This window comes from Pongo pygmaeus, chromosome X (assembly GCF_028885625.2).
Source record: "Pongo pygmaeus isolate AG05252 chromosome X, NHGRI_mPonPyg2-v2.0_pri, whole genome shotgun sequence".
Lineage (NCBI taxonomy): Eukaryota > Metazoa > Chordata > Mammalia > Primates > Hominidae > Pongo > Pongo pygmaeus.
The window spans coordinates 38839372-39127729 of record NC_072396.2 but is presented as its reverse complement, the minus strand read 5'-3'; the positions used below and the strand labels follow the sequence as shown (position 1 = coordinate 39127729).

General features: G+C 39.2%; 3 protein-coding genes, 1 non-coding gene and 2 pseudogenes across 21 annotated transcripts; 4 read left to right on the top strand and 2 right to left on the bottom strand.

Annotated features, from left to right (window-relative positions):
* Positions 1-34963: 34963 nt before the first annotated feature.
* Positions 34964-35533, top strand: LOC129024049 (ferritin light chain-like). The gene has a single exon (XM_054471047.1). The coding sequence runs from the start codon at positions 34988-34990 to the stop codon at positions 35531-35533; it is 546 nt and encodes a 181-aa protein (XP_054327022.1). The 5' UTR covers positions 34964-34987.
* Positions 35534-40291: 4758 nt separating this feature from the next.
* Positions 40292-42845, bottom strand: LOC129024048 (BAG family molecular chaperone regulator 1-like; annotated as a pseudogene).
* A 56812-nt stretch (positions 42846-99657) lies between these two features.
* On the bottom strand, positions 99658-198710 carry OTC (ornithine transcarbamylase). Its single transcript, XM_054472092.2, has 11 exons — positions 198542-198710; positions 167604-167759; positions 152963-153101; positions 150512-150593; positions 138951-139038; positions 118829-118982; positions 116506-116628; positions 112227-112280; positions 111997-112146; positions 108943-109080; positions 99658-101317 (listed from the first exon to the last, which is right to left on the bottom strand). The coding sequence occupies exons 2-11, from the start codon at positions 167678-167680 to the stop codon at positions 101258-101260; spliced, it is 1065 nt and encodes a 354-aa protein (XP_054328067.1). The 5' UTR covers positions 167681-167759; positions 198542-198710; the 3' UTR covers positions 99658-101257.
* On the top strand, positions 124378-124901 carry LOC129024842 (protein Cripto-like; annotated as a pseudogene).
* Positions 198624-257282, top strand: RPGR (retinitis pigmentosa GTPase regulator). Of its 18 annotated transcripts, none has more exons than XM_054472084.2 (19): positions 198624-199077; positions 202970-203095; positions 203545-203637; positions 205425-205487; positions 207529-207687; positions 209050-209199; positions 215702-215860; positions 221630-221785; positions 225046-225170; positions 227277-227462; positions 228967-229135; positions 234940-235031; positions 235415-235480; positions 238390-238570; positions 239185-239336; positions 249658-249843; positions 251270-251327; positions 252964-253055; positions 256613-257282. In XM_054472084.2, exons 1-19 carry the CDS (start codon positions 199050-199052, stop codon positions 256817-256819), a joined length of 2448 nt encoding a protein of 815 aa, XP_054328059.1. In that variant the 5' UTR covers positions 198624-199049; the 3' UTR covers positions 256820-257282. The 18 variants fall into 18 exon arrangements, with proteins under 18 accessions (XP_054328059.1, XP_054328060.1, XP_063516747.1 ...); XM_054472085.2 differs by having other exon boundaries at positions 198631-199077; positions 215705-215860; XM_054472086.2 differs by lacking the exon at positions 227277-227462 and having other exon boundaries at positions 198664-199077.
* LOC129025547 (small nucleolar RNA SNORA31) lies at positions 218217-218346 on the top strand. Its single transcript, XR_008497295.1, has one exon. It is a non-coding gene; the product is annotated as a small nucleolar RNA SNORA31 (small nucleolar RNA).
* Positions 257283-288358: the final 31076 nt, after the last annotated feature.

Below are 288358 nucleotides of genomic sequence, written 5' to 3'. Positions count from 1 at the left end.
TGGGTTTAGCCCTGTGATGAAGGCTCCCCAACTTCCACAGAATAATCATACTATTAGGTCCGTGCAAAGGTAATTGCAGTTTTTTGCCATTTCTTTCAATGCTAAGGTCAGAATCAACAAGAACCGTCACAGGTTTCAGCCCATCCTTGTCTTCAGCTTGTGCTTGTGTGGGTTCCAGCTTATTGTTGCTTTCCCTCATTTCATAGCCATCTTCCTTTCCCCAACTGCCTGCCCTGTGGACTTTAAGCTCCAGCATCACAAGCGGCAAAGACAACCTTACCGAGACTACTTAACCAACTTCTACAATTGTGTAAGGTTAAATTTGTTTGTGTGTGTGTATGTGTGTATGTAGTGGTTTTCTTTCTCTGATTGAACCCTAGATGATACAGATGGCATCAGAAGTCCCCAGGTCAAGTATTAAACTTCCTGTGAATTAATTTTAAGCAGCTTTATTGAGGTCTAATTGGTATACATACATATTGATTAATTTTTTCATTCATCCCACATTCAATATATATTTAAGCCTCTTCTATAACTCTATTATATAGTCTTTATTTTCAATAAGGCAATTTCTTTAAAAGTGGGACAAAGTGTGATTTAACTTTTGATATTTTTGAAAGATCTGTTAAATAAATAGATAAGAAAATATTTTTTGTGGGAAACTAAACCCCATTTTTCTGGGGTGGAAAAGAGATTTAAGTATTCAAGACTTTTCAGGAATAATTTTGTTTTATTTGGGGACTTTTAAAGGCCAGATGAAATGCTGGGATTTCAAGCTGTGAGATAGATGTTTTGGTTTTAGGCAGGGGAGGAGGAGGAATATTTATGTACATGCTGTTGTTTAGCTTTCACGTATGCTGTGTCTTTGTAGCACCTCCTGAGGAGCTGGAGAGAGGAAAACAATGAGAGAACAAAGAACCTCTTCACACACACCCACACACACACACCCACCCACACACTCACACACACACACAGCCATTCCTGGGTATTCTTTACTCTTTGGCTCTGAGAAAGGGGAATTGAATTGATTTGGTAATTTATCCAAAATAATCTCCATCAAACCATCTCATGATAGTCTTACTGACACAGGCTACTTAGCTGCTTTTAAACTGCATAAATCACAATTTAAAATCTGTTTCACAGAGGGAAACATTACTGTGACTCATTTTTCCTTGAAGATGGATAAGCAGCAGCTCATGCAATTTTAGAGAGTTCATATTTCTGTGTAGCTACATCTATTTTGCAATTTAAAGATTTCATTTTCGGCTGGGCACAGTGGCTCACGCCTGTAATCCCAGCACTTTGGGAGGCCAAGGTGGGGGAATTACTTGAGGTCAGGAGTTTGAGACCAGCCTGGCTAACATGGTGAAACCCCATCTCTACTAAAAATACAAAAATTAGCTGGGCATGGTGGTGCACGCCTGTAGTCCCAGCTACTTGGGAGGCTGAGACAGGAGAATTGCTTGAACCGGGGAGGTGGAAATTATGGATATCATGCCACTGCACTCCAGCCCAGGTAACAGAGCGAGACTCCATCTCAAAAAAAAAAAAAAAAAAGATTTCATTTTCATGACTGATATTAAAAGCCTGTAACACCCCTAGGACTTTGTTTAATTGTGTGTAATGTCCAGAGTACCTAGCATTTTTATGTTGTCTAAATATTGAAAGATTTAAAGCACATCACTTGGCCAGAGCTTCTGAGTCTTCACATGTCAAAGTATACAAATGAAGAAAAAATATACACCTAAGTTTTATCTAAATTAGACCAATGCAACTGCTGCACACCTGGGACACGCTAGGACGACAGTTCCAGTTATTAATAAATTTAAATACTTCCATACTGGTTGGTCAAGAGATGTTGCACCGAGCTCCACAACACTCCCCCTCCACCTGGCACTGAAACCACCTCTGCTCCTCCCCCAGGACCCCACAGAACACTCTTTGACCCAGAAAATAAAGAGCTATTGCCCACCACATTGGGCTGCCTTCGGGACCCTGCCCCAATACTCAGGTGGGTCTTCAGTCCAGTGCCATATACAGGTATTAAATATTTTGGCTATCTCTTGTATACAAATGTGGTGGAGAAGGGGCTGGCATGGAAGTTGGGAGATTTAAGTTAGAGTCCTTGATTAACCTCTAATATGGTTTGACTCTGTCTCCATTCAAATCTCAACTTGAATTGTATCTCCCAGAATTCCCACATGTTGTGGGCAGGACCCAGAGGGAGGTAATTGAATCATGGGGGCTGGTCTTTCTTGTGCTAATCTCGTGATAGTGAATAAGTCTCACGAGATCTGATGGGCTTATCAGGGGTTTCTGCTTTTGCCTCCTCCTCATTTTCTCTTGCTGCCATCATGTAAGAAGTGCCTTTTGCCTCCCTCCATGATTCTCAGGCCTCCCCAGCCATGTGGAACTGTAAGCCCAATTAAACCTCTTTTTCTTCCCAGTCTCGGGTATGTCTTTATCAGCAGCGGGAAAATGGACTAATATGACCTCTCTGAACCTCAGTTTCTCCCATTTACTTATTTATTTAAAAAATTATTTGGCTGGGTGTGGTGGCTCACACCTGTAATCCCAACACTTTGGGAGACTGAGGCAGGCAGATCACTTGAGGCCAGGAATTCGGGACCATCCTGGACAACATGGTGAAACCCTGTCTCTACTAAAAATACAAAAATAAGCTGGGCGTGGTGGCCTATGCCTGTAATCCCAGCTACTTGGGAGGCTGAGGTTCAAGAATCGCTTGAACCCAGGAGGTGGAGGGGCAATGAGCCAAGATTGTGCCACTGCACTCTAGCCCAGGCGACAGAGCAAGACTCTGCCTCCAAAAAAAAAAAAAGAAAGAAAAAGAAAAAAGAAAAAAGAAAAAGAAAAAGAATATATTTTTTTAGAGGCAGGGTCTTGCTGTGTCACCCAGGCTGATGGCAATGATCATAGCTCACTGCAGCCTCAATCTCCTGGGCTCAAGCAATCCTCCCACTTCATCCTCCTGAGTAGCTGGGACTACAGGGGGCACAACACCATGCCCAGCTAATTAAAAAAATTTTGTTTAGTAAAGACGGAGTTTTGCTATGTTGCCCAGGCCAGTCTTGAGCTCTGGGCCTCAAGTGACCCTCCCACCTTGGCTGGCATGAGCACCCAGCCAGTTTCTCCCATTTATAAAATAGGAGGTTTGGACTAGATTATATCTAATGACCCTTTGAGTTCTATTCTGGGATTCAATGATTTAGACACATCTGAACATTTTTCATTTTTATCTGGAGGTTTTGGTGTCTTGCAGAGGGAAAAGAATGGCTAAAAGGAGTTGGATAACTTGTTCCAAAAAGCTGGCCAAGCAGTTGGACTTGTCAAGAAAAAAGGCAGTGGAAACAAAACAGAGAACACTGTATAAAATCCCTGCCCAACTATGCTGGGAAAACCATTTGCAATTCTGATTCTAAAATCTCTAAAAAAATTCATATTGGAGGTGGAAAGTTCCCAGAGAAGGGCAGCTAATAGATTGGACAAACTGGCGATCCCTCTCTTTGAAGGCAAATGGAAGATTTGTGATACTTCTGCTTGGAAAAGCAAAGTTGAGTAACAGACTCAAAGACTATACATTTTTGAAAGACATAGAGGGATGATCACTGACTTACTCATCAAGCCTTTATAATCCTGCACCTGGAAAACAGCTCCTAAAGATTGAAGGGACTAAATTTAGAGTCATAGTCTTCTCTGCACACTGATAGCTGTGAAGTCGAGGTGATAAACTTATGAAATTTGTTACCCCAAGAGGTACCATGAGCTGTTTACATTGATCCAAATAAGATAGATATTAGTTTATGGTGACGAATATATAAAAAATGCAGGGACAGTGATGTTCAGGGCACATCAGGGAAGACAGTGCTGATCTCTTCTAACCCAGTATTGCCACTCTCCAAGAGAGAATGTAGGCCAAAATGACACCTAGATATGCTTGCAGAAGGGCAATTTGCTTTTCTCCTTTTCCCATTTTTTGTTTTTTTTTATTTTCTTATTATTATCTCATATAAGTAATGAATGATCACTTGCAACAAGAAAATTTAAACGGTTCAGAAGACTGTGAAATTAAAAGTAAGTTTTTTCCCCTGCCAACATCCCTCTTCTTACAGGTAACCACAGGAAAATGTGCATGCCCATTTTTACTTGTAAAAAAATTATGTATGATCATATACATACAGTTAATAAAATATCTTAGGTATTTTATCCACTTATTTAATTATTTTAGTGGCTTTAGATTCCATCATGTAAATAAATCATAATTTATTTAACCTACTAATGAACACTTAGGATGTTTCCAGCATTTGCCACATTTGCAATGTTACAATGAATATTTTTGTATCTTGTATATATCTTGTACCTCAGTCCACTTGTTTGTTAAGATGCTTTTATACAATGAAGTTTCTGGGAAAAGTACTACTACATTAAATTATATCACATAATACATTTTGATAAAATGGCCACATTTTTCCACCACCTTATGCTCTGTTTATGAGTGTTCCTCTTTCCCTATGCTATCATGATATCGCAATTTCTGTATTTCCACATCTTTATGCATCTCCTCCTGGCTAAGCAGAAATGTATTCAGTTAAGTATATTACTACACTCCTAAAAGCACAGATGTTATGAGGATGGCAAAGTGATATAAATAAGAGTGGGAACTTGGAGAAATGCCATATAACAATATCTCTGTTGGCCAAACAGATACAATCGCATAGAGTTTTTTGACGAATTTTATTTCCAGGTCCCCAAACAGGGTATTTGATCTGAATTTCATTTTAAAATTTTATTCTATTATACATGTCATTCATAGAAAAGAGTAAGGCTTGGAAAGTATAAAGAATGAACACCTGTGTAGAATCTTGTTTATGGCAATTAGAGGTTGAGTTGGCTAAAATAATGGTAGTTTTTATTTCTGTCAACCTGATCATTAGGTAGATCACACAGCCTCCTCTTCCTGCATCATTCTTTGCCTCACCCTCCCTCTACCTGTATACTTTACTGTATACAGTAAAGTAGATGTGATTAATAGAGCTTATCCCTTTAATTTTGTGAGTATTTGAATGAGTTATTTACAGCAAACATTGTGGGTTTGTTTGAATTAAAAAGTGAAGGGATTCAGATGTCATATATCCCAGGATTATATGCACATTACTAAAAACCAGAGCCTTACATCCAAGGAATGAAACACTAGCTGTGAATTTTCCAGCATGAATAAGCAGATGGGAACATAGTTGATGGGGTGGACCTGGAGAGAGATCTAGGTGAGGGGTGTATGTGTGTGTGTGTGTGTGTGTGTGTTGGGGAGGTGGGGTGATGGTCCATGTGCTTCTGAAACACACTTGCTGTCTCTAGTTATGTAATTTGGTGAAAGCATGCCAGGACTTGGCAGCTAAATGATGGTAAGAAATAGCTCTTCTCTCTCCTCTGCCTCAGCTTGCAGCATATGGTCCCAGAGACTATTACAGGCAGGAAGATAACCTGGATGTCCCATGCCTGAGCCAGTTCTCACCCTACTCTATCCCAGCTGCATGCTATAACACCACAGAAACACAGACCTTTGTGTGTCTGATCAAGAGGAAGGTATTTTTCAAGAAGGAATGTGGAACCTAGACTAGAAATTTCAGCAGGCTTATAGCTCTGGGCATTGGTTTGCCACTTCCTGCCACTTCCCACCCTGTGACCACGGCCATTCACTGGCTTCATGTTGCTTTTTCACTTGAACACCATACAGCATTTTTTAAGCCTCAGTAGTCAAAGGGATTTGTTTGCAGAACCTAATTCCCATACAAAATAAATAAATAAATAACAATCACTTCCTCTTTTGCAAGGCTGCCAACTTGTTTACTTCAAGGGGCAATTATGTCACTGCCAGAACCACACTGATAAATAATCTCCTTGTATCTGAATTTTAAAATGAAGCTCTCTAGAGGGTTAGGCTCAAAAAGAACCAGTGATAGCTTACTTTGCTGGACTCAAATTCAAGTTAAAATTTGCATCTTAAGAAGAATTTATTTCTTTCTATTTTGGACTGAAAGAGAGAATAATGATGAAAGGGAGTTAAGACTTACCTTAGTAATTAGGGAGTCCCAATGGATTAGACTTGCTAATAGAAACCCAATTAAAACACATTTTGGAGGGATTTTGTTAGAACTTGTAAATACCCCAGAGCTGGTTCTGGATTGTCAGCTTTTTTTACTTTTAAGTTTACAATTATGTTTTTGTTTCATGTTGAATAATAAGTAGGACTAGAGGAAATCAGTTTTTATTAAACCATGCACAAGTCTCTAGTACTTTAGAGCTTGAAATAGCGTCATAATTTCTTGTAGTCCACATGTCATGGCCTATCCTTTCCTCAGAGAAGCCTGACATTAGTAGAGAATCAACATCGCTTCATTTGTGTCTGGAGATTGGAAAATGCTGCACTTAGTAAGTTCACAGCCTCACTGCCAACAGGCAGGCCGGCACCTGCCAGGTTGAGAGGGTACAACCATCTGGAACAGCAGAGAACGGGGCGAGGAAAGCTTTTTCAATTTGCAGAGAAAGCAATTACTACATAAAATGAGTGAGATGGAACCAAAAAATGAATGTCCTGTCTAACCACCTGCTGTTCTTGATCTAGAAATAATTCAATCCTTTGGTTATTTGCAGGGAGCTTTGGGAAGAAAACACATTTCATAAATCCCTATGGCTACAGAGATTGCTGCAATAGTTATCATCATGCCTAATGCCCCTGGATTCCTGCAGACTGTTACACGACTCTGTTGACTCTGAGTCACCGGCACCTGCTGCTGTGAGGAACCTTTAGGTCTTCACTGCTGATAAACCCAGCATGAGAGTCTGGGAGTGATGGATCCAAGAAGATGAAATGGCTGCCTTGGGCTCATTGCAGGTATTAACACTCTCAGTTTTACCTCAGGTGCAAGTCAGAAGATTGCAATGATAAAGGTTATTCCTTTAACCCACTACACAACGAGTCTGAGAATATAAGTCATGGACCACATAACTTCAATGGGCAATTATGTCACTGACTCTTGAAATTGTCTTCAGTCAACCATGGACCACATATATGACAGTGGTCCCATAAGATTATAAAGATAATTCTTTATAATTTTTATAAAGAAAAATTCCTATGATGTGTGCCTAGTGACATTGTAGCCATCATAATGTCATAGTACAATGCATTACATCTTTGTGGTGATGCTGGTTTAAACAACCTACTGTACTGCCAGTCATATAAAAGTATAGCACATACAATTATGTAGGGTACATAATACTTAAATATGATAATAAATTACTGTAACTGGTTTATATATTTACTGTACTGTACTTTTATCTTTATTTTACAATGTACTCCTACTACTAATAAAAAAAAAAAGTTAACTGTAAGACAGCCTCAGGCAGGTCCTTCAGGAGGTATTCCAGAAGGCATTGTTATCATAGGAGATGACAGCTCTGTGCATGTTTTTGCCCCTGAAGACCTTCCAGTGGGACAAGATGTGGAGGTGGAAGACGGGAACATTGATGATCCTGACCCTATGTAAGCCTTGGCTAATGTGTGTGATTGTATTTTTGTTTTTAACAATAAGTTTAAAAAGTAAAAAAAAAAAAATTTTTTTAAATAGAAAAAAGCTTATAGAATAAGGATATAAAGAAAGTTATCTTTGTACAGCTATATAAAATGTATCTTACACTGTTATTACAAAACAGTAAAAAAGTTAAAAATTTTTTGAGTTTATAAAGTGAAAAGGTTACGGTAAGCTAAGGTTAATTTATTATTGAAGAAAGAAAAATATTTTTATAAATTTGTTGCAGTCTAAGTGTACAGTGTTTATAATATCTACAGTAATGCACAGTAATGTCCTAGGCCTTCACATTCACTCACTACTCACTCACTGACTCACCCAGAGCAATGTCCAGTCCTGCAAGCTCCGTTTATGGTTAAGTATCCTATACAGGTGTACCATTTTTATACCATATTTTTGCTGTACCTTTCCTATGTGTAGATACTTAAATACTTACCTTTGTGTTACAGTTGCCTACAGTATTCAGTACAGTCACATGCTGTACAGGTTTGTAGCCTAGAAGCCATAGGCCATATCACATGGCCTGGTGTGTAGTGGGCTATGTCATCTAGGTTTGTGTAAGAACATTCTATGACGTTCACACAAGTACAAAATCTACTGACACCGCATTTCTCAGAACGTATCCCCATCATTAAGCCACTCATGACTGTACTGGAAGGAGCCTTTAATTGCATCTGTTCTTAGAATTCTAGGACTCTTTCCTGTGGTCTTCATGACGCTGAGCAACAAATATTCAGTTCAGTGATTAATCAGCCCAGTTCTTAGTTTTGTTTCCCCGAGAAGGAAACCGCAAGACAAGTATTCAAATGCATGTAGCTTGTTTGGGAGGTGATTCCAGGGAACACTGTTAGGTGAATGGGGAAGTGAGACAGGTAAGAAGAGGAAAATGGGCTGGGTTTGGTGGTTCATGCCTGTAATCTCAGTACTTAGGGAGACCAAGGCAGGTGGAGCACTTGAGCCCAGGAGTTATAGACCAGCCTGGGCGACATGGCAAAACCCTGTCTCTACAAAAAATATAAAAATTAGCCAGGTGTGCTGGCATGTGCCTATAATCCCAGCTACTCGGGAGGCTGGGGTGGGAGAATCACCTGAGCCTGGGAAGTCAAGGCTGTAGTGAGCCATGACCATGCTATTGCAGTCCAGCCTGGGTGGCAGAGCAAGACCTTGTCTCAAAAAAAAAAAAAGGAAAACAATACCAAGTTCTCCAGCAAGATACCACTGAAGATACCACTGTATAATCTCCAGAGAAACTTCAAGAGATAATATAGAACAGGGGTTGGCAAACTACAATCCATGGGCCAAATCTAGCCTCATTTTGTATAGCTTGTAAGCTAAGAATGATTTTTATGGTTTTAATGGTTAAAGAATATCAAAGGAAGAAATTTGTGATACATAAATTACCTCCAAAAAATCAAATTTTAGTATGCATAAATAAAGTTTTGTTGAAATACAGCCATGCTCATTTATTTACAAATCGTTTATGGCTACTTTTGTTGTACAAAATTACAACTCTGTACATTGCTGTAATCTCTGTACAGCAGAGGTGAGTAATTGTAATAGAGATAATGTCACTAGCAAGGCCTAAAACATTTAGTATATGGCCCCTAACAGAAATAGTTTGCTGTCCTGTAATGTAGAACATGCACCTCAGAGTTATCCCATCTGAGGAGCTTGAGAGCTGGGGTACTTATCCAATCAATTTTCATCCCTCATTGGATGAGGGCTGCTCTTGGACAGCTTTAATTTCCCAGCACTTAATAGTCTGCCTTGCCATAAATGGAGAATACCCAGGAATTATGAGTTCTCTGAAAATTCGTTCTCAGCTCAAAAAGACGTAATTACATATTTCCCCTAATTAAACATGAAAACATGCATTTTACAAATTCCTAGTTTTTCTAATTCCCGAGAAAACTTGGTTGTATTCTGGGCCCAAGACCACAGAGTGAATTAAATATTTCTGCCTATTTCTCAATTATGGATTGAACTAAGCAGTATAACAAGTTATATAGAGTCTCTGTGGACGATGGCTGGTAGTATAAAGTACCTTTTCTTAATCAACAACAATCCATGATAATGAGTAAGTTGGAGCTGAGAATGTCTTTGTCTTCTGCATAACTTCACCAAGTGGATAGTGAGCTATTTCAATTAGAATGATACCAAAACCCAAATGGAGATTATTGTTATAGATTTAATTTCATAATATTATGCTTGTGAATAACCGAAAATGATAAAACATAAAAGGCAGAAGCATTGTCTAAATAAATGCAAAGCAAAATCAGTATTCACCAAGGCAAAACTTGTTCTGGTAGCAGATTCTAGACACCAGTCATTCCCAAGACTGTATATCCTCTGCGCAGCCACTTTCTTTTATTAATTCATTTATTTTTTTTAACTTTTAGGTTCGGGGTGCATATGCAGGTTTGTTATATAGGTAAGTTGCTTATTGCTGGGGGTTAGTGTACAGATTATTTCATCACCCAGGTAATAAGCATAGTACCCAATAGGTAGTTTTTTTATCCTCATCCTCCTCCTACCCTCCACCCTCAAGTAGGCTCTGGTGTCTAATGTTCCCTTCTTTGTGACCAAATGTGCTCATTGTTTAGATCCCATTTATAAATAAGAACATATGGTATTTGGTTTTCTGTTCCTATATTAGTTCGCTTAGGATAATGGCCTTCAGCTCCATCCATGTTGCTACAAAGGACATGACCTAATTCTTTTTTATGGCTGCATAGTATTCCATGGTGTATATGTACATTTTCTTTATCCAGTCTACCATTGATGAGCATTTAGGTTGATTCCCTGTATTTGCTATTGTAGATAGTGCTGCAATGAATATATGTGTGCATGTGACTTTATGGTAGAACAATTTATATTCCTTTGGGTATATATCCAATAATGGGGTTACTGGGTGAAATGGTAGTTCTACGTCCTTTGAGAAATTGCCAAACTGCTTTCCACAACAATTGAACTAACTTACGTTCCGACTAGCAGTGTATAAGCATTCTCTTTCCTCCACAATCTCAGCAGTCTGTTCTTTTTTGACTTTTTAATAATAGCCATTCTGACTGGTGTGGGATGGTATCCCATTGTGGTTTTGATTTGCATTTCTCATCAAACTATCAATGACTTTCTTCACAGAATTGGAAAAAACTACCTTAAAGTTCATATGGAACCAAAAAAGAGCCTGCATTGCCAAGTCAATCCTAAGCCAAAAGAGCAAAGTTGGAGGCATCACTCTACCTGACTTCAAACTATACTACAAGGCTACAGTAACCAAAACAGCATGGTACTGGTACCAAAACAGAGATATAGATCAATGGAACAGAACAGAGCCCTCAGAAATAATGCCACATATTTACAACTATCTGATCTTTGACAAACCTGAGATTTGCATTTCTCTAATGATTAGTGACAGTAAGCATTTTTAAAATATGTTTGTTGGCCACGTGTATGTCTTCTTTTCAGAAGGGCCTGTTCATGTCCTTTGCCCACTTTTGAATGGGGTTGTTTTTTGCTTTTAAATTTAAGTTCCTTATAGGTTGAGGATATTAGACCTTTGTTAGATGCACAGTTTGCAAATATTTTCTCTTATTCTGTATGTTGTCTGTTTGCTCTGTTCATAGTTTATTTTGCTGCGCAGAAGCTGTTTAGTTTAATCAAGTCCCATTTGTCAATTTTTGTTTTTGCGCAGCCACTTTTAAAATGAAGATTAAACATACCCAAATTCATACAGCCTTATACCCTAATTTACTTAGATGTTCAAACACCATCAAACACTTTCTTTCTTTAAAAGAACAGCAGCACAGCTTAAAATCCAAAATGAGAAATTCAGAAAATAGCCAATTAAAAACAAAATCAATTTCTTATTCCGAAATGATTTCAAGTTTTTCTTTGATCACTAAAACTAACCACAATTGTTTCCTCCAATAAAATTGTTAAAGGTTCATAAGTTTTAGATGTTGTTTATCTCCAAACACACCAGTATATTATTAAAAAGAAGAAAGTCTATTTGTCCAAGCCAGATTCACAGTTAGAACAAACTGTACATTTAAATGGTCTTTTGTATGACCCTCTTATTCCATGCTGTACATGCTAGAGAATGCCTAAATTAAGTGCTGCCAAATGTCATCATGCCCACATAAACTGCCCTCTACTAATTTGAAGGGTTAGCCTTTCTGTCTTGGCATTATCCCACAGACATACATGCCTCCTAAGCAAAACTGTCCCAGTTTTCTGGTCTTAGGAGGATGGTTGCTGATAGTAAAGTAGGAAAGTACTAATCTTATCTACACTAGCCTGCTTCTGTTTTTCTGGCTTGTCATGTCTATTGTTCTACGGCCAGCAGGCACTTTTCTTTCCACTATTTAAGGTGGTCTCAATACTTCCACTCATTCATTCAACTATTTATTCTTTTGATAAATTTTTGAGTTCCAACAACATGTCAGGCAATATCCCCTCAACTCTCCACACTTCATCCCCAACTGCCACACACATTTGACTTGTCTCAGATAAAGCAGATAGGGGGCTGGAGGAGTGCACTCTACTAGGGTCTTCCACATTACCACAAACACCAGAACCACAAAATAGATCTTCACAACTTTAAACGGAAGAGCGAAGATATCGTTGCTGACTCCAGGCTTGAGACATTCTGGGTTGAATCCCCTGAAAAATCTTTTCAGGAAACCAATGTGATTTTATCAGCAAGATTTACCTTGTGAACCTTGAAGGCCTTTAGATATCTGTGTAGACCAGGCTATCAAAAGAAATAAAAGTTATTAAGCATTGAGAGGTCAGAGTCCCAGCTAAGGTTTAGGCAGTATAGCTTTGTGGTTAATGGCATGGCTTTTCAAATGGATGATGATTCAAGTTCAGCTCTATCTACGCCTTTAAAATCAGTTTTGTAATCAATATTAGAAGAATACCATGTGTCCTCCATTAGGCCGTGCAGTGTAGTATATGGCAATAGCAATATGAGTTCTGTTTCCTCTCTCTTTTAAATTATACCTAAACGTTTTCCTTAGGGTTCCAACCTTAGAATAGTAGACTTGCAAAAAAGGTTTATCTATTCCTAGTGTACCAGTGTTACGTCTTTTCCTCTTCTATTGAATCTCTTTGTTTTAAACAATGACTAGCCTCTTATTTCCATATTCTCGGAAGGAGTCCATTATACCATGTATCAAATCTCATTGATGCCCATGAGATCATATATGCCTCAGAATATTAAAAAATTAGATTGACTGTTTATTGCTTTTAATTATCAATACTCCTTGGGTTGTCTGTTATATAGGCAGAGTAACAAACACCTGGTAAGCATGCTCTAATCCCCCTTCCTGCACAGGGCAGGCATTGCTAATCAGCCATAGCTCTCTAAATGCAGCTTCAGAATATTTCCCAACACAAAGTTCAGGAATCCTTTATCAAGATGTAGTCTATTGGACATTCTTGGTATATTATGATATGAATCCTATTGTTAGGGGTTAATATCAAGAAAATTACTTTTGAGATAGGTTTGAGCCAGTTTTTAATTTGGAAGGGATGAAAAGAGAGAAAGAGAAGAGCAAACAGAACATTGCTCATACAAAGCAATGTTTTTCTAAGGAGAATACTTATCGGATTTAATTTCCATTCTAGCAGATGGGTTTTAACGTTTAAACAGAATCGCTTGGATTTGAAGAGACCTCTCGTGGGTTATTTAGCTGATATCTCAGGACTACCACAAGATAGATCTGATTATTTTTCTTAAATCCTGTCTTAAAAATGAATGAGTGTCTAATGAGTCTTTAAATAGTGATTTTACTACCTCCTGTGGTAGCATGTGTCATAACTTCTGTATTTTACTAGCTTCATAACTTCAGTGTTCTAATAGCTACCAATTCTGCTCTAATATTTATTTAAAATTTCCCTATAGCATCAGAAGTCTATTGCTGCATTTTCTATACTTGCTCTGTTTTTAACCTTTGAAGCTAGTTACAACTGGCAGTCACTGAGGAAACATAAGATGCAGATGTCATGGATGGACTGGTCACCATAACCACCTTGGACTTAACAGTTGCTCCTGACCATTTCTTAGTTTGAACTTCATCTTCTCCTAAGTTCAGACATGAAGGATGGTTGGCAATCATGCCTCTGGCCCTTTCAATTTAATACAGTACTGTTATCTTGGGTGTTGACTTTCCTCATTTGCCTGCTTCTCCATTTCTTTGTATCAGCCAGGAATCCCTGCAGTGCTTTTCCCTATTCAGCAGTAACACCTGTATAGGAGGAATTGGGGCAAATTCTTCCAAAGCCTCATTTAAAATGTTGACACTAAAGCATGATTATATCTGGACTGTGCATGTCTAGATCTATAAATTTGGGTTCTTCCCACCCATAAATGAAGTGGGTAGTTTTCTTTTTGTTATGATTTGAGTTGATAGCCTTTCTGATAAAAAAAAAAATCTTTCTTACTTAGAAGTGCTGGAAATTGAATCACTGAAGAGTTTTTCTCTTGATTAATCACAAGGCAAACCAAGGTTCTCTTTTAAACTGATGATGATTTAGAAGGGTTAATCCATTAGGTCAAAAACTCCTTAGTATAAATTAGATATTTTTCATCCCACTTTCCTCCCAAATAAGTGAGCATAAGTAGTACACTAGAGTCCTTGAAAGAGATGCTGAAAGGATAGAAATGACAGCAAAAATAAGTAATGGAAAAGCACCAAAGAAAAATATTGCTTATTTCTCCATGTGGCCATAGGCTAGCCTGAAGTCAACTCAAATCCACAAATGTAAGACTTTTTTCATTGTGTTTCTTTAAGGCTACATTCCAAATCAATATCCCTACTACTTGTCAAGTGTTCTTTACTCATTAATCCTACCTTTGGCTGCCTGGGACTTCAAAGATTACCTTCATGCTATCTTATTACTAGGGCTTGCCTGGGAGGCCTTCCTTCTTTTTTGCTTTCCATCCAATCCTTGGTTTCTCTTCGAGGCCAAGATCATTACATACCCATTATAAAACCTTATCTGAGACTTCAGACCTTACTCTCAATTTACTAAGCAAACATAACCCTAAGGCAAGCAAATGAAGAGGAATGAAACTATGTTCATTGTGTACCCACTATGTGGCAAGCACTGTGCTAAACATATATCATAAGGTATCTCATCTTAGTATGTACAGCCATATCAGGTAGGTGTAATTATCACTGTAAAATGAAAATGAAAAAATAACATTTTTTTTTATAGGAAACAGAAATCTACCTGGAAAACTGTCACTCACCTAACAGAGTTGAGAAGGATGTTATGTCTTATGTTCTTAAGGTAAGCCATTAGATAGAACAGTCTGGAAGATTCTAATTCAAAACCTGTGAACATTTCACAAAAAAATTGTCTAGCTAGTGCTGGGAAGTTTTTAGTATCTGGATGTCTGGAAGGTCTATAAATGAGATGAGGTAAAACTTTTCTGGGAAAGAATGTAAATAAAAGAGTTATTAAGTAATTATTGGTGACATGTAGCTTAGATTCAGCAGCATGCCACTTTGCCAGTATCTATTCTTTAAATATAGTCACTCCAGCTTTGTTTTTATTAGTATTGGCGTGGTATTAATATATCTTTTTTCATCCCTTTAACATACCTATATCATTATATTTGAAGTCAGTCTCTTACAGACAGTGTATAATTGGATCTTTTTCAAAAAATCCATTCTGACAATTTTTGACTTTTACATTTCCATTTAATGTGATTATTGATATGTTTAGGTTTATACTTACTATTTTATTATTTATTTTGTGATTGTTCTATTTTTCATTTCTTTGTTTTTCTTTTTCTTCCCTTTTTGGATTATTTGGACATATTTTAATGTTCCATTTTAATTTGTCTATTGTATTTTTACTGCTTTTTTATTTATTTATTTTTACTTTTATTGTGTTTGTTTTTTACTGATCAGAGAAAAGGAAAACACTACAAACACTATTTTTTTATGTTTTTTTCTAGGGATTATAATATATGCACTGAACTTTTCTGAGTCTACTCTGAATTGATATTTTACTATTTCAAGTGAAAAAATTACCACCATATAGGTCCCTTTCCCCTACCCCCTTTATACTGTAAATGCCTTTTATGTAGTACCTCTACATATATTGAAAACCCTATCACAAAATGTTATGTTTGGCTTTTAATCATCAAGCATATTTTAAAGAACTCAAGAGGAAAGAATATTCTATTTACCCAGATGTCTACCATTTCTATTGCTTTTCTTTGATTCCTGATGTTGCAGCTCTCTCTCTGGTGACATTTCCCATCTGTCTGAAGAATTTTCTTTAACAATTCTTTCAGAAAACATCTCCTGGCAATAAATTTTCTTGGTTTTAGTTAATCTGATAACGTCTTTATTTTACCCTCATTACTGAAGGACTGGATTGACAATTCTTTTCTTTCAGCACTTCAAAAAAAAGGCATTTCACTTCCTTCTGGTTTCCATGGTTTCTGATGAGAAATTTGCTGATATTCAAATTGTTATTATCATGTAAGTCATGTGTCATTTTCTCTGGTGGCTCTCAAGATTTTTTCTTTGTCTTTAGTTTTCAGATGTTTGATTATGGTGTGTCTAGGCACAGATTTTTTTCAGGGTTATCCTATTTGAAATTTGCTGAGCTTCTTAAGTCTGTAGGTTTATGTCTTTTGCCAAATTTGGGAAGTTTTCAGCCATTACTTTCTTACGTATTTTTTCTGCAGCATATTCTTTCTCATTTTCTTTTGAGGCTCCAATGACACAAATGTTAGTTCTTTTAGTATTGTCCTACAGGACCCTGAGCCTCTGTTTGTTATTTATAAAAATATTTTTTCCACTCTATTATTTGGATAGGATCATTTCTATTGATCTCCCAACAAGTTCACTATTTCCTCTGTTATCTCTGTTTTTGTATTGAGCCCATCTTGTGAGTTTTTATTTTGATTATTGTATTTTTCATTTCTAAATTTTTCATTTTATTCCTCTTTGTATCCTTTATTTCTTTGCTGAGACTTTCTGTCTTCTCATTTATTTTGAGAGTATTTTCTCTTCTTTTTAAATTTTTAAAAAATGTTTGTGGGTATGTAGTAGGTTTATATATTTATGGGGTACATGAGATATTTTGATACAGGCATACAATGTGTAACAATTGTATCTGGGTAAATGGGGTATCCATCACCTGAAGCATTTATCCTTTCTTTTTGTTACAAACAATCCAATTATACTCTTTAATTATTAGTGCTTTAAAGTCTCTGATAATTCCAGTGTCTGTGTCATCTTGGCGTTTGTTTCTGTTGGTTGTTTTTCCCACGACAGTTGAGCTTTTTTTGTGGTTCTCTCTATGCTGAGTAATTTTGGATTTTATCCTGGACATTTTGGAAGACTCTATGTTATGAGACTCTGTGTCTTTCATCCTGTAGGGAATGTAGTTCATTTTGCTGTGATAGACAATCAACTTGATAGGGTTCAGGCTGTACATTCCAACCAGCCTTCTTTGAATTGTGGTTCCAATGTCAGTTCAGTTTCCAAAGCTTTTGCAGTGCTATTCAGGTCTGTCTCAAATGTGTGAAACCCACAGCCAATTTAGAACCTAAGCAGTGTTCTGTCCCATAATTTCATTCTCAAAATCTTTGGTATATTGTTTTGTGTGAGATCCATACAGGCATAACAAGGAAGGGAGCCTAGGACTTCACAATTTTATGGGGTTGTTTTCCTCATACTTTACAAAATGTCCCCATTACTTTTTCTTCCCTGGGGCTCAACTTACAGGCTGTGACCCTCTTACAGTCTAAGAAAGATGGGGCTTTATATAACTATGCTGTGCTGTGCACTTCCAACAACTGAACCTATGTCAGTCCTGAACTGAAACAGCAGGAGGGCAGATAGAAAGAAAAAAGGCAATGGGGATTCACCCCACCCTTTTGGAATGTAACTATCCTGATCAGAAACAGTGGTTCTCCTCCCTCAGAATTTTAGGCATCCGTAGGCCCCCAGTGCTGCTGCTGTCTCTACTGCTGCTGTAGTTACTGCAGGATGGCCTGGAGTGCAGAAGCACAGAGAAAAGGGAAAAATCTCAGAGAACTTCCCCCAACCACCCTCTCTCTGAGCATCAGGAGGTCTCTTTCTTGCTCTTCAAGACAGAATTAGAGAGCTTTTCTGTCTGTGCCTAAGTACCCACTTCTAGGTTTCAGGATGCCTTGATTCTAGGTCGGGGATAACAGAAGAAAAATAAATGATAAACTCAGTGTCAATTTGGTAGTACTTCAGATTCTGGCCTGTCTTCTCTCCTAGTCTGCCCACCACTGTTTAATTTTTGGAGTCCTCAAATAGCTGCCCTATGCATTCTGTCCAGTTTTTGTAGCTGCATTGAGTGGGAGAAACAGGGTGGAGTTACCCCCATTTTACTTGGAACTAGAACCTCCTATTTCTTTTATATCCTGCTACAAATATATCTCTGTATTTATCACAGTTACTTTTGTTATTTTTATAACGTCTTCCCCCTAGAAAAAGCCTCTAAAACACGATGTTTTGCTATAAATACACATAATGAAATGGTTAACATATCTATCAAGTCAACATATCCATTATCTCACAGTTACCATTTTTTTTAATGGTAAGAGCACCTAAAATCTACTTTCTTAACAAATTTCCATTATACAATATTAAGTATAGTCTTCATGCTGTACATTAGATCTCGAGACTTATTAATCCTACATAACTACATCTTTGTATCCTTGACCCACATCTCCCTATTCCCCACCCTCCTATGCCCTGGTAACCACTGTTCTACTCTTTGTTTCTATGAACAGGATTTGACTTTTTTAAGATTCCATATATAAGTTAGATCACACAGTATTTTTCTTTCTATGCCTGGCTTATTTCACTTAGCATGATGCTCTCCAGATTCATCCATGTCCACATTGTCACAAAAGGCAAGATCTTCTTTTTCAAGTCTGAATAGTATTCCATTGTGTGTGTTTGTGTGTGTGTGTGTGTGTGTGTGTGTGTGTGTGTTTGTGTGTATTTATCCATTCATCCACTGATGGACACTTAGGTTGGTTCCATACCTTGGATATTGTGAATAATGCTGCAATGAACATGTGCATGCAGGATCTCTTTAATGTGCTGATTTCATTTCCTTTGGATGTCTACCCAGAAGTGGGATTGCTGGATCATATGGTAGTTCTATATTTGTAGTTTTCAGAGAAACCTCCATACTGTTTTCCATAATAGCTATACCAATTTATTTTTCCACCAACAGTGTGTAAGTGAACGTCTTTCTCCACATCCTCTCCAACACTTATTTTTTGAAATGTTCTCAGGAGAAACCTGTAAGGAAGGAAGTGAGGGAAGCAGGAAAGGCAGGGGAAGAGGCTAAGCAAAGATATGGTTTCAGCAGAAGTCTAGCATCAGCCTGATCCCACAGGAAGTTCTAGAGCAAAGACGGCACCACACAGTTGTCTCCTGGGAGGCAAAGCGACTGGATTTTTGCTCCTACATACCAGTCTGTCATTGACTGTGCTGGTGGGTACATAACCTCTTAGGCATCTCTGGGTGAAGTTCCCATCAGCTGAGAGTAATTCTCAAGAGAACAGTGCAGCTGTGAGCTGTTAGCAGCCAACACTCATAGCTACTAAATATAAAATAAATAGAGCTAGTCACAGTTCTGGGTAAGATGGTGTAAGCAGCTGGGGATGGATGCTCTGGGTGAGGCATCAACACCATCATTATAATGATTAATCACACATTTCAGTGGTGATCGTCACTGAATGCTGCTATTTCCTTCCAAAACACAGAGAATCACTAACTAGTTGTGGCATTGCAGGAACCATGCCTGTGCTGAAATAATCAGCCTCTAGGGTAATGATTCTGAACATTAAGTGTGCATGAGAATTACTTAGGGAGCTTGTTAAAGATGCAGATTCCATCACCAATCCAGAGATTCTTATTCAGTAGATGGGCTATGAGAGCTGCATTTTAACAAGGACCCCTGTGATTCACTTTGAGATTATGGAGGTGGTCATACAACCTATTTCAATGATGGCAAACGTCATTCTGCTTTAATTGTGTTTCCTCAACTAAGTCTGAAGCTCCTATGGGCAGATGTTAAACTGCAGTGATTTCCCTTATAGTGATGTTCACAACCATAAAATGTTTTATACAGAATGTTTTAATTAAGCCCTTATCGATTCATTGTTCCTGTGATCCAAGTAACATAGGGGGCCTGAAATGAGGTGACTGTAGGTATCTGAGGCACAGATGAAAACTCTCAAAGCAGGTGCCATAGGAGTTGTAGAATCCTAGGAGGCAGCTAGCCCTATCAGCAGTGAATCATAACTTTTTAAAAATAATCTTCAGACAGCCCAGGGGTATCAGAAGCTTACTGACACAAAATGCCCATCTCTGCCAAGTGCCCTGCACCATGAATAGAAATGTATGACTGGGATGGGCCTGGGAGTCTAGCATCTGTTTTTACAGCTGTGATTGTCCATTCAAATTGGGATCAGCATCAATTATATCATCTTTCACTATAAAGAATGGAATATTGATCAGGACTCAGGCCTGCCTAACAATACCAGCTGCACTTTGGGTAGCCAGACAATCTAATATCAGAAATGAAACAGTATTTCTAAAAGTACATTAAAAAAAACTAAAACAAATATGAGAAACCAATAGACTATCAAGTGTTCCTTTCATTCCTTTGTAAGAACTAGGCTACATGCTGTGACAGCAAAGGATTTGCTTAGGAAGATCTACTTAATTAGATAAAGTACCTTCCCTTAGTAAATCTGAAAAATAAGCAGTTATGCTCTGCTGCATTTTTATCTTCTAAGATTTTATTAGTTTATCCAGCACACAGTACTGCACACTTAAATAAGGCAATTATTCTACTCTTCATTTATTTATTTATTTATTTTGAGATGGAGTCCCACTCTGTCGCCCAGGCTGGAGTGCAGTGGCACCATGTTTGCTCACTGCAACCTCCGCCTCCCGGGTTCAAGCAATTCTCTTGCCTCAGCTTCCCTAGTAGCTGGGATTACAGGCGCCCACCACCACGCCCAGCTAATTTTTTTTTCTTTTGTATTTTTAGTAGAGATGGGGTTTCACCATGTTGGCCAGGCTGGTCTCAAACTCCTGACCTCAGGTGATCCGCCCACCTTGGCCTCCCAAAGTGTTGGGATTACAGGTGTGAGCTGCTGTGCCCAGCCATTTTATCTATTCTTGATGACCAAGTGGAAGTTATGAGGTTGATCCAGCTGTAGTTTAGGAAATCTGACATGCAAGGGAGCATGTTAAGATTTTATGGGCCATTAAAAGGACAGAATTTTAAATGATGACTGAGATCAAAATGTCATTTATTTTCATAACAAATAAGTGGTTTGGGATTTGTTATTCCCAAAGTGAGTATCACTGAGGCTTTGGGCATATAAATATGCCCAAAGGCATATTTATAAATATATGGGCCTTTACAAAACGTGTGAAGCACCTAGTTGTTTATATTCACTTAATGACTGACTCTTTGTCTGCTTCTGACGTGTAGTTAAATGAGCTTGTTGTTGGCTGATAAATCCTCCCAGGACTGAGGAGGTCAAAGTAAAGAACCAGCATTTTGTGGCAACCCATGATCATCTGTCTTACTTCCTTGAGGAAAGAGAAGCCCTGAGCTGAGGTGATCAGCAGTAGGCAAGAACTGATTAATAGGCATCATTTTTTTCTGGCTGCTTTGTGTAAGCAGCTAGGCTAGACTAGTCATACCTCTGAGAAGGGGTAAAAAATGACAGGATGAATTGGGGAAGCAACCAGGGAGTCATAATCCTGGGAAGCCATTTTGTCACCTGGGTTTAGCAGTTTCTAGAGGAATCCTGTGACCTTGCAACAAGTGTCAGTGAATTGGGCTGGACCACGTGTTGTAGGCTAGGCTTTTATTCTGGGAAGGCCACTCTGAGATGGAGCATAGGAGACAGGATGTTCATTAGGGTGCACCCTTGGGACCAATATCTGGGGAAAGGAGGGGAAAAAAGCAGAAGCAGGTAGAGGGAGAAGATAAACTGTGATGCAGGCCCAACAACAGCCTAGGCAGACCCCCAAGGGAGCTCTGAAGTTAGAATGGCCTTTCAGAATTGCTCCCATTTGGGCCAAGGTGGCTGGGAATTTATTTTTATTTTTTTATTTCTATAGGTTTTTGGGGAACAGGTGGTATTTGGTTACATGAGTAAGTTCTTTAGTGGTGATCTGTGAGATTTCGGTGCACCCATCACCTGAGCAGTATACACTGAACCCACTTTGTAGTCTTTTTTTTTTTTTTTTTGGAGACTGAGTCTTGCTCTGTCACCCAGGCGTGCAGTGGCATGATCTCGGCTCACCGTAACCTCCGCTTCCTGGGTTCAAGCAATTCTCCTGCCTCAGCCTCCCAAGTAGCTTGCCACCAGCCACACCTGGCTAATTTTTGTATTTTTAGTAGAGATTGGGTTTCACCATGTTGGCCAGGGTGGTCTTGAACTCCTGACCTCAAGTGATCTGCCCGCCTCGGTCTCCCAAAGTGTTGGGATTACAGGCGTGAGCCCCTGCACCCAGCCCTCCAATTTCTGGACTTTTATCCCTCACTCCCTTCCCACTCTTTCCCCCTAAGTCCCCAAAGTCCATTGTGTCATTCTTTTGCCTTTGTATCCTCGCAGCTTAGCTCCCACTTATGAGTGAGAACATACAATGTTTGGTTTTCCATTCCTCAGTTACTTCACTTAGAATAATAGTCTCCAAATCCCATCCAGGTTGCTGAAAATGCCATTAATTCATTCCATTTCATGGCTGAGTAGTATTCCATCATATATATATATATGATGTTATGAGGTTGTTATGAGGTCATATATATATGACATTTTCTTTACCCACTTGTTGATTGATGGGCATTTGGGCTGGTTCCACATTTTTGCAATTGCAAATTGTGCTGCTGTAAACATGCGTGTGCAAGTGTCTTTTTCCAAAAATGACTTATTTTCCCCTGGGTATATACCCAATAGTGGGATCACTGGATCGAATGGTAGTTCTACTTTTAGTTAAGGAATCTCCACACTGTTTTCCACAGTGTTTGTACTAGTTTACATTCCCACCAGCAGTGTAGAAGTCTTCCCTTTTCACCACATCCACACCAACATCTAATTTTTTTTTATTTTTTGATTATGGCCATTCTTGCAGGAGTAAGGTGGTATTGCATGGTGATTTTGATTTGCATTTCCCTGATTATTAGTGATGTTGAGCATTTTTTCATATGTTTGTTGACCATATGTATATCTTCTGTTGAGAATTGTCTATTCATGTCCTTAGCCCACTTTTTGATGGGATTTTTTGTTTTATTCTTGCTAATTTGTTTGAGTTCATTGTAGATTCTGGATATTAGTCCTTTGTCAGATGTATAGATTGTGAAGATTTTCTCCCACTATGTGCATTCTCTGTTTACTTTGCTGACTTTTTCTTTTGCCATGAAAAACTCTTTAGTTTAATTAAGTCCCAGCTATTTATCTTTGTTTTTATTGCATTTGCTTTTGGGTTCTTGGTCATGAAATCCTTGCCTAAACCAATGTCTAGAAGGGTTTTTATAATGTTATCTTCTAGAATTTTTATAGTTTCAGGTCTCAGATCTAAGTCCTTGATCTATCTTGAGTTGATTTTTGTATAAGGTGAGAGACGAGGATCCAGTTTCATTCTCCTACATGTGGCTTGCCAATTATCCCAGCAGCAAGGTGGCTGGGAATTTCTATTCCTGCATTGGTAGGTCATTGGATATGGACAACCCCAGAAGGTTATAAAGGAAACTACCTCTTGGTCACAGTGGTTCACCTCAGCTGAGGCAATCCCTGAAGAAGCTGAGAGCTAAGGGCTGTCTGCCATCAGTGCTCCTAGCACCGGAGACAACAAGAACCTCATTGAAGAGGGATCTGGACAGTGCATCAGAGTGGCCAGAACACCTGGTAAAATTTGGGCTGTGGCTCATCTGAGTGATTATGCCGGGTAATGGGAACTAGGAAGTGCAGCGCTAGTTATCAAAGGCAAGTCATGCCACTTGAATTTTGTTGCTTATGCCTCTAAGATACATTTTATTTCAAGACCTGACAGGGAAGGGCAGACTTGAAGAGTTCTTGACCTGGCCCCAGCTCTGTCTACAGCGGTAGGGCAAAGCTAGAGTGGAGTCAAGAGTGGAGGTGACACAAGGCTGGGTTGTGCGTGGAACATCAGAATGGTGGGTGGGTTTGCCATTCAAGGCCTTCAGCAAGTGTCAAGCAGTCAAGACAGGGCATCTAATATGAAACATGGGGTAATAGTTGGAAGTCCATGCAGTCTGTTGGGATGTAGGGGAAGGCAAAGCACTGGGATAAAAATGATAGCAACTGTCCCTTGTTAAGTGCTTGTGTAGATAAGGATCCCTGCTAAGTATTTTACACATACCATCTCATTTAAAACTGCTTACAATTTTGTGTAGTATGTATTATTATTTTCATGTGTATGGGCAAATAAACCAGTTCAGAGAGGAGATTATTCAAAATTATACAGCTGGTAAGTGGCAGAGATTCTGGAGACAGACTGCCTGCATTTGAATTCTGTCGCTTACTAGATGTATGACCTGGAACAAATTACTTAATGCCTCTGTTCCTCAGTTTCTTCACCTTTAAAATGGGAATAACACCTACCTCTTATGGCTGTTATGCACATTAAATGTATTAATAGCATAAGAGCCAAGAGCAATGCCTAGCACAACTTAAGAACTATATAATTGTTTATGAACTAAGTGAATAGGCCAGTCGAACTCCATAGCGTATGTTCTTAACTATTATGCTACCTTGGCAGGACTCTGATTCCCAGGATGTGCAGTGAGAGAGCTAGGCAGCCTAAGCAGTAGGAAGTACCTAAGATAGTAGGCAACTAATCACTCATTCATATACTTATTCACAAATATTTATCGAGAATCGCTATATATGTGCTAAGCATTTTTCTGGGTAGTAGAGATAAAGCAATGAACAAAACAGTCAAATTCTCAACCATCATATAGCTTACATGCTACTGGGGAGACAGGCACTAAACAAAATAATTGATAAATGTGTAAATAATGGCAGGTAGTGGTAAGAGAAATGAAGGCAGGGTAAGAGCACAGGGATCCCTGGAGCTGGGGCTATGGGAAAGGGCTGAGTGTGTGTTATTTTAGAAAAAGAGATGAGGAAAAAGCCTTTCTGATGAGGCAACATTTGAGCAGAGAACTGAATGAAGTTGGGAGGAATTCAGGCAGTAATCTGGGAGACAAGCCTGGGTAGAGAAAATAACCAGAAAGGCAGGGATGGCCCTTCAGAGTTGCCCCAAGTTGAGTGATGCGGGCTGCCTTTAGAAGGAGAAGAAATCTTGGGTGGGGCAGTTTTCTTCAGTGGAGGCAATCTCCAAAGGGAGCTGACAGTGGATGGCCATACCCCTGCAGCTCTCCCAGCAGCTGGGGAAAGAAGTGTTTCATTCCTGAAGGGCAATCTGGGTGGTACAACTTCCAGCACCCTGTGCTTGTCTTCAGTAGCTTGTTCTACTATTTGGCTTGCTCCTGAAGAATCCAATCTTTCCCACCAAAGAAGTTATGCTGAACATTTTGAAAATTTCATCAAAGTTCTTGTGTAAAAGGTCAAAAGTTGAAACGTTATTTGGGGTTTAAGTACTAAAAAGTAAATATTGGACACTGATTCCTGAACAACACAGGAGAAAGGAGCAAAAATCTAAATCTGAAAGTTTTTAGGAAGGGAGTACTTGGCAGATGGATGATTTTAAAATGTGATGCCATGAATTCTTTTGCAACTTGATAACACATCAGCACTGCCTACACATTCTAGAAACCATGTGAATGAAGAAGGCTGTCATTAGAGCTGAAAATTGCATTGTGATTTTGGCAATGGTTCACTCTTAGGCCAGGTTCAGATTTCCCAGTTTCTGAACTCTAACCAGTAATTGCTATTACTGTGTTTGGGAGATGATTGCTGGAGATTGTGGCTAAAAGATAGAATTCTCTGCCTTTTAAGGCGTCTTAATCACAATTTTGGCAGCATGGAAGCCTTCAACTTAGTAAACTGAGCAGCCATTTCCATAGCAGAGAAATAAGCTACTGTTTGACTCAGAGATGGAGCTTTCAGCTGTTGTTTGTTGACCTGAGCCGAGGGAAACAAGATGACAGATTGGACAAGCAGCACACTATGCAATTTATGCCCTTCATGGACTGTCAAACATTAATTTAATTTAATTTTAATCATTACCATCTGGTACTTATATAGAAAGTCAGGCCCAGATAGATATTTCCTTATCTTGAATTGGTGAACAGAGCTGTGTTTTGGCCTGCAGCCATGTCCATACACCCTAAGGAAGGGGCAAGAACACTGTGGGAGGGCAGATTTGTATGAATTCCAGGCATGCAGCTATCACCATCCCTGAATACTGTAAAAGGGACCTGTTGGTGCTAGTCCCACCATGGATCATGGCCCCTTCTCCTGTCCCACTCATGGAGGCATAAATGCTCAGTCATGTCTTTGTATTCCTTGACATTGAGAATGGGAACTGGCTGGGGATGGTCTCTGGATGAATTGAGGCATCCGACTCTGTGGCTTAAACCTCTTAAGCAGGTAAAGTGACCAGTAGCCACATTTAATCTGTTCATTAGGAAATTATTAAGCACTGATGACCTTTGAGGTTCCATTACTCTGAGCATCTGTTATTTTTTGTGTCAATCATGGTGCCAGACCCAGCAGGGAATATGGAAGAAGTATAAAGCAACATTCCTGTCCTAGAAGCCAACTCAGTCCCAGGAGGGATTCTCTTTTCTTCTCAGTCCTCAGACTGAACCTCAAGTTGTTGGTGGCTGGTAGGGAGTAGAAGGGTTGCCAATGAAGTCCCAGAGGAGTAAGGGAGGAAGAATGGATGAGAAAGCCCTCCATGTTCCTGAATTTTAATTTTTTCATGCAAAAAAGCTTGGTGCCCATGAGGCTAAAGGATGCCTTTCAGCAAGCTAGCTCTGGCTTCAGGAGACAAACACTGAGCCCTGTTCAATGCTTTGTGGGCAAAGATCATATGACCTACTTGAGAAAGGACAGCAAGTTTCCCCCTTTTCTTTGAAAATAGAAACAGGTCTTTTTTCCCCTGATTTCCTGCAGCAATGTTAAATACATGCTTATTGCCCCCAAAATCAGATAATACAGAAAAGTAGAAAGTAAACACTTGGTCACACACAGATAGAGACGACTGTTAATATTTTAGTATACACATCTTTATACACACATGCAGACACACACACACCATATATATATATACATACATATATACACACACACATATATATTATATATATACACTTATACACACACACATATATTTTTAAAAATTGGATCATGCTATAGGTAAGGAAAAGCAAAATCTCTTGTCAGGTGATTTCCTTTTCCAACCAGATTTCAGTATGACCAGAAAGTACATTCGGGGGCTTCAAGCAGTGAAAGAGAGAGTGGCATTGCAAAATTTCCCACTTCAAATTTCAAGGCTGGATGTTGTTTCCAGCTCAAGCTGTATCTGTCCAACCCACCTCTTGGCAACTGCCAAGGACAGACTTGGCCAGCTCTTCTGAGATATGAGGCCACCTCTATTCAGGATATGAATCTTGTTTCTTTCTATGAAACATTACATTTTTCCTTTGAAAAAAGTAACAGAAAGCACTGTTCATCATGGAGGGAGAGAGGCAAATACAGCATGGAAGAAACATTTTCAAGAGTTAAAATAGAGCATGGTAAAGAAAGAGAGAATCACTTCCTGCCCTCTTTTCTGACTATAAGAAGTTTAAACCATATTTTAGATTTTTCTTTATGTTAAAAGAGAAGACTATTCATACAAAACTCATTTTGATCTATGTGCATCAAAATTAAATGGACGTGATCTACAAGTGTATTTTGCCCCAGGTCAGGATGAGATTGCAGCTATCTCCTTGAGGGGATTCCAAAACCTTCTGGGGAGAGACCAGAGAATAGAGGCCCACAGAGCCAGGCCATGTAAGGAATGGTGGAGTAAGCCAGGTGTGTTTCCGTGGAGAAGGGGGAAGTCTTAGTTTAGTGGGAAGATGGGCTGGACTTATTTTTTATTCTTCAGGAAACTAGAACCGAAATGAAAAGATCAAAAGTATTATGAGGTACAGAGCTGACACATGAGATTTGGGAAGGTGGAGAAGAAAAAGGAGTGAAGACAGCTAATATTTATTGAGCACCTACTATGTGTCAGAAGTTGAGCTAAATTCCTCGTATTATCTTATTTAATCTTCATAGTAATCTTAAGAGGTAGATAATATTGCTGGTATTTTATAGATAAGGAGAGTAAGATTCAAAAAAGTTAAGTAACTTGCACAAGATTGCATAGCCATTAAGTGGCAGAACCAAGTTTAAATTCACATTTGTTTGACTCCCCTACATCACACTCTCTAAAAATGGCATGGGCGAGCTTCCTGAGCTAACGTGTTCCTGGGTACCTCAGTGCATTCAAGAAAAGACTAGATGGTTATTTGTTGGGGATGTTCTTCAAGGGATTTGTGCATTGGTATAGAGCTGGAACACATGGTTTCTAAGGGCCTTTCTAACTGCATGTTCTAACAAAGTCCCTCCAAAACATATCACTCTTGCTTGTCTTCAGGACACCTACTGGGGGCATGATTAGAATTTTATTTTTGGCTAAGGCATCATCCTCAGAAAAAGAAACTGAAGATAAATCCCCATACATGTTCTCTTGGAGGACCAACTCCAGCAGACATTATTGGCATGGTACTCATAACCCCTCAGCACTCACCATGCCCATACATGCCCATGAAGGTTCTTCTGCAAACACCTACAACTCTCTATCTCAGGGCTTGCTTTTGGTTCTACAAGGGCAGGCCAGAAGTGCCAGAAAGTTAACATCTTTGGAAGTAGTCCTCAGCTAATGACAGAGGGGAATTAGAAGATAACTATTCCAGCTTCCATGGCCTTGTTTGGGATAACTCTAAGGCATGTTCCATACAATCTCCCAGAGTTCCTCAGCAGGAATGAGTCCTAGGTCCCCATAGGGGTAACTTGGTGTTACCCCTTCACTCTCTCATTTTATTATTATTTTGTTTATCCCTTCACTCTCTCATTTCCCCTCTTCCCTACTAGTGCTTCCAGGGATCACCTTCCAAATAAACTAGTTGCACTCAAATCCTTGTCTCAGGGTCTGTTTTTGATGAAACCTACACTAAGACACCAACATATACAGGGTTTCTCAACCTCAGCACTATTGACATTCATTTGGGGCTGAAGATGTACAAAATGACAAATACACATAAACCATTTTACTGTTTGTGTAACATCAGTTTGGGTTGCGAGGGATATTTTGACTTCTAAGTACTTGTGTGATGCTATTTACATTTATACATATACAGATGTATTTGTTTGTCTGATGCGGGGGAGAGACAGTGCACAGAACAGTGTCTCCCCTTAAGTACTGATTTTTAAAAAACTGATGTAGAGGCAAAAAATGCTGCTCTACACAGTAGATACCAGTTGTACCCTCTCCCCAGCTGTGACAACCAAAAATATCTTCAGATATTGCCAAATGTCTTCCAGGGGACAAAATCAGCCCCAGTTGAGAAGCGCTGCTTGCTTGAGGTACCTGTGGGAAGCACAGGGAAGGTAGGATTTGGGGAAGCAAACCTGTTAGGGTGGGCTATGGACAAGCTTCTCAGTGATTTTAGTGGAGGGCACAGGTGGGGTGAGGAGGAGACTGAGTGTGTGTGTGTTTTGGGAGAAGAAAATGAAACAACTCTTATTTCATAACTGCCTGGTGCAAGGTGGTCCCTTGTCTAAAGCAGAACAGCTCAGAACTAAACTCAGTACCCCTTACAGTCTCTTTTAGAAAAATGACAAATACACAGAAACCATTTTACTGTTTGTGTAACATCAGTTTTCAGGTGAGGTCAGTTTGGATGACAGGTCCTTAAGCAGCCATTTCACAGCCTGTCAGTTTTTCGGTTGCTAGGGATATTTTGACTTTTAAGTACTTGTGTGAAGCTATTTAAAAAATCAATATGTGGTTCCAATATGGGGAATGCTGTCAAACGGAGTAGAGGGTCAGATAAAAGATGCAAATGCTTTCTTAGCTAGAGCTTTGGACCTGATTTTGCTGGTATGTTTACAAATGAGACCCCTGATGAGAGTGACGGAGTTTCAGGGATGGTAAAGGAGACTACAGATGTAGGTTCCAAAACCCCTGTATTCCCTGTAAATGGAAGTAGCAAGGAAGAATAAATATAGGTTAATACCTATAAGACAATCTTCATCTTATCTATCAGATTCCTGGCTAAAAAAAAAAAAGGTTCTGATTGGGGTTCCTCATTACCACTGAATTCTGATACCTTCCAAGGTCAAGCAGGGTAGCAAGCTGGTGCTGGATACTGTACACGCCCTACCCAAATTCCCTTCTCCCTGTTTGATATGCTCAGCACCCAACTTCAGGGTACTTTTCTGCTAGTTACTAGCACCTGTGACCTTCTTTGGTGGCTTTCTCTTGGGCTAATGGAGTTGCTTCACTTGTACATACCTCCCATGTACCCTGGGAGTTTTTTTTATCACCCTGGGGAGGCCCACAACCATTGGGCAAGAATATAAAAGCCCAGTTCCCTTGTCTCATATTGAAATAAACTCTAGGTGTGATTTGCACCCCAGAGCTCCACCTTGAGATCATGACTAAGCTGTGATATTTCCTGACATTGAAGCTTTGTTTATTGGCTTCTTTCTCTGTCCTGCTTTCCCCACTTTGTTTTGGTCTCCCTGTGGGAGCACCTTCCCAATAAATCACTTGCACAGGAATCCTCACATCAGGGACTACTTCTGGGGAATCTGATCAAAGATTCTCAAGGCATCCCAAGGTCTATATTTGAGTGAAAGGGAAGGTGAATTTTACCACTCATGTGTAATGTTTCAGAATCTTACCCTATCCTACAAAATAAGCACTCATTCTTTTTTTTTTTTTTCTGTAATGGATGATTATCTTGATCTGGAGAAGTGAGAAAACATACTTCTGCCACGTTTGCACTGCTCCTCCTGCTTCCACAACGATCAGTGTCTCAGGAGGCATTGTTGATGCTTGTTCAGCCAAGGGAAGTAAGAGGAGCTGCCTTTGCTTGTGTTCTAAATGCCTTGATCTTGAACACTTAAAGCTGTACCTATGTGCTTTTGTGCTTGAAGGGGTGTAGCCACCCACAGAGGGTGATTCAGCAAAACAGGTGTGCAGTGAGAAAACTTGGATCTAAAACATATTGGGATCTGCTTCTGATACTTACTGGGGTTTGAGAGGATCTCTACAATTTTATTCCAAAACTGATCGATCATATAGCACCATTTTTTGAGTTCTTTCTACTTGTTTGGCAGCATTTTCTTGTGCATTTTATCACTTAACCTTTGTAGCATACTTGTGAGATATTAACATCTCCATTTTATAAGCAAGAAAGCTGAGGCCAATAGAAGTTATATTACCTGCCTAAGTTCACACTCGCAGTGACGAAGCTGGGTTTTGAGCCTAACTTGGTCTGATTCTAATGGCTGTGTGCTTAACTACCTCCAGAGTATGGCTCTGATATTGGCTCTTTTTTTTCTAAAGTAATGAGGGAAAGATTTGTCAACATTTGCACAAGGCAGAAAACTATCTCATCTGGAAAGGTTTATATAGACATTTTTCTCTTCCAAGAGGAATAAGTAAATGTATAGGAAATTGAAATATATTAAATGACCCTGACATGCTGCAACACAGATAATATTTTATATGGTGAAGTTTTCTCTAAGCTTAGCATTTCCTTATTATAAGGTCAATATGATGATTAATGGTTTATGTACAAGGTAGAAAACAATCATTTTCTTTGCAGTCATTTGGAGAGTATTGCACCTGGTTTAATTTATCTCTTATTTAGTTACCTTCTAGGGTTGTTCTTGGGTTTGAATTTTTGTTTTTCCTCCTCCTTTACACTGCCAGCCTCTTTTTTGCCCTAGAACCAAGGCCAGGAAGACTGCAGAACTATGCACTCATGTTTTATACAGTTAATTCCCCCCAGGATTGAAAAATGTGACTATTTCTGAATATTAACAGTTTTTGCAAACTTCAAATGCAATATAAGAATACTTTTGGACTACAACCATCCATGAAATTAAAAATGACAATATATCCTGTATTTAGATAAAGGATATGTGTTCATATTTTACCTTAAGCAGTAAAGGAAGACTCCAGGCTTCTTTTTGAAATTTTAAGATGTCAGTTTTCAGCAACAGACAAAATAGAAATTGAAAGTTGTGGAAAAAAATGAATTTTTATTTTTATTTAGTCTGAAGTCCAAAGTTCAAAGCAAAACTCTCTTCTCTGGGGTTCAAATCTTGTTTACCCTGAATAGAATATGCCTTCTTGTTAGAAAACACACAAAAGTGTTCTAATTGTGAAACAGCACCAGACAAGTGGTATTTAGGAAAATAAAATACTAAGCATGGACTCACAAAGCCAGAGGACACCCTGTGAGAACATCGTCCAACAGGAAATGGCCAACTCATTCAACTTATATGGATTATTTTCTATTTTGGTAGTATTTATAAATCTGTATTTTTCATTTTTTACACTCATTCACATGATGTTTCAGTTAATGGAGCAAGGTCCTGAACCCTAAGAAGCCACCAGTACCTAACAAAACACCTTGTACATATGCCATTCAATAGAACTTTCTAGAAGAAATAATTAGGTCAATGAATAAAAAATATAAAGTGATGAATAGAAAATTTATGATAGGGTTCTTACTGGTGTGATTAAGTAATAAAATGGAAACAAATCATGGTCAAGTTCAATGTTTTACAAACTCTATTCATAGTATAGGTTTTCTTTTCCTTCTCAATGGGTAAGGTGACCATGTAACATATATTCCAAACAAGGACCCTTTTGAGAGGGAAAGGGGTGCTATTAATCATTATACCAAGACAACAGGACCACTTTGGACAAACTGTAACTAATGGTCACTCCCAATGAGGGATTAGGAGCAGGAAAAAAATATGTGTATAAGCCTCTAAATTTAAAAACAAGGGAGTTTTAACTCACAAATGAAGATTTAGAGGGATTTCACTATGAGTACTTTTGATGTTCTTACCTCGTCTTAGAATTATGGTAAAAAATGAGCCAAATGACAGATAAAGACTCCTTTCTAACAATTAGGAAAGAAAGAGGAATTAAATTATTATCAAAAGCTACAAGGAGAACTACAAAACACTGGTAAAAGAAATCATAGAAGTCAAACACAAAAAATAGAAAAACATGTGCTCATGGATTGGAAGAATCCATACTGCTAAAATGACCATACTACCCAAAGCAATATACAGATTTAATGTATCCCCTATCAAATTACCAGTGTCATTTTTCAAAGAATTAGAAAAAAGCAATCCTAAAATTTACGTAGAACCAAAAAAAAGAGCCCAAACAGCCAAAGCAATCAAGCAAAAAGAACAAAGCTATAGGTATCATATAGGTTACAAAGCTATAGTAACCAAAACAGCATGATACTGGTACAAAAATAGACACATAGATCAATGAAACGGAATCGAGAACCCAGAAATAAAGCCACATACCTACAATCAACTGATCTTTGCCAGGTCGACAAAAATATACACTAGGGAAAGGACACTGTATTCAATACATGGTGCTGGAAAAATTGGATAGCCATATATAGAAGAATGAAACTGGACCCATATCTCTCACCATATACAAAAATTAATTCAAGATGGATTAAACACTTAGATGTAAGACCTGAAACTATAAAAATCCTGCAAGAAAATCTAGGAAAAACTCTTCTGGACATTGCCCAAGTCAAAGAATTTATGACTAAGACCTCAAAAGCAAATGCAACAAAAACAAAAATAGAAAAATGGAATTTAATTAAACTAAAATGCTTCTGCACAGCAAAAAATAATCAGCGGAGTAAACAGGCAACCTGCAGAATGAGAGAAATATATTTGCAAACTATGCTTCCAACAAAGGGCTAATACCCAGAATGTATATGGAACTCCAAAAATTCAACAAGAAAAAAACCAAATAACCCCATTAAAAGTGGGCAAATAATATGAACAGACATTTCTCCATAAAAAACATACAAGCAGCCAACAAATATATGGAAATGCTCAACATCACTTATCATCAGAGCAATGCAAATTTAAACCACTTTGAGATGCCCTCTCACACCAGTCAGAATGGCTATTACTAAAAAGTCAGAAAAACAAGAGATGTTAGAGAGGATGCAGAGAAAAGGGAACTCTCATACACTGTTGGTGGAAATGTAAATTAGTACAACATCTATGGAAAACAGATTGGAGATTTCTGAAAAGCTAAAAATAGAACTACCAAGATCCAGCAATCCCATTACTAGGTGTCTACCCAAAGAAAAATAAATTGTGATATCAAAAAAACACCTGCACTCCTATGTTTATCACAGCATTATTCACAATAGCAAAGTCACAGAATCAACCTAAGTGTCCATCAATGGGTGGTTAGAAAAAGAAAATGTGATATATCTACACCATGGAATACCACATAGACATAAAAAGAAATCATGTCTTTCCCAGCAACATGGATGGCCCTAGAGACAATTATCCTGAGTAACTCAGAAACAGAAAATCAAATACCACATGTTCTCACTTATAAGTGGAAGCTAAATAATGGATACACATGGACATATAGAGGGAAACAATAGACACTTGGAACTCCAAAGTGGGGAAGGAGGGTGGTGAGGGTTGAAAAATTACCTATTGGGAACAAAGTTCACTGTCCAGCGATGGGTATCCTAAAACCCCAGACTTAACCACTATGCAATATATCCATGTAACAAAAGTACATTTGTAGCCCCTTCATCTATTTAAAAAATTAAATTTCTTTAAGAAATTTGAATATGTGCAATGTTACTAATAAACCAGGGTCCTGGCTGAATGATATCATCAAAATAAATCTTACATGCAAGAAAAAAAAAATAAAGCTAGGCTGAGAGATTCTGCACCCTGTGATCCCGCCCAACCCCACCAAGCCCCACCGTCCCCACCCCCTCTCCCCACCCTCCGCACTCCGCCTCTCCCCACCCCGCGTCTCCCCACCCTCCGCACTCCGCCTCTCCTCACCCCGCCTCTCCCCACCCTCCCCATCCTGCCTCTGCCCACCCTGCCTCCCCCCACCTTCCCCACTCTGCCTCTCCCCATGCTGCCTCTCCCCACCCTCTAACCCTGCCTCTCCATTCACAACTTCCGTGACTATCTGCTCAATTACCTCTAGCTTCTGGGACCAGCTAACAAGCTTTTGTGGTTAGCTCCTGGTTGCCGGCCAACCATGAGCACCCAGAGCCGCCAAAAGTATACCGCTGGGGTGGAGGCCGCTACTGACCGCCTGATCAACATGCATCTGCAGGCCTCCTACACCTACCTCTCTCTGAGCTTCTATTTCGAAGGCGACGACGTGGCTCTCAAGGGCGTGGGCCACTTCTTTCGCAAGCTGGCTGAAGAGAAATGCGAGGGTGCCAAGCATCTTTTGATGCAGAACCAGCGTAGCAGCTGCGGCCTCTTCCAAGATGAGCAGAAGCTGCTCCGAGATGAGTGGAGTGGCAGCCTGGCCGCCATGGAAGCCGCCCTGGCCCTGGAGAAGAACCTGAACCAGGCCTTTTTGGATCTGCATGCCCTAAGTTCTGCCAACACAGACCCCAATCTCTGTGATTTTCTGGAAAAGCACTTCCTAGACCGAGAGGTGAAACTCATCAAGAAGATGGGCAACTACTTGACCAACCTCCGCAGGCTGGCCAGCCCCCAGGCCGGGCTGGTGAAGTATCTCTTCAGAAGGCTTAAGGACGACTGGGAGCTTCCAGAGCCCAGCAACCTTTGAGGTGCCCCTCTGCATTCTTATGGCTTCGGGATTTCGGCCTGAGCTTCTCAACATCCAGAAGTACTCACCAAGCCATGGACCAAATGGAAATAATAAAAGAATCTTTTTGCAAATTTTTTTTTAAAAAATGCTAGGCTGAGAGGGAAAAAAATGTTTGCAGAATAGCATGCAGGATCTGCAGTCGGTTTAATGCTCTAGAGTTTTTAAGAAATTGTTCTTTTGTGAGTCACGTGTGTATTTTAAGGATCTGATAAAACTGCATTTTGTCTGTCAGGAAAAATACAGTTTTCTATTCACAAAATGTTGCATACAGTTTTAGTGGTTTAATAATTTCCCTGAGGCCATTCTGGGTACTGGATCGTTCTAACTGTTATCCTTGGTTTTGCCCAGCAGAGCAGAGAGGTGAGTATCTAGAATATATCATATTGTATCCCTCCCCACAAACCTCTAAACTCATGATAAAATTGCTTTTCCTAATTTTTCAAGTTAATGCGATGCCATCTACCTTTTCAGAGAAATGCAGTACGAGCCCTGTGAAATTCATCTTTGCATCTCCCATTTGGTTGCTACAGAGAAAGCTGGCAGTTACATCACATGCTGACCTCTTTATGAAGCCTCTCAAGAGAAATTTCGTTCTGGTCTTAGTATTAGGAATACCAGCGCTTCACTTGGATAATTGGTTTGTTTTTGTTTTACAGACACTGTAAGTGATGTAACTAATTAAGTTTCCTTTTCTAGACTGCCTGCTAGAAAGCTTAGAGACAAATCTGTAGTCTACCCAGAGTAAATGAGTAGAATTGTATAAGCATTTTAGTATAAGCTTTATTCTTGTCCCATTTGTTATTCATTTCTTGGTGTATGTTATGGATCCTTTGAAGCCACCTTGAACCCTCTCTGGAACAAGGCTGTGTTTTAAGTAGACAAATAAAGTAAATTTTTAAAATGCAGATTTAAAAAATGGCTCTGCAGTTCATTTTAGAGAAAAGGGAAGATAATTTTAAGGAACACTAAGAGAGCCAAAGCAATTAGAATGTAGGTGGGTCAGATGGAGGCTAAATTATAGAAGCCAAGAGAGGAGAAGCAGCAAGTGTAGCATTTTATTTAAAATGCGTTTCATTTTTCTGGCCAGTTATTTCCTCCTAAATCCATACATTTGTGTCCCACAGATAGTAATAGGTGTGAATTGTTTTCTTTGCACTTTGAAAAGCTGGAGTTACAACTTTGTCTCAAACCTCAAAAGTGAGAAGAAAAATTAATTCTTTTCCTACAGTTCCTTTGCTTCCTGCAGCAGGAAGACCAAAGGCATGCTATCATTTCTTTTATCATGGAAGGGTCAGAGTCATAGGAAGAATATTTTGCAGAGATTGTGACAACTATTTTGCTTAGTTAAGGAGAAAACTGTATCTTCCTGTTTTCATGCAAAGTATTTTGATAATAAAAAAGAATATACTGGAAACTGTTTCCCTAGAGAAAGTTTTTCCCATTTGCTGGTTGTTGGCAGTAAGAGATATACAGAAGCAGTTAACAATTGTCTTCAGATTTGGATTGAAAACTCATATCTCTGTACTTAAAATATGTACTTAAAGTTATTTTCAAATTAGCACACAAATATAAACACATAAATCTGAACGAGAAAAAAAATCACCTAATCCTATGAGACCAATTGAAAGGCTGTAATTTGAGGTAAAATGTTTGTGAAGAAGGATGAGAAAATGTATTTCCAAATAATACATAATATTTGTCAAACCATTACTTACTATGTTTTTTAATGTCAAGAATGGGACTGTAGAAGAAAGCTTTATTAAAATCTCCCAAGTAGGTTAAACTATTCTTTGGTCATCAAATAATTCTTGGAAAACACTTACTTGCTAATGACTTAAGGTTCTCGGCAAATTTATTTGTGGAAGATGGGAATTTGATGACATTAAATTTCAAGAGATTAATTTGGAAACAAGTCCCACGGTGATTTCCTCTATGGATAAACATTGTGTGTGTGTGTGTGTGCACGCGCGTGTGTCTGTGTGTGTGTGTACTTGCACAGAGAATTATAATAATTCTTGTATGACCAAGTTCCTTATACCAGCCTTCAAGACTCTTCTTAGTCTACCCTGTATAATTTATTAATACCATTTAAACTGAATTTTCTATTACTTTCCCATTGTTGAAGTTTTGGGGGTGCCAATTGCTCATCTTTCCTTGCATCCAAGAAGCCAGATTGGAATCAAGATAGCTTTGCTGATGGTAAAGCCAAATTGGAGAATGTGTGAGGGCTTCCTACTGCCACCCCCTGAATTAAACAAACCTCATGGAGACTCAGAGGAATTCTGGCAGCTCAAAGGAAGTGAGGAGGGCTTGGCAGGCCCATCGCCTTGTCATTGCAGTGCCGCTGTGCCCTGGCTAATATGCACCAATAGTCACTGGGCTCTAAGAGTTCTTCACATTCACCCTGCTACTTCTCATGGATTAGAAGTGTGATAAAGGTCTCCTGCAAATGACTGCAAGAGCTCTCTGCCATAGCCAAACTGCTCAGTTTGCTGGTCCCAGGATGTGTAAAGCTCCTTTGGTTCCCCTCACCTGGAATGCTCTTCATAGCCCACTTCATTAAATCAAACCCAGCCTGCTTTTCAGCCTAGTTCCAATCTGCCTTCTGTGAAATTTTCCCTGACCAACTCAACCCAGTCATCTGGCATGGGTTCACCTTGTTTGTTTGTTTGTTTTGTTCTCCAAATATTTATTGAGGTCCTACTATATACAAGACAATGTACTTGAAATAATGCTGTTAACAAGACAAAGAAGCTCCTTAACCTAAGGAACATGCAGTCTAGTGTTAAAGGCAAATACTAACCAGATAATTCCACCAATAAGCTATCATGGACTATGGTGAATGCCGTGAAAGAAAAGTTATGGGTAGCCATGAGAGGATCCCATCTGGGGGCCTGATATAGTCTCAAGACAGTAGGTGAGGTCTCCATGGAAGAGACTTTGAGTTACATTCTGAAGGATGAATAAGAGTTATATACACAAGGGATGGGGGTGGAGGAAGGATGATGAGGAGCTGTCCAAGCAGAAGTAGCAGCATGTGCAAAGACCCCCAGGTAGGAGACGGCACAGTGCATCTGAGGACCTGAAAGAAGACCAGAGTGGCTGACAGCAGAGAGCAAACAGGAGAGGGGCTCGAGATGAGATGGAAGAAGGTATAGGTAAGGACTTTGGCTTTTATCCTAAGAGAAGTAGTGAGCTATTGGAGGTTTCTGAGCAGGGGACTGATATGATAAGATTTGTATTTTATAATCACTCAGAGTGCTCTGGGGAGAATGAACTAGAGAGGGCCAGAGAGGAAGTGGAAAGACTAACATGGCAGATAAAAGTATAGGGAGAAGAATTAAGAGAATGGGAGCATGTAACCCTATGTTGGTTGAGAGGTAGTACAGTAGAGCATAAAAACAGTGGCTCTGAAACCAAACTGCCCAGCTTTGTGCCCTGGTTTTGCCGTGTACTATCTGACCTTGAGCAGATTACCTAAGTGTTCTCAGTTTCCTGATCTCCAAAACGGGGCTAATACCTGTCTGCTTCTTAGGTTATGTGAGGATTAAATGGTCAATATATATTTAAAAGCTTAGAACAATATCCAGCACACAGTAACTTCTTATTAAATGTTGTGGCTACTCGGTTAAACATAAATTATGCCAAGAACCACAGAATGTTTTTTCTCACTAACCAAAACAAAAAGAAAACATTCTTCTGCTTGATGATGGGCATTCAAACTGTTTTATTTATTTATTTGTTAACTTTTTAATTTCTTACAGATGGCGTCTCACCATGTTGCCCAGGCTACATGCAAACTCCTGGGCTCAAGCGATCCTCCTGCCTCAGCCTCCCAAAGCAGCTGGGACTACAGGAATGTGCCACCATACCTGTGCTCAAACTTTTTTAATAACAGTGATTCTGTGGGAGAGTCCACAAAATGGACAAGAATGGCCTTGAAGGAAATACAGATCTCAGAAGGGTATTTTTAACAGAAATGCCCTTGAAGGAAGCACATGTCATTCCTGGGAAATTTATGGTTGGCTTCACCACCAGCCTGCTTTATTCATTGTGGCTCCCCCTCTTTGCCCCTCCTAAGCTATTGCTCGGCCTGGTTTCAAGCACGGACTCAGTCAACACTGGGTTCTGAAGATTTTACTGGGGACGAGGAAGTCCATGCATCAACCATAGGCTTCATTCCAGGAAAGGCCCCCTGATATTTCATGTCTTGAGGCTAGTCAGGTCACTAAAAGGTAAGAACAATGCCTATAAACCAATAACCCAGCCTGATGTTCTGGGATTAGGTCACAATGAGGGATACTTGGACTACTATGTGCCAAACACCTGTTCTAAGCCATTCTCAACATTCCTGATTATAAATGCAACTTCCTAGTGATTCTGGTTTTACATCTATAGGACTGTGTGATCACAAAAGCAAAAAAGCTCTTGTGTATCTGAAGACCAGGGTGGCCTATAAACCTAGAACTAGCTCAGGACAAAGGAGAGATCTCACCAGCCCAAAGAAAGCACCAGAAGGTCAAATAGCTGGGAAAACCTGGGCAGGGGAGGCCCTCTCCAGAAAAAGTAGGCTGCTGTGCTGGACCACACAGCCACAGAGACACAATGAGAAAACAGACAAGCGCCCTACTCAAGATCACAAGGACAACAGTTTTTCACTGAGAACTGGGGTAGGAGTAGGAAAATTGGCAATAGGCCAGTTGTCCCTAGAATAAATCAGGTAAATTCTGCTCCAGAGAGGGCAGAGCTGGTGGTGCTGTTCTTCAGGGCAGCACAGCCTCTTTCTGCCACAGCCAGGGCCAAGTTTGTAGACTGCAGCTGCTGGGTCTCCTGGCAGATGTTCTGCTCCACTGTGCCACACTCAGCTACGAACGCCTGACCTTTTTTTTTTTTTTTTTTTTTAACCAAACCTTTCCTTTATGATCTATTGTCTTTTTTTTTTTTGCATATTTATTTATTTATTTATTTTTTATTTTTTTTAAAATTTTTTTTTATTTCCATAGGTTTTTGTGGAACAGGTGGTATTTGGCTACATGAGTAAGTTCTTTTTTTATTATTATTATTATTATTATTATTATACTTTAGGTTTTATGGTACATGTGCCCAATGTGCAGGTAAGTTACATATGTATACATGTGCCATGCTGGTGCACTGCACCCACCAACTCGTCATCTAGCATTAGGTATATCTCCCAATGTTATCCCTCCCCCCTCCCCCCAACCCACAACAGTCCCCGAAGTGTGATGTTCCCCTTCCTGTGTCCATGTGTTCTCATTGTTCAATTCCCACCTATGAGTGAGAATATGCGGTGTTTGGTTTTTTGTTCTTGCGATAGTTTACTGAGAATGATGATTTCCAATTTCATCCATGTCCCTACAAAGGACATGAACTCATCATTTCTTATGGCTGCATAGTATTCCATGGTGTAGATGTGCCACATTTTCTTAATCCAGTCTATCATTGTTGGACATTTGGGTTGGTTCCAAGTCTTTGCTATTGTGAATAATGCGGCAATAAACATACGTGTGCATGTGTCTTTATAGCAGCATGATTTATAGTCCTTTGGGTATATACCCAGTAATGGGATGGCTGGGTCGAATGGAATTTCTAGTTCTAGATCCCTGAGGAATCGCCACACTGACTTCCACAAGGGTTGAACTAGTTTACAGTCCCACCAACAGTGTAAAAGTGTTCCTATTGTCTTTGAAATTTTCTGGCAGGATCAGTGTGTCGATCTCTTCCAAGATCTTCATAAACTATTTAGTTGTGGCTTTTCCACTCCTATCAAGTTTGCAGAGAGCTTCAGTTTGCAAATCCTTGGCCAGAAAACCTTGCTGGAGTCCAGTAAGCTGTTTATTCAACTCTTACAGTTCGTCAGCTTCCTTCTCCACAGGCTTCACCAAATCTTTCAATTTCTCCAGTTCAACCTCTTCCTCTGGACTGTTCTTTTTCCCAATTAACATGACTTGGCAACCATTTTGTATTCCACATGCTGACAAAGGTATCTCCATTTCCTTCAGAGATGTTCCCTTAAATATGAGTTTCTGAAAAGACAGTGGAACCCCTGTGGCCTCTCCAACAACCTGGGTCAGGTCTTGGGCAATTGGTTCACCACTGGACCTGCTGCAGGGTAACGTGAAGGTCATGCTTCTCATTGCTGTGAGTGACAGTCATGCTGAGCTTGGCTGCCACCATTTCCTCCTTGGTCACCTTCTCGCTCTAGGCTGAGCAGGGGTGGATTTTTTTCTTCACCTGTGGTGAGCTTGGCCAGGGGGTCCAGGGTCTCCGTCTGGTGAGGCTCCTGGCCTAGCCAGGAGCCCAACCACTTCCAGTCTGGATTCATCTTCTTCTCTTAGTTCTTTTATGACTCCCACTAGACTATAGGCAAATGGAAGCTGGAAGGCAGGTAGCACAGTGGTTGAGCAATGGGCTCTGGGCCAGACTACTGTGGTTAAATCCTGCCTCCATTCTAACTCACCTTGGCCCAGTCCCTTCACCTTTCTCAGCCCCAGCTTATTCATCTGAGAAACTGGACATATATGCTCATAATCATAACACTACCAAACTCATAGATCATAGTGATGATTAAATAAGATAAATCATGTTAAGCCTTTAAGCTATGGCCCAGCATATGCTAAATGCCCAATAGATGTTAGCTACTTTTATCAACTGTGTCCTAGCTGTGCTAGTAACATCTCAAGTTTGCTTCCCAGTTTCAGTAAAACAGATAACTTTAGATTCTAGAATCTCCTTTAATGAGCATTTCTCCCTCTAAATAGCTCCTATAGGAATAGGAAGTAAAGTGTAGGAATTTGCTCATTTTTTGATGTGATCTTCAGTGAGTAGCAGGGGAGAAAAAGAAAATGAAGGAGGACCACTCTCTCCTCAACCAAATAAGTAGAGCCATCTTATTTAGGCCCTGGGATTGTTTTAATCACTATACTGCTAAAAAGCAGCCATGGCAGCATTTTAACCTCTTTCTCAGGAAGGACAAGCTGCACAAAGGGGTCATTTCAGAAGTAAAACTAATTAACTACCAGCTGCTCGTCTGCATAGTTTCCAATTCTTGGAAGTCTTCTCCACCCACTGTTCGCCCACACATCCTCCTCCTTCCACTTTGTGGTAGCCTTGGATATACCAGAGTGAGGGAGCAGGGACTGAATTGGCACAACCAAAACTCTAGGCATCACTGAGGCCTTGAACTCTTTTGCACTAGGGCCTGTTTAAAGCTCTTGCTCTTCAGGTACCATTTAGAGGACTCTTCCTCTCTGGAAAGAAGCACAGTCTTACAGGTTGAGTTACAAGTGCTACTTATTTAGAAAAGGGAAATATCTCTATTACACTCATGTCATGTTATTTATCTCTGTAAGCCATTTAGCCACCCTGATGAACAATTTATTCACTGCAATAATAATAAAGCAGGTACTAATCCCTGGGGAATTGGGGTGGGGACACACATTAGGAATGAGTTTTAAATTAATGTAAGCTTTCTGCTTAGTGTAAACTCCCCAAGAAGCAAACATTCTCCTCAGGATTTTAGCAATTCTGATGGCTAAATTAGAGATCATAGGAGAAAGCAGAGAAAAGTCTGGATTTCACCAGAAAACCTCAAAAGCTTCCCAATTGTGCACAACGTCAGGTCAAGGTGAGGGAGATGTGGGTAGAAGCAGCTATTCTGAGATTTTAAATCAACCACTTATTCCTGCTAAAAATTTGTACCTTGAATATCATAATGAGAAATATCACATACATCCAAATTGAGGGGCATTCTACAAAATAACTGGCCTGGAATTCTCAGTGTTAGGGTCAAGAAAGACTGTGGAATTACCCTAGGTTAACAAAGACTTAAAAAAAAAAAGAATGACAAAAAAAAAAATGGACCATGGAGTGGATAATGGTCTTGTATCAGTGATAAACTTCCTGACTTGAATAATTGCATGGTGGTTAGATAGGGGAATTTTCTTGCTTTTTGAAAATACACATTACGAAAAAGATACTTGCACATGCATGTTTATAGCAGAACAATTTGCAATTGCAAAAATATGGAACCAGCCCAAATGCCCATCAATCAACGAATGGATAAAGAAATTGTATATATATATATATATATATATATATATATATATACTACTCAGCCCTAGAAAGGAGCAAATTAATGGCGTTTGCAGCAATGTGGATGGAACTGGAGACTTATTCTAAGTGAAGTAACTCAGGAATGGAAAACCAAGCATTGCCTGTTCTCACTCATAAATGGGAGATAAGCTATGAGGATGCAAAGGCATAAGAATGATAGAATGGACTTTGGGGACTCAGGGGAAAGGGTGGGAGGGGGTGAGGGATAAAAGACTGCAAATTGGGTTCAGTGTATACTACTCTGGTGATGGGTGCACCAAAATCTCACAAATTACTACTAAAGAACTTCCTCGTGTAACCAAATATCACCTGTTCCCTAAAAACCTATGGAATTAAAAAAAAAATTTAAAAAAGAAAACATGCACTAAAGTAGTATTGCTGGGCACAGTATCTCTAACTTGCAAATGGTTAGGAAAGCAATTGGTAAATCTGGATGAAAGGTAAACCAGAGTTCTTGTACTATTATTGCAACTTTTCTGTAAGTTTGAAATTATATTTAAATAAAAAGCTGTCCCTGAAAAATCAATCTCAGATAATTTAAATCAGACTATTTATTGGGACCCAGTTGCTCAAGGCTATACTTTCTCTGTGTCTGGCAACTGTTCTGTCACTTCCTTTGCCAGGGCTGGAAACTATGACAGAGAGTTAGTAGATTTGTTTTATGTCAGTGATTATTTTTATCCTCTGATGGACTGTAAGCTCTTCTAGTACAAGAATTTGTTTTATTCATCTTCGTAACTCCTGCATCTACCATGGTACCTAACTTATACTAAGTGCTCTAGAACAATTTGTTGAATAAACAGTGTAATGGCTTTTAAGTGACCATTTGGAATTAGATTTCCAGTCGCAGGGCTTCATAAACAATTTAACCAACAGAAAATTCCATATTCCTTTTTTATTCCAAAATATAAATTATATACTCTCAGATTTGTTATCTAACTCATCACCCAAAAGTATGTCAACAATTTTTTAGAAGAGAGAATAGCCAAAACAAGGAGGCAAAGGAAATCCTATTATTTTATTGCTACACAAGTGATATTGCTGCTGGATTAAGTATTTTAATTTTTCAGGGCTTATGGTTTATATCTTCAAAGGAGGATCTGTGCTTCTTGCTTTTCTGTTGAAAAAACCTATTTCTTTTAGCCATTATATACATTTAGGACTAAGCAGAGCTTCAGGATTTAATATTCTTCTCAACCCGAAAGGTCACAGAGCATGATGGAAGATCGAGTTTGCTTTTCGGTTTTAGTCTCTTCTATTCAGCTCTCATTTCACCCTTGCAACTGCTATCAGTACCTGTACATATAATCTTATTCTTTTGGGCCTTTCTCTCATCACCTCAAAAAAAGCATCTCCTGATGTTCAGAACTTCTCTGATGTTCACAGTTACACCTCAGTATTATTACAAGCTGACTAAATGCTCACAGCCAGGCCATTTTTTTTTTTTCCTGTGGGACATAAACAATCTCACAGAATACCAAACACAGATAAAGATACCCTGAGACCATTAGAAAATGAAACAAAACAAGGTCACTTCATAATTTTGTCTAAGCACAGACAAAATCCGAGCCACTGTGCCTTTCACAACAGGCCCAATCATAGGATTGCCCCCACTTCTGACAGCATCTGATCGAGAGCAAATCCCTGCTTCTTTGTTCCCCTCCCCAACATTCATCCAAAGCCCCAATTTTATAATAGTTTCTTTCTAACACACTCTTACTAGACACGGTAAGGTCCCCCATGATGTGTGTTTCCTCACTGCAACGAGTAAAAACCCATGTTGTTGAATTATAGCCATGTTCCTGGTCATCCTTGGCTGAAGAGCATTGGCACACTATTCTGGAGAATATTCTTCCTGACCACACATTCAATCTACAAATATTTGAGGGGTATTTTAGGGTATCCAAAGAGGGTATGTCCAACTCCTTGTTTTATTTAATCAGAAAGTATCTATTGGTAACGTTCATTAATTCATTCCAAAAGTATTTATTGAGCATTGACTCCACAGCAGGCACTGAACTGGGTGCTTTGGATTAAGACACATTACTTTCTCAGTGAGCTCACATTCTGACAGGCAGGACTTCAGTACAGTATGATAAATTGTATAGTAGAAGTAAGAACCAGGTAGTGGTTTGCAAAAGAGGGCATGATTACTTGGGGGAAACTTGGAATACTTTAAGAAAGAAGAGCTACTTAGCTGATCCTGACAGATTATCAGTGTCGACCCATTGGACAAGGGAGGAAGGGGTATTCTATGCAGAAAGAAGGCACTTGAGGAATGGCTGGGATTCCTGGGATGAGAAAATGGATGGTAAAGAAAAGTCTGGAGAGGAAGGCAGGGCCCCTCAATCATGAAGGGCTTAATGGATTTAATCTTGCAGTTGTAAGGAGTTCACCAGAATTTATGGGGGGAATCAACACAAATATAAGCTGTAGCCCATGCACTCATTGTTGTTGGTGAGATAAAACTCACACATAAAAAACAACCAGAGAGCAACATAAGCAATATAAAATTGTAGTTCTCATATCCTCTGGCTCTACCCTAGAAATTTCCTGTAAATAACTCCCATACCCATACGGTTATTTGCCAGAGGGCACTCTCTGGCCATGGGAGCATGCTTGGTTTGCCAGTAGGGTAGGACAGAAGTGTCAAGTGTTAACTTCCACCCCATCCCTAATAGTGACCCTAAACCGATTAGGGATGGAAATGAGTGGATACATATCTGAGCATCCTCAGTAATCAGCAGGATATTTCTGAGGCATATTTTACCCAATATCTCAGAAGGTGGCCAGTGACATTGAGCCTCAGTTGTCCACAGTAGTAACCCTTCCATTTACACCCAGTATATTGATTTTCCTTCTTTTCTTTTGCCGTGCTTCCTAAGATTATACCCCCTCCTCCAGTAAATGAATTGAAGTCAAATCCTTGCTCAAGGCCCACTTTTTCCAAACCTCATACAAAGACAAGGTCAAGTATTAAATTATGTTTTACAGTCTCTATCGGCTCTAAGAACTTCTGGAATAACCCATTTTTTTCTTCCAACCAGCATGCCTCACCCTTCTGCCCCCACCACCTTTGCTCTATATATTGCTCATTATCTTGCCCCTAGGTAGGTACCAGACTATCCTCAGGGTGTTGATGACCCCAGAGGATACTCAGCCTGGAGAGCCTCTACTCCCGTGAAAAGCTACTGCTTTTCTTCTAGTCTCATCCAGGTGAGTGAGTTGGCTGCCTTGCAACTTTCAAAAACTCGTCACATTTTAGGGGCACTGAGACCAATGCCAGTCATTTCAGCTTCCTAAACATTCATAAATACAACAGCTGGGGCTTGGTAAACACATTTTTCCAGCTAGGGGTCATGTGGAGTTCTGTGAGTAATGATAGCCTTAGTGCTGGGCTTGGCCATAAATTTATTCATCTAAGCATCCAGGGCATGTACCTACTCAGACTCGAGAAGAACATTTGAGCCTATTTCTCTGAAGCAAATATTAATGAGCCAGATATCTATTCTTGAGTCAGCTTACATTCCAATTATTATTAGCTGCTTACATCACTAAACTTGTATTTAGCATGACACCTGTTGCAAAGAGGATCATGTTTCTTTATGTCTGTAATAGCAATTTAAATCTCTAGGATCAGTCACAATTTGACATTTAATTTATTTCTATTACAACATGGACTGAAAAAAATATTTTTGGCACGGTGGGATCGAGTAAGAAGCAAAACCAAAAACAGAAATTGGAATGTGATACCTTTTTAATAATTGGCCAAAGCTAGTAAGAACTTTGAGAGTATATGTTAAAACATGAAATTTAGTAAGTTAGCAGGTTATGAAATCAACATTTAAAAATCAGTGAGGATGGTGGTTAAATGGGTATATATTTTTACTAAAACTCATTGAACTGTGCATTTAAAATCTGTGCATGTTGTTGCATGCAGATTAGACCTTAATAAAGCTGATTAAAATTCACATATACAAACAATGAAGTTAGAAAATATAATGGAAGAGAAGACATCATTTAAATGGCAAAGGATAAACCAAAATAAGTAAAATACAATACCTAGGTGAAAACTTACTTTAAAAAGTTTCAAAACCTACATGAGAAAAACTAAAACACATTTCTGAAACACATGAAAATGCCCATGAACAAATCAGAAGACATACCATGTTCTAGGTTAGGAAGATTCATTATCATGAAGGTGTCAATTCTTATAAATTTGCATACTGACTGAATATTTAACAGTATTAAAGAATTATTAATTTTTATGTGATAAAAATATTATAATTATATTTTAAAATGTTTAATCTTTTAGAGATAGATCTTCAAGTATTTATGAATAAAATAATATAGTTATCTGGGGTTTGCTTCAAAAGAATTCAGTGGTGGGGAGAGGGGGGATGTAGGTGAGAATATAGGTGAATCAAGATGGTCATGCGTTTATAACTGTTGAAACTAAGTGATAGTACAAAAGAGTTTATTATTCTACTCTCCTTAGTTCTCCATATGATTTAAATTTTTTTCATATTAAAAATTCAAATAAAGTGTAATCTGTTTTTAAATAATGTTTAGAGACATAATTAATAATTTTCTATTTCTCTCCTTGTTGACCAAACATACAAAACCTCAAATATAAACCAGTATCTTCCAAAGCCAAAACAAAAAGAAAGAAAGGGGGTGGAAGAAAGAGAGGAAGGAAAGAAGGAAGAAACAAAGGAAGGAAGAAAAATACGTATTGTCAAATAAGGTTAGAAAATACTGCAGACTTTTTTTTTTAACTCTCATAGACTCACAGTACATATTAGCCAGTAGTTCTTTCTAAAATTGATTAATTTTAATTTTTTTGTGTGTGACAGTCTCACTCTATGACTCAAGCTGGAGTGCGGTGGCACAATGTCGGCTCACTGCAATGTCTGCCTCCCAGGCTCAAGCCATCCTTCCACCTCAGCCTCCCGAGTAGCTGGGACTACAGGCACGTGCCACCACACCCAGCTAATTTTTGTATTTTTTGTAGAGACAAAGTTTTGCCATGTTGCCCAGGCTGATGTTGAACTCCTGGGCTCAAGCCATCCACCCACCTTGGCCTCCCAAAGTGCTAGCATTATAGAGACATGAGTCACCATGCCTGGCCAATTTTACTTTTTAATTGACAAAAATTGTATACGTTTTTTCATGTACAAATGTTGTTTTGAAATATGGATGCAACTGTAGAATAGTTCAATTGAGCTGATTAACATATTCATTACCTCACATAGCTTTTTTGTGGTGAGAACATAAAATCTACCCTCAGCAATTTTCAAGAATACAATACATTAATAACTATAGTCACCATGTTTTACAATAAATGTCATGAACTAATGCCTCCTGTCTAACTGAAATGCTGTCTCCTTTGACCAACTTCTCCCCAGTCTTTCCCCTACCCTCACCCCACCCCCTGGTAACCACTGTTCTATTCTCTACTTCTATGAGTTCACTTTTTTAGCTTTCAAATATGAATGAGAACATGTGATATTTGCCTTTCTGTGCCTGGGTTATTTCACTTAACATAATGTCCTCCAGGTTCATCCATGTTGTTGCAAATGACAGGATTTAATTCTTTTCCATTCCAATATATACCACATTGTCTTTATTCATCCATCTGTTGACACTTAGGTTGATTCCATACCTTGGCTATTGTGAATAATGTTGCAATGAACATGGGAGTGCAGCCATCTTATTGACATACTGATTTCACATCCTTGGGATATATATCAAGTAGTGGGATTTCTGGATCATATGGTAGTTCTATTTTTGTTTTTTTTGTTTTTGTTTTTGTTGTTTTTGAGACAGAGTCTTGCTCTGTCACCAGGCTGGAGTGCAGTGGCGCGATCTCGGCTTTCTGCAACCTCTGCCTCCTGGGTTCAAGCAATTCTCCTGCTTCAGCCTCCCGAGTAGCTGGGCCTACAGGCACACACCACCATGCCCAGATAATTTTTGTATTTTTTTAGTAGAGATGTGGTTTCACCATGTTGGCCAGCATGATCTCGATCTCTTGACCTCGTGATCCACCTGCCTCGGCCTCCCAAACTGCTGGGATTACAGACGTGAGCCACCGCACTTGGCCTTATTTTTGTTTTTTGAGGAACCTCCATACTGTTTTCCACAATGGCTGTACTAATTTATATTCCCACCTACACTGTGTAAGTGTACCCTTTATCCCACATCTTCTCCAACACTTATATTTAATCTTTTTGATAATAGCCATTCTAACAGGTGTGAAGTGATAGTTCCTTGTGGTTTTAATTTGCATTTCCCTAATGATTAGTGATGTTAAGCATTTTTTTCATATACCTGTTGGCCATTTGTATGTCTTTTTTGGGGGGAAATGTCTATTCAAGCCCTTTGTTTATTTTTTTAAATCAGTTTGTTTTCCTGCTATTGAGTTGTTTGAGTGTGTTATAGATTTTTGATATTAACTTCTTATTAGATGTATGGCTTGCAAATATATTCTCCCATTCTGTAGATTGTTTCTTCACTCAGTTGATTGTTTCCTTTCCTGTGTAGTTTTTTTGTGTGGTATAATTTCATTTGTCTATTTTTGCTTTTGGGGTGATATAAAAAAAAATCATTGCCTAGACCAATGTTATGGAGTTTTTCCTCTGTTTTTCTTTTAGTAGTTTACAATTTCAGGTATGTATAAGTCTTTAATCCATTTTGAGTTTATTTTTGTGTATGGTGTGAGATAAGGGTCTGATTTCATTCTTCTGCACGTGGAGATCCAGTGGTTCCAACATCATTTATTGAAGAGACTGTTCTTTTCCCATTGTGTGTCTTGGCACCTTTGTCTAAAATCAGCTTAGCCAAGAAAGTGATGTGCGTGTGCACTAAAAACTATAAAACATGGCTGAATGAAATTGAAGAAGACACAAATAAATTGAAAGATAGCCTGTGTTCATGGATTGGAAGAACTAATATTGTTAAAATCTCCATACTATCCAAAGCAATCTACAGATTCAATGCAATCTCTACCAAAATTTCAATTATTTTTTTCACAGAAATAGAAAAAAAAACCCCTAATTCATACTGAACCACAAGGACCCCAAATATTCAAAGCAATTCTAAGCAAAAAGAACAAACTGGATTACCACATTACCTAACTTCAAAATATGTTATAAAGCTGTAGTAACTAAACAGTGTGGTATTGCCATAAAAAACAGACACATACACCAATGGAACAGAATAGAGAGCTCAGGAATGTAGCTGGTGATTCTTAATCAGGGTGAACATCAGAAATATCCAGAGAGCGATTATTTTCTGTTTCCTAGATCTTGGTGGGGCCCAGTCAATTCTAGCTTTTAAAAGTTCCCCAGGTGATTCTAATGTACATCTTTGAATGAGAGTCACTGATTGCAAGCATATAAAATGCCTAGAAAATTTCTGCAGTCAAGAAACTTGTTTGACATTGCTTACCTTGATATTTCCTAAACTTATGTGACCAAGGAATCTTTTTTATCATGTAACAACTATTAAGCACTCCCCCAAAGCTGTGTTCTGTAACAGACAGCAAAATGCAAGTTTGAGCTTCTTTGAATGCTGTCTAAAAAGTAGGAGTTTGGGTTAGATTACCTCCAAGGTGTCTTCTAGCTGTAAAATTTGCAGATTGTAGGGTCCAGATCTTAAGAGTTTAAAGAGTGACTACTGACATATTTAACTTATGCTTTTGAATTCAGCCAAATGATTTCTTCAATTAATAATGTACCAGCAAATTTAAATATCCCCTTAGTCCATATTTTTGACAGCTTTCTGTCCTCCAAACTCACTCTCCTGTCTCCTTCCCCCACCTTTCAGCTCAAATATAACATCTGAATAAAATTAGTAAAACCTTCTAATGTATTTTTTTCACTTTTTTAGTGGGAGGAATAGAATTTATGGCACTACCTTAAAAAATAAATTCTGCCAATAGGATAATTACAGCTTTCAAAGAGAAAAGTTTAAGAAGATATCTTTTTATTGACTCTTCCAATTAAAAAGCAAATGTCAATGGGAGCTGAGCCCTTTGGGAGTTAGTGGTTGTTGCTAGGGTGACCAACCATTCTGGTTTACCTGGGATTGAGCTATTTCCAGGAACACAGGACTTTCAGTGCTAAAATGAGGACAGTTTCCAACAAATCAGGACAGTTGGTTGCCCAAGTTGTTGCCAACCACTGTTTGAAAAAGATGCGGAAGGTGAGCAGGTTTCTCTGTGGGTCAAGGGACATTATACATTTGCCTTTATCTTCTAGCTTTTTTCTACTCCTACCATCATAGTGACAGACTGTCGCTCAATGTCATCCATCTCATTATTACCTTTTCTTGCCTACTCAAAGGATGCTTTCAGGCAGCTGGGGTAGTTGGAGGGCTGCATCTTTTTCTATTTTACATCTGTCTTCTCTGACTTCTGATCTGTAATCCCATGGCAACCAGAGGAATAAAGAGTTGGAAAAACATCTTTGGTTGATTTCCATTTACATGACAATGTGCTGTATGTGGGTGTGAGTATGCAGGGGCAGAGACAGGCACACGTTGGGAAACATGCAGTTGACTGGGAGGTGCCGAGCACAGCTTTGCTTATGGTTGAGCAACAAGCCAGCTGGTGCCCAATTTGTACTGTCCCTTATCGATTGATTAATTAATTGAAACAAGCACAAAACCAAAGGCTTATTTTGGATGCATTAAAATAATATCTTTACCCAATCCTCGCTGGTAATTTATTTGTTGTTTACTTGGTTCCAAGGTTATCAAGTACCTATCACACTGGAAAGTTAATGCTTTTCAAGCAGTTTATCACCACCATCCTAGCTAAGTTTATTGGACCATAAAACCACCAGAGGTGATAGATTATTAGTTAGCATCTATTGGTAAGTCACTGAGCTGGAGGTTTCAAGTGTTACACTGAATAACAAGGTTGACTCTCTGTTTTCCAAGCAGCAGGCTTTAAAAAAATACCACACTCTGTTTGGGCGTGGTGGCTCATGCCTGTAATCCCAGCACTTTGGGAGGCAGAGATGGGTGGATAGCTTGAGGCCAGGAGTTCGAAACCAGCCTGGGCAACATGGTGAAATCCCATCTCTACTAAAAATACAAAAATTAGCCGGTGTGGCATGCCTGTAGTCCCAGCTACATGGGAGGCTGAGGCATGAAAATAGCTTGAACCCCAGAAAGGGGTGGTTGCAACCTAGGTGACAGAGTGAGACCCTGTCTCAAATATATATATGTGTGTGTGTGTGCTATTTTATATATATGAAATATATATATATAATTTATTATCTCTTATTTTTTCTGGGTCAGAAATCCAGGCACAGCTTATCTGAGCCCCCTGGCACAGAGTCTCTCATGTGCTACAATCAGGATGTTGACTATGCCTGCAGCCTCATCTCAAGGCTCCAGCAGGGAAGGACTCACTTCCAAGCTCATTTATGTGGTTGCTGGCAGGTTTCAGGGCCTCAGTTCCTCATTAGCTCTTGAGTGGAAGCCACTCTCAATTCTCTGTCACATGGGCCTCTCCAACAGAGCAACTTGATTAATCAAAGGCAGCAAAATGTTCTGCTAGCAAGATAGAAGCCAGTCTTGTATAACTAATCATGGAAGTGAAATCACTTTAGCCACATTCTATTTGTTAGGGGCAAATTACTAGGTCCAGCTCACACCCAAGGGGAGAGAATTGTACATGGATGTGAATACCAGGAGACAGGGCTCATGCGGGGCCATATTAGAAGTCTCCTTTCCATGAAGTAGTTTCAGAAGGAGTATAGCAAATTGATTGACTGAGCTGCCTCTGAAGCCTTGTTTGGACTCTTGGCATTGCCACTTACTAGCTATATAGCCTTGAAAAAAGTTACTTAATCTCTTCAAAGGCCAGTTCACTCATCTATTAATCAGAATAATAATTAGCTCTCCAGGCAGTTAAGAGGATTAAATTAAGGGAAATTACATATATGGACATTTAGCATGGTGCCTGACACATGGCAGGTACTCAAAAACATGACTTGTCCTAGCCACGGTTCCCCAGCAGCAGACCCTGAGAGACAGAAAGATGGATTCCTATCTCATCTTCCTATGAAGATGAGATGAGCAGAGGAGAGGAAGAAAGGGTGAAATTTCGGCAGCCATTCTGCAAGAGGTAACTTCAGCCTGATCCTGCCAGGAAATTCTGCAGTGTGAGGCCTCCAAGTTGTATCATCCTGAAGTCAGACAGTTGTGCTTTCAAAGTCCCACATTCTATAGCCATTGGTTAACAGTCATCACCAGGTAGAGGTGAGGGATGAAAACTCTCAGAACTAATCCTCTAACCTGTGGGCAAAATGGCTCCAATAGCCTGAGGGCAGCTTTCAAAGAAGAGCCCACTGAAAGGTGGCAATTCAAAGAACACTGAAATCAGTGGAGGAAGGACACATATAGTAAAATGGCAAAGAAATCTGAAGGAACCTATCTGGAGCACTGACACTGTTCAGTGTATTACTCAATAAAACATAAAGGTTCCAGTCTGAGTAGTGACATAAAACAAGTTCACAGAAAACTGTAATCAAATACACAATATAATACTTTCTGTGATGGGAGTTTCAGCTGGGGTCTTGGCAGAAGTTTCAACCGGGTCTTTACAAGAGAAGACAGAAGAGAAGACGTCCAAAATGATACCGAATATTGGTCAAGGTTTTAACAAGCGGAGATGAAGGTAGTGGCATAAAAAAAAAGCATGGAAGTAGACAATCTGGGGACAGGTCTAGGGAACAATAAATAATTCCGTTTTCTTGTAGGGTATGGTAGAAGCCAAGCATAGATGGACTGGGATAGATCACAGAGGAACTTAAACATAGGGATGGTAAATTTTCACTTAACTAAAAAGAAGTAGGAGCTACTAAGGTATTTGAGCAGGTGAGTAATCATTGCACTCCTTCAGGAAATTAATTTGACTTTGTTGGATATGATGGGTTGGAGTAGGAAAGGAATGAGGGAAAGGGAAAGATAAATTAGAAGGTTATTAGAAAAGACAATATGAATGATTGTGAGGATTGGGAGTAGGGTAGTGGTAATGAGAATGGAATAAGGGGGCAGATGAAAATGTTGCAAAGGCAGAGAGCTTACAAATTTGGCAATTGATTGGATACTGGGAAGAGCAAAGGATAGGCTTTGAGCTTTTGAGAAAAGGAGATAATTTGTGAGAGGACATAATGAATTTACCTTTGGACCTGTTGAGTTTGATATGCTGTTGGATTATTCAGGGAGTAATGTCCATCAGGAAGTTGTGAACATATAAATAGAGCTTGAAGAAATAACTAAATTAAGAGAAATAGGTTTTGTAGGTAAAACAATGGACTTTGATTAATTCATCAAGGTTCAAGAGAAAGAAAAAATAAGAACTAAGGACAGAGTCTTGGAGAGCCTTTAGAAGCAAGAGGAGGAAGAAAATCAGTGCAAGAGTCAGAGAAGGAGTATCAGAATTAGGAGAACAAAGAGGCTTCAGTGTCATAAAAGTCAGGAGAAGAGAGGCTTGAGAACATCAAAAGACGGAGAGAGGTGGAGAGGAATAGAAAGAAGGATATAGCAATTGGATTTACAATTAGTAGGTTATCTGTGACACTGGTGAGTGGTTTCAGAAAGGTGGCAGAAATGAAATCCACATTTCAAGGGGATAAATGGTGAGAAGATTATGAGAACTCTTTCAAGAAGTTTGAGTGCAGTGAGTTTGGCAGCTCGTGGGAGGCAGGATATAATTATTTTTAATATAGGATAGACGTAAAAATATAAGTGAGGGGAAGGGCCAGTAAAGCAGGTGTAATTGAAAATATAAATTGATGGAGCCAGCTCTAAAGTGTCACCAGAAGACAGTGAGGTCAAGAGAATATTCGTATTCTTCCTTTCATTTTGGGCTCCAGTTGAGTAAGTAAACCCATTCATGACAGCTTCCTGTAGCTGATGTTATTATCAGCCCCCGCCGACTCCCTTTAAGCTTAGAATCTGTCAGATTGTGAGTCAAATAGTGTCTCTAGTAAAAAGTGCTTAATTTCTGATGAAGCTTGCCATTTGAAAAGTAAAATGCAAAAGATGACTATATCAGGATGATGAATAGCAGATGCTTAACTAGCAGTGAGAGCTCCCAAATCCACCCACAACACTCATCAGTATGGAGGGAAGCAAAAACCCTAAAACAAAACACAATTTACAGACCAAAAGGTTTCTGTGAACTAAAGTTTGCATCAGCATACAGATAAAACAACCTTCAATTGGACTTCATGTGCCCAGTCACTCTTGATATCCATAAAGGTAAAGATTAGGGGACAAGTTTGTTAGTCAAGGGCTCTAAATAGAACCAGAAATAAAAGGATCTTAAAACTAGTCACTGTATTGTCTTTCATCTTCAATATGTTTTGTTTTTATTTGGATTTCTTTTCTCAGACACTAGGAGAAGGGACTTGGGATTCTAAATTAGGCCTGGAATGAGGAAAATACAGCTATCTTTACGACATTATTAGTATTTTCCCAGAGTATTACCCTGGATTACAAACATGAAATTGAGCTTCTTAGATCCACCAGGACCCCAACTTGTACAGAAAGGGGCAATGGCAGCCCCTGTGGGGCTCAGTTTTCTCATGGGTATAATAAAAAGATTTAGATGGGATTATTCTAAATTACCTAAATTAATGCCTTGATTATTTTTAAGAGTTGAAGTATCTCAAACAAACTGGCTTTTGTTTCAAAATAAATGATCCTGAACTGAAAGAAAAAAAAAAAAAAAAAAAAAAAAGAGTTTAGTGGTGGGGGTTAGGACCTCTGAAACCAATTCAGAGCCAAGCTATACTGTATAGCCACCTTCCTACTGTTAGGTCTATATATGCCATGTTAAACAAACTGGAAGTTAATTTCACCATATGGTGTGTACACGGAGTGGTTTCTTTTCACCAAATTGTAGCCCACATGAAAAAAAAAACAACAACTAAGGGCCAAACAATGGAGTTAAAAAAAATTCATAGATGTAAATCAAGAAAACATTGCTGAAATCAAAGGAGCCTTGAATATACAGATTAAAATGGTGTACTCAGGAAAAACTGGTACTGAATGCACATTCCAGTTATTGATATCTCAGCTCCAAACCTACCCTTCTATATTCCACTTGGTGATGCTGGGACTGGGACCTGCAAATTACATTTTTCATCAGCCAACTGGCTCCTTGTTAGGACCTGCCAAAGAGGGGATGTGATGATTAATATTAAGTGTCAATTTGACTCCATTGAGGGATGCCTAGATGGCTGGTAAAGCATTGTTCCTGAGTATGTCTGTAAGGCTGTTTCCAGAGGAGACTGACATGTGAGTCAGTGGACTGAGAGAGGAAGACTGCCCACTCAGTGTGAGTAGGCACCATCCAATGGGCTGCCAGTGTTGATAGAACAAAGCAGGAAGAAGAAGGGGGTATTCAGCTTGCTTGCTCTTCTTTCTTTTGCTCGCTCTCTGTCTCTCGGAGCAGTATACCCTTTCCTCCCCGTGCCCTTGGACATCAGACTCCAGGTTCTTCAGCCTTGGACTCTGGAACTTGAACCAGCAGCCACCCCAGGGCTCTCAGGCCTTTGGCCTTAGAATTGGGATGCACTATCAGGTTTCCAGGTTTGGGGCCTTACAGACTTGGACTGAGCCATGCTACCAGCTTCTATCTTTCTCCCTCTGGCAGAGAGCCTGTTATGGGACATCACCTTGTAATTGTGTGAGCTAATTCTCCCTAATAAATTCCCTTTCATGTATGTATGTATGCATATATATACACATATATGGTATACATTTTAACATTTTATATATATCCTGTTAGTTCTGGTCCTCTTGGAGGACCCTGACTAATACAGAAAACTGGTACCAAGTAGTAGGGTGTTGCTATAAAGATACCTGAAAATGTAGAAGCAGCTTTGAAACTGCGTAATGGGCAGAGGTTGAAGAGTCTGGAGGGCTCAGAAGAAGACAGGAAGACAAGGGGAAATTTGGAACTTCTTAAAGATTGGTTAAATAGATGTGATCAAAATGCTGGCAGAAATATAGATAGTAAAGGCCAGGCTGACAAGATCTCAGATGGAAATGAGGAGCTGATTGGGAAATGGAGCAAAAGCAGCCCTTGTTACCCTATAGCAAAGAACTTGGCTGAATTGTGCCCACGTCCTAGGGCTTTGTGGAAAGCCATAATTAAGAGTGATGACCGAGGGTATCTGGCAGAAGAAATTTCTAAACAATAAAGCATTCAAGAAGTGGCATGACTACTCTTAGCAGCTTACAAACAGATATGGCAGCAAAGAAGTAATCTAAAGTTGAAATTTATAATTAAAATGGAAGTAGAACATATAAATTTGGAAAATTAGCAGCCTGGCCATGTGGTAGAGAAGGAAACAGCATTTTCAGGAGAGGAATTTAAGGGTGCTATGGTGCATCAACTTGCTAAAGAGGTCAGCATGACTAAAAGGGAGCCAAGTGATAATAGTCAGAACAATGGGAAAAAGGTCCCAAAGGCATGTCAGAATTCTTTGACACAGCCCCTCCCATCACAGGCCCAGAGACCTAGGAGGACAGAATGGTTTTAGGGGACAAGCCTGGGGCACTGCTACCTTGTACCACCTTGAGATACTGCTCCTCACATCCCAGCTGCTTTGGCTCCACCCACAGCTTAAAGGACCGCAGTTACTCCTCAGGCCACTGGGCCTTCTGGCGGGTACAATCCATAAGCCTTGGCAGCTTTCACCTAGTGTTAGACCTGAAGGCTCCCAGAATGCAAGAGTAAAGGAGGCTTGGTGCCTTCCACTTAGATTTCAGAGAATGTATTGGAAAGCTTGGGCTCCCAGGCAGAAGGCTGCCACAGGTGTGGAGCCCCCACAGAGAGATTCTACTAAGGTGATGCCAAGAGGAAATGTGGGCTTGGAGCTCCCATAGAGAGTCCCTGCTAGAGCATTGCCTAGTAGAGCCACAGGAGCAGGACCCTACCCTCCAGAACCCAGATTAATAGAGCCACCATCAGCATGCAACCTGACTAGAAAAGCCACAAACATTCAACTCCAACCAGTGAGAGCAGCTATATGGGCTGAGCCTGACAAAGTCATGGAGTCAGGCTGCCTGAGACCTTGGGAGCTCACCTCTCACACCAGTGTGCCCTAGATGTAGGACATGGAGTCAAAAATTACTTTGGAGCTTTAAGAGGTAATGTCTGCACTGTTGGGTTTCAGATTGTATGGGGTCTGTTACCCTTTCCTTTTGGCTGATTTGTCCATTTTGGAATGGGAATGTTTACCCAATGCCTGTATCACCATTGTATCTTGGAAGCAAATAACTTGTTTTTGATTTTACAGACTCATAGGTGCAAGGAACTTGCCTTGAGTCTCAGATGAGATTTTGGACTTTTGAGTTGATGCTGGAATGGGATTTGGGGGGACTATTGGGAAAGGATGATTATATTTTGCAATTTGAGAAAGACATGAATACGGGGGAATGGGGTTGAATGATATGGTTTGGATGTGTGTCCCCTCCAAATTTCATGTTGAAAGGCAATCCCCAATGTTGGAGGTAGGGCCTAGTAGGAGGTGTTTAGGTCATGGGAGCAGATCCCTCATGAATGTCTTGGCGCCATCCTCATGGTAATGAGTGAGTTCTCCTTATACTAGTTCCCATGAGAGCTGGTTGTTAAATAGAGCCTGGCACCTCCCTCCCCTCTCTCTTGCTTCCTCTCTTGCCATGTGATCTCTGCACACCATGGCTCCTCTTTCCCTTCTGCCATGAGTGGAAGCAGCCTGAAGCTCTCATCAGAAGCAGATGCTGGCACCATGCTCCTTTTACATCCTACTTAACTGTGAGGCAAAAACACCTCTTTTCTTTATAAATTACTCCCCTTCAGGCATTCCCTTCATAGCAACACTACACAGACTAAGTTAGGGGCCCTATAGGGATATTGTAAGGCAGGAGAAGGACCATTCTTTCTCATTTTTGCATAATGCTCCTGGCAACACTGCCCCAGCAACATCAGTTTGTTGGTTCCTATCTCCAGTTTCTTTGGCATTCTCACAACTGACTGATCTTGCCCCTTGAGAGACAACAGCAGCAGCCAAGAGTACACATTCTTCAGCAGTCCGAGGATCAGCTCTGCAGGGCCTCTTCAAGCACCTGAAATGCTAGCACCAGCCAGGCAGCACCCCTTCCTAGAAGGCTGGGGTTCCTGCCTCCAAGCTTCTAGGTCCTGATAATTACTTCCATTTGTTCCCACCCCTCCCACCCCGTCTTAGGAATGGTAGCTGTTTCCTGCAGGTACTATCTCTGATGATCACCCTGTGTACTTACATAGTTGTCCCGTATTTTAGTTGTATCTTATTTTTAAGTTTAAAGATTAGATGTTATTATCTTTATATTCACTTTTTTTTATATTCTCAATTTGGATTTTATCCATTATTATTCCTTTTTGATTTCAGACCTTATGTCTGCCATTATTTTCTCCTGCTTGAATGACAATCCTTTAGAATTTAATGACGATCTACTGATAAAAGCCTTTTATTTTTCTTTGTCTAAAAAAGTTTTTTTCATTTTTGTTCTTGAAATATAGTTTCCGTGGGTATGAAACTCCAATTTGACAGTTACTTAATCTCGGAATATTAAAGATATTCCACTGCCTTCTGGCTTCAATGGTGGCTATTGGTCTAACAGTCATCCTTTCATAAGTGTTTGTTAGTCTTTTCCTCTCTGGTTGCTTTGGATATTTTCTGTCTTTGTTAATTCACAGTTTCACCAAGATATATGAAGATGTGGATTTTTCTTATTTTTCCTGTTTGGGATTTACAAGAATTTTATAATGAGGTTTGGATCTGTCAACAATTCAGGAAAATTCTTATCCATTATCTCTTTGAATAGTTGTGTTCCACCATGTCTTTTAACCTTTTCTTTAATAGATTTTATCTCCCATCTCTGGGCTACATTCTAGATTATCTTTTTAGATCTCCCAGCTCGTGCTATCACAACACATTCCTCTGTGGCTCAGCCTCTTGCTTCCCATACTGCAGCGGTGCTGCAGGATCGAGGCTCCCAGTTGCACTTTCTTTTTGTTAATGTGGGCCCTATCTTATGGCCCCCTCAGGAAACATGAATTTAAGTGGAGTTTCTTCCTGGCACCCTCTCTGCTTCGTAGTCATCTACCTTGCCACATCCTCCCAATTCTCATTTCCCTCCTCCAGGGACAGTGCAGCAAGTTGTCTGGCCTAAGGAGACATCCAATGAGAGAGTGAAATTCCAGTCTCCTTTTCTAACAGGCTATAACTTTATGAGTGATTCTCTTGAAACTCCCATTTTGGCTTTGACAAAGGGAAGTACCCTCGCCCCGAGGTCAATCAGAGAAAGGTTGATGGTGATGGTGAAGGGTCACAACGGCTTATTTTACAGATACAGAGTCACGGGCTCTCCCTGAGTTCTCCCATAGTATATACTAAGAGAAGGGAAGGGTAGGGCCTGTTTTTTTTTTTTTTTTAAATTTCCAGTTCATATTCTTTGCAGTGGAGCAGCTAGCCTCAACTCTAGATGGCTATCTAAACTTAGACTTAGGGTACTATTTAGTCTTTTATTATCAGCTTTAGGCCTTAACTTTAATTCCAGGGAAACAGAAAAACCTCACTCAACATCTAATCACACATTATTTTTGAGAGAAGTTGCTCAACCGTTGGGGTACTCAACTGTTACTGTCAGTTGTATTCCTAACTTCACTCCTTAATATACTGTGCTTAACTCAAATAATTTAATGAACATGTGTTTAGAAGAATTATTAAATCTTTCTGAGCTCTTAGTTCTGATATAGCAATTTCTTTTATAATTTCTAAAATTCTATCTAAGGGATAGTTTGTTAAACACTTTAAAATGTATGAAATCTATGCAACTGAATAGACCCTATCCTCATCTTGGGTATTCCCTAAAACAGCAGCAAATAAACAAAAACATCTACTTCTGGTGAGCTTTTCAAATTAGAGCAAGTATAAGCACAATCTATTGATTGTCTGGGATGCATACACACTAGCGTCATCCATTAACGATGTTAATTAGAGGAATCATCAATTAAAGTATAGCAGGCCTTGGGCTGAGAACAGACATTACAGAAAACAGTCATGATCTGCTAATTATCTAATCACTAATGGACTTTAGTGAGTTAAACCGCATTTTGACACTCATAAAAACAGTAAAATTTTTAAATAAGATGGCATACGCTTTTTGTAAAACAAGTTAAATAAAACAGAAAAGTATTAGAAAGAACATAAAAATCCCTACAAATCATCTGACCTGGAGGTGAACACTGTGAATATTTTGGTAAACATCTTTATAGACAAATTTTAAAAGAATCACAGTTTGTCATGGTTTTGTGTGTCACAAGCATTACCATTTCAGATGCTTCTCAATATTCTCCATAACTTCCTCATATTCTTTCATTTTATAGAAGATTAAAGATTCACCAGTGTCTATTTGCAGACATTTGCATAAGGAAGTAGGGTTAACCTCCGGAAAACCAGAATGTAAAGAGGTCATGGAGCCTATTTAGAAGCATCAGACTTTAAGAGTTGCCTATAATTTTAAGGAAATTCCTGAGCTTTAATGAGGAAGACTATATCTAAAGGCACAACACAACAAGTTAGTTTTGCCCTGTTGATCCTATGTTGGTGTTAAATCAGTGGCAAGTCCTTTTTGGTTTTCTTCTGTGTGAATCTTTATAGTTGTCTTTATGGTGTCTCCTTTAATTGCTAAGCAGGACTGCCACCTAGCTTCAATTGCCTAAGCTTTCAGAATGTCAGAGCTTCCATTAGATAATGAGTGGCCAACTTGAAGGTCCCTTCAAATGCCTCTATCACTGTCACTTAAAGTGCCTTTATCCCAGGACAAAGGAGGTCTTCATTTGGCTTTGCTGTATTATCATTGCAGACAATGAAGATTTTGGAGGAAAAAATAGAATTATTACTCTTTGTGTGATCAGAAGATAACAGGAATGAGCAGCCCCTTTGGCTACCCAGAGGATGGAGCCAAAGGTATGCCATGGTCAAGTATGGTGGGCAGGGACATTCTTTTTCCCCAAGGAGATCTTAAACTTCATACATCACTCACAATACTAGGTACTTTGTAATAGAAATAATTATTTAATGACTGTCGGAATCAATGATTCTCAACCCTGGCTGCACATTAGAATTATCTGGGAATCTTTTAATCAGTATCAATGATTACATCCCACCTCCAGAGACGCTGACTTAATTGTTCCAAGATTCTTCTCAGACATTGGTATTTTTAAGCGTCTCAGTGGTTCTAATTAATTCCCAGGTTTTCAAACCACTGATTGAAATTAATAGAAAGGAGAGGAAACCTCATTATATCTATAGTTTAGATAATGAAAGAAGCCAGTCTGGGGCCGGGTGCAGTGGCTCACGCCTGTAATCCCAGCACACTGGGAGGCTGAGGCAGGTAGATCATCTGAGGTCAGGAGTTCGAGACCAGCCTGGCCAACATGGTGAAACCCCATCTCTCCTAAAATAAAAAATAAAAAAGTTAACTGGGCATGGTGACGTGCGCCTGTGATCCCAGCTACTTAGTAGGCTGAGGCAGGAGAATCGCTTGAACCCGGGAGGAGGAGTTTGCAGTGAGCCAAGATTGCGCCACTGCACTCCAGCCTGGGCAACAAGAGTGAAACTCCGTCTCAAAAAACAAAAACAAAAAAAGCCAGTTTGAGCAGATGCTCAAATTTTGAGGAAGGAAAAATGGGAAAAAGTAATATTTTTTCATCTTAGTCATGTTTCAGTGCTGTTTCTTTATAGCCAGGATGACCATATAACTTATCATCCAAATCAGGACGCTTCTGAGAGTGAAAGAGGGAGCTATTAACAATTATGCCAGAACAAAAATTAACTATAACTGTCCAGGCAACTTGGGACCAGTTGTTGCCATGCTTAGGTACATGGCTTGCCTGTCTTCTTGATCTCAATAGTTGCCCAAAGGTAAGCTATACTGTTGTTGATGTTTTAGTATTTGCCCATTGGAAGACTTTTAAGTCACTTTTAAAACTATGTGTCACCATCATATCAAATTCTAGCAGTCATTTTTTGGAAAGTTATTTTTTGCGTGTTTAAAAGATGCATGTTTTCAATATTCTTATTTTACTTCACCACCTTTCTCTTGCAGAAGAGATAGGAAATGCAACCTACATACAGTGCCTTAAAAAAATTTTTAACCACTATGGATACTTTTTAGTACCTCCACCCAAAGTTAAATGAGACAGAAGTTAGAAACCACTTGCTGTAATTAAATTTTTAGCTTGTGTGTGGATCTTGCACACACAAAGTCAGTCCATTTCCCATTAACAAGGGTAATTAAATGTTAATTGGACTTAAGACATTTGTGAATGTATAGTCTTAATTAATTACATTTATTGATTAGCTTTATTCTTCTGGCTAAACGAAATGTCTGTGAGAGCTCTTTAAAGAAGTAGAAAGTGCCATGTAAGTGAAAGACATTATTATATCACTGAAGTTTGTGTTTTAAAACAAATAATCCTAATTTTCCTATGAGATTTGGTTCAATGGGTTTTCAATAGTTTTCTTAACCTGAGAAATATTTTAGCAAATGAAATTTTACTTAGAAGCTCAATATATAAAATAGGTTAAAGACCTGCTGCTTGGGTTGAAGTGGGAAGAGGAAACTGGGGTGTGGACAAGGGAAAGGAGGCAGTACTTTGGCTATTCTGTTCACTCCTCGTCTTTCAGAATAAAGGTACAGGAAGAGAGTGGGAGAGAAACTTTGGGCTTTGAAAATGTATGTTGTGTTCCTAGTTTCAGTCCCAGCTTTCTGCTAAAGTCCAAAATATTAACTTACTTCCAGGGGCTTCCTTTTCAACTGATAGAGGATAACACACTCTGCCATCTGCCTGCCACTCAGGGATGATATTTGAGCCAAAGATGATAAATATGGCATGCTTTGATTTGCCAATGAGAATTTAATTAAATCTAAAGTACTTTAGGTTTATATAATAAAATTATTACTAATTAACAAAAGAAGCAACAGGCCCAGAGACAGAAAAGAAGACAGAGATTTAGTTGCTGAGTTAAAGAATATTTTAGCAAGAATCTCACTCTCTTCACATCTGTTATTCATAAAGCCAAGCTAATAGATTTACATGATCTTTTACCCAAATTTCCTTCTCTTACAACCACTTTCTTCCCATCAATTGGTGAATGAACAAATTGTGGTATATCCACACAATGGAATATTACTCACTAGTAAAAAACTAAATGAACTTTTGATACACATAACATGTCTGAATCTCAAAACCATTATGCTGAAGGAAAGAATCCGGGCACGAAAAAAACCATACACCCTGTGATTCCATTTTTATGACATTTGAGAAAAGATAAATCAAATCCATGGTATCAGAAGGAAGATTAGTGGTTTCCTGGGGCTAGAAGTGGGGAGTATTGACTAGAATGGGGGTGCAAGGGAGCACTTAGGGGTTCGGGAAATGTTTTGCATCTTAACTGTTGACGCTTACACAAGTTTATACATTTGTCAGAACTAATCAAAATATACACTTAAAATAGGTGCACTTTAGTGTATATAAACTACATGTCAATTTCATTGATTAAAAAATTTCATTTTCTTTCCAAAGAAAGAAAGGTATGGGAAGAGAGTGGGAGAGAAACTTTGGGCTTTGAAAAGTTTTCTTTCAGTTCTTTCCAAACTGGACAAATACTAGTTTGTTCTTGGCACTGATGCCAGTTGAACAAGATGAAATATTACATTGAAATACTCCTATGCAATATATTGATCAGTTGGTCTGCTGTTATCTTCTAGACACTATTGTATCTACTTCTAAAGCTTACACTCTAGATGTGAATGTTATTATTGTTTCTACTTCTATGTTTACTCTTAGCTTCACAGTATCCTCTGATTTATTTAATTTTCTTTCACCTAATGCTTTCTATTTTTTAGGATGACATGCAGCCATACAAGCTATATGTACTAGAAGTACAAGGTAGAGTATAAATTTTTTAAATAAAATAAAATAAACTTATTTGGGTTTTTAAAAATTATAGCCAAGAGCAATGTGTATTTTTAACTGTATGTATATGTATGCATGTATATATATCTATATCTGTATCTATATATAATACAGCATGCATCTCACACACACAAACACAATTACTGACCATTAATAGATTTAGAAATCCAATGAAGTTGGTGGATTTAGGAAGATAGTTCGTAACTGTGACAGGTTCAATAAATGAAATATTTGCTGTGTTCTATGAGTCTTCTCCTAAAATAGAAACTGATCAAATAGGATTAACAGTGGACACCCTGTAGTTGAGAAACTTGGCAAAAAATAACTAAAAAACTCATTAGAAAAGCATAGTATGGATTTAGATGTTGCTTTTCATGTTACTGGTAGCAATGGAGATGAGTAACAATAAGCCCTGCTCTTTCGTGGAATCAAAGCTATCTCATGACACCAATGAAATGTGTTGTTTAAAGGAGATTTGCTACTGGGAAGAACACCCAAAGAAAAGTAAATAAATTAAGTTTCGGATATGGAATTGAGGGAACAAATTTAGGAAGAACTCTTATTAAGTACTTTCATATCTTATATATCAAATATATAGAAATATGTCCTTGTAATAAGGATAAAAAACATACAATTCTATCTGAAGGTACAGATGGTGCCTGTATGTGACTGAGCTAGCAATTGGCAGTGCAGACATGCTAATAAAATTAAAATTATCTAAGAAAATATCAAGTTCAAAATTTGTTCAAAATCCAAAAAAGAAAACTAAACAAATGATACAATATAAAACATATAGCAACAACTGCAATCTACAATTTTTGTATCAATTAAAATGCTAATTTTTTGTATGTTGAATACCTTTCCTTTAACTTTTTCATAAACATAAATGCTCTATTGGCAAGTACATTAATTTCTCTTTCCTTCACCATGAATAGTCATAAAGAAATATGATTATCACATAAACACTTTTCTTTCCTTAAGTTCAAAGTTCACTAAACTAGGGACGGGCATGGTGGCTCACACCTGTAATCCCAGCACTTTGGGAGGCCAAGGCTTTTCTTTCCTTAAATTCAAAGTTCAATAAACTAGGGCCGGGCTAATTTTAGCTGGGCTCACGCCTATAATCCCAGCACTTTGGGAGGCTGAGGCGGATGGATCACATGAGCTCAGGAGTTCGAGGCCAGTCTGGTCAACATGGCAAAACCCTGTCTCTACTAAAAATGCAAAAATTAGCCGGGCGTCATGGCAGGCGCCTGTAATCCCAGCTACTCGGGAGGCTGAGGCAGGAGAATCACTTGAACCTGAGAGGTGGAGGTTGCAGTGAGCCGAGATCATGCCACTGCACCCCAGCCTGGGCGACAGAGTGAGACTCCGTCTCAAAAAAAAAAAAAAAGTTATAAACTAAAATTAAATTTCAAATGTTGAAATGTGCAACAAAACTTAGCATCAATATTATCCCTACCCTTGACCCTTGCTACTTCAAGTGTGGTCCACAGGTTGACCAGAAGCATCAATATCACCTGAAAACTAGAAATGTAGACTCTCAGGCCCCACCCCAGCCCTGTTGAATCAGAATCTGCATGTTAACAGGAAATTCGGGGAATTCGAATGCAGTTTACCATGAGAAGCCCCGTCCTAAACCGGTAATATAACTAGAATTATTCACAAAACGGCTAAACAACCATTCCAGTTTGCTCTATGTCTGAAACTTTCAATGCTAAAATTGGGAAAATCCAAGGCAAATCCAGATAAGATGGTCCCAGAATTGATCAAAATTCAAGTTTAGAATTGAGGAGGAAAAAAATATGGATGTGGAGAAATTACATCCTGGTCAATTTCCATTCATGTTAGCTCTTCTCCTGTAGCCTGTTTCCACTCACTAATTTTAAGTAATAATAAAATAAATGAAATGAGGAACAGCTTTCTGCTCTCTGTGATGTTGAAATCTGAGAGCTCTTTAGGTCCTCCTATAAATCAAAACATGAAAACCAGGGTCAAAGGCCTAAGAGATAAAACCTGCTTTGTCAGTAAACTTCTTGCCACTGGGCTAAAATACTTGATAGTTTCAAGCAAGGTATTCTGTTCTATTCCTTTCCTGGTTTCTCATTCAGGATTGTTGAGCTGTACCTCTGGCCTGTGTGTGATTATCTTATAGTTGAAAAACCTCCAAGGAAGGCCACCTGGGATAGAACTGTTTGCTCTTATTAGCTGAGAAAACAAAGCTCTGTTTATTCCTCTTGCTAGTGTCAGGGGAACTCTGGTTTAATTCCAACACAGGTCTGGGTGTTGATTTCACACAAAGGGATTACCCTATGCATCAGTGAAAATTCTAAGGTACCCTCAAAGGAGACAGTTGACTCAACACTGTGTGACTAGGGAAAACTGGGTGTACATAATACATCATAATTTTCTTTTAACACATGTGATTAGCAAATTGTTATAAAGTCAAATCAAGTAAATAAGATGCCAGTAATATTGTCTCATCTATCATGGACATGGATATTTATTTTGAAATCATTCCTGATACATGTCTCTTTTGTACGGTGCTGACCTCCTGTGAGTGTGGAATGGGTAGTCACTCATTAAAGTAGTTGCTGCCAGTGCTCTACCTATAACCTCTTCAATCTCTTCACCATGTTCATGCTTTCTGGCTCCCTGAAGGCTTTCATTTCCAATATCTACATTTCTTAGTTGGATGACTGCTCTCAGGCAGTTGAAGCCTGATTTGCCGAGCTGGAAATGCCTGGGGGCCTGTGTCCCCTGAGAGCAGCCCTTAACCAATCAGTGACAGACAGTGAAAAGAAAAAAATATTCTACCTCCCTTGCCACCTGTAGGGGACAATTCTGAGATGTGTTTCACACGATCTCCATAACTCCCCTATGAGACTGACCCAGAGCAATATTCTCTGGAACCTTGCTTGCTGTCACACCCTGGCTTAGCCTCCTTCTTTTTCTTGTCCCATTTTTCACTTAGTATACTGCCTTTTTGTGGAAATACCTGCTAATAATTCACGATCACATGAATCCTTGTCTTACAGTCAGTCTCTAGGGCACTGAAACTAAGACATTCATGTTACATACTTTGAAGAGCATTTAAATCTCTTCTGTCTTAAAGAGACAGACTGTCTATAAAAATAGATATACAAATGAACCTCAAGCACATGCAAGGATGCTCTACTTAATCATGGTAAGATAAACACATCCAAATTTAAACTACACAGAGATACTATTTCTCACCCATTCAGGGGCAAAACGAATCTCAAGGTTTGACAACATACTCCATTGGTGATGTTGTGAGGAAACAGACATTCTCATTGGAAGTGCAATGTTTCTGGAGAAGAATTTGTAACATTAAAAAAAAATTACATGTGTATGTATCCTTCGACCAGCAATTTCACTTCTAGAAGTCTAGGAAAAATTCAAGATGACATATACCAAAAACTTCATTTCACCACTATTTGTAGTAGCACAAGCTTGGAAATAACCCAAACGACCCTCAAGGAGACTGGTTGAATAAACTATGCTACATCTAATAAATGAAGGACTAGTTTATGTTAAAAAGAATGAGGATGATCTCTTTATACCATTGTAGGTAATCTCCAAGATATACTGTTAAAACCAAAAAAAGCAAGGTGAAGTAAAATATGTATAGCTTGCCATCTTTGGCACAAAAAAGGTCTTGGGACACACACACACACACACACACACTTGCTTCAATAAGAAACAATGGAAGGAAAAAATTAATAAAGAAATATTACTTAGAGGAGGGGGAAGGAAATATGTGGGGATATGTGAACAAGAACAATGAAGGAAGTTAGGACTCTCTGAATGTACCTTATTCTATAATTTTGACTTCAGAATCATAGAATAATTTTTACACAAAACCAAAATTAAATTAGATTGTAGTGATGGAATCTAATTATAGTTCAGTTTGGTGGCATAACCACAGAAGTACTACTTCAAGTGATTTTTAAATGAAACCCTTTTAACCCCCTTAAATTCTTTGAGGAATATATCCTAAAGACCAAATAACCTCAAAGAAATCTTACACTGCACTCAATAGTCTTGTTTTTAATAATAATATTGTTATTTTTGAGACTATGACATATAAAGCAGGAAAATCAAATGATCAATTATTAATATGTTAATATTATTAGGATATTTTCCATTTAAGAGAAAAGGGATATACATCTAAAATAAGTTAAAAACCCAGTAATCTTAAATTTTTCCTTGGAACTAACAGTATAAACTCATGATTTGCTTTTCACTTTCTAAAAATGTACACATTTTGTAATTCTCTTCACTGAAAAAATGTAGAAGCAATGAAAATCCAGTAGAAACTAGAATTCCTAATCTCCCAATTATGGTCTCTAAATAGCATTTGCCACAAAAAGGAATCAGGGCTCCTTAGAGTAATGTTTGGTTCCACGTCTGGAGCAGAAATGTATAAAAAGAATCTGAGACATCACATTGTTCCACAGAGCAAGGAAGCTATTGAAGCCTATTGAGGTCATGACAAAAAGGCAACAGCATGAGGGGGCTACTGCTGGTGAAAGATGGGACAATTTGAGTATCAAAAGAAATAACGAAGCATACCAGATATGTACATATTTATGAATTCACAATATTATTTGAAAGAAGGGAGGCTTCTTTGGAGGTTACTAGAACATCAGCTCTTCTGAAAAATCAATAAAGAGCCATAATCAAACATTTATTCTATTTCTTGTACAAGCTATACTTTAGGTAACGACATAATTGGTGCATGGCATTTCTAGCAGCAATCATCAAAACCTATCAACATCATTAGGTGGATGTCAATGGGGACCTTATAATGGAAGAAACAGACTTACAACACCTGAACCCAATGTCATCAGTCAGGTCACAGAAGGAAACAATATGGCACAGCCAAATAAGACAGTTGAGGACAGTTTTATTAATAAAAAGACTGCTTATCATTGTATGGATGTGTTTAAGGAAAACCAACAAGGAATAATGAGGTACCCTAGGAGTCCCACAAGAAGGATGCCATTATTGCTTCTCGACCTTTTGGCTAAGACAAAGTGTAGTGGAGAAGGATGCCATTAACTCAGAGCCTGAAGAGGTAAAGGGAGCAATTAGTGGAACATAGAGAGAGAACTGTAGCTGTAAGAGAAGGCCAAGCAATGGGAGTTGTGGCCTTTGGTGGAGAAATACAACCACTGCCAACCTGTGGCAACTCAGAAGAGAAGAAACCAAGGGAATAAATACTCTGACTTCACTCCATTCCCATGCAGTGATCTACATGTGTCTACCATTAGACAGCCAGGAATCAGAAGACAAAGAATTCTGTTGATGCAATCTATAAAAGTCAGCTCCTGGGGCAAAGAGCATGATAGAGAGGAGTGGAGAGTATAAATAGGAAAAACATATCTGACATGCAAGTGATAAATCCTTTCAGTACTGGTCTGAATCTTCAGTAGACCCAACCAAAAAACCAGACTTCATAAGGATGCTCCCAGCATTTAGGATTTTTGAATTCTTCCCTCACTTTGAAAACCAATAAGAAGCAGGCTGATGTTGCAATCAATTTCAACAGAGTCCTCAGGATAGAGGCCATAGGGACCCTATTTGTTCATCCCATTTTCCAGCTGGCACACTAAAATACCCACAGTGAGATGCAAGATTTGGTTAGAATTCTGAGCTTCAGGAACTCCAGAAAAGGATAAAACTTGTAACAAATTCAATCTGTCTGGCCCCTTGCAGCTCCTTTAAGTTGATTTTAAACATAAAATTATCTTCAACAAAATCTTGGCAAAATTTTAAATCTTTCTTCCTCTCTAACTAATTATTTCAGAGTTCCTATCCTTTCTACCCATGAAAAAAACCTAATGACTTTTGTCACTTGATAACTAGGGTGAACTCTCAACAAACTAGGTATAGAAGGAATATACCTAAAATCACTAACATATATGACAAATCCACAGTCAACATCATATTGAATGAGGAAAAATTGAAGGTCTTTCCTCTAAGATCTGAAGCAAAACAAGGGTGGCGCTTTTACCACTGTTACTTAACATGGAACTGGAAGTCCTAGCCAGAGCAATTAGGCAAGAGAAAGAAATAAAGGGCATCCAAATTGGAAAGGAAAAAGTAAAATTAGCCTTGTTCACAGATGACATAATCCTATATTAGGAAAACTAAATACTCTACCAAAAAAAAAAAAACCCTGTTAAAACTGATAATTGAACTCAGTGACATAGCAGGATACAGAATCGCTATACAAATATCAGTAGCATTTCTATATACCAACAGCAAAAAAATCTGAAAAAGAAATCAAGAAAGCATTCCCATTTGTAATAGCTACAAAAAAAACCTAGAAATAAATTTAACCAAAGAAGTGAAATATATCTATAATGAAAACTATAAAACACTGATGAAAGAAGTCAAAGAGGAAACAAAGAAAAAAAAGATATCCCATTCGCATGGATTGGTAGAATTAATATTATTAAAATGTCCATACTATCCAAAGTGATCTGTAGATCCAATGCAATTCCTATCAAAATACCAACAACATTCTTAATATAAATGGAAAAAACATCCTGAAATCTGTATGAAACCACAAGAGACTGAATAGCTGAAGCAATTCTTAACAGAAAGAACAAAGCTGGGGCATAACACCATTTGACTTAAAAATGTACTACAAAGCGATGGTAATCAAAACAGCATGGTACTGACATAAAAACAGACACATAGACCAATAGAACAGAGTAGAGAACCTGGAAATAAATCCGTGTATTTACAGCTAACTCATTTTCTGCAAAGGCACCGAAAACTTATATTTGGGGAAAAAAAACAGTCCCTTCAAAAAATGACACAGGGAAAACCGGATATCCATATGCAAAAGAATGAAATTAAACCTCTGTTTCTCATCATATACAAAAATCAACTTAAGTCAGGTGCAGTGGCTCATGCCTATAATGACAGCACTTTAGGAGGCCAAGGTGGAAGCATCACTTGAGTCCAGGAGATTGAGACCAGCCTGAGTAATATAGGGAGATCCTGTCTCTACACACACACACACAAAATTAAAGTGTTATCCGGGCATGGTGGCATGTGCTTGTAGTCCCAGCTACTTGGGAGGCTGAGGTAGGATGCAGTGAGCCATGATCATGCCACTGCACTCCAGCCTGGGTGACAGAGCAAGACCCTGTCTCAAAAAAAAAATCAACTTAAAATAGATTGACTTAAATGTAAGACCTGAAACTATGAAACTACTAGAAGAAAACATTAGAGAAACACTTCTGGAAATTGATCTGAGTAAAGATTTTTGGGGCAAGACCATAAAAGCACAGATAACAAAAGAAAAACAGACTAATGGAATTACATCAAACTAAGAAGCTTCTGCACAGCATAGAAAACGATCAACAGACTGAAAAGAAAACTTACAGAATGGAAGAAAATATTTTCAAGCTATCCATCTCGCAAGAGGTTAATAATCAGAATTTGTAAGAAACTCAAACAACTCAATAGCAAAAACAGAAAACAAAAATAATCCAATTAAAAATGGGGAAATAATCTGAATAGACATTTCTCAAAAGAAGACATACAAATGGCCAATAAGTATATGAAAAATTGTTTGGCATCACTCATTATCAGAAAAATGCAAATCAAACCACCATGAGATCTTGTCTCACTTCAGTTAAATGGCTATTACCAAAAAGACAAACAATAACAGATACTGATGAGGATGTGGAGAAAAGGTAATGCTTTTACACTGTTGGTGGGAATGTTAATTAGTACAGTCACTATGGAAAACAGTATGGAGTTTCCTCAAAAAACTTAAAGTAGAACTACCATATGATTCACATATCTGACTCCTGGGTACATATCCAAAAGAAAGGAAGTCAATTTAGCAAAGAGATATCTGCACTCCCATGTTTGTTACAGCACTGTTCATAATAGCTAAGACATGGAATCAACTTAAGTGTCCATCAAAGGGTGAATAAAGTATGGTATTCAATAAGATTCAAGCTGACAGCCAAATCGGTAAAGAAATCATAGATAACACAAACAAATGCAAAAACATTCCATGATCATGAATTGCAAGGATCAATGTAGTTAAAATGGCCATATTGCTTAAAGCAGTCCACGGATTCAATGCTATTCCTTTCAAGCTACCCATGTCATTTCTCACAGAACTAAAAAAAAAAAAAAAAAAACTATTCTAAAATTCATATGGAACCAAAAAGGAGCTCTAATAGCCAAAGCAGTACTAAAGAAAAGAAGAAAACTGAAGTTGTCTCATTACTCATCTTCAAAATATACTACAAGGCTTCAGTAACAAAAACAGCATGGTACTGGTACAAAAAGAGACACATAGACCAATAGAATGTCATAGAGGACCCGAAGACCCAGAAATAAAGCCATGCAACTGTAGCCAACTGATCTTTGACAAAGTCAACAACAATAAGCAATGGGGAAAGGATTCCATATTCAATAAATGGTGCTGGGATAGCTGGCTAGTCATATGCAGAAGAATGCAACTGGCCCCCTACCTTTTACCATATACAAAAATTAACTCAAGAAGAATTAAAGATTTAAGTGTAAGGCCTCAAACTTTAACAATCCTAGAACAAAACCTAGCAAATACCTTTCTGGACATCAGCCTTGGGAAAGAATTTATGACCACATCCTTAAAAACCATTGCAGGCTGGGTGCGGTGGCTCACGCCTGTAATCCCAGCATTTTGGGAGGCCGAGGTGGGTGGATCACTTGAGGTCAGGTGTTCGAGACCAGCCTGACCAACATGGTGAAAGCCTGTCTCTACTAAAGAAAAAATACAAAATTGGCCGGGTGTGGTAGCGCATTCCTGTAATCCCAGCTACTTGGGAGGTTGAGGCAGGAGAATCGCTTGAACCTGGGAGGCAGAGGCTGCAGTGAGCCAAGATCGTGCCATTGTACTCCAGCCTGGGCAGCAAGAATGAAACTGTCTCAAAAAAAAAAAAAAAAAGCAATTGGGACAAAAACAAAAATTGAAAAGTGGGACCTAATTAAACTAAAGAGCTTCTGCACAGCAAAAGAAACTATCAACAGAGTAAACAACCTACAGAGTGGGAGAAAATATTTGCAAACTGTGCATCTGACTAAGGTCTAATATCCAGAATCTATAAGGAAATTATACAATTGGACAAGCAAAAAACTACCCCACTGAAAAATGGACAAAAGACATGAACAGACACTTCTCAAAAGAAGACATACAAATGGCCAGCAAACATATGAAAAAATGTTCGGCATCACTAATCATCAGAGAAATGCAAATCAAAACCACAGTGGGATACCATCTCATACCAATCAGAGCGGCTATTATTAAAAAGTTAAAAAATAGCAGATGCTGGTGAGGTTGCAGAGAAAAGGGAATGCTTATATGCTGTTCAAGGAAATGTTAGTTCAGCCACTGTGGAAAGCAGTTTGGAGATGTTTCAAAGAACTTAAAAATAAAAGATAATTGCCATTTGACCCAGCAATCACATTGGCTGGATATATATGCAAAAGAAATACATCGTTTTACCAAAAGACTAATGCACTCATATGCTCATCACATCACTATCCACAATAGCAAACACATGGAATCAACCCATCAGCGTGGATTGGATAAAGAAAATGTGGTTCATATACACCGTGAAATACGATGAAGCTATCAGATACAACGGAGTCATTTCCTTTGCAGCAACATGGATGCAGCCAGAGGCCATTACTCTAAGTGAGCTAACACAGGAACAGAACACCAAATACCACATGTTCTTGCTTATAAATGGGAGATAAACAATGGGTATTTGTGGACAATAGACACTGAAGACTACTGGGGAGAAGGTAGGAGGGGAGCAGGGGTCGAAAAACTACCTATTGGATACTATGCTCAGTACCCTGGTGATGGGATCAATTGTATTGTGTCTGGAATTGGTGGGTTCTTGGTCTCACTGACTTCAAGAATGACGCCAAGGACCCTCGTGGTGAGTGTTACAGCTCTTAAGGTGACGCGTCTGGAGTTTGTTCCTTCTGATGTGCGGATGTGTTCGGAGTTTCTTCCTTCTGGTGGGTTCGTGGTCTCCCTGGCTCAGGAGTGAAGCTGCAGACCTTTGCGGTGAGCGTTACAGCTCTTAAGGCGGCGCGTCTGGAGTTGTTCGTTCCTCCCAGTGGGCTTGTGGTCTCGCTGGCTTCAGGAGTGAAGCTGCAGACTTTCGTGGTGAGTATTACAGCTCATAAAAGCAGTGTGGACCCAAAGAGTGAGCAGCAGCAAGATTTATTGCAAAGAGTGAAAGAACAAAGCTTCCAATGTGTGGAAGGGGACCAGAGTGGGTTGCCAATGCTAGCTCCGGCAGCCTGCTTTTATTCTCTTATCTGGCCCCACCCACATCCTGCTGATTGGTAGAGCCGAGTGGCCTGTTTTGACAGGGCGCTGATTGGTGCATTTACAATCCCTGAGCTGGACATAAGGGTTCTCCACCTCCCCATCAGATTAGTTAAATACAAAGTTTCGACACACAGGTTCTCCAAGGCCCCACCAGAGCAGCTAGATACAGAGTGTCGATTGGTGTATTTACAATCCCTGAGCTAGACATAAAGGTTCTCCAAGGCCCCACCACAGCAGCTAGATACAGAGTGTCGATTGGTGCACTCACAAACCCTGAGCTAGACACAGGGTGCTGATTGGTGTGTTTACAAACCTTGAGCTAGATACAGAGTGCCGATTGGTGTATTTACAATCCCTGAGCTAGACATAAAGATTCTCCAAGGCCCCACCAGAGCAGCTAGTTACAGAGTGTCGATTGGTGTACTCACAAACCCTGAGCTAGACACAGGGTGCTGATTGGTGTGTTTACAATCTGTGAGCCAGACATAAAGACTCCACGTTCCCACCAGACTCAGGAGCCCAGCTGGCTTCACCCAGTGGATCTGGCACCGAGGCTGCAGGTGGAGCTGCCTGCCAGTCCCGCACCACGCGCCCGCACTCCTCAGCCCTTGGGTGGTCGATGGGACTGGGTGCCGTGGAGCAGGGGGTGGCGCTCCTCAGGGAGGCTCAGGCTGCACAGGAGCCCATGGAGGCGGGGGAAGGCTCAGGCATGGCGGGCTGCAGTCCCGAGGCCTGCCCCTCGGGAAGGCAGCTAAGGCCCGGTGAGAAATCGAGCGCAGCGCCGGTGGGCTGGCGCTGCTGGGGGACCCAGTACACCCTCCGCAGCCGCTGGCCCGGGTGCTAAGTCCCTCATTGCCCAGGGCCAGCAGGGCCCGCCGGCTGCTCCGAGTGCAGGGCCCACCAAGCCCAAGCCCACCCGGAACTCCAGCTGGCCCGCAAGCACCGCTCGCAGCCCAGGTTCCCACTCGCGCCTCTCCCTCCACACCACCCTGCGAGCTGAGGGAGTGGGCTCCGGCCTTGGCCAGCCCAGAAAGGGGCTCCCACAGTGCAGCGGTGGGCTGAAGGGCTCCTCAAGTGCCGCCAAAGTGGGAGCCCAGGCAGAGGAGGCGCCGAGAGCGAGGGAGGGCTGTGAGGACTGCCAGCACACTGTCACCTCTCAGTATCCCAAACCTCAGCATCATGCAATATATTCAGTTCACAAACCTGCACATGTACCTCCTGAATCCAATATAAGAGTTGAACTTATTTTTAAAATGTGGTATATATACACAAGGGAATATTATTTGGTCGAAAAAGAATGAAATTCTGTCATTTTCAGCAACATGAATGGAACTGGAAAACATTATGTTAAGTGGAATAAGCCAGGCACAGAAAGATGAATATTGTGTGTTCTCACCCATGTGCGAGCTAAAAAAAGTTGATCTCATAGAAGTAGAAAGTAGAATGATGGTTGCCAGAAGCTGAGAAGTGTAATGGGGACGGGAGGATGAAGAGTGGTTGACTAATGGATATAAAAATACAGTTAGATAAGAAGGAATAAGTTCTAGTGTTCAATAGCACAGTGGGGTGACTATAGTTAACAGTAATTTACTATATATTTCAAAATAGTTGGAGATTCGAAATGTTCCCAATACAAAGAAATGATAAATGTTTGAAGTGATGCATATCTTAATTACCCTGATTTGATCACTACACATTGTATGCATGTATCAAAATATCACATGTACCCCATAAATATGTACAGTTATTATGTATCAATAAAAATCTTTAAAAAATAACTAGGGTAATCATAATTTAAAGTCAGTTTTCATTATTCATGGATACTGTATTTACAGATTTGCTTGCTTGCTAAAATGTATTCATAACACCAAAATCTATGCTTGTGGTGCTTTTGCCATTGTTCATAGACATGCTCAGAGTGACAAAAAATTTTAGCCACTCAACATGCATTCTCCTTGCTTAGGTTGAACAAGGTGACACCCTGCATACTTGTTTCAGCTCTTACACTGTAAACAAGTGTTCTTTTCATGGTCCGTTTAGTGCCACATTTTCCTCATTTTTGTGCTTTTACTTAATGATTTTGCTGTTTAAAGTGGCCCCTATATATAGTGCTGAAATGCTGCCTATTGTTCATAAACACAAGAAGGCTATAATATTTCTTTTTTTTTCTTTTTCCTTTTTTCTTTTCTTTTTTTTTTTTTTTTGAGATGGAGTCTCGCTCTGTCGCCCAGGCTGGAGTGCAGTGGCGCCGATCTCTGCTCACTTCAAGCTCCACCTCCCGGGTTCACACCATTCTCCTGCCTCAGCCTCCTGAGTAGCTAGGACTACAGGCGCCCACCACTACACCCAGCTATTTTTTTGTATTTTTACTAGAGACGGGGTTTCACCGTGTTAGCCAGGATGATCTCAATCTCCTGACCTTGTGATCCACCTGCCTCGGCCTCCCAAAGTGCTGGGATTACAGGTGTGAGCCACCGAACCCGGGCTATAATATTTCTTAAAAAGAAAATGTATATGTCAAATAAGTCTCCTTCAGGCGTGAGATAGTGCTGTTGGCCGTGAGCTCAGTGTATAATCTATAACTATATGTTAATATATAAAGAACCAACAATATACATTAAATAAGGTGTCTTTAAACAAGAACACACAGAAAACAAGGTCATGTATTGATTGGTTGATAAAAATGTGACCAGAGCCTTGCAGGAACCTGACCTTATGTTTTCCCTAAGAGTGATAGTTCAGTATTCACCAATTTGGTGTTTGCAGTGAATTTATAGAACATAACTACTGTGCATAAAAAGAATAGACTCTATTAAAATACTCTGGGAAGTGAAAGATGGCAGGTATGGACAACAGATACAAGCTGGGGCTGCCCTGGACACCCTACTAATAAGATTATATCTAATGTGTTGTAGCCAGCTCCCACTAACCTGCAGAGCTGATTGTGGGCACCCCTTTCCAACTTCACATTCATTAATTTCACATTGCTAGCTTGATATTGGCCATTGTGGGATTATTTACACCATGGAAATAGTCAAACCCTGTAAATCATGGATTTTTTTCCCCCTGGGAGAGCCAGTTGTTAAACATTTACCAGCACACCACTGACTATAACTCTTCCTTTCTGTAATTCTCCCCTCAAATTTTTCACCAGTTGGAGGGGTCTTTCCTCGGGTCATTGATTATCCCGTATACTACCTAGAAAATGGAATTAATTTCTGTCTCTAGTTAATTCCTTTTTTGAACACTTCTTCTCAAGTGGAGTTGACCAGGAAGCCCCAAATATCCCAAACATAACCATGACAAAATGTGATGAATGATCTAGATCTCACCAAATATGTTGAATTATATAGGGAAGCTACCACCAATGATATCAGCTGCCTGCAGCACTGAAGAGAGGAATGCTAAGGCAGATGCCTGGAAGTGTGTGGCAAAACCCCATGCTTTTTGTCTTTGTCTGCTGATGCCCATTGCCTCCCATTGTGGAATAATAGCTCCTCCTTCATTCCACTTTCAGTGTCTCTCATATCAAACTCTAACTGGAACTGTGATGGCAAAAGAATCTGGGAAATATAGTTTCCAGGCTTTCAGTCTTTGTGGTACAAGAGAGAACTTAGAAGGTGTGGATAATAATGAATATCAGTAAACTCTATGTGACATAGAAGGTAAATAACTCTGATATTAATATATATTAATAAATTATTCAGTAAATGTTTCCTATGTGCAAAGCAATGTGCTAGAGCAGTAATTTTCAAATTATGGGTAAAAATCTGTAATTGGTTGTAATATAAATTTACTATGTTGTGTTCAATATTATTTCTTAATACAATTAAAGCAGAAGAGAAATATCAAAGTGCATCACACGTAGTATGAGTAAATTTTTTTTGTAAAACTTTTAGATATATGTATGTATCTACTTGTTTGCTAAGTAAAATGCATTTCTTACTGTCAATTACAGTCAAATAAAGTTTTTTTAAAAAACTTTGTTGCCCAGGCGCCGTGGCTGATGCCTGTAATCCCAGCACTTTGGGAGGCCAAGGCGGGCGGATCACTAGGTCAGGAGATCGAGACCATCCTGGCTAACACGGTGAAACCCCATCTCTACTAAAAATACAAAAAATTAGCCGAGCGTGGTGCCGGGCGCCTGTAGTCCCAGCTACTCAGGAGCCTGAGGCAGGAGAATGGCGTGAACCCGGGAGGCGGAGCTTGCAGTGAGCCAAGATTGCGCCACTGCACTCCAGCCTGGGTGACGAGCGAGACTCCGTCTCAAAACAAACAAACAAACAAACAAAAAGACAAAAAAACGTTGCTTTAGAACAGGGATCAGCAAGCCTTTTCTGTAAAGGGCCAGATAGTAAATATTTGAGGCTTTGAGAACCATACAGTCTCTGTTGGAGCTACTCAACTCTGCCTCTGTAGTGTGAAAACAGCATATATAATAAATGAATGGGCATGACTGTGTTCCCATAAAATTTTATATACAACAACAGGTAGGTGACCAGTAAGATGTGACTAACAAGTCATAGTTTGCCAACTCCTGATTTAGAGCGGTGCTTCTCAAACTATCTGCATTAAAGCACCTGTTTTGTTGTTCTTTTTATTCCTAATTAATTGCAAGCCAGATCAACACATGGTTCTGCTGCCCAGGGCAAGTATACAGTTCACATCGCATGCAAGTCATTCTAGCCAGTTCAACAACACTCAATCTGGCCTGTGCCTTGTTCTACTAGACGAGCATACTCATCATGCACTTAGACAGTATGGTGATAGTAAATTTCTATAAAAGATCTTAAATATTTACTGTCAATGTGTGTTCTTATCTTGTTGCAAACTGGCAACCAACTGTTCCCAGATCAGCTCCTCTCCATGAACCACATTTCACTGCTTTAGAAAATACAAAGAAAGAAAAGATGCTCCATTGTATTCAAAAGCTTTGTAAGCTAATGGAGATGAACTTGTTAACAAAGAGCAATAATACAAGGTAGAATACAATAGGTGCTCTAATACAAAAGCTAGCTCATAGCACTCAAAGTACATGAACATATTTTTCCCAAACCTAATCTACCTGTCTGGAATGGCATATGCCATTTACAAAATTTCAAATAAATTATTTAATGCGTATCAGCCATTATTGAAACTTTGTATTTGATAATAAGATGTATGTGTGTGTATCAGAATTATATATATGTATAAGAATTTTTTACCATCATTTTTGTTTTGAAAGGTGCTCTGTGAAATTTAAGAGGAAAAAGTACTCTCATAGACATCATTACGAACAACTCTTTGTGAATGACTTGGAAAACATCCAACTCAATTACTGCTGGAGCTGCGGTTGACCAACTAGAGACAGAAGCTATTGTTATTTCCATGTCAAACGGCTTGCTTCTGTCTCCAGTGAGAACCATTACTCTCCATATGCTAGTAGCAAAACAATTTAGGAAATATTTTTAGATTTATAAATATATAATATGGTAGATGAGAGCCAGATCATAGTGCGATGGAGTCAAACTTCTTGACATGAAAGTTTCTGGCAATTCCCCCTCCCCATTCCCTCGAAAATGGACTGTTTTCTTGCTATTTCTTTTACTGCCAAGCAAAGAGGGACTTTGGATGACAGACTGGTTTGAGAGCTTCTATGCTGGAGAATCAGAAGAAAATGGTGAAGCAGGGTGTGTGATCAAGAGTTGCATGGAATCCTGATTTGCTAGATGTGGCTAGATCCATGCAAGCATGGGTTGCTGATGTCAACTTCAATTTTAGTTATGTGAAATGTACTCCTTTGAAAGATAACACTATGTGAGGGATGGTTTTATAACAGCAATATTGTTGCCTTTAAACTAGTAACATTAACTAGCAACGTTTTACCTTGTCATTTTCCTCCCTCAAAGTACTCAATGTTTGAAGCTAGATCTTCAAAATCTGTCAGAGCTACTTTTTTTTTGATGAATGCACAACCAACATGGATAATGCTGAAAGAATCCCATGAGTCATAGATTTTAACACTATTTTTGGCTCTTATAATATTGACTCAATTAAAATTTGGGCATTTTCCCCTTTATAAGAACCTATGAAATAAGGAAGAGATAATCAATATAATCTCAGTTTTACAAACAGATACATTTAGATGCAAAAGATCAGATACTTGATCTAGAGTCACTTGGTGAATTGGATCTCCTGATAAATTAAATTACAAAACTGGCATGGACTCACAGAACTTTTTGTCCCAAAGAAAATGACTAGATGATTTTGGCAATTGGAACAGCTACAGACAAAAATGAAGAAAAGCTTCAATCAGCTACTGATGTTCCAGCAGGCTCCTCATCCTAATATCCTGCCATGAACACCAGCATGCTCCACAGAGACATTACTCTTGAAGAAGGATCATTTGGGACTTTTTGTGCTTTGAAAAAGGCTTCACTCCACCTATATCCCAGACCCCCACCTCCAGCTTCTCCTCTGCTCACATATTACCCAAGAAATGTCATACTCTTCACTACTTCAAGTTGGACTCACAACTGGGGGGATTTGGGACAATGCATTTTTATAAATAAAATTTTTATTTTATACAGTATGTTTTGAGGGGAAAAGACCCAGGAAATATTACCAGGACAAAAATGGGACAGAAAGAGGACAGAGTATGAATTTTTCTTGAGTTTATTTTTTATTATGCCATGAAATAGAAAGCTTGGAACTATTCTTGATAGCATGCCCATGAATAAATGGGTCAAGGAGGAGCACTCTGAATCAGTCCTGTCACTAATCAGAGAAGGGGAAGTTGCCAGGCTCTGAAATACTTCCCCATGGGCAACAGATCTATTAGGTAGATATTGTCCCTCTCCTTGCTGGCAGAACACGATTAATATCACGGGAAAAGCTCAAGGATGATTAGGAAGCACACATTTTATTTTTAAAAGCCTAACTGTCTAAAACCTGAAATGTATGTATTTAATTTTCTCCAGAAATGGTTTGCAATCACCTTCTCTTGTCACTGCATTTTTCAGGATAGAGAAAGCTCATGCCTTTGTGTTTGTGGTACACTTCAAGTTCTTGGAGTGACTAATAGCACTGCATTCTTGGATGATTCAGGAAGGACATTTAGTATTGTTAATGTATTATTTTAATAAGAAGTAAATTTAAGGCAGACTATTTCTCCAACTTAATTGCCTTTGTGAAATTCCACTGAGTCTTCCTAGTTTATATAATAAGGCTGACTCTGTTGGAAGGGTGACCTGCCTGCCTGGCCAGAGGGAAGAGAAATTGCTTTTTGGCCTAAACTTACTCCCATCATTGATTTATTTTCCCAGATGCTTCAGCACAATCTTACTTACCTGGATCAGGGATACTGCAAGAAAGAAAGCATTGATCTGGGTCAAGAATGGCTGCATATTGTGTTTCTGGTTTTTCTAAGGCAGGAATGCAAACTCAGCATCTGGCAAATGGGTTGTACACACCTTTTTTAGGTCATAAACCTTTTGAGTATCTGATGAAAGCTGTGTTGATCCAGGTCCTCTGAGATGGGATTAACTGTGCAAGAGAGTCATTGAGGGAAAGACCCGTGAGGGAAAATGGTGAGAGAGAGGTGGTTAGGAGTGCCATCCGACTCTTAGGGTAGGCTAGGAGTGCCATCAGACTGAGAAGGAGATTCTGACTCCCGGTGGAGGAGAGATGAAATGAAGGTAGGCTAGGTGGAAGTGCCTTAGACTTTAATGCATGTCTAAGACACTTTTGGCAAAGCTGATAAGGAGTCCTCGGGCCACAGGGGCAGGTCAGAGGAGTCCTGCATCTCCCATTGAGGCACCTGCCCTAGCGTCCCTGCCGCACTTACTCATGGCTGAGAGCAGCTGGTGGGGGGCATGGCTTCAATGAGCTGATGGATTTCAGAGCAGCAGTAGGTCAATTATAATCCTGACAGTCGGGTCTGAGAGGGACATTCTCATGGCTGCCACAGTCTCCTTGCACTGCACAGATCTACTTTGCCACACAAGGTCAGGGAGCAGATCCTACATGGTTTCCATGAATCTCTTTTTCTGAGGAAAAAACTTAGTAAATGAAGGTTAATAAAACAAATTACAACCCCTGTTCTGCAGCAGATCTTGGGGCTGCCTCTTCCTCAACTGTCACCTGTGCAGGTTTTACTGGCTTTACCTGATGGTTTAATCCAAATCTTCTTTCCTGAGAGGCCTGAGCCCTTGGGAATCATACACTTCTGAGGTTGCAGTCACCACATTTGCCCATTCAAAGTCATAAATGGGCAAAAGAGTACCTGGAGACACCAAAGTGTATCATCTGGGCAACATGAACACATTCCTCCATGCTCCCATTGTATAAAAACAGCCCTACTTCCTCCTGATGATCGGCATCAATTATTGCCATAATTGTGACCCCTCTTCTTGCCTGCTGGCCCCTGGACACAAGTAGTTCTAAGTGTCCTGGTGGCAGCCATAGCTTAGAGTTCCATGGGATCCTTCCTACATCCCTTGGCAAGAGTGTGCCCTCTTTGAGGAACATAACCACCAACGCTGCAGAACCCAGAGTTGATGAGACAGGAAGCACAAAGTCCTCCAATGGTAAGTGAGGCCACTCATGCTTCCACCCTTTGTCCTCTGGATCTATGTATTTTTTCCTACTGGGGACACAGCACCAGATAAAAGTCTCATATTTAATACATACACTGTGTCCTGAAGGATGATGCCTCCTTCTTTCAGAGTGTTGCCTTCAAAGCAACAATTTAGTTACCCTTTTCAAAGACTATTCCAGCATTGGTTGAGGCCAGCTGCCTCTGGACACTGTGGTACCCGATATGACCAGTGAATCTCATTATCATGGGGTCATTCTCACCCGTCCTTTGCAGTAACATGAGTCCTCGTCAGATGGTATGTTGCATGGGATTCCATGCTTATGAATCAGGACTTTCATAATCCCTCGATAATGATGCTGGCTGAAATTCTGCAGGAAGGAACAGCAAACCTATGCCTAGAATGGTTATCTATCCCTGTGAGGACAAACTGCTGGCCCTTGCAGAATGGAAGGCGCCCAGTGTTTTTGACTTGACAACTGACCAAGGGATAGTGTCATATCTGGGAGCTCAGTATGGGTCTCTTTTGTTGACGGGTTGGATGTTCAGAGGCAGCATTAACTAGATCAGTCTTGGTAAATGGGATTCTGTGTTGGCCTACATCTCTGCCAAAATGACCCCTCCATGTAGATGCCATGGTGCCAATTCTGGGCTGGATGATGAGAAAGGCTGGCTAATGTCAACTGGCTGAGTCATTTTGTCTGCTTGTGTGGCAGATATATTCTGGTGGATATTTATGTGTGATACAAAGATCTTCATACTTTGTACCCACTCCCATTGTCCATCTACATATCCCTACCCGAGCATCCCTGGTCTCTGATCTAGTCTTCATCTCCAGGCTTCTGACTAGGTGGACAGACCATTGGCCACTGCCTGTGAATCTGTATATATTATTATTTCAGGCCACTTCTCCTTCCACAGAAAGTAGATGACCAGATGTACCACTTCAGCTTCCCATTCGGAAGATTTTCCCTCTCACTGTCTTTCGGGGCCACTCCTGAATGTGGTTGCAATGAAGCCATCGTTCATGTTTAGCTTTCAGTCACATAAAAAGCAGACTCATCTGTAAACCAAGAAAGAGGTTTATTCTCCTTCAGCTATTTATATATGAACTCTCCTTCATATGGCTACAGGTGCAAATCAGGGAAGGAGAACTGGTGCATCATTTATGGATGACATGGGGGTCTGAGCTACCTGTTCATGCAATTTACTTGTGTTCTTGAGTCTTGCTTGGACTCCTTCCTAGATGTACCATTTCCATAGTATGATGGATTGATGGTAGGTCTATCCAACTTTATGACTTGGGTGGGTCAGAAAGAACCCAACTCATAATGAGTAGTTCTGGCTGCATGGTCACTTGACACCCATGGTCAAGTGTTTTGTCTTTATTGGGGCCCAGTAACATGCCAGGACCTGTTTTTCAAAAGGCATAATATTTTTTGCTGTGGGTGGCAGGTCCTTGCTCCAGACTCCTAGGACCTACATTGTTTTGCTCCCACTGGAGCTTGCCATAAACTCCACACTGTATCTTTTTCCACCACTAACACCTGTAATACCATATGGTCTGCTGGATTGTATGACCCAAGTGGCAAGATTGCTTGTACCATAACCTGGATCTGCTGCAGATTATATTCATGCTGAGGATCCTACTCAAAGCCAGCAGCCTTGCATGCCATCTTGTATACAGGCTAGAGGAATATTCATAGGGATGGAATGTGCTGCTTCTGGAACCCAAAGAGACCTATCAGGTGCTGAACTTCGTTCTCTACAGTAGCGCATGTAAGATACAGCACTGTGGTTTACTTTAAAAGTTGTATCCAAGCATGATCCCTACCACTGAACTCCTCTATTGGGACATTTTCCCAGGTCACTACCAGCAAAATCTTTAGCAATAGAGCTACCACTTTGTGCTAGGGACTAACCAAACCCCACCTGCTAACCAGGACAACTCCTGGTACCACTTGTATAGTCCAGCTCCTCCAAGAAGTAGATACTACATGGGATTAGTCATGGAAGAGATTTATTAAGGACAGTGCCTGTGAGGGAAAATTGGGAGGGAACCAGGGAAGGCTCAAAGCAGATCTGACCCTGGGTGAAGGACAGAGAGAAGGGAGGAAGAAAGGATGAGAGGAAGGTTGAGTGGATGCATCTTAGACTGAAGTACAGTTCTGAGGGAGTTCAGCAAGGCTGTCAGGGAGCCCTTGAGCCAGAGTTGCCATCACGGGAGTCCTGCCTCATTGTCTTGGAGCAAGCTGTGGGAAGTGTGGCCTTGGCATCAACTCAGTAATGGATTTCAAAGTGCTGGAGCCATCAGTCAATATGCTCTTGGCAGTAGATCTGAGAGGTGCATATTCATGGCTTCCCAAAAAGCTCTGATTCCCAGCACAGAAAAAAATACTAATATACACATAAAATGCTGTGCATAATTTTATGCAGTTAATTGATCCACTCAGGTATATTCATTGCCTCTCATGGGTGGTTAAGAAAACCTGTTTTCAGAGTTCATTGTTGATCTCACTTAGCAAGAATAGATTTCTGTGAGCTTTTATCTGAAGGATATGCAACACATCAAAAATCACTATAAATTGCTGCTATGATTTGAATGTGTGTGTCCCTCCAAAATTCATGTGTTGGAACTTAAACCCCAAGGTGATGGTTTTAGAAGGTGGGGACTTTAGGAGGTCATTAGGTCATGAGGGCTTCTTCATTGTGAATGGGATTAATGCCTTTTTAAAGAGGCTTTACACAGCGTTCATCCCCTTTTGCCCTTCTGTCAAGTGAGTACATAGCAACAAAGCACCATCTTAAAAGCAGAGACAAAGCCTTCACCAGACACTGAATCTGCTGGCACTTTGTTACTGGACTTCCTGCTTCCAGAACTGTGAGAAATAAATTTCTGTTATTTATAAATTACCCAGTCTCTGATATTTTGTTACAGCAGCAAGAATAAACAAAGACAACTTCTTGAGGAGATATATAGCCTCTTCATTTATAAAAAGGGACCATATACTGTTAATATAATGTAAAGTACTGTATGAATTGTAGATAATCTGAATTTGTCAAATGGGTATCAAGTAGAGATACTAGCCAAAATTGTCCCGTGTTAGAGATAGCTTTAGCAGTAGGAGTGAGAACAGCAATGGCTTTTCAATCTCTTGTTTTCCTCCTTTCCCCATCTTTCCCCTGGTCTTTCAATCTTGAACCCCTCTCTTTTCTCGTAGTTTGGCAGAGCAGAAATTTGGTGAATCTACCAATTGCAGAAGGTTCAGACCCTCATTCTAATAAAGAAGGTGCCCAATTTCTTTAATCAAATAAGATGATTTAAAAATGTAATTCCTCTTTGATAGGCAGTTCAGTTGAAGTGATGCAGTAGAATACATTTCCAAATCCAGACTAAAGATGATCTTGGGCAACTCATTTATTTCCTTTGCTTTGGATTTCCTTACCTTTCTTAATGTTTACAAATATACAGTTATTTATTTACTTATAATTTTAATTGAGATAAAATTTAAATACTCCCCAGTGCACAAATACTAAGGCAACAGCTCAATACATCCTTACAGTTATGTAACCACCAACCAGATCAAGTTAAATTACTGGGTCATAGGACATATGGATGTTAGCTTTGCTAGATACTGCTAAATAGTTCTGCAATGTGGTTGTACCAGTTCATAGTCCCATCAGCAAGGTATAAGAATTTTAGGGCCAGGCACGGGGCTCAAGCCTGTAATCCCAGCATTTTGGGAGGCCGAGGCGGGCGGATCACGAGGTCAGGAGATTGAGACCACCCTAGCTAACATGGTGAAACCCGGTCTCTAATAAAAATACAAAAAAAAATTAGCCGGGTGTGGTGGCAGGCGCCTGTGGTCCCAGCTACTTGGGAGGCTGAGGCGGGAGAATGGCGTGAACCTGGGAGGTGGAGCTTGCAGTGAGCAGAGATCAGCGCCACTGCACTCCAGCCTGAGCGACAGAGCGAGACTCTGTTTCAAAAAAAAAAAAGAATTTTAGCTGTTCCATATCTTATCCTTACATACACTAGGAACTGCAATGCCTTTACATTTTGGCCATTCTGGTGGGGATTTCCCACCTTTAAGTGAGACTAACTGAGCTACTATCACTCTGTATCACTCTGAGAGCCTCTTAGAAAGCTTGGGATTGTTTTATTCTGCTAGATAAACAGAGTTGTGATGTGGATTCATTTTATTGACTACATGTTAAAGTATTCTTAGTTCTTTGGAAGAGAGCTTATAGAAATAACCAAAAAAAGGAGGAGGTGTGGCTTTAACACTACAAAGGCCCTCAGAAAAAAAACACTGGAAGTGATTCCTGGAAACTGGAAGTTGTATCTATGGCCGAAATTGAAGTGGTATAAGGAGGGAAATGGCCTCTTCAGGGACCAGAGAAGGGGTCAGGTCCAGAGAAAAGAATGGACTGTGTATTTTATTATTGTAAATAACTGTCTGCTCTTAAATATGTATAACTTCTTCCCAAGGCATTTAAATAATTTAATTATCAAAGAACTTGAGTTGTGTTGGGTCAGCAAAACAGATGTTTATAGCCATAAGTTTCAGCTGAGATTTTCCTAATAAAAGGGGAAGGAGAGGGAAGCCATAAATAATCGTAACTAAGTAGTTACTCTTCTTCATTCTACTCTCAGACTCATGAGCAGCAAATAGGTTTGTTTGATGTCTTAGAGTATAAATCAAATTTGAAGACAAGAAGTATAGATTCAGTATCTTCTTTAATCCTTTCTTTCCCTTAGCTACTCTCCCCCTATCAAACTGCCTTGATTTGTCTATGAGGGTTCTATTTCCAAAAGTATAAAAATAATTTAAAATGAACAAACATTTATTAGTTGCTTTCCTTACCCTAGGCAAGGGGCTAGGAACTCTTGCATCTATTATCATATTGATACTTCACAGTAAGTATCTTGCTTAAGTTCTTCTCATCTCTGTGAAGCTAAGATGTTATATTTTATTAACTCTGCTTTAAAGATAGAACTATCAAGGGAAAGAGGCCAAGTGGCCTGCTTTTATACATCTCATGATAATTTTTTTTCAGACCTGGGGCCTCACCCTGTCACACAGGCTGGAGTGCAGTGGCACAATCATGGTTCACTGCAGCTCCAACTTCCTGGGCTCAAGCCATCCTTCCACCTTAGTCTCCTGAGTAGCTAGGACTACAGGCACATGCCACAACTACCGCTTTTTGCTGTTGTTGTTGTTGCTATGTTGCTCAGGCTGGTCTTGAACTCCTGGCCTCAAGCAATCCTCCTGCCTTGGCCTCCCAAAATGCTGGGATTACAGGATGAGCCACTGCAGCCGACCATAATAATTTCAAGTTCAAATTGATTATTCTTTTCTTTGACTTTTAGATTCAACTGCCAAGTCCTGACAGTTTTCTCTTGGCTCAAATCTTCCATTTTCATGACTACTGCCCTTGTTCAGGGAACAAACTAGCCAGGAGACTAGTTTCCTAAGTAAATCTACACAACACCACCAGATTAATCTTGAGGAAGCACTGCTTTCATTATATCCCTCTTTAATGTCAAAATGTTCAATGTTCCCCAGTGCCTGCAGGAAAAATTCCAAACTTAGTACCTTATTAATGAAGGTGCTCCTCAGTTTCATGCTAACATACTAAAGACTTCCACAAACAAATCCTCCACTTCAAATCATGTGGACTACTCACTGACCATCAACATCTTCATCTCACACATTTACTAACAGTCATGCCAACTGGAATGCCCTTCTTTTTCTTTGCCCATCCAAATGTTGCCAGTCCTTCAATGATCAAGTTACATCCATCCACTGACCTGAAGAGGTTCCTTATCAGTCTTGCAGGTGGCATTTTCTCACTCCTCTTAGGTCTTGTGGCATTTCATAATTGTATAAAACAGAACAAATATTTACAGAGTGGCAACAGAATGCAAGGTGATATGGTAGATTTGAAAATAAATGATATAGTCCTTGAACAGAAAGTGCTCAAAATGTGAAATAACAGTAAAAATGGAAAGTTTGAATAGGAAATACGAGATATGTCACTAACATTTTTGAGCACGTGCTATGTAGCAGGCCATGCTCTAAATATTTCCCTGGACTTGCACATATATTTCTATAAGTAGTCATTATTACTATCCTCTGCTTACAGATGAGAATTCTGAGGCTATAGGACTCAGCCAAGGTCATCCAGCTAAGAGGACCAGTAGGATTGGAATTTGATTCCAGTAGGACCAGTAGGATTGGAAGCTGATATTCTCATCCTTCAGGCTAATCAAACGAAAAAAAGAAAAGGAGACAAAATTAACATAGAGAGTTTATTTGGGCAAAGATTGAGGATTGCAGCCCAGGACACACTTCCAAGTTGCCTTGGGGAATGCTCCCTTTGGGCCTTTTTGTTACAAGATTTTTAAAGGCAAAAGGGGACAAAGAGTTTTCTGATACAAAGTTGTTTGACAGGAATTCTCACTGGTTTACCGGAACAAGATCGGTTAGAGGTTGGTTATGCATTGCTAAACTATGGCTAGGAATTATGGTGTCTAGCATATGGCATTTCATAGCTACTTGGCTTCAGTTAGTCTAGAGCCCATATAGCAAGTGCCCTCAAGATGTAATTATTTAGCTCAAGTGGGAGTGAGATTTCACTGCTGTTGCATTTTAACACCTCTCTGGGCCTGATAATGAAGAGGGCTTGCATTCATCAGACAAAAAGTTTCTTTTCCTTCTCAAGGCCATCCTGCACTTAAGATGGGACCCCAAGTTCCAATTCTTCCAGGAGAAAGAAAGATTGGGAGGATGGAATGCTTTGAAAGACTAATAGGGAGGTGAATACAGAGAAGCAGAGGAAGGCAAGAATTAACAATGGAGAAAAGAAGAGATAGAGTGAAGCATGAACCAGTAAAATGGAGCTCAGAATCCTGGAGCTAGTTCTGCCAATATTGATTGTCCTCCCAGGTACCTATTTTATAAACAGATCTGTTGTACAAACTCAAAGTTGTCTTCACAGAACACTTTTGATGGATAGGTTGTGTCAATGGCTTCCCATTGAACATACAATAAAAACCAAACTTCTTATCTTAGCCTCAAAGGCCAATATGGACTGATCCCTGCTGAACTTTTCAGATGTGTCTTGTGCTCCTCTCTCTCTTGTTCACCATACTGTAGCTATACTCTCTTCTTCCAGTCACGTGAAGAAGACAAGCCCTCTTTCATCTCAGGGCCAACCTGTGCACTATTCCCTCTAGCTGGAATATTCTTCCCCTCCATTATTCACTTAATTATGTGGAAGTCAGAAATTAAATACCTTGATTTCTTTTACTGGCCTTAAAGAAATGTAATTTTTACAATTATATTTAATGAAAAGCCTTGAGGGGAGATAATCTTATTAGCATAAGCACTTTGAGAATTAATTCAAAGTGTCATGCTGGTTGTTAACTTCTTAGCAAGACAACGAAGAGAATTTCAGAGAACTCAGAATTTATCGTTCAGTGACTATGTAAAAAGACATTGTCAGAAAAAGAGCCAATTGCAGTGAAAGGTTATAAAGGTAAGGATATGTGATCTGTCCCTTGTTAATGGGATAAGTCTTTCAGAGAGATGTTCCATGACATGGTTAGTAAATACAAAATGTCTAGTGTAACCACTCCTTCTCATAAAACACGTTTGTTATAGGAACCCCTCTAGTCATTCACTTAAGTGATCAAATGTATTTGTAATAAGAAATAGAAAGGGGTTAATTAAGCTGTAAATAAACTTCTCAGCCCTACAGCTGAAGCACTGGCATCACCTCAGACAAATCTGATCCAAATCCAATGAAAAGCCTGTTTTTCTCAATTATTCTCATCAGTCAGGACTCAGTTTAAGGTCACCTTCTTTGAGAGGCTTGCTCTGGGAACTATATTTAAAGCAGTATTACTCGAAATTTGGAAAATCATTTGGTAAAAATACAGAGGCCCAGGCTTTCCTTACTTTGATTAAGCCAGGACAACTGTATTCTTTATTAGCTCTCCAGTTAATTCTGATACCCATAAAAGTTTGAGAACTACCAATCCAAATGTTTATCCTTCCTTTCATCCCTTTATTTTCTATTATAGCATCCAATTTGTTTCCCACACAGCTCTTATCACAATATCTATTTACATGTGGTTGTCAGTCTCCCCTACTAAACTATAAGCACCATGAGAGCAGTGATCATGTCTTTCTTGTCAATTACTGTATCCCCAGAACCTAACACAATGCCTGGCACACACTTGGGGCTCTAAAAATAGACAGCTCTGTATGCATAGAATTTTTTTTAAAAACTTCAATGTGAATTGTATTCATAGTACAGTCAAGACTTGTTTTACAATAGCAAATCATAAACTTTTTATTTTCTACCAGAATCTTTTTGAGGGAATGCTAATAAATAGTACAGATAAAACCAGAATGAGAGCTGGGCCTGGTGGCTCATGCTTGTAATCCCAGCACTTTGGGAGACTGAAGCAGGTGAATTACTTGAGGTCAGGAGTTCAAGACCAGTTTGGCCAACATGGCAAAACCCTGTCTCTACTAAAAATGCAAAAATTAGCCACGCGTGGTGGCAGGCACCTGTAATCCCAGCTACTCATGAGGCTGAGGCAGGAGAATCACTTGAACCAGGGAGGCAGACGTTGCAGTGAGCTGAAATCACACCACTGCACTCCTGTCTAGGAGACAGAGAAAGACTCCGTCTCAAAAAAAAAAAAAAAAAAAAATCAGAATGGGGTCAGTTGTTCTTATTTAATCAAAAATGGTTGTTCTTGTTTAATCAAAAATGGTTGTTCCAAAAATGGAAGCCAGAGTTCTGCCTTCTTGGCCTCTCTTGGATCCCTGAAGGCAGTATAGGGCCATGCTTTACAAAGGGTGTTCCCTGGAACAGCAGCATCAGCAGATGATGCAAAAGAAATGGTGAGAAAAATTGCTGACACCTTAGCGCAAATCAAAGCAGTAGAACCAAAAATCATTGTGTTCTTCACTATCACACAAAGGCACTAAACAAAAAAGCCAAGTTCACTTAAGAATGTCTTCGATGGCCAGGGGCAGTGGCTCATGCCTGTAATCCCAGCACTTTGGGAGGCGAAATCAGTCCAATCACTTGAGGCCAGGAGTTCGTGACCAGTCTGGCCAACATGGTGAAACCACGTCTCTACTAAAAATACAAAAATTAGCTGGGCATGGTGGCGGGTGCCTGTAATCCCAGCTACTTGGGAGGCTGTGGCATGAGAATTGCTTGAACCTGGGAGGCAGAGGTTGCAGTGAGCCGAGATCACGCTACTGCACTCCAGCCTGGGTGACAGAGCAAGACTCTGTCTCAAAAAAAAAAAAAAAAAAAAAAAAAAAAAAGTCCTTGATGAAACAGTAATACTAAATTTCAGCCCTTGAGGACACATCTTTTTAATATTCTGTGTGACGAAATGGGAGGTGAGCATTAAGTCCTTCTGTGGCATAATGAAGTATGAAGGTTGTCTTGAAGAAAAGCACTTTTGAAATTCTTTGAATTGTGCATTTAACTAGCCAAGTTTTATATGGGACACCAGTTTTACTTGGGAAAAAAGCAACTGACAAAATGGTCATTGAAACTTGGATATTTGGCAGACATCTTGAAAATGAACAAAGTGTACCTGTCACTTTAAGGAAAGCAGTTGGCATTATTTCTTGTCAAAGACAAAATTTGAGCATTCAAGAGAAAACTAGAATTGTGTAAAATGTGTGTCTACTTCTCAACGCTTAAAGATTTTTCTAACGAGATCAGCAGTGATATTAACAAATATGATTTTCTGATTTTATATAATGAAATGTGCCATTATTTGGAAGACATGTATAACTCAGTGAACTAATATTTTCCAAATGATCAATGTGGAATCATGTGTGAGTAAAACGTCCATTCAAAGGGCAAGATAGACATGAAATTGAATGTAACGGTGTAGAAAATTTAATTTATGTGGTTTCAGATTCCACATTGCAACTAATCTTTAAGGAGTTATAATCAGTTGTGGAGTTTTAGTGTAACAACAAAAGATACCTACAATTAGCTGCAAAGACTATTAAAATAGTCATTTTTTCCAAAAACATATAATGTAAGGTGAGATATAAAACAAGGTTGGCAACTCCATTGATTAACTTTATTTTGTTGTGGAAAATGTAGTTATTTCTCATAAAATATGTTGCTTATGTTAACCTGTAATACGTTTATTATTGTTATAATAAATGAATAAATAAATAAATATGTCTAAAATTTCTGTTTACTTTCTAGTGTGGCTTATACCAATATATCCCACATAAATAAAAGCTTTTTAAGATCTTCATAATTTATAAGAGCATAAAGAGTTTCTGAGTCCAAAACTTTTGAGAACTGCTGCCTTAAGAACAGTGTGAAAACTTCGTCTTTTGAGCAGTGCTATTCTCAGACAAAGATGGACAATAAACCTTGATGAGTTCTTCCTAATCTTTTCCCTCTTTTGCCAGCTAGACCTCAAGTCCAGCAATTACTAAATGCCCCTGATTTATTTCACATAAATATATATTCCTGTGATGCCTTTCTAAGCAGAGTTTAGTCACCTTGATTGGATTTTCAGACTTGTTGGCCTCCATGATTCCATCTGGCAATGAGCTAAGTCACTCCCCTGAGTTGCATATTTGCAAACCAGCTCCTAGACGGAAATGACTAAATAAAGTGTCAGCTGCTGGGCTCTGTCAATTTCAGAAGACAAGCTCATTCCTTGTACTTTTTTTATACCAAATATTCCACTCAATATCTTTCTGATGATGGGACATAAATTTTTACAAAGGGCTAAAGAAAAAATAGACAATGTTAAAAACAATTGAAAAAATAAAAGGGGGCTAATATTTGTTTAGCATTTGCTCTAATGCAAATACTATTATATATGTTACTGCATTTAATTCTCCCAACAACTCTATGAGATGAGCATTATTATTCTCATTTTACAGATGAGAAGAGCAGGGTTGGATAACTGTTATACAGCAGAGGAGGGATGAAACCCAGGCCTCAGTGACTCCAAAGACAGAGCAATAGTCACACAATCTAGGTTGTGTCATATACTTTACAGTGGTATTTTACGGATATGGGGGTGAAAACCCTTCATATAAGCCTTCAGAATTGCCTCGGACCAGTGATCTCAGTGTGGTCCCTGGACCAGCAGCATCAGCATCCCCAAGAACTTGTTAAAGTACAGATTCCTAGGCCTCACTTCAAATCTGCTAAATCAGATACTTTGCAGGTGGGGCCCAGTAATCTGTGTATTATCAAGCCCTCCAGGGGATTCTGATGCACACTTAAGTTGGAGAACCACAAAAACAAGCTTGTGCTTGTCCAACCCGTGGCCCATGGGCTGCATGCGGCCCAGGACAGCTTTGAATGCAGCCCAACACAAATTCGTAAACTTTCTTAAAACATTATGAGATTTTTTTGCAATTTTCTTATTGTTAGCTCCTCAGTTACCATTAGTATTAGTGTATTTTATGTGTGGCCCAAGATAATTCTTCCAATGTGGCCCAGATAAGCCAAAAGATTGGACACTCTTGCATTAAAGTATGCCAACACAGCCTCAGGAAGCCAGAGCAAGGGGCAGACCAACTGAACAGCTACTGGGGTTGACAATCTATAAGGGTACTAAAATGCCACAGAAATTAATCAGAAATATTGTGGCAGTTAACTTAAATCTCCTCTTCTCTGGGGAAAGTAAATTGGTCTCATTCCTGTTCCATGCAGGTAATAAATTTCCTGCTTTGAATTTGAATATGTGACAGAAAAATAATATTTGTTATTTTTAATATTCTGCTGTCTTCTACAAAAGGTTGATCCTGGTAACTGGAAAAGTTTTTGCTTGCTGAACACGAGCTCTTCCACATTTGTCTAACGGCCTCTTAGCTCTCTACTCCTCCTCGATGCCTGAAGGGTGAGCAGTACAGACGCACAAAAAATCTTATTCATGGATCATCTTAGATTTTATTCCCTAAAACGTAGCCTGAGATGGGGATTCTTGTGCCAGTGATTTATTGAGGACACACTCTCAGCAGAAGGGAATCAGGTTGAGGTGTCAGAGAGGGGTGGGGCGGGTGTGTGGAGGGAAGCTAAGCAAGGACGTGGTCTCAAATGGTTACTAGTTTCAGCCTGATCCTACCCACGTGGAGTTCTGGGGCTGAAATTTCACCCACACACCTGGTCCTGCCTGGAGGGAAGGGAGCCAAGTTTTTATATCCCTATATCAGTCACTTATTGACTGTGGGCTACTAGTGGCCAGGTCAGGGTGAGAGTCTGACATCCTGAGCTAACAGTAGTTCCTGGTGGCTGAGAGCAGCACTTCAAAGAAAGAGGCAGCTGTGAGGCATTAGCGCACAACCCTGTCAGCAGCTGAGGGATGGACAAACCCAGGTGAAAGGCATCTGGATGGGGCACCACCAGTATCTACTACACGGATGTAATTTTAGGTTTCTGTTTGTATCTCTGGATATCAGTGTCCACCTCTACCTAAGATGTGAATTTTCCTCTCTATCCCTTGGCCTTACAGAGCCATAGCACTGGACCAGCCAGCTTCCCGTTCCCCATTCAGCCTATGGGTAAATCAAGTCAAGCAGCTGTATGTGTAGGATCCCAGATAATTTGCAGAGGGGCATTGAACACGTGAATTATCCCTCTCTATTGAATGTATTTCTATACTAGGAACATTGTTGTTATTTCCCAGTTTTTTCTTTTGTGAAATGAAGGGATAGACTGGATTTTTTAAAACTCTGTTCCAGTTTGAAAATTCATTTGCCTAATGATTTTGCTCCAGAAGGCAGTTGTGCTTGCATTTTCTCTGGGGATGAGTTTTCACAAAAGTGTGTATTAGAGACTAAGTCTACTGTCATGGACATAAGTGAGGCATTAATAAGACTGAAATGTTTTAGCACATATCAGGGAATTCAATTCCATTTTATCTGACCATGATTCTTTTATCAATAATTGATTTTAATTTTTCTGAATAATTACTAGGAAAGAATTTCTTTATTAAATAACTACAGGGTTGATTCTCAAATACTTGTTTCAGTGATTTGTGTCATGTGTTTGCCACACAAAATGGACAGACACTATCATTTTCACTATGGCATCTTAAGGAACCTAGCAGAAACTGAGGCAAGACAACAAAACTATCACTGCCCTGCGTGTGTCTCATTGCCCTCAAGTACAAGGTGATACTGAAATGTAAGTTGTTGATGGTCGGATCTCCCCTACTAGACACTGATCCTTTGTATGATTTAAAGCAAAGCACCTATTCGGGTATATGAAATACTAAAAAGTGCCCCCTCTCCATGGACAACATACAAAAAAGGCGTTCCTTCCTCCTGGCTACAAGGCCTGTAAGGAGACACAAGACTTGGTAACTGAAGTGCAGACTGGGTCTCAACCTTTATTCATTTCTTTCACCTGAGACCTTTACACAAACCACAACTTGCAAGGCAGTATGTGGCATTCTTGGTTATAGGAATCTGATAATTGTGACTTGAGTGGTTTTCTGTTATTTAATATGACCCTTTATATTTGTCAAAGGATATCAACCCTACAAAGTTGCTGAGTGGTACCATGTCTCAGCTATGCCTCAATCATCTCCATGTAAGACATCGATGAGAGCTTCCAAGACAAAAAGGCTCAAAAGGAATGTGTTCTGAATACTTTCTTTATATGTAATCCTCACTCATCTTTATCACATGAGAAGACTTGCTATGGAACTTTGGCACTAGACCAAGGGGGCTCTGACATTTTAACTGAGGTTCTAGGGTCACTTGTATAGGAGATCTATGGTGGCACTGCCATGCTGATTCTCTGTGGAGATCTTTCTAACCAGGGACATTACCAAAGTCAAGTAATTAGCACAATATCCGGATAGAAATATCTGATATTGAGGCTAGTTATGGTGGCCCACGCCTGTAATCCCAAGCACTTTGGGAGGTCCAGGTGAGTGGATCACTTGAGCTCAGGAGTTTGAGACTAGCCTGGCTAACATGGTGAAACCCTGTCTCTACTAAAAATACAAAAATTAGCTGGGCATGGTGGTGCGTGCCTGTAGTCCCAGCTACTCGGGAGGCTGAGGCAGGAGAATTCTTTGAACTCGGGAGGCGGAGGCTGCAGTGAGCTGAGAGCATACCACTGCACTCCAGCCTGGGTGACAAAGTGAGACCCTGTTTCAAAAAAAAAGAAAAAGAAAAGAAAATATAAGAAATATCTGAAATTATTTTTTTTTTTTTGACGGAGTCTCGCTCTGTCACCTAGGCTGGAGGGCAGTGGCGTGATCTCAGCTCACTGCAGCTTTCGCCTCTGGGGTTCAAGCGATTCTCCCACCTCAGCCTCCCGAGTAGCTGGGATTACAGGCATGCACCACCATGCCCAGCTAATTTTTGTATTTTTAGTAGAGACGGGGAGTTTCACCCTGTTGGCCTGGCTGGTCTTGAACTCCTGACCTCGGGTGATCTGCCCACCTCAGGCTCCCAAAGTGTCAGAATTATAGGTGTGAGCCACCATGCCCAGCCTTGACACTGAATTACTTTTCTAAAGTACCTGGAAATTTATCACTGAAAACAAAAACAAAAACTGATGACATTGAAATCATTGCAGTGTAATCACTTGTGGTTTCTACTCCCAATGTTATTGTGGAGAAACCCTGGAAGAAAAGAGCTCTTTGGCTAGTTATATTAGGTGACAGGATTTATTATGTACACCAAAGATGCAAGGGTCATTTCTAGAGTTTTCGTTAGACTCTGGAGTTGTAATAGCTATATAGGAAAAGGGGTAAGAAGAAAGAGGAGATGAAAACAGCTTTGCAAAAATTAAGGGTGAATTTTCCTCCCCTATTTTCTTTTTTCTGACAATATAAATAATGTCTGATTAAGATGAAAAGTTAAGAAAGCAAATACATTCCTACAGAACTGGGCTGAGAATGAGGTTAAATTGTATGTACACAATAAAGAAAGCTATAGAGCTTTTTGAGGAAAAAATGACTATATTTTGGCAAGAAAATTATTACAAGTTCTTTCCAATTGAGGGAAGAAGACTATACCATCCATTTAGTTCAAAGAATAACCAGGAATGAGATGGGAGCTCGTTACTATGGCAGACCATTTGGTAAGTGGAAGAACACTTCTTTCTATGTAGGCAATTTGAGGGTGAGCCTTCCACAATCCATATGACACCTTGTTATAATCTCTGCTGAAAGATATTCCACTAAACTCCACTCTCTTTCTAAGTGCTTCCAATAAATTACCATGGACATGAAAGTCACCTTTGACATTTACTGGAAAATTTGATGTTTTTTTCTGTAACATTATGAGCCTCTTTCCCCCACAAAAAAATGTTTTATTGCACCTTCATTGCAAATCTAATTTGTAATTCATCCCTTGCTTACTCATTTAAGTCAGAGCTGTGTGCTGAAGAATATCAGCCAACCAGCCTGGAAACATTTTTCTAATAGTAAATGTAGAATGTAAAGGAAATTACATTATTTTGTCTTCTGTAAAAGGTATAATTTTTTTTAAAAACTTCACTTATGTTATTTAACATTTTAACTAAAAAATTCAAATTATATCATAATAATTCAACAATACAAATGTTAGTCACCCACAAGAGAAATCTAGTTGTGATTACATTATAATAATTCAATAATGTAAATTTTTATTACCCCAAAGAAAAATTAGAGGAAAAAGATTGGCTAAAATGTTGCAAGTAGTAGATTTGTGGAAATATTCAGCATATGGTGTGAGTAGATGCATGATAAGCACAGACGTGAAAAAATTAAATTGTTCTTGTTGGAGAATTTGAACCTAAGAAAATGCTACTCTAGGTATCCATGGTTTTACCACTTGCTAACAAAAGCTTCCTATGGCTTGTAACAGTAAGTACTCATTACAGAGAAGAGATGCATGCTCTTGAAGGATTCCCCACTACCACATTCTCACAAGTTATTGGAAAAAACTTCAGAGTTTGGGCACAGTAATAGCTATATTTTAAGAATTTCATTATTTGCCTCCATAAATGAATGCCTGTCTACCTCATTGGCCTGAAAATTGTACCACATCTGCAAGATGAATCATTTGGCTTTCTAGTTGGTCCTGGGGGACAGGAACACAGCCCACAGATTTACCAGTAGCTGACTGCCTGGTAAATGTTTACTTATAAATTAGCGTGGGTGATAATTTATTTAGGTAATAAGCATAGACTACACTTAATGGCTTAGACATTATACATTATGAACACAGTATTTTATGTTGAAGTAAATGTATATGATAATTAATATGATACCTAAATGTAACTCAGAAATTGTGAATTAGAGAGTTTAAGCAAAGTTAAGCGTGTATTACAGCGCATCAGCACTTAAATTAAAGGCTTAAGGAAAGTTTCACAATGGCAAAGCAATATCATACGGTTCACCCATACCATGTATTAGGGATTTGTTTATTTTTTAGATTCTCTTCTCCTTTCCCCATAAACCAACTCATTCTGTTACTGAAGAACATTGCTTCTTTCTTCACAAGTGACACAACATCAAAATTTAGGCTTCTGGAGCTGAGGTGAGTAATCTGTCAGCAGGGACACCATGACAGCCTGATGACACAACAAAGAAAGAAACAAATGGATAAACATTAGCAACAGTCTGCTTAGGGACCTAGAGAAGGTGAATTAGGTTTCAGCTTTGCAGGGTTACAGTTAAAATGTGTTTTCTCAAGAAAATGGTAAGAGAACAGTTCTGAACTAATATTTATTTATTTATTGGAGGAGGGCATAAATGAAAGTCAACAGAGATCAGACTGATCCAAATAGACACACAAACACTGCATAATTAGGCCTCATTCCAGGACTAGTGGGTCACAGGGTTGAAATGAGATGCTACAGTGGTAGCCATGATTGAATTTTCCAGTCATAAGTAAAGTATTGGCTAGTTTTAGAGAAATATCATCTCTCCTATTCCAGATCCTTGTGTTTATACTGTGGTTTGATCTCTCGAAACCTAGAGAAGTTTAGGATGAATCAGATGTAGAATAATCTGAGCAATGTCTGCTCTCTGAAGCTGGGTATTCCTGAGAGTATTATCTCTATAGCCAAGAGTACACCGCTTCCCCTTGGTCTGTCAACCACAAATGGTAATTTTCACTTTTACTCTTCTCAACCTCCACAAGAATGACAATAATAATATCAGAAACTATGGTGGATGTTAACTGAGTGCTTACTAGGTATTAGATAGAATACTAAGTACCGTATCATGTATTGGTCAAGAAATATTTTTCAAGCACTGTGCCAGGAGTTTTGGTGAGCTAGAGGGAAATGTTCACACATTATCTCATTTAATACAACAAAATTCTAAGGTAGCTTTTATTATTATCATTTATAGTTGAGGAAATCAATCCTTGAGATGACAGATAGTGCAGAACTGGGTTGGAATCCAGGTTTTCTCTGACTCTATTCTTTTAAAAAATTATTATTTTTGATTGATAAATTATAATTGTATAAATTTATGGAGTACAGCATGATGTTTTGATATATGTATACAATGTGCAATGATTAAATCAAGCTAATGAACATATCCATCACCTTACTTACCTATCTCTTTTATGGAGAGAAATCTGACATTTCTTCTCTAAGTTATTTTGAGATATATATTATTATTGACTATAATCATTCTGCTGTGTAATAGATCTCAAAACCTATTCTCCCTGTCTACCTGAAACTTTGAACCCTTTGATCAACAACTCCCCATTGCCTTCCTTCCCATCCCCCATCCTCTGGTAATCATCATTCTACTCTCTACTTCTATGAGTTCAACTTTTTTAGAGTCCACATATAAGTGAGATCATGTAGTATTTGTCTTTCTGTGCCTGGGTTATTTTACTTAGCATAATGTCCACCAAAAAACTGTTAGAACTGATAAGGGAATTCAATAAAATTGCAGAAAATGAAATCAACATACATAAATCAGTAGCATTTCGAATATACTAATAATGAACTATCTGAAAAGAAAATTAAGAAAATAATCACATTTGCAACAGCAACAAAAAATTACTTAGGTATAAATTGTATCAAGAAGGTAAAAGACCTGTTTACTGAAAACTATAAAACACTGATGAAAGAAAATAAAGAAGACACAAATAAATGGAATGATATCCCATGTTCATGGATTGAAAGAATTAATGTTGTAAAAATGTCCGCACCACCCAAAGTGATCTACAGATTCAATGCAACCCCTATCAAAATTCCAATGTCATTTTTCACATAAATCAAAAATACAATCCTTAAGTTTGTAGGGAACCACAAAGAACCCACATAGACAAAGCAATCTTGAACAAAAGGAAGACAGCTGGCAGCATCACACTCCTTGATTTTAAAACATATTATAAAGACATTTTAATAAAAACAACATGGTGCTGTCATAAAAACAGACACATTAACCAACAAAACAGTAAGGAAAGCCCAGAAATGAACTCATGCATTTATGGTCAATTGCTTTTTGACAGAGGTGCCAAGAACACATAATGGGGAAAGGACAGTCTCTTCAGCAAATGGTATTGAGAAAACTGGATATCCACATGCAGAAAAATAAAATGGGACCCTTGTCTCACACCATATAAAAATCAACTCAAAATGGATTAAAGACTTAAATATAAGCTCTGAAGCTGTAACACTACTAAAAGAAAACATAGGGAAAAAGCTCTGCCTTAGTCCTTTTTCACGCTGCTGATAAAGACATACCCGAGACTGGGAAATTTATAAAGAAGAAGAGGTTTAATGGACTCACAGTTCCAATGGCTAGGGAGGCCTCACAATCATTGCAAAAGGCAAAAGGCATGCCTCACATGGTGGCAGGCAAGAGAGAGAATGAGAGCCAAGCAACAGGGCTTTTCCCTTATAAAACCATCAGATCTCGTGAGACTTATTCAGTACCATGAAAACAGTATGGGGGAAACTGCCCCTGTGATTCAATTATCTCCCACCAGTCCCTCCCACAACATGTGGGAATTATGGGAGCTACAATTCAATATGAGATTTGGGTGGGGACACAGCCAAACCATATCAAGCTCCATGACATGAGTCTTGTAATTGTTCACATATGACCCTGAAAACACAAGTGACAGAAACAAACATAGACAAATCAAATTGCATCAAAGCTTCTGCACAGCAAAAGAAACAATAAATAAAGTGAAGAGACAATCCACAGAATGGGACAAAATATTTGCAAACCATACATCTGTTAAGGGATTAATATCCAAAATATATAAGGAACTCAAACGACTAAAGAGAAAGAAAACAAATAACCTGATTAAAAAATGGGCAAAGGACCTGAACAGGCATTTTTCCAAAGAAGACATACAAATCATCAAGTTCATGAAAAAATGCTGAGTATCACTAATCGTTAGGGAAATGCAAATTAAACCACAATGAGGTATCACCACACACCTATTAGAGTGGCTTTTATTTTAAAAAAATGAAAGATAAGTGTTGACAGGAATGCAGAGAGGTGGGATCTCCTGTGCATTGTTGGTGGGAATCTAAATTAGTACAGCCTTTATAAAAAATGGTATAGAGGTTCCTCAAAAAACTAAAACTAGAACTCCCACATGATCCAGCAGTCCCATTTCCTAGTGTATATCCAAAGGAACTGAAACCAATCTGGTGCAGGGATATCTGCACTTCCATGTTCACTGCAGCATTATTTACAATAGCTAAGATATGGAATCAACCTAAGTGTCCATCAATGGATGAATGGATAGAGAAAATGTGGTGTATATATCCAATGGAATAGTATTCAGCCTTAAAAAAGGAAATCCTGTCATTTATGACAACATGGGTGAATCTGGATGACTCTACTCTTAAAAGGTAGTTTTGTGGTCTCTCAGGTACTTGTTCTTACACTTCAACCATACTGTACATGTGTTCCTAGCCTATATCAAAAGTGCAGGTCTTATATTTCAAAGGTGTTAACTGAATATACTTATCAAAGTTATCACATGCCAGGCCCGGTGCTGAGTGCTGTATGTGCATCATACCATTTAATATCCTTTCCTACTGTATGAGATGGTAAGAGATGTAAAATACAGATCGAGAAACTGAGATGTAGGAATTTTCCTGAGTGGTGGTGGTGAGAGGTGGATCTGCACCTACCTGTCCCTGGGTCCTGACTACAATGCTCACATGACTCTGATCTCACTGAATCCTCATAACCTTAAGAGGTTGGTTCTATTTTTTATCCTCATTTTTCATACGAATAAACTGGTCTTAGTGAAGTTAAGGTACTTGCCTAAGTTGATTAGGAGCCCAAGATCACAGAGAGAGCCAGAATTTTAACCTGATTTCCAAAACTTATGTTCTAAAACTGATTCCCTATATTGCCTTTAGGCTGCAAAAATGTATTGAGTCCATATTTAAAGTATGTGTCAGGCAAACTTCTAGGTATAATAAAGAACGTTACAGACAGGATTACTGCTTTCATAAAGAAGTTTTCATTACAGTGGGGGGACAGGCAACAAACAGACAAAAAAATATAAAAATATCAAGTAGTGCCATTAGAAAATAAAATGTGGAAAGGAGATAAAGGAGCCTGGGGAACCACTTAAGAGTGGGTGGTGTGGGAAGATCTTGCTCAACAGTAACATTTAAGATGATGTCTCAATGACAAGAAGGAACTAGTTTAGCCAGGGCAAACTTTGGCATAAGAATATCTACCAGGTAAAAGACACTGTAAACTTCTTAATGGGTTCCTGGGAGCACCTCTCATTTTTGCTTTGTTTTTAATTGTCTATGAATTGTGTCAACTTTGTTTCCAAATAAAAACTTACAAATTCAACTTGGATTAGGATTGTCAGATTCAGTTAAATAAACACAGACAGACAAACAGTTAAATAAGAATTACAGATAACAACAAATATGTATTTTACTGTATGTTCTAAATAGTACATGAGACATACTTAGACTAAAAATTATTCATTGTTTATCCAAAATTCAAATTTAACTGGGTGTCCTCTATTTTATCTGGCAACTCTAACTTGGGGAGAAGTAAATGACTATAAAATATTGTGAATTACATTCACATTGGTGTTTTGGACTTCAGAGTCATATGTGGATAACAGTGCTTTGAAGTGTCAGCATTTTTTCTTTTTTTCAGGGTCCCTTTAGGTTATTTTAGCTCCAGTGTAAAATTTATAGGCAGAGGAAAAACATCTATCTACTTTTTGTGAGTCCTACTGCCTTATTAATCACTGAAAAATACAAAAGCAAGCTTCATGGGGAGGAAAAGGGTGATTTTTGTTTTTAAACAAAGGGATCCAAAGACCTGTGCACTATGAAGAGAATGATGCGATTAGTGAAGCGTTCTGAACAGCACTACTGGAAATCTCTTAGCATGGAGGCTTTAAAAAGCTACTCTGAGTGCTGAAAGAGGACACTTCTGCTTTAAAAAATGCTACACCATTAAAGAAAAAGCCCTTCATCCTATTTTAGTGTATACCTTACATCAGTCATTACAGGCATCTCAGAACTGGAGGCCACATTGTGGCTTTCCTTTCTTATTTCATCCTGATTTTAAATCAAGTTGCATGCGTGGAAACTATTCCCTAGAGTAGTGCTGTCCAATAGAGCTCTCGGCAGTGATGGAAGTGTTCGATGTCTGTGCTGTCCAATACCAATAGTGTAGCCACCAGCCACATGTGGCTATTGAGCATTCAACAACTTGGTTAGCATAACTGAGGAACTGAGGAACTGAATCTTCTCTCTTTTTTTTCTGTTTGTTTGTTTTGAGACAGAGTCTTGCTCTGTCACCCAGGCTGGAGTGCAGTGGCACGATCTTGGCTCACTGCAACCTCTGCCCCCCAGGTTCAAGCAATTCTCCTGCCTCAGCCTCCTGAGTAGCTGGGATTACAGACGTGTGCCGCCATGCCAGGCTAATATTTTTGTATTTTTAGGAGAGACAGAATTTTACCATGTTGGCCAGGATGGTCTCAAACTCCTGACCTCAAGTAATCCCCCTGTCTCAGCCTCCCAAAGTGCTGGGATTATAGGCGTGAGCCACTGCGCCTGGCCTGAATCTTCAATTTTGTAAAATTTTAATTAGCTTAGATTTAAATTTAAAAAGCCATATGTGCCTACTGGCTACTGTATTGGATAAGGTAGTCTGGAGGAAGACAAGTATTAGAACATCTTAGAAAAATGTATCACGGTAACGCTACTCAAAATGTGGTCTGCAGGACGGTGGCACCTGCATTAACTGGGTCCTTATTAGAAGTGCCGGCCTGGCACGGTGGCTCACGCCTGTAATCCCAGTGCTTTTCGAGGCTGAGGTGGGTGGATCATTTGAGGTCAGGAGTTTGAGACCAGCCTGGGCAACATGATGAACCCCCCCCCACTAAAAATACAAAAATTAGCCGTGCATGGTGTCACCTGCCTGCAATCCCAGCTACTTGTGAGGCTGAGGTAGGAAAATTGCTTGAACCCAGGAGGCAGAGGTTGCAGTGAGACGAGATCACACAACTGCACTCCAGCCTGGGCAACAGAGCGAGACTCTATCTTAAAAAAAAACAAAAAAAATAGATGTGCCAAATCTCAAGCCCCATCTTAGACCTGCAGAATTCAAATCTGCACCTTAACAAGACCCCCTAGGTAATTTAAATGCACATTAAGGCTTCAGAAGTACTGGCCTAGATAACAAGGCAGTTGACATTTTGGCCAAAGTTAGTGTCCTGAGGTGGCAAGCTGGAAAGATGCAGTGAAAAAAATCATCCCTGTTATTAGATATGACAAATTTAGGCCTAATATACAAACTTCTATTGAAAAGGGAGTCATGGTTGGCGGCCAAGCAGCTATAGTTGAGCTTGAACCCCTGCTTATTTTATAGGGTCTGTATCAGATCAACAGTGAAGATGATGATAATGAGGGTAATAATTATGATAACAATATTTACCATGTGTTATGTACTATACTAAAAGCTTTACACATATTACTTTAATGTTCACAATAACCCTATTCCAATTTACAGATTAAATAAATAATTAGCAGCTAGTCCTTTCCAGCTTGCTTTTCTCTACTCCAGAGGCTGAAAGCTAAAAGCTACATTTCCCAAACTCCCTTGCAGCTAGGTTACAGGCATCCCACTCAGCTGCATCTACTCCAGACTTGGATGCAGAAGTGAACAACATGCAGTGGAAGCCATCTTCGGAGAGATTGGATCTTCTGCTACATATGCAGGTAGAGAAATCTATTTCAGCTGTGGTGGCTATAATGGAGTATCTGACATCTAGTTTCAAGGGCCTTAGGTACCAGGCTGTGTCAGTGGTGTTCTGGCTACAAAAGAACCACAGTGTCATTGGGCAATTTTTCTGCCTGTGTTGTCCCTGGCTATATGGTGTCCAAGAATTATTCACTGCACTTCCTTTCCCAAAAGATTCTGGGAGCCGCTTAATGTCTCTTAATACATTACTTTCCATTTATCTACCTAGAGTGGACTCCCGTTTGCAAGTAAGATCCTGGCTGATACAGTAATTGAGACCAGTTAAGTCACTAAAAGCTAAAAAATGGTGGAGCTAAGTTAGACATGTCAGTACTATCTTCCAGAGCAGGTGACATTTGGGATATTGTAAAGTAGACATATGGTAAATATTTCCTAGAATGACAGTGAGGAAGATGAAACTAGTGGCTTTATCTGAAAGGAACCATTAATTTTTAAGATAAGTTTTACCATGAAATTTGGAAATGTTCTATACCGAAAAACACATGTATCCCTATGGCCAAACTCAAAGAACGAAAACAAGTATCTAGTCCAGTCATAAAGTAAGGCATGGAATGCGGAAAAAGAGAAGGGAAAAAATAAGATGTTTTGAATGCTCATTTTATACAGGAACTGAATTAGGGGCTTCTCTAAACATGAACAAAGAGATTCTAAAATAAGAATTATACAACTTATAATGGTTGGCAAACTGGTGGCTGGTGCTCAGGCAGATCAAGGGTGGTAAGAATTTTGGTTAAAATGGATTTATTTGAAAGGAGATTAATCTCACTCCATGAAAATACACCATAAATGCTAATAAGCACTAATGATGTATTATAAAGTTTCTGGAAAAAAAATATATGTTACATGAGCAAGTAATGTAGTTGGATAATCTCACTTGCTTATTATTTCCCCAAAGGCATGAACGACCAAGTTGGAACCACACAAAGAACTTATCCTCCACTCCTTGTTTCTTGCTTACCATGATTGTCCACTTTCTGTTTTCTGCCTCTGGGAACACTAGTGATCGTGGAGAATAAAAGACTTCATCATCCACTTCTTCTGGCTTTCTGGGCAAGCAGTGTAAAAATGTCCAGTCAGAGGCAGCAACTTTAGCAGTCTAAAGAGATGGGGATAAGACCACTTTTTGACTATTATATGTGGCAGTCATATTTGTTTTCTTCAGTATCTAAAAACACACATGGCCTGTAGTCAGAGATCAATGCAAAGGGAGAGACAAAGGAGCAGAGTGATGGTTTTATCTCAAGACACCTAGGAGAAATGTACATGGTACTTTCAATTTTTTTTTTTTTTTTTTTTTTTTTGAGACAGAGTCTCGCTCCGTCACCCAGGCTGGAGTGCAGTGGCAAAATCTTGGCTGACTGCAACCTCCGCCTCCAGAGCTCAAGCAATTCTCCTGCCTCAGCTTCCTGAGTAGCTGGGACTACAGGCATGCGCCACCATGCCCAGTTAATTTTTGTATTTTTAGTAGAGACGGGATTTCACCATATTGGCCAGGCTGGTTTTAAACTCCTGACCTCAAATGATCCGCCCGCCTCGCCTCTCAAAGTGCTGGGATTACAGGCATGAGCCACCATGCCCAGCAAGTCTTTTTCTTTTTTTCTTTTTAAATTTAAGAGAGCATCACTTCAAGTTATACCAGTAACTCAGTTTTCTGGTATTCTATTTAGTGGAACAGTAGACCTTTTGGTAAAGAACTCTACTAATGTAATATGTGGCTGATAGCAAAAGCCACCAATTATAGTCCACTATATTTAAAAAGTTGCTTTGGTGTGATAATATTATATTTGGAGCTTATCTCCAAATTATTATTTTTAGCACTTGAAGCATACTAGTTAAAACAATTTAGATAAAGGTACTGAGGTAGGGGTGAATTAAACAGGATTATAAGCACTATGCATTAGATTTTTCATTCTTAATGCAAATGTACTAGCAGTTTTAATTTTCTCCAACAGTTAATTCCTGAAAGTTACATTTCCCTTTATATTTCTATTGTTCACATACAGATTCAAAACTACATTCCTTCATACTTTCTTACCTCAAAATTACTGCCTTTGTACTAAAATTTTGTTTTACCTCCCACCCAAGCTCTAGGTTCAGAACATTTTGAGTTTCTAAAACACCAGCAAAATTACATGGAAAAAAGTAACATTTATAAATGCCATACATCAATAAAATGACTGTTCTTCAAGCCTACAGTTCCAGCACCAGAAACACATATAAGATTGGCCAAGCAAGTGTAAGTATGAGGCAATTTATATAATTTAAAATATCTCCATGAAAATATATTCCACATGATAAGGGATTAGGCATAATATATAAAGATATTATGGAATAGGAAAGGCAAAAAAATAGAAAATGGGCAAAAATGTAATAGCAATTTATAGAAAAAAGGGCAATGCCCAATAAACATGTATAATTTTTTCTATAAAAATTTATAGAAAAAAGGGCAATGCCCAATAAAAATGTAATAGCAATTTATAGAAAAAAGGGCAATGCCCAATAAACATAAAAAGATGCTTAACTTCATTAGTAATCAAGGAATTGCAAATTTTAACAAAGATGAGATGCCATTTTTCCTCCAGATTTAGAAAAATTAAAAATGTAAATAAAAGCTAAACATGGAGAGGATATGGAAAAATAACTATAATATACAGCTGCAGCAGTATACATTTTTAATCTTCTTTGGGTGAGCAATTTAGCAGCACTCTCATATTTTAAAAAATATATACCACTTCACCCCAAAATTCTTCTTCTCAGGATCTTATTCTCCAGTGATATTTGCACAAAGAAATATGCATAAGCAAGTTCATTGCAGCATTTTTGTAGTCGGCATTCTCAGAAATAGCCTAATTTATCAATAGGAAACATTTTAAGTAAATTATGGTTCCACTTATCCTTTGGAATTCTATGCAGCAACTAAAAAGAATAAAAAATATCTAAATGAATGAGCAAGAAAATCTAAGATTTGTTAAGTGGAAAAAGTAAGAATAATAATAAATAATGTCTAAAATATCATTTACGAAAAATCAATAGTTATGTGTGTATTGAGGCATATAGATATGTAAATGCACAGAAAAGGTCTGCAAAGAGACACATCAAATTGTTAAACAGTGGCTACCTCTAGGAATAATCTCTGTTAAAGAGATGGGAGAAAGACATTTTTACTTTTTATTTTTCAAACTTCTGTTCTATTTTATATGTAATAATAAAGAACTTGTATTTATGTACTACTTTATCAATATAATATTAATTGTACTTGCTTAATCCCTTTCTCCACCAAAGTAGATTTGTTGCTTTGCTGACAAAACTCCTGTGCATTTGGCTTTTAGGGTGTTCCTCCAGAACATTGCTTCTCAAAGTGTGGCCCTGGAGGCAGCAGCATTGCATCACCTGGGAACTTGGTAGAAATGCACATTCTCAGGTCTCACCCTGACCTACTGAATCAGAAACCCTGGGGGTGGGACCCAGCCAGCTGTGTATTAACAACTCCTCTGGTGATGCTAATACCTGCTCAAGACTGAGAAGCATTGTTCCAGATCTTACTGGAAGACAGCCAAACAGATGAGTCCCCTGGGAATGCTCTGGAGGGCGTTAGCAAAACTAAACTGGATTTAGAGGTCCTTGGAAAATAGAGGCAAGGACTAGCCTGAGGAGCATAGTTAAGGGGCTTTTCTTAGGGGAGAAATCATAAGAAACTGCATGCATCAGAAGTAACCTAATTTCTCTAAACACACAAAGAGTAAAACACTGCAATGCCTCAATTCTTGTGAGAGGGAAAAGCCTGCTCCTCTCTTCTCACTGGGTTTCAAATTCCTTCATCCAGCACAAAAATGCCTTTCCAAAGGACACAGCTAATCTTTGGAAGGAGAGAAGTCCCTAGGGGATACAGTCGGTGAGTCCTTTTATAGGGAATGAAAGGACAGTCTACTCTCCCTAAAGTGAATGAGTGATTAGATGGTTCTGGCCTTTATGAATGGAATTAATGAACCTTCAGAGAGGCATCAATTTGTACCTTCATTGTAACCTGGTAACCTTGGAAAGCCTGGAGCCGCTTTTTCTTCTCCTCTTCTTGTCCCATGCTTATCCAGGTGTCTGTAATTAATACATTGCCTCCATGCGCTGCTTCCAGTGGATCATTTGTCAGCAACAGCTTGGTACCATTCTAGCATACATAAGCACACTGGTTAAATAACTTCATGGGACAGTAAAAGGCAATAATAGCTTTACATGTAAAGATCATACCTCTTTGGCATACTGCTCTGCCAACTTGGTTACACTAGCATCCGGCTCATAACCCTAAAGGAGGAAGAATTTAACTCTTATTTAGGTAATTTTATTATACATGTTTTCTTACATATGTATTATTTTCTTTTCAATATCGCCTCTCCTTCCCTTTCTCAAGATGTGGTCCCACCATGTTCAGCAGAATATTATTTTTACATCTAGAATTCCAAAACTCAATAGTGCCTTTTGGAATTTAAAAAGACAACCAATTGCCCCGGTTTTCACTATCTCCGACTTCTTTAATCATAAAGGCAAACATAAGGCATGGTGCTTTCTAACTCTTGGAAGCACCTCTTCCGGTTTCCATAATGGCTTAAGAGGATTATATTCAGAAGTGTGCAAATGAATGCATGTTTGTCTATCTTTGCACATGCTATCCTTTTTTGTCTGAAATTCTTACTTCCACCCACTCCATGTGGATAACTTTTTCAGGTCTCAGTTGAAATGTCCCTTCCTCAGAAAAACCTTCCCTGACCATCCCAGCTAAATACTAACAGCCCCCCCTCCCCCATTACACACATCTCATTCTTTTGCATTCCCCAGCAAGCGTTTTGAGGGCAGAGTGCTTGTTTTGAAAGGCATTGACAGAACAAATACATTGTTTTTGCTAAGATTATATATTTGTTCAGGATGGTTTGGTGAGGGCAGAGTCAGACTCTGGAGAGGCAAGCGAGGTGCCTAGGGCAAAACATTTAAGGAGGCGCTAGAAGAAAATTTAAAGAAACACACATTCTCAGGGTCATGTATGCACAAATTTTGCACCCTAGGTGCCTCGCTTGCTCAGTTTCATTCCTATTCTGGGTGAGGGGACATCATGGGAACAGCTAAAGCTCTCCAAGGTATCCCAGGTTCCCACAGGCAGCCTCCCTGCCTCTACCCTCACTCTCCAACCTATTCTGTACACAGCAGCAAGAACTGTTTTCTCTGAAGCCTCTGATGTTTACTACTTGTTTCTTAAGTCAAAGCTGATTAAGAGCATCAAGGCTCCCCACCTCCATCCCCTGCTTCTGTCTCTTTTAATTCTTCTCAACATCTTGCTGTAGGAAAGCCAATCTTACTGTCATCCCTGTACACATCTTGCCCTTTTCTGCCATCACAGCCTTTCACCCTTGAACACCTCCTCTCTTGTCCCCTCCTGGGCGTCTTCATCACAATGTGTCAGCTCCTCAAAACTCTAGCCCAGCCTCACCTCCAAGACCCTCCATATGGAAGTCTTGTCAGTTCAAACACCGTGATTATCCTCACCTTCCTCTATCCTTCTCATTTTCCCAAGTTCTTAGCATTGATTATGAGTTGATTTTTATCACTTTTCACTGAGGCATTGTGGTGAACGCTGTGGTATGCTCCCCAGATCCCCCTCCATGAATAATCATGAATAAAGGACTTATTCCCCCAGCTGCTGGGAGTGCTGCCAGAAGATGGCTTTCAGCTGTCAGCCCCCTTTGGCCACTGCCTCAGCTGCAGAGAGCAGCCGCACCCAAGGTCACACACCCTTTCAGGGCAACCCACATTCAATGGCTGATTGACAGGAGGGTATGAAAACATGACCCCCCTCTGCCCAACTCCAGACAGCTGAATGGACATCTCAGATCCAGAACTTTCCATAAGATCAGCCAAGGCTGTTGTTGGGCCTGCATCACAACTCAGCTTCTCCCTCTTCTTACTCCTGCTCCCTTCCCTTCCTTTCCACAGTTGTTGATTTCAAGGGCACATGCTAATAAGCATCCTGCCTGTCCTGCACACTAAACTCTGAGTCTGCTTCCCAAGAAACCCAACCTGTGACAGGCATGTCTAGGTTTATTTGTGAAATTGTGTTTATTTGCACATGATTGTCTACCATAGTTTCTTCTTCTATTAAAGCATTCTTGAAAGAAGAAACTACTCAGATGTTGATGAAGATGCCTGCAGACATTTTAGCAGCTTTACCACCCTCATATAGCCATGAATTCTGGAGCCTTATTTATAGAGATTTGGAGAAAGTAATTAATAAAGGCTAGCTAATTTAGCAACTAATGTTGTGAACAGCCATACTGTTAAACATAAATGAAGAGACTTGGATATTCCCCCAGGTGCCTCCTACCCAGAAAATTTAGCCTTCCCTTTGGAGAGTAGGTTTTATACTCCCTAAGTATAATAATTCTTAGAAAAGGAATCAATAAGTACTTAGAGAACCAACAGAGAGGTCTGGAAATTAGAAAATCACCCAACCTTGCATGCACTGAGGCATGACTTAGAATACAGAGAGGAATTCTTTACTCACATTTCAGCTTTCAATACTAAATCACTCACTAGCCTTTACATAAATTTTAAAACCAGACAAAGAAGGTGATTAACACACCTAGTTCAGTCTAAGTATTCACTTAGAACAATGTTAAAATCATTACTATTGATAGTTTATGGAGCAATTTTACAATCATGGACCAAATTATTTTTTCTTGAATATGTAAATTATTCTTGGTTAAAGAATGGGGAAATAGATTAATCATGGCCTTGGAAACGTTTCAGTGTTTCTAAAATTTACAATAAATCTCCTAGCTTTATCTTTAAAGGAAACAGGTCTACCAAGAACTGAAGACTTACAAATTGATGGAATGACTTTTGCACTATCAGACTTTCCAGAAGACTTTGCAAAACTCTTACTCCCACCAAGGTTTAACCAGGTTTTAGTACTCTTTATCATTTAAATGAGTTTCTGCTTAAGAACAATACTGCAATTACTCTGTAATATTAGAATTTTTTCCTGATGTTAATAAAACATCTTTGGCATGCAATAAAATGTTTAAACCATAGATTTCTTCAACAGAATAAAGCCTTCCAAAAGATCTTCATAGCAGGGAACAATTATTGTTAATGTATGTTTCATCTGTGGGAACCAAATGCAATAAGAGTTTGCACCTAGTGCGTGCAGTTTGTCTTCAGGGGACAGCTCTCTGGCTACCAGGCTGCTTTTCCCATCAAAAGTGCCAGGGGATTCACCACTCCACCTCTTCTGCTGCCCTTGACCAATGCTGGGATAACTTTAGGGCATAACTTACACTCCAGAGCTCACCTGTGAGATAAGGCTGAAGCTACTTTCTGTGGGACTGTGCATGACGTGGGACTAGGGTGACCAAATCACCTTGGTTTGCCCAGACTCTCAACTTTAGCACCCCAAACCCCATGTCCCCAGAAATCTCTTGATCTTGGGCAAATCAGGATGGTTGGTCACTGTAAATGGCATCCTCGCTTAGATTCTTCCCTTTCCCTGTCCTGCTCCCCCTAATCCCTTAGGGATCTCCCTTGGGAGTACTTCCTTAATAAATCACCTGTACACAAATCCCCACGGTGGTGTGCTTGTGGGGAACCTGGCCTAAGGTTGATATTTAGTAATGGTGCTGGAACATTTATTTTTCCATGTGAAAGAACATATATAAATAAAAATATACACCATCTACGTTTGTGTACGTACACTGTATGATGTTCCTACAACAACGTCATCGAAGGACCCATTTCTCAGAACGTATCCCTGTTATGAAGCCACACATGACTGTACGGTCAAAATAAAGTCCCCCTCCTACCTCTATCCTCAAACCTCCCAGTTCCTCTCCTCAGAGGCAACAATTATTAACAGTTTCTTGTGTATCAAAAGGGTTACATTGGGCCTATGAAAGAAGTCATGTATTCCATACATGCTGTGAGAGATAGCAGCAAGGTAGGAAGTATGCAGGGGTCATTTTCATAGCCATGTGGGGCTCAAATTTTCTAAGCCAAAATGCCCCCAGAGTTGAGTTTTGAAATAATAAGCTGGTGTAGATGCCATCACTGTGATCCTCACATTGGATTCACATTTTTCTACCAAATTGCAGCATTAGAAAAATGACAGTATCATTCCCATGGGTTGAGAATTCTATGCTGCCTGGATTTTATTGCTTTCTTCAGCCTTTGTGGTGGTAATGCACGATGCCAGTCATCATAATGGCCTACAGCAAGGTATTCAAAGGGATAATTCAGACATGCTTTTAACACTAACTCATAGAATAAAAGGCATCAGCCAAGACTATCTCTTATTGTAGAGATGGGAAATTGGACTCTCAAGAGGCCAGATAGCTATTTAATAGTAGGGCTGGTAACGTAACCTAAATTCTGTGGCCTCATCTGTGCTACACTTAAATGGAAGAGAGCTTTTTTTGTCACTGGGTAATTGCATCTGAGGATGATTTAAGAGAGGGGTTAGTTTCAAGGCAAAAACTTTCCCTACCTTTGGAGTAGCTGCCTGAAGGTGCATTCCGAATTTCGCTGCGCTCATCATGATGGAGTGCAGGATATTGTTCCCATCCCCGATCCAGCTGAGGGTAAGACCTTTCAGAGAGCTATAGTGTTCCTAAAAGGCAAGGGATGAAGGAGATGAAATACAGGTGTAAATTCGCTTATGTGTAGCAATTATTAAGGTTAAAATAAATAGTCTTAATCTCAGTATTAGTGCCTTGTTAGAAGGAATGAACTCCCAATTTTTTTGCATTACACAGAGCAACTCAATAATATGAATGTATAATCTCAAAAACGTGGTAAAATGTCTTAATGTCTTAAACCAAGACACCATATGAACTTGAACAGAGACTAAGAGTTTCATACATTTCAAATCTGAGTCTTAGTTGTATTCATTCATTGGATACAAATGAGCACCATTAATATCCAGACATTGAGACACTGTCCTTGGCCCTGGACATATAACAATAAACAAAGGAGACAAAAATCACTGCTTTTATGGAGCTGAAATTCTTTGGTATGAGAAAGGGGAAATACAGAATACCTGGAACAGTGTAGCATGGTGGCTCAGAGCATGTTCCCATTATATGAAGTTGACAAAGATTCTCAATAATACTGTTAGTTGGCCGGGTGCGGTGGCTCATGCCTGTAATCCCAGCACTTTGAGAGACCGAGATGGGCGGATCACCTAAGGTCAGAAGTTCAAGACCAGCCTGGTCAACATGGTGAAACCCCATGTCTACTAAAAATACAAAAATTAGCCAGGCGTGGCACACACTTGTAATCCCAGCTACTCCGGAGGCTGAGGCACAAGAATCGCTTGAACCCAGGAGGCGGAGGTTGCAGTGAGCTGAGATCATGCCACTGCACTCCAGTCTGGGTGACAGAGTGAGACTCTATCTCAAATAATAATAATAACAAAAATAATAATAATACTGTTGGTTGTTTATGGCTATAGATATGTGTAAAGATACTAACATCAGGATAATAACATATTTGTGGAAGGGAAGAAAATGAGATTAGGCAGAGTTACATGGTAGGCTTCAACTCTATCTTTAATGTTTTATTGAAAAACAGCAAAGAATTATAAAGTAACTTAACATCACGTTAAGAATTGACAAAACTGTGTGAACACATGAATGTTTGTTTTATTTTCTTGAAGTGTCTGTAGGTTTCATATATTTTATATATTTAAAAAGATTAAAAAAGAGAAAGGCTAAGCAATTTGGTGATCACAGAACTACTAGTTAGCTAAGCTAGAATTTAATTCCAGATCCATCTGATTTAGATTCCACGCTCTTAACAAGCTGCTATTTATTCATTATTCATTCAGCTCCTACTTTAAGTATCTCCTATATGAAGGCATTGCACAAGGTCCTGCAGGGGACATTATGATGAATAGGACAGCTCATTTTCCCTCAATGAATTTATAATCTAGTAATGATAAAGCCCCAGGGGGAAGCATTAAATTATCTGGTGTATATGTAAAGCCACACCCACAGACAGCCACTTTGGTATCTGACATAATTATATCATCTTCTCTGCATGGATCTCATCCTCATGTCCAAAGTGTTTTATTTTGAGCTTAACCTCACATTTAAATGTGTGTAGTTTATTCAAATGTGGAAGAAGATGGGCCTATCCAGTTTATCTTGTCTCCTCAGAGTTATCCATAGACATAGAAACCATGGCTGTTAGGATTTCCAGGGGCAATATAATGTAGATTGGCTGTGGCAAACCAAACAAGAGGAATCTTTCAAAGTTATTCAAGTTCCTAATTTGAGAGGACTAGAATGGCTAAATTTGAGCCCAAATTCTATAAATTCTGCGTATTCTTAACCCTACTTTTAAATAACCAGTTTATTAAAATGATAGAATGTGGCCCCCTCTTCCAGAGTGACTTAGCAACTAACCTTTTTGAATATTCAAAGCACACTCTACCAGTCCTCACTCCCAAGCCACAGACTCTGATGTCTATAGAATCACATATGGCTTGTCCATTTTGTATGCTCCAGTGTTCTCTATTCATTCATTGTGTTAAATATGGCACCGAAAAATCAAAGGGATTGACAGAACAGAAGATGAGATACGGGCTAAAAGGGTTTGGGAATAGAGTTGAGTGCAGAGCGATCTTAGAGTCTGTTTTTAACAATGCCCTGTTTTCACCAGAAAATGCACACATAAGCTGTAATTCTTTGTCAAGCTGGTATTTGAAAATAAAACACCAATACCATGATTTAAGTAAACTGTTTCACTTAAAGCAAGTCAGGAATTATTTGGTTTTGCTCTTTTGTAAGACAAATAAATAAACCAACCTGGAGCGTGAGGTAATCAGCCAGGATCTGGATAGGATGGTACAAATCTGACAGCCCATTGATAATTGGGATGGATGCTTCTTTAGCCAGGGTGTCCAAATCTGATTGTTTATACACTCGAGCCAATACTGCATCTGTCATGCTAGACAATACACTGTGGCAAACCAAGAAAAAGATAATCTAAGATAATTATGCTTAATAATGCCTTATTTAATATAAGATCAGAAATAATAACAAGAAATACTAATAAATAGAATTTTTACTACATGAAAACCTACCAACATTACAGATTTAAAAGGTAATATTAAACATGTATTCATTACATAAGCCAGATGTTCTACCTCCCACGACTTATCCAGTGACCAGCAATTTTACATTTTTTATGGAGATAATTGTGGGCCCAGCAGACATAATGATGAGTTATAATTGATAAATGGCCATTGGTTAAAAGGGACAAGACCAAAAGCAAGATATACAGAGAAACATTAATGACCTGCCATATGGCTAATTTTCTTTCACATCATCCAACAGAAAAAAGATACATTTTCACTGTGGAATTGCAAGTCCCAGTGCAGCAGCCATGGAAGTGCACACAGAGATCACCCTACAGAAGAGAACTTGCTGTGAGGAGAGCCATTGGCTGACACTCTAGCTGCTACACCTTCGGATGCCCTGCAGCATTCCTGCCAAGGCCACCCTCCCCAGGCTGTTCCAACCTGATGACAGAACACAGTGGGGAGAATAGAGCTGGGCCATTCCTGCCTGACAGGGACCTCTCTGATGGGCAGTCTGTGCTCTGGGGCTCCCCATCAGCCTGGCTGAGACTTTCTCAGAGCTGCGCTACTGGCTGAGGCTCTCCCTACCCACCTGTCCTTCTTTCCCACAGGGGTCAGACCTGCCTCCCTGTCTGAAGGCCCTCTTGGCCCATTCCTGCTGCCTCTCTCTTTATGTTTCTTGGTGTTTCCCTCAATAAATCTCTTGCAAGTCTAATTCCTTCTTGAAATCTGCTTAGTGGACCTGAACTGACACAGAAAGCAATAAACTCTGGTGCTTACAAAATTCAAGGACTGCTTGGCCCCTGGGATTAGGGAATCAAAGATTAAAAACTATATTCCTATAACAATATTTTTTGTAGACTTACGGATCAGATTTTTTCTAATTTTTAATGGATTTATCATGCCTATGGCTCCCAGATTTTCAAATTTCATGAACCAGCAAGATTTCCAAAAATATGTGGAGATCAACATAAGATTTGCAGCTCTTTATTTACCAAATTAAGAGCATGAGAAAAGCAAATAGGTATAATATGTTACTACCTTAATTTAATTTAAAAAGGATATTTTAACATCAAAAGGTGTGAAAGAATGTCAAAGAATAATCCTTGGAATGAATTATTTGAGCTTTATGAAATTCACTATATAATTCTTATCCTTATTTTTCTTATTCTGCCACTTCTGATGGAAGCTTCTCCACACCAGGGTCAGTGGGGATAGAGATTTGTAAACCACTGCTTTGAACTATCTAAGCGCGCTGTATTTTATTGCATGAGAAGTGAATAAAAGAGCCATTTAAAAAAAGAATGTGATATTGGTTAACTTTTGACAGTGGACTAAGATAAGGGGTTTTCAAATTTTGCTGCACATGAAAGTCACTTGGAGAGTGTTTGTTTGTTTGTTTTTGAGATGGAGTCTCGCTCTGTCTCCCAGGCTCGAGGGCAGTGGCGTGATCTCAACTCACTGCAACCCCCTCCTCCCAGGTACAATCGATTCTCCCACCTTAGCCTCCCAAGTAGCTAGGATTACAGGCTCACCACCACACCCAGCTAATTTTTGTATTTTTAGTAGAGACAGTGTTTTGTCATGTTGGCCAGGCTGGTCTCAAACTCCTGACCTCAGGTGATCCGCCCACCTCGGCCCCCCAAAGTGCTGGGATTACAGGCGTGAGCCACTGCACCCGGCAACTTGGAGAGTTTTTTAAACTCTTGATACCCAGGCCATATTCTCTATCAATTAAGTCAGAAAAATCAAAATCTCTAGGAGTGGGACCTAGGGATCATTATTTTAAAAAATATTCTTACTATATTCTAACGTGCTGCCAAAGTTAAGAACCAAAGCTAGCACCTTGCTCCTCAGAGTAGCAACATCAGCATCATCTGAGAGCATATTAGATCTTCAGAATTTCAGGCCCCACCCAGGTTTACTGAAGCAGAATCTGCATTTTAACAAGGTTTCCAAGTGATTCATTTGCATATTAAAGTTTGAGACTCCTAAGAAAGAGGGAATTGAGACCGCCATATTTTTGAAAGCATCATCTATTATTTTCTTAAAATCCTAACCAGGCAATATATCAAGAGTAGACAAAGCTTCTGAGATGGCAGCCCACAAAAACAGAAGACTCCGTCTATAATATCCTTGGCAGGGAGGGAATTGAGGGAAAAAGGCAGCTAAACTCCTCTGAGCAAAGAATAGTTCACCACCTTCTGTTAAGGCCCTTCTCGTTAGAGAAGCAACTACCCTTACTTATTTGATGCCCTAAGACAATGGTTCCCAGACTTGGGTGTGTATCGGAACTAAGTGAAGAACTAATACTAATAGATCACACGGAAATAGAGTAGGTCCTAGGCCTTTGTCCTCTTACTAAAACAGACATTCTGTTTTTCATACTATAAGAATGCAGGCTTCCATCATGGAAAAGTAACTTAAGTGGAGGTAGATATGTCAGTAAGGTATATAACTATAATCAACTATCAATTCCCTATTTCAGATGAATTGGTTAATTTTATGATGTCTAAAACCCCAAGAAAGAGAGAGAGAGAAGAAGAGGGTGGGGGCAGAGGGGTGTTTCATCCTAGAGGTCATACTTCAGACTTCTTTAAACATGTAGCACTCCCTAAAGTGTGTACAGACAAATAAAAAAAGTCTGGATTAACATTGCAGTTGACCTTCTGGAATCTCATAGCCAGAAAAGCAGATTTGACTTCTATTATAGCCTCTCAAATCATTTTAGGCAGCTAGGACCTTCGGCTGCCAACCTGTTATGGTTTTCTCGAACTTTACAGTATGTTGTTGAATTTTGCTAGATTTAGTGTGTGTCACATGCAGACATTATGTTAACCTCAAAGATGAAGAAATCAAGGCCTTTTAAAACCTTGAAGTCATTAGAGCAAGGTTAGGAAAGAGTGGGGAAGATGAGACTGAAAGACAGAAATGCTAGCAGAGCAATTGGAGAAGTCAACGACCTGTACACATGAGTCTTTCAAGAAAATTGAAAAAAAGGCAGGTGTGTTTTTCTCTCTTTAACAAGTCCCCATCCCCAAAACTCCTGAAGCAAAGCAGTCAAAAGATAAGCATACATTTAATTTTTCTGTTTATAATGTCAAGCTGGTATCCCTGGAACCTCTGTGGTGTAATTTCATGGGAGTGTGCCTGGTTGGCTTTATTCAGATTGCAACACTTTTCTAGAACAGAGGTTCTTTACTTTGGCTGCACATTAGTATCACCTATGGAGCTTTTACAAAATCCTGATGCCATATTCTGCTTTTTGGAAGGTTAAATCAGAAGCTATGATAGTGAGACCCATATCAACATTTTTAAAGCTCCCCAAGCTAATCCAATATGAAGACTAGGCTGAGAACCATTGTCCTAGAAAATAGAGAGTGAGAGAGGAGGTGGGAGGAAAGTGGGCTACTGTGCCGCTGGATAACACAGTGGATCAATGTAGAGGAAGAAACTCTTAGTAATTGCTGAAGTCTCATACAATAAGAAAAGTAAGGGATAACGATATGATAAGCTATACTGGAAAGAACAAGATTTTACACACTTATAAAAGAAGTATTTTCTTTAAGCTCAGTCACTACCAAGAGGAGTCCCAAGGCAGCAGCAGTAGCTATAGTCTTTCCCCACTTGACACTTGTAAACATCCCTAGTGACCAGATTTTTGTCTCTAATATTGTTCTATTTAAAAAAAAAGAACCAGAAACCATTAGAGGATAGTCAAATTTCATGTTATTGGGCAGAATAAAATCAGAATAGGTCTGTAACATTTTGTTCTTGCCAGGAAACAAGAGTGATTTGTTTTTTAAATGGCAGAGGCACTGCTGAAAGAAAAACAGTCAGCTTAAAGGAGCTCCCATTTTTCAAGTTGTGATCATTTGTAGTAATAAAAATCATGAAATGAAATAAATTATGCTTCTAAAGGGACATGATGCACATAAGAAAAAAGTTAATGTAAATAAAATGTACAAAATTATAATAGTAATATCAAAGAAGAGTGAATATTATGTACATGTAAATTTATTTACTTAAATAAGTAGGAAAGTGTTTATATATAGCTATAACTATAGATAGATATTTGTGGGGTTTTGTTAAGTATATTTCTGTTCATATAGTATAGATATGTATTGTTTTTATCTGCATAAGCCACAAATTACTAACATCATTTGTAAGCCAAACAGTCCTAGAAATAGTAGAAAAGGTACCATGAATAAACAGGCCTCAGCAGCATTTGTGGTCTTATATATAAGTGAACTAGAAAAGGAGTGCAGTGGTTAGCTAGCACCAGTCGCATATGCAATTTCCAATGAGGAAAACAATAATAACCATTTACTCCAAAATACTAACTTAGTTAAATGTCCATAAAAAGAAGTCTAATTTTTTTTTTTTTCAGACGGAGTCTCACTCTGTCGCCCAGGCTGGAGTGCAGTGGCATGATCTCGGCTCACTGCAACCTCTCCCTCCCAGGTTCAAGCAATTCTCCGGCCTCAGTCTACCGAGTAGCTTGGATTAGAGGCATGCGCCACTACACTTGGCTAATTCTTGTATTATTAGTAAAGACAAGGTTTCACCATGTTGGCCTGGCTGGTTTCAAACTCCTGACCTCAGGTGATCACCCGTCTTAGACTCTCAAAGTGCTGGGATTACAGGCGTGAGCCACCGCACTTGGCTAAGAAGTCTAAATTTTAAGATTCATTTCTCTGTTTCTCTGGAAATGAAATCTTTTGATGATTTAACTAATTAATTACAACACAATGCCAATAAGAAAGGTGAATGTTTTAAATATCGAAACCAGGCCAGGTTAATATATTATTAAATATTGCAGTGAGTCATGTGCTGCCAGAGATTAAAAACAAACAAATAAAACTTAAATCTTCTACATTTCTTTAAAAATCAGAATCCATGGCAGGGCGCAGTGGCTCATGCCTGTAATCCCAGCACTTTGGGAAGCCGAGGCAGGCGGATCACCTGAGGTCAGGAGTTCGAAACCAGCTTGGCTAACATGGTGAAACCCCGTTTCTACTAAAAATACAAAAAAAAAAGAAAAATTAGCCGGGCGTGGTGGCACGTGCCTGTGATCCCAGCTACTCAGGAGGCTGAGGCAGGAGAATCACTTGAATCCGAGAGGCAGAGGCTGCATTGCACTCCAGCTTAGGCAACAAGAGCAAAACTCCATCTCAAAAAAAACCAGAATCAATTTAAAAGATAAAAAAAATACGGCTGCTCTCTCTCATTCTCTGGCCTGCCTAAATGTTCAGGGGACAATGACAGAGTGTAATTTTGATCATGGCCATTTCAAAAGCATTTGAACTGGAATCAGTTGGCCAGGTTGGGTTGGGCCACCATAACTTGCATGTCTATCTCAGGAAGACTTGGCTTTCAGAGGGGACAGCACTCAGCCCCAGGAGGATCCTGCAATTCGTCCTTATCTCAGAGTTTGTGCCATCCATGGGGATACAGGACAGTAAGGAACGAAACAGAACCTGCTGTCTAAATGGGGGAACCTGCATGCTGGGGTGCTTTTGTGTCTGCCCTTCCTCCTATGGATGGAACTGTGAGCATGTTGTGTGCAAAGAGAGCTGTGGGTCTGTGCACCATGACATCTGGCTGCCCAAGAAGTGTTCTATGTGTAAATGGTGGCATGGCCAACCCCTCTGCTTTCCTGAGGCATTTGTACCTAGTTGTGATGGCCTTGTGATGGATGAGCACCTCATGGCTCCCAGGACTCTGGAATACTACCATCTGCATGTACCACTTTTATGCTAGCTGGCATGTGCCTTTCCATACAAAGTTACTATTAACCGACATTTACCTATTTCCAGAAATAACAATTTTAGATATCATGCAAATTTCATGGCCAGTAAAGTCTGCTGCTCCAATGTCCTAACTGAAAGAAGATCATTTGTTACTTGCCTTAAAATAATGAATACAATTTTGGGAGTCCGAGGCAGGCAGATCACAAGGTCAGGAGTTTGAGACCAGCCTGGCCAACATAGTGAAACCCCGTCTCTACTAAAAATACAAAAATTAGCTGGTTGTGGTGGCATGCGACTGCAGTCTCAGCTACTCAGGAGGCCGAGGCAGGAGAAACGCTTGAACCAGGGAGGCGGAGATTGCAGTGAGCCAAGACCATGCCATTGCACTCTAGCCTGGGTGACAGAGTGAGATTCCGTCTCAAAAAAAAAAAAAAAGAATACATTTCCATAATGGTCCCTAACACTTCCTCACTCCTTTAATGTACCAATTACTTCTTACCTCTGCCCTGCCCTCCCCTCAGAAACTACTTTCCTTTTTCAAAAGAAAGTCAGCCGTATGTACATTGTGCCCAAGTCCCATGTTTCTTGATTCATGTAACTCTACCAAGGTCTTATTAACATGGTCTTTTAAACAATTGAATTATATCTTCAGATTATTAAAGGCTAATCCTAATGTGAAACTGAGGATAAAGTTTTGAGTAGAGTTGATCAAAATCAATTAAAATGGTCTCTTTAAAATGAAAGAAAGCCTCTTTAAAGGGAGGCGGTGGAGGGAAGGATCAGAAAGCGCTGGGGTAATAGAAATCTGTCTGCATGTGTGCCAGGGAGATGGGGTAAAAAAGAGGAAGCAAATGGGAGAGATGGACAGGAAAAGAGAAAATGAATTACTTGACTGATGATTAGGTGGATGTAGAGAAGCAAGTTAAAAGGCTAAACTGAAGGGCAAGTTTCCATCATCTATAGAAAGTTATATAAGACAGACTCTCCTTTTTTCTAACAGCATTGTAAAAAGAATGAAATCTCCTTGGAAAAAAATTATACCTAAATTTCCCCAACAAGATTGCTTAGTAAATTATGTTTTCTCCAAACTATGCAATTATTTTAACTGTTATAAAAGAAAAGAAAATGTTCACAATATATTTAGTTTTAAACCAGGCAATAAAATTATATATTGTAAAGCCTAATTAAAAAATACATTGTGTATATGTGTATGCACAGTAAAAATGGGAAATATATTGACAAAAAGTGTCATGTGGTAGACAAAATAATGGTCCCCAAAGATGTCCATGTCCTAACCCACAGAACCAATGAATATATTGCTTTACTTGACAAAAGGAATTTTGCAGATTCATATTCATAAGTTAATGATCTTGAGATGGGGAGATTCCCCTGGGTGGGCCCAATATAACACTAGAGAATAAGAGAGAGGCAGGAGGTTAGAAACGAGAGGAGAAGCTATGAAGACACTGGGTTTGAAGATGGAGAAAGGGGGCCTCAAGCCCAAGGATATAGGCAGCCCTTGAAAGCTGGAATGGACAAGGAATTGGATTCTCCTCTGGAGCCTCCAGAAGGAACACAGCCCTGTACACTCATGTTAGACTTCTGCCCTCCAGAACTGTAAGATAATATATTTGTATTGTTTTAAGCCACTAAGTGTGTGGTAATTTGTTAAAGCAGCAATGAGAAAACAATATAGATTTCATGACAAAAACCAAAAACTATGTGATAAAAAGATATTGTCTAGTGGCCAGCAGCTTGAGTTTAAGTCACCTTGAATTTAGCAACCAGTTCCCACTAACTAACCAAAATTAAGTGGCCAGTAATCCACTTAACCTGTATCCCTGACTTCCTGAGGTGATATGTTTGTTCTTTCCAGTCTGGAAAAATTACATAAACCCTGAGAAAGTATAAAGAGTCTCTTGTAGAATTTCCAACAATTCAGCAACATACAGAAGTTTAAATTCCAGGACCATACAAAAGTAAAAATAAAAGGAGATTTAAGAATAAAAAAACAAAATTAAATCTATGATATTAACAGCTGTGTGCCCAGTTTTGTTGTCAAAATAATAATCGGCTCTGTAATCAATGTGGTATTTTACATGTATTTTTTCCTTTGTAAGATGTTTAATGTAGGGAAATCTGAAATATTAGGCTTGTGATTAAGTTAAATGTTTAAAAGCATTTCATTAAGTTTGCAATCAATGTGTAAATGGTTGAGTAGATTTGTTTTGTTCACTTAATATACATTTGATTTATTGGTTGTATAAGTAGTGTGTGAATATTTAAAGCAATGAAAATTTGAATATGCATCAGAATTACCAGGAGGACTTGGTAAAACACAGCCAGCTGCTTCTGATTCAGGAGGTCTGGGTTGAGGCCTGAGAATCTGCATTTCTGAAAAGCTCCCAAGGGCTATTTATGCCGTTGACTTGGTGGCTGTGCTTTGAGGAACGTTTATTATTTTAGGTTTAAAAAATGCTAAATGTTTGACAAATTCATAAGGTTATAAAATTGGACTGTAAACAAAGGACAAAGGACAAAGAGTGCGGAATATCCCTGTAGGCACAAAAAGCCCCTTGGACATTAAAGCACCTGTGAGCAAAAGGGAGCATGACAAAGCCTGGCAGAAAATGCCACTTTAGTCCTCTTTCAACCACAGGAGCTTCAAGTAAGGTGGAATCCAATGATATGGGGGTTGAGAGGGAGCAGCTCCTAGGTTGCTTTCACATTGGACTCACCTAGGGGAACAAAGATATTAAAGACACTTAACTAGACAATTAGTTCATATTATTTTGTGAATGACATTGGTATCTACTTCATGCTTAAAATTGCTAGAAAACACCATTTTAATTCTTCCAGGCTACTAAAGATCTAAAGATCTTTAGTAATAAAAACAAACCTTTTCACTGGAAACAATGACAACCCTGTAACTAGAGCTGGACTGCAAGCACATTAATAGTAATCTGGGATTTATAGAGCTCTCCATCAATCTAAAACCCCAGCTTTAAACATTGCAAGAGCTTTATTATACATGCTACAAATGAAAAGTTGATAAGTTGAAAAAATACTCTCTGGTTCTGTAATGACTTTTCATTTTGGCCTCTTTTCATTTCTATTAATATATACAGTTCTGCTTGCCTTCCAGTGCATTCTTACAGCTCTGCAGACAATCTTTGGCATTAGCCAACAATGGTAGCAAAAAGGCTTTTGCAAAATCCAAATTACTCAAATTTAAAGTTTCCCACATATACCAGCTTGCCCTGGAAGTTTAATGGCCAATATTAGGATTTTTCAAAAATGATTAACAAGTTAAAACATGTGTTCAACCTATTTTGTCTAAATATTTAAAATGTCTAGTTTCATTCATCATCTCTTTTCCTACTGTTTAGAAAAAGGAAAGGCACGGCATGAAACTTTAAATGGAAAGACGGTTCCAGAGATAAAATGTTAACATCCATTATTTCTGGATGATGGTGGTATCAGTGGCTCTATTTTTTTAAATCTTCTTTAGTATATTCTATCAAAAGGAATATTATTTTAATAATCAGACGAAATATCATTCAAGAAAGGAAATTTCTCCCAAGTGTGACTTTGAAAGTAATTGAAAATGCCCCAAGTCTTCTTAGAGCAATGGCTAATTCTTGGTCTTAATAAAGAAATGTACAAGATGAGCCTGGAACATCTTGTCACACCACAAAGCAAGACAGTTATCAAAGACTGATGGAGTTAGGTCAAAATGACCCAACTTGAACAAAGATGACATTGACCAAATATGGGACAATTGGATAATTAATAAGAATAATAATCATAATAAATTGAAACCTTCAAATGTATTAGCATCCAATGAGTTTATAAAGATACTAATAAAATGGGAGAACAATGAGAAGAGTCATAGCAAGACCAATTCTAACTCAATTTCAAAGATAATTCTCAGTCAGATTGTATAAACTTTTGATGAGAACAGTCAGTCTACATAGATATCAGACAAAATAGCTGAGTATGTAAAGAGTCCCTTAGTACTGGGTACTTTTTTTTTATAGTTTAAGTTTTAGGGTACATGTGCACAATGTGCAGGTTATTTACATATGTATACATGTGCCATGTTGGTGTGCTGCACCCATCAACTGGTCATTTAACATTAGGTATCCCTTCCCCCTTCCCCCACCCCACAACAGGCCCCGGTGTGTGATGTTCCCCTTCCTGTGCCCATGTGTTCTCATTGTTCAATTCCCACCTATGAATGAGAACATGCGGTGTTTGGTTTTTTGTCCTTGCGACAGTTTGTTGAGAATGATGGGATGATTTATGCAGGGCTCAGTGACCATTTTGAGAGAGTGATGGTCACTCTCTCCATGAAAAGGATGGTCGCTGTAAATAAATCCTTTCCAACCCTTAGTTTCTGTTGTTGTTTGGTGTTTTTTCTTTTGGTATAAGATGGAAACTTATTTAGGAATTAACGAAAACATCCTGAAGGCTGAAACAAAATAAAGCAAAATGAAACAAAAAAAGACAATAAACGAAGCCTCTCATGACCCCAGGAAAAGCTGGTGCAGAGTTAGTGCGGTTGGGTGAACAAATACTAAAAAATAAAAAACAAGTAGTGTGCTGGGCCAGATCAAACATGGATGTTGATGAGCAAACATGGATGTTGATGAGATGGACAATCATACAGCAATCCTGGTGCTCTAAAAAGGAGTTGAGTTGTTCCTAAAGTATTGGAACATGGTGAAAGTGTCTCAAAAGCCAAAGGCAAACAGAGGTTGTATTCTCATAGGGTCCTGTTATCCATTTTCTCTTTTGTCTCCATCCTGCCTTGTTTGAATCAGACTGCATGCCCTCTAAACTCCAGTTTCTTTCACTGACAACTCTTACCAGTTGAACAGCTGACTGGGAGATAGAGGAAGGATGTTTTGGTTGTGCATATTACATCCTTGAGAACCCTGTAATCACTTAAAAATGGATGTTTCTGATTTTATTTTTTGTCAAATTCGGCCAAGTCCCAAAAGGAGACTAAAGCAGACTTAATCTCTATCCCCAATGTAAATTGGTTATGAGATAAACTCTCTGAGTCTCCCTCTAGGAAACAGAATATTCTAGCCCTCTGGCATCTCTACCCAGATGATTTTAGTTATATCAACATAAGAATGATGAGGAAATAAGATAGAGAATACTCTCAGCAAACCTAGATGGGTTCTTGTCAAATGGGCTGGTGTTGGAAGAAGCCAGAGATGTTGAATAAAATTGCCATATTCAATTTATTAATGAAGGATCTATAATGGCCAGGTTGTTTTGATTTAAATGTTAGAGCCCAAGTTTGAAGACCTTAGAGAAAAATGGATGGGGTATAATGGCATTTAGAATAATTTCTTCAAAATGTGCTAATGGAAGTTCAGTGGGTCAGTGTAAGCTGTTTAGGAAAACCACAGAGATAGCCAAAATTGAGTCAGTGCTTGTCTTGAGATTGGGTTAGATCGTAACTTGTTTCAACCAGCATTACTTGAATTTCTTCTGTACACGTGTCCTTTACAAGCACGATCTCATTTACCCTTATATAATGCATTAAGATAAGTATAAGTATCTCCATTTTGCAACTGAGGAAGCTGAGACTCAGAAGCATCTGGCCCAAACCATAAGGGCTAGGATGTGGTAGAGCTGTGAATTGAACCAAATTGTGACTCTGCTTTGAAGCCCCTGTCCTTGACACTCTGGCACACTGCCTCTAAGAGAATATATCATTTTTCACGCTGTGAGAGAGTGGCTTTTGTCATCATTTTTCCCAATAATACAGAATTTTCATAACTGCTGGGTTCTTGGTGTTCTCTGTAAAGATTCATGGAAGTATCATATTTCCCATTAGGTACCAATTTATTACTACCTCATGAGATATGTATTTCCCATTAGGTACCAATATTTTAAAACATTTTACCAAAAATCGTAAAACATTTAACATTTTTAGTCTGGACATAGTTGGTATAAATACCTGAATAACAATATTCCAGCTTTTTTTTTTTTAGAAATATTCCTTTTAATATGACAATGGTTCACTCCTCTTGAGGATTGGTTCTCATCCACAAATCCCTCTATAACTTTCATTATTTGAGAATAGCAATGATTGGAAACCCCTTTTATGGTATCATAGGGATATGTGGATATGTGGTTATAGTGGGTTGAGTGGTGTTTCCCCAAAATTCATGTCTACCTAGAAACTCAAAGTGCGAGCTTTTTCAGAAGTAGGATATTTGCAGATGTAATTAGTTAAGATTAAGTCATATGGAGTAGGGTAGGTCCTAAATTCAATGACAGATATTCTTATAAGAAGAGGAGAGGATACACAGAGAAGCCCAGGCAAAGATGGAGGCAGAGTTTGGGGTGATGCCAAGGAATGCCAAGGATGACTGAGAGCCACTGGAAAGGGAATTGTGGTCCTGTTGAAACATTGATTTTGGACTTCTAGCCTCCAGAACTGTGGGAAGATAAATTTCTGTTGTTCTAAGCCACCATGTTTGTGGTTATTTGTTGTAGTGGCCCTAGGAAACTAATACAGTGGTCTACATTCATTTTCTTTTCTACTGGTTTTACAAATTAGCTGAACACATTTTAGCAGTCACTACCATAAGTAAATTACATCTATAGGGAAAGAAATTAGAGTAGAACAATGTTACATTATTTGGTTTTATATGGAGCCTTTCATACACGTGGTTCCTGAAGCTGCATTACTAAGTACTATATGAGAAGACAAATGACTGTGAAGCTATTATGCACTTTTCAGTAGTACGCTGAGCATTAGGCATGAAAAGCTGTCATTACAGAAGAAACAGAAAGCCTTGAAACTGGAGTGATAATGCCCCACTTGCTGTTGCTAAATTCCATATGATTTAAAACTTCTAAAAAATCAGTGATCTGAGTCATGCGAAGGTGTCACTTCTGGTGTCACATCTAAAAGGACAAGCCCAGAGCAAGAAAAAAAAAAAAAAAGAATATCCAGTTCATAACCCCGGTAGAGCACCTGGTAACTGACAAAATCTGAAAATACCCTCACATCTGAAGTAAACTTAACTGAATATCTATGTGTATGTTTTGTGTTTTCTGATATGTTAGGGGGTGAGAAAGAGCTCCTAAGAGAGACTCTTCAATAAAGGGAAGTGAGCAATAGGACTGATTCTATCCAGGGGAACCTAGGCCTCCAGGGATCCGTACTGAAGCAAGAAAACAACTCAAATCTTAAGGCTGTCTTCCCATGGATATAACATACACTCCCTTACCGGTTACAGTACATCTAGGTAAAAGAAATTGAGCAAAATTCAGAAGAGAGATGAGAGCCTGGTTATGCAGAAAAAAGCTAACATAGCGCCTTGAGGTGGCTGTCCTTCAAAGGGCTGCTTACAAGGCTGACCCTTGGCTAGCATCTAGGAACTTGGACTTTAGGAGGGTTCCCACCATTCCCAGAAATGAGAAGGGTGGTCCAATGTGCCCAAACTGTTTCTATATGCACTATGTTTTATGCTGAACACCTGCTTTCCTTCTGGGTGTCTGGAATTTGGGATCACCCTAGGCAGAGGGCACTTTTGTAACCAGTCCCCAATAAAAGCCTTGGGAACTGGTTTGCTGGGGAAATTAAGCACATCCTGTGTGACACCACTGGGAGGGGACTTGTGGAAGCTTGTGCCTAGTCTCCCCTAGACTTTACCTCATGCACCTTTTTTCTTGGCTGATTTTGCTTTGTTTCTTTTGTTGTGACAAATCTCAGCCATGAGTATCACTGTATGCTGATCCCTGTGAGTCCTTCTAATAAATGATCAAACCTGAGTGTGGTGTTAGAGACTCCAACATATCAGCTCCTCCAAAACATCAGTGGACAGCTCCACCTCAGTGCTCCCCTTCAGTCACCTCTAGATTATACAAAATGCAGCTCAGACCAAGCTAATGAGATTTCAGCCACAATATTCTGTATAGTGAATAGGTTTTATTATTGTAACAAGGAAGAAAAGAACAATACATTTTTTTCTCTCCTTAACTGTCAGATCTTCTTTGGGATACTTGTTTATTATGATCTAATTTTTAAAATCTTACTTAACTCTAAATGTAAGACTTTTTTATTGTAATAATACTTCAAATGAGATCTAAAAAGCTTCTGCATAGCAAAAGAAACAATCAACAGAGTGAAAAGGCAACCTATGGAATGGGAGAAAATATTTGCAAACCTGTGTCTCACAAGCGGTTAATGTCCAAAATATAAGGAATGCCTACAATTTAACAGAAAAAAAATAAAAGTCAAAATTAAAAAAATAGGCAAAAGACTTGAATAGATATTTCTGCAAAAAAAGGCATACAAGTGGCTAAAAGGTATATGAAAATGTACTCAATATTACTAATAATTAGGGAAATACAAATTAAAACCACAGTGCAATATCACTTCACACCTGTTAGGATGACTATTATCAAAATGACAAAAGATAACAAGTGTTGACAAGGATGTGGAAAATAGGAATTCTTCCGCACCATTGGTGGTGATGTAAAATGGTGCCACCACTATGAAAAACAGTGTGGAAGTTCCTCAAAAAATTAAACATAGAATTATCATATGATTCAGCCCACTTCTGGGTATTTAGCCAAAGTAATTGAAATCAGAAACTCAAAGAGATATTTGTATTATTGTGTTCCTTGCAGCACTATTCACAATAGCCAATATGTGGAAACAACCTAAATATTCATCAACAGACAAATGGATAAAGAAAATGTGGTATATATTTACAATGAAATATCATTCAGCCTTACAAAGAAGGAAATCCTGGCATATGCAATATCATGAATGAACGTGGAGAACATTATGCTAAGTGAGATAAGCCAGTCACAGAAGGACAAATATTGCATGAGTCCACTTATGTGAAGTATTAAAATAGTCAAATACATAAAAGGAGAAAGTAGAATGGTGGTTGCCAGGGGTTGGAGGTGGGGGGCAATGAGCATTGCTGTTCAACAAGTATTTCAGTTATAGAACATGAATGAATAAGTTACATATATATATATATATATATATTTTTTTTTTTGAGATGGAGTCTCACTCTGTCACCCAGGCTGGGGTGCAGTGCTGTGACCTCAGCTCACTGCAACCTCCACCTCCTGGATTCAAGTGATCCTCCTGCCTCAGCCTCCTGAGTAGCTGGGATTACAGGCACACCCCACCACGCCTGGCTAATTTTTGTATTTTTAGTAGAGACGGGATTTCACCATGTTGGTCAGGCTGGTCTCAAACTCCTGACCTCGCGATCCGCCCACCTCGGCCTCCCAAGGTGCTGGGATTACAGGTGTGAGCCACTGCATCGGCCTTTTTTTTTTTTTTTTTTTTTTTAACAGAATCTTGCTCTGTTGCCCAGGCTAGAGTGCAGTGGCAGGATCTGGACTCACTGCAACCTCCGCCTCCTGGGCTCAAGCTATTCTCCTGCCTCAGCCTCCCTAGTAGCTGGGACTACAGGCGTGCGGAATTTTTTTTTATTTTATTTTTAGTACAGATGGGGTTTCACCATGTTGGCCAGGCTGGTCTCCAACTCCTGACCTCAGGTTATCTGTCTACCTCGGCCTCTCAAAGTGCTGGGATTACAGGCGTGAGCCACCCCACCAGGCCATAAATAAGTTCTAAAGATCTGCTCTACAATACATTGGATTTTGAATGTGTATTTAGGATTTTTATTACTTGTTCTGATTTTATCTTTCCTTTCTTTGGTGGGTGAGACTGAGGACCAATCTGTAAGGTGCTTTTTTAAAAAAAAATCAGGTTCAAAATGTGTTTCTTTGAAGATTTTAGAACATTAATGGCTTCCCTTCTGTTCCTGAACACATCCAGTTTGTTGCTGCCTTGGGCTTATGCATCAGCAGTTCTTTCTATGAAACTCTTCCCACAGCATTGCGTACCTGGCTCTGTCATTTTATTGAGCTCTTAACTTTCACCTCCTCAGAGAGGCCTTCCCTGACCACCCAATCTAAGGCAGCCCCCACCCCACCAACAAATAACCCGGCTTTAGCTTCATCGTAGCACTTATTTCAACCTGCTCTTCTATTCATGCTTTATTCATTTGTTTAGCAAAAGCCTCCCCGCTCCAGAATGCAATTTCACTCCAACAAGAAACTTGTTTGACTTGATCAGCATTTTATTTTATTTATTTCTTTGAGACAGAGTCCCGCTCTGTCGCCCAGGCTGGAGTGCAGTGGCACAATCTCAGCTCACTGCAACCTCCTCCTCCCGGGTTCAAGTGATTGTCCTGCCTCAGCCTCCTGAGTAGCTGGGATTACAGGTGCCTGCCACCACGCCCAGCTAATTTTTGTATTTTTAGTAGAGATGGGGTTTCACCATGTTGGCCAGGCTGGTCCTGACCTCAGGTGACCCACTCCCACCCCCCAGCCCCTCGGCTTCCCAAAGTGCTGGGATTACAGACGTGAGCCACCACACCCAGCCTTGATCAGCATTTTATTCTCAGTGCTAAAACAATGTCTGAAGAAAAATGAGGCGTTCAATAACTATTTCTGAATAAATGAATAATTAAATCATTTGAACAAATAAGTGACTCTTTGGAAATTGCATTTAACAGCTTTCAAGAGACTGGCCCGGTTTCTTTCTTTCTTTTTTTTTCTTTCGGTTGCTACACTCACTATATTCTCCCTCAGGCTCTTCTTTCACCAATGTGCAGGCACTTTTTATTCAACCAGGCCCCCAAAGCAGCTGGACCAGCAATGAAGAAGCAACACTGTCAATCAGTGTCAGGCATGCACGATTCTTTTGATTTGAAAGGGCCAGCAATGTCATTTAATCATCCTCCAATCCCTTTGCACCTTAAAATGTTAAACTTCTACAAAAAGCAAACGAGGCCATGCTGGTGCGCTGCACCCACCAACTCGTCATCTAGCATTAGGTATATCTCCCAATGCTATCCCTCCCCCCTCCCCTCACCCCACAACAGTCCCCGAAGTGTGATGTTCCCCTTCCTGTGTACATATGTAACTTACCTGCACGTTGCGCACATGTACCATAGAGCCTAAAGTATAATAATAATAATAAAGAAAAAAAACACACACAAAAAAGAAATAAAAAGCCCTAAATGAGTAGCAAAAAAAAAAAAAAAGCAAAGGAGGCGATTGCTGAGGGTTACAAGGTGCATATCAGCAAGGTAGATGTCATTAAGATTTGCTTCCTTGCATCTTCATCTGTGGAAGGCGGTGGATTTATCTTGTCTTCTTCAATTTAGCTTTATTGAATTTCTGAATCTCAGCATGTCTTGTTTGTCAGATATTTTGGCAGATTAAGCAGTAATGAGGTACACAGAAGAAAGTCAGATTTCTACAATAGCTACTCTACTCCTTTTTCTGATATCCCCCATCTCCCATCCCAGCCTCTTCTGATATTGTACTATCCTTGTTCTCTTTGTACCCTGAGGATTTCCTCCTCCCCCTCCTTAATTGCACCTGTTCTCATGGCACAGCCTTCTGCAATTCTCCCACATTGAGACCATGGAGCTAATTTTTACCACCGAGCTTATATTTGTTTCCTCAGCTCTCAACTTCACTCAAGGTCTTTATCTCCAATGGCTTGTGAACATTTGCACTCAGAGGTTCAAACTTTAATGCAGTATGTTCAGTACCTAATCTGTCACTTTCTCCACAAAGCAGAAACTCCTTTCATTTTCCTGCTTCTGTCTTTTCCCTTCATTGATTGTGCTTGGTATACTTTCATTGTAATAAATCATAACTATGAGTATGACTACATGCTGAGTCCTGTGAGCCCTCCTAGTGAATCATCAAACCTCTGGGTTGTCATGGGGACCTCTTGACGTGCAAGTCAATGTTTTCTTTTCTTTTTCTTTTTTTTGTCTTTTATTTTCTTTTGAGATGGAGTTTTGCTCTTCTTGCCCAGGCTGGAGTGCAATGGTACTATCGCGGCTCACTGCAACCTCCGCCTCCCGAGTTTAAGCAATTCTCCTGCCTCAGCCTCCTGAGTAGGTGGGATTACAGGCATGCGCCACCACGCCCGGCCCAATATTTTCTATAACTTGTTTCGCTGCCCCTCTCGTGGGCTGAATAGAAGCAGCATTATGGGGTAATCAAAACAACACGGCCTTAGAAAATAAAGACAGCTTGATTTAAACCCTGACTTAGTCAGCTTCTAAGCTCCATTAACTTCTCTGAGCCATGCTTTCCTCATCTATAAAACCAGGCCAATAATACTTACTTTGCAAGATTTTTAAAAAGATTTAGAGATAATAGCACAAGAGGTCCACAGCAGACAATCTTTAAGGAGTAGCTATTATTTTCAGTGTTTTGGATAAGATAAAATGGTCAAAATGAATTATGTGGACTCCATTTCATGGACCCATGTATTCATGCAGCAATGGAACTATAATAATTATATGGACTCAAAATGTCCCAATCATTTTGGAACTTGTAACAAAAAAACATCTGTAAGCAGACTGTTTTGCTCAGGATCTACGTAGAGCTCCTCTAAGGACTTGCAGTGAGAATTGTGTGGAGAGCAAGCCCAAAAAAGAGCACGTTTATACCCATCCTCAATTTTCAGCCCATGCTTGGCTGTTTGTCTCTTGCTCTTGGGATCCTGCCCACTGCCCTGATTTCTGGATCCTGATCTCTTTCTGACTGCCAACCTGCACTGCTCAACTCAGCTGTTCCTCCCACTGAACCCTCTTCCAACCAGTGCTTTACATATGACTCATTCACCATCTTTCACCTGGTCCTATATAGAGGATCCCCACTGAAACTTTGCTTGGATATGTCTCTGGCTTCATCCCTTGATCAGCTTGTAATATTTGCTTTTGAATAAAGTATATTTCACTTTTGTGGAAGCAGAATTATTAGACAAATATAATCCCAGTCAGTGGCAGATTATTTGGAAGAAAAAATTTATGTTCCTTGATTCCTTTTGTCCCTAGAATCCAGAGGCTAATCACACTTCTTAATACTTTCATTGTCCCATCTGAAATAACATAACTAAAAGGTTTAAAGATGAGTTATTTGAAATCTCTTCAGCAAGTCAAATGAGGTGAATTCTTTAGTATATACTAGGGTGGTTGCCATAAAAAGCAGACGGTATCTGCAAGAAATAACTTTATGGCGTATCATTTTCAGGAAAAGAATCATTAGTCTTCTCTTTTGAGGGCAAAACTTTTAACAAAGACATTTGCTCTGAATTTTTTAGCCAGACATGATGTAGTGGTATGAGCATTGCATGAGGAGTCAGGAGGCCTATGCTTCAGTTTCATTATAATATAGTGGGGAAGAGCCTTTCCCCATCTCTCCCTTCATCTAGATGGGAGTGAGCTACTAGTACTTCCTAATGAAATATAAGTGGAATTGTTTGCACTGCTTCCCTGCTAAGGTGGCTTTGAAACAAGTATGCCTTCTCCATGCTCTATTGTCCTTGGTCCTGGCTGGATGTTAACACCCAAACTGACCTTGGAGGTCACATGTTGAAGATGGTAGAATCACTCTCAGCCAGTGTCCCTGAATAACCCACATAAATTAACAACCTGTTCTTCCCTTTTACCAATCAGGAACATCTGCACTATGTTAACATATTGACATTTGAGATTTTGTGTTATAGCAGCTAGTCTGTGCCTAATTAAGTTGTTTCACTTCTTTCTGACAATTTGTTTGGGTTGTTATAAGGATTAAACAAGTTAGAAAAATACCTGGCACATAATAAATGCTCAATAAATGTTATTAATAGTTATTAATATTATTACCTAGTCTGATAGTAACTAGCTATGAGTCACTGAATGTCAGTTTCCCTGGACTTTCATTTCCTCCTCAACTGTTAAATCTAAGAGTCATACTTGATGAACTCAAAATTTCCATAAGTTTGAAATTTTATGATCAGAAGCTTCTTCAAAAAATTGCCAAGAAAAATTATTTCAACCGATGGAAAGTGGCCATAGGATGAGGGAAAGGCATTCAGAACATCAGGGAAAGAGGGAAAATGGAGAACGAACAATTAGAGGGAAAACAATTATTTAAAGAGAATTATGTTTTATTTTTGAAATTTATCCATCAGATTCTGAAATCAGCTTTGGAGAGAAGAAAATATTTACAAACCGGGCCGTGTCCGTGAGACTTTCATTCACACCCAAATGAATATCTTGTGTGGTAAGAAAACAAGGATGTCCTCCCAGAAGTGCAAAGCCTACAATAAAAAAAAAGAAAAAAATCATTTTGAAAAAACAACTAAAGTGGAAAACAAAATTACAAAGAATTGGCATCATCTCAACTGAAAAGTCAAAATCTTTAAAGCTCTCCAACTTCTCTGATAGAGAATTCCCATGCAAAGCAAAATGAGGAATTGAGGGAAGTAGATAAAATTTTGTGCTCAAGTACTTAACTCTCCTTCACATGTGTGCCCATTTCTCCACCCTCTTATTCAAGACCTGGCAATAACGAGGCATCATTCCCTCTTTGGGGCTATGCCTGGTTTTGGTTCTCTAAAATATATAAAGCTGGCTGTGTGCAGTGGCTCATACCTATAATCCCAGCACTTTGGGAGGCTGAGGCAGGTGGATCTCCTGAGGTCAGAAATTCAAGACCAGCCTGGCCAACATGGCAAAACCCTGTCTCTACTAAAAATACAAAAATTAGCCGGACGTGGTGGCAGGCGCCTGTAATCCCAGCTAGTTGGGAGGCTGAGGCAGGAGAATCGCTTGAACCTGGGAGGCGGGGGTTGCAGTGAGCTGAGATCATGCCACTGCACTCCAGCCTGAGCAACAGAGCAAGACTGTCTGAAAAAAATAAAAAAATAAAATAAAGTATATGACGCTGTCTTGATTGGAAGATAAGGAAAACAGTAAAGTGGCCCTTTGACTTTTTTTACTCTTAGTGACTTGAAACCACTATCTCAATGCTTACTTTCTTTTATTTTCAAGCCTTTCATTTTTATTTATTTATTTTTTGACACAGTCTTCCCCTGTCACCCAGGCTGGAGCCCTTTCATCACACATTCTGGGGAAAATTATGGGAGATGGTGACATCCAATCAGAACTTTACTATCTCATTTGAGACTGGTTTAATGCTCAGAATTTCTCCAACACATAAAGGCAAATACACATAATTGCAAGATAGAGATTTGTCCAAGGAATTTTACAAACATTACTTTTCCCCTCCTTATTATGCCTGATTTATCCTTTGGGAAATAAGCAACAGTCACAATTTGCTAATCCCATTTGTTTCCCATAAACAGGGAAGAAATCATTAATTGCACGGTGAATTGGGGAATGAGGAGTTTCAGACCCACAAAGGAGAATTTGACTCAAAATCTCACGAAACATCCCACTGAAGCCTTAACACAGTTTGAATATGGACTGATATTAAATGATATTAAGGAATCATTATTTTTGTTCAGTGTGATCATGACATCATAGCCATATAGGACAATATCCTTATTTTTTTTGAGATACAAACTGATGTATTTTGGGGTAAAATATCATTATAGCTTTAATTTACTTTAGTTCAACAACCAAAACAAATAGATGAAGAAGGCAACATATTAACAATTGTTAGACTGATGTAAAGGATATTGGTATGCTCATTATGCTAATCTTTTCACTTTTCTGTTTATTTGAAAGTTTCACTATATAAAGTAAAAATCAGAGGCAGGTGGATCACGAGGTCAGGAGATTGAGACCATCCTGGCTAACACGGTGAAACCCCGTCTCTACTAAAAATAAAAAAAATTAGCCAGGTGTGGTGGTGGGCGCCTGTAGTCCCAGCTACTCGGGAGGCTGAGGCAGGAGGATGGCATGAACCCGGGAGGTGGAGCTTGCAGTGAGCTAAGATCACGCCACTGCACTCCAGCCTGGGCGACAGAGCAAGACTCCATCTCAAAAAAGAAAAAAAAATTAAAAATCAAACCCACACAAAGCAATGGTCCTCATTTCTGTTACTGTATATAAAATTAAATAATTAAAGTCTACCTATTTTATACTCAAAAGTGTTCTCTTAAATATGCCTAGACCAAATGATCTTTAACTAGAGACCACCATGTTCTGACCCTAGCAACGACTCTTCACAGAGTATAATCATATGACGGCACATTATTAACATTCTTTCATTGAATCCCTTAGTCTGACAAAGTGTACAGTAGATATTACAAGAATTTTATAGAAAAGGGTTCTGAGAGTCAGAATCTAAAAAATTGTGCAAGATTGTTTTTAAGTCTCCACAGCCCTAGGCCTTGCCATAGGGAAGCCAGCTACTGAGTCAGCTCAAAGTGTGATCTACAGAGACAGAATGACATAGTGGGACGGGACTCAGCCTTCTTCATCTGAAAAATAAGACAGTTTGCCTAGAGTTGTAGGATCCGTTGCAGATCTTATGTGCTAGGTGCCAGGTAGGATCAAAGAATATGAAATGCCCAAACAGTCCTACTTGCTATGGGACCTGTAATGAACATTCTGACCCCATTTCTGATGTTTGACTGTCCACCTCTCCCTGCCTGACCGTTCAGCCCTACATCTGGGCAAGCTGATAAGAAAGTTCAGGTGCTCCCTCCTTTGGCACTAGCAGGAGGTTCAAACTGCACAAACCCTACCCTGCACATGGGAATCCTCATCCCAGCCCCATTGCCAAATCACACTAGAACTCCATATCGTTTCTCTGCTCTCTGAGGCTACTTTTGGACCTGCTTGGGAACCAGACCTACTATCCCCAGAAAGCCACATGATGTGAGTAATAAACTTTTTCATATCTTCCTGGTGCATGTGAGATATTCTCACTGTCAGCAATCAAACCAAATTTTAGGTGGATGGCACATCTCCTGTCTGTGGAGTAACTACACACCACAACAAGTCCTGGCCTCACCGTATGATTCTGAAATTTATTCATTCATTCTGAAAATGTGTGCCTGGTGCTGTTCTAGGCACTGAAGAAAGCATTGTAAACAAGATACAAGTCTTTGACTACTTATTAGCTCTAATAATACTTGCTTTATATATCTGGGTGCTCTAGCATTGGGTTCATATATATTTATTGTTGTTATATTCTCTTGCTGAATTGGCCCCTTTATCATTACATAATGGCCTTGTCTTTTTTTTCCAGTTTTTGTCTTTCAAATGGGGAGAGACAGAGTATAAACTGAATGAGTAAATTAAATATATTGTATGTTAGATACTGATAAGTACTATAAGAAATACAGAGCAGGGAAGGAGAATAAGAAATTTACAGGACCCGAGTTGCAATTTTAAGTAGTATGGTCAAGGAAGCCACACTGATTGTGGGACTTTTGAGTAAAGACCTGATGAAGATGGATGGGTGAACCATAGAAAACATACGAGATAGTGGGAAGAGCATGTGCAAAGTTCCTGTGTAAAGGTCATGATTGGTGGGTTCAAGAGACAAGAGGCCGGGCGCGGTGGCTCATGCCTGTAATCCTAGCACTTTGGGAGGCCGAGGTGGGCGGATCACCTGAGGTCAGGAGTTTGTGACCAGTCTGGCCAACATGGGGAAACCCCATCTCTACTAAAAATACAAAAATTAGCCGGGCACAGTGGCGGGCGCCTGTAATCCCAGCTACTCAGGAGGCTGAGGCAGGAGAATCACATGAACTCGGGAGGTGGAGGTTGCAGTGAGCCAAGTTGCACCACTGCACTGCAGCCAGGGTGACAGAGTGAGACTTCGTCTAAAAAAAGAGAGAGAGAGAGCGACAACAAGAAGGTAGTGTGGACGGTGCAGAGGTGAGGCTGCAGAAGGAAGCTGGGGAGAAGGCAACAACTTTGACTTTTGTCTGGATAAAATGGGAAACCTTTTAAGGCTTGGAGCAGAGGAGGGACACGATTTGACTTACATTTTAATTGGATATCTGTAGCAGGGCAAAAGCAGGGAGACAAGTCAGGAGACTGTTGCAAAAATCTGGGTGAGAGTTGATAGGCTGGAACAAGGTGATAGCAGTTAACGTGTTGAGAAAATGGTTGGCTTCTTCATATGTTTTGAAAGTGTATCTTTTCAAAAAACCAACTTTTTATTTCATTGATCTTTTATATTTTTTAATCTCTGTTTCATATATTTCTGTTTTGATCTGTATTATTTCTTTTCTTCTACAAATTTTGGGTTTGATTTGCTCTTGCTTTTCCAGTTCTTTAAGATGCATCATTAGGTTGTTTATTTGAAGTTTTTCTATTTTTTTTGATGTAGGCATTTATTGATATACACGTCCCTCTTAGTACTGCTTTTGCTGTATCCCACAAGTTTTAATATGCTGTGCTTCCATTTTCATTTGTTTCAAGAACTATTTACATTTTCTTCTTAATTTTGTCAATGACTTAATGGTCATTCAGGAGCACATTTTTAAATTTCCATGCATTTATATTTTTTCCAAAATTCTTCTTGCTATTGATTTCTAGTTTTATTCCATTGTGGTCAGAAAGTATATTTAATATAATTTAAGTATTTTTTAATTTGAGGTACTTGTTTTGTATCCTTGATAATGTTCCATGTGCTAAGGAAAAGAATGTGTACTCTGCACCTGTTGGGTAAAATGTTCTGTAAATATCTATTATGTCCACTTGGTCTATAGTGCAGATTAAGTCTAATGTTTCTTTGTTGATTTTCAGTCTGCATTATTTGTCCAATGCTGAAGGTGGAGCGTTGAAGTCCTCAGCTATTATTGCACTAGGTTCTATCTAACTTTTTAGCTCTAGTAATACTTGCTTTATATATCTGGGTGCTCTAGCATTGGGTTCATATATATTTATTGTTGTTATATTCTCTTGCTGAATTGGCCCCTTTATCATTACATAATGGCCTTGTCTTCTTTTTCCAGTTTTTGTCTTGAAATCTATTTTACCTAAGTATAGCTACTCCTGCTCTTTTGTAGTTTCCATTTGCATGGAATATCTTTTGCCATCCCTTCATTATCAGTGTATGTATGTCTTTAGAGGTGAAGTGAGCTTCTCAACTGTTCACCTTGCTTCCTACCTCACTGAAAAAATCACAGCAATAAGAGGAGAACTTCCAGACTCTACTCCATTTCCCGACTAGTCAGCATCTGTACTCATATACTCTGCTTTCCTTTCTATTAAGCATAGAAGAATTTCCCATGCCCCATGTAATGCCTCCACTCGTGCACTAGAAGCCACTCCCCTTGCCTACTCAAAGACATTGCTCTAGCAATTCCTCCCTTTCTCCCTTATGTCACCAACATCTTGAATGGGTTGTTCTCATTTTTTCACACATTATTTAAAAACAGATACAGATTTTCTCTTTGTCCTAATTTCCCTGACAAGTATTCCTTTAATTGTTTGCTCCCCTTTGCAGCAAAGCTCTTTGTTCTTCTTTCTCTTTCTAGATCCTCTCTTCTCATTTCCATCAAACCTATAAGGCTTTGTCCCCTACCACTGCTGCACCAAAACTCCTCTCACCAAAGTTATCAGTGACCTTCACGTTACTCCATCTAGTGGCCATTTCTGAGCCCTCTTCCTTCTTCACTTAGCAGTATTCAACAAAGTTGATCTTCATTTTCTACTTGATAAGCTTTCTTCACACAGTGTCCAGGACATCACATCTGTTTGCCTTTGCATCTACCTTGTTAGTTGCTCCTTCTCAGTCACCATTGTTGGTTCCTTCTATTTTTCTTGACTTCTGAATGTTGGTGTGCCCCAGGACCAGCCCTTGGTTCTCCTCTCATCCTTCAATCTACACTTACTCTCTTTATAATTGTATCCAGTCCCATGGCCTTAAATATCATCTATATGCTGGTGACACTCAAATATCTCTAGGCCAGATTTCACTCCCAAATTCCAGACTCATGTCCAACTGCTTTTTTAAACATCTTTGCTTATATGTCTAATAGACACTTCAAACTCAATACATCTAAGACCGAATTCCCAACCTTCCCCTTTCCATTTGTTCCATCACCGGCCTTCACATTTGCTCAGGCAGAAATCTTAAAGTCATCCTTGATGTCTCTCTCTTACCCAATACATCAGTAATCTTGTTGTCTCTCTCTTCAAAACATACCTAGAATCTGTTCCTCTTACCCTCTCCACTGCTGCCACCACAGCCCCAGCTTCTATAATTGATAGCCATCTATTGACAGGCTTCACTACTTCTACCTTGCTTTCACCCTGGGCCCCCCATAGTCTATTCCACAGTTTATTCTCAGTCAGAGGGATCCTTTTAAAATGCAAGTAGATCATGTCCCTCCTTTGTTCAAGATCATCCAATGATTCCCCATTTCACTCAAAATAAAAGCCAAAGTCCCAATAGTGGTGCACTTGTTTTTCCCTCAGTTCCAGACACATTCTTCTCCTTGCTGAGAGTACTTATCATCTTCCAACATACTGTATCATCCACTTATTTATTATGTCTGTTGTTTATTGTCTGCATACCCACTAGAATGTAAGCCCTACGAAGGCATGGATTTTCATTTGTTTTGTCTACTGAGGTACCACTCCCAAGCACCTAGAATAAAACCTGGCAAATAGTAAGTGCTTAATGAATACTCATTGAATGAATAAAGGAGGAATTTGAAGAAAGGACCCATTCTTCTCATTTGTGAACAGCCTCTCATTTTGCTAACAGAAAGAACAGAAATTTCTATTATCTATGAAGCAATGTAATGAAGTTTAGTGGTGATTATAATCACTAATCACTCTTGAGTACTTAATTTCTTTATAAACAGGCAACATCACCTAAACACATATAAATACTGCACATTCGTCAAAACATTATTTATTGTGCACCTACTAAGTGCCTAGTACAGGTATGAGTACCATTGAGGGTTGAGGACTATGGATGAAGACTTCAAACAAAGTTTCAGACCTCCTGGTAGGTCTATTCCAAGTCACACACTTTCTTTGATGATAAGTCATTTTGCTATAGCAACTCAAGATTAATCTGCTGCCCTTCTACTTCCCTGTTTGTGCTATACAGAAGATCCATACGGTGCCTGGACTTATGAAATAGGGGTAGGAAGAAGAGTAACAGAAAGTGTGTACAGGCAGGAGCCAAAGACTTCAGCAGTTCATGAAAAAGATTAAATGGGAAGGAAATACTGCCTCTGAGAAGAAATTGCCTTTGCAATTTTTGTCACAGATCAAAAAGAAGCCTCAGATCCCAGCCCAAAAGCACAAGTCAAGAATTTGCCGGTTTACCAGGTCTGGATGGTAATACGTGCTTATGAGGGGCATCAGAGGTTTTGAGCAGCCACTAGAAGCTGCCATTGCCAAGGAGAAGAGGACAGAGAGATGGGCTTCCACTCTTTCTCCACCCTTTATCCAGAGAAGCCTGCTTTTACCTGTTTCATTTGTTTATGCTTTCACATCAGCTATTTTTGAACAAAGCGTTTCTTCTGTTAATTTCTTCTTTTTTTTTTTTTTTTTTGAGATGGAGTCTTGCTCTGTAGCCCAGGCTGGAAGCAGTGGCGCGTTCTCAGCTCACTGCAAGCTCCGCCTCCCGGGTTCATGCCATTCTCCTGCCTCAGCCTCCCAAGTGGCTGGGACTACAGGCGCCTGCCACCACGCCTGGCTAATTTTTTGTATTTTTAGTAGAGATGGGGTTTCACTGTGTTAGCCAGGATGGTCGCGATATCCTGACCTCATGATCCCCTGCCTCGGACTCCCAAAGCACTGGGATTACAGGCATGAGCCACCGTGCCCGACCTCTTCTGCTAATTTCTTAATTTCTGTTTGGGAAAATAAAAGTAAATCTTATTTTGCTCTTTCACTTCCCCATAGATCCCTGCCTGCTTTGGAAAAAAGAGTATAAATAGAATTCATTCCTTGGAAATATAAGGGATCCAAGGACCCTTGCTGGTAGAACTAAGGCAGTTATTAACCTCTCTGTGCTTGGCTTTTATAATTGCACAATAGTATCACAATTTTTACATTGGCGTCTTTGTACAGACGATGATTTTGAAACAGCTGTTAAAATACCAGTTTCTATTTCACCTTGAAAGTGAAATACCAATGTTAAATAATGAAAAGAACCATCTCTTAGAATGTCTTTTGCATCTTTTATCAGCTACTGCATTTACTGAGATTAATAAATGTATCTGTCTATCAGCTCAATTCATTTGCTATAAAAGAATATAATCATTGGTAGACTCATAGGAGAATTGTCTGGTTTGCCAGGCAGGCACACACAAAGAGTGGATGAGGCATGAATGATCTACAACTACACACAGCTGCATCGATATATCTCATAACGTTGAGCGAACGAAGTCAGACACAAAAGAGCACATGCTGAATGATCCCATTTATATAAAGTTCAAAAATAGGCAAAATGAATCTGTGATGTTAGAAGCCAGGATAATAGTTACCCTTGGGTGGATGAGGAGTAGTGACTGGAAGGAAATGAAGGGTAGTGGGAAGCTTCTGGGTGCTACTACCATTCTGTTTCTCTATCTGGGTGTTAGTTACAATGGTTTGTTCACTGTAAGAATTCATCGATCTATACGCTTAATGATATGTGCACTTTTCTGTCTGTGTGTTACACTTTAATAAATATGTCACATAAACAATTACTATGGTAAGAGTTGGGTGGAGAATTTGATTCTGTCTCCTGAGATAAGTAGGAATGTGAATGTAGCTCTGAAACTCAGACTTGGAACAGAATTGCCAAGGACTGTCCTGTGAGGATCATCTCAGGGGCTGGCACAGATTTGGGGCAGTAACAGTTATAATTACACCTGTTTTAATTCTAAGCACCAAAGTAACAGGTGGTACTTGTTGAAAAATTGTACCAAAGGACAACTGTTAAGATGCGCATACTCACAATAGGAATGTTCTGTCATGATTTTGATTGGGGTTTACTGTTTCTGTAAACAATTAAGGCAGCTACTCGCTTTGAGTGATTCTACTGTTGAGTTTGGGAGGATGTCATATGCAATTATTGAGGATAATGACAAATGCTCCATGAACTATAAGTTTTAACAGTCATATGCTCCTTGCTTCACTTATTTGTTGTTATTATTTCCAATTTGGGGCAGGTTTCTAAGAATTTCTTTATAGAAAACCATCATTTAACAAAATGCTTAATGCCACCGGTAGAAACAATTTTACTAGAATAAAACATGACTATTACATGCCATATAATTAAATTAAATCAATAGATTTAGTTTATTAAATTAGGTATTTAAAAATATATATTTAGTAATAGCTTCCAATCCTGGGTCTGCCATTTATTAGGTACGTGCCTTTGAGCCATTTGCTGGCCCCATTTCAGCCTGTTTTCCTGAATGGTCTTGCTCTCACAGAGTTGTCATGAGGATTAAGTGAGATAACACACATAATTAATGTAGAACACCTGGCACAGGGTCTGCCTCCAAAAACGTATTAAATTGTCACTCTCATTTTTATTAATAGATTAACTACCACATTATTATAAATGGTGAAACCAATCATTTATTCAGAAATATTCTGGTTTCAAACATAACATTTGAACAGGGAAAAGTCATAGAAATGCCATGAACTCAGCAAAATACCTTTTAAAAACACTTAAATTTGAGAAATTTCTATGTATTAATTAATTATTTTGGTGACTTCAAAAAAGACCAATTCTCTTAAGTACTAACAGTAAAAACAAAAATATATATATACAAGATAAAATGAAATAAAATAAAATTCTACCGAACTCATGGAATACTAGCGCTGAAAGGGAGCAGAATTTGAGAATTGCTGACTGGTTTATTCATTTTTTCCCTACCATCTGTCAGATATCAACATGATCTCTTATAGAAGCCAGCTTTAAAGAGTAAAACGTTCTTATCTGTTTTCTTCCTAGGGCTTTAAAGACTAACACCTTATATATTTCCCTCTTCCTCCTTCCTTCTCTTTAGGGGGAAGGAGTGTGCATTAGTAAGAATAGTGGGCTTCAGATCTGAATCTTGGTGCTATTTGTATTAATTGAGTGAATTTGGCAAGTCGCTTAATCCCCCTGAACTTTCTTTTTGATATCTATTTGGTAAGCTTCATTATTGATCATCGCAAGGTAAAAATCACATGTAATAGTTGGTTGCTTCTAAGCCCTAGAAAGCTCTGATACTCGTAAGGTAGAATAATCTATTTGAAATATCAACCAATATGTTTTTGTTTGTGGTACTTCCTCCTTGACCCTGTCTGATTGCTCATTTGGGCAGTCATATTATTGATTCAAGTGAGGTCTGGTAGAAAAGAAATGTAGAGAGAAAGAAAAGAGGCAATTTGTGGCTTACGAGTTTCAAAGTGTCCATTTTGAAACTGCAGAGATAATAGCTTGAGGAAAAAAAATATCCTTAACAGCCTAGAATTCTAGGCACAATTTGGAAGAGTCCATGGATAGTCAGAGCCAGTTTTTCCTCCTGCTTTATTTCCTGGCCTCCAATACTGGGAACTGAAAGGGGAAGAAGAGAAGCAAGAGAGGAGAAGCAACAGAAATAAAAATTGATGGACCTTTGACACTGTACTCTGCTATGTGTTCCCCGGGTCAACTTCTGAAGGATGGGGAGCATGCTGGAAAGCTCCATAAGTTTGGAGAATCCCAGAACTGAAGACAACCTGTCTTGCTTTTAAGACAGACCTCTAGAAGGCAGTAAATGTTATAGAGCTCCCTGGCACCCAGCATGAGGAAGGAATAATAGAGTAGAGGCAGCCTTGTAGTACCTCTGTGCCTAATGTGTCTTGGAGAGCTGCTAAGAGGTTGAGAGAATGAAACCAAGAGATATATTGTTGTAATGGAGTCCTTGTCACAAAACCATGAAATATTAGGCTCACAGACACTTTGAAGGGTGAGAAGAGCAGGGTTTATCGGGTGAAAAGGAAAAAAAAAAGGAAAACAGGGACTCTCAGCAGAGCAAGAGTCCTGCTAGTTGTCTTCCCGCCTCTCAGATTGAATCCCAGTTTCCACCTCGGAACAGGAGAGGCCAGCTCTTCCCCGCGCAAATGGTGTGAACTTCCTGAGGCTTCACCCCCGTGTGCACTCCTCCCAATGTTCAGGCCGGTTGGAGGTTCTCCAGTGACCCCTTTATACTTGGTTGTCTCAATATGAGGTCGTTCAATGAGAGTGAAGCAAACCTTGCAGTAAGTGGGAGACAGCCAAGATCCAATGGGAATATAGAAGTCCCAACAGAACCTAGCATGGATATTTGATGATGATGTTCTAATGACCAAGGACCAGATCCCCATACCCCTACATGTCTTGACATTCAGATACTCTCCATGATTTAACCATGACTGTGGGGAAATGGAGAGGAGACCCAAAATGGACAAAATAAACCATAAAACAACTGAGGATTGCCTAACATTGCAAAGATTAAATTTCCACCATCTAGCAGAATTGAGACACACAAGGAAATGTTCTTTACATGCTAGAAAAATAGACACATTTCTTACCCACGTGAGTTCGAGGCCTGAAAATGTGTGCCCACCTACATTTCTTTTCTGAACATGAAGAGTTATATGGAACTTCTACTCAGTTCCTTATGGAATTCTTATAAATGAAGCTAATTTTTCTGCTTGCAGCTTTTATGAGAACTGGAAATCTCATTCACAGGCTTGCACTGCTGCTCCCAGTAAAAATGATTTTTTCTTTGTGGTTGCTAGAGGCAGACAAATCCCCGCACGGGGTTACCCCTCCAAAGTCTTCACCTTTGATCCCTCTCTTCAACACAAGTGTGAATTTGGCAGTGGACTTACCTGTTTCTGTAGACAATCTTGTTCGAGTACTTCTTTTCTCAAAAATCATGCCTAAGGACTTCCCTTGCAATAAAGGCAAATACTATAAATCAAGGACAAGAATAGAATTAAAATATATCTTATATATAAATTATGTTTTAAAACATATTCTTTATTAGAAAATAATAACTACCCCCAAATAAGTTTTTAAAATATTGTTTAAAAAGTGAATTTAGGTCAGGTGTGGTGGCTCATGCCTGTAATCCCAGCACTTTGGGAGGCCGAGGCAGGTGGATCACCTGAGGTCAGGAGTTCGAGACCAGCCTGGCCAACATGGCAAAACCCTATCTCTACTCAAAATACCAAAAAAAAAAAAAAAAATTAGCCAGGAGTGGTGGTGGGTGCCTATAATCCCAGCTACTAGAGAGGCTGAGGCAGGAGAATTGCTTGAACCTGGGAGATGGAGGTTGCAACGAGCCAAGATCTTGCCACTGCACTCCAGCCTGGGCGACAGAGCAATATTCCATCTCAAAAAAAAAAGTGAATTTAAATTTTTTTTATGTACTATACAAATGGGGGAAGAGAACAGTAACTCCCACAGCTTATTGACATGTAATTAGAAAGCAGTATTAATTGTTCTGGGTTCAACGTGAATTTTTTCGAAAATATATTAATATTTCATACTGGAACCACATTCTTACTTAACGCTATTGAAATCCCCATTCAGTTTTCAATGACCTCGAAGGTGTTTGGTTTGGAGGTGTTTTCTCAGCTAGGAAAATGCTACTCTGTTACAACATGGGGCATTACAACTTCCACTTAGATCAATGATGAAGCCCTAGTGTTTTAGCTACACATTCATCATTCATCCTCATGGGAATACAAAGACTTTGCTTCTGGAAGTCATTTGAAAACAATCTGGAGAGTCTGAAAGTGGGGTGTGGTGCTTCCTCCTTCCTCTTCTGTAGATGGGCTTCCCGATAGAAGGAGTTCTGGAACAAATAGATTCCTGCCAGCTAACCTCCCTCATCCACAAAGTGTCAAGAACATAGGCCTGGGCCTGGGGAGACCTTTTCTCTTATTTCAGGTGTTTTATAGGAACATCAACCCACAGCAGTTGCGGTCACTCCTGTCCTCAGTTTTTCTTAGGAGCTTGGAGAGCCAGCCAACTAGATAAAATCAAAGCCGTGTCAAACTTTCTCAACCTGAAACCAACTCTTTAAAAAGGCTGAACAAGCTTGGAATACGAAAATGCTTTCACAATTAAGCAGTCTAAATGAAGCTACTGTATTAATTGCCTTTCAAAGATAAATTGCTCAAAATGCAGAATTATGCTTATAGCTAAGAACCATATCCCATCTCTTCTCCTACCTGGATAACATTAATTGTTTCTTTGCTAATCTAAATGCTTTTTAAAACGCTGTCACATCATTGTGAATTTTTTGACATTATCCTAATGATTCTATATCTGATATGCATCCAAAATTAAAATTTGTCACTGGGAAAAGAAGGATCATCTTCTTTTTTTTTAGGTGGAGTTTCACTCTTATTGCCCAGGCTGGAGTGCAATGGCGCGATCTTGGCTCACTGCAACCTCCGCCTCCTGGGTTCAAGCAATTCTCCTGCCTCAGCCTCCCTAGTAGCTGGAATTGCAGGCATGTGCCACCACGCCCGGCTAATTTTTTATTTTTAGTAGAGACGAGATTTCTTCATGTTGGTCAGGCTGGTCTCAAACTCCCGACCTCAGGTGATTTGCCTGCCTCGGCCTCCCGAAGTGCTGGGATTATAGGCATGAGCCTCTGCGCCCGGCCTTCATTTTTGACTTGATAGAAAATACACAGAGAAAAGAAAAGGGGTATAAAAATAAAGTCTTGGCCAGGCACAGTGGCTCACGCCTGTGATCCCAGCACTTTGGGATGCCAAGGTGGGCAGATCACTTGAGGTCAAGAGTTTGAGACCAGCCTGGCCAACATGGTGAAACTCCATCTCTACTAAAAATACAAAAATTAGCCAGGTGTGGTGGTATGCATCTGTAATCCCAGCTACTTGGGAGGCTGAGGCAGGAGAATTGCTTGAACCCAGGAGGCAGAAGTTGCAGTGAGCCAAGATCACGTCAATGCACTCCAGCCTGGGCAACAGAGAAAGACTCCATCTCAATAAATAAATAAATAGATAAATAAATAAATAAATAAATGCTTTTCAGACAAATGATTTCTTAGGTTCGATCCAGTTAATAATGAATTTCAGCATTCCACGTGAAAAAAGTGCAATGACTTGTCATTCAATAACTGATTTTTATGCTTTTTTGTATGCCTGTATGCTCCATGATAATCAATTACCTTGACTGTGAGGTTTCATTACTTAGCTACTGTTTAAGAATTTTAATGTATTTTTTTCCCTCTTCCTTTGAGAAGGCTGCCTTTAAAAAGGCGGACTGGTAGTAATGGAACGTAAAAAGAAAATGTTACATACCTCTCCTTTCTGTTTTATCCTAAATTTCAGATCTGCTGATAGCCATAGCATATATTTAATTTCTTCTCCGGTAAAGTTTTTTAGAGTGAGAAGGTCACGGCCCTTCAGCTGCACTTTATTTTGTAGTGGTTGTCCACACCTATAAAAAGAGATTTAAAAGGGAGAAATATGTATTTCAGAAAAGACCCATGTACTATGGTGATTCATTGTTTTATTGTTGATAAAGCATTCTTTTTTTTTTTTTTTTGAGACAGGTTCTCACTCTGTGGCCCAGGCTGGAGTGTGGCACAATCTCAGTTCACTGCAGCCTCTGCCTCCCAGGTTCAAGCGATTCTCCTGCCTCAGCCACCCAAGTAGCTGAAACTACAAGCACATGCCACCAAGCCTGGCTAATTTTTGTATTTTTACTAGAGACGGGGTTTCTCCATGGTGACCAGGCTGGTCTCGAACTCCTGAGCTCAAGTGATCCGCCTGCCTCGGCCTCTTGATAAAGCATAGCAAATGCTTTATCTTCTTATTCTTGATAAAGCACAGCAAATCACATATAACCTCATGTGTCTCTGCAAAGTGTTAATGCGTTGAAATTTGATATGGCCTTGGTTTATATTTTATATGTCCACTATTTTGGATGTTTGACAGAAAAAAAAAAAGAACTTGTGAAAAGAGATTGAATTCTTATTTGCTTGAAATAGCCACATGAGTGGCTTTGTCACTTACTAGTCACACAACCTAGGGCAATTTACTTACCCACTCTCTGCTTCTAAATTTCTCACCTAGAAAATTACTATAATAATCTTATAGAGTTGTTGTGACGATAAAATTATTTAATACATGTAAAGCAGACATTGTCTGGAATATAATAAGTATTTGATAACTTTTAGCTATTATTATTAAAATCATTAGGCTGTACAAGCAGCATTTGTAATGCACAGTAGAAAATAATTTCGTATTTTCCCCCTACTGCCCTTCAAATCTGTTCTTGGAGCTTGTTCTTTTTATCCCTGGATGAAAATACAATGGACGCTGTAGCTTTTCTACTAACTCAGAAAAATACAAAAAGCTCTCTGCTTATTTTACTACCTCAAAGAGTCTCAGTAAAATAACATGTAACAAAAATATAATAATAATAATAGTGATTTAAAAAAAACCTTAAGAAATTTGCTGCAGGTTAACACCTTTTCCCTTCCAGCTTATGCCTGATTAAAGCTGGCCTCCTCTATGGGGAAAGAGGGGCCAATGTGCTATTTCCTCTGTTTCCTTACTTTCAGTTCCTCTAAGTGAAGCCAAGGGAAGGTGAGGAGTTAAGAGCCAGCAAAAGCCTGGTTCTGCTCTAGCAATCTAGCATTGGTGCAGGTGTCTCCAACACCTGACTCTCTTATGGTGTGTTTTTGGAGGTCCTTTGGAGAACCCCCCCTTATCATTAGGAATTTCTCATAGCAGTCTTTGATGCAGACAATTACATTTCCTCTGGCATCCAAGGGAACATATCCAGCCTCTATTTTGCTGAGATTTCCCCCACCCCTCCAGGAGGTCTCTTGGTCATGATCTGAAACAATACCACGCTAGGTCTTTTTTTCTCATTCCCTATTGGTTCATGAGAAGGTCTCCATGTTCTTTGCTCTAACAAGTGTCAGGTCCATCCTGGTATAGACTCCATCTTGTTCTGCTATCAGAACAGCTAACTAGCCTGTCTTTCTTACTTTAAATATCTCAGGTATCGTCCTGACATCAGTTTACTGTGGGCCCTAGTGGAGCCATTTTCTTGGGCTTGAAGTGAAGGAAGAGTATCCCCATCATGGGGGAGGGGGCACATGATACACAATAGAAACACTCTCTATAAATTATCTTCTAATTTCCAACCCTTCTCTTAGTTTCTGCAACACATTTTATAAGCTGAAGGTGGTAACCAAGGGATTCCAAACTAAATTTTGTCTATTTCCTTTGCAATTCCATTTTTAGTGGTCTAGCATCTCACTTTAGAATGAGGGAAGAATCAGTACCTACTGGGCCTGGGCAGAAACCAAAACCAAAAAAGATCGATTTTAACATTTTGTTATATTGTGACAACAATAACTGTTATTTGTGGTAATCATTCTATAAAATGGACATCATTTTTCTCTCATCATTCCCAGTGTTATCTGTGTTTAACAATAATTGGTATTTTCTACCATTCGAAATTATAAATAGCCAAAGGCAAATTGTGGTTCACCACGTGTACTAAACATTAATTTTACTAGAAGTAAAATAACTGTCACAAAATGATCATGCTTTAATTCTAACCTAACAAGAGAGCCTGTGCTACTCGGGATGAAGAGTTAATCATCTGTTGGGATTTATGGAGGCCTTTTTGCAATGGTGATAAGCTTATAGGTGGGAAAAGCACAAATTCACTCAATTTGTTGTTTCCACTGCATGATGTCAGTAATTTAGACAAGTGAATATTGCACTACATATGTTTCTTGCACAGTTGATTGGTTCATTTAATGTTCAGTGGGTGAATAGATATTTTTCGGTAGACATTTTGTGAGACTGAGCCCTTCAGAGGTCTAGTTAGTAGGGAAGAGAATTTCCATAAGGATTGAGAGTTTGTCGGTTGGTTGGCTAATTGGTTGATTGACTGATTTTTTTTTTTTTTTTTTTTTTTTTTTTTTGAGATGGAGTCTTGCTCTGTCACCCAGACTGGAGTACAGTGACGCGATCTCGGCTCATTGCAGCCTCCACCTCCTGGGTTGAAGCAATTCTTGTGCCTCAGCCTCCTGAGTAGCTGGGATTACAGGCACCTGCCACCACGCCCGGCTAATTTTTGTATTTTTAGTAGAGACGGGGTTTCATCGTGTTGGCCATGCTGATCTCGAACTCCTGAACACAAGTGATCTGCCCACCTCAACCTCTCAAAGTGCTGGGATTACAGGTGTGAGCCACTGCACCCAGCCAATTGACTGATTTAATCTAAGACATTAATGATATATTCAACTACAAATAGAAATTACTGTTTTTAGCTTATATGTAGAAACGAAATTTTAGTTAACATTCCTATTTCAAAGATGTATTATTGTCTTTGACTTTTAAAAATATGTGAGTCATGGGCTCTCCAAATGGAAATTTCTTTAAAGCAGTGGTCCTCAGCTTTTTATTACGTACCTCTAACAGTAAAAACTTTTAAACATGGATTCATAATGTATGTTTTATTTGTTTATATGTGCTGCTATACTAATAGATTATGTATATAACAAAACATAAATGAAAATAAAAATTTAAAAAGTTTAGACTAAGAAGAACCAAATATTTTATTATATTTATTTATTTATTTATTTTTTGAGATGGAGTTTCGCTCTCTCGCCCAGGCTGGAGTGCAGTGGTGTGATCTTGGCTCACTGCAACCTCTGCTTCCCAGGTTCAGGACATTTTCCTGCCTCAGCCTCCCGAGTAGCTGGGACTACAGGCATGTGCCACCATGCCCAGTTAATTGTTGTATTTTTAGTAGAGACAGGGTTTCACCATGTTGGCCAGGCTGGTCTTGAACTCCTGACCTCAGGTGATCCACCCACCTCAGCCTCCCAATGTGCTGGGATTACAGCACATAAGCCACCACGCCCGGCAAAGAACCAAATATTTTAAAAATAAGTTTGTAGATATACAAAGACATTTTGCTGGCTAAAGAAGTTTCTAGACAGCCCTTCATTTTCTTCCTTCTACTGAAACCCTAGTAAAATGCTTACACAACTGTGCCTAAGATCTCCATCATAGTCAGCAATTTGATAACTTTGGAAGCAAGGCATTTAGGCAGAAAATTTGTATTTACATACAAATTTTGGTTATGTGTTTTCTTCTGATAATATTAATTAGTGATAATATTAAGCAACACTTGGAATACCAAGTACTGATAATGTTAAAGAGTAAACACTGACTAATAGTCATGCATTTTTCAGGGTCAACTGAAATCTTCTTCTGGGGATTGTAAAACAGATTTGCATATGTGGCCTGAAATGAAGGCACAGCAGCTTAATCTTTCTCAATTCACAGTTAGGGCAGATTTGAAAATATTTTTCTTCTGGAATAAGATCCAAGCAACATAAAATTACAGAAGATAAACCTTCTTGACTCCATGTCTTACAATAACACATTAATATTCCTTGGCTTAAGACTTCCTCTAATATTATTTTAAAAGGGGAAGAATACTTTGCTGGAAAACCCCACTCCCTCTGTTTCAAGGAATTTGAACTATAGCTGTTGAACTCACATCCACCAACCACAGGAAAAACCACTCATGAACTAATTTTGAGGCCTTCAATTTTTTGTCTTGAGTTCAAGCTCAGACTACTGGTTATTTTGGAGCCCACAAAAGCTGAGTCTCCAAACTGCTATACTTAAAGGATTCAATATGGTCCTCTATTCTCAGCCTCTGCGGGATTTTGTTGTATCCTCTTACTTCTCAATGCTCACAAGACTACAGGCTTTATTTAAAAGAATGTCATAGATCTTAGAATTGTGTTGTTCCTGTTGAATCTCAGAGAAATAGAAGTGGAAATGAAAATTTTGCAAAGGACTAAATTTTTTCTCCCCAATTTCCATAAAAGGAAACAGGAAAGAGGAGGACCAACAATACCTTACCTTTTACTACTCCAAAAGCTCCAACTTCCAGTTCTTATTATCCCCAATAGAAGACAGACTGGAGAAAGTAACAAGTTTCTGGGGCTTCCTCAGCTTTTGTCCTACATACTTAGAAGCTTCTAAGTTGGAGGTGAAATTAAGCTTGTAGTTAAGGTTAGGGTTAATGTTCTGCTGTGGGTTTGCATTGTGAGATGCTGCTGTTTCTATTTCTCCACTGACGGAAGATTTGAATATAAAGGTAGAAAGAACACACAAACATCCTGCTTGAACCTTTCCTTTTTGTCAAGGCCTTTGATTTTCAAATGTATATAGAACAGAAACTTTATTTCAATATTTGTCCCTTGGATTACAAGTGATTGGAAAAATCTCTCTTTCTGACTCTAGACTTTCCGTGGCAGCAGCTGATAATGCTGCCCTCACTCTTGCTGCCCTTGAATCACATCTCCAATAAATGTTAGCAGATAACCTTCCCCCACCCCAGAGTTTCCTTGTGCCCCTTTGTGTTTTTGTTTGCTGCTTGGTTTTGCAGTAAGGACACTTAACATGAGATCTAGTCTCCTAACAAATTTTGAACTGCACAACACCATATTGTTAACTATAGGCACTATGTTGCACAGCAGACCTCTAGAATTTATTCATCTAGAATAATCGAAAGTTTAGATCCATAGAAAAACTCCCCATTTCCCCCACTCCCAACTTCTGACAACCAGTATTGTCTGATGTTTTAAATTAGAATCTATGAGTTTGGCTATTTTTGATTCTTATATAAGTGAAATCATATAGTATTTGTCCTTCATGGCTTATTTCACTTAGCATAATGTCCTCCAAAGTTGTTTTTTTTTTAAACACAGGCAGTTTTTAATTTGCATGGTAGTGTGTGGGACTGTGAATAGCCATTAAATCTGAAGCCATGTAAAGTAACCTTAATATTTAGTGGGAAAATTGTAATTGTTCTGTGACTTTTAAAAAATTATCAGAACATTAAAAACTTTTATTGTCAGTTATAAATGTGTAGGGAAGTGAAAAATAGTAAAACTGATGTATTTTTTAGTACAATGTAATTTAAAACATTAGAAGCATTGAGAATTATAGTGCTTTATTTCCTTGTAAAAACTCTATTAAGAGTAATTTGAACAGTGCTTGCTTTCTCATCATAGAACTTATGATATAGAGCAAGCATCTTTTCTATGTTTTGGTAAACTGTCATAATTCTTTCTAAGTTTGAATAAACTTTCAACATTTTCCTTTGCACTTTGAATGCTGTGTAATATCTCTGAGAGTTCCTTTAATGTGAAGTGTTTTGCTGTTGTTACTTCCCCTGAGACATCTTCATCCTTTTTGTCACAACCACTTTCTGCAGTTATGTCAATAACTTTGTCTTCATTAAGTTCCTCTGGCTGTATATCTACAGCCTCTCAAACAGCAGCAGGGTAACAATCACATAGTCAGCTGTTTCTTCCATAACTCGATTGACATTCAATCCAAATTTAACTTCCACTGCTATCACTTTTTTTTTTTTAACGGAGTCTCGCTCTGTCGCCCAGGCTGGAGTGCAGTGGTGCAATCTCAGCTCACTGCAACATCTGTCTCCCAGGTTCAAGCGATTCTCCTGCCTAAGCCTCCCGAGTAGCTGGGATTACAGGCGTCTGCCACCACGCCCGGCTAATTTTTGTATTTTTTAGTAGAAACGGGGTTTCACCTTGTTGACCAGGCTGGTCTTGAACTCCTGACCTCAGGTGATCCGCCCGCCTCAGCCTCCCAAAGTCACTTTTTATTTCTCTGCTGCACTTTCATGTACTGCACTGTCATTATCCATTTTTGTAAAATGCCCATGGGTTTATCACTGGGAGAAAAGGAGGCAGCACAGCTATATACTCTTTGCTGTCTGTATGCAAACTGAATGACAGATGCACAGTGACCAATCACCAACAGACTTTGAAAGAAGTGATGTAATTGGTCACTGACCATGATGTGCTGTGTATGTGTTATTTACATGGTGATTTGTAGACTGAAGAGTTAGCAATGAAGTTTTGCTTTATGAATTACTCATAATTAATATGCCATGTTGACTGAAATTTGAACTGTGTTCATAGTGGCCTAGTGTTATTAACTAAACTGTGGTAATTGAAATTTGTGCACATTGGGATCTCGCAAAGGAGGGGCTGCCTGTACTCCAAAAGGTTTCCCATCACAGGACTCTGATATACCATTCCCTTTGTCCAGAACACTCTCTCCTCAACTCTCAAAGCTGGCTCCTTCTCATTCTCAGGCTGTAAGCTTAAATATCACCTCCTAAGAGATTCCTTTCCTGACTCTACTGTCTAAGTAGTCTTCACTTTACCTTCATTTTGTTTGTAATACTTATCACAATTTTAATATATATTTATGTGTTTATTTATTGCTACTTTTACTCTTCTCACTGGATTACATATGATCCACAAATAGCAGGGACCTTTCCTGTTTTATTCACTAATATATACCCAGTGCTTAGTACAGTGCTTGGAATATAGTAGTCATTCAATAAATATTCCTTAAGTAAATGAATAAATGATAGTAGGTCGTTAGGGCAAAAGTAAATCAATTTGTATAAGAAAGAATTCAGGCCGGGCATAGTAGCTCACATCTGTAATCCCAGCACTTTGGGAGGACGAGGCTGGCGGATCACTTGAGGTCAGGAGTTCTAGACCAGCCTGGCCAACATGGTGAAACCCCGTCTCTACTAAAAATATAAAAATTAGCTGGGCGTGGTGGCAGGCACCTGTAATCCCAGCTACTCCTTGGGAGGCTGGGGCAGGAGAATCGCTGAAACCCGGGAGGCAGAGGTTGCAGTAAGCTGAGATCGCGCCATTGCACTCTAGCTTGGGTGACAAGAGCGAAACTCCGTCTCAAAAACAAAAAAACAAAAGAAAGAATTAATTCCCAGCAGATTTCTGGGATGAATATAAAAAGATTTGTCATGATGGATTTTCAACATCCTGACCAAGTTCTGATGATAAGAAAAGACACAGGCCAGGCATGGAGGAGAGAAAACAGTGCACTTTGATTATTCACAATGTCAAAATTTAAAATGAATGCATTTTAAAAAACATCACTTCAGCCAGGTGTGGTGGCTTATGCCTGTAATCCCAGCACTTTGGGAGGCTGAAGCAGGCAGATCACCTGACGTCAGGAGTTCGAGACCAGCCTGACCAATATGATGAAACCCCGTCTCTACTAAAAATAAAAAAATTAGCTGGGCATGGTGGCGAGGGCCTGTAACCCCAGCTACTCGGGAGGCTGAGGCAGGAGAATCACTTGAACCCGGGAGGCAGAGGTTGCAGTGAGCCAAGATGGTGCCATTGCACTCCAGCCTGGGCAACAAGAGGGAAACTCCATCTCAGAAAAAAAAAAAAAAAGACAAAATTTATGTTGAGGGAAGAGCAAATATACGGTATGGCCCAGGCTGAACACAAGGCCTGAAAATCATGGAGGACAATTGACTGTGGCCTAGTGTGCTGCTAAAGCTGAAATCCCCTAGAACACCACCACTCTGGTATAGTATTTGCACTACTGTGAACAATGATTGGACATATGTATGTGAAACAAGAGTGGACTAATCTTGGATCCTAAGCACAGCACTATGAGTCAAGGGCCAAAACCTGGAAAACTGGCAAGTACACCTTATAGGGCCAATGTCTGCTCATACCACCATGAAGGCTGAACTGGAAGTACAGTAATAGTGGACTACACTGATACTTTGGTTCTTTCTTGCCACAAACTCCTTTTGGACAGAATAAGTTGTCAGGGTTCTTGGGGACAAAAGCGGTAGAGAGGTAGATACTATACATCTATCTGATCATACCAGCATCTGAGGGCTTGAGTGATTAACTAGAATTTCTTTTAAAATTGCACCACAGCTGGCCGGGTGCGGTGGCTCATGCTTGTAATCCCAGCACTTTGGGAGGCTGAGGCAGGTGGATCACCTGAGGTCAGGAGTTTGAGACCAGCCTGACCAACATGGTGAAACCTCATCTCTACTAAAAATGCAAAAATTAGCTGGGCATGGTGGCGGACGCCTGTAATCCCAGCTACTCAGGAGGCTGAGGCAGGAGAATCACTTGAACTCTGGAAGAAGAGGTTGTGGTGAGCTGAGATCGCGCCGTTGCACTCTAGCCTGGGCGACAGAGCAAGACTTCGTCTCAAAAAAAAAAAAAAAAGTTCCACCACAGCTAGTGAGGGGGGGTTATGCTGTTTATACCACTGAAAAATCATTGGAGTAGTCACCACCTTTCTCAATTCCATCCACGAGGTGGGGCAGGAAATGTTAGCTTGGGAAAAAGAGCTGTTTTTCATAGATATCAAGAACTAACCAGGGAAATTTACCACTGGAAGGAAAGCAAATACAACGGTCCCAGTTTAAATTCCTATCCTGTTTACTGTCTCCTCATAGACCTCCCCTGGCTCCAAAATGGAGTTGCCACACCTCTTTCCTAAGCTACATAAAAATTAGAAGAGTTCCACAATTGTACCACGTTAAAACAGTTCTGACACAGGCCTCCTTTTTTTTTCTGGTCTGTATCAAGCATTTTCTTTCTTTTGGGTGATAAAGCCACACTTGAATTAGCCAGGTAAGACTGCTGGCATCAATGGCTATTAAGTTCCCCCTAGAGACCTCATTCTTCTATAGGAGGCAGCCTGCTCTGGTTCACAAGCACCAGAACCAGGGCCAAATGCATTATTCGAGTCTCCTGTAAAATGCTTGCTTTTCTTGTACCAAAGCATACAAGAAGTAAATCAGAGTAAACAAGAAATCTTGGTACACCAGACATAAACCACATTATTATTATTCAGGCTGCACATAAGAGGGAGGATACAATGTTGTGGGAAACAATGAGAAGCACGTACAAATATTCCATCAAAACTGTCACTGCAGTCTGGTCAGAGCCAGAGCCCTTGAAAAAGGCAAGTCTAGTTCCTTATATTCATTTTATTCCTTGAAAAAATAATTACAGAGATTTCTTAACCCCAAATCACTGAATGCTAAAAAGCTAAGCCAAGGTAATAAGAGATCCTTGTATTAACTTTACCCAAATATCTTCCTAGCTACAAAATGGAAGAGTATTTGCTACTTGCAGAATGAAACCTTTCATTGCTAGTGTCTGCATTTTCCAACTCTGGTAAACTGGGGGGTGGGAGAGACTTGGATGTATTTCCTGGTATAATTGTATTTTATTGGAAGAGAAAGTGCTTGATTTGAGTAAAATGTGGTCAGTCAGAAACTGATTTTGCCAGAGTAGGAAAAAATTCAGTGTTAAATGATACTCTGATCCCCATGGACAATTTGAGATAAAGACTTTAACTTCTGGAGACATAAGAGGGGACCAATGGGCCTTATGGCTGAGATTTTTATGTTTCTTTAACCTGGCATTAATACAAGAGCTAAGGCATATTTTCTCGTGTATGTTTTTTCTCTTTACTGAGATATTCTGGCTGTACCTAAAAAAGGATATTAGGCAAAGGTAGATTGGCCAACTTGATCAATTTGAAGGAATCAAAGTAATACAAGCAATGAAATGAAAAGAGCAGTGCCTTTAAATATTTGAATTGTAGTCCTAGTTCAGCCCAGATTTAGGAATAAACAATGGCCTTGGGAAGGTTATTTGCCATCTCGAGCCTCAATTCTTTACCTGAAAATTTAAGAAAGTGAACGAAATCAGCGATTCTCTTTGTCTATGTCTTCCCCCCACACTCATGAAGTTTGTAAACTGGAGCCACAAGAATTTTCAGTGGCCTAACTTTAATTCTATCCCTTTCTTTCCTTCTCAAAAAGGCATATTAGAATGCATGCAAGAGAAAGGAGCTGTATTTTCACAAAAAAAAACTTTGCAGTGATCCCACTGATGTGAAAAAAAACTCACAAATTATTTCCAAATTTATGCTTATTAACAATAACAATAATAATGTATTAATAAAAGTTTACTTGAAACCCTCCTCACCGTTGCCACATACCCATATGTGATATAAATTATTGATAGAGAGAGGAGGCAGCCAAGGGCCCCTGACCCCGCGACCCCCAGAGAAACCCCACGTTCAAGCCTAAAACAGACTGTAGGCTGATGAACAGGACTGCCTGTCCTGGATGAGGCCTGCCCTTTCCCCCCACTCCCCCGACTGATTCTTTCTGAATAATGCCCACCTGCACACTGGGAGGACAGGGTGGGGCCTTGGAGAAGTTCGCACTGCACCTTTTGGAGGGGGGAGGAGCTAGGCCTCTCCTGTTCCTGTGTGGTAACCTGGCATTCAGTCTGTGAGATGGGGGCCTGTTAACAGGAACCCCTCTGGCTTTGCTGAGTTTTTTTCCTTTTCACCCAATAAATTCCGCTCCCCCTCACCCTTCAAAGTGTCTGTGAGCCTAAACTTTCCTGGTCGTGTGAAAAGAATTCAGTTTTTTCTACAACATTATTATTGATCACTGAGTGACTAGTAGTTTCTAAGATACCTGAAATCATTAAAATTCTAAAGTTGTGAAACTTCTCCTCATCTGAAAATTGAAGAATTCAGATGAAGGCTAGCTTTCTGCAGACCTACTATTAAAGGTCTGGAAACCTGAAACTGTCAAAAATCAGTGGCTTATTTTATCTAAGTTAAATTACTCAATTACTAAAAATAAACTAGGAAACAAATTCCACTGTTGGCCAAGGAAAACATCATGACCCCATTCAACTTTTGGTCCCATCTCTTGTATGGTTTTCTGAAGTGAAGTGATTTTTTTTTTTTTTTTTTGAGACAGAGACTCGCTCTGTCACCCAGGTGGCTGGAGTGCATTGGCGCGATCTCAGTTCACCGCAACCTCTGCCTCCCAGGTTCAAGCGATTCTTCTGCCTCAGCCTCCTGAGTAGCTGGGACTACAGGCGCACGCCACCAGGCCCAGCTAATTTTTTTTTGTGTGTGTATTTTTAATATAGACAGGGTTTTGCCATGCTGGCCAAACTGGTCTCGAACTCCTGACCTCAGGTGATCCACCCACCTCGGCCTCCCAAAGTGCAGGGATTACAGGCGTAAGCCACTGCGCCCAGCTGAAGTGATGTTTTTAAAAGGCATTCATTTTAAGTTTTGACATTGTGAATAATCAAAGTGCACTGTTTTCTCTCCTCTATGCGAGAACATGAACGTCTTATAATCACGTTGTCTGGATGTCCACGTGTGTATGGATGGGCATGTGTGAGAGACGAACGGAGCATAATGAGTTATGTGAGCCCTTATAGAGGTCTGGAATGAAATACCTGAAAACTCATCACCTCTGGCTCCAATCCATAACCTCCACAGAATTGGGTAGCTTAGCTCAATATTCTCTGAAGAAATTTCTATTTGTGAGATGAAATTGAACTGCACTTACAAATTGGTCTTTTCTGATAAAGAAAGAGTTTTTTTTTTTAGTGGTTTCTTAAAAAGCTTTAAGTGGTTTCCCTAATAGGTAACAAATCATAGGATATTCTCTATTATCCAAACACAGCAAGGCTTTGGAGCCTTGTTTATGACATGGAAAGCCTGTGAATTGGGTGTTTTCAGCAGTCTTGGTTTCTGATCCTATCGATCTTGTTAAAAAAAAATTTAACTGACTAAAAGTGATTGATCCAGGGGCTGTGTGGATGGCTTCAGCCTCGCTTAAGCTATTATTTTATCATGTCCATGGCGATACGACTGCTCACTTCAAAACCGCGATTCCTATTTTGTGGCACCATCAAACTCTAACCACATATTTCCTATTATTCTGGAGTAGTAAACTCATGTGGTATGTTACATAACAAGGACCCTCCACCTTTCCCAAGAGATGTGGGAGAAAAAAAAACTTGAATCCCTGTGAAAGGCTGAAAATCAAAGTAAAAATACAGAACAGGCAGAGTTGACAGGGAGTTTTTCTCTGTTGTTGAGGGCTTTGTCAAAGGTTTAAGTCTTACTGGAGATCAGAAATTCTGAATTTATCTAGCTGACAGGTAGTGCAACTAACCAATATAGTAGGAAAGAAAAATACCTATGCCACGTGAGAATGCATGTCAAAACCATTTCAACATTATCTCATTTTTCAATAGAGATTCACACTATTGAGTTTCTAACAATATGGGTGACTCGAGGCTTTCACACTTTCAAATAGAAAGTTTGGATTTGGGCCGATTTAGCCATACTTTTGTGCCAGCCCCCATTCACTGTGAGAAATAGCTCACCAGGATTTTCAGAAATGCAGTCTGGCTACTGGATATAGACAGTAGTGTATTAGTAAATACAGAAAAAAAAAAGTCCAACTGTTTGGAAGAGGTTTTACTTGCAAAATTTAATCCATAATAATTATTTTAAAAATCAATTATCATTGTAATTTTCAAAGAACAGTATAAGTTTAAGTTCCAGGCTTTGATTATTCATTCAGTTGGGTGTTTTCAACTCAGTGATGATTCCTTGTTAAAAGCTATAGAATAAAACTTCATCACATTTTTATCTGATGTAACTCAGTGTAATGGAATATTAAAATAAATAATGAACATTGGTCTGTCACTTTTTAGGTTTCATATACATTATCTCACTGATTATCACTAGACTATGAATTCATGTAGCTGGAGTGAAGTATCTTTTTACGTTATTTACCACTGTATCTCCAACTCCTTGATAGGGCATGGCACAAAGTAGATGTTCAATTATATTTGTTGAATGAATGATTGAACCACCCTCTAAAGTAGGCAGAACAGGTATTATCCTTTTTTCCATTTTATAGGTGAAACAACATTGCAGAAAAGTTTAGTGACTTGTTCAAGGTCATATAGCCAGCAAGGGTGGTGCTAGGCCTTGAACCTAGTTCTTTAGACTTTTCTCCAGGTTGTTATCTGATCTAACTCTGGCACTAATTGGTAAACCCCACAATCATTCTGGGCTTTTTTTACCTTATACTTAAAATAAGAGAAGTGAAACAATTTCAATTGAATATTTGAGCTGTTTAAGAAATAAAAATCACATTTCCTCCCAAAATAAAATAAAAGAAGGCATTATTTCATGGCTCTGAGGTCTCAACTAGGTCTAATATTATGGGCTTAATTTACAATATTATTTATGGTATCATTCTGACTTCTGAAAGCCTTATATTCACTAAAGAAGTAGTGCTAATGGTGGAGTCCAGAGAACCTAGAACTGTCAGCTGCTCCAGAGAAGGGATGCCCAGGGCCACGATCACAGGTCCACTTACTAATAATAAAAGAAAACTTCAGACCAAAAGCTTCTTCCTTAAGGAAGTCGGGAAGGTTGCTTTAGGTTATAAAGAGGCTCTGAAGAAATTCTATCTCATTATTAACATGAAACTGTTCTAGAAGCTTTCTAGTAGTGATGTCTCCACCTGATGGCCTTGTTTACCCAGCTAACTCATCTCCCCTGTTCCCTTCCCCTTTCCCTTCCCCACAGACACACTCCATGCCATCTTCAACCACATGCACAATGGTTGTAAGCAGGATGTAAACTTTTATAATGAATTCATTGGAGACAGCCTGCTTTGCACATGCCAGCAAGAATTTCAGGGATGGTTTTCAAACTTGTATTTTATTTTAAAATGTCGTTATCCCCATCACATATAAGGCTTCCTTGCAGCAGCTTTGTCAGTATTTATTAGTTGCTACTTTGAGTCTGTTTCTTCAAAAGAACTGATTAGTCTCAACATCTTAGAGTGATATATTGTTTTATAGCAAGCCCAAATACAAGCTGAAGGCCCTGTGTAAATTACTTCCCCTAATTTCCTTCAGCCACTTGCTCGTTTAGAATGTACACAAACGAAAGATGTCAAGAACGTTCAGTCTGTTATACCTGCCATGGGTGGCTTCCCCTACAGCACACGGTGAAATCTGATTACAGAAGGACTGAGAAATGAAAGCTCTGCTGGAATTAGAGGCAGCTGTCTCAAATAAGAGTAAAGCAGAGCGTGGCACTACACTCTGCAGAAAGAGGCCTTACTGCAGAATATAGTTTTATGCATCACCATGATTCCTAAATCAAACCCAAGTCTCTGACCATCACTTACCAAAAATTTCGAACCACGAAGTTGTGACCATTTCTAAAAGCTGCATTGTTCAACAGGATCCTCAGATTAAACAGCATCTTCTTTTAATCGTGAAAAGGATGATTCTATGCCCTTGAAAACTCCACAGCAAGTTAGCCAGCGGGGGCCACCTAAAAACTAAGAAATGTGTTCAGTTGCAGTGAGGGAGCAAAGGTAATATCACCCTTCAGCTTCCTTATCAAAGTCCCCTGGTTAGAGATACTGCAGGGCAGGGTGCAGGAGCATTTGAACTTTATGCCAAGCTCCACCACTGTGTATTTTTTTTTGGAAGAAATCCTGACTCTTTTATTGCCTGTCCTCCTCATTTTTCATAATATATTTATACTGTCACACGCATGTACAAAATCAATTGACAAGTACTCATTGAGGATATAATATATGCAAGGCTCTGTAGTACTGGCTGCTGTGAAGGTGAGTAGAAGTAACTCACTCAGAAAATGCAAATTGGCACTGCAAAAACACAGATGTAGATGTGACAGCCCTGAGTAGTACTATTTCCATTTATTTCACTTTTCTACCTCTAATTGCCAGTCTTTCCACAAAAACAAATAGAAAGAAGTGCCCTGGTAGCTATTTTGGGGGTGCAAGATGATAGAGAAGGTATAGTAAAAATATCCCAGTCCTGCAGCTCCCTTTGTGCCTTGCACATAAGCCTTCAATAAAGAAATAATTGCTGGCTGGGCACGGTGGCTCACGCCTATAATCCCAGCACTTTGGGAGGCTGAGGCAGGCGGATCACTTGAGCCCAGGAGTTCAAGACCAGCCTGGCCAACATGGCGAATCCCCGTCTCCACTAAAAATACAAAAATTAGCTAGACGTGGTGGTGCACACCTGTAATCCCAGCTATTTGGGAGGCTGTGGCATGAGAGTCGCTTGAACCTGGGAGATAAAGGTTGCGGTGAGCCCAGATTGCACCACTGTACTCCAGCCTGGGTGACAGAGTGAGACTCTGTCTCAAAAAAAGAAAGAAAGAAAAAGAAAAGAAATAGTTGCCTGTTGATTCTAACAGGAGCCCACAGTCAGTACAAGTGGGAAGTGAGGATACCATATGCTCTTCCCCTAGCAGCCTATTCAGATCACTAAGGGGCCATCTGCAACTTCACATTTATTCATTTATCCTCAGTTAGAAATCAGGTGATTCAAAGTCAATTCTGTATCAGATACCGGGCTACACTGAAGTTTCAGAGAGGGAAGATGACATCACCTTTGCAGAATTCACAGTTCAGTAAAGGTGGTATGATTTATAAACAAATATCCATAATACAAGCCCATAGGAGAGGTCCAGACAAAGTTGTCTGGCTTCAAAGAAGCGGGAGCCCTCTAAGGTAGGAAGGGCAGGAGGAAGGAGAGGAGGGGCAGGGGTAGGGCTGCCTCTTCTGGTCAATTTATATGACTTTAGCAAACCCAAGTAAATATTTTCCAGAAGTTTGTGGAATACCAAAAAGTGTTATTTAAATACCAACTATGGCCACCTCAGGAGCCAAGATGTTTGTGATGTCATAATTAATACTAGTAGAGAAATAAATATTGACACCATTTCCTTCTACTTACAGAGAATGATGTGAGATAAAGTGAGGGGAAAGACTGACATTTCCCAACCGCTACCAAATCTTCCATTCTGGAAAGGATATTCCAGGCAGAAGCAACTGCTTGCAAAGGCACAGAGGTGAGAAGGGAGAGAGGGAATTTGAAAACATAATAAAGCATCTTTGAAGAGGCAAACAAGGCCAGTTATTGAATAGGTTTCAGAGAGCAAAAGCACTCCACATAATACAGGAGTGAAATTGAATGTTTGCATGGAGGCTGAGGGAGATGAGGCCAAACCACAGGCTAATATAAAGCCCATAGCTTGACCCCATATCTTCACTGAACTGTGCTAGCCATACACACAACTCATATTGGTAATGCTTCGGAAGAAATCAAGAAGTGTCTGCAGTTCCATGCTAGAGAGTACAGGCAGCATTTTTGAGATGCCAAAGCAACTCACAAACCCTCCTAATGCTACAGATGCAGGAGCTCAAAGCCAGAGGGAACTAAAAAAAAGTTATGATACCAATAACTCCTAGAGAAACTGGAAAAGGGGAGCTGCACCACAAGTGGGATGAAGTTAAAAGCAATTTCACTGAATCTCAAAAGGCAGGGCATCTCAATGAACTTGTTGAGGGGTAGATTTCAACTACCCAGCTTCTGCTGATTGTGTCACATGTGGAGTCTGTTTTACTTTACAGGATTTGATGTTCATCCTCAGAATTCATCCAGGGGCTCTTGCTGACCCCATGATTCCTCTAATTCAATTTTAACTTTCTTGTTTGGCTACCTATCTAGCTCTCTTTGTTCACCTAGCCTTTCATTCATCCATTTTTCTCTGCCACCATCAACAATTGTGCAGCCATCATAAGCCAATCCTCTGTGCTGTATGGGTTCTGAGAGACAGAGTGATAAAACAGGAATGATGAGTTCCTTCCAATATTCACCATTTGGAATGACTCCAGAATACAATTTCTGTCTCCGCTCTCTGACCCCAAACATCTTAACCAGGGGGAGGGGCTTGTTACCTGCTCCCTTGCTTCAAGCCACAGGAGACCTCCAGCTTGACTTGACCCTCTTCTAACTTCTATCATCAGGGGGTGGGGATTAGATGGGGTTCCTGAAAAAGGTGGCACTGATTTTTGATGAATTGCAAGAATCAGAAAATAGTCAAAACTAGAGGGAGCTACAAAGGATATTGTAGCAAAAAAAGGAACCTGTGAGTAGACCTAAAGGAAGGAACAAATAGAGTGTGTAGGATAACAACAAATGATATATAACTGGAAAAATACATTCCATCATTGGCCATTGAAATGAAGCCCCACTACCACCAAGCACGCTATGAAAACAAAAAATTATGAGTGTCTGTGTCTTGTTTATATCTCCTTGGCATTCAGTCTTCCCCTATGTACCTGCCACTTCTTAATGCAAATACTCACTGCTGTCTTCTTGAGGATAAACTTCTCATATTCCTCACTCTTCGTGTGGGTGGCTTAGTCCATTTTGTGTTGCTGTAACAGAATACCACAGACTGGGTAATTTATAAAGAAAAGTTGATTTGGCTTACAGTTCTGGAGCTGGGAAGTCCAACAGAATGGTTCCAGCATCTGCAGAGGGCCTTTGTGTGTTGCCATTCCATGGCAGAAGGTAGAAGGGCAAGAGAGGGTGACAGTGAGAGACAGAGAGGATTGAACTTGCTTTTATAACAACCTATTCTCTTGATAACAAACCCACTCCTCCCACATTAATCTATTCATGAGGACAGAGCCTTCATGTTCTAAACATCTCTTAACAGTCCCACCTCTTACTACCATCACAGTGCCACTTAAATTTCAACATAAGCTTTTCAGTTGACATTCAAACCATAGCAGTGGCAACTATGAAGCACATTCTACATGCTCCCCAAAAGGTCCCCAGTGGAATTGAACCTCAATTGCCCACAGTAATAACCTGCTCATCAATCTACCCTGTATTAGCCACCTTCCCTTCCCTGTCTCATTTCCCTCATTACCCTGCCAGTGCTTCCTGGGACTACCTCCCAAATCAACTACTTGAACCCAAATCCCTTTCTCGATGTCTGCTTCTATGGAAACTCAACTTTTGCCCAGATCTACCTTCTCAACAGTTTTGCAACACAGCTTCTTGTTCTTTTCCCCCTGGCCCTCCTATCTTTGAGTTGGTACCTGAGCTTTCTGTGTCAACAACTTGGTCCCCAATACCATATTGCACCCTCACTCTCAAGTTTAGTCCCAGTTAGCCTGTAAATAGTGGTATGCTGGTAAATGTTTAATAACTAGCTCTTCAAACAAACAAACAAAAGCTCTGAATTGTAGCAGTCTGACTTGTAAGGTATAAATATTCCCACCACAGCCAATTTCAAGCTACGAATGTGACATCACTGAACACAGAGATGAAGAGAGGAATAAAAATAGTTCTTAGGAGATCGAGACCATCCTGGCTAACATGGTGAAACCCCATCTCTACTAAAAATACAAAAAAATTAGCTGGGCGTGGTGGCGGGTGCCTGTAGTCCCAGCTACTTGGGAGGCTGAGGCAGGAGAATGGCGTGAACCCGGGAGGCAGAGCTTGCAGTGAGCCGAGATCACGCCACTGCACTCCATCCTGAGCGACTGAGCAAGACTCCATCTCAAAAAAAAAAAAAGAAAAAGTTCCTGCAAGCTACTGTGAGCTGGCTCCAGTATACCACTGTCTACTACTCCCATCCACAAAGGAGGATTTTCTCAAGGTTTGGAAAGAAATATTGAAGCCAGATTGTTGAGGGCCTTGAAAGCCAGATTATAGAGTTGAGAATTTTGAGAATTTAATCTGTAATCAAAGGAAGATTATTAAAGTTTTGGAGCTGGGGCAGACAAGAAGACATATGTCATTATTTGCATTGGGTTTTTTTTTTTTTTTCTTCTCTTGCATTGGGTTTTGAAACGATTAACCTGGGGCCATTGTGTGAGAAGTACAATGTGAAGAAAATAGAGGCAAAGAGACAAAGAGGTTATTGTGTGACAAATATAAGGCCTAAACACATATTAGGGCTGTGGAAATAGAAAACAGGAGATGGATGCAAGAGCAATTTAGAAATTAGAATTTGTCTATCAGGAAAATTGATTGGATGTTGAAAGAAGGGAGACGAAGAAGTTAATGAGATGCTAGGATTTCACATTTATCCTATTACTGAGAATAAAATTCCAAATAGCCAAATGTTGCTATTGGGGATATAAAAAATGTTAGTTCTCTGACATTTTGAGCTTTTAAGTATCTGTATAAACTTGAAATATTTCTTTGAAATTGCCAGTATGCTTCCCTAGTGAAATCCAAGCACTGAAGAGGGAATCAATGTGATATAAAGGAAAGAATGATGAGAATGATGTTTGAAGATCAAATGTGACCTCTGGCTCAGTCACTCACTCATGGTGAATTTGGCTAAGTCATTCGGTACCCTCAGAGTCCTCACCTGTCCAACCAAATAAAATGAGTTATTATGGTGCTGTAGAAATTTTAACATGCTAATCAAACATGAGGTATAGTGTCTAAGAGCCCGGGCATAGATAGTTATTATCAAAAAAATACTGCCAATTTGAGATCCATACAAACAAGACAGATGGTGATTACTGCAGTGGGAAGCTCTGATTTGTTTCAGAGTGTTACTAGTTACATAAATAATTTTTATAGCTGGTTGCCTAGAATCTTTAAGATCCTAAGAAGCCACAGCATTTGCATGCAGTACACACTAGTTAAGTCTTCCGAGTTCTGTGGGATTGTTGCTGGTGAGCTATTTTCCACTGGATATGGACAAAGAAGCTTGTATCCTTGTCTGAGACCAGTAGCCACCCTGTGACAATAAGGGGAAGTAGCCTTAGAAGGAAGCCGTGGTTGGCTGAGTGGAAGAAGGAAGGAATCTTAGTCATTTAGGACATCACTGAGTTGCAAAATCAACCAGCCTCATGAGTCTCCCTACCACTTGCCACTTCATTATGTGAAATAGCAAATGTCCTCATAGAAGAACAATCCCTCTGGATTGGGGTTTTCGTTACTTGCAATCAAATGCATGCTAACTAATACACAATTTGGCTTAGGTATTTGAAGATTTGTTTCTTATATAACAACAGGAAAAAAATAATGTTCTAGAAGTGGATTCTAGTTCAGAACCTATTTATTGGTTGAATAACCTTGGGGAAGTCCGTTTCCTTATCTGCAAATGGAAATCAATACTCTCTTACAATTTTTCTTTTGTTAAATGGATGTACTTGATATGTTTTATTATTTAAAAAATGCTTATATTAGTATGTAATAAACTTAACATTTTTTAGCCTACTGTGCTATGAGTTGTAACACGTGTGTAGATTTGTATAACCACCACCACAATCAGAATACGCAATGGTTGTATCACTCCAGAAAACTCCCTTTTAAATTCCTTTGTAATCACATCCTCTTCTTTTCTAATCCCTGGCATACTGATCTTCTCCTCTCTCCCTTATAGTTTTGCCTTTTCCAGAATGTGACATAATTGGAACCGCACACTATGTAGTATTTTTGGACTTGCTCCTTAGCATAATGTCTTTGAGATTTACCCATGTTGTGTGTATCACTAATATGTTCCATTTTATTGTTGAGTAGTATTCCATTGTATTATTATATCACAGTTTATTTATCCATTCCCCCATTAAAGGACAATTGAGTTGTTTCCCACTTGAGGAGTTTGTAAATAGAGTTACTACAAACATTTGCATATAGGTTTTTGTGTGAACATAAGTTTTATTTATCTAGGGTAACTATCTAGGAGTAGAATAGCTGTATATCTGGTAGTTATATGTTATGTTTAACTGTTGAAGAAACTGTCACGCGGTTTTGCAGAGTTAATATACCATTTTGCAATCTCAGCAGTAATGCATGAGAGGTCCGTTTGTTCCACAACCTTTCCAGCATTTGGTATTGCAAATATTTTTCATTGTCACCCTAACAGTTATGTAGTACAAATTGTGGTTTTAATTTGCATTTCCCTAAAGGCTAATGATGTCAAGCATATTTTTGTGTCCTTATTTGCCATCCATTTATCTTTCTTGGTAAAATATCTGTTAAATATTTTACCTACCTTTTTTTTCTTTTGAAGATAGAGTCTTACTATGTCACCCATGCTAGAATGCAATTGAAACCACCTTTGCAAAATTATGACTGAGACAGTGAAAGAAATCTAACTTAACCAAGTCCATCTTGCTTCTAACCTCCAAGCTGTCTTTGTTCATTCCTGGGCAGAGGCTGAACTAACTTTGGGAGAAACTTAGTTCATAGTTTATGGTTTAAACAAAGACGATATCGGCCCTTTCCCAAAGCAGACCTCCTTCCTTGGGGACTAGATTGCCTTTGTAGTAGAAATTATGGTTTAGGGTCGGGCACGGTGGCTCATGCCTGTAATCCCAGCACTTTGGGAGGCCAAGGTGGGCAGATCACTTAAGGTCAGGAGTTCGAGACCAGCCTGGCCAACATGGTGAAACCCTGTCTCTACTAAAGATACAAAAATTAGCCAGGTGTTGTGGCACACACCTGTAATCCCAGCTACTCGGGAGGCTGAGGCAGGAGGAACCCAGGAACTACTGGAACCCAGGAGGCGGAGGTTGCAGTGAGCTGAGTTCACACCACTGCACTCCAGCCTGAGTGACAGAAAAAGACTTTGCCTCAAAAAATATATATATATGGTTTAGGAGTTATGCAGCTGGAGGCTACAAAATTCTGACCCTCCCTAAACTGCTCCTAAAATCAGTGCTTGGGGTATCACTACTGCACTTGATGGATCAGCTGGCACCACCAGATCAATAAACTGGCTCATCTGACCTTGTGGCTAATGTTAGTCCTACAAAGGAAGTCTAGTCCCCAGGCAGGAAGGAGGTCACTTTGGGAAAGGGGTGTTACCGTCTTTGTTTAAACCATAAACTATAAACTAAGTGTCTCCCAAAATTAGTTCAGCCTATGCCCAGGAATGAACAAGGACAGCTTGAAGGTTAGAAGCAAGATGGATTCGGTCAAGTTAGAACTCTTTCACTGTCTGTCATAATTTTCCAAAGGCGGTTTCACAATGGTGTGATCATAGATCACTGTAACCTTGACCTCCTGGGCTCAAGCGATCCTCCAACCTCAGCCTCCCAAATAGCTAGGAGTATAGGTGTGTGCCACCACACCAAACTAAATTTTTTGGTAGGTATAGAGTCTCACTATGTTGCCCAGGCTTGTCTCACATTCCTGGTCTTGAACAGTCCTCCAGCCTTAGACTCCCAAAGCACTGGGATTACAAGTGTGAGCCACTGAGCTTGCCTGACCCCCATTCTTCTTCTTTTTTTTTTTTACTTGAATTGTTTATTTTCTTAATGTTTAGTTTTGAATGTTCTACATATATTCTGGATACAACACTTTTGTGGGATATGTAACTTGCAAATGGGTTTTCCCAGTCTGTTGCTTGTCTTTTCAGTCTCCTGACTATGTTTTTCACAAAGCAAAATTTTTAAATTTTGATCAAGTTCAATTTACCATTTGTTTCCTTTCTCTGGATCATGCTGTTGAACTCTTTGCATAACCCAGGGTAACAAAGATTCTCTCCCTATGTCTTCTGAAAGTGTTGTAGCCTTACATTTTCCATTCAGATCTGTGATCCATTATGAGTTTTGTCTAAGGCTTGAGGTTGAGATTGAGTTTTTTTTTCCAAATGTGGATGCCCAATTTCTCTTTTCTTAAGAGTCTTCTATGTCCCAGGTCATATCTAATGTGCTGAAGGACCCAAAAATCTTCACGTGTTAATATTCTAATATTCCCAGAATGTTTTATAAGCTGTAAAGCTCTGCTCTGTTGTGAGACTGTATTGTTTTGTGGCTTGGACCTGTGTGGAAACTGGCAATAAGAAATAAATTAGAATTATTATAGTAAAGGAAATCACCCATCAGCTGGCTCCTTTTTTTCTCTCCACATGTGTGTGTGTATATATATATATACACCAAAAGATATATGTATATCACCAAAAGAGCTCCTGATTTACAGAGAATCTGAGAATTACTTTATTTTTTATATTTTATGTTTTTTGTTTTTTGTTTGTTTGTTTTTTTGAGACAGAGTCTCGCTCTGTCACCCAGGCTGGAATGTAGTGGCACAACCTCGGCTCACAGCAACCTCTGCCTCCTGGGTTCAAGTGATCTGAGAGTTACTTTCTAATTAACAGATGGTAATGGTAATGGTAGTTTGTCTAAAAATATTGATTCAGGGGTGTTTTCTTGCTACATCACCACTAGGTATTTATTCAAACAGGTGGGCCCTAGGAGAAATTGTGATATCAGTGAAGATTATCTCTGACTCCCTCTCCATCCCTTTTCCTGCCATACCCTTTCAATTGAGGCATTTGAAGAAGGTAGACAGGGTCCCTCATAAAGGCTAAAATTCTGAACACAGTGTGAAATGCCAATCATCAAATTCAAGTATAATCTCGCTTCTCTCTTGTCATATAGACCACATTTCCATTGAAATCATTATTCTGTTAATCATTCGCCCTGGAAGTTATTGATTTTAAGCAGAATCCAGAATTTTTCAAGCTTAGATATGGACAAAAGTCTCAAGTCTCTTTTTATTTTGTGATCTGGTAAATTTCTGCATAGAAGACAAGATTAGGAAATGCACAACACAATTTATGAGGTAAGAAAGGGGTAAATAAATATGGTTAATGACCCAACCTTGTGTCAGAGGCAGTTGAGATGCAAAGGGCGAGGTTCTCTTTCAAGGATGCCCTTTTATCTCTTCAAGTTCCCACACAGAATCCTAGAGCTATCTCTTCTTCCATAGGCTGATTCCAATTCCTCCCCATTGGAAGTTCAGAGGTTAAACTGCATAAAGGAGATTTGTTAGCAGACCGAAAGCTATCAGGCACTGAGCAAACAGGGAAATCACAGAGGTTCAAAGTTCACCAGTGTCCCAACAATCAGCCCTAATGCTCCCTGTGACTGCCAGACACTCCCAGGGCCTGAGTGATGAGAACCCCATGAGATCATTTTCATTGCTTTCTACTGACCAGGGCTTGGTCTAGGAGCACTGTCCCAGTAATAATTTTCATGTCAATATTCTCCCCTTGAGCCCAGGAAACACGTCTTGGATGGCTTCAAAAGTCACTGCTTGGTGAATGCCTTCTCTGTCCATTTCTAGTTTTTGGTGAAACTTGAAACCATCTTTGTAGTTGGTGCCTCTCTTCAGACCCTGCTTGGGAGGTGCTCTTGACCTGCTATTGCTTGCTTTATTGGGCTGTATCTACTAAGCAGGGGCTCTGCCTCACCTTAAGCTAATGATTAAACACAGCCTTCTTCTTTCAAGGCTGCTCCACTGGTGACAACTATGTGGCCTGTAAAGATGGGACATATTTAGGGTCTGGAAGATAGACCATGGGAATCTTGTCTTCAAGATTCAAGAGAAACAAGCCCTTTTCATGGGGCTTCGTTGAGTGTTTGGAGCCTAGGTCATAGGTGCTACATATTCACCATTATTGATTTATTCCTCCAGAACTTTTCAACTGGAGTTCACCATTTCTTCCAGGGAACCAAGGAGTTCATGGATTTCCAGGTCACCTTCATTGTTATGCAATGTATTACCATTAAGAAGTAAGCAAATCATCTGGCAAGCAGTACTAGCAGCTCCTACTCATAGCTTTGTTGTGAGGATGAAATGAAATAATGGATAGAGAGTACTGTATCACAGTACCTAGCTCAGTGTTCAATAAATGTTAGCTTTTGTTAACTACTACCATTGGCACAAGTGGTGAGAGGCCCCATCCCTGGCTCAGTTCTTGGCTTATTCTAATCACTTTCCTAGAAATAAAAGTGTTGAGGTGTCCGTCTTTCTTTCATACCCCCATACCAACCCAGAGCTGTATTAAAAGTGAAATTCAGGCTGGGCATGGTGGCTCACGCCTGTAATCCCAGCACTTTGAGGCGGGCGGATCATGAGGTCAGGAGTCCGAGACTAGCCTGACCAACATGGTGAAACCCCGGCTCTACTAAAAATACAAAAATTAGCCAGGCATGGTGGCGGACACCTGTAATCCCAGCTACGCATCGAGAGGCTGAGGCAGGAGAATTGCTTGAACCCAGGAGGCGGAGGTTGCAGTGAGCCGAGATTGTGCCACTGCTCTCCAGCCTGGGCGACAGAGCGAGACACCATCTCCATAAAAAAAAAAAAAAAAGTGAAATTTAAGAAAATAATAAATTTAAATAAAATAAAATAAAGAATAAAAAAAGACAAAAAACAACAAACAAAGAAATCACACTCTTGTCCTCTAAACTAGTGGAAAATAAAAGAAAGAAAGTGTTTCTCACTGAAGACCTATGATGTGTTTTCTTCTTTCTTCTTTTCTCTTTTTGCCTAAATAATGTGAAAGCCAGGAACTTTGTTCTCCCTCAGTACAGCTGTCTAACATTACAAGTTTCTAACCTTTTATTGTCCTTCTGTGACCCTGTTATGCTAACCAATCTATCCCATTTAAGATGAAAATATGATAAAACAATAAATGATTGTTAAGTACTTCAGAAATACAAAAGACTCTATAAATGCCAAGAGTGATTATTGCCTTCCGGTGTAATGAAGATGTATAATAAAAATGGATCATAAAATCCCTTCACTACCATGGCCACCACTCTTTTTGCCAGTTAAAATTTACAATTACAGTCTGTTTATTCAAAGCAACAGGGGACATGGAAACAACTCAGTCATTTTCTAAAGTAGGTTCCCCCAATCACTTGAACACAGAATGACTCTAGAGACATCAGTGATACATTTTTCAAAATCCATATGAAAATAACACATCAAGATCATCTTCAGTTTCTTATAATGTCACTGAAACCTCCCCACCCCCATACTCTTTTCCTCCAATGCATATGTTGTTCACATATCATCTTCTGTATGTATCGGTTAGTTTATACTACTACGAGGTATTTTTTCTTATGTGCATCATGGCAATAGGACACTAGACAGAGAGAATAAATAATCCAGATAATTTGGGGTTAGGAAGGGAGCAAAACAATATGAACAATTTCACAGACATAACATTGAGTGAAAAAACTAGATATAAAAAGTAAAGTGTGTTTTTCATTTACAGAAAATTCAGAAACTGGCTGGGTGCAGTGGTTCACACCTGTAGTCCTAGCACTTTGGGAGGCCGAGACAGGCGGATCACTTGAGGTCAGGAGTTCAAAACCTGCCTGGCCAACATGGTAAAACCCCGTCTCTACTAAAAATACAAAAAATTAGTGGGGCATGGTGGCAGGCGCCTGTAATACCAGCTACTCAGAAGGCTGAGGCAGGAAAATTGCTTGAACCCGGGAGGCAGAAGTTGCAGTGAGTCGAGATGGTGCCACTGTACTCTAACCTGGGTGACAGAGCAAGACACTGTCTCAAAAAAGAAAAAAAAAATCAGAAACTGACAAAACCAATCTATGGTGATAAGAGGATACAAGAGTGGTTAGATTTATAATGGAATGTTCATTAAGAGGGCACAAAGGAGGCCTTACTTTTACTTTAAACAACCATATTATCTGCATATTATAACTTTGATTCTTCTTATTTGTTTCATAACGTTTTACATATGTTATTATTCTACCAAAAAATTAAATACTATGGGGGGGAAATAAGCATTTTTGCCTTCTACCTAATTTTAAAAAGAATATCCTGGTTTATAATTTCTCTTGTTTAAAAAGAAACATGCTTGATCTTGTTTGCAAAAAAAAAAACAAAAAAAAAGAAACAAATTAAAAAAAACAAGGAAGGGGGCAAAGTGTGAATGTATTCTTTAGTTTAGAAGAAACTATTTGATCAAGTTAAAGTTAAAGCTATTTGCTAATATTCCCATTATAATTTCAAGTGGAAAGGCATTTTAAACCTGCCAGATATAACTGCCATTCCTGGAAACCCACTTATTTCTTTGGGTCTGGGGAAGCTTGGGGACTTTAGTAGAATTCTATAAGTAATTAAGATGTGTGGAGGGATGCAAAAAGTGGGGTTTTCATTGGAGGGTCTGAACATATTCTCAACCTAGGATTCAGGGTTATTTTCAACCAAATTCATGTAATAGTGTTTCACAATTTTGAAATTTACCGCAATTTTCAACACATTCTGTGCTATTTTCTTCTTTTTCATCCCAACACTGCCCTTTGATTTGACAAAGTGATGTTGACACCTGACACTATTCCTTAACTTTATTAAGTGAGTATAATTAAAAGTTATTTGCGTTCAATTATTTGCTTATCTGCTTTTTTGATTGTGCTTTCTCTTTTCATCAATAACAATTTTAGCTTCGTTTAATCAAACTGGTGAAATAATTAGATAGATAAGAAATTTAAAGTAAAACTGATGCATCAACCTTGATAAGACCCTAAGGTCTCCTAGAATATCAACTGCCTTTATCACCATTCTCCCTAAGGTTCACCTTGATTTTTATATGCATTTTAACTTTTGTGGGCTGAGGTGGAGTGATTACTGAGGGGTCCATTAAAATAAACATAAAACGTTAAAGGGTAAGTAAGGTAAAAATGCTTTAATATCAACTATTATAGGGGAATTCCATAAATATGTAGAATCTGACATATGTAAAAGTTTCATATTCAATAAGAAACTGGGTCAAAATGATCATTTAAAACTACCCATTAGTAGGAGGAGAGAGAGGAGCAAAAAAAAAAAAATAACTATTGGGTACTAGGCTTAGTACCTAGGTGGTGAAATAATTTGTACAACAAACCCCTGTGACAGGAGTTTACCCATATAACAAATCTGAACATGTACCTCTGAACCTAAAATAAATGTTTAAAAAAAGCTACCACTTAGATAAAGGCAACGATCTTGGACTATGTATGCATTTATTAAACTCCTCATGTAAGCATAGTACCTTCCTTACTAGATTTGTGAGAGGTCTAAGATGATAGAGCATTAGACATAGATGGATTAGATATAGATGGACCCTGAATATCTTAGTTTAACTCTCTCCTCCAGAGGACCAGAAAGGTACAGTGATTTCCTTAAGCTTAGGTAAAGGTGGGAGAAACAGAAAGAAAGAAAGTGTTGAAGTGAGAAATAGAAAACAACTGGACTCCTAATGAAAGCACTTTCTACTACTGATTCAGAGAAAATAAGTTTTCATTGCCTGGCATCTGAACCCGCCCCCCAACTAGTTCCCACTGTGTGAGTCTTAGTGTAAAGTATTACTCCCTTTCTCCACCCGCTGCTAAGCCAGGTCATGGGCACATGATCCAGTCTGGAATGCTCCCCACCTGGGGCTTTGGATCTTGAAGGACTAAAGTAAAAGAGGCAATGAGATGAGATTTACCAACCAGTAATGCTGACTGTGTCCCATGGCTAGCAAGGCCTTGCCATGGTGTTTACGTCCAGTAGTGGTTGTGGACTACAGCAAAGTCAGCAGCAACATCCTAACCCAATTTCCTGCTGCCTCTCTTCCCTAGTTTCTCACCTTTGCCCAAGCATTTCTCTCTAGACTTTCCATAAACTCAATGCGTTCCCTGATGGTTTTTTGCCTTCTACCTAATTTTTCAAAGAATATCCTGGTTTATAATTTCTCTTGTTTAAAAATAAACATGCTTGATCTTGTTTGCAAAAAACAAATAAACAGAGGGGGAGGAGCCAAGATGGCCGAATAGGAACAGCTCCGGTCTACAGCTCCCAGCGTGAGCGATGCAGAAGACGGGTGATTTCTGCATTTCCATCTGAGGTACCGTGTTCTTCTCACTAGGGAGTACCAGACAGTGGGTGCAGGTCAGTGGGTGAGTGCACCGTGCGCCAGCCGAAGCAGGGGCGAGGCATTGCCTCACTCGGGAAGCGCAAGGGGTCAGGGAGTTCCCTTTCCAGGGGTGACAGACGGCACCTGGAAAATCGGGCCACTCCCACCCGAATACTGTGCTTTTCCGACGGGCTTAGGAAACGGTGCCCCAGGAGATTATAGCCCGCACCTGGCTCAGAGGGTCCTACGCCCACGGAGTCTCGCTGATTGCTAGCACAGCAGTCTGAGATCAAACAGCAAGGCGGCAGCGAGGCTGGGGGAGGGGCGCCCGCCATTGCCCAGGCTCGCTTAGGTAAACAAAGCAGCCTGGAAGCTTGAACTGGGTGGAGCCCACCACAGCTCAAGGAGGCCTGCCTGCCTCTGTAGGCTCCACCTCTGGGGGCAGGGCACAGACAAACAAATAGACAGCAGTAACCTCTGCAGACTTAAATGTCCCTGTCTGACAGCTTTGAGGAGAGCAGTGGTTCTCCCAGCACGCAGCTGGAGATCTGAGAACGGGCAGACTGCCTCCTCAAGTGGGTCCCTGACCCCTGACCCCCAAGCAGCCTAACTGGGAGGCACCCCCCAGCAGGGGCAGACTGACACCTCACATGGCCGGCCAGGTACTCCAACAGACTTGCAGCTGAAGGTCCTGTCTGTTAGAAGGAAAACTAACAGAAAGGACATCCACACCAAAAACCCATCTGTACATCACCATCATCAAAGACCAAAAGTAGATAAAACCACAAAGATGGGGAAAAAACAGAGCAGAAAAACTGGAAACTCCAAAAAGCAGAGTACCTCTCCTCCTCCAAAGGAACGCAGTTCCTCACCAGCAACGGAACAAAGCTGGACGGAGAATGACTTTGATGAGCTGAGAGAAGAAGGCTTCAGACGATCAAATTACTCCGAGCTACGGGAGGATATTCAAACCAAAGGCAAAGAAGTTGAAAACTTTGAAAAAAATTTAGAAGATTGTATAACTAGAATAACCAATACAGAGAAGTGCTTAAAGGAGCTGATGGAGCTGAAAACCAAGGCTCGAGAACTACGTGAAGAATGCAGAAGCCTCAGGAGCCGATGCGATCAAATGGAAGAAAGGGTGTCAGCCCTGGAAGATGAAATGAATGAAATGAAGCGAGAAGGGAAGTTTAGAGAAAAAGGAATAAAAAGAAATGAGCAAAGCCTCCAAGAAATGTGGGACTATGTGAAAAGACCAAATCTACGTCTGATTGGTGTACCTGAAAGTGAAGGGGAGAATGGAAACAAGTTGGAAAACACTCTGCAGGATATTATCCAGGAGAACTTCCCCAATCTAGCAAGGCAGGCCAACATTCAGATTCAGGAAATACAGAGAACGCCACAAAGATACTCCTCGAGAAGAGCAACTCCAAGACACATAATTGTCAAATTCACCAAAGTTGAAATGAAGGAAAAAATGTTAAGGGCAGTCAGAGAGAAAGGTCAGGTTACCATCAAAGGGAAGCCCATCAGACTACCAGTGGATCTCTCGGCAGAAACCCTACAAGCCAGAAGAGAGTGGGGGCCAATATTCAACATTCTTAAAGAAAAGAATTTTCAACCCAGAATTTCATATCCAGCCAAACTAAGCTTCATAAGTGAAGGAGAAATAAAATACTTTACAGACAAGCAAATGCTGAGAGATTTTGTCACCACCAGGCCTGCCCTAAAAGAGCTCCTGAAGGATGCTCTAAACATGGAAAGGCACAACCGGTACCAGCCACTGCAAAATCATGCCAAAATGTAAAGACCATCGAGACTAGGAAGAGACTGCATCAACTAACGAGCAAAATAACCAGCTAACATCATAATGACAGGATCAAATTCACACATAACAATATTAACTTTAAATGTAAATGGACTAAATGCTCCAATTAAAAGACACAGACTGGCAAATTGGATAAAGACTCAAGACCCATCAGTGTGCTGTATTCAGGAAACCCATCTCACGTGCAGAGACACACATAGGCTCAAAATAAAAGGATGGAGGAAGATCTACCAAGCAAATGGAAAACAAAAAAAGGCAGGGGTTGCAATCCTAGTCTCTGATAAAACAGACTTTAAACCAACAAAGATCAAAAGAGACAAAGAAGGCCATTATATAATGGTAAAAGGATTAATTCAACAAGAAGAGCTAACTATCCTAAATATATATGCACCCAATACAGGAGCACCCAGATTCATAAAGCAAGTCCTGAGTGACCTACAAAGAGACTTAGACTCCCAAACATTAATAATGGGAGACTTTAACACCCCACTGTCAACATTAGACAGATAAACGAGACAGAAAATCAACAAAGATACCCAGGAATTGAACTCAGCTCTGCACCAAGCGGACCTAATAGACATCTACAGAACTCTCCACCCCAAATCAACAGAATATACATTTTCTTCAGCACCACACCACACCTATTCCAAAATTGACCACATACTTGGAAGTAAAGCTCTCCTCAATAAATGTAAAAGAACAGAAATTATAACAATCTCTCAGATCACAGTGCAATCAAGCTAGAACTCAGGATTAAGAATCTCACTCAAAACCACTCAATTACATGGAAACTGAACAACCTGCTCCTGAATGACTACTGGGTACATAACGAAATGAAGGCAGAAATAAAGATGTTCTTTGAAACCAACGAGAACCAAGACACAACATACCAGAATCTCTGGGATGCATTCAGAGCCATGTGTAGAGGGAAATTTATAGCACTAAATGCCCACAAGAGAAAGCAGGAAAGATCCAAAATTGACACCCTAACATCACAATTAAAAGAACTAGAAAAGCAAGAGCAAACACATTCAAAAGCTAGCAGAAGGCAAGAAATAACTAAAATCAGAGCAGAACTGAAGGAAATAGAGACACAAAAAACCCTTCAAAAAATTAATGAATCCAGGAGCTGGTTTTTTGAAAGGATCAACAAAATTGATAGACCGCTAGCAAGATTAATAAAGAAAAAAAGAGAGAAGAATCAAATAGATGCAATAAAAAATGATAAAGGGGATATCACCACCGATCCCACAGAAATACAAACTACCATCAGAGAATATTACAAACACCTCTACGCAAATAAACTAGAAAATCTAGAAGAAATGGATAAATTCCTCAACACATACACCCTCCCAAGACTAAACCAGGAAGAAGTTGAATCTCTGAATAGACCAATAGCAGGAGCTGAAATTGTGGCAATAATCAATAGCTTAACAACCAAAAAAAGTCCAGGACCAGATGGGTTCACAGCCGAATTCTACCAGAGGTACAAGGAGGAGCTGGTACCATTCCTTCTGAAACTATTCCAATCAATAGAAAAAGAGGGAATCCTCCCTAACTCATTTTATGAGGCCAGCATCATCCTGATACCAAAGCCTGGCAGAGACACAACAAAAAAAGAGAATTTTAGACCAATATCCTTGATGAACATTGATGCAAAAATCCTCAATAAAATACTGGCAAACAGAATCCAGCAGCACATCAAAAAGCTTATCCACCATGATCAAGTGGGCTTCATCCCTGGGATGCAAGGCTGGTTCAATACACGCAAATCAATAAATGTAATCCAGCATATAAACAGAACCAAAGACAAAAACCACATGATTATCTCAATAGATGCAGAAAAGGCCTTTGACAAAATTCAACAACGCTTCATGCTAAAAACTCAATAAATTAGGTATTGATGGGACGTATCTCAAAATAATAAGAGCTATCTATGACAAACCCACAGCCAATATCATACTGAATGGGCAAAAACTGGAAGCATTCCCTTTGAAAACTGGCACAAGACAGGGATGCCCTCTCTCACCACTTCTATTCAACATAGTGTTGGAAGTTCTGGCCAGGGCAATTAGGCAGGAGAAGGAAATCAAGGGTATTCAATTAGGAAAAGAGGAAGTCAAATTGTCCCTGTTTGCAGATGACATGATAGTATATCTAGAAAACCCCATTGTATCAGCCCAAAATCTCCTTAAGCTGATAAGCAACTTCAGCAAAGTCTCAGGATACAAAATCAATGTACAAAAATCACAAGCATTCCTATACATCAATAACAGACAAACAGAGAGCCAAATCATGAGTGAACTCCCATTCACAATTGCTTCAAAGAGAATAAAATACCTAGGAATCCAACTTACAAGGGATTTGAAGGACCTCTTCAAGGAGAACTACAAACCACTGCTCAAGGAAATAAAAGAGGATACAAACAAATGGAAGAACATTCCATGCTCATGGGTAGGAAGAATCAATATCGTGAAAATGGCCATCCTTCCCAAGGTAATTTACAGATTCAATGCCATCCCCATCAAGCTACCAATGACTTTCTTCACAGAATTGGAAAAAACTACTTTAAAGTTCATATGGAACCACAAAAGAGCCCGCATCGCCAAGTCAATCCTAAGCCAAAAGAACAAAGCTGGAGGCATCACACTACCTGACTTCAAACTATACTACAAGGCTACAGTAACCAAAACAGCATGGTACTGGTACCAAAACAGAGATATAGATCAATGGCACAGAACAGAGCCGTCAGAAATAATGCCACATATCTACAACTATCTGATCTTTGACAAACCTGACAAAAACAAGAAATGGGGAAAGGATTCCCTATTTAATAAATGGTGCTGGGAAAACTGGCTAGCCATATGTAGAAAGCTGAAACTGGATCCCTTCCTTACACCTTATACAAAAATCAATTCAAGATGGATTAAAGACTTAAATGTTAGACCTAAAACCATAAAAACCCTAGAAGAAAACCTAGGCATTACCATTCAGGACATAGGCATGGGCAAGGACTTCATGTCTAAAACACCAAAAGCAATGGCAACAAAAGCCAAAATTGACAAATGGGATCTAATTAAACTAAAGAGCTTCTGCACAGCAAAGGAAACTACCATCAGAGTGAACAGGCAACCTACAAAATGGGAGAAAATTTTCGCAACCTACTCATCTGACAAAGGGCTAATATCCAGAATCTACAATGAACTCCAACAAATTTACAAGAAAAAAACAAACAACCCCGTCAAAAAGTGGGCGAAGAACATGAACAGACATTTCTCAAAAGAAGACATTTATGCAGCCAAAAAACACATGAAAAAATGCTCACCATCACTGGCCATCAGAGAAATGCAAATCAAAACCACAATGAGATACCATCTCACACCAGTTAGAATGGCAATCATTAAAAAGTCAAGAAACAACAGGTGCTGGAGAGGATGTGGAGAAATAGGAACACTTTTACACTGTTGGTGGGACTGTAAACTAGTTCAACCCTTGTGGAAGTCAGTGTGGCGATTCCTCAGGGATCTAGAACTAGAAATTCCATTCGACCCAGCCATCCCATTACTGGGTATATACCCAAAGGACTATAAATCATGCTGCTATAAAGACACAGGCACACGTATGTTTATTGCGGCATTATTCACAATAGCAAAGACTTGGAACCAAGCCAAATGTCCAACAATGATAGACTGGATTAAGAAAATGTGGCACATATACACCATGGAATACTATGCAGCCATAAAAAATGATGAGTTCATGTCCTTTGTAGGGACATGGATGAAATTGGAAATCATCATTCTCAGTAAACTATCACAAGAACAAAAAACCAAACACCGCATATTCTCACTCATAGGTGGGAATTGAACAATGAGAACATATGGACACAGGAAGGGGAACATCACACTTCGGGGACTGTTGTGGGGTGGGGGGAGGGGGGAGGGATAGCATTGGGAGATATACCTAATGCTAGATGACGAGTTAGTGGGTGCAGCGCACCAGCATGGCACATGTATACATATGTAACTTACCTGCACATTGCGCACATGTACCATAAAACCTAAAGTATAATAATAATAATAAAAAAAATTAAAAAAAAACAAAAAAACAAAAAAAGGAAGGGGGCAAAGTGTGGATGTATTATTTATTTAGAAGAAACAATTTGATCAACTTAAAGTGATCCCACTAAATCCTTTTTATTTCTCTAGAACTCTGATTCAGAAACCGGTGTCACAAAATAAGCCACAGGCACCTGACTCTCAGGGAAAATTAAAAATCAGGACTGGCTGACTGACAGTAAACTGAACCTTAGAAACACAGCTGCAAAACAACTTAAACAGTTGCCTATGGTCACCTGGAATGCCCATTGAGAGTATGATTCAAGAATACTATAAAGGGCATGAGGAGTTCAATGACAGCTGATGAGGTAGCTGTTTCTTATAACAAATAGCTTAATTGTGAAAAAAGTCATTTGCCTCAGCAGATCTGAGGTGGTCAAAGATAAATTCAGACTTTGGTTTGATCCTGCGTGCTGATCAATTACAATGTCGGTGGTACTCACAGCCCTGACAGGTTTCTTAGGTGCATATTGTGGCATTATCTGAGTTAGACTGAAAGCTGGAAAATTGACATGGAAATACATGAGAGGATTTAGAAGACCCCATGAATGCCGAACCCTTAATTCTCATTAGATCTCTTTTGCCAGCTTCAGAAATCTCTCTTGCTTTGTCTGATGAAACTGTTCTTTCCTTGATTGAAGATGCATTTTTTTTTAACCTGAGGGAGTTACTTGCAAGAGAAAGCCAGTTCTCATCACCCTCCTGTCTTCTCTATCATTTCCCAAGATTGTCAGATTTCAGCATGACCTTTGGAGGACGGTAGCAATAACAAAGTCAAAAGCCAGACAAGGCCAAAGAGCTTCCAGCTTTCTAGTTTATAATGGAAAAAATTCAGGGAATTGTGTATGGGAATAGAGCGTAAGGATGATTGATGAAGGTTGAGAAATGTAATTATAGATTGGTCTGGATCCAACAATTCAAGATTCATTGTAGGTCGAGCATCTGTACTGAATCCAAGGGGTGAATACGGCAAATGCTCCCAGTGAGCAAACCTTCAAGCAGTGTCTCTCACTGCATTTTACGTGGAGAGAGAGAAGACCAGAGGCATAGACCTATACCAAATCATGATCAGGGGTTAATGGTTTGGCCAGATATTTAGGGACATGGAAGGAACAAGATTAGAGACTGGAGGCAAGGAAATTTGGAGAAAAACGTAGATGGACTTTTCAGAGAGTGAGAATATCTGTTGTCCCTTGTGAACGCATACCAGAAGGCACACAGTGCAGAGGAGTCTGTTATGTGTGTCTCATCTTTTACTCTGTTAAAAAATGTTACACTGCATTTTTAAGGATATAAATATAATGTAAATGTTTCCTACATAAATAGCAGCCAAGAAAAACACAACATTGTATTGAGAGACATACATCTTCAATGAAGTTTAGGTATCAACAAACCAAGAGGTTTCTACCAGGAAAATGTTGACTAAGACATGCTATTTGGTGGGCCTGTATATGTTTTTTTGACGGCCCAGCATTTGAACTCACAACTAGATTTGGTGATCTTAATGCTGCTCTCTCATACGAAGATCTGGAGAGATAAAGGGGCTTTCCAAAGATCAGGAAATAGAGGAAGGAAGGAAATGAGGGAGAAAAGATAGAGAACTGGAAATAAAAATACAGATCTCTGTACTCTTGTCTGCTAGTTTCCTGTTGCAGATTAATAAAGATTTAGGAGGTCATTGTTAGTGGAGACTTATCTTTTTTTAGAGGAGAGAGAACTACCTTGTTTCTGAGCTGTTTCTTAATATCTACAAATCTCTAATTGTGTGAGTCTTGAAAAAAAGCAGAAGCACAGTTCCTACCAGGGAGGGCAAAGGCAAGCAATATTCTTTCTTCCCACCCCTTGGCAAAGAGGGTGCGGGCAGGTGAACTAGCCTCAGCCAATTGAATGCTCCCACCTAGGACTTTGCTCTGGAGACTGTGACTGAAAAATAAAGGGACAATAAAATTAAAAGTATGGTGAAAGCGGTACCTGCATCCAGCAGTGGTGTCCTAGCCAAATTGCTCCTGCTGGGTAGCTTTTCTTGATCTCTCTCGTTTCTTTATTTTTATTTTTTTATTTTTGAGCTTCATTTCCCACTGATTGTGTGCACTAGCTGACAGCCTCAAATACTAGATATCTATGTATGAAAGCTGATTTGAAAGCTCATTTGCATGGCGACATCAATGAGCTCTCATATCTTCTAGCTTCTGGTTGGGTTTGGCCAATGAAATCCCAGCAGGAGAATGGAGGGAGAGGGTAGAGTAAAGTCAGAATTTTTATTCTCCCCTTTCTGTAAGGACATCTTGGGTTGGCTTGCTCCTTAATAGAAATTCACTGTTTCTCTCAAGGTATACTGCTCTACACAACTCTCTTTCCTTCCAAGTTCTAATAAACTCTCCATTCCTTTCTCTCTTTGGGCCAAAGAATAGTAACAGGTCTAATGCTGTTATCCCTGGATCTTCCGCACTATGCCTCATGGTTGCCCCAATCTCCTTTCAACCCCTCAAAATTAGTTCCTTTATAAATAAATCCTTCTCAAATTATCCTAACAAGAGGGTGTAAACTGTTAGTTGGAAACCTGATTGATATGCCTTCAAGAACATTTCTTTTCTGGTTAACTTTGTGCCAAAGAAACCCAACAGACTTAACACTCTAAAAGGGGGTTAAAGAAGGAAAAAAAAAAAACCTCAGATTTGGGATCAAAGGTGAAATTTTTAGTGAATGGTAGTAAATGAGACTGAATGTTTTCAAGGGACCCTGTTAGGAAAAAGTCGCCCACAGAAAGGCATAGATAAAAATGGCTCAAAATACACTCAGAATTTTCAAGCCTGATTCCCAATCACAAAGGGCAGTGACTAACAGCTGATGTAAAAGGGAGCTTCTGTTCACAGATATACAATTGCTGAACAGTTGGGCCATTCATTTTTAAGTGTCTGACAGTCAGTGAGTCCTCCCTTTCTTCCTCCCTCCCAATTCCTATAGTGCTTTGCACAAAGTAAAATGCACATAGGTTTTTCCAGATGTCTCCTCCTCAATTTTCTTTTCTGTCAGAGACACAGCTGCGCCATATTTGCAATAATGCAGCATGAAAAAGCTATTAATCTGGCTCCATCTAGATGCACCATGTCTAACTGCAGGGCTGCTTGCAGCTTAATTATAGGAGTGGGTAGGAAGCAATGAAATTTTAAAAACACAGACCACGAAACACAAATAATAGGAATTAAAACTCTGGGAGAAAATAAGTAATAAGTAAAGAGCTTGCTGAAAACCAGACACTGCAGGTTTTGTACACATCATATCATTTAAACCACACAACAATCCTGCAAATTAGGAGGTGTTATCCTGATTTACCAGATGAAGAATCAGAGACAGAGAGTAAGCAGCTTGCCCAGATTACTAAAGTAGTAAGTGATAAAGCCTGTAGTCAAAACTGTGCTATCCCAAGCCTATTCTCTAAACTGGGGTGCATGTCCCCTAGGGCAGCGGCCCCCAGCCTTTTTGGCACCAGGGACCAGTTTCCTGGAATACAATTTTTCCATGGACCAGAGGGTGGGGAATGTTGGGAGGATGGGGATGGTTTTCGGATGAAGCTGTTCCACCTCAGATCATCAAGCATTAGTTAGAGTCTCATAAGGAACAGGCAACCCAGATCCCTCACATGTGCAGTTCACTATGGTGTTTGTGCTCCTATGAGAATCTAATGCCTTCATTCATCTGACAGGAGGTGAAGCTCAGGCGGTAATGCTTTACCGCTGCTCACCTCCTGCCGTGTGGCCCGGTTCCTAAGAGGCCATGGACCAGACCAGTAGAGGTCTGCAGCCCCAGGGGTTGGGGACCCCTGCCCTAGGGAATGCTCAAGACAATCCATCTTGGTGGAACAAAACAAATAATATAACTTATAATTATGTTTGTTTATCACACCCTTTAAAATCTTTTGTTTTTTGTGTATGCTTTACAATATACACAATATAGTAGTACAGTAGCACATGCATACAAATATATAAATACACATGTATTGCTTCTGCCAAGTAATCTTCCTTGATCTCTGGCTTTTTTTCTCAGCCTCATTCCTCAATCTTCTGACTTGAGTCTGTGCACCAGCTGATCGCCTCTAGTGCTAGACATCTACCCAGGAAAGCTGATTTGCATGGGCTACATTAATGAGCTCTCATGTCTTCTGGCTTTTGGTTGATTATAAATGAAGATGTGTAAGCTAAAAGGTCTGAAGACTGCTGTTCTGTGCTCTTTCAAGAAGCAGTAGAGTGTAGTTATTAGGAACATAGATTCTGGAACCAGGCTTCCTGTGTTCAAATCCCAGCCCCCACCATGTTTTCGCTGAGAGACCATAGGCAACTTAACTTCTCTGCATGCCAGTTTTCTCTTCTGTAATATGGGAATTTAAAGAGTTAATACATAGAGTGCTTAGAATATCTAGCAGTAATATAAGAGACATTAACCTAAGCCATTATCATCATAGTACATGGTCCTTCAAAGTAGTCATTCAGGACATTACCTATTCATACAACTACTGTTACAGATACCTCAAAATTCTTCTTTTGAAACTCTACCCTGAGGAAGGAAAGTGCAAAATTTCTTCTCTGGCATAAGAAAATGTGCAGTAGACTGTACCTGCCTTCTGTTTCTTGTTCATGAATAAAACTCCCTGGCTTTGGACCTATGAGTCCTCAAATCATATATCCTAGAACTGCACTAAAAATGTTTAGAAATCAAAGAAGTAATTAGAATCTGTTTTGTAAATTTATATGCTTATGGGATTTCCCAGTGGAGTTTGTAGAGACACACCTGTTTATCTGATTCCATATAGAGAAATAAACAGCGATGGCAGCTGCATTGTAATGCTACTCAAAATTGCAAGCCTTGGACGTTTTGTTGAATGCTGTCGAGAAAGAAACAAATAAAGCTAGGAAGCATAATCCATCAAACGTCTTCCTTGTTCATACATGCCTTTATTTCTAGTTGACATACAATGCTCCAGAAATGAATAACAACTTGAATTAATAGAGGAACTTGCTAAGACTTGTGCACGTTGTCAGACGTGTCATGGCTTCTGTGTATCAACATGATTTCCTAAGGAGCAGAGGAATATTTGGCCGTGTATGAAGGGGACACCAAAAGCATGCATGACCATTGAGAGATATAAAATTATAACTGCCTTCGCCAACATGAGGGAGATGGCTCCACAGGCTTAAACCATCTGACTGCAGGGATTGTGGCAGAGGTGTTTACTACTCACTGAATGTCCACTGGCTCTCCCACATTTCCCAGCCTCTCTGCAGTGCCCAGAGGCACATGACACTAAATCCAGCCAATGGGTGTGAGAAGGAAAAACATGTTACTTGTGGCCTGAAACATTTCAGTTTATTTCTTTTTTTTTTTTTTTTTTTGAGACAGAGTTTTCTCCTTGTTGCCCAGGCTGGAGTGCAGTGGTGCGATCTCGGCTCACTGCAACCTCCGCCTCCCGAGTTCAAGTGATTCTCCTGCCTCAGCCTCCCGAGTAGCTGGGATTACAGGCACCCACCACCACGCCTGGCTAATTTTTTGTATTTTTAATAGAGACAGGGTTTCACCATGTTGGCCAGGCTGGTCTTGAACTCCTGACTTCTAGTGATCCACCCGCCTCAGCCTCCCAAAGTTCTGGGATTACAGGCATGAGCCACCGCGCCCAGCCTGAAACATTTCATTTCTAACTTCCTCTCTCTCTTGCCCTGCTACAGCAACCAAAGAGGTCATGTGTTGTATATGGTGTTGCTACAAGGTAGTTGAACTTCCACATGTAGCCTCAGCCCCTGCTTGAGCAGGTGGAGCACATCCTCCAACACTGGAAATGTAGCATTAGTGAGAAAGAAACTTCTTTGTGTTAAGCCACTGAGATTTGGGTGTTGTTTGAGCTGCAGCATAGCATGGGTTATGCTGACTAATACAGTGAGCTGCCTTTGCCTTATTAATAGCTAACACTGTTGAGTGCTCCACTATTCCAGGCACCAAGCTATAAGTGTTGCATGCATTACCTAATATTTCACAACCACCTTCTGAGATAGACTATAGTATTATGTTATATGATATATATATATATAATCTAGGGCCACAGCATAGCTATATATACGCATCATATATATCAGTGGTCCACGACCTTTTTGACACTAGAGACCAGTTTTGTGGAAGACAAGTTTTCCACTGACGGGGATGGGGGGTGAGGGGAGGGGTGGGGATGTTTTTGGGATGATTCAAGCACATTACATTCATTGTGCACTTTATTTCTATTATTATTACATTGTAATATATAACGAAATATACAAATTTATGTTGGTATACATTATGTTATATACAAATATACAACATAGTATAGAATCAGTGGGAGCCCTGAGTTTGTTTTCCTGCAACTAGAGGGTTCCCATCTGCGGGTGATGGGAAACAATGACAGATCATCAGGCATTAGATTATCACAAAGAGCACACAATCTAGATCCCTCCCATGTGCAGTTCACAACAGGGTTCACACTCCTATAAGAATCTAATGCCGCCACTAATCTGACAGGGGGTGGAGCTTGGGTGGTGGGGAGTGACTTTATATACAGATGAAGTTTCACTTGCTCTGCAGCCCTGTTCCTAACAGGCCATGAACCAGTACAAATTCGTGGCCTGGGGTTGCAATATATATTATATAGCTCTGGATCATATATATCAATAGTATAGATGGCCAGGCACAGTGGCTCATACGTGTAATCCCAGCAGTTTGGGAGGCTGAGGTAGGCGGATTGCTTGAGCTCAGAAGTTCAAGAGCAGCCTGGGCAATGTGGCAAAACCCCATCTCTACAAAAAATACAAAAATTATCTGGGTGTGGTGGTGTGTACCTGTGGTCCCAGCTATTCAGGAGGCTGAGATGGAAGGACTGGTTGAGCCCAGGAGGCAGAGGTTGCAGTGAGCTGAGATTGTGCCACTGCACTTCAGCCTGGGTGACAAAGTGAGACCCTGTCTCAAAAAAAAGTAGTATATAGGACAGGCGTGGTGGCTCACGCCTATAATCCCAGCACTTTGGGAGGCCGAGGTGGGCGGATCACCTGAGGTCGGGAGCTCTAGACCAGCCTGACCAATATCGTGAAACTCCATCTCTTAAAAAAAAAAAAAAATTAGCTGGGTGTAGTGGCAGGTGCCCGTAATCCCAGCTACTCAGGAGGCTGAGGCAGGAGAATTGCTTGAATCCGGGAGGTGTTGCAGTGAGCCAAGATCGTGTCCCTGTACTCCAGCCTGGGCAACAGAGGGAAACTCTGTCTCAAAAAAAAAATACTATATAGACAACATTTATATCCTGTTATGCTAGAAATGTATCTCCTCCTAGCTAAGGCCAGCCCCTCTACATGGGGTCAGGATGACACCTCCTCCTGCCTTAAATTATTATTTTTATAGGTTTATTGACCCTCAGCCTCTGCATATTTGAGAACTTGCTATTCATTAATTCTGCCATTCAACAGATATTTATTGTGTAGCTATTATGGGCCAGGTACTAGTCTGGCACTGGAGTACAACAATGGACAAACCTCCCCGCCCTCATAGAACTTGCATTTTAGTAAGCTATGTGCCAGACATAGTGCTATGTTCTGGCCAAAGAGAGGTAGTGCTTACAATGCAGGAAATGAAAGAACTCAGTCTAGTGGAAAGACAGCCACAAAATCACATCACACTGTATAATAAGTGCTGTGATGAGGCATGTGAATGTCCTTGATGCATGAAGGGGTCATGTGGCCTCACTGCAAATTTGGAGAGGGCTCCCAAGAAAACACAACACAGCCTCAGAATTGAATGATGATGAAGCAGAGATTGCTAGGGGGCTCTTTGGAGGAGGCAAGAGCATCCTTGAAGACGTGTGTGCATTGCTGCATGGACTTGTAGGGGACCCTCAAGGGTCCACACAGAGTTTCACACTGTAGAGCTCATGTGAATTTACAGTACAAATGTGGCTCTGGAACTGATGGTTCAATCCTGCATCTACCACTTGATAAATACGGGACCTTGCAAAATTATGTGATCTCAACCTCAGATTCTTCTTCCCAAAAATGAGACTGAAGTTAGTACTTCATTTAGGGTACCTGTGAAGATTTGATGAGATCAACTATGGTGTGCTAGTTTTCTCTTGCTGTTGTCACAAATTACCATCAACTTGGTGGTGGCTTAAACAATACCCATTTATTATCGTACACTATTGTAGTTCTGAAGTGTGAAATGGGTCTCACTGGACTAAAATCAAGGTGTCAGTAGAATTGCATTCCCTTCTGGAGACTCTTGGGGAGCATCCACTTCCTTGCCTTTCCCGGCCTTCAGAGGCTACTTGCATTCTTCCGCTCATGGCCCTTACCTTCATCTTCACAGCCAGCGCTGTTGTATCTCTCTGACCATTCCTGCATCTTCACATCTTCTTGTGACCACAGCCTGGAAAGGCTCTTCACTTTTAAGATTTCATAGGATTTAATTGGGCTTACCTGGTTAATCTAGAATAATTTCTCCATCTCAAGGTCCTGAATCCAGCATCTCACAACTGCAAAGTCCCTTTTGCCATGTAAAGCAATAGATTCACAGATGCTGGAGATGATGGCATTATTGAAAACTAAAGTACAGGGTGGGAGCAGGCCCTAGCACAGGGGCTCAAGAGCCCCTTTACAGAATTTTCTGGGGTTTTATTATCCTCTAGAGGTTTCCCATTGGTTACTTGGTGCCATTCCCAAGTAACCATTGGTATATTTCCCATTGGTTACTATGTAAATGAACTAGTGGCCTTGCAACCAATCAGAGGCTGAAGTGTAGTTACAAAGGTTACACCGTATTCAAGCATCTGATTGGTTGTGGAAAGCAACCAATCAGAGGCTAAAGTGAAGTTACAAAGTTACACTCCTATGCAAATATCTGATTGGTTGCAAAAAGCAACTAATCAGAGATACTTTCAATTTTCCGTCTGCCACGCAGAAAAAGGGGGTGGGGGTTGCAAAGAGAGTAGCCTCTGGTTCTTTTGTTACTTAGGTATGGAAAGTTGGGGTTTCATTTTGATTTAATTCTAGGAAGTCAGCATGAATTGGCCTTAGGTTTCCTGCCTCCCGACCCTATTCTACTGCCTCAATTCTACAGTCACTTTCCAGTGTTGCAAGTATCTCAAGCCTGATTTCACTATATAGACCCAGTCATTCCTCAAATATGTGCCTCCTTCTGGGGCTTCCGCTCACCAATTGCCTGCTCAGCACCTCCAATTTGATGTCTTAGTGTGCTCAAGGATGAACTCATTATGCTCTTCTTGCCCCATTTACCTAACTCCAATGTCGCCAGCTCTTTCCTCAGTGCTCCCCATCTCAGTAAATGGTGCCCCCCTCCTGCTATTTGCTTATGTTGGAAACCTTGGAGTAGGGCTGCATCAATATCTTCTGGGATGCTTAGCACCAAAATATGCCTTACTGTATTTTGAAATAAAAACAAATGACTGCATATCAAAAAGTAAATCTTTAAAAATTCTCATTTGCCCATAGTAACAATTATGATGCTCTAAAAATGAATATCAAATCCTTTTCAAAATAATTTACGGCCCTATCTTTGCTGTTGCTCTAGGAACTATTTGGTAGTCCAGCACTGTCTAGGAGTCAATAGTCAGAAACCATTTCCTGTTGATTCTACGACCTAAAATATTTTCAAATCTGCCTGCTCCTCTCTGGCACCAATGAACTGTACTCCAAGCCATCCTGACCACATGTCTGAAATTCTGCAATAGCCTCTGAACCCTTCTCACTGCCCCAGTTTATTCTCTACAAAGCATCTAGACCAGGCAGAATGATTTCAGGGACACACATAACTGATCCTGTCCTGTTGTTCTACTGCCTAAAACTTCTCAGTGGTTTCACTTTGTCTTTAGGATAAAATCTCAGATCCTTAATAGGCCCAAGACCTTGCCACCTTGCTAGGAAACAGCCTCGCCTCTTGGTGTTCCTGGAAAGAGTCAAGCTCCTTACAAACCTTTATACACAATTTACTCTCTGCCAAGAGCTCTCTCTCCCTCCTGGCTTATCTTTCTCCAGTTCTTAGATTTAATGTTCTTTCTTCAGATAAGCCTTTCTTAACCTCCTACACCAGGTCAATGCTTCTTGTTAAACACTTCCTTAGTAACCTCCACTTTGCTTTGTAAGTAAATGATTATTTGTGTAACTAATAGTTTAATGTCCCCTCTTCATGTTAATGCAAACTTTCTGAGAAAGTGTTGCTAACACACAAGAGTAATTCAGGGATCCCTGAATCCAGTTGTGTCTGATTCTAGGGCCCATGTCCACAACTACCAAACATATATAAATCTGCTCATCCTGGAAGATGGCTTTTTGCTTCTTTATTTCATGATAGCCAAATGTTGATGGACGGGAAACCCTGCACCATATAACATCGCTGAGCAAATTCTAGAGCAATGATGTTGGGCTACCCCTTTGTGTATGTTCTGTGAGTAGTGGACCATATACACCTCAGCTTTTACTTTCATTGACTACAGGCTGGACTAGCTGGACTAGCTGCCCACATGCTTAAAACAGGGGTAACATTAACCACTTTACAGGGCTGTAATAGTACTCATTTGGTCAATAAATACGTAATGAGCATTCAGTATAGGCCAGACCTTGGTTTAGATGCTGGGGATACCTTTAGCAGAGTGCTTACCTCCTTTAATGTTCCAGCTGGTCACTATTACTAGTAGTGTCATAATTGTGTGTCGATGTTTGCTTATGTCACGGAGTATGGGATTTGTGACGTTTTCCACTCATGGGCACGGTCCCTGCGGCGCCTGGACCTCCAACGGCACAAGGGCGCGGACTCCACCGCATCACTGCGCGGCGTGGCCGCCTCTCTGCTCCAGGCCGCCAGAGGGCGCGTGGTCTCTACCGCCCCTCCGCTGTGCCTGAGCCTGCCCCTTAGCAGCCAGCCGGCCTCCGTTCCCCTCCCCAGCGGCGCCTGCCCCGCCTTGCATTCCCAAGCTCCGCCCCCGTTGCCCGTAGCGGCTGTTTGTTGACTTCCGGGAGCGCGGTTGTAGTTGATCCCCGGAGTTTCGCCATGCGGAACTGGGGGGCTTTCGCGGCCCGCGTCGGTGCGGAGTAGCTGCCTTAGCCCCGACCAAACCGTCCTCTACAGCCTCCTGGCCCAGGCTCAGGCTGCCCGTACCGCCCGTGGCATGAGGGAGCCGGAAGAGCTGATGCCCGGTGAGTTGCGCCCGCGCCGGTGGCGGAAGGCCGGGAGGGAGGGTCCGCGGGCGGCCGGGCCCCGCCTCCGGATCGGCCCTGTAGGGGGACAGGCCCGAGGCTTGGCAGCCGCACTGGGGCGGGATCGCTGGTTGCGCTCCCACGAATGACTGAGGGCACAGGACCGGACGGGAAGAACAGGATGGGGGACAACGGGAAAGAGGGTGTCTGTCTTTCGTATGCTTTTTAAATAAGCTTTTGATGAGCTTCTTGAAGGCAGGGACACTTTTTTTTTTTTTTTTTATGAGACGGAGTTTCACTCTTGTTGCCCAGGCTGGAGTGCAATGGCGCAATCTCGGCTCACCGCAACCTCCGCCTCCCGGGTTCAAGCGATTCTCCTGCCTTAGCCTCCGAGTAGCTGGGATTACAGGCATGTGCCGGAACGCCCGGCTAATTTTGTATTTTTAGTAGAGACGGGGTTTCTCCATGTTGGTCAGGCTGGTCTCGAACTCCCGACCTCAGGTGATCAGCCTGCCTCGGCCTCCCAAATTGCTGGGATTACAGGCTTGAGCCACCGCGCCCGGCCAGGGAGGGACACTTTCTGTAAACTCCCCAAAGTGCGAACTCCAGACTTGTGCACTTGGAGGGACACTCTCTGTAAACTCCCCAAAGTGCGGACTCCAGACTTGTGCACTTTGGAGGTCCTGAGCTCCCGGTTATGTATTGAATGCAGTAAAGAGTGAGTGATCAGGGTTGTGGGGTAAAAGGGGATACAGGAAATAAATTGGACAAAGAGGGAGAAGAGGGACCCTTTAGCGAGTGTTTTTTAGCCTTTTTTTTTCCTGAGCTCCATAGTTAGAAATACTTTTGCCATTGTGACCCGATACTCCATATATACCGTGTAACAGAAATAGATGTCTGGTGAAGCAGTCCTTGTTCTAACCACTTAGATTCCACACACAGCTTTTTGATAACGCATTCTTTTAAAATGCTGAGCGTGATCCACTGAATTGATTTTCTGACCCACTAATAGGTCACGACCATTTTTAAAAAACACTGGGTTTGAGCAGAATCATACCTTCACTGAAATATGTATGTTTTCTTCCATGCTCTTGGCCGGAACTGAGATTCCTGGCCTGCAGTTCACAGTTTAGTGGGACATACAGGAAAGTAAACAAAATGACCATACAAATTGACAGTAGATATTACAGGGCCAGAGCAGAGCCGCCAAACCTTGGCTTGGGATGAGGGTATCAGGGAAGCCAGGGGAGCCAGGACAAAACAGTTAAAATGTTAAAATAATTCATTCTGGGGAAACTCAGAGTCTGTTCTAGATCCTAGTCTCCCAACTCAATTATTAGTTGGAACTGAGATGCCTCACAGTGGTTCTCAAAAAGTTGTCCACAGTGGCTAGTCTCTTGCGTATTAATATTTATTATTAATACTTATATTCGCTATATTTTCCTTTCTGGTACGAATTAGTTTATGTGTGATCATCCCCCTTGGGATTTCCCCAAAAGCTGGACCTGGCCTACTATTTGGTGTATGTGTGTGTTTAAATGGTTATTGGGAACTGGTAAGGGTTTTTAGTCTTTCTTCAAAATGATGCTGTGCCACAACAGTTTGTGAATACTACTCAGATCAGGTAATGACTTGATGTAAGAATGTTAAAATCTCAACATCCCCGTGTACTCCTCTCCCAATCTCCTAGGACCGTGGCATTTTGTGATGATGTTTCAGGGGGAAAGATAAACCGTCCTTTCCCATGTACTGTTTCTGGAAGGAGAAAAAGACATCTCTGTAACTAACTATAGTGCATGAGTAAGATGAGAATTAGAAACTTCGTGAGTAGCTGTGTTGAGAGGATCTTTTCATTTTATACTGGATCCCTAAACATTCTGAATTCTCAGAAATCAGGAAAAGCTGAAGTGCTCCTTTGTTGACGACTTGGTAACCTGTCTTTTATATTAACAATGTTGAAAGTTACATTTGACTACAAACTCTCCATTATGATAACTTAGTAAAGAAAACATTCAACAGTTACGAATATACATGTGCGTAAGGGGGACCTTTTCTGTGTGAAAAGTAGAACACACAAGGGCTATTTTGTGCTAGGCAATATGGGTAGTGCAGACAGTTTATACCCTCTGTAACCTTAGAAAATAGTTGGAAAAAAACAACATTTGGGGTAACAAATGGTGAACTCTGTGTTTCAACACAGAAAAGCAGTGACTTTTTTTTTTTTTTGAGACGGAGTCGCACTGTCGCCCAGGCTGGAGTGCAATGACGCTATCTTGGCTCACTGCAGCCTCCGCCTCTGGGGTTCATGCAATTGTCCTGCCTCAGCCCCCCCGAGTAGCTGGGATTACAGGCGCCCACCACCACGCCCGGCTAATTTTTGCATTTTTAGTCGACACGGGATTTCACCACGTCGGCCAGGCTGGTCTCGAACTCCTGACCTCAAATCATCCACCCGCCTCGGCCTCCCAAAGTGCTGTGATTACAGGCGTGAGCCACCACGCCCAGCCAACATTTTTAAAGTATAGCTTTTTATTGCTTTGTGATGACCTCATCTTACATATTGTGCTACCTACCAATCTCTCTAATCAAACTGTTACACAAATCTTGCTGAGATTTGTAATCTTGCTGATTTGTGTAACAGTTTGATTAGAGAGATTGCTAGGTAGCACAATTATTTGCCATATAAATTCTACAGATCACATAGTTCAGAGAAGCCGGTGATCATTTCCAACTCTTATGGTAGAGGAAGAGTTTACAGAGGTAGCTATGAGCTAACACTTTGAGGATGCTAGGCTCTGGGCTAAGTTCTTTATACATGTCATCTCATTTAATCCTTACAACAACCTTTGAATACCTAATTGCCTTTAAAGCCTATGTTTTTTTTTTTCTAGCTGCTTTCCCTTAGTTCAAATGAAAGAGATAGTGGTGGAGTAATTTGTTTCTCTCTGTGCTGTCTCGTCTCCGGTTTTATGGGTATTCATTGGGATTACCAACAGAGAAATTAAGAGTTCACCATTTTGGCCGGGTGTCATGGTTCACGCCTGCAATCCCAGCACTTAGGGAGGCCGAGGCAGGAGCCCAGGAGTTTGAGACCTGAGCCTGAGCCCAGGAGTTTGAGACCAGCCTGAACAACATGCTAAAACCCGGTCTGTGCAAAAATTATAAAATTTAGCTGGACATGGTGGCACACGCCTATAGTCCTAGCTACTCCAGAGGCTGAGGCGGGAGGATTGCTTGGGCCCAGGAGGTCAAGGTGGCAGTTAGCCGTGATTGTGCCACTGCGCTTCAAGCTGGGCGGCAGAGTGAGACCCTGTCTCAAAAAAATAAAAAGAGTTCACCATTTGGGCTAACATTGTTTCCCTTGCATGAGAACACTGGAGGTTCCTTGGAAAAACTGGACCAAAGAAAATCCAAATTGACTGATAGAGACTCTCCCCATGGACACCCTGATGATGTTAATGAGGAAACGAAATACTGTCCTGTTTCTGTGTTTGGAGAAAAGCTCTCAGTCAGAGGCCAGACCATGAGGTGTTAACTAGAACAAGAATAGCACAGATTGTGCCATTTCATTCCAGGGAATAGACATCTACTTGGTGACAGCAGAACTATTAGTAATAGATGACTGCCTTCCTTGTGATAGTATATTTCTTACTTTATGCCAGTATATGAGTAATACATGTTCAATTTAGTAGATTTCATAGATAAAACTAGAATGGAGTCTGAGGAATAAGAAAGACTGAATTAAGGTGGAAGAAGGAAGGCTTAAACATTGCCAGAGTGGGGGCAAAGCTTTCATGAGACAAGGGGTTTGTATGGATAAATTACTCAAAAGGTATTTATTAATAGGCAACATAGTAAAAGTTATAAAATAAAGACCATCTTATATTTGCAGATTCGGGTGCTGTGTTTACATTTGGGAAAAGTAAATTTACTGAAAATAATCCCGGTAAATTCTGGTTTAAAAATGATGTCCCTGTACATGTTTCATGTGGAGATGAACATTCTGCTGTTGTTACCGGTTAGTATTACAATCCTGAATGAGGACAGTAATACTTAGAAAATTCTAAATATTTTGTTATAGATATGCTGCTGTGTTTTAAACATGTTGAAAATATTATCAAAAGTGTTGTTTTTTACTTTGCCAGAGAATTCTTCACAAAATAAGTCATCAAGAGCATCTTTTAAATTTTAAGTTTCCTTAGTATATTTAAGTATGATTTTCTATACACACAACTTTCTTGGAATGAATCTATTTCAATATAATTAAGAAAACCTGTTACTGTATAATTTTAGAAACTCTTTTCCACCTAATAGAAACTGGTTATACATAGATGAACAACGTAACTTCTTTCAACACAGAAAAGCAGTGACATTTTAAAAGTATAGCTTTTTATTGCTTTGTGGTGACCTCATCTTACATTATGTGAAAAATGCTTCAATTGATTATTTCTTTTTCCCTCCCACCAGGAAATAATAAACTTTACATGTTTGGCAGTAACAACTGGGGTCAGTTAGGATTAGGATCAAAGTCAGCCGTCAGCAAGCCAACATGTGTCAAAGGTTTGGGATCTTTTTATTTTTTCACAAACTGTATAAAGTATTTTTATGTTGACTGTGTAGTTCTTTAATGTCATAAATAATAAAGCCTTTAGTTCTTTATTTTCTGACATTTGTTTGAATATTATTAGCATTTAACTTATCTTTTATATGATATTCAGAACTGCTTTTATATGTTAGGGTCTAAAAATTAGATTGATTTTAAATCCAGGGACCACAAAGGAAGTAATGATTTTACAGTATTGCATTTGAACATCCCCCATCTTTTTTTTTTTTTTTTGCTTGTTTGTAAAACTACTTACATATTACTGTTATTGTATATACAGAGAACAAACATATGTTAGAATTTTGAGCTTTTCTCATTTAATAGAGTTGTGGACATTATGCTTCATTTAGTTGCTGTTTTTATAAAACATACTTATCCTGCTTTATATAGTGACTAGGCGAAGTAAACGAAACATCGAGACTAGGGATTGATTAGTACTAGTGTAAAAGAACAACAGGACAAAATATTTGAAATCAGGAGTGTTCCAGGAAATATTCGATATATAATACCCTTACAAAGCTTTCTGGATGTTATATGCAAAACCTCTGTTTGGGTATAACCTGTGAACATCAGCTAAACTTGAAAGGATGATGGAGATTCCTTGAGATGTAATAAGAGCAGTATTTTTTATCTTCCTGGCTAAAATTTTAATTTCAGCTCAAAATTTCAGTGTAGCTTATCATATTCATGCTGTTTATGGGAATTGTTATGGAACTTTTAAAGTATTCCATGTGTTCAAAAAGTATTTGTTGAGCATAGTCTAAACACTTGGGGATAGTCACAGTGACCATGACCCTTACTCTCAAATATCTTATCTAATAGACAAGCTAACAGGATTGTTTAGACTATGGGATCCTTGAGACCAGGGATTCTATCTTAGTCATCTTTTTGCAGCCCCTATGCCAAGTACTTAGGAGATGTTCTTTAAATGTTTTTTGAATATGTAGATGAATGAATGAACAACTTTGATTCATAGGTGTATGTCTATCAATATTGGTCTTTTGGTTTTTCATTGAATGTGGTAGAAGGTGAGCTTGATAACGGTGATGGCAGGTTAGGTAATGGATCAGATTGGTGAGGAGGCAGCATAATAGAATACAGTGGGTCTCAGCACATATTAATTACCTGTGAAGTTGTTTTTTTTTGTTTTTTTTTTTTTTTTTTGAGACAGAGCCTTGCTCTGTCACCCAAGCTGGAGTGCAGTGGTGTGATCTCTACTTACTGCAGCCTCGACCTCCTGGCTCCAGCCATCCTCCCACCTCAGCACCCCTTCCCCGAATAGCTGAAACTACAGGCATGCACCACCACACCCAGCTAATTTTTGTATTTTTTTGTAGAGAAGGGGTTTCACCATGTTGCCCAGGTTGGTCTGGAACTCCTGAGCTCAAGCCATCTACCTGTCTCGGCCTCCCAAAGTGCTGGGATAATAGGTGTGAGCCACCACACCCAGCCTACCTGTGGAGTTTATCATTATATATATAGATGCCTAGCCCCTGCTTCAGACCCACTGACTCAGATTCCATAGGGATGGGGCTAAGATATCTATATTGTATTCAAAGCGCCACTGGTTATTATGGTACACAACCAGTTCTGAAAACCTCTGGTTTGCTAGTTTAGAACATTGACTTTGGAATCAGAGAAGCCTAATATTAAATCTCGATTCTGTCACTTAGTTACCATTTGTCCTGGACTACTGTTCATTTTCATTGCTATAAAATAATTGTCCCATTTTAATTATTTTTAGCTCTAAAACCTGAAAAAGTGAAATTAGCTGCCTGTGGAAGGAACCACACCCTGGTGTCAACAGGTATAGTGCTCAACCTGTATGATTTCCTGCCTGACTTTGAGAACTGAGGTCTCATTCCAGTAACGTGGCTTTGTAAAATTAATAGAGATTACACTTTGGCAACAGTAAAATTAGGGTTTTTTAAAATGTCAATGGCTAGTACACGTTTGCCTTTGCAAATATACACATGAATGTCAAATGGCTGAAGAAAAAGCTTCTTTTCTTGGATTATATCATGGGACAGCATCTCCTAACCTGTGTGTCCACCTTAAGGGCTGCTTATTCCTGTTCTTGCTCTTCTCTCTTCCTTACTAAGGTTGAGTGGAAGACACCCAGAAGGCTGTTGATGTGAGTGAGCACAATTCCCATCAAAATCCATACGAGCTTTTGTGTGTGTGTGTTTGTAGAAATTAACAAAGTGCTTCTAAAATTTATATGGAAAAGCAAATGACATAGAAGAGCCAAAACAATTTTGAAAAATAACAGAGGACTGGCACTACCTGATTTCGAGACTCGCTGTAAAGCTACTGTAATCAAGACTGTGGTATTGGCAAAAAGATAGACAAAGATTAATGAAACAGAATAGAGTCTACAATTAGACCCATATGTATATGCCCACTTGATTTTTGGCAAAGATGCCAAGGAAATTCAATAGAGAAAGGACAGTATCTTCAGCAAATGCTGCTGTAACAATTAGACCTCCAGGACTTGACCACTGAGCAGTACTTCCTACCACCTTCCCCCTGCCCCTGCCCCTTGCCCCGCCCCTCCCCCACCACCACTTATTCTGTCTTCAGGATGTTTTCACTGCCTCAGCTCCTCTCCACCTCTCCATACCTTTCCCTTTCTGAAGTGTCTCTTCTCTTCTCTTAGCCTTTTCAGATTATTTCTTGAGATCCCATTAAGTGTTACTTCTTCCATGGAACATTTTGTGACTGTTCAACTTTGTGTTCATTTATTTGTTTGAATTATTTCAGCATCTCACCAACTCTAGTTTGCTCCACGTGTGTGAAATTATGCACTCCAATTGCATGTGACCTTGTATGTATTTTCCATTTGAAAGCTAGTCTTGTTTCCCCAATTAGGTTTCGTCTTTTTCTAAACACAAAAAATAAAAATAACAATAACTTTAAAATTTTTACTAACTCAGGCTGATTTTGCCCTCATTTCACCCTATAATTTAGCAAGGCTTTAATTTCATTTATATATTTATGACACAGATAACTAATTTATGTGTTAAAAATCTTCATTAATTTACAACTTACTGGAAATGTTTATAATCTAGGCATGATGTACTTTTTATTTAATTAACACAGTAATTAACAAACATTTTTACATACTTTAAATGAGCCAAATGCTGTTCTAAGAATTTTACAAATCTCAACTAATTCAATCTTCATAACAACTCTATGAAGTAGGTACTATTATTATCCCCATTTTATAGATGAGGAAAATGAGGCACACAGAGGTTATGGCTTGCCCAACGTCCCACAGCTTTGGTAAGTGGTAAGCCAGAATTTGCACCCAAGCAGTCTGGCTCTGGAGTCTTTCCTCCTAAACAGAGTGCTATAGTGCCTTCCTGTTTAGCTAGGAAGTTAAAATAAATACAACATAGAATTATCATGTTTCTAATTAGATTCTTCTTGGATTTGCCTCGTTTTACTTATTTGTACTATTATATCTTAGCTTTAATGGGTACAGAAGTTAAAATTAATGGACATATCTCTTTTAAAATAGATTTGCATTTTAAACTAGTTTGGAAGTTACTTTCCTTGTTTTTACTCTGAATTAATGAAGTGCTATATTAGCAAGAAATACGTTCCATGCATTCTGTTCATTTCAATTGCTAGTTACATTCTAGATTGATTTCTAAAATCTCACAAAAATATGTGGCCTTGCTTGTTTTGCTTTGACGATGAAATGAAGTTGTCTCCCAAATAATAGGATAGTGATAGCTTTCAACTTTCTTCACTGTTAATAGAGGAAATCGCTGCTATACACTGACCTGTCTCATGAAAAGGAGGACTCTATAGTCTATTGATGTTTTCTTTTCCATGTGCAGAAGGAGGCAATGTATATGCAACTGGTGGAAATAATGAAGGACAGTTGGGGCTTGGTGACACTGAAGAAAGAAACACTTTTCATGTAATTAGCTTTTTTACATCCGAGCATAAGATTAAACAGCTGTCTGCTGGATCTAATACTTCAGCTGCCCTAACTGGTGAGACTTGTTTCTTTTTCGGTCTGGGACACATTCCTTTCCTGTAGATCAATATATGCCAACTCAGTAAACCGAAGGGAGCATTGCTGTTTAGTTTTCTTTCATCGACTATCTATGTGCTTTCAGAAAACATTTAAAATATAACTTTAAATCTTGACATACTGCAATTTTATGCTTATTTATGCTTATTTTATGCTTATTTATGCTTATTTAAATATACATTTGAAAAGTAATTGGCAAATAAGCTCTAAGCAATGCCGTGTCTACTCCTTTAGATATTCTTAAATACTATTTTTGTTGTGTGCTCTTAAAGTTATACTTGCAGTTTTAACTGAAGTTGCTATCAGAAACATCCACAGAAATCTGTTGCAGCATACGTTGTTAAAATGTGGTTTGTAATGGTCATTGTACCTCTCTGCCCTCCCTACCAAAAGCCCATATGAGACAGTTCTTTAAAATTTGGAGCCAAGATCAGCTTGATCTCACTGAAGCTGCTAGTTAGCTGCTTTGTTTCAAGCAGGAGACTGTATAACATGCAGTGTTACTCTATCAGGAAAGTCAGAGTTGTCTCTGAAGCTCAGTCCTTTAGATTTTGTCAGCCCTTAAGTTAGCATTTTGACATCCTTCTTTCAGTTCTTATTTTCATTTATTTGTTTTGCATTATTAAAATACTTCAAAAATTTAAATTGTTTAAAATATATAAATAAATAAGTCTTGATAATTCCTTTCTAAAATATTTTTCCTAGATTGACTTTTTCTGACATCAAAACCCTTATCAGAAATTATATAAGTTACCTATTTTTGAGATGCTATACATGCTATTATATCTTCATTCTCTGAGGCTAGAGTCTGTGTTTTCAGGTTTCAATTATAAGGAAAAAAATATGTAGTGAAATACGTTTCTTCTGTTCTTTCTTCAAAACATCATTCCACAGTGCTCTCAAGAGCAAGGTCTTCCAGGCTTTTTTGACCTGCAGGTGTCTAATGTGACCTGTGCTGTCTTTCAGTTCAGTTGCAGGTAGGCTGCTTGGAAGGAGGAGAACATTTCTGTTTAGAGACATTAGAATGGGAAAGGGTGATTGTAGGAAAGGGCATTCTGTCTTTGCTATCGAGATAAAAATATGGCCAGGACTTAAGTGATTTACCATCAAGCTGTTCTGTGTTCTTTATCATTATAGAAGCATTTCACAATATAAATTGAACTCTTAAGTAGCTAGCTGGTGTAAATGTCTTAGTAGTACTTTATTGTTAAGATACATAATTTTTATGAGCTATAAAATAAATGGTCTTTTGGAGGTATAATAGCTTCAGAGCCTGGCTACCTTTTAAAACCTTTTCTCCCCCTTTTATTTTTCTTTATAGAGGATGGAAGACTTTTTATGTGGGGTGACAATTCCGAAGGGCAAATTGGTTTAAAAAATGTAACTAATGTCTGTGTCCCTCAGCAAGTGACCATTGGGAAACCTGTCTCCTGGATCTCTTGTGGATATTACCATTCAGCTTTTGTAACAAGTAAGACACATTTTGAAGTCATCATGTTATCTCCCACTTCTATGTTGTTATTAAATTAATAATGAAATGATATATTCTCTGGTTCTATAGAAATAATGCCATGGTTGTCCATGTAATGAAATTATTTTGGTCTGTTTTAGGTCACAGTATTTCCCCATTTATATAGTAAGAGTTCATAATTTCAAACTCTGTCTGACATGATCACTTTTTAGGTGAATATAGAGAGTTCAGCATGGGATATAGTTTCCTTTGGTGGGACTTTCTCAGCATTCCCAACTTCTCCCTTTCCTGGACCCACTGGCAACCTTTCCTGTCTTAGTTAAAATATTGGAAACGTTGGGCTCTAGCTGTTATAGTCTATATCTACACTAGTAATAATAGAGGAAGTGGGATTATGACTTTCCATCTAATTGATGGGATTTTTTTAACAGTAAAAACATCTAGAGGAAATAGTTTATGGACCCTCTTAGACAAATCTTTAAATATTTATTTATACATTTACTCTTTATTCCATATACCACAGGCTCAGGGTTAGAAAGTGGTAATTCACCCATTTCAGTGCCCCTAAAATTACCAATGAATTGGTAGCAGCATGATACCAAGAGAGATTAAACCTGACTTTGTCAGTATTTTTCACCACTGCATCCCTGGTGTCTTGAACAAACTGACAATCAATAAATATTATTGAATGAGGGAGAAAGTGAATAAATGATGAATTGATTGCATTCCTTGAGGCAACACTACCTACCAACTTATTGGCAACTTTTGGTTCCTGGGGTTGGTATAGTCTGTACTCGCTTTGTTCATGAAACAAAAACACAAATGGGAAAATAAGCCAACCAAACAACAAAAATACCAAGTAAAAGCATTGTATTATATTTGGGCTTTAAGAAAACTGCCTAAATGAATTGTGTGAATGAACTCTGCATTAGCCATTAGGTGAACAAGTGGAATAGTTCATCTTAACCAACAGGCATTACATTGAGCTTTTTTTTGGTTTGTTTTTATGCCTTTTTTTAATTAAAAACAGCTCAGCTTTATTGAGATATAATTCACATACCCTACAATTCACCCATTTAAGGTGTACAATGGAATGTTTTTTAGCATATTCACAGGTTTGTACATAAAATGAACTTTTATACTAAGCATTTTGCTGAGATTCATTTACATCAGCTGATATGAACTGTCAGTAATTTTCACACTAGCCATTATTTTATGACTTTAATCACTTAAAGCAACTTTTTGTAAATTTTGGAAATAACTCAAGTATAAGGGGTTTTACTTAATATGTATTTCATGATAGAGGAAAATGTTATATAGATAAGCATTATTTTTTTCTCTGTATGTTCAATTTGTAGATCAGAAAAAATGGATTATTTTTAATTTTTAATATTTGTGGGTACATAATATTTATATAGTGGGTACTATATATATATGTATAGTGGGTCCTATATATATACGTGGAATACCTGAGATGTGTTTATACGGGCATGTGATGGGCAATAATCATATCATGGAGAATGGGGTATCCATCCCCTCAAGCATTTGTGTTACAAACAATCCAATGATACTCTCTTAGTTATTTTAAAATGTACAATTATTTTTATTGTAATCATTCTGTTGTGCTATCAAATACTAGAAATTATTATTTCTAATTTTTGGACCCATTAACCTCCCTCCTACACACACCCCACTACCCTTTCTAGCCTTTGGTAACAGTCCTTCTACTCTTTATTTCCATGAGTTTGTTTTGATTTTTACATCCCACAAATAAGTGAGAACATGCAGTGTATGTCTTTCTGTGCCTGTTTTATTTCATTTAATGTGATCACTTCCAGTTCCATCCACGTCATTGCAAATGACTGGATCTCATTCTTTTTCACGGCTGAATAGTACTCTATTGTGCATAAGTACCACATTTTTTCTTTTTTCTTGAGACAGAGTCTTGCTCTGTTGCCCAGGCTGGAGTACAGTAGTGCAATCCCGGCTTACTGCAACCTCTGCCTCCCGGGTTCAAGCGATTATCTTGCCTCAGCCTCCTGAGTAGCTGGGATTACTGGCGCCCACCATCATGCCCAGCTATTTTTTTTGTATTTTTAATAGCGACAGGGTTTCACCATGTTGGTCAGGCTGGTCTTGAACTTCTGACCTCAGGTAATCTACCCTCCTTGGCCTCCCAAAGTGCTGGGATTACAGGTGTGAGCCACCGCGTCTGGCCCCACATTTTCTTTATTCAGTCATCTATTGATGAACACTTAGGTTGCTTCCAAATCTTGGCTATTGTGAATAGTGCTGCAATAAACATGGGAGTACAGATATCTCTTTGATATACTGGTTTCTTTTCTTTTGGGTATATACCCAGCAGTGGGATTGCTGGATCATATGGTAACTCTGTTTTTAGTTTTTTGAGGAACCTCCAAACAGAATAGTTTATTTCTTAATAAAAATACAGAACATATGACTAAGATAGTTATGTTTAAGACTTCTTACAGATTGTTCACCTACTAGTATGTTTAGATGCTCATGTTTGTGTTTTAAATTCATGTCCTCAGTTCAAGTTCATATTATAAATTATATAAAATATTCAATTTTTAGATATTATAGATAAATAAAATCTATGGAGTTTTTAGGTATTATCCCTGATTTCTGTGTCTTTTCATGTGATATGTTAATGATTGGGTCTGAGCATTTCAACCAATGATTCACTGAATTAAGTGTAGTACAATAGGGGATATAAGTAAATGAGTTGGGGTCATGGGAACTGGGGGCAGGAATTTGTGGAGCAATCTTCAGATACTGGAGAATAGGGACTTGGCAGTGTGCTTAAGATCAGAATCCTGGGGAAGGTAGCTGTCAGAGCCAGGTAGATAGTTTGAGGAATCCAGATTTTATAAAAATTAATAGACCTAAGTGAAGTAGATATAATTGATATGAAATGACCTATTTGTTCATGATAAATGTTATTTTATTTTTTATATATAAATAAGAAAAAGACCTTGGAATTAAATAAAACATTTTATATGGATTAAAAGCACTCACCTTCCCCTTTAAGGAAGGTCCTACTGATAGCTACAGGAAATATCTTTTCTAACCCTTTATAGCAAGCTCATCCAACCTGCAGCCCAGGATGGCTTAGAATGCCGCCCAGCACAAATTGTAACCCTTCTTAAGACATGAGATTTATGCACAGACCTTTTCTTTTTTTAGCTCATCAGCTATCGTTAGTGTTAGTGTATTTTATGTGTGACTGAAGACAATTCTTCCAATGTGGCCCAGGGAAGCCAAAAGATTGGACACCCCTGCTTTATAGGTAAAACATTTTACTTTAAAAAGTTGACACTGTGAGAAACTTCATCAACTCACTATGTAAAAGTCATTTTAAATGATATTTCTTATAATACCAAGTTGATTAAAATGTAGTACCTGCCCTTCTGGAGTTTACAGTCAAACTATAGGATGTATAGTTTTTCCATGTACAAAGCATTTTCAAGTACAAATATATTTCATTTAATCTCCCAACCACTTTGGGAGAGAGGTGGTGATATCTCAGATTCCATATATGCAGGCAGGTTTAGAACACAGTTTTATTCAAGGTGATGCTGCAATTGAGTTGCAGAATCAGAATTCGAACTCCAGTCTTCCAGTTCTAAAAGCCTGAACAACTTCTACTGACATGCAGTTTCTCTCCATATACAAGAGGAAGAGGAGGATGTGGTAGCAACTAATAATGACCAGGCACACTGATTATGTATTCTATGTGCCTTTGAATGCATTAATTCAGTTATTCCTATGAAACAACCCTATCACATAGGCACTTTTATCCCCATGTTACAGGCCCAGCGATTGAACTGCTTGCTTAATATGACTCAGTAAGTGGCAGAATCCAGATGCAAACAGGGCAGTCTGACTCTGTAGCACATACTTTTTGCTACTGTGCTAAACCAATAACTGCAATATACAGCAGACCATGATTGGTAACATAAGACATTTGATAGCAGAGTCTTACGTGAGATCAAGAAAGAAAAAATATTATTTCTTGTTAGGGGCGTCAGGACATATTTCAGAGAAAGGGTGGTATTTGAGATTAACCATGAAAGATGGAAACAACTCAGAGAGACAGAGATGAGGGAAGAACAGTCCAGGCAGAGACAAAAACATGTGCAGAGATACAGAGACAGAAAAGTAAATCATGTATTTGGAGATTATTGCATAGTTGAGTTTGTTTAGAGGTTGTTTGTTTAGAGGTTAGGGATCATGGATCCTAAAGGAATGTGAACCCTGAAATGATATGCTAAATTTGGTAGGTGCATTTTTTTTTTTTTTTTTTTTTTGAGCCAGGTCTCACTGTGTTGCCCAGGCTGCAGTGCAGTGGCATAATTACGGCTCACTGTAGCCTAGACCTTCCGGGCTCAAGTGATCCTCCCACCTCATTACCCCGAGTAGCTGGGACAAAGATGCGTGCCACCACACCCGGCTAATTTTTGTATTCTTTGTAGAGACTGGGTTTCACCATGTTGCCCAGACTGGTTTCAAACTCCTAGACTCAAGCCATTCACCAGCCTCGGCCTCCCAAACTGTTGGGATTACAGGCACGAGCCCTCACACCCTGCCGGGATGTGTACTTTTTTTATAGAGCTGTCATCAAATTCTCAAGGGAGGTTATGACCCAAAAGAGAGTCACCAGGTTGGGGAGTAGATAGAAATATGACTGGTTAGTAGTCCGGGAACCTAATATGGAAGGTCTCTTGTAACAGTCTGCAGTTTATACTTGATACATGTATTTTTTTTTTATTTGGAAGTGTCATAATTAGAGCCTTGTTTTTGGAAGATACATCTGATATTGTGTGGGTATGTTAGACTAGAGGTAGGAAAGACATTTGGAAAACTTGATCCAGGTGAAAATTCATGTTAAGGTGTAAAGGGAATCAGGAATCTATAGACAGAAATGGAGAGAGACTCATCAGGACTTAGGAACCAGTTTCCTATGGGAGGCAACAAGCATGGGAAAACGGAAGGGTGCTAACTTATTGGGCACCACTTTTGTGCCAGTGTTTGCTAAATACTTCATAGAAAACTGTGGTCCATAAAACTTCATTTTCTGTGCAGATCAATTCAGAAAATCAATATAGCTGTGTTTACAGTATTTAAGCAAGTTCTAAGTGGTGCATATCTTGTGCATTGGCTGTCCCACGCCTTCCGGAAGTTCTGTGATTTTCTAGAAAGACTCACAGTCTTCAATAGCAGATTATACTTATGAATAAGATTTATTACAGCAAAGGATACAAAGCAAAAAGAAAAAGTGGGAAAAAGATAAGCATCTGCAGTGGAGTCCAGAGAAGTCAAGCGTGGGCTTCCTAGTACTTTCTCTTAGGAAACCACACAGGGCATGTTTTCTTCTTAGCAGTGAACTACAGGGACATGTGTGGAATGCCTCTGCCCAGGGAAGCCCATTCTGTTGCTTCTAGGGGATTTAGGGGGCTGGTCACGTAGGCACCTCCTGCTAGCAACTGGCCACAGCAGCTGAAACTCAGGACCCTCAATAATGAAGCCAGGTGCACATCATCAATGTTGATGTTTGTGCAAGCAGCCCTGACAAACCTAATCTGGCATAGTTCATTGCTCTGGTATATATAACAAAATCATTAATCATTCACATAAAGAACACTCCAGGGGCCACCTTCTCAGGGGTTGGGCAAGGATCAATCATGGTTCTCTCAGAGAGACTTGCAAAGAATAAGCAAGCAGATCTGCTCTGTTGTCTCTTTGCTCATACCAACGGTGATATGTTCCATGTCATTCTTCAGATTGGATCATATACTTACACAAGGTTTTTAAATTCTACTTTATAGAACTCAGTTAATTGCATAGAAATGAATAAGAAAGTTCTTGCTTTCAAGAAGTTCACAGTCATAATACAGTGTGATAAATGTAATAAAGAAGCAAATTAATAGCGTTAGTATGGACAGGACAGTGATTGTCAGGAACTCCTTGGTAAGAGTCTTTGGAGGAAGTGCCATCTAAATGGGTAAAATCTGCTATCTTAAGATGTACTTAACGTATTTACTGCACACATAAGTGAGTTTTCTAAAACCAGTTTCGTATAAAGCAATTATTCATTCATTTATTCCACAAGTATTAAGTGCTTGTTCTAGACACTGCTAGGTTTTGGGGATACCATAGGGAGCAAGACAAAATTCATGTTTTTATGGGAGCTTTAAGTAAGTAAAAGACACGAGATATTCTTCACTTTTGTGAAAGCACTAAAGTAATTTTCTCGTTGTTTATTAGTAGTGATAGTCATGAAATTTTCATGAAAATTATTGGATTAAAATAATCAAGGGGAAAAGAAAATCTAGCTTTATTTCCTTATCATACGGTAAAAATATCTCTCAAGAAAGGTCAAATGTATTGTTATCCTTGTCAAAACTTTTTTTTTGAAGGTAAGACCAGCTTTTTGTTCATATGTATATCATCACTAATCACTATACTTTTCCTTCAATAGCAGATGGTGAGCTATATGTGTTTGGAGAACCTGAGAATGGGAAGTTAGGTCTTCCCAGTCAGCTCCTGGGCAATCACAGAACACCCCAGCTGGTGTCTGAAATTCCCGAGAAGGTGATCCAAGTAGCTTGTGGCGGAGAGCATACTGTCGTTCTCACGGGTATGTGTGGAGTCCACTGTTCTGTTCCCTGCGTTCTGTGGTGGCTAATGAAATTTTTTTAATGTTCTTTTTCTTATTGTGGTAAGAATACTATGAGAACTACCTTCTTAATAGATTTTTAAGTGTATAATACAGTATTTTTATGTATAGGCACAACCATTGTACAGCAGATCTCTGAAACTTATCTTGAGTAACTGAAACTTCACGCCCACTGTACGGCAACTCATCTTTCCTGCCTCCCCTCAGTTCCTGGTGACCACCATTCTGTTCTTAGCCTCTATGAGTTTGACTCTTAGATACCTCGTGTCAGGTGGCCTTTGCATCTCTTTCCATTAAGATTCTCACTTTTTGGGCCTGGTGCAATGGCTGACACCTGTAATCCTAGCATTTTGGGAGGCCAAGGCAGGCAGAGCTCTTGAGCCCAGGAGTTTGAGACCAGCCTAAGCAACATGACGAAACCCCATCTTTACTAATATTAGCCAGGTGTGGTCTCAGGTATTCAGGAGGCTGAGGTGGGAGGATCACCTGAGCCAAGGGAGGTTGAGGTTGAGGTTGAGGTGAGCTGTGATTGTCCCACTGCACTCAAGCCTGGGCAACAGAGCAAGACCTCGTCTCAAAAAAAACAAAAACAAAAAAGATTCTCACCCTTTATTCCTATACTTAATATACATTTCTGGTCTATGGAATTTTTTTTTAAGTAGAAAAAAAATGAATCTTGTTGAATTGTTTCTGCTAACATAATTTACATTTTCATGACCTTAACTTTTTTTTTTTTGAGACGGAGTTTCGCTCTTGTCATGTAGGCTGAAGTGCAATGGCCCGATCTTGGCTCACTGCAGCCTCTGCCTCCTGAGTTCAAGTGATTCTCCTGCCCCAGCCTCCCGAGTAGCTGGGATTACAGGTGCCCACTACCACGCCCAGCTAATTTTTGTATTTTTAGTAGAGATGGGGTTTTGCCATGTTGGCAAGGCTGGGCTCGAACTCCTGACCTCAGGTGATTCACCAGCCTCAGCCTCCCAAAGTGCTGGGATTACAGGTGTGAGCCACCACACCTGGCCTGACCTTAACATTTTTAATGGCAACATATTACATTGTTTTTAGCTCATTTTCTGGGACAAACAATTTTTCTCATGTATATGTTTTCTATATTTATCTAAAATTGACATTTTTCCTGAAATGCCTTCTTTGGAGAAGCTTTTTGTTCAAGGTATTTTCTACATGTCATTGATAATTCTTTTCTTTGTGATATTTACAATGTATAGCTTGGGGATTTCTTTGTAGTTGTATGTTCTGTTATAGTAATTCATTAAAAAGCAGTATGGTTTTAAATTACAGATAATAAAAGAAAGTTAGAACCTTAATAGTAATGTTACTTTTGGGATCTGAATTTCATATTTGTTATGACATGTCATTTCTCAGGATTCTAATCACTGTATTGAAATATACTCACTACTTGCTAATATGTTTACTAAATTGATGCTTCTAAATTTTTTCAACATTAGATTTATTTTAGATGAGTAATGTACATAATACAATTAGGTAGTGAATTATTATTATATTTTTTGCACAAAAAAATTAACAGTTTGTGAAGTCGCCACTTAATCTTTAGTAACCCAAAGTTAGAAATGTTGTAGACAAATTGTGAATAATATCCAATTCTAAGATGATATGCCTAATGTTTTCAGGTAAGTGAAGAATATTTTATCTTTATGTTTTTTTCTCTGATGTTACTTTTCCTCAGCTTCCTGTTCTAGCCCCAGTCGTGGTTATTAAGCTTTAGTTTCTAGATGGAATCTTTTCTAAGTTAGAAATAATTTTTTTTCAAAACTTATACTCTAAATTTGGAAATAATTCTGAGGTTTAAGATTTTTTTGAATTCCTGCTGAAAAAGTGAATTTTTATATAATTTCGAAAATATTCTAAAAATTAAACTTTGAAATTAATTTTTACACATTATCTGAAAATTCATTCTATAGGCAGAAATGCAACTTTATGTGTTATATATTTTCTCTAGTTTATACAAAGATTATAGAAAGAATTAATTTAATAGGTCATTTAGGGTTATTTTAACAGATACAAAGGTTGATTGTATAATAGTGTCTTTAACCATTCATTATAAAATATTTTTCTATAAAGTGAGCAACAAGATAATCTATGATACTTTTAATGAAAGCTTAATTCTTAATTTAAAATAAATGCACTTAAGGATGATATTTTCGTGTGGTTTTAAAGACATTTAACTTTCTGTGGACTTTGTTCTGAGCTTAAGTATAATGTTTCCAGAAATTGATTGCTCTCTCCAGATTTTTGCAAGCTTTCGGATCTCACACACCAGTAAAGTTTTTTAAATTATGAGATGCATCTATTTGACAGACCTGGAACAGTTATTGTTTGCCACTAAGATTTCCACTACAGATGCAAGAAAGAAGTGTCCTTGCATTTCCTGTCTGATTGTGGCAGCCAACATTGAATGGGGGAATACAGGAGAAAAACTTGGTAATACAGGGAAAAAAACATGGAGAGAGAATTTTTACAGTTCATAAATAACTTTGTAAACAGTGAAGAGCTTGTGTTACAATCCAGAGAATAATCTAAAATTTGAGTTTAAAATTATGAGAACCAATAGATGGTTGTCAGTTTCTGATTCACATTTGCTTAAATATGGGCATTGAAAAACATGACTGCACTATCATATCATAAAATAAGGAACATTTTCAAAATAAAAAACGTAATTGTATAATAAAGGACACCTCCTTAAACTGTATAAATGTATATGTATGGAAATTTCACTACTTTGCTTGTTTTTCACATTTCTCCATGGACCTGTGAGAGCTTTATTATGAGCCAGCCCTGGTGAGGAACCTGGTTCTGGAACACAGTATAGGCAGAATTTTAAAAATATTTAGTCCTAGCTGATGAAGAAATGGACCTGAAGAGTATATTGATCATCAGTGTGACTAAATACTAAACTGGATTGCTAAGAGAGTTATGGAATATTTTGTAAGACCTTAAGGAAAGAATAGCTAATCACCTGTTCCAATTTCTTTCACTAAAGAAAAGCACTTGGATTAGATGTTTCTATGAAGGACCTTCCCAGCCTTGTTTTTCTATATGTCTATAACTCTTAACTTAAAAATCTATTAGAGGATCATTCATTAAACTATTTTAAAAACAATTTAGTTAATTTCTGATGAATTTATTTAAAACATAATATTTGCACATGACCATGATAGATTAGAAAATAAAACTGGTTGTAGTGATAGGGTGATTATAGTTTCTCCCTGGGATCAGGGAAACCATGGACCACTGTGGAAAAAGTCTGAGGCTGGAACTTGGGACACACTAAGTGAGGCAGAGTGATATTTGTAGTTTTGTAAGTCATCCACAGCAGTTACCAACACACAGGAAAGGCCAGTTGTGAGATGGGGTTCACAATGAAGTCTGGGTCCTGAGGCAAATGAGAATTTATCTTAACTTCTCAGATTATGTTTGGATAAACTTAAGTTTTCTACAGGTTAACAAATTATTAGTTCTGAAATCAAATATATTCTGTGAAATTACAGTAATATTAATCGGAAGCTAATTGATCAAATCTATTTTCCTAATGTAATATTATTTATTAACATTAAATTATGTTGTTAAATGTCACAAAGGTGATATGGCCAAAAATTCTGTTGGTTGTTAAATACAATGTCCTTAAATAAGAGCACCTTCGATCATTTTTATAAAATAGAAACTGCTGTCATCACTAATATCCAAGCACCTGAATGGGAACCTACCAGGATACTGAACAAAACTTCTGTAACATGATTCAGACTGCCTGAACAGCCTCATTTCACAGGCTAATTAAAATCAGACAGCCTAAGAAATGTAGAATAATTGTTGGTCAGCTAGAGATAGATAATTGCTTTAATTTACCCAGTATTCTACTGTTAAGCTGAACATTTAGAACTGGAAATATGCCATGTGATTATTAATTAAACTAAGATGGTTTTTTAATATTAAAATAAAGATCTGTTTTGCCATTGCCTCAATATGGCTTCGTATCTTTGATACAGCATATTTTCTTTAAGGAGTAATATCTATATGTCTTATTTATGAAGCAAACATTTTTATTAGAAAAAATTGTAAAACCACATGACAATAGACAGTAATGTTTTCATTTGTAACCCCCATTGATAGAATGAGTTGATTAGATACTTTTTAGAAAAATGTTCTTTACAACAGTGTGTCGTATTATGTTTTCAAATCTGCCTGAATGTTTTCTCTTTTAATCCTGTCAGCAACTCTATTAGATAGGGATTATAACATCAGAGAATCTAAGTAACTCACCTGCTTGCCACAGCTAGTAATAATGAATGTTTGGGTTCTGACCTGAATAACAAGCTCGTGCCCTTCCTCCTGTAATAGGAGAAACTCAATGTACTAAACTCAATGTACTAAACTCAGCGTACTAAGGAGAAGTGACTAATGTAATCGACACTGTGCTTCCTAATGCAGCAGCCAGGAGCATGATGTCTCTAAAAGGACCCTTTCATCACCACTCATGTATCCTGTTTTTGTACTTTTTCATTTCTAGAAAACATATGACATAGTATTTACTGAATTACTGGAAGTCCTTTGGAATCACTTCAAAATATCAATATAAAGAAAAGCTTTTCCACTCCTATTATAGTTGCATTTCCTAGTAAAGAAGCTTTACTTGTGAATAAATCTAGCATATGCACTATCAGTTTTAATTCTCAAGACAATTTTCTGAAATTGGGTTTTATAAAATAGATTATTAAACTACTTTTATTTTATTTTATTTTTGAGATGGAGTCTTGCTCTGTTGCCCAGGCTGGAGTGCAGTGGCGTGATCTTGGCTCACTGCAGCCTCCACCTCCTGGGTTCAAGCAATTCTCCTGCCTCAGCCTCCCTAGTAGCTGGGATTACAGGTGTACGCCACCACGCCTGGCTAATTTTTGTATTTTTAGTAAAGACAGGGTTTCACCACGTTGGCCAGACTCTTCTCCAACTCCTGACCTTAGGTGATGCGTAAACTACTTTTAAAAGGAAGAAGTTTTTCTGTAGGAGACACTATTCACTTTTTTATTTGACGTAGTGAATTAGCTCAATGACAGTTGGTACTTTCTTTTTTATTTTTTGAGATGGAGTGTCGCTCTGTCACCCAGGCTGGAATGCAGTGGTGCAATCTTGGCCCACTGCAACCTCTGCCACCTGAGTTCAAGCGATTCTTGTGCCTCAGCCTCCTTATGTAGCTGGAATTACAGATGCATGCCATCATGCCCAACTAATTTTTGTAATTTTAGTAGAGATGGGGTTTCACCATGTTGGCCAGGCCAGTCTCGAACCTGGCCTCAAGCAATCCACCCGCCTTGTCCTCCCAAAGTGCTGGGATTACAGACGTGAGCCGTTGCGACCGGCTGACAGTTGGTACTTTTTGAGCCGATGTAATTATGGGGACGTTTCAGGTAGTTCCCTGACTTATGTGCCTTGTATCATACCTGTTACTTACCTAACTATGGTTATGTGTAAAAGATAAAATCATACCCATGTCACAATTTTTATAATTATGTATCTTTTCATTTTTCTCTTCCTTCATCATTGAAAGATTTATACTTCAATATTAAGTATTCTTAAATGTTTTTTCCCCCAGAGGCACTTAACCTTCACTATAAAAGGTTGAATGTGACAATTTTTCCAGATATGATGGTAACAGTGTCTGCTTCCATAATCCTTATCTTGTATTTGCCCCTTTCCTTTCAGAGAATGCTGTGTATACCTTTGGGCTGGGACAATTTGGTCAGCTGGGTCTTGGCACTTTTCTTTTTGAAACTTCAGAACCCAAAGTCATTGAGAATATTAGGGATCAGACAATAAGTCATATTTCTTGTGGAGAAAATCACACAGCTTTGATAACAGGTATGGATTAGAATTTCTGTTATATATTTATAGAACTGTGTATATTTTATTACAAAATAAATTATATCTGAAATGAATGTATCTAACTTAAGTAAAGGAATTAATGGCTGAGAAAAATGGAATTCCATGTTTACTATTCCAAAGTCTAAAGCTGTGAACTCCTTTTTATTATTTTAATTCAATTTAGAATAAATGTAAATGATCCAAAGATTTAGAACCTCACAATAGGCCGATGATGTCAGAAGTTAGACCATAGTATTATTCTTTGTCAGAAAACAGGAATCTTTTTGAAATTATATCATTTTGAAGGCTCTTAATTCTGCTCAGGTCAAAAGGAAAAATCCCACAAGCAAAAACTTATTTTAAAACATTCTTCCTATTCAGTCTGACAGGGCTGCATTCAGGCCGAGTCGGTTCTTATGTTTTTGCCACCTGGAGGCGTTTTCAGGAATGACTCCTTTCCTTCTCTTTCCACGTGTTAGAAGGGCCCCTCAGAGACCACTAAGTGGATACCTTCTTCCACTCTGTGGTATCTCCTTCATGCAGGGAAATGTTCCTTTGAGCCCACTAATCAGCCTCAAAACTATGTGCTGCTAATAATGTAGGACTCAGTAAAGATTCTCCCCTAAATGATTCAGTCACATATATGTAGGTAATTGATACAGTCCACAATTTTCAATGCTTTGTGACAAAAGGGTATATAATTTCACTATTTCTGTCTAAATATGAAGTGAAGCATCAGAAAGTCAGAAATCATCTAGTATATTGACATAATCCATGTACTAGTATTTCTACTTTTTTTCCTTCTTTCTGAAAAAGCTACTGCTATGAAAAAGCTCCTGAAAAAACTACTGCTCATCTAATGGTATCTGGCTAGGGAAACTAGGAATCAGCAAATGCAAGATACACTGTTTCTTCTTCCCCAAAGAAGCTTTCAGAGAGGATGACCTGCCCATGATCAAGTATCAGTGTTCTTGAGAACGTATCATGAAATAGCATTATATAGAATATGAAAAGTATTATTCATTCATCATCCACTAAGAGTTGTTGTGTATCCCTTAACTATAGGGTCCTAATGTCACTTTATCTGTCCTTACTGTCATTTTTCATCAACTCTAATCTTCCACTGATAGTAAATACATACTGTTTTTAATCTGTCATCTAACATACAATTCGATTATTTAGTTAAATTTTCATAGTACCTTTACTCCTGATAAAAAGAGTTATAGCACAAATAATTGAACATTAACTTTGTTTGCCTTTTTGTTCATCAGTCGTCCCTAGAGGGCAAGTGGTGTGGAATTTTTTTTTTTTTTTTTCCTCCAGGACTAATGAGCAGTATGTAGTGGGTTATCTGCAAGCTCTTGCCAGTTCCCCATTATAGCCAGTGGCTCATATTTTTAAAAGCTCTCTGAGGTTGAAAGTGCCATCAGGCAGCTTGGATCGGGATTTATATTTTCAGGCAAAAGACAATCAGATTTAAAAGGCAAACCTTAAAAAACATTTGGGTAAAGAAATCAGGTTGAAAAGAAGGAGGAAGAAGGGGTAAAGGTGATAAGGAGTATATATAAAAGAAGGACATAAATACTTAATAGTAAGAATTGTAAGAGTCTACAGCTTGGTCAACATGGTGAAACCCCATCTCTACTATATTCAAAAATTAGCCAGCATGGCAGTGTGTGCCTGTAATCCCAGCTATTGAGGAGGCTGAGGCAGGAGAATCACTTGAACCCGGGAGGCAGAGGTTGCAGTGAGCCGAGATCGCACCACTGCACTCCAGCCTGGGTGACAGAGTGAGACTCCATCTCAAAAAAAAAAAAAAAAATAGTCTAAAGAGTCCAAACACTGAATATCACTTACTTACATATTTACAGAGAATCTACTTATTTTTGTAAATCGATTTTTATACTTGCCACCTTACTGAATTATATTATTCTTTCTAATGATTTTTCAGTCAATTCTCTTGGATTTGCTTAGTATGCAGTCACTTTGCCATCTTAAACCAGAAGTCCCCAAAGGTGACCCAATTGTTTCCCAGCTTAAAACCATTCATTTTCCTTCTAAATGTCCTTAAGATAAAACTTCAAAAATCCTTCATCCGAACTAATAGGACACTCTGTGTAGTCCCTTTTCACCTCTTCAGACTCATCTCCTACCACTCTTCCCTTAGTGCTTCAGGCATATTAGTTGCCTTTCAGCTTCTTGCCCAAGCCACGTTTGCTCTTGATTCAGAGGCTTTCTATGTACTGCTGACTCTGCCTGGAAGATTCTTTGCTCCCTTCTTCATGCAGCTAAGCCCTACTCATCCTTTAGGTTTCCCTTTGAAAGCCTTCCCTAATCCCCAGACTAGAGGAAAATTCCCCTCCTTTGAACCATATTAACACCCCTTACTTCTGCTTCCCTGGCACTTACCCCAGTTGAGATGGAGCAGCTTGAAGAAAGGAGTGTGAAGGTTCGTAATAGCTGCTATGGCAGTAAGCAAAAGGGCTAACTGGCGAGAAGTGACAAGATTACTCATCATCATTGTGGGCCCAGTTTCAGAGGAGACCCAGGTTTTGGTATAGGAATTAGTTAGCATTTTTGGCTTATGGCATTTACTTCAACAGTATTCCACAGCCCGGGAGCCAGATTAGTTAAGCTAAGCCAGTAGTAGAGATTTTGTGCATCCCCCACTCCCCAAGTCACATGACAACGTTTGGAGACATTTTTTAATGGTCATGACTGCAGAATGGAGTTGTCCTACTGGCATTTAGTGGGTAGAGGCCAAGGATGCTGCTGAACATCCTACAGTGCACAGGACAGACCCACATGACCATGAATTATGTGGCCCCAAATGTCAATAATGCCAAGGTTGAGAAACTCTGATCTATCAATGACCTCAGGGAAAAGGAGAATAGACTGTGTTGGGATGTGGGGGTCAGAATACAAGCATCTCCTTCTCCTTCCCTTGGAATATATGGATGTGTATCTCAAATTCTCATTCTGTATTGCTGCTGCTCCACACACTGCCTTGCGTGACAGGTCATCAACTTCACAAACCACCAAGGTTAATTGATTTATTCTCAGAATATTTATTGCCTGATGTTACATGCAGGACCACAGAGACCATAGAGAGTGTGGAAAGATCAATAGAGTAAATTCAATGCAGAATTTGAGGGGGATAATTATAATTGCAGTATGAGTTAACATGTCTATCTGTTTACAAATAGATCCATACAAGTAACACTTTTATAATTCTCTTCATTATTTTTGCATTTTAGATATCGGCCTTATGTATACTTTTGGAGATGGTCGCCACGGAAAATTAGGACTTGGACTGGAGAATTTTACCAATCACTTCATTCCTACTTTGTGCTCTAATTTTTTGAGGTTTATAGTTAAATTGGTAAGGGCATCACATTTCCCTGTTTATATTTTCATATTACTATATTTCAGTCTTTCAGTATTTCATAGAAAATAAGTAATTTTATGTTTCTATGGAAGAGTATCATATATATCTAAAAAATATACTTGTTTCCTAAAAGCCAAATGTCAGACATTATGCCACTCAGAAAATGTGTTGCTCCTAATTTTCCTCCTTTAGCATCTTCCTTTTTGCTGAAATCTTGTCTCTTCTGCTTCGTTCTCATATATCTGTTGAAAGCTGGACTGTGCCATGCCCGCAAGCTTTGTATCTTGTGTAGCACCCAGCAGAGTACCTTGCTCACAGTAGTCTTTAATAAATATTTGCTGAATTAAATGTTAGACTCTCAAATCCTGCACAACAGAAAGTCTGATAATAAAGAGTTTTGGCAGGGCACGGTGGCTCACTCCTGTAATCCCAGCACTTTGGGAGGCCAAGGCGGGCGGATCACCTGAGATCGGGAGTTTAAGAACAGCCTGGCCAACATGGTGAAACCCTGTCACTAATGAAAATACAAAAATTAGCCAGGTATGGTGGCACACGCCTGTAATCCCAACTACTCGGGAGGCTGAGGCATGAGAATTGCTTGAACCCAGAAGGTGGAGGTTGCAGTGAGCTGAGGTCATGTCACTGCACTGCAGCCCAGGTGACAGTGAGACTCTGTCTCAAAAAAAATAAAAAATAAAATAAAGAGTTTTGAAGATACGGTTTTTTGGCTAAATTTTCTTAGGTTAAGGATGTATTATTTCAGTGTCACGTCACCATCACGCATCATACCTGTATTGTTTCTTAATATTTTTGCCAGTTAAGTTTAGACTTTTGAAAATTCTATTTACTTGATGATAATACTGAAATTTTTCCTCCAAAGACTCAGTGTCTCATAATATGGAACACTTTGATTTATTGATTTGACAGTCATTTAATGAAAGCCTACTATGGGTAAGATAGTGTGCTAAGTAAAAGAAATACGAAGTACTGGTTGGGCGCGGTGGCTCACGCCTGTAATCCTAGCACTTTGGAGGCCGAGGCGTGCAGATCAACTGAGGTCAGGAGTTCAAGACCAGCCTGGCCAACATGGTGAAACCCATCTCTACTAAAAATACAAAAATTAGCTGGGTGTGGTGGCAGGTGCCTGTAATCCCAGCTTCTCGGGATCCTGAGGCAAAATAATTGCTTGAATCCGGGAGGCGGAGGTTGTAGTGAGCCAAGATTGTGCCATTGCATTCCAGCCTGGGTGAGAAGAGTAAAACTCCATCTCAAAAAAAAAAAAAAAAAAAAGAAATACAAAGTACTGTATACAGTGATGAACAAAATAACCAGGACCGCATTCATTGAGGACTTATTCATTACAGTCTTATAATTTTTAAAAGGGATATACAAAAATATATATAAATTTAAAATTTTTAAGTATTATGAAGGAAAAATAGAACATTATAAAGTATCTAGAACCTATGTACAGAAAATACTGCACTGTGGGGTTTTTTTTTTAGCATTTTCTTGAAAATGATTTATTTCTCAAAATTCTTTGAATGCTGATTTCATTTTTTATTGTTCCGTCATCACCCAAGTAATCACGCATACTTGCATTTATTTTCCTCTAAGGACTTTTAAGCATTAAACTTAGAAAATGTTCATATAAAGAAGGCTTAGAGACATAATTAGCCCAAGAGACTGATTTATACTTAAAAAAAAAAATCTTCTAGTAGAACTTCTCTGAGTAATTTTTCACATTTTTAATGTTCTTCCCAGATTAAAATATAACATTTTCTAACTGTAAGGAGAAATGTAATTTGCCAAGTATTTTTTTCTCTATATTATTTTAAATTGAAAGTAAAATGGTGGATTAAACTTGTTCTAATTTTCAATCACAATGTTTAAAGAATATGTATGGTAGTTGTGTACATATTGTATACATATTGTGTACACATTCTCATTGTGCACACACATACGTATAGACTGAGAGATTCACCAAGTCAGTCTGTCTAGGAAGCCTACCACTAAATAAATGTCTTACAGCTGATAACTGTTAAAAACTCATTTGTGTTTGAAGCCAATGTTGATTAGTTTTTCTGTGGATTTATGCTGCAGGTTGCTTGTGGTGGATGTCACATGGTAGTTTTTGCTGCTCCTCATCGTGGTGTGGCAAAAGAAATTGAATTCAATGAAATAAATGATACTTGCTTATCTGTGGCGACTTTTCTGCCGTATAGCAGTTTAACCTCAGGAAATGTACTGCAGAGAACTCTATCAGCACGTATGCGGCGAAGAGAGAGGGTACAATTGTGGCCTATTCTGTATAATAGTATTATCTAGCACTGCAAAGAAAACTAGAAGAAAAAAATCTGTTTTCTTTTTAAATCAAAGGGTCTTCTCAGATAAATTTGCTAAATAAAATTATTAGAGTTGAGTGCTAACAAACTTTTAGAGTTAATTCAGAAAAATTCAGAAAAGCTTAATGCTTTTTTTAAAGACACAAATTAGAAAATTTAAATTATAGAAAACTTTTGCATATAGACAATGGTGCTATAAAAGCATCCTTTTATAGTCCTATTTTATCACCTCACATTGAATGCTGAATTGTTTTTTCAACTGCAGGTGGACTGACTTTCACTTTGTTATATGCTTTTTTTTTTATTATGGTAGTAAAAATACAACAAATATACCCACTTAACAGATTTTTAAGTGTGCAATACAGTGTCGTTGACTATAGGCACAATGTTATGTTGTTCAGAAATCTGTAGAACTTAATTATCTTATATAGTGCTACATTCTTTTGTCTTTTAGTTAAGCCTCATGAGCAGTGGGAGGTTATATACTATAAACAATGAAATGAGAAAACAAAGGAATAAGGGCTTCAATTAGAGGAAATATTCTCTCCTAATTAAATTTAGAGATTTTCCTTCTGTGTTTTAAAATTATTGTTCCAATGGCATATATATATGTGTTGTTTTTTTTTTTTGAGACAGAGTCTCACTCTGTTGCCCAGGCTGGGGTGCAGTGGCTCAATCTTGGCTCACTGCAACCTCCACCTCCTGGGTTCAAGCCATTCTCCTGCCTCAGCCTCCCAAGTAGCTGGGACTACAGGCGTGCACCACCATGCCTGGCTAATTTTTTTTGTATTTTTAGGAGAGACGGGGTTTCACCATGCTGGCCAGGCTGGTCTCGAACTCCTGACCTCAAGTGATCCACCAGCCTCAGCCTCCCAACGTGCTGGGATGACAGGCGTGAGCCACCAAGCCCGGCCCCAATGACATACATGTTTTTTTAAAGTAAATGGCAAATAATTTTTGAAGGTGACATTCCTGTTTTGAAAATTACTATAAGTTTCAAAACATGTTTTTTTGAAGGTTCATAGCAGTTTTATTTGTAATAGCCAATATATTTCTTTTGAAGTAAAAAGGTTAAATCTGGTGTTTTATTATGAAAAAGCATATATGGAAAAGTTGAGAAATACCCCATCAGTGTTTTGTAGTTGTTGTTAATTTACATCTCCTAAGTAATTTTTTGTTTCTTAGGGAGTATAGAGAAAATGCACACAGTTTTCCCCCGCCATGTGAAAAATAAAGCTTCCAAATTGAAATTTAGAGCAACTAAGATACAGAGACAACAGAGCAAAATGTTTTTGAGCCTTTGGGGATTATTAAGAAGTAAATGTTGTGGAGTGTTGGCATACTTTGAACTCTTTCTCTTAAATATTTTAGCAACTTTTAGGAAAGTTTATATCAATATTAAATATATAAAATCATGAAATAGTTTGTTTAACCTGCTTATTTTAAAGGAGAAGTCTCCAGATTCTTTTTCTATGAAGAGAACACTACCTCCAATAGAAGGGACTCTTGGCCTTTCTGCTTGTTTTCCCCCCAGTTCAGTCTTTCCACGATGTTCTGAGAGTAAACTCCAAGAGAGTGTCTTATCTGAACAGGACCTCATGCAGCCAGAGGAACCAGGTAACATTTGCTACTCTGTCTGCTCTCAGGATAAATGTGCCTTTTATTCCTGTTGTTTTTATGTTTATCTTAAGATGTTTTCTCCAGTTATTTAAATTGTTCTCTCCCTGGTTAGAGCCTAACATCCCTCATTTGAACTCAAATCGGGGAATATCCTTACAAATAGAAAGCACCATCAGTGCTCCTAAGACTGCCATGTAACCACAGCAGCATATCTTTATAGAGCAGTGGATAACAGTCATAGTACCTTCCTTAACTTTATCCCCTTTAAACCCTGAAACTACTTGATGAACTTAGGAGGCAGTTATAGTCCTCATTTTAGAGATGAGAAAAGCAAGGCTTGAAGAGATCAAGTGACTTGCCCAAGGTCACTCAGCTTATAAATGAAGTGGTCAGAATTTGAATACAGGTCTTCTGGATCTATGTGAAATTCTGTATTTAGGCAGTATAACATAGTGGTTAAGAGCATGGAATATGGAGTTAAACTGGGGTCAAAAGCCAGTTTTGACATTTACTAGCTGTGTGACTGACTTTGGGAAAGTTACTTAACCTCTCTAAGCCTCAGTTTCCTTGTCTTTGAAATGTATTTAATAATACTGACTTCAGAGAGTGATTGTGAGGATTCAGTGAGATCAGGCATATAAAATAATTAGCATTGAGCCCAGCACCTCTAGAAACACCTCAGTAAATGTTGTTATGATTAATATTAATACCTTTACGTCACTACCTATTGATACAGATTTCATGTTTTAATTTGTAATCCCAGCTCTTTCACTATCTATGCCTATTCTAAGTAATTTTCTTTAGAGATATTTGTGTATCTTAGGAGTGTCTGTATGTTACTGCAGGACATCTAGAGAGGGAATATTCTCTTAATTAAATTTAGGGATTCTCCTGTGTTTTAAAATTATTGTTCCAATGACATATATTTTTTAAAGTAAATGGCAAATAATTTTCTTTTTTTTTGAGATGGAGTCTCGCTTTGTTGCCCAAGCTGGAGTGCAGTGGCGCAATGTGGACTCACTGCAAGCTCCGCCTCCTGGGTTCAAGCCATTCTCCTGCCTCAGTCTCCTGAGTAGCTGGGACTACAGGCGCCCGCCACCATGCCCGGCTAATTTTTTGTATTTTTTTTAGTAGACATGGAGTTTCACCATGTTAGCCAGGATGGTCTCGATCTCCTGACCTTGTGATCCGTCCACCTCAGCCTCCCAAAGTGCTGGGATTACAGGCGTGGGCCACCACGCCTGGCCAATAGCAAATAATTTTTGAAGGAGACATTCCTTTTCTGAAAATTACTGTAAGTTTCAAAACATATTTCTTTTTTTGAAGGTTCATAGCAGTTTTATTTGTAATAGCCAACATATTTCTCTATTTGATAGGGGTAGGACAAGAAACCAGGACCAGGAGATCAGAAAGTAAGCAGTAGATTTGAAATTAAGAAGATAAACCTGTCATCAGGGACTAAGAATCAGGGACTAGGAACAGATAATTTGTGTATCTTTGAGATCAGGAAGCTAGGCAAAGGGTTGAGGTAATAAAGGATTGGGAACTCAGGTAAGAATTGTGGGCCATGGGAATGGGATATTATATATAACTAGGACCTTGATAATGAGCTGATTTCTTGCATCTGACCCACAACTTTTGTATGTTTTCTTTTGAAATAAGAATCAGTGTCTAATGGTACTCTTCAGCCCTGGACATGGAAAAAGTAGTAGATTCTGACAAGCAGTATGTAGTGTGTACAAGGAAAAAAGACATTTATGGTTTAGGGACAATTGTTTCTCAGTCCCAGAGATTTGAATGTGAAAATATGCATGATTTTGTAGCTAGATCAAAAGGAAATGCTATCTCTTGTCTTTTTGTGACTGCTAACACTCTGCTAAGAAAACATATTTTGAAAGTTGTATCTAACATATACTTTAACTTTTTCTAACTCATTCACAGACTTCAATCTTTATAATGGAGGAAAGTGGATCAGGATATGTCTTACTAAGGAGGTGTCATTTAAGCTAAAGGATAAGAAAGAGATGGCTACACAGGGAGACTAGATGTATTTCAGGCAAAGAAAATAATATAGGCAAAGGTTTGGAGGCAGTTAAGAAGAAAAAGACAAGCAGTGGGGCTAGAAAGTGAGGGAAAGGCTAAGATAAAGCAGTATTGGAGAATGAGATGGTGAAAAATTATTTATGGTTTTATAGGCCATGAGAGACCTACTTGATATGAATGTTTTTCTTAAGTGCAATAGAAAGTCATTAAAAGATTTTAAGCAGTAGACTGATGTGTTCCAATCCTATTTCCACTTTAAGATGATTATGATCACTTCTACCTCCATATAGATTATACAGAGGCCAGACTAGAAATAGGAAGAATACTTGTGAGCCGTTTGCAAGAGATGATAGTGTATGGACCAAGGTGTTTGCAGTGGAGATGGAGAAAAGAAAAAGAAAAGAGGGAAGATGTGACATACATTATAGACATAAAAACCAACCAGATTTGTTAAACTTATTAATGCACCACACATAGGTGTGAATTAAAGTGAGGAATCAAGGATGATTCCTAAGCAAGAGGAAGCTTGACACGTTTGAGGAAGAAATTTAAGAACTAAGCCTCAAACTAAGAACACGTTTGAGGAAGAAATTTGAGATCTGTGAGGCATCCAAGTAGAAATATCAAGCTGATTGTTGAAACACAAGCCTAAAGTTTAGAAGAGAGCCCTGGACTAGAAATATAAATTTGGAAGCCATCAACATAGGGATAGTATTTAAAAGAGATGGGCATGGTAACTTATGCCTATAATCCCAGTATTTTGAGAGGCTGAGGTAGGAGGATTGCTTGAAGCCAGGAGTTTGACACCAGCCTGGGCAACACAGCAAGACCCCCTCTCTCTATTTAAAATAATAATAAAATCCATGGATGTTGGTGAAATCACCTGCTAGAGAGTAGAGTCAGAAGAGAAGAGGGCCCAGAATGTATCCCTAAGAACATCGAACATTTGAGGGGTAGAGAAGGAAGAGCCAGCAAAGAAGCCTTCCTCAGCTTTTTCAGCCAGTAAGGCAGGAGGTGGGAAATTAGGACAGCGTAGTGTCATGAATGCAAAGTACTGCTCAAAGATCAAGGAAAAATAGCTCAAAGAAGTATCCAATGGATTTGGTATAATGGAGTTTACTGGTGACCTCGACAAGAGCAGTTCTAGGGGAAGATCAGGGAAGAAGCCAGAGTGTTAAGAGTTGAGTTATGAATGGGGAATGAGGGATTGAAGAGGAGATAAGATGAGCAGATAATTCCTTTGTGTATTTGCTGATAAAGTGGAGCAGAGAAATGGTCTGGCAGCTAGAGGGGGATGTGGGCTCAGTAGAAAATATTGGAGCACATTTGTATGGTAATGAATGAGCCAGTAGTCCTGGAGAGAGAGAGAGCACAGAGGAGAGAAAGTATAACCAAAGTTGCAAAGCTCTTGCAAAGCAGGAGGGGCCGGCATAGAGAGTGGTCTTTCGTAACAGGAAAAACACATCCTACATTTTAACAGGCAAATGAGAAGTTGGGTACAAATATAGGTAGTTGTGTATGTTTGTTGGTGAGAAGATCAAGTGGATCAGATATGATCACTTCTGTTTTCTCAGTCAAATCTGAGGCAAGGCCATCAGCTTAAATAATCTGCTATGTATTTTCCAAACCTATATTCTCTGCCTTCTGCAGTCTATCCTGCATAACACTTTCCACATTGATCTTCCTCAGGTGCAATTCAGTTTCTATGTGCTCCAGTGAATTCCTAATATTTATGAAAATAAGTGTTAATTTTCCTATATAATTCCAAATTCTAGCTTGATCTCTCAGTAGTCTTTTCCTTACAATCTTTATTTGGTAATAGGTAGTATTATGGTAGTAATGTATTATGGTAGTCTACAAATAATGGCTCGTGGGCCAAATCTAGCTGGCCACCTGTTTTTATAAATAAAATTTTATTGGAACCCAGCCATACCCATTCCTTTATATATTGTCTGTGGCTGCTTTCTGCTACAATGTCATAGGTTAGTTAGGACAGAGAGCATATGGCCCAGGAGGCCTAAGATGTTTACTATATGGCCGTGTAGAGAAAAAGTTTGCTGACTCTTAATTTTGATCAGACTAATCTCCTCAGTCTTAGTGGAAAGAACAAGAGCTGTGGAGTCAGACACACCTAAGATTGACACTGGATACCAACAGTCACTGAAACTTAATTTCTTCATTTACTAAATGAGGATATAATACTTAACCTTCCTTGTTGTCATAGGGTCAATATAACATATATAAAAGCATATGTTTCTGGCACTTGGTAAGCCTTCAAGACAAGCTTCTTTCCTCTACTCATTTGCTCAGACTACTGTTCTGCTGCTTTATTAGGAATGGGCTTCATTGTCTTCCCCTTACACCTCCATCTCTGCCTCTCAGAATTCTACTCATCTTTCTATGAACCTCTGTAGTGAAACTTTTCCTGATTCCCAACATACGGATGTAATTTCTCATAGACAATAACTTCATTAAGAAATAGCAATTACAATTTTTTTAACAACAAACAACAAAATTGCAATTGCTAATACTTAATGAACTTATTAGTATATGTATATCAAAACATCTGTTTTATACCTTAAATATAGATGATAAAAAATAGAAAAGAATTAGCAATTACTTATGTTGCTATTCTGCATGTTACCACACATGGAATAAATACCAAATGGTTATTTGCTCATTCAATTCAGTGGATTTAAAGGGGATGGATCAGTGTGGACTGTCATTTTTTAGTGAAGACTTCATTAAGGAGCTACTTCCAAATGTATTGGTGATCAATGAGGGCATAGTGAGAAATTGAGAAAAATGTAAAGTCAAGTAGAACCTAGGACTTTTAATTATCTACTTTATGATGTAATAACCTTGCAGTTTTCTGTGAACGGTTCTAGGTGCTTATACTAGTTATCTGTTGCTACATTTAAAAAATGACCCTAAAACTTAGTAGGTTAAAACAAAAAGCATTTATTATTTCACACAGTTTCTGAGAGTCAGGAGTCCAGCAGCAGCTTAGCTGGGTGGTTCTGGCCCAGGTTCTTTCATAGGGTTGTAGTCACACTGTCAGATGGGGTTGCAGTCACACTGTCAGATGGGGCTGCAGTTATCTGAAGACTTGACTGAGGCTGGAAGATCCACTTCCAAGCTCATTCACATGGCCATTGGCAGGAGGCCTCACTTCCTTGAGATGCTCACAACATGGACTCCTACAGAGCAAGTGATTAGAGAGAAAGAGAGGGAGTGTAGCCGGGGGTGGAGGGGGAGAGAGAGAGAGCAAGAGAGCGACAGTGAGCACAAGTGCCCATACATGTATAATCAAAACAGAAGCTATAATGCGATCGCAATTACATCTGCTTTATTTTACTGGCTGTGCACATACGGACCAACCTGGTATAATGGGCAACGAAACTACACAAGAGTATGAACATCAGGAGGATGTAGGTCATTGGGGCCCTTCTTAGGACTAGCTATTACAGTGCTTGATACCTGGGTAGTTATTTATCCCAAGGGAATAGTATTTGCCTGTTCATGTGAATGAAACAATTGTAATCTAATTGGTGTCAACGTTTTTAAACTTTCACAAAGATTTTAAAACCTGTGTCACTGTGAATGAATTCTTTTCAATTTCCCTGACATGAGGTTAAAGGACTTTTAGTAAAATTATACCTACACTTTATATTATAGAATAATTTCTGTTTTCTGTCCAGTTGCCTTTCACTTTTCTGTTGAAATCTGGATTTCCTTTTTCCCATTTAATCATTCAGATTATTTGCTAGATGAAATGACCAAAGAAGCAGAGATAGATAATTCTTCAACCGTAGAAAGCCTTGGAGAAACTACTGATATCTTAAACATGGTAATGATTTCCTATCTATTTATCTAAATATGAGTTTGAATTTTAGTTCATTGTGTATGTGAATGTGTGTATACTTCCTATACTCTTATATGCATGAAAGCCTCTTTCTCGTTACTTACTTTGTTTATTTTTTAACCAACTATATTGAGGTATAATTCACATACAATAAAATTTGTTTTGATCCTCACATTATTAGTATGGCAATTGAGAGCGGATTCTATTACTATCTGAACTGTTTTCCCTTCATTTTTATATATATATATATATATATGTATATATATAAATATATATAATTGAAAATATACTATATATTTGTACTATATACAAATATATAGTATATATACTGTATTCTTTTTATAATATATATTTTTTATTTATTTCAGACACACGTCATGAGCCTGAATTCCAATGAAAAGTCATTAAAATTATCACCAGTTCAGAAACAAAAGGTATAATATGGAGATTTATTTTCATTATTCTTGGTGAGAGCAGTTTAAGTTAATTTTTTAGATGGTTTTTAGAAAGAACACAAGAAACGTAAGCATTTACTTACTTTAGAATTTAAAAGACAGAGGGATACAATGTAGATAACCTCCATTTTGCCTTGTTCTGATGGTATGTATTTTCTGTAAAGAAACATGAGTGGAAGCATTTTATTGCTGAAATTTGCTCTTTGGGATCACTAACAAGTTATGATAGCCATACTTTTCCTTCTGTCAAGCCATAGGTTATGATTGCAGTTCTTATGTATAGGAAAAGACTACCATTTATTGATAGAGTGGCTCTCTGACTTTGGTTGAGTATGACTTTGAATTAATTACCATGCTGACTTTACTGAATGATATTAATATCTTTTTTAGTTTTAAAATTTTGTGATTTTAGTGAAAATCTTTGATAACCTTTTCCAATATTTGGTTGGGCTTTAATTTATCAAGAAATTGATAGCATAAAAATAAGATTAAACATTTGGAAATTAGAGACTGTTCATGGGTAGGAAAGAGAGACTTTTAATGAATAACAAATTGCAAAAGAAGGGAATAGGCTGTGGTTTTCACAGCCATAGAGAGATAAAGGCCTGCCCTGAAATCCTTTGCTTTTCCTGGCTTTAAGGACTAGTGCGATGAATGAATGAGGGATTAGAGGATTAGGAAAGTAAATTGGAGAAATGTAAATTGAGGGAAGAAGTCTATAAAAAATATTTAATTTCTATTTATAGTGTCTTTGACATGTTTTCAAGTTTAAAACTCTTAAAATTGAAGTCACTGAAGTGCAAGAGAATCATGCTAAATTGTTAAAATTTAGAGCTAGTCCTCATTCATTCTATCTATAGTACTGAAAGGCATGGTGAATAACAGCATTCCTTTGAATATGGGAGAGCTGTTCGAACACAGTTGTAGAAGCTCAATGAATATTGACTGAGTTTTGACTGACTATACTTCCAAGCAGACACCTTTCTTGTGTCTTTCCTTCCTCTTCCCTTAGACTCCAGGCTCTCCCTCTTCTGGGCTGCTTTATTGTGCTAGGGAAAGAAAGGCATCTGCCTTCAGAAATCAGTTCTGGCAACTGGGCCTTCCTCTCTTAGGGCTCTTAAAAGAATCATGACTTTTTAAAGAGCAATACCAAGAACAGCCAGAAACGGAAAGCAATTCCTTTTAAGCTGACATATATTTTATACTTTCTATAGTCTTTTTAAGTTTAGGCCCTACCAGGCCTACTTTAGTAAATGAGAAAAGATTTATTGTACTATTTCTGTGTATTAACTTGTTAATTTTTAACTTGTCATGTTTTAATAATTTCTTTGGCACAATAGGAACCTCTTCCTAGGCCTAACTCATCACAATTTATAAAATTTGAATTAGTGAGGTTTTACTATCCAGAGACCCAAATTCATTAGATATTTGCTTCCATTAGCTTGTTTGTAGAATTTAGATCAACAATTTGGTTTTGCCTTATTTTGTCCAGCAGGAAATTAATTTTATATTGTTAATGTATTATTCAAATGTCAGTGTTTGATTTCATAGTTTTTATACAAATCTTGCATTTTACACTTAATATTCTTTCCTCTTAGTGTTCTTTCATTTATAGAAATTATTATAATTAATATGATCAATACAAGGAAGAAGGTCAAAAATTTGAAAACTCATGAAGATTTTGTTTAGAAAAGAAAAATATATTCATTATTATTTAGTTTATAGATAAAAAACATTTCATGTGCAGTTTCTTCAGTTCTAGGAGTGGACCATTCATTTTTTTCAAATTTTACATTTTTATTTATTTTGTGAATTTTGTGGATTCAAAAGACAAATTGAAAATTAGGCCAGGCATGGTGGCTCATGCCTGTAATCCCAGCACTTTGGGCGGCCAAGATGGGCAGATCACTTGAGGTCAGGAGTTCGAGACCAGCCTGGCCATCATGGTGAAACCTCATCTCTACTAAAAATACAAAAGTTAGCCGGATGTGGTGGCATGCACCCATAGTCCCAGCTACTCAGGAGCCCGAGGTGAGAGAATCGCTGGAACCTAGGAGACAGAGGCTGCAGTGAGCTGAGATCATGCCACTGAGCTCCAGCCTAGGTGACAGAATGAAACTCCGTCTCAAGAAAAAAAAAAATTGAAAATTAAAGATGATCGGGAAAGTGGGAAAAATATACTAAGCTGTACTATGTACAAGAAAAGTGTACATTTTTTACTTTGAGATGGAATTTCACTCTTGTTGCCCAGCCTGGAGTGCAGTGGCACAATCTTGGCTCACTGCAACCTCTGCCTCCCGGGTTCAAGCAATTCTCCTGCCTCAGCCTCCCGAGTAGCTGGGATTACAGGCATGTGCCACCACTCCTGGCTAATTTTTGTACTTTTAGTAGAGACGGGTTTTCACCATGTTGGCCAGTCTAGTCTTGAACTCCTGACCTCAGGTGATCCACCCGCCTCGGCCTCTTAAAGTACTGGGATTACAGGTGTGAGCCACTGTGCCAGGCCAAGAAGTGTACATTTTTAAATAGCATCTTGCAAAATTAATCTCGAAGTTTTATGTAAGGATTGATTTGGATTGAGAAGAGAGGCAGAGAATAAATATTGATGGTATTGTGGTTAATGGCAAAATTAAGGCAGGTAGTTAAGAATCGAAAATTAAACACAGATACATGTTACTAAATCAAAATTAGATGTATCACAGACTAGAGAGTGGCACAAATGATCCTTAAAGAAAACAAAACTTCAGCAAAATATCTGGTAAAACTTGCTATTTTGATTCTCCTAAACTTAAAAAAATGTAAAATCTTGGCAGTATTTAAACTAGATAAGTTGTCATTGTCAACTAATAGTAGTATGACATATGATAATTACTTCAAAAAATTTACAGAAACAACAAACAATTGGGGAACTGACGCAGGATACAGCTCTTACTGAGAACGATGATAGTGATGAATATGAAGAAGTGTCAGAAATGAAAGAAAGGAAAGCATGTAAACAACATGTGTCACAAGGGATTTTCATGACGCAGCCAGCTACGACTATCGAAGCATTTTCAGATGAGGAAGTAGGTAATGACTCAGGCCAGGGGGGACCTCAGGCTGACACTGATGGAGAGGGTTTACAAAAAGAGGTATTTAGACATGAAAATAATAATGGTGTTGATCAACTTGATGCTAAGGAAATAGAAAAGGAAAGTGGTGAAGGACACAGTCAGAAGGAATCAGAAGCAGAAGAAATAGACAGTGAGAAGGAAACTAAACTGGCAGAAATAGCAGGTATGAAGGATTTAAGAAAAAGGGAGAAGAGTACAAAAAATATGAGTCCTTTTTTGGCAACTTACCAGATAGAGGTGTGAATACTGAGAGTGAAGAAAATAAAGATTTTGTTAAGAAAAGGGAAAGTTGCAAGCAAGATGTGATCTTTGACAGTGAAAGAGAATCAGTGGAAAAGCCAGACAGTTACATGGAAGGTGCAAGTGAGAGTCAGCAGGGTATAGCTGATGGATTCCAGCAGCCTGAGGCAATAGAATTTAGTAGTGGAGAGAAAGAGGATGATGAAGTGGAAACTGACCAAAACATATGGTATGGCAGGAAATTGATTCAACAAGGAAATGAAAAAGAGACTAAACCCATAATATCCAAATCCATGGCAAAGTATGATTTTAAATGTGGTCGCTTGTCAGGGATCCCAGAGGAGAAGGAAGGAGCAGAGGATTCAAAAGGAAATGGAATAGAGGAGCAAGAGGTAGAAGCAAATGAGGAAAATGTGAAAGTGCATGGAGGAAGAAAGGAGGAAACAGAGATCCTATCAGATGACCTTACAGACAAAGCAGAGGTGAGTGAAGGCAAGGCAAAGTCAGTGGGAGGAGCAGAGGATGGGCCTGAAGGTAGAGGGGATGGAACCTGTGAGGAGGGTAGTTCAGGAGCAGAACACTGGCAAGGTGAGGAGAGAGAGGAGAAGGGGGAGAAAGACAAGGGTAGAGGAGAAATGGAGAGGCCAGGAGAGGGAGAGACGGAACTAGCAGAGAAGGAAGAATGGGAGAAGAGGGATGGGGAAGAGCAGGAGCAAAAGGAGAAGGAGCAAGGCCAACAGAAGGAAAGAAACCAAGAGACGGAGGAGGGAGAAGGGGAGGAGGTAGGGGAGGAGGAGCATGGAGAAGGAGAAGAGGAGGGAGACAGAGAAGAGGAAGAAGAGAAAGAGGAGGAGAAGGAGGGAGAAGGGAAAGAGGAAGGAGAAGGGGAAGAAGTGGAGGGAGAACGTGAAAAGGAGGAAGGAGAGAGGGAAAAGGAGGAAAGAGCGGGGAAGGAGGAGAAAGGAGAGGAGGAAGGAGACCAAGGAGAGGGGGAAGAGGAGGAAACAGAAGGGGGAGGGGAGGAAAAAGAGGAGGGAGGGGAAGTAGAGGAGGGGAAAGGAGAGGGGGAAGAGGAAGAGGAGGAAGGGGAGGGGGAAGAGGAAGAAGGAGAAGGGGAGGGGGAAGAGGAGGAAGGAGAAGGGAAAGGGGAGGAGGAAGGGGAGGAAGGAGAAGGGGAGGGGGAAGAGGAGGAAGGAGAAGGGGAGGGAGAAGAGGAGGAAAGAGAAGGGGAAGGGGAGGAGGAAGGAGAGGAAGGAGAAGGGGAGGAGGAAGGAGAGGAAGGAGAAGGGGAGGGGGAAGAGGAGGAAGGAGAAGGGGAAGGGGAGGGGGAAGAGGAGGAAGCAGAAGGGGAGGGAGAAGAGGAAGGAGAAGGGGAAGGGGAGGAAGGAGAAGGGGAAGTGGAGGGAGAAGAGGAGGAAGGAGAAGGGGAGGGAGAAGAGGAGGAAGGAGAAGGGGAGGGGGAAGAGGAGGAAGGAGAGGGGGAAGAGGAAGAAGGGGAGGAAGAAGGAGAGGGAGAAGAAGAAGGGGAGGGAGAAGGGGAGGAAGAAGAGGAAGAAGGGGAGGTGGAAGGGGAGGAAGGAGAGGGGGAAAGAGAGGAAGAGGAAGGAGAGGAGGAAGGAGAAGAAAGGGAAAAGGAGGGGGAAGGAGAAGAAAACAGGAGGAACAGAGAAGAGGAGGAGGAAGAAGAGGGGAAGTACCAGGAGACAGGTGAAGAAGAGAATGAAAGGCAGGAAAGGCAGGATGGAGAAGAGTACAAAAAAGTGAGCAAAATAAAAGGATCTGTGAAATATGGCAAACATAAAACATATCAAAAAAAGTCAACTACTAACACACAGGGAAATGGGAAAGAGCAGAGGTCCGAAATGCCAGTCCAGTCGAAGCAACTTTTAGAAAACGGGCCATCAGGTTCCAAAAAGTTCTGGAATAATGTATTACCACATTATTTGGAATTGAAGTAACAAACCTTAAATGTGACCCGATTATGGCCAGTCAGACAATTTAAATGCCTTGCATATAACAGACACTCATTACATGTTATTAAATTGATTTTATGTCAATTATTTGATGTGTAGTAAAAAAAAGCAACTGATGCAGCTGTGTTAAGGAGCCAAAGACAACAGGAGGCACTGGTAAATTTTGGCCTCTCTCAAACTAAAATTTTCGTGTATTTCCCACCCAAATTATAAAACCATAACTAGAAAATATTAAAAGGTCATATCAGATTATTAACATTATATATTCATTAAAGGCAGCTTTAGGAAATAGGAATGTACTACAAGAATGTTTTGTTTGTGTATACAAATCATTCCATTTTTAAATGGCACAGATGCTTAAGGGCTATAAAAACTTCTAATTTCTTATAAATATGTTAGTACTTTTTTTAAGTTAGTGATTACAGTTTACCTACTGTATAGAATAATTTTCCAATAATGGATGGTATTCTAAAACTCAATTGAGGCATTCACATTTTAAAGAAAGTATTGTCTTTTACCTTTTATGTGTTCTTTTTGCAAAAATCTACAAAGTGACAGCTGTGTTCAGAGCTTAGATCCCAAAAACGTGATCTCTTTTAGTTACTATCTGGGCAGATGGTAGTATATCTAATGAAATGGTGATTAATTTAAATGTATAATCTGGAAATATGTAAAACTTGAAGTATTTTTGTCCAGGCAAAGCTACTCATTGGGCCTCAGTTTCTTCATCTCTAAAATGGAGTGGATGAGATGATGTGATAACTGTAGTCCCTTCTAACTCTTCATTCTCACAGATTTCACTCTCACAGATTCACTCTATCGTTCTCACAGATTCTTTCTTACAGATTCATTCTCACAGATTCACTCTATCATTATTGTTATTCGTGTAAGAAACGTTTTAGGGAGAAAAATTACACTATAAAATTAATTTAGTTTTCTATACAGTTGTTTTCTTTACTCTTGAAAAGTTATGACAGCTTTAACGTCTCTTGTCTTCTGTAATTTTTTATTTCTAAACTCCTATCATTTCCAAGCTTTAACTGTACTTTATCAGAGCCTTCATTTCCAGTATGTGTTATGTGCCCTCAATGTATTCATTGACTGTTCTGTAATTTCAGTTTGTCTGTTCCTTGTCAGAATGTTTCAAGTAAAATAAAAAATTAAATGTATGTAGTCAGAAATTCTTTGTGAAAAGATAAACTGTCTAGTATTAGATACTGAATTTTAGAGAGGCTAGATTTCCACTAGAGTAATTTCAATTGTCCCTTAAAATTTTCCATGTACATAATGCAGCTAATTTATCTGATAGTTTATTTGTGGCTCCTTTTTCAACTGATTTCCTTTCATAGTCCCTTTTATATCCTGGACATGAGAGATTTCTTATACTTAGTTTTATTAAGGAGGATTTTGATGAGAAACTTCCTGTGAATTTTGTGTAGTTGAGTTCTTTGCACATTTGATTCTCTGAGTGAGAAAGAATATAAGGAAAAAGTCTAGAATCGTATGAAGTAAAGGATTTCCTAGGAGCAATTATAAATTTTGCCTTAGCTGCAAGGATCTCTGGCAGCTTCCCCTAACTAACCAAATGTACCGATTTGGCATTGCAGTGCTTTACCAAATTCGACCACATTCATTAAGGGATAGTAGAAAAGAATTAATACTATGATAAAAATATATGTGCCGAACATGATTATTTAAAAAGTAGATTTAAAATGATTAAGATGGATGACACAGAATTCATAAAGAAAAAAACCTCCAGGGAAATGAGAAACTCTTAAACTCAAGTTATTAATGTAATAGCTATGGGCATTCATCTTCTACTGAAGAGATAATCAGCCAGTAATACTGAAACAACGTTCTAAAATACGCCCATCTCAGTATTAAACCTGGTCTATATGTCCACGTTTAAATAGCATTTCTTCACATTTCCCTGGCCAAAAACATTTTGTGCTCTTTAGAAGTGGTAGTTCATGCAAGCATTGTCTTCTAGTGGAGAACACTGGCCTCCCTAGTCGCTTTGAGACCAAAGCCCTTCTTCTGGTTTTGTACTTTTGAGCTGTCTGAACTTGGGCTAGTCTCTTAGCTTTGCAGTCCTCAGTTTCTTCATCTGGAAAATTATAGAATGAGAATGAGTGACCTAAGGGATTCTATAGGAACAGCAGTTGTTCATTACCAGCTAGAGCTCTGTCACACCCAGATTTTCTGCAATTCCTTTTTCCTCAGTAAAAAATCTTAAGTCTCGTCACCAAAGTGACCCCACATTCAAACTAACTAGTAGTTATACTAAAGTAAACAGTTATCCTAAACTAATAAGCACACACTAACTTTCTGTGCCCACTGTTGGGCGAACATTTATTTAATCACATGTGGCAGGTCTAGTACCCTCAAAAAGTTTATGGAGAGGAGTGTATTGTGGGTTAGGGGTGGGTTGGGGTACAAAAGACCCAGGTCTAGCCAGGCTTTCATCGACAGAAGTGATTTACATGTTTGTAAATTTTATATATCTTAGGAGAAAAAAAAGGAAGCTTAAGAATGAGACCACTTTGTCCCTCATGAATTAACACTTGGTTACATAGATTAAAATAACTGGTTCCTTCTTTATTGTTCCCATCTGCTGGTTGTTCAGGCTTTTATAGTGGTTTATTACTGATCATTATTGAGGGAAGTGTGAGTAGTATATATAGAATCCATTGAGTTACATTTCCTAATGAGGACTCTGGCTGAAAAAGACTTTAAGGTAAGCTGCAAAGGATTACCTACCACAGAAACTGCTGCTGCTGCTGCTGCTGCTGCGGAACAGCAGCAGTCAAGGTGAGTGCAACTGAAATGTCTTCTATTATTTCACTATAGAGAAACTTGCTATACACTTACATAGCAAAAATAAAATGTGACCATGGAAGAAGGAAAGGCCAAGCTTTTCTTGTTTCTGACCTGGAGAACTGAGTAGAAAGAGTGCTATTCAGCAAGATCGAGAATAAGGGAGCAGAAGCAGGTTTGGGAGACAGTTTTTTACTGTTGATTTTAGATTGTCTGTAGGAGATGTTCAGGAGGCAGATACATGTATGGATCTGGAGCTCACGGAGATAGCTGAGTATCGCCAGCTTATAGATGTAGTTAAAACTGGATTTGACTGAAAGGAAGTGTTCCTAGTGTGAATGGAGGAGAGTTGAAGACAGAATTCAGAGAAATGTCAGTAGGTAAGGGAGAGGTTGAGAAAGTGAAGTCTGAGGAGGTGTGGGAGCATACTTACTAGGAAAGAGAGATACCACCCAAGCCAAAGAAGGGGTTTCAGAGAGGAAGGAGTGGTAGTAGCTGCAGAGAGAGCTTCTAGGAGTCAGCCTAGTAGAGGGGCAGGGGCAGAACCCACATTGCCAGGAAAGAATGAGCTCCAGGAAATCTGCTCTGCAGAGGAATAGAATCAGAACTGTGAAAATTAAATATCAGATATAGATATTTAATTTTTAAAATATTTAATTTTTTAAGCATATTTCTCAATTTAGGAAAGGAGATGTGTACTCCAGAGACTTTGGTTCTCTGGGGAAAAGATGATAAATTTTGTTCATAATTAATATATACATAAGAATAGAGTGTTATTGATGTGAGCTTATGAACCAAAAGAAAAATCTGCAGTGCTTTAAACATTAGTGAGGCAGAGAAAAAAAACATCTGTGAGAACAGCCATTATTATCCTCAAATTAAATGGGCAGGTTTGGAAACAAACATGGGCTCCAAAGTCCAGTAGAACTGAGTTAAAATCCCAGCCCTCCACTGATTAGCTCTGTGGACACCTAGAAAAGTGGTGGTGGTGGTGGTGGTGGTGGTGGTTGTTATTTGACCTTTCTGAGTCTTATTTCCCTCATTTGATAAAGGAAGGGACTTTTGATGATTAAATTACCTAACATGAAACATAGGCACTCAGCAAATGGTAACCTGTATCATTCTAATTATACTCTGTGATCACACCAAGGTAGGTGCAAAGCTACACTCATGAATCTCCAGGTCACTGACTGATGTGCGTGAGTTTAGTCCTGTGAACCTGACTTTTGTTTAAATGTAACATAATAGCAAAATATAAATTGGCTAATAGAAATAGATCTGTGGGAATAAAGTAGATTGCAATAATGATCATGCTTAAGTATAAGGTGGAGTGAAACTATTACACACCATACATTAGTCAATAAATGCCCCTAAATATTTAAAGTGTGTTGAAACACTGATCACACTCGTGTGGTTAGCCTAAAATTTAGGTGTATTTTCTGTCACTGAACACTTCCCTCTGTGTCCTAACCTTGTTATCAAAATAAATAAAAATAATTAGCACATAAGGTATAGTCGTGGATCATGCATTTGTTTATGGACAACAAGAAAATCTTCTAAGGAAAAAGAGAAATAGTAAAGAATAAATCTGAAAATGAGAATAAAAATGCTCGCCAGCAAGATACTCTGAACATTTATTTGTGTAGGCCTGCCTATCAGAGTCAAAACTGGAATGTATTCAGTGGTGAGAATACAGGATTAGGAATGACATAAGGGAGTGGTGCCTAGAAAGAAGGAAGAGTTTAAGAGATTATAAAGTAGTATTATCACCCAAGAATTTGGAGATCACAACTGGCAGCCCATGGGTGCAATCTGGCCTGCAGACTTATTTTGTTTGGTGCAGTTATTATTATTATTTTTAATCATATTGGTTGCCAACATTGAAATGTCAGGAGATTTTACATTTAAAAAATGTTTCTCAGCCAGGCATGGTGGCTCACACTTGTAATCCCAGAACTTTGGGAGGCTGAGGCCGGAGGATTGCTTGAGGCCAGGAGTTCAAGACCAGCCTGGGCAAGATGATAAAAACCTGTCTCTATAAAAAAATTGAAACATTAGTTAGGCATGGTGGCGTGCGCCCTGTAGTCCCAGCTACTCAGGAGGCTGAGGTGGGAAGATCGCTTGAGCCCCGAAGGTCAAGGCTGTAGTGAGCTGTGATTGTGCCACTGCACTCTAGCTTGAGTGACAGAGTGAGGCCCTGTCTCAAATAATAATAATGTTTCTTGGACTTTTGGAAAGCCTGGGTCTGGGAGCATCACACTCTGTGGCAACATTGACCTGAAGCTGAGCTGAGGCTGGCACCCCTCTCCCCAGTTCCCATGTCTCCTTCCCTCACTGGCCTAGATGCTAGGCTCCTGGCTCACAATGAAAGGATGTATAGAGGACACAAAAATAAGTGGACGTTTTAAATGAACTACTTTCCAGTGATAAGATCTGGGACATTATGGGAAAAAAATGTCCAAACTTACTGTTTTTCGACAGTCCTCAATGCACACTAAGAATTCTATCTTACTTGTTATGGAGGGGCCTCTACAAAATTATTTATACTTATATGCAAATATATAGTATTTGCTCATATGTTATTTTTCTCTGTAAATAATCTTTTTAATCTTTACACAAACCCTCTGAGGTAGGTATTGCTAATGTTATTTTTCCATTTTACAGGTAGACTATAAAATACATTCACTGGGTACCATGCTCAGGCCATGAGTGATTAGATTAAGGCTTGGAAAGCAGTGCTTAGGGCTTTGTATTTAATGCCCTTCCCACCCCATACTGCTGCTTCCATGATTTTCAGTGTAGTTAAAACATGAACTTATATGTTAACTTTTCCTGTCCTAAAAAAAAAAAAAAAAAAAAAAAAAAACTTGAAATTTTGATTTTTCTACCTGATATAACTTAAATACAAAGTTTTATGCTATATTAACCTATCTGGGAAACATTTTCTACCCTATATGACATTGAAGCATGTCAGAAATTCTGAATTATAGCACAAAATTTTATACTTTATAGTTCTGGTTTGTTTTATTACTTTTAAAAAACTGTAATACCCACAGACAAAAGTGCCTATCTCATACATGTGTTGCTCAATATATTTTTCACAAAGTGAATACACCCATCACAAACTGATCAGCATCCAAATCAAGGAAAAACACAGTACCAGCTCCCTCAGAAGCTTCACTTTAACCCCTTTCAGTCATTTCCCACTCCCAGCCTCACCCCCCAGCCCCCATCCCAGCAATCTCTCCTTCTTAAAGCATGCAATGTAATTGTGTTCTTAAGTAAACGGAAACCTCAGTAGGAACCTTTGCTCTCTTGATCTGTTCCTTAAGAAATATGAAAAGTGTTGCCTTGGGCCAGACCAGAGTCTGCACCTGACTGTGCCATGCCTGACCAATGAAACAAAGGGTCCTTTTGTGAGAGGTCAGGCCCATTCACTTCTTTACCGTGATCCTAATGCAAGACACAGACATATACTGACCATTTCAGACTACCTGTTTACATCTTCTTATATGGTTCTAGTGCCAAGAATGTACTTAAACTTTACCCTTTCTTTTTGTAAAATGACAGTATTCTGCCAGTCACTTCCAAATTGTTTCAGTTTAAAAGGTAAGTGCTTTCTGTGACTTCAAGTAGTCGTCCAGATGTGTTTAGAATAATTTTAAATGTGCTTAGTCTGTGAGTGCTATGATGTGATTTCTAGTGAAAATGTCATTTTCTAATAGCTTTCTCAAATTTAGAAAATGATATAGTTCCAAAAGTTCTTCATTGTTATAGATTGCTTAAAGTTAATGAGTAAAATTGTAGTTTTTTATGAGTGCTTTACTTATTTCTAAAATAAGGTAAAACTCCCACGTGTCTTTTTACAATAGCATGATATTATCCTGTGGTTACATGAATACCTCAGTTAACAAGCCCAGTTGGAGTTGACCCAGGTGCTAGGTTAGCCAAGCTTCCCAAGTAATTGAGGATTATGCTGGGAACACAGTTTACTGATCCCTCCCTCTGTGAAAAGAGGGGCATAGTCTGAAATTCCTTGTCTCAGGAGCACTGTTCTTTTTAGTTAACCTTTTATTTATGTATATTTATGCAGACAACTATCAGTCATAAGTCTTAAATCTAGTAATCTTCCCATTCCCTTTCAAAGTGAAGTTGTTTCTGATAATTTTAGCTACCCATAATGTATACGTGGCTAGGCATGATACACAGTATAAGTCACTCAAAAGGGGAAATCAGGCTGGGCGTGGTGGCTCACGCCTGTAATCCTAGCACTTTGGGAGGCCGAGGCGGGAGGATCACCTGAAGTCAGGAGTTTGAGACCAGCCTGGCCAACATGGCGAAACCCCGTCTTTACTAAAAGTACAAAAATTAGCTGGGTGTGGTGGTGGATGCCTGTAATCCCAGCTACTCGGGAGGCTGAGGCAGGAGAGTCGCTTCAACCCGGGAGGTGGAGGTTGCAGTGAGCCAAGATTGTGCCACTGCACTCCAGCCTGGGTGACAGAGTGAGACCCTGTCTCAAACAAAAGCAAAAAACAGTTGGTTGGAATCATGCAGACAAAAACAAAGCTTAAAAGTAAATGATAACTACCTCATGTTAACCCTACCCAGTCTAATCAATCATCATTTGAAATAGCTGTCTGCCCTGGTACCATGTTCCTTTCTCCCACATTCCTCTCTTGCATACATTGCCTCATGACCTTGGATTAACCTAAATCTAGTTCTTCCTGAGTAACTTCTGAAACTCTTTTTAAAATCTCAAAGCTTTATTTACTTAGGGCTTCCTGTCCTCAGTGGGAATGCTATTAGGCCACGCCTTTGCAATTGGCCTGAGGATGACACTAATAATGTTTACTACTAAGGTGTACTGTATAAACATCCTCTTCCTAGCCTGGACTCTTGCATTTTATATTTTTACCAGAAGAAAGGTGAGTTAAATTTTAGAGGCATTGTTTTCCAACCACCTACTAAAGATTCTGTTGAGTATCAATCAGGCTTTATCCTTAGCCAAACAGCCACTAGAAAGCTGACCATCAAAAGCTAATTACGGTGTTGAAGGGGATATGGTCTGAAGCAAATATTGCCAAGGTGAACTTTGTACAAATGTTATTTGAAGGAGTAAATGGCACTGATAACTGCTTCACATATTTTAGAAGCAGTTATAATAAACTTAATTATAATAAGCTATAAATAAAGTTGTAATTTTAGTGAAGTGTGTAAATGAAAAGTATGGGGGGGAAATCTAATGAGAAACCTAATATCTTAATGACAATCAGAGTATTTCACCCAAAATTAGAAAGTTAAAAAAAAAAAAAAAGAAATCTCAGTGTAGAATAAAGGCTAAAACTAATATTTTCTGCCTATACTTAATAAGCATTCCATGATTTACTATCAGTCTATCAAATCCATAGACAGCCTCTTTTATCGTTTGGATTAGCTGGCCAGTAGCCAGATAGAACAAGTTCTGCCTCTGTTTGGTTTTCCTTCTGCTTTTAATAACCATGAGCAAACCATTTAAACTGTCTATGTTCTTTTATCTTTTTTCCTGGAATGTAAATAATTATACTTATCTTCCTCATGACTATCAGTGAATCGTACTTCTGAAGTGATTCTAAATCCCTATATTTTGGAAAATGAACATAATATATAGATATGATTATGTTATAATGCTACAGTAGACAGAAAGCTTTTTAAACTTTTCTCAAGGTTGAAAGCATTGTGAGACAACCAAGAAAGAGTATTTATTTTTTTTTCCATTGTAACCTTGCCATGGGTGCTAGTAAGAATTTTGGAAATCCTAGTCATTGAAATAAAGTGGCATGCGTAAAATCCTTGTTAATGTAGTAACTTGATATTCAGCATGGACTATGCAGTATTTTATTCTTTGACTTCAATATTTGAATTAATATTTTCATGGTTTTTTTAGATGACACAAATTATTTATGACAGCAATATCAAATCCCTCGTTTTTTAACAAGAAAATCTTACTCTTCTCTGATGGTCAATTTTGTCACAGGATCATGAATTTTCTAAAACTGAGGAACTAAAACTAGAAGATGTGGATGAGGAAATTAATGCTGAAAATATGGAAAGCAAGAAGAAAACTGTGGGAGATGATGAAAGTGTTCCTACAGATTACCACAGTAAAACAGAAGGAGCAGAAAGAACCAATGATGATAGCTCAGCTGAAACTATTGAAAAGGTATGATGATAGGTGCTTAAATCCTGAGATCCTGGGAGAAAACATATGGGTTCTCTAGTTTCTGCAGAGGACAGATTCCAGTTGCCTTTGGGATCAGAAATACTCCCATGAATACCTTCATTCATGTGCCATAAGAGAAAGGCTTTGGCTTATTTGTGAATTAAGCAAACTTTGTCTCTAGCACACTTTCTAGAATGCTGCTTGGTAGCATTCTGCCTCCCGCATGAGTGGAAGTAGAATGGTATGGGCCAGGATAGTACACCGTTGGGAAATTAACCAAGAAGTTCAGCACTCAGTCCTTGAAATGCTGAAAGTGCAAAGTTAGGAGCCCTGGCACTGGTGGCAGAAATGGGGTGTGTATGTGTACACACACCTGTGTATGTTTACATGTGTGAATGACTGAAAGTTGGTATTTGAAGTTGTGATCAGTTCTTCAAAGGTGCGGTCTAGACAAAAGTAGGTGTAGAAGGAATAGGAGAAGATATCGCTAAGGAAGCAAAAATCACCCTGAAAGTGGAGCTAGAGATGCCCAAAACATAATCTCTTCCATTGGCAGTTTTGACTGAGGGTGGCCTTGCTAGGAGATAGTTGGTAGGTTTGAAATCATCTGTTTGCTAACACTACTCTGGATTAACTTCAGAAGTATGGAATTCCGCAACCCAAACTGAATGACGTTGTACTGATTCATCTTTATTTTCAATTTTTGAACCTCTCATGCAGAACACTGAGTTAGTCATACCTTCTAGTATGAAACACTCTCATCATTGGTCTGTGCAAGGCTCTTCTCATGTAAATGTATTCTCTTTTAGCTCCATTCCCCTCCCCCTTTTTCCCTAACATAGACAACTACTGAAACATATTTGTCATTTTATTTGAATGTGTACTTGTGAAACATGTTTTGTGTGCATACATTTTTAATTTACAAATTGGTATTGTGGTAAAGGTCGTTCTTTTCCTTGGTTCCTTCTTTATCCAAGACTCCTTTCTCTCACTAAGAAAAAAAATATTCTAGCAGTTACTGTTTTCTTTCAGAAGGAGAAAATGATTCTGTTTATAGGGAACATTTATGAGTTCAGGTTAGGGTGGTCCTTAAGATTATTTAACATAGAAATCATTAAATACCAATTTGACACTGTAAAATATTGAGACAAGTTGTATGCCAGTTAGCGTTCATGAATCTTCTTTGAGGAGAATTCTTGAGTCATACAGTTTTTTTAATCACACAATTTTAAGCTAGGAGGACATTTGCAATCAGTCAGCATCTAAGGCCCCTCACTTTACAAGAGCTCAGCAAAGTGAAGTAATTGTCACATGTTTATGTCATTAGCTAGAGGCAGACTCTAGAACCTGCTTAAAGATTCAGACTTAAGTTTTCTAGAACAGCACAAAAATATTTTTTGTTATATTGCTTTGTTATTGTTTATAGAAAGAAAAAGCCAACCTAGAGGAACGGGCCATTTGTGAGTACAATGAAAACCCAAAAGGTATGAGCACGTTTGATAACATACATATATACATACATACACACATATTTATGTGTATATATGCCATAATTGGGTAATTATAAGCTTACATATAAGTTTACATATATGCTATAATTTTTACTGTCACATGATCCTCATAACAAGCTATGAAATAATGTGATACAGACTTATCTGTTCTTATATATAACCATATATAACCACCACAGCTTCTTCACATACAAATATTGCATTATTCATGGCTACTTATATGTCAGTGTTAAGGATTTTTTTTTTTTTTTTTTTTTTTTTTTGAGACAGAGTTTCACTCTTGTTGCCCAGGATGGAGTGCAATGGTGCGATCTCAGCTCATTGCAATCTCCACCTCCTGGGTTCAAGTGATTCTCCTGCCTCAGCCTCCTGAGTAGCTGGGATTACAGGCGTGTGCCACTACGCCTGGCTAATTTTTTTATTTTTAGTAGAGATGTGGTTTCGCCATATTGGCCAGGCAAGTCTCGAACTCCTGACCTCAGGTGATCCTCCCGCCTCGGCCTCCCAAAGTGCTGGGATTATAGGCATGAGCCACCACACCTGGCTGGTGTTAAGGAATTTAAGTAGCCTTTTTACTACCTTTTTTCTCTCTATTAAATCGGTATTATTAAATCAAGCTTTTGCCCCAAATTCCAATTTATATCTCTAGTGCACACTGCCAGACTCCATTGCCCAACCAAGTTGGGACTACTGGGCTGGCCTAAAGCCACAATGGCCACTACCACCACCAGTTATTTACCCCCGAGAGCTCAGATCTGAGTCTCTTACCGTAGATACTGAAGAGAAGTCCTTTCCCAAGCCTACCTATTAGTGTCAGAGAACAGGTGCTGTGGAATAGAGGCGACTGTGATTGCCCTTGAGATCTACATAATCTAGACACAAATCATCTGTGTTTCTGTAGTACGACTCCCACATTGTTTCCACACCATCACATGGCAGTATGCATTTTACTGTGTTCTCATAAAAAAATAACTGTCTGTAATGCTGGATATCTGATCTAAACTTAAGCTGAAGAATGAATAGGTTCCTTAATCCTGTTCCTTTTAACTTCTGCCACAAGAGTAGTAAGTTTTAGAATATTTTAGGCAAGTGTTAAAAAATGTATCACCTCTAAGTATTCTTAACATATAGCCTAAAGCACTACAAAGAAATTAAAGCTTAAAGTAGTTGATAATATAAAATTAAAACAATGCACATGCTTCACAAGTATACTTTAAAGATAATTATTCAGATATAGAACATGTGGATTAATTTCAAACACCAAAAAATAGCATGTCCATTTGAGTACAAAGAATGTAATTATAACTAGGTTAATTTTTAAAGTAATTTGTATTTTACAGAAGTCTTCTCTATCATTGACTATTACCTTTGTAGCTATATTTGGATACTGGTCATCTAAACGTTTACAACTTTGGTGAGGTCATTCTGGGCTTTTCACTTTAACTCAACTTTTCAGGAAATATGCAGTGTAGATATTGTCCACTACTCCAGGGGTGAGCTCTTTTCGTATTACCCCACAACTCAGGGTTCATAGAGTTTCACTGAGAGCATCAGGTCTTGTCTTTTTCCTATTAGTTAAAACTAGTATTTCTGAATGATCCAATTGTAGGATACATGCTTGATGATGCAGATAGCAGTTCATTAGAAATCCTAGAAAATAGTGAAACAACACCAAGCAAAGACATGAAAAAAACAAAGAAGGTAAGTGAAATGAATTGTCTTTTTTGATCCTTTTGAATTCAGTTGTTTCTTTTACTTTTCATATGGCGATCCACATAATTTAACTCTCTTAATATGAGTTTTTATGGCCCCAAAACCTGAAGAATTTCAGGTGATGTCACATATTTTTAATATACTACCTTTCCTTTGGTTAGCATTTGAATGATGATCTTCTTTTCATCCTTTTACTTTAACTTATGTTTTAGATGTGTCTCTTCTAAATGGCCTATACAGCTGGATTTTGTCTTTGACATTTTTAACATGCATACCTAAAATCTAAAGCTCATCAATGTTCCTATCTTTTTCCCAAATAATGCCAGGACTTTAGAAGAATTTTCTTGCCTATCACCTCTGCTTTCTTATTTTAGAAGTTATGGTACCCAGTATTTAAAATTTTTTAACATCACAAATCATATGTTTTTAGTATTTTTTATACTACTTGTTTACTCAGATGTCCCTTCTGGAATTCTTACTCTTCCTGAAGAAATATTTTGGAAGTTCCTATCGCAGATGTCTGTTGACAGTTAAAACTTTTAGTTTCTGTTCACTTGAAAATGTCTTTATTTTACCATAGTTCTTGAATGATAGTGTGGCTCGTTGACAGTTATTTTCTCTTAGTATCTGCTCCCATTATTGCTGTCTATAATTTTGCTTTAGTATAATTGCTGATAACTTTGTATATAACCTGCCATTTCTCTATGGCTGCTTTTTAGATTGTCTTTGATGTGTTTCAGTTCACTATGAGATGCTTAAGTATGGATGTTTTTTTTTTTTTTGAGATGGAGTTTCGCTCTTGTTGCCCAGGCTGGAGTGCAATGGCGCGATATTGGCTCACCACAATCCTGCCTCCCAGGTTCAAGCGATTCTCCTGCTTCAGCCTCCCAAGTAGCTGAGATTACAGGCATGTGCCACCATGCCTGGCTAATTTTGTACTTTTAGTAGAGACGGGGTTTCTCCATGTTGGTCAGGCTGGTCTCAGACTCCTGACCTCAGGTGATCCGCCTGTCTTGGCCTCCAAAAGTGCTGGGATTACAGGCGTGAGCCACCATGCCCAGCAGGTATGGATTTTTTAATTTTAACTTACTTGGAATTTATTATGACTCTTGAATCTGAGAATTCATGTCATTTGTCAAATTTTTTTAAATTCTCATCCATTATATATTTGAATATTTTCTCTCCCGTCTTTCAAATTCTGATATAAAACTTTTTATTTTATGGGTACATGTCTTTTAATATCACCTTCATGTTTTCTATGTGTAAGTGATATTCTGGGTAATTTCAGGGCCTTCATCAATGTCATAGTTTCTCTTCAGCTGAGACTACTTGGCTATTTAACCTACCTATTTAAAATTTTAATTTCAGTGATAACATCTTTCACATTTTAAGTGAAGTTATAGTTTTGTTCTTTTTCAAATCAATCTGGTCTTTTAAAATCAGTATCTTGTTTTACGCTTACTTTTTTAATTCTAGTCCTGTAATTTAAGCACACTTAGTTTACATTCTGTATTGAGTAATTCCAATGTCATTCTTAGGAGTCTAAATATGTGTGTTGCTTTGGCTGACTTGCTAATGGTGATTTGTTTCCATACGTGTTTTGAAATTTGTATTGTGAGTTCATGTTTCACTGGGACTTTTTTTGTGGAAATCCTTTAAGGCCTCTGTTAGAGTAAGTCTATCTATAGAGAGTTTGCATTAGCTTTTATTAGCTCTGGAGTGACTGAAGGACCACTTTAAGTTCATTTCTCATTTAAGGGTAGACCACAATGTTTGTAGGTAGACTTATATTAAGGGCATAGTACTTAGAAGGTCCTCACATTATGTAGGGGTCTCAGTTCCAGTTCCCCTCATTTTGTGAGATCAAATTGTTTCAAAGTTAAAAGTCTAAGTTATGAGTCAGCAGATGCTATTTCAGTTCTTAATCACCTCTGAGGCTTCCTGTTCCTTCTTTCTTTTTTGGTCTACAAGGATTTCTCTTAGTTTTTGGGGAGATTACCTGTACATTATAAAATTATATTTTTTATACTTAATCAGCATTTCTTGGTATTTTATAGTGGCAGACTTTTTGAAGTTGTGTATTTCTTCACCATAGCAGGAACAGGAGTTCTTCCATTTTAATCCATAGATCCTTTTTCTAGACTCTTACTTTTTGGATTACCACTTTTTACCCTAGTTTCTCCACTCTTTAAAGCTAGAGGTAAGCTATTATTATTAGCACCATTTTTATTTCTGGAAGAGCCAAGTTTTCACCTGGTTTTTGTTTCCTGCTTTTTGTTTTGGCATCTTGTCAAAACCATTATTTGTGTTACCACTCTTCAATAATCCTGTTTTCTTCCTGGCTACATTCTCAAAGGGCCTAAATCAAATGAAACTTTTATCACCTTCATCTCTTCTGCATACATGCCCCGTTGGCCACTCTCTTCTTGATGTATTTTTCTCTCCTGACTTCTGAGCTGCCTAGTTTTCCCAATTTTGCACCTACAAACCTTGGTCCTCAGTTCTAGCTCCTCTTCTGCCTGCTTCTCAGTCTGCTCTTTTTGCCTCTTTTCTTATATTCTGTTTTCTACCTGCCTGGAATCTCTGGGTTATTGGGGCTACTTTCATCTCTCAGCTATTATCTATATTCTACATATCTGCAGCCCCAGCCTCCCCTGAGCAGCAGCTCTGTATATTCGACTGCCTACTCAGACCCACACACAGGGCTCACACAGCCATCATTTGGCAGCACTGACTTTTTTTGGGGGGGAGGGGACAGAGTCTCGCTCTGTCGCCCAGGCTGGAGTGCAGTGGCGCGATCTTGGCTCACTGCAAGCTCCGCCTCCCGGGTTCATGCCATTCTCCTGCCTCAGCCTCCCAAGTAGCTGGGACTACAGGTGCCTGCCACCATGCCCGGCTAATTTTTTTTTTTTTTTTGTATTTGTAGTAGAGACGGGGTTTCACTATGTTAGCCAGGACAGTCTCGATATCCTGGCCTCGTGATCCGCCCGCCTTGGCCTCCCAAAGTGCTGGGATTACAGGCATGGGCCACCGCGCCCGGCCAAGCAGCATTAACTTTTTTGCCAGAAGTTCTCATCTACAGGATGGGGAGGTACATCGTCCTTCTTCAGAATATTACAATAGAAATTCACTGTAGCTGCGATACACTGAGAATCACAGACATGTCCTGAAAATGACCCCTCCTGGATACATTTAAAAGTTACAATAGGTAACTTTAAATAGGTTTTTGTATATTTTTTCTCTTACAACTTAACAAAGTGAAACATTAAATTTGTTCTTTGAAGAAAAAGATAATATAAGACCAAGGTGTTGATGGTGTTAAATGTTAGACCCTGAGAGGTCTTGTTTTAGGGTGGAATCCTGACTGCCTTTTGGTGAAAGGAAAAACTCTAACAGATGCTAAGAATGCACCATAGTACATGTGGTGCCCCATAAAGAGATGACGAAATCATGTTCATACTTGTTGACAGTGATATCCCCTAAATACTGTTAAGTGAATGTTTCACTTATGGAAATGAATATTTGTGTGTGTGGTTTTTTCCTAGATTTTTCTGTTCAGAAGGGTCCCCTCAATAAATCAAAAGATTGTCAAGAATAACAATGAGCCGCTCCCAGAGATAAAACCCATAGGAGAGCAGATCATTTTAAAAAGTGATAATAAAGATGCCAGCCAGAACCACGTGAGTCAGAATCATCAGAATATCCCACCAGCAAATACAGAGAGAAGATCAAAATCGTGTACAATACTATAAATATATATTTATGTTTTCACAGTCACGAAGTGTATTGTAATGTATACTTGAAAAATGTTATAACTTATGAAGGAAAGTTTCTGATAGTAGTCTTTTAAAGATATAAGTTAATATGTTTTATTCAGCTTCTATAAGTGTGACCAGTTTTGATATTTATTTATGCTAATATTTTTAACAAGTCGTTTCAAAATATGTGTATCTCAAATTCTCCCTAAAGTGTTGTGGCCTCAACTGTTCAGTGTTGCAATAAAAAATATATTTTTATACGTGGAAAATTGAAATAAGGTATTTCCTAGTTTTTACTAAACAATTTTACTTCTTTATAATTTTATAAGGCAATATTTGCAGTCTTATGACACTGTAACAGTTTTTGATGTATTTACAATTTTTACAAAACTGAGGTAAAATTGTTTATAATGAACATATTTTAATAAACTATATCTGGTCAGTTCCACTGTTAAAATTGATAAGTATTAATAAAATTAGGAGGTACTTGGCATTAGCAATTGACAAAATGGGGGCAAAAATAATTTTGAAATATAGAAGTATACAAAATGCATTTACCCCTGAGTAAAGAAAATTTCAATGCAACTGTATAAATGGTACATCTGTGGAAAACTGAGTGCAGAAGTTTCTTTGCTTCCCAGCACTCCTTTCTTTTTTTTGGAGATGGAAGCTCTCTCTGTCGCCCAGGCTAGAGTGCAGTGGCATGATCTCGGCTCACTGCAACCTCTGCCTTCCGGGTTCAAGCGATTCTTCTGCCTCAGCCTCCCGAGTAGCTGGGATTACAGGCACACACCACCACACTCGGCTTATTTTTGTATTTTTAGTAGAAACAAGGTTTCACCATATTGGCCAGGCTGGTGTCAAACTCCTGACCTCGGGATCCGCTTGCCTCGGCCTCCCAAAGTGCTGGGATTACAGGCGTGAGCCACCGTGCCCAGCCCCTACTCCTTTCTTTAGGGAAATGACTTGCCATGAAAACATTGCAGATTATTTGGTATGATCTGGAGTGTTTGACCATTCCACCGATCACCACCATAGGAGAGGTGAACATAGCTAGGCTTGCTCGTTTCAGCTTTCCCTGGCATTGACAGTGGTAACCACATTTGGTTCAGTCACACAGTGCTCTGCCACAAAGAATAGGAAGGATAAAGCTGCTAAGTCTTGTGTCAGTCCATTTTTGTGTTGCTATAAGGAATTTCCTGAGGCTGGGTAATTTATAAAGAAAAGAGGTTTAATTGGCTCATGGTTCTGTAGGCTCTACAGGGAGCTTAGTGGCATCTGCTCAGCTTCTGGTGAGGCTTCAGTTAGCTTTTACTCATGGCAGAAAGCAAAGCGGGAGCAGGCACGTCACATGGTAGGCGAAAGAGGAAGCAAGAAAGAGAGGGTGGAAGTGCCACATTCTTTTAACCAACCAGATGTCACATGAACTCTTGAGTGAGAACTCAGTCATTATGGGAGAGGAAAGCACCCAGGCATTCATGAGGAATCTGCTCCCATGACCTAAATACCTCCCCCCAGGCCCCACCTCCAACTTTGGGGATTACATTTCAAGATGAGATTTAGAGGGAACAAACATCCAAACCCTATCAAGTCTACTCTGATAGAAACATTGTTTGCTTATGCTCTCAGGTACTACTTATTCAACAAAGCAAACTATCTTCATTTTCCCCATTCTAGCTTGTAAATAGAACACTTCATTCTTCAGTCACAGTGACCATTGCCCCATTTAAATAAAGAAAAAGAAACTTCATCTTTGCATTTCGTGCACAGGGGTTGTAAGGATGTTAGTTCAGAATAGATGTGATTTTGAAATCTTAAAAAATAGTCTTCTGTGTAAATGTTACATTTAGTAGAATTTTAATTTTATTAAAGGTAAATATAATAAAAAGTGGCTGTTGCAATGATAGTACAGTATAGCAAAAATACTAAAATATAAACTATAGGAGTCAAGTGGAAGTAAAGCTCAAAAGTGGTAGTAAGATATACCAGTTATGGTAGGCAGAATTCTAAGATGAACCCCAAGGTTCTCACCTGCTGGTGCCACATGCTCTCAATAATCCCTTCCTCATGAGTGCGGGTTGGACCAGTGAATATGACAGCATGTCACATCTTTGCTTAGGTTACATTATGTGGAAAAGATAAAAGATTTTGCAGATGTAATTAAAATTCCTTGTTAGTTGACTTGAAGTTAAGCAAACAAGAGAGAATCCTAAGTGGCCATGACCTAATCAGATTTGCCCTTTCTAAGAGGCTCTAAAAGTCTGACATGGAAGAAGTCAGAGAGATTCAAAACAGCAGAGATGCTCTCCTGTTAGGTTTGAAGAAGCCAGCTGCCATATTTAGGGAGAGGGCCATGTGCCAGGGAGTGGTGGACAGCCTTTAGGATCAGAAGTCCTCAGTGCTACAACTGCAAGAAATTTAATTCTGCTAGCACCCAGTGAGCCTGGAAGAGGAACCTGATCCTCAGATTGGACCACAGCCCTGGCTGGCACCTTGATTACAGCTTTGCAAGACCCTGAGCAGAGGACCCAGTTGAGCAGTACTCAGACTACTGACCCATAAAAACTGTGAGATAATAAATACATGTAGTATTTGTCTGCTAAGTTTATGGTAATTTATTGTGCAGCAGTAAAAACTAATAGCACTTGTATTACAGGAAAGAACCTGTCTGTATGGTGGCTTCCTTCATCAAAGCCAGCAAGGAAGAGTCGATAGAGTCTGCTAACAAGACAGAGGTCATAATTTTAAGTTACATGATCATGAAAGTGACATCCATCTTTGCCAAATTCTGCTGGCTAGAAGCAAGTCACAGGTCCCACCCACACTCAAAGTAAAGTGAGGGGACAGCACGAGGGCATGAATACCAGAAGGCAAGGGTCATAAAGACCGTCTTAGAACCTCCCCACTGTACTGATCATTTGGCCAGTCATTCAAAAGGAGAAAGGGACAGCTTAGAGACCAAGGAAATCAAATAGCTTTTAGGCAAATAGCTTATTTCCAAAGAAAGGATTAAGTCAAAACACTAGGAGGAGGTGCATGAGACAAACCTTACCAAGCAGATGAAGTATCCCTGCTTTGTTAGAGGTCTCAAAACAATTTATACTTTTTAATAAGGTGGTTTGTTGAAAATCATCAACACCAAGAGATAATTTTAATAATAAGGGTAAATACTTTTATAAAAACATACCAGCCATCTGCCCTTGGGCTTTGAATACTTGTATTATATTTCTTTTCTAAATTTGGTCCCCTATCTGGCATTTACGTTGAAGAAGTACTTACCAAGTACCTCCTATATGCCAGATGTTATGCCAGAAACTAAGAAAGCAAAGTTACAGTTACATGTGAGTAAAATGATGAAAATGCGGTGTGATGATGAATAGGAGATATTATGGCAATTTTAAAACCTATTTTCTAAGTGAATGGAAAGGAGATTAATGGACACTAAACTTGAAAAACAAACTAATATCTGAGAACTCTTTAAAAACACAGAAGAGATAATCAATAGAATTGAATATGATGATCAATTTTACTAGTTTCAAAAATAAATGGAGTTGCATTTACTGATAACTTATTTATTTATTTGAGACAGGGTCTTGCTCTGTCACTCAGGCTAGAGTGTAGTGGCATGATCTCAGCTCACTGCAACCTCTACCTCCCAGGCTCAAGTGATCCTCCCACCTCAGCCTCTGAAGTAGCTGGAATTACAGGCACACACTACCACGACGGCTAATTTTTGTATTTTTTTGTAGAGATGGGGTTTCGCCATGTTGCCCAGAATGGTCTTGAACTCCTGGGCTCAAGCAGTCTGTCTGCCTGGGCCTCCCAAAGTGCTGGGATTACAGGCGTGAGCCACTGCTCCTGGCCACCCTTACTGATAACTTTATAGCTTTACAAAAACTTAAATGATTTCTTCTAATCCCCAAACTACTCATATTTGTTATCTTTCCTATTCATTCCTTTCTCCTGTCTATAATGATTCTACTTAAGGCTTTCTTACTGACCTTAATGGGACCTGAAAAATAGAATCCATTGACTTGAGCATTAGGGAGTCATTGACATTGTTCACATATATTATGGATCAAATGTTAAATAGGTATTAATTTTTTTAATATCAGCAGTGATAAGATTTTTAGGTCTTATAAAAGAGCATGCAAATCCATGTCAAAACATTTAAGATAAAGAAAATTTGGCATTTAAAAAGACCCTCCTTATATAATAAGAAAATGTAGTTTTGAAAGGTGCTTTTATGTAATATTAGTTTCCCACGGCTGCCTTAACAAAGTACTACAAACTGGGTGGCTTAAAACAGCAGATATGTGTTGCCTCACAGTTCTAGAGGCCAGAAGTCTGAAGTCATGGTGTTGGCAGAGCCATGCTCCCTCTGAAGGGACCTGGGAAGGATCTGTCCCAGGTCTCTCTCCTAACTTCTGGTAGTCTGAGGCATTCCATGGCTTGTAAATGTATCACTGGAGTCCTTTGTCTTCATACCATCTTTCTGTGTGTGTTTGTGTCCACATTTCCTCTTTTTATAAGGACACCAGTCGTAATGGGTTAGAACCCATCCTAAGTATTCCTTTTAACTTGATTACCTCTCTAAAGACCCTGTTTCCAAATAAGATTACATTCTGAGTCACTGGGAGTTAGGACTTCAACATATCTTTTTTGGGGGAACAAAATTCAGCCCATATCGGTGCTTCAGTTTGACAGCTACACATCATACCAAGAAAACCCTTCGTTGTTTATAGCGTCTAGTCTCCTAAATTCTTTCTCTAGAGACTCTTGCTGAATCCTAGATTTTTAATGATATGTCTCCAGTGGAGGCTCTTTGTGATGTTAAAACTTTCATTTAATGTATTTCCAGTTACATCAAAGCAGGAATTGTCAGGGTTATCTTTTTTCAGTATCCTAGACACAATGAGCAAGTATTAAATGTTAAATGATGACTAAACAAATGATCACATCTACACTTGTAGTGTTTGGACAAGGATTTCTCAGAAATTTGTACGCACATGCTTTAAGGTTAAACTCCATTTTTTAAAATACTTGCCATATGCTTCATTGCAGTACAATTCTGTTACCCATACACTATTATAAATCCATAAAGGGAAAACAAAGTCTTTCCATGAGCAGGGAAGACCCTGTCTCTTCCAACAGAACACCGTCAGAAGCATCCAAAAGGGGAACATTTGGTCAACTAGTATTATAATCATCAAGGTTGGCAACAAGAAAGAAGTTATTGTCGTAGACCTCTACCCACAGGAGACCCAAGTGGCAACAGGATTAGAGATAAGATGCAGAATAATTATTATGGGACAGAGCCATACTGATTTCTGTATTATGTTCCTCAACTTGAATTCAGAGATTTTCTGCCCACTTTGATTCTGTGAGGCAACCAAAATCGAAAGTATTTCCATACTTAATATTTCCTTTTGCCGGGGCCTGTGATTTAAAGATTTCTCATCTGATAGTAGTTGTTTAAAAAGCTTAGAGTACCGGCCAGGCTTGGTGGCTCACGCCTGTAATCCCAGCAGTTTGGGAGGCCAAGGTGGGTGAATTACTTGAGCCCAGCGGTTTGAGACCAGTCTGGCCAACGTGGCAAAACCCCATCTGTATGAAAAATACAAAAATTAGCTAGGCATGGTGGTGCTTGCCTGTAATCCCAGCTGCTCAGGAAGCTGAAGACAGGAGAATCGCTTGAACCTGGGAGGCAGAGATTGTAGTGAGCCAAAGTCGCACCACTGCGCTCCAGCCTGAGTGACAGACTGTTTCAAAAAAAAAAAAAAAAGGCTTAGCGTGTCTTTTTAGACAGAACTTTAACATGTGCTTTACTTTTTTACCTTGTAAGAATAAGAAACTAGTAAGTAAAAACAGGAGGCAAATCAAAAGGTTGGAAAATCTTCATCTCAGGAATGAGGGAGATACTTTATTGAATTGAACAAACAATGCATGTAAATTAGGAGTCACATATCCAACTTGTTTTCAGTGGCTGGGCAGGTAAGCACATTGGAGCTGCTGCCAGTCTGTTCTAGCTGGCAATTGCTCTGTTTTCCTAGTATTGTGCTCTGATTGCCAGCCCCTCAGCTGTTTTAAAAAGAAGCTGGAAATCTGGGTTTTTATATGGATAACTCATTCACATACACACGTGTGCATGCGTGTGTGTGTGTGTGTGTAAACTTAGGGCCAAACCATAACTGCAGGCTAAATTTGGCTCTCAAGGTGCCAAATTGTGACCTCTGTTTTAAGCAAAGTACATTATTTTGTCAAGAGAAACTAGTTTACAAGGAAAACATGTTGAAATAGGCCCTGGATTTATCTTAGTTGTAATCTTCCCTAATTTGATCTGAGATTTTAAGCATGAAATGAGAGTTAAAGAATTGACTAGAAGAGTGATCATTCTACTAAGGTAATTGAAGTTTCCTGTTGCATACAGATGCATACTAAGCCTTCTTTTGAGTGTGGGGAGTCAGGATCGTGAGGTAGTGCAACTGTATTAAACAGTGAAGTAGAATGTTTCTGTTGGAAGAAGCTACAGTAAAGTTCAGAGACAGCAGACAGACTTGATAAGCAGTCCCTCTAACAATTGTGACAGAGAACTACTTTGGCATAGTGTTACTGTACAATACTAATCACTGAAAACATCAGGAAATGTTATCCTAACCCTAAAAATATTCACTAAAACTACAACATGAAAACTTATCTGGCACGGCAAGCTGCATTCCCGAATAGTTCCACTTGCTTCTATTTTCATCTGGTATGTATACTATGTATATTATAATAGATGAGATGTCTGAAGTAGCAGTGGGCTAGAGAACTGTATCTAACTTTAAGGAATGTGTAAGTGACAATAAGACATTTTTTATTTTTACTTAAGAAAGATCTTATCTGGTTCAGTGGTAAAAATCTGTCCCATCCTGGCTAACAGGGTGAAACCCCATCTCTACTAGAAATACAAAAAATTAGCTGGGTGTGGTGGCGGGCACCTGTAGTCCCAGCTACTCAGGAGACTGAGGCAGGAGAATGGCGTGAACCTGGGAGGCGGAGCTTGCAGTGAGCCGAGATCGCGCCACTGCACTCCAGCCTGGGTGACAGACCGAGACTCCGTCTCAAAAAAAAAAAAAAAAAAAATCTGTCCCAAGGTGAACACCTTTTTAATATTCTAGAAAATCTTTTGAGGTTTAAAAGCAGTCTGTCCAAGTAATTTGTTCAGAACCTGTCAAAATAGTATTAACACTACTTTTAAAGTTTTTACAGAATTTCCCTGTGGACACAAAGGTTATTACAACAGAAAAGTTTTCTATTGTATTGTTTTTAGCCTATAATTACTTAAAAATCATTAAAACTCTGTGCATATGAACATTTGATTTTATATTTATAGGTAACATATGTTACAACTTGCTATCAGATTTATATTGACTCCTTAATTATTGCAATTATTTAATTTACTGCATATAGCAATTAATTAGAAAATTAATATAAAAGTTTAAACCAATTGGAGAAAACTTTAAGCAAAAGATAGACGTATAAGTTGGTTTCCTCAGTAATTACTAGATAATATAAGACTTTAGAAATGAAAGCTGGAAATTTACTCTAAATATGAAACTTGTTTATTTAAAATTAATCTGTTGTGGTTTTTAAAAACTTTTTTATTGAAATATTTCAAATATACGAGAAAGTATAATATAATAAATACCCATGAACCCATCACTTAGATCTTTCACTCATACTTTGCTGTGTTTGCTTCATGTTTTAGCTAGACATCCTGACATTCCAACCCTAAATATATCAGGATGCATTTCAACAAATGACATTTTGTGCATTGTCCTGTGTAACCACAGTGCTCGTATCTTGCCTAACAAATTTAGCAATAATTTTCTAATGTCTACTGCTACCCAAACTCATATTCACATTTCCCTTGCTCTTCTCAAAATGTCTTTTACAAGCTGGTTCATTTAAACTGGAAATCAATCAAGGTCCATGCCCTGCATTTGTTTGTTAGTCTTTTAAGTCTCTTTCAGTCTAAAAGAGTTCTCTTCCCATATTTTTTTCATGGCATTGACATTTTACAAACAGGGACAGTTGTCTTGTAAAATATAATCATGCATTTAAAAGCAAGTGTCTAGATTTCTAGTAATTCCCAGTAAGTGACTCAGACCATCCTACCACTGGGAACAGATAGAAAAGTTGGACTAAAGTATATATATTAAAACAAATTTGAAAGTATCTGAATGCTATCAGGACAGTAAAGAATTATGAGGTTCAGATCACCTGAGGTCAGGAGTTCGAGACCAGTCTGGCCAACATGGTGAAACCCCGTCTCTACTAAAAATACAAAAAAATTAGCCAGGCGTGGTGGCATGCGCCTGTAATCCCAGCTAATTGGGAAGCTGAGGCAAGAGAATCGCCTGAACCTGGGAGGCGGAGATTGCAGTGAGCCGAGATTGAGCCACTGCACTCCAACCTGAGCAACAGAGCGAGACTCTGTCTAAAAAAAATAAATTAATTAAAAAAATAAGAATTATGAGGTCAAAATTTGGGAGAGAAATGAAGCCCAAATAGATGTGCTTGGCACATGGGGCTGCTTTTCACCAAGAGGTATTGGTTGTTTCTAAAGTTTAATATTTCCAAGGAATCAATACAAAAGAGTGAGGATTTTAGTGGAAAATGGAAGCTGTGAAAAAAATAATAAATTTTAAATTCTAGAACTAAATACAAACAGTAAAATTAAGACAACAGTGTGTGGATTTACTGATACATTGATGGAAAGAAAGTAAACTGAAAGAGTCCAGAAGAAAATATGATGTGAGAGACAAAATGATGCAAAATACAAAAGATAGTTGTTGAGATATTTGTAGTAGTATAACAAGGTCAAATATATGTGTAATTAGAATCCCAAAAAGAGAAGAGAGAATGGAACAAAAGCAATAGTTGAAGAAAAATTTCTGAGAACTTTTCAAAATGAAAGGTCACAGCCCAAAGACTCAAGAGGCACTAAAAACCCCAAGCAAGAAAAATATAAGACAACACTAATTCATAATAAAATTACTTAACACCTGTACTAGAGTGTGACTCCATTGGTGATGTTCACTGACAACTTTTAAGCCCACTCCTCCCTGTTGCCCTCTGCCCTACATCTGGGCAAGCTAATAAGAAAGCCCAGGTGCTCCTGGCTTTGGTAGTAGCTGGAAGTTCAAAACACTCAAGCCTCAGCCTGCATGTGGGAACTTTTATCCCAGCCCCACCCCTCAACTACCATAAAAATCCCAAGCCAGTCTTCTTTCTCTATTTTCTCAAGACATTTTTCAACCAGCTTAGGATGCGTGCATGCCTGCTTTCCCCAGTAAGACTCATTATGTATGTAACAAACATTTTCATACCTTCTGGATGCGTATGTGACATCATCATAAGTACATCTTGTGTTGGGGGGAAAATCCATTTCACCTCTGTGAGGTGACCACAGCACCACCAAACATAAAAATATTGAAAGCTGTCAGGAAGACTGGCATATTTAAAGGAACACTATGAAGACATAACTGACTTCTCAACAGAAACTGTGAAAGCCAAAAGGTAATGTAATTATTTTTTAATGTAATGAAAGAAAACAGGCCAGGTGTGGTGGCTCATGCCTGTAATCCTAACACTTTGGGAGGCCAAAGCAGGAGGATCACTTGAGCCCAGGAGTTCGAGACCAGCCTGGGTAACATGGCAAAAACCCATCTCTACAAAAAATAAAATAAAAAAACTAGCCACGTGTGATGGTGTGCTTTTGTAGTCCCAGCTACTTGGGAGGCTGAAGTGAGAGGATCACTTGGGCCTGGGAGGTCAAGGCTGCAGTGAGCCAAGATCATGCCACTGTACTCCAGCCGGGGTGACAGAGTGAGACCCTGTCAAAAACAAACAAACAAACAAAAAAACAAAACAAAACAAAACTGCCAAATTAGAATTTCGGATCCAGAGAAAATTTATTTCAGAAATGTAGGTAGCAGAGACATTTTAAAACAAAAGGTGATATTTCAAAGGGATACCTGCACCCCCATGTTTATTGCAGCACTATTTACAATAGCAAAGATATGAAATCAACCTAAATGTTTATTAACAGATGAATAGATAAAATGTGGTGTATATATACACAATGTAATATTATTTATCCACCAAAAAGGATGAGATCCTGTTATTTGCAGCAACATGGATAGAACTGGAGGTCATTATGTTAAGTGAAATAAGTTAGGCACAGAAAGACAAATTTCACATATTCTCACTCATGTGTGGGAACTAAAAATGTTGATTTCATAGAGATAGAAAGTAGAGTGATTGTTACCAGAAGCTGGGACAGGTGCATGGAACGAGGATGAAGAGAGGTTGGTTAATGGGTACAAACATATAGACATAAGATGTACAAACATATAGATAGAAGGAACAAGTTCTAATATTCAATAGTAGAGTAGGGTGACTATATAATTAACAACAATGTATTGTATATTTCAGTATCATTAGAAGGGAGGACCTGAAATGTTTCCAACACATAGAAATGATAAATACTTAAGGTGATAGATCCCCTAAATCTGACTTGATCATTACACGTTCTAGGCATGTAATAAAATACCACACGTATCTCATAAATATGTACAAGTATGTATCAATAAAAATTTTAAAGACAAAAGGTGATATTTGTCACTAGCAGTCTCACAATAAAGTAATATTAGATGTTTCAATTCCTTCAAGGCAGTATTCCTCAACCAGGGAGATTTTCCCTCTCTCCACCCCAGTGGACATTTGACAATGTCTGGAGACATATTTGGTTGTCACAACTTGGAGTGGGGAGGTGGCAAGGAGAATGCTACTGGCATGTAGTGAGTAGAGGCCAGCGATACTATATCCTGCAATGCACAGCATAACCCTGAAAACGAATTTCCCGTTCCAAAGTGTTAATAATGCTGAAGTTAAAAAGCCCTGCCCTCAAGAAAGGAAAACTTAGGTTCACACAAAAACTTGTATTCAAATGTTTTATAGAAGCTCTATTCACAATCTCCAACACCTGGAAACAACACAAATATCCTTCAGTAGTAATTGGAAAGCAAACTGTATTAGGTCTGTATAATGGAATGCTACTTAGCCTTAAAAAGAAATAAATTGTTGATATCTGCAGCAACTTGAATAAATCTCAAAAGCACTATGCTGAGTGAAAGAAACCAGTCTCAACAGTTTACCTACCGTACGATTTCATTTCTATGAGAGTCTCGAAAACACAAAACTGTTAATGATGGATAACAGATCAGTGGTTTCAAGGGGTTAAGGGTGTGACTTCAAATGGGTATTATGAGGTAGTGTTTTGAAATGATGGAATGGTTTGTGTCCTCATTTTTGTGATAAAGCATGAAACTGTAAATGTGTAAAATTTATAAAACTGTAGAACTGTTTACACAAAAAGATCAGTGTTATTACATGTTAATTTTTTTAAGTACAATCAAACTATACTTTAAAACAACCCAATCCAGGAAAATAAATTATATGGCCCCAAAACAATGAGGTCAGATAATCTGGCTTCATCTAAAGATAAAATTTGGGTTATCTTAGAGTAGTGGTTCCTAGCCAAGGGTATATGTAAAACACAAGAAAGTTTTTCAAATATAACTGCCTATGTCTTATCTAGTTCTGATTCACTAGGTCAAGGCTAGTCTTTTGGGATATATATCTTTTAAAATAGCTTCCTAGGTAATTCTGACACAACACTAAGAATTGAGAATAACTGATCTGAACTTACAAATTACTATACACCTTCAGAATGTTATTTCTCACAAATAAGTGTCTAGTAATAATTAGCGGAAATTTCCAGGTTATATTCTCTGAAAGTCACTGGTTGTATTAGTCTGGGAGTTTAACTGCTATAACAAAGACACTCCAAATATGAGTTGTTAAACATGATAAATGTTTATTTCTTGTTCACATGATAGTACACTAAGGGTGAGTAGTTGGCTTTGCTCCACACATTCAGGGACCTTAGCATCTATCATCTGATGGCTTTAGCATTTTCTTTGGGCCTTGGCATTTTCCAGGCCTGAAAGTGGCATGTATCACTCTGCTCACATTCCACTGGTGTTCAATGACATGTGCCCAACTTACTACAAGGGAAACTGGAAAGTGTAGGCTAGTTGTGATCCCAGAAAAACAAGGAAACTACCACAATGGAATATACCTACTCTGTGCCCGTGAAGAGCAAATTCATGTGCTTTCACAATTAACTGAGTGAAGGATTATGACATATTTATTTTAATACTTTTTATAATTTAAAACTCATTTTTAGAAGACAATTCAAACAGCATTAAAACAGTCAAGTTTTCTCCAAAGCATAAATGTGTTTTGATTTTCCTCTAATTCAGTCTTGAGGAATCTCTCTGGGGAGTGGCTATAAATTTTAGCCCTGCCCTGACAGAACTCCAGGGGAAGCTTACAAACTGCTTTTCATGGGACACCACTTTTTATTTTATTTTATTTTTTTATTTTTATTTTTATTTTTATTTTTACATGAGAGCATTTTATTGGGTCAAGAAAGACACAAAAAGGATCGTGGGTCAGGGGTGGTGTTCACAGGGTTAGAAAATCTGATTCCTTCCAGCCCAGAGAATTTAGAGACCAGGCTCTTCAGGGAAAAAGCCAGGAGACTACATGTGGTCACAGTGTTCCCAGGCCAGGCGTGTGTGGAGCGGGAGAGGTGCTGATCTTGGATGACAAGATGTCAGGGAGGTAGGTACCAAGATGGTGGGACTGATCAGAAAGCAGGTGTATGTGTGCTGGGGGCTAGGGGGCAGGCCTAGATAGAGTCACATTGGCCTCAGATGTCCCCAGGTCAGGTGGGTGTGAAGGGAAGGGGAGCCATCACTTGAGCACAGGTGACAAAGTCGCCGGGCTGGCTGGGGGTTGATGTGCATTTCTGGAGAGGTCAGACACACACTCACCAAGATGGTGGCAGTGAAACTGGTCACAGGGGTTTGAGGGGGCCTGGTGCATGTGGGAGGAGGGTCTGCTGACCCCAGTGCCAAGGTCATCGTTGCCAGGTTGGGGAAAAGGGACAACCCCCCTACCCCTCGCCAGACACCGTCACAGGGAGAGCAAGCGGGAGAATCCTCGGGTCAGAAGAGTTGGGGAAGGGTTCTATGTGGTCAAGTGACCTCAGGTGTCCCCAGGCGAGACGTGCGTGTGTACATGGATTGTCTGCTGCACTGGCATGACAAGCTTCCAAGCCGGGGGAGCGGGGCGCTGGACAGTCTCTGAGATGACGGGAGTGGAATCATCAGGTCAGAAGGGACGTGTCTGTGTTTTGGGGGAACCTGGATGTGGTCACGGTCGCGTGGAGTCGGGGGTCCCTGGCCCCGAGGATCACGGCAATGGGGGCGGGTCATAAGCTGAGGGCCTCGCCTGGGTCCGGGAACTGGGCTCCCAGTCCCCGAGGATGCAAATCTCCCGGAGCTCGCCGGCCCCATGCCCCCCAGGTCATCATGACCCTCACTGCGCGAGCTCACAACGAGGGGGCGGAGAGGAGGAGCACGAGCGCCCCAGAAGCGGGGACGGGGCCTCCGGACACTTCTTTATCCTGGCAGACAGCCTCATTCCTAAGTGCTCAACCCATGACCAGGTGTCCCTCTCACAGGAAAGTTGTTTATAGTCGCAGACGCCCTTGTGGGCCTTGTCTGACCTGTGTCCGGTGTATTCCTGCCAAGAGAGCCACTCTCTAGGAGAACGCCGACCGGGAAAGAAGTTAGGTCCGGGTGTGTGAGTGGGGTGAGACGCAGAGAGGCAGCTCCACGGAACGTGTGAAATACCAGAGGCAGCGTCTTCCTTACAGATTCCTCTCAGGGCCAGCAGGAAGGAAGGAACCCTCTAGGCCATCCATGCTTAACCAGCAGGTGGGGAGCAAGAGAGAGAGGGACCTGTGGGCCTAGGCCTTTATCGGGGTCCAGGCATTCCCAGGCCGCTTTCCCGTGGGGAGTTCTCATCGGTGGGTTGAAAGCCAGCAGGCAGGAGTTCCATGGAGGCACGCTGTGACTGAGAAGGGGTCACTGTGGCAGATCCGTGCGGCCCATGTAGAGTGTGGGGGGTCAGTGGGGCCAGTCAAGTAGGTTGTATCTAGCTGTCCCGTAGGGAGGTGGTCACCAGCAGGTGACTGTATAAGGTAGATATCTGGATCGATCACATTGAGGAACAAGAAGGAAGTGGAGAACTGGAAACTGTGTCAAGGGTAACTAAGCTCTACTTCTGGTATGAGAAAGTCCAACATATTCAAAATGATGCTGAGACAACATAATATTATAAAAATTCACTACATGTGTAGTCCTAAGAATACTAGAAAAATATGTAAAAGAGCTTAACTGAGTCCCAAATTCCCTTTTGCTAATATAAGTACACTCTAGCTTCATATGATGACACAACTTGGCAAGACTCTTTGACCCTGTCCCTTCTCATCCCCAGTAAGTTTCCTCCATTTGACCTCTAATAGCCCAGGATTTGGTCTTCCTGTATATTCAAAGACTGGTGCCATAGCTATAACTCTCTTTTAAAAATCTTTTGGGCTTTAGAAGCCTCCCTCTCCATTCTTGCTTCTGATCACAAGGACTTGCTAACATCACCCCGATTGTTTCTCTTGTACCCGAGTGAATGATTTTGTTCTCCGTGTTTTGTTCATCAGCTCTTCCTCTTCTCCAGAGTATACAGTGAAGATCCAAACACATGTGTTTTCTCTCCACCTCCCACACTGATAATAGTGTGGACTCCAAAAAAATCCACGCTGTGCACATTCATTATTACAGTATGTACAAATATTATCCCTAACCATAACATGTGTACTCCAAGTCTTATCACATACAGTAAATTGGATGTGGGCAGCGGGATGGGTATCACAGAGCTACTCCAAGAAAACGGCACACACATGGAATACCCTTTATCCCATTCTTCATGCTCCACTTTAGTGCTACAAAAAATGATTCTTTGGCTGTTAGGATAGTGGTGGCAGCAACATTTGTAGTGGGTATGTGTGGGAAGGCATAGGTAGAGGAGGAAACAGAATAATGGAAATTGTCTACGATTTACTAAGGCATGAATTTATCACCGTTTTCTTAGATGGGCCTAAACATCAAATAAAAAGAATAATCAATGCATTCTGTTTGTTCCCTAAGGCTGTAACAGACTATGTTTGAATTTATTTGAAAGCAATTTTTGTTTCCAAGATTAGATGACTTGCAAGGGATTTTATGCCTCCTTCCTGAGAACCTGAATAGAGCATCATATTTGGGTGATATTTTAGTCATTTTTCACAATCATTAGCAAAGGGATTACTCTGGCCACAAATATATCCAAGTCAGTTATTTCAGGAGTCAGAAGAGAAAATACTCCAAAAGACTACACCCCAGTCTTCACCATGGGGTCAGTGTCAGAACTATAAGATTATGCCTTCTTAGTGACAGGATTTCATATTTATAAAACCAGCGAAGTTTACTTTCATCAAGGATTGAAATATAAGACACAGGGCTCAGACAGTGTGTGGGTGAAGCAATGCGGAAAGGAGTAAGAAGATACATGTGTAAACTGATAAAATTGATGTCAACTAGGCAGTGGGTATATAATTTACATGCCTATATGTTACTTATTCTCTAAAATTCCCCCATGATGTAAATTTTGCATTCTTGAGACTTAGCAGAGCACATTCCTCAGGGTTGGTATCCAATACCAAGGGAAATAACCATAAAAGAGAAATGTGAGGGGTTGGGAGAAATTAGACATTAAGTAAACCATAGGACACATTAAAAAGAGACCTTGAAAGGATTGAAATGGCCAAGGTTGAAAGAAATGGAAATCCAAACAACACAGAGAAACATGGACCTCCCTCCGAACTATTTGGATTTGAGCACAGCTGAAAAAGCTGAAGAAACTTGGTTTTTTAAAGCAAGCATAGTACACTTTGCTTAAAGCAACTGCCTGCCATGACCAGGTATCTGAAAACAATATGAATTATGTTATCAATAATAATTCCAGAGTAAAAATATGACCTTCCAAAAACAACCGCAGGAAACATTGTTCTTGTATTTGTGTAAGGCTCAATGGAGTTGGCAAATAGTTTTTATGTTTCTTTTTCTTTTTTTTGAGACAGAGTTTCACTCTTGTTGCCCAGACTAGAGTGCAATGGCATCATCTTGATCTCGGCTCACTGCAACCTCCACCTCCCAGGTTCAAGTGATTCTTCTGCCTCAGCCTCCTGAGTACCTGGAATTACAGGCAACTGCCACCACACTCAGCACTTTTCTTTTGTATTTTTAGTAGAGATGGGGTTTCACCATGTTGGCCAGGCTGGTCTCAAACTCCTGACCTGAGGTGATCCACTGGCCTCGGCCTCCCAAAGTGCTGGGATTACAGGGGTGAGCCACCACGCCTGGCTCATGTTTCAGCACTTAGTTGTTAACCACAAAAAACTTTTTAGAAAGAAAGCAGAAACATAATAACATTTGAAAATAATTATTTTCTCTGCCTTTTATGAATAGTCTCTGTTTCAGAGATCAACAGTATGTCATTGATTAAGTAATTTACTCTTTACAGCTGCCAAAAAAATAAAATAGGGCTCAGATAAATTGACCAAACTGACATGTTAAACAGCTTTGTTAAAATTTTCATTACAAGGATGCCCTCTCTCACCACTCGTATTCAACATAGTATTGGAAGTTCTGGCCAGGACAATGAGGCAGGGAGAGAAATAAAGGATATTCAAATAGGAATAGAGGAAGTCAAATTGTCTCTGTTTGCAGACAACATGATTCTATATTTAGAAAATCCCATCGTCTCAGCCCAAAAAATCCTTAAGCTGATGAGCAACTTCAGCCAAGTCTCAGGATACAAAATCAATGTGCAAAAATCACAAGCATTCCTATACACCAACAACAGACAAGCAGAGAGCCAAATCACGAATGAATGAACTATTCACAACTGCTACAAAGAGAATAAAATACCTAGTATTACAGCTAACAAGGGACGTGAAGGACCTCTTCGAGGAGAACTACAAACCACTGCTCAAGGAAATAAGAGACGACACAAACAAGTGGAAAAACTTTCCATCCTCATGGATAGGAAGAATCAATATTGTGAAAATGGCCATACTGCCCAAAGTAATTTATAGATTCAATGCTATTCCCATCAAACTACCATTGACATTCTTCACAGAATTAGAAAAAACCACTTTAAATTTCATGTGGAACCAAAAAAAGCCCATATAGCCAAGACAATCCTAAGTAAAAATAACAAAACTGGAGGCATCATGCTACCTGACTTCAAACTCTTCTACAAGGCTGCAGTAACCAAAACAGCATGGTACTGGCACCAAAACAGACATATAGGCCAATGGAACAGAATAGAGACCTCAGAAATAACACCACACATCTACAATCATCTGATCTTCAACAAACCCAACAAAAAAGATGCAATGGGGAAAGGATTCCCTATTTAATAAATGGTACTGGGAAAATTGGCTAGCCATATGCAGAAAACTGAAACTGGACCCCTTCCTTAAGTCTTATACAAAAATTAACTCAAGATGGATTAAAGACTTAAATGTAAAACCCCAAACCATAAAAACCCTAGAAGAAAGCCTAGGCAATATCATTCAGGACATAGGCGTGGGCAGAGATTTCATGACGAAAATGCCAAAAGCAATTGCAACAAAAGATAAAATTGACAAATGGGATCTAATTAAGCTAAAGAGCTTCTACACAGCAAAAGGAACTATCATCAGAGTGAACAGGCAACCTACAGAATGGGAGAAAATTTTTGCAATCTACCCGTTTGATAAAGGTCTAATATCCAGAATCTATGAGGAACTTAAACAAATTTACAAGAAAAACAAACAAACCCATCAAAAAGTGGGCAAAGGATATGAACAGACATTTCTCAAGAGAAGACATTTATTCAGCCAACAAACGTGAAAAAAAAGCTCAACATCACTGATCATTAGAGAAATGCAAATCAAAATCACAATGAGATACGATCTCATGCCAGTCAGAATGGTGATTATTAAAAAGTCAAGAAACAATAGATGCTGGTGAGGCTGTGGAGAAATAGGAATGCTTTTACACTGTTGGTGAGAATGTAAACTAGCTTAATTTACATTGTGGAAGACAGAGTGGTTATTCCTCAAGGATCTAGAACCAGAAATACCAGCAATCCCATTACTGGGTATATACCCAAAGGAATATGAATCATTCTACTATAAAGACACATGCACACGTATGTTTACTGCAGCACTATTTACAAGAGCAAAGACACGGAACCAACCCAAATGCCTATCAATGATAGACTGGATAAAGAAAATGTGGTACATATACACCATGGAATACTACTCAGCCATAAAAAGGAATGAGATCCTGTCCTTTGCGGGGACATGGATGAAGCCAGAAGCCATCATCCCCAGCAAACTAACACAAGAACAGAAAACCAAATGCCACATGTTCTCACTCATAAGTGGGAGTTGAACAATGAGAACACATGGATACAGGGAGGGGAACAAAACGCACAGGGGCCTGTCGGGGGGTGGGAGAAGGAGAGCATTAAGACAAATACCTAATTCATGCAAGGCTTAAAACCTAGATGATGGGTTGATAGATGCAGCATACCACCATGGCACACATATGCCTGTGTAACAAATCTGCACATTCTGCACATGTATCCCAGAAATTAAAGTAAAATAAAAAATAAAAAGTTTCATTTCAGTTATTGTGCTTTTTAACTCTAGAATTTGTTTTTTTATTTCACTATTAAGATTCTCTATTTGTTAACTCACTATTAACATATTTCCTTTTAATTTATCAAACATAGTTTTGTTTAATTTCTTTGACAAATTTATAATATCTGCTTTGAAGACAGTCTCTGCTAAATCCAACATTTGAGTTCAATCAGAGTCAGTGTCTATTGACTACTTTTCCCTCTGAGTTTAGGTTACACTTTCTAGTTTCTTTATATGTCTATCAATTTTTAGTTGAGAATTGAACACTTCAGGCTACTCTCGGCACACTGCCTATAGGGTAACCCTGCTCTGCAAGGAGCAGTATTAAAAAAAAAGAGAAAAAAAGAAAATTGAACACTTCAGATAATATTTTATAGAATATATTATAATTCTCAATTGTTTTATTTTTCTGAAGCCTTTTTGTTTGTTTATTTTGCTTGTTTGGTGTTTAATACCTTTTCTGAACTTAAACTGCAGGATCTGCCTTCACTCACCTCACTCCTAGTATGCAGCCACTGACGTCTCTGCTCACATTTTTAATTCTTATTTTAACATTTCAGCCCAACTTTCTAAAGATTGTCCCCACCTCTGAACAGCTTAGTGATTGCCAATCAATTTGGCTGAGGTTGTGTTGAAAGAGTTTGAGCTCATGAGGCTTCTACCCTCTGCTGATGGAACTGTGTGTGGTTAAAAAATGTATTCAAAGTTGCAGCCAGTTTTCATGTTGCTCTTGGCTTTCACTTTTCCCCAGGATCTTTTGGGTCTCTCCCATGTGTTTAGTTTGGCCATCCACCAGGGAAGTATGGAGAGCTTATCTCAGCACTTCTATGGTTCTCTGACTTCCAGACTCTTCCCGTTAAATATCTGGCTATAATCACCATTCACCTCGAACCAGGACCTCAGCCTTGGGGAACAAGCAAAGCTGGGGTTTTCCTTATCTATAACAAACTAAGTACACCACTTATATCTGGAAAATCTATGGGATTTCACCTTCCTCTTTATCCTTTACATGTGTTACTCTTAATGTATCTCATGTACATCTAACTCCATATTGGCATCTGCTTTCCAGAGGACCTAAACCGACATGACACAGTTGGTGTCGTAGTTAAATGGGCCATCAACTCTGCAGTTGTCACTGATAGGATGTCTAAACTAGAATGGATGATCCACCTTATCATCATTTATAAAACCAGGATTGTGCTGGAGCTACCAGCTAGTCTCTGTCCAGGCCTATTGGCTGAAATCAAAGACACTGTTTAATGCTTTAAGGAACCCCAGGGTGAAGTTCCTCCTGTAGAAAGGAATGAGGCAATCATATGGGAGAGAATTCAATGGTCATTTGAATTTGGGCAGTTGTCACCAACCTGAGGTGGGAAACTAGATTTGGAACTGAAGGAGGATCCACAGGAGATACCATTCTGGCAAAGAAAAATGTTTTTAAAAACCTTCCAGGACTTCCTGATTGTATTAAGAATTGTATTCAGCTAGTTGTAACAGAGACTTGAATACAGTGGCTAAAAACACAATAGTTTATTCTCTTGCATAAAACAAGCTTATAGGTATACAGACGACAATTGGTATGACAACTTCACAAAGTCATCAGGAATCTACGATCATCCCAACTTTTTGCCCAGCCATTCTTACCATGTAACTTCTGTCCTTTAGGTCATCCCACATCCCAGGGTGAATGCTGGAGCTCAGCCATTATATCTGTATTCCACCTAGGAAAGAACAAGGAAGAAAAGCAAGAAGCCCTCCACTGAGTTAGCTCCTTTAAACAGCCTTCCCAAAGGTTGCACACACCACCTCCACTAAATCCCATTGGCCAGAACTTGATCACATTTCTACAACAAGGGAAGCCAGAAAATGTAGTCCTTTATTCTTAGAAGCAATATGCCTAGCTAAAAATCAGGATTCTCTTATTAAACAGAATTATTTGCCACACATCCTTCAGTTTAAAAAAATCTACATTGATCTGGTTTAAGTTGAACAGCATGGTCAGAGAGAGAGGAATGTGGGTAACTTTTTTCCATATGGGTCCCCTAAAGACAAGAAGGCTGATGGCATGGAATTAACCATGACCATCAGGAAGAGCCCACTCACTACCCTGGAGACCTTGAAATGAACTCAGACATAAGTCTCAATGAATGCAACTCTATGATTTTTTAAAGAGATGGGTTTTGCTGTGTTGCCCAGGCTAGAGTGCAAAGAAGCAGTCCTAGATCACTGCAGCCTCAAATTCCCGGATTCAGGCGATCCTCCTGCTGAGTAAGCTGAGCACGGTGGCACATTCCTACAGTCACAGCTACCGCTAATTTTTTTTTTTTTTTTGTAGAGTCGGGGTCTTGCCATGTTGCCCAGGCTGATCTTGAACTCCTAGCCTCAAGTGATCTTCCTGCCTCTGCCTCCCAAAGTTCTGGGATTACAGGTGTGAGCCACTACACCTAACCATCTCTATGATATTTTTTACTTGTCACTGAATACCTTTTCTCTTTTTGATAAGAGAAATTGGAAAAGCCCAGTCATACCTGTTAACAAAATACAATCAACCAAACTGGCTGTGAACATCTACTAATACAAACTCTGATTTGATGATAGCCTCTCATGCACAGACACATACACACAAATACACACAGATGTTCTAGTGAGAATTATCACCAGATCTAGAATTGAGTCTGATAAACCACAATTGTACTTGCTTGAATAACTTGGCTTTATTTACCTAAGAGGACGCCTTAACAGAAGACACAGGAAAATTTTTAGAAGTCTATTTTTTTTAAGTAGATGGTCTCTGCTTCACATATATGCACATAAGCTCGGTGCAATAATTGCAAAACCGCAGTTACTTTTGCACCAACTTAATATATAAGTGATAATAATTCATGTTACTGAGCTATAGATTATATCAGACATCTTTTTGAAAGGGAAGTATTCTGCAAGAGAGACTACAGACTTGACTTTCCCCATTCTGGACAACAGCATCTTGCCTACAACTCTCAGGCAGGGGTCCCCATTCCAAGTAGCTATCTGCCATAACACATGGAGGAAACATTTCACCTGGAACTTCATAAAGACAACCTAGAAATTTACTGAACATTGTAAGTGTGTATCTTATATAAAGTTAAAGCATGGTTATATACAACAATGAAAATATTAACATTTAATAAGCACTTACGCACCAAACACAGTTACAAGGGCTTTATTTTTATTAACTCTTTTAATCTTCACAACAACCCTATGAGAAAAGTTTTACTATCCCCATTTTATAGATTTAGAAATGAGTCACAGAGAAAAAAAAAGTAACTGTGTAAGATCGTACAGCTTGTAAATGGATTTTTGACTTTACAAAATCTTAAATCACTATACTTAATCACTATAAATTGTGTGCAGCATTAACTATAATTATTTGATTTCCTACATTTATTTTTTAATTTTTTCTCTATGAATTGATGAATATCTTTAGCCAAGTGTGGCTGACAGAATTGTCTTCATTTTGATTTTTTCTTACTTTGTTGTGTTACCCAAGTTCTGGGTGTCACACTGCCATCACTTTTCTGAGTCTGTATTACGTTAGGCTACGTGTAGTGGCTTTGTAGGTCAACTTAGCTAACTTGGAACTATGTTTCTCAGAATTTCCTTCCCTGTGTGGTTCTCTTTTGTGGTGGGCCACAAGAGAATTTAGAAGGTAAAGGTGGAGTAGTACCCATTATTCTCTGCAGTTCAGTGTAAGGAGCCAGGCAATCCTGCAGGCTGTACATATTGCTGCGGATATGCTGGGTCACTTTGTTGATATGGGACAAGAGCTGGGCCCACAGATTCTTTGCCTCCTTCCTGACCTCCTTCAGTTTCTTTAAGTTCTGAGCCAGATGCATATGCAGCTCCGTGACAAAAGATGTCAACTTCTGCAGGTTATGCACATCGTTGGAACTGGAGACAGTCAGTAATGGATGGTTTCCAGTTTGTCCTTATGGGCTCCAGTTTGGCCTTGCTTTCTCCCACTTTATATTCAACTTTTCTTTCTGATTTCTGGCCCTGCTACCTACAGTGACTTCACACTCATCATTGTATGCAGAGGCCACAACTCTTTTTTTGGCTATGATTTTATTTATGAGTTATTAATGTATTTATTTTCAATTTTTATTTTAGGTTCAGGGGGTACACTGCAGGTTTTTCACGTGGGTAAATTGCATGTTGGGGGTTTAGTGTACAGATAATTTTGTTACCCAGGTAGTGAGAACAGTACCTGATACGTAGTTTTTCAACCCTCACTCTCCTCCCACCCTTCACCCTCAAGGAGGTCCCTGTATCTATTGCTTCCTTCTTTGTGTACTCAGTGGACAACAGCTTTCTATATGGTTCCTCACCAGCTTCCACAACTCCTTTGTCAGAAATTAATTGATCTTATATGCGTGAGTCTATTTCTGGACTTTCTCTTCTGTTTCATTGATCTGTTTGTCTACCTTTATGCCAACACCACATTACCTTCATTAACATAGCTTTTTAATAAATCTTGAAGTCAGGGAGTGTTATTTCTCCACATTTATTTTTCTTTTTCAAAGTGGTTTTTGCTGCTCTAGTTCTTTGCATTTCAATATTCATTTTAGAATTTGTCTGTCAATTTCCATGACAAAAGCCTACTGAGTTGAATGTAAAGATCAGTTCAGGGAGACTTGACATCTTAAAGTAATCCTCATCATAAATTCAAAATTCCATATCACTTACAGTATCTCTGCTTTCCTAATCAAACTTGAATGGATAAACCAATTCATAATATAACAAATAAACATCCAAACAAGCGGCTTAACACAACAAAGGTTTAGTCTGAGCTCAGGATATAAGCTCAATATGAGCCAACAAAGTGAGCATTGGGGGTAGCTCTGTTCCACATAGCAACACAGGCTGATAGAGACGCTTATATCTTTGTTTTTGTTTGTTTGTTTGCTTTTTTGAGATGGAGTCTTGCTCTGTCGCCCAGGCGACACTGCAACCTCTGCTCCCCAGGTTCAAGCGATTCTCCTGCCTCAGCCTCCTGAGTAGCTGGGATTACAGGCATGCTCCACTGTACCTGGCTAATTTTTGTATTTTTAGTAGAGACCAGGTTTGGCCATATTGGCCAGGCTGGTCTTGAACTCCTCACCTCAGGTGATCCACGCGCTTCAGTTTCCCAAAGTGCTGGGATTACAAGCGTGAGCCACCGTGCCGACGCTGATATCTTAACATTTGAGCTTCATGATTGCTGAGGCAGGAAAAGAGAAGTAGGAGACTCTTAAATGCTTTGCCTCGAAAGTGACAAATTTTACTTCTTCAAGCACTTTGGCCACATGACCCTATTTATTTGTAAAGAGGGCTTGGAAATGTGGGGAAACACATGGATATTCAATGTGCACTAGATGCCTCTGCCACGGTCCACACTTCTGTTTACCAAACATCCCCTTGCTTCCATTCACCCTGTAGTAGATGCTATTGGTGCCCCCACCTTGATGACTTTCACCAGGCAGGTGCACACATCTCCCAGCTGCTGTTAATGTTGGCCAGTGGCTCACAGCTGCTTCCTCTTCTGGAAAGTTGCCTTTAGCCAAAGGGAAACTTCCTCCTGATCTAAATAATTCCCATGTATAGAATACCCTCCACCATTCCCCAAGGGAGGCCACCCAAAGTCCCATGTAATCTATTAATATAGCTTATAATTCTGCATCTCTGGGCAATGAATGATAGCTTTCACCTCTGGACCAGTCCTGGTTCTTCTTGGTCCAAAAGCTTAATGAAAACAACGAATTGTCTGGCCTTCCCTTCCAACACACACCTAACATATAATGGTGGAAATAAACATTCTCATTTGGAAAGGGAAAGAAAGAGACACACAGCAGTTACTGGATGCAGCAGTTCCAAAACTGCTCTGTGTGAGTGGAGGCCCCTATCCTGAGAGTGAAGAACATTCTGAATCAGGCCCTGATTTTCTCTCTGGAAGAAACTCTCTTGTCCATTGTTCTTGGTGGTCCCTGGCCTGCCCTCTAGCAGCTCTCCTTTTTCTATTCCGCTTCTTGCCATAACTAAAGTAGTTATTGAAGAACATATATGCCCTCCTTGAGTCTATCTAGCGTTGTCTGCTTCCCTTAGAAGACTGGGGACCCAAAGATGCTTTATTTCATTTAAAAAAAATTTGATTGATTAAATAAAGGTTGTAAATACTCAAGGTCCTTGGAGGATTTTAAGGCTTGAATAGTCGTCTTATTTCATTTCATTTGTTATTGCCCAGACTTGTGGCTTCTCCAGCAGTACAAGACTTTTTTTTTTTTTTTTTTTTTTTTTTTGAGACAGGGTCTCACTCTCTTGCCCAGACTGGAGTGCAGTGGCCCAATCTGGGCTCACCACAACCTCCACCTCCCAGACTCAAGCGATTCTCCTGCCTCAGCCTCCTGAGTAGCTGGGATTACAGGCTCATGCCACTACTGCCCGGCTAATTTTTGTATTTTTAGTAGAGACAGAGTTTCACCATGTTAGCTAGGCTGGGCTCGAACTCCTGACCTCAAATGATCCACCCTCCTCTGTCTTCCAAAATGATGGGATTACAGGCATGAGCCACCGTGCCCAGCCACAAGACTCTTAAAAACTGGTTAGACTGAACAATGGGTAAACTGATTAATAAAAATGGTACATCTATGTAATGGAATATTATTTATCCATAAAAAGGAATGAAGCAGTGACACATGCTACAACATGGATGACCCTTAGAAACATCATGCTAAATGACAGAAGACAAACGCAAAAGACCATATTTTATATAATACAATTTATATGAAATATCCAAAATAGGCAAATCCATAGAGACAGAAAGTAGACTAGTTTCCAGGGGTTAGCAGGAGGGAGGAATGAAAAGTGAGTGCTAATTAGGTATGACGTGTCTTTTGGGGCTGATGAAACTGCTCTGGAATTAGCGATATTGGTTGTACAACTTTGTGACTATACTAAAACCACTGAATTTGACACTTTAAAAATAAACTTAATAAAGCCTTATTAGACTTCTTAAAATATGGTTGTAGTCAATGCCATGTAACAGCCACACCCATAGTTCTTTTGAGGACATAATTAACAGATCTGGCACATTTTTTGCTGTTTTGTAAATCCCACATCTTTCTCTCTATATTGATTTAATAATGAAAGAATCTAGAAGAGGGCAGAGAAGGCCATCATCTTAATTACATTTTTTTTCCTGAGTAATTTTGTACAAGTAAGAGATTTTATTGAGGGCTACACCCTTAATCTGATCTTCACCTTGCAGCACTTTTGACAAAATGGTTTTATTGAAATATAATTGAAATACAATAACCTGCATATATTTAAAATGTACAGTTTGACAAATTTTAACATGTATATATACCATGACCACATTCAATATAATGAACATATCCATCACCCCCAAAAGTTTGTTTACACCCCCTTGTAACTTCTCTTTCCACCCCTCTCCATCCCCTCCCCCAGGCTATCACTAATGTTTTCTCACTATACATTAGTTTAATTTGTCTAGAATTTATAGAATTGGAATAATATACAGTATGTACCCTTTGTTTTGGCTTCATTCATTCAGCATAATTCTGATTTGGCTCATATGATAGGTGTATGGTTAACTTTTAAAGAAACTGCCTATTTTCCAGGTCGTTGTACCATTTGATATTCCTACCAGAAGGGAATGAGAATTTTAGTTTCTCCATATTTTCCCCAACATTTGGTATATATAACCAGCCTTTTAAATTTCAGCCATTCTCATAGGTACGTAGTAATATCACATTAGGGTTTTAACTGGAATTTCCCTAATGATGTTGAGCATCTTTTTGTGCTTATTTGTCATCCATATATCTACTTTCGTGAAGTGTCTATTCCAAATTTTGGGTGCTTATTTATTTTCGTATGATTGGTTTTGGAGTTCTTCATATATGCTGGACATATAATTTACAAATATTTTCTCTCCACCTGTGGCTCATCTTTTAGTTTGTTAACATCATCATTTGAGAAGCATACCTTTTTCATTTTGATGTTCATTTCACATTATTTTCCTCTTTTATAGATTGTGCTTTTGGTGTCATATCTAGGAAAGCTTTGCCTAGTCCAAGATCACAAAGATTTTCTTGTGTTTTCTTCTAGACATGGATCAAAGTGCTCTTTTTATTGGCATATAGATGTGTGATTGTTACAGTATCATTTGTTGAGAATACTATCTTTTTGCCACTGTATTGCCTTGGCACCTTTGTCAGAAATTAATTGATCTTATATGCATGTGTCTATTTCTGGACTTTCCTCTTCTGTTTCATTGATCTGTTTGTCTACCTTTATGCCAACATCACATTATCTTCATTAACATAGCTTTTAAATAAATCTTGAAGTCAGGGAGTGTTATTTCTCCAAATTTATTTTTCTTTTTCAAAGTGGTTTTTGCTGCTCTAGTTCTTTGCATTTTAACATTCATTTTAGAATTTGTCTGTCAATTTCCATGACAAAAGTCTACTGAGATTTTGATTTGGACTGAGTTGAATGTAAAGATCAGTTCAGGGAGACTTGACATCTTAAAAATATTGAGTCTTCTGATCCACGAAATTTAACTTTTCTCAATATTTTAATGTTTGTAGTATACAGGTCATGCACAGCTTTTGCCAGATTTATCTACAAATCTCTCATATTTTTAATGCTATTGCAAATAGCATTATTTTAAAAATTTCAATTCTGATTGCTTGTATAGTAAATGGTATATATAACTTATTAGTTCTAACAACTTTTTTGTAAATTCTACTGGATTTGGATTTTTTTTAATGGACAGGGTCTCGCCATGTTGCCCAGGCTGGTCTCGGACTCCTGGCCTCAAGTGATCCTCCTACCTTGGCCTCCAAAACTGCTGGGATTACAGGCATGAGCCACTGCACCCAACCTGGATTTTCTATATAGACAATCATGCCATCTTTGAATAGACAGTTTTATTTTTTTCTTCCTAATCTGAATATATTTTATTTTCTCTTCTTGCCTGATTTCATTGACTAGAACTTCCAGTAAAATATTGAATAGAAGTGGCAAGAGCAGACATCCTTAGGGGAAAAGTATTCTACCTTCACCATTAAGTATGATATTAACTGCAGTTATTTTGAAATGTTCTTTAATGGTTTGAGGAAGTTTCCTTCCAGTCTTAGTTTGTGGAAAACTTTTACCAGGAATGGATGTTGAATTTTTGTCAAATGCTTTCTCTGCATCTATCAAGATGATAATATTGTTTTTCTTTTTTGATCTGTTAATGTGATAAATTACATTGATTGAATTTTGAATGTTAAAACTACTTTGTATTCCTAGGATAAACTCTACTTGGTTGTGATACATTATACTTTTTATGTTATATATTGTTTGATTCAATTTACTAAAATTTAAAGAATTTTTACATATATGTTCAAGAGGGAAATTGGGCTGTAGTTTTCTTTTTTTGTATTCTTTGTCTGGTTTTGCTATCAGAGTAATTCTGGCCTCGTAGACTACATAGGAACATATTCCCTCCTCTTCAATTTTCTCTAAGGTTTGATGAGAATTGGTATGATTTCTCCCTTAAATGTTAGGTAGAATTCACTAGTGAAGTCAAGTGGGCCTGGGGTTTTCTTTATGGGAGGTTTTAACTACATATGTTGGCTCTTAAATGCTTAAGCCTAGGAATAATATATCACACTTTTCACAGCCATAACCAGCCATATGGTTCTACCTAATTGCAAGAAGGCTAGAAAATGTAGAGAAGCACATAGGTATTTGGTGGTCAGTAAATGTCTACGCTATAGGGTCTTTCTGGAAATGTATAGAAAACTGTGTCTACATGAGTAATTGCTCAAAAATTACTTTAAAGTTTTGAGATGTAGCAACTATATTACTAGGCTAGTTCATCTCCTCCAACATTCTACAAAAATCCCATTGCTTTTATTGTACAACTCTGGAAATAAAATCTTATTCTCTATGCTGTGTCTCTGTCCTCTGTTCTATGGAAATTCAGTTTTCTCCTCCTATGGCTTCTGCTCCATATTTGTGAAGGCGAGGATTTTATCCAAGTTAGGCTTTGGCAGGAAAAAAATAATTTCTAGATTGGATCCAAGGTGAAAATTGTTCCTCAGTGTTATGGAAACACAAATACCATGATTCTTACTGTCTTACACTATAAATATTTCAGTGTCTGCGCAGCTTCTCTTGGCTACGGAATCATTTAAATATTTCATGTCTGCCAATATTTCAACTACAAAACTCCCTAAAGTTTTAATTTTATTAATATTTTCATATTATTAACACTAATTGATTAGGCATGTCAGATAAGTTTGTTCAAAAATTAAGAACTTATTAGAAGTTATATTATTCAGGGTAGATGCCAAGATGCTGTGACAGAGACCCACTGTAGATTGGCTGATTCAGGGTACATGTTTCTTTCTCAGATCACAGTCCAGAAATGTGCAGTCCAAGACTAGTGAAGCCACTCTGCAATCCTCAACACGCTTCCATTTCATGCTTCAAGATGGCTGCCCAGTTTTCATCTCCTAGCCAAGATTAAAGGGAGAGGCTCAGGATAGCATGTGAACCTTCCATTATCAAGGAACAACTTGGAAGTAGCATACATTACTTCCACTTACATTCAGTGACAGAACTTAGTCTTAGGACTATATCAAATTGCAAGGGAGGGTGAAATATCCTGAGCTGGGAATTCATGTGTCTAGCTAAAGCTCAGGGGTTGTATTATTAAAGAAAGAGAGACTGGATATTGGTGAAATGTGAGCAGGATTTCAGGAGTATGCAATGTTGACAGGAAGGCAGAAGAAAAGGTTTGGAAGCAGGCAAAAGAGGGGCAGCTTTGAGTGGGCAGGGGTGGAGCACTGGGAAATAGGCATTGTAGGAACAGTCAGGGTGCTGCTATTGAAAATTTTTAAAATACAACCATTTTGTCACTTATTCTGTCTCTTCTTCTAATTCAAGGTCGAGTTGGCCAAGAAAAGGTGTCTGCCTTACACTATATCAGGGAAATAAAGAAGAATCAGGTGGATGCTACTTCCTGAAACTCTTGGTCTTTCATAGTTGGATGGGGAGACATCTGGATTTCCCATTCCACCAGATTTTTCACAATAGGGAAAGGTAGTTCCCCAGAAAGAAATTGAGGTACCATTTGTTCTGGGCTATCACAAAACACAAACAGACCACATCAACCACTTAAAATATTTGCCAGAATATTGATTCCATCATTTAATTCATTTGGCCATTCCAAAAACAAGGAAGTTTGTGACTATTATAAAAATGAAGTCGCCATTGTACCTCATAGTGCCAGGCCTTAGGTTTTACTGATGCTTTTTTTGTAATATTTCTTGTACCTGTGCCTTCTTTCCCATTCTTTGTATGTTTTTCAAGCCTTATTGTCTGTTGCCTGAAGTATCCATCCTTGGCTAGGATGCTTGGGGTTCAAGTAAGAGAAAAGCCTAACTCAACTGATGCAAACAGTAACAACATTTTTACCACCTATATGAAGGAGTCCAGAACCCCAGGTAGGCTCCAGGCACCATGGATACAGGCTCTGGTTCTATTTCTCTTGTCATTCTCTTCATTCTCCTCATCTTCCTGTGTTGACTCCAGTCTCAGTCTGGTTGTGAAATGGCGATTGTATTCCAGGCATACATTCATGCATAATCTCAGTGGAAAAAGAGGGACTTTCTCTTGTCTGTGTGATTACTTTAGGAGTATAGTGGATGCTGAAATGTGCCACCGATATTCCTCTTTAGGATTGAAGGACTTATTCTCTCAGCTGCTGGAGGTGTTTTTAGCAGACAGCCTGCAGCTGTCAGTCCTTTTTGGAAATGCCCTTTGCTGAAGATACTTGCCTTGCTGAAATTCACTTTCCCTTCCTGGGAGCAGCCAATATCCAATAACCGTTTGTCACCAGTACATAAAGGTCCAGCTCCCTCACCCCAGCTCAGAACGACTCTGCAGGACCATCTTTAGAGTTCTTTGTTGGGCTGACTGAGGCATTCACTGAAACTGCATCACAGCTGAAAGTCTCTCTCACCCACTCCTGCTGTCTTCTCTTTCCTCCCACAGGCATCAATCTCAAATGCACTCCCTCATGAAATTCCCGCATGCTCATTGCCTTCTCAGAGTCTGTTTTTCAGAGAACCCGATATGCAACAAGAAGTGAAGAAACCTTTCACAGGCCCCCCTTACATCTCGGTGTCCTACTGTGCCACATGCACACTCCTAATTTGATTCTTGGTAGGGGGAACAGGACTGTCATGATTGGCTTACACCAAGTACAGTTCTTCCCCTACATCTGGGAATGGAGTCAAGCTCCCCTAATTTTTGTAGAGCAAGGAGGGGAACAGATCAAAACTGGGTCTCTGCTAGCAGTGAAAAAGCAGGCAATGAATGTTGGGTTGACAACCAACATTGTCTGAGGCACGAACTTTCTGCCTCAAGATTTTCCTTCTTGCTCATTGCAACCACTGTGATGGTCATCTTCCCCAGAGACTGTTTTATTCATATCGCTTTTATGTTTTAAAAAAATCTCTGTGGATAACCACAGATCATATTATACACGATTTCAATCTTTTTGTTTTATTTTCTTTTTGATCTAATCCACCCAGAGAAACAACATATGCTCATCGGTCACAAGGGAAGGGCTTGTTGCTTACTATTTCAATACAGAAGGGATCTTAGAAAAGCAGGAAAGAAGGAGAAGGGCACCCCAGGTAGGACAGTGCAAATTAGGCTCTCCAGCAGCATGTGTTTTTGACAATCCA

Coding starts and splice junctions, on each gene's coding strand:
- LOC129024049 (XM_054471047.1), top strand. CDS start 34,988: ATGAGCACCCAGAGCCGCCAAAAGTATACCGCTGGGGTGGAGGCCGCT.
- RPGR (XM_054472079.2), top strand. CDS start 199,050: ATGAGGGAGCCGGAAGAGCTGATGCCCG. Junction 203,638..205,424: donor CAAGCCAACATGTGTCAAAG/GTTTGGGATCTT, acceptor AATTATTTTTAG/CTCTAAAACCTGAAAAAGTG. Junction 235,481..238,389: donor CACCAGTTCAGAAACAAAAG/GTATAATATGGA, acceptor AAAAATTTACAG/AAACAACAAACAATTGGGGA.
- OTC (XM_054472092.2), bottom strand. CDS start 167,680: ATGCTGTTTAATCTGAGGATCCTGTTGAACAATGCAGCTTTTAGAAAT. Junction 150,594..152,962: donor GGATAAAACAGAAAGGAGAG/GTATGTAACATT, acceptor CTTGATTTATAG/TATTTGCCTTTATTGCAAGG. Junction 109,081..111,996: donor GTTACCAGGTTACAATGAAG/GTACAAATTGAT, acceptor CCATCTCTTTAG/ACTGCTAAAGTTGCTGCCTC.